Source organism: Falco rusticolus, chromosome 4, assembly GCF_015220075.1.
Source record: "Falco rusticolus isolate bFalRus1 chromosome 4, bFalRus1.pri, whole genome shotgun sequence".
NCBI classification, from domain to species: Eukaryota; Metazoa; Chordata; class Aves; order Falconiformes; family Falconidae; genus Falco; species Falco rusticolus.
Window position 1 is genome coordinate 55,841,930 of NC_051190.1, and position 229,567 is coordinate 56,071,496.

A 229,567-nucleotide genomic window follows, 5' to 3' on the forward strand; every position below is an offset into this window, starting at 1 on the left:
GAGAGAAAGAGAGAAAGAAAGGAAAAGAAAGAGAGAAAGAGAGAAAGAAAGGAGAGAAAGAGAGAGAGAAAGAAAGAAAGAAAGAAAGAAAGAAAGAGAGAGAGAGAAAGAAGGAGAGAAAGAGAAAGAAAAAGAGAGAGAGAGAGAGAAAGAGAGAAGGCAGGGTAAGCAGTAAATGCTACGCCAGGATGGTTTCTAAGGAAAACATCACCCACTTCAGCAGGAGCAGGCGGCTGTTGTTAGCAACCGGCATACACAGCCAGGGCACTCTGGCAGGCTGAAGGCAAGATGGATGGTTTCTTGGGCTGATGATGAATTACCCCATCTTCCATCCCTCACAGCCCGGCCTCCGCACTGTGTGTGGCAGCTGGGGAAGGAGCAGAGGATTTGTGTCCTCCCCTCAGCTGCCAAGCTCACGGCCTGCACCGGAGCCTGATGGTGGCGGAGAGGCAAGCCAGGCACAAATCCCCTCAAAAGTTTCAATTCAACATTTTATTTCGTTTCTTATCAATTCATACAGCTCCACTGCTTTAAAAAGAGTACAAAAAGTACCTATTTTGACAGTGGCAGGGCAGAAACAGGGTAGTTGCCCCAGTAAGACATGGGTTGCCTGCCTCAGCCCTCCAACAGCCCTAGCATAGGGGCACGGCGGCGGGAGGGCGGCAAGAGGCTGTGTAAGGGGTGACGAAGCGAGGGGCTGTGTGAGGGGTGACGAGGACCAGGGTGGGCTGCCCACCATCACCCCGCTCCGCGGTGGCCTCGGACGGCGCTGGGCGCCGGGTTCCTCCACTCCGCCCCGGGCCGCTGCCCCGCCCGGCGGCCGGGCCCTTCCCGCCCACACGGTCGCGTAGCAACGGCGGCGGCGGGCGGCGGCTGAGGGGGCGGCGGGAGGAAGCCGAGGCGTCCGGCCTGCCCGGGGCCACCCCAGCGCCGGGCTTGCCATGGCTCAGCGGAGCCTCTCCGCTGGCACGCAGGTAAGGCAGCGGGGCTGGGCCACACGGGCGCACACCCCGACACCCCCTTCACACATACACACACCACCCGCTGCGCAACCCCCCAACACCCCCTTCACACACACACTCTGCACACCCTCTACACCCCCTGCACACACCCCCACACCGCCTGTACAGCCCCCCAACACCCCCGGCACACACCCAGACACCCCCTTCAGAAACATGCCCCCTGCACAACCCCCCAACACCCCCGGCACATACACCCCACACACACCCTGCACAACCCCCCAACACCCCCAGCACCACGCCCCCCTGCAAACACAGAACATCCCTACATATATACACACACACAGCCGTACACCCATGCACAGCCCTGCACACAGACACCCCTGTATGCACCCTGGGGCACACAGAGACACCCACCCACCCATGCATGCACCCTGGGGCACAGACACACACCTGCACACAGACACCCCTTTACCCTGTGCAGTGCTCAGTGCTTGCATCTCCCTTGCACACACACACACCCCACTCACATAGCCCCATAGACACATCCCTGCATAAACCGTGGCACACATACACACTGTGTGCACATGGAGAACCGTGTCGGCCACCATCAGTCACACATACAGCCCACCAGCACAGACACCATCTCTGTGCATGCATGGCCTGTACATGCACATACTTACATACATGTCTTCACACCTCAGTGTTCACGTGCACACTTGCAGTGTGTCCCCTTTCAGGGTCCTTCCCAGGTACCTTTCCCAGCCCTTTCCCCCAGTTTTCCTTCTCTGTTTGTTAATTCCAGCTGTTGGCACACACCCAGGGAGCTCTTTTGACCCTATCCCAGGCTTTAAACACTAACAACCTCATTTTCTTTCCTCAGGACATCTCCCACTTGCTGGCTAGCACCTTTGAGGACCTGTACACTGGAGATGTTATTGGGGTGGACACGGAGACAAATCGGATCAAGTCCCAAGGAGGAGACAGTGTTTATCATGAGAGTTTTATGGAGGAGCTACAGACGGTACAAGTTGAAACCAAGTCAGAGTTTGGAGCTCTATTCAGCTTTCATTGCTACTTTGTAATTTCTAAATCTTCTGTGAAGTAAAATAAAAAGGCAGGGGGAGATCCTAGAACTGACATTTTAATGGAAATGTGTTTGAGCACAGTTCCCCACAGAACTTTTCATATATGTTAATATTTATCACGTGCTCCTTCATGATACTTTCAGCTCTGGATGGCTTTTCAGGCAGAGTAAGACCAGTAAGACCCGTAGCCCTTTAAATGCCTGTTCTACTGGCTAACAACTTTTCCCTGTAACTGCTGCTCAGCGTCCTAGACTTCCTAACTTGCAATGAAGTATTCTCATGTGCTGCATTTTGAAACCAGATGCTGCAAGTATTATTTATATATGCTTACCTTAGTGGTGCACTACAATACATAACCCATTATTACATCCAAGATTCCCAGTGTTGCAAATGCTAAACAGTGGAAATGAAAAGTACTTGTATTAATCATTGCTCTGACAGCTATTGTCAGTGTATAGAAGTGGAGGAATAATTTGAGCAACAGGTATTTTTTCCAGTCTGTGTCATCATATCCTCTCAAAGGTTATCAGAGCTGAAAAACCTGAAGTTTTATATTTCTTTTGAGTCATTTATGAATATACTGGTGAACACAGCATGTTCTGACTAATAAACATGAATATTTACTCCTGAAATGGACTGCTTGGATATTTCAACTGACAGTACCTGTCTGTAACATGTATGCTACAGCTGAACTAGTCATTCAAGGCTCTCTGTATCATTAGAAAAAAAAAAACACACACAAAAAAAGAAAAAAAACCCCCACCCAGGCACTTTTAGAGCACAATCAATCAGATCCATTTTCATTATCAACTTTGGCATGGGTTGGAATTCTATCCTGGATTCCAGTGACAGTGGAGGGATCCCAGAATGAGCAGAGGAAGAGGAAGCATCTCATTTTAGCTGAGATGCATCCTGTACTTTCTATTTTAAAAAATTAATAAATTATTTAAATCCATTAAATGAATCAAAAGGTTAAGCCTTGTTACGTAAAAGTTCTACAGAAAGCTCAGGCTACAGATGGTCTTGAGGCCAATGTCAGTTTCTCTCGCTGTTGGTCTTGTATGTCTCTGTGTCTCTGCTATATTCCCTCTTTAACTTACATTGCTACCTCTTTGAGGCAGGATTTTTCTTTTTGAGTTGTGCTTGTAAAGCACTTACCACACTGTGCAGAGACATCCAAAATATAACAGGAGGGAGGAGTGAAGTATCACTATTGGGGTATTCTGGTGGTTTAGAAACCCTCCTAGAAACTAGGAGGGAACATTTACTTCAAATTTATTCCTACATTTACAGGCAAAATACAGTGCAGTAGCTACTGTCCACAGAAGGGAAAAGACATTTTTCTTGTCCTGAGAGGGTTTCCTCATCTTTCACAGGTTTTTCTTGGGTAACGCTTCTTACCCCACACAAGTAAATGATAGGAATGACGGTGTTTTAGCAGGCTAGTTTATACTTGTAAAGTAATGATGTTTTGCCAAGCTCTCTGTATTTACCTCTCAAAGGCAAATAGAAAATATTTATCTGTAAGGAGATGTTAACAGCAAAAATTACAGTCATTTCTTTACATTCACCCATCCTGTGACAGCTTCTTGAGGAGTATAAGTGCCAACTGACAGAAGCTGACATAGTAGAAGAGAACATCATTCAGGCCCAGGATCGAGCAAAAGCTGAAGAGCAAAGGGCCCTAAACATGCTGAAGGCAGATGTCGGGAAAGATTTCCACAAATTGGGGTTGCCACCAGGTGAGGATTCTGAAAACACTCTCTCTCTCTCCAGTACATGCTTATGGTACCTGGAGACCAATGCAACAATTGTCTAAATCACTGGCAGGACTGTCTAGTACTCAGTACGCCTTTGATTTGGCATTACATCAATAGAGAAACTTTGAAGCACTTCGTGCAGAGATTCAAGTAGAGTACAATCTGTTTAACACTGTAAGAAACTAAAGAACTAAAAAAGAAACAGGTGGTTTCCAAGGTATTAAATTTGCAATTAATGGTTTGTGACATAACTTTATTACAAGTATAAATACCTTGATATATAGCAGCAACAAACAGACATTAAATGTTTCTCTGATGTCTGCATAGTTGGGTTTGAACTGAATTTAGAAGTGTGGAGGCACATGTCTAAGTCTTGTGATTAAAATACCAGATTCTTTCTCTACCCAAAAATATTACCTGACAGTGGTAGATTATAAAGACAACATTATCTTAAGGGGCTAAGCTTTTGCATATTTTTTTAAAAACTTTTGTTTTGTTTTGTTTTACTGTGGCAGTGGCATCCTCTTTTAGGTGGATTGTGGATAATGAACTTCTCAGAAAGAATAATTTGACCTGCCCTGATGATTATATCACTGATAAATTACCTGTTACTAGAGCACCAAAAGGTAACTTTTAAAGCAGAGGATAATTTAGACTTTCTAGAACACTCAGTAAGAACTGAAGCATTGGAGGAGTAGCAGATCAGAGTATATTTTTGTAGTTTTCTGCCAAAGCAGAAGGCACTCAGTATTACAAGCATAAAATTCCACTGAAGGGACGTTGTCAAAATAAAATTGATTAATTAAAAATTATTAAGCTTAAGTGTGTTTAAATCTGAAATTTAATGGCCATTGCACATTTGTTTACAGTTCTTTCCATCTGACACAAAAACTGTATTAATTGTGACTGCTCTGCCTCTGTTCTATTTCATTAGCGCAAAGCTGCAACTGTATCTTGTGTAGAGAGAAGGGAAGTGGTTACAATAAAGTAAAAACTATTTTCAGTGAAATAAAATTATATTCTTTATTCTGGGTTTAAAATTTTCCAGTTCTGGAAATGTATCAGTTTAATTTGCAAATGAAGATCAGTAAGAAAAAACTTTTGGGCAATGTCAAAACTTCTTTACTTCTTTTACTCATGTGTGAGCCAAGGTGAAAGGTTTTAGTATCATTAAAATGAAATTTCTTGGTCAAGTCAAAACAAACATTTCAGAGTAATCAACTTAACCAAAATTTCCAAGATTTGGGGGTTTTTTCCACTGTAATTCCAAATAAAGCCAAAAATCTAACATCACCTCAGAGTTTCCTCTGAGGTGGCGATTTTGTTGTCTGACTATAGGAACATGGGACTAGATGGCACACCCTGTTTATGTAAATTTTCTGACTGTCATAAGTCCATCATACAGATCTTTTTGTAAACTGAACAGGATATTCTAAGTCCCACTCACTCATAAGATTAACATGGCTTTCCGAGAGTAGTAACTTTCTTTTTATATGGCTCATTTCATTAGTATTTCTGAAAGCTTTTTATTACAGCATGAAAATTCATTTGTGCAAAGTAAATTATAAATGTATATTAAATTCTAGAGGATTTAAAGTGTTTTTACTATCAGCAAGACTGAAATAAACTCATACACCTATGCTCAGAATAAATGCTTATAATTAATGTGTTTCTTTTACAGAATTAAATATTTCTTTGAATTGCAGGAAAATCAGAACCTGGCTACATGAAAGAGACATTTAGTTTTCAACAGCATGTTTCTTCAAGCTCACGGGACCAGATGCCTGCAGAGGTTGCACACCTACAGAAGACAGCTGGTAGTATGTCAAATGTGTCTTTGTGCACATTAACTCTGCCTTCAACTCCAGACTCCAGCCCCCAGACTAGAAAGACAAATAAGGTACATTTTACAGATTTATTTATTTCAGTTTGTCAGAACTATAAAGCCTATTGCTGTTCCTGTAACAAAGGGTGAATATCAATGCATTGTTGATTTGGCTCCAGTATTTATTCGATTTGATCTGTCGACAGAAATGCAATATTTCTATATGAATTTTCAATGCTGTATAGCTTTCATTAGCCATATACAGATAGCTTTTTCATCATCCTCAAAATTGCCGTGTTTAATTTTGCACCATGATCTCTTTGTTTTTCAAAGAAAACTAATGCCTCACAGAAGTTAGCCTGGAAGGATAGTAAGTGCAAAGCAGAGGGAGAAAGTGAGTGTGCTTACCTTGCCAAACTTGAAAGAAGGCAGAATTACTTGAAGAACCCCCGCTTTTTACCACTAAATACTCTTCATGGAGGCAAATCTCTTGTAATTTCTCAAGTAAAGATGGAACAAACTGTAGCCAGAAGAAAAGCAGAAGGAAATAAAGGGTATGCAGTATATACAGTTTCTTGATTCTGGGCTGGAGCACACAGAGAGCTCCGCTATAGTATTACTGTGGATTTACATGCAGATACTTTGAGCTAAATGTCTGTATAGTCTCTTAGGAAACATGTCTGTATGACATTTTGGTTTTGCTAAAGGGTATGGTACCTTTTTCAGTTTTTATTTTATAATTATTTAAAGAACTTGGCAGTAAGATAACATCTCCTTTTTTTTATCTTTCAGTGATACCCCATTTATTCCTGTGTTTGTTGCCAATCCACCTGCAGTTTTGTTTTCTAATTATGAAGTTGGCCAGGTTTATGAGGTAAGGACTTACTGCTTTGTAGAGAGTTAATTCTGCTACTGAGAAGCATTATGTCCTGCCGTAATCTACATATTTCACACACTTTTCACTTTCTGCAAAAGTCTTGAGTTTCCTCTTTAAATTGAATTAATGACCCTTTAGCTTCCTTGAAGATACTCTTTCACACATGCCACTGACACACTAACCAGTGAAAACTAAAATGGACCCTTTTCAGTCTTGTCTTCATTTTGATAGCATCTGATTCAGCCCTTATTGAATAAACTGAGATTTTTAGGTTGGTTACGATGAAGTATTCGTTACTACTAACAGAGCACTAGGGAATAGCAAACATTATAATGAGTGATGGTAAAGACAATGGAGTATTTTATTTTCTTTTTACATAAGATGACTATAGAGCTGCAGAACATCACTTCAACATGTCATCATGTAAGACTTATCCCCCCCTCTACTTCAGCTTTTGCTGTTGGGCCAGGTAAGCGTTCTTTTTACTGCCTTTAAGATGTTAGCACATAAGAGATCTAATTTATCTGCTTGAACAAAGATTTTTTAGAGATGTTCTGTTTGGTTCTGCTATCCATAGTGCTCAGTTCTTTAGAAACTGAAGGCTGACTTATGTCATTGGAACCATTCACATGCAACTCTTAAGCAGATTCAAATGGCCTAATGAGGAATTCAAGAAGACTAATTAATATTAAGGTGTTTGAAATTAGATTGAAATGTATCCACGGAATACCTAGATTGAGTCTTATCCAAAATTCATCTAGGAACAGACTTAGTTTCCACTGAAATTATTAGGGGAACAGGGCAGGAAATAACATACTTCAGTTACAGCAAGGAAGCTTAGGTTAGCGGAAAGTTAAGAAAAACATCTTTCCTACAGTAGAATGAGTAGGCACTGGGACAGGTTGCCTAAGGAGATTGTGGTATCTCAGTCACAACATTGGAGGGATATTGAGAAGAAGTTAGATGACACCATGTAAGCCTTGTTGTCTTGTGGAAGAGAAAAACTGGGTAAAGGTCTCTAGGTTTCTCCTCACTCTGTTTTTTGTAGCTATAAGCATGTTTCAGACAAAAAATCTTTCGGTTCAGTGGAAGATATGCACATACACTGATTACACTGGCAGGCCTTTTGCGGTCATTTATTTTTATCAGCTTGACTTAGGCAATAAATGTGGAGAGTTTACAGGCACCTTTGTTGGGGGAGATGTGATCATAAATACATATGCCAACTTTGGGAGGTTTTAATTTTTTTAATTCCCTGCATTTTTTTTCCAAGGAAAATTTCCAGGAAAGGGAGGAATGATTGCTCCTGGGATGACATGCCAGTATACGGTCCAATTTATTCCTGAATATCTAGGAGATTATGAAGATTTTATATTAGTAGGAACTCAAGTGTCAGAACCCCTTCTGATCCCGATCCAAGCTAAAAGGCCACCTCCAGTGTTAACATGTCAGTAACATCCAATTCTTAAGTTTCTCTAAAGTTAAATGGGCTTTTTTTTTTTTTAATTTCATTTGACTGTCTCCAATTTTAGTGACAAAACAAACATGGACAAATGTGGCAGTCCAGTTTCTATGTTTTGATATCTATCTCATTTTCACTCATAATTAATCTATTAAATCTATTAAAATGTAATCCTGTAAAATTTTTCCCCAATTATTTGTTCTTGCCACATGAAACTAATTTTTTTCCACTGTGTTAGAGGAATGAGCAGGAGCCACTTTTCTAGGCTTGCGACTTGTTGATTCTTGAACTCTGACCTGCAATCACTAAATATTAAGGAATTATGTTTTAGTTATAAATATTTGATGCTATTAATTAATATTAATGGCATGTTATGTTAACTATATATGGCTATGACATATCTGAAGGATTCACATCTTAGATATCTAGCCTTAACTGTAACAACCAGGATTACTTTTGCAGAAACTTCCTTTGATTTTTTGTAAATTCATTTTTCCTGTTATACTGAGCTTTTTATAAAATAATCTTACTTTTTGTTATCATTCAGTAGTCTTTAACTATGAAGCACCATTAAAATGTAAGATGAATGCAGAAATATACACCTCATACTGTTTAACATTCAAATGGAAAGAATCTGAGGGGTTTTAGGATTGTAGCACCCAGCATATTCATATGCGGTAATGTTGTCTGTAAAGAGTTATTTAAGAAGTAGCTGGCTTTGCCGACTGCTGGCCTTCACTGTCTGTGCAGTCTGATTTTCTGTGTTACTCATTTCAGTGCCTCACATTATAGACTGTGGTTCCTGCCTTGTTGGAGGAATAAAAGTAACAAAGATTTTGTGCAGAAATGAGGGAATTAACCCTGAGAAGTTCTGTATAATGCCAAAGAAAGCCTGGCCACCACCTGATTTCAAGGTAAGTGATTAGAATGGAAATACTGGGCATGGATGGTATAGATGCCCTGACATGAAGGCCTTTTGATCTAGTCATGGTATATTAGCACAGAATTTGTAAGAACTTTCTGGGGACATCTGTATTGTGCCATTTCCTCAAGAATTCACATTATCCTGGGGACCAATCTCCCTGGATGTCCATACCTTCTGCTTATGCTGTGGCTTGCCTCTGGAAGAAGTCTTGCTCAGTGGTGAGGTAAACTCAGGCATAGATCAGGGAAAGGATAACTGGCTTGAACTTAACCTTACCCTTAAAGCAAATTGAAATGCAATCAGTTCTAGCATTGCTTAAGCTAATTTCCTCGCTGTCCCCACCAAGTTACCACTTACTGACCTTGCTGCACCTGTAGACCCTAGCGGTCCACTCCAGTACTGCTCTGTCTTTAGATTTCCATCAAAAACAAGGTCTAAAGGAAACGGACAAAGAAGATAAGATCTAACTGGTAGATTGGCATACTATGTGCTGGAGGAGAGGCTAACGGGATAGCTGATGTGCCAGGTTGTCCCTCCTGAAACACTTTAAAGTTCCAACTCAAAGTGAATCATAAGCATGGAGAAACAGACAGAGCTCCTATGCTCAGGCATGGCTGTTCTTCTGTGAACATGAATATTAGGGCTCCTGACACTATCGTTTTTCTTTAGAGACAGCACCTTCCCTCCTGCTTTCACCAAGGTAATAAAGCAGGAGTATTTCTGCTGATTAAGCCATATACATAAGCCACATATTTTTGAGATGTGTGAACAAAAAATATAGTAAGAGCTAAACCAGTGATGTTGTAGTATACAGCCTGTTTTAGGTAATGCTGTATTTTAAAAGCAAAAACCTGATCAATTTAATTTGTTTTTTGTTTTCTGGGTTTTTTTTTAACACCTTAGGCTGTTGACACAGTTGATTTTGTGATACAAGATCCTTTTGGAATCCATCCTCCTGTTTTTCAGCTAGCTCCAGGGCAGAGTACAACAGTAGAGGTTAGTATCAACTGCTATAGAAAGTATTTGTACTTTACCAAATACATTAACAAGCAAGAATGATTTTAGAAGATCTTGGCTGGACCTTGCAAATTTGTGTTTGTGTGAACAAAAATGCTCAGATCTTTTTGTGCAATTATGCTGGAAGAATTGCAATTGTGAGTCTTATTGGTGAGTCTTTCACTGCAACTTTGAAGGTCTTGCTTATCCACTCAGAGATGGGTCAGATTTTCTCCATGTAGAACATCCTGTTAGAGAAAACTGGAATCGGAGAACACAGGAGCACTTGTTTCACTTTAAAAAAAAAAACAACTTTTACTTTTTGAGATTCCTTGGGAAAAAAGGACATTTGGGGTAATAAATTCTTTTATTGTAGAGCAGCAGCTACAAATCCTTCACTTATGCTGTGCTCTTTCTTCAAAAAGATTCTGTAGTAAGTGTGCATCAATGGTTGCCACCACTGCTTTGTCTGATGTGGGCCATGTTTTGTTACAGCATCACTACGGAGAAAGGAAGAGAGCATGGCTAGCCTCCAGCCCCTCCTTTTACCTGTACCTTCTGGCTGTTGATAAGAGGAATGGGTCAGGCAGATGTGGATAAAGGAGAAACATTTCTCCTCCTTTCTGTCTCTCCAGGTGCATTGCTTCAGCAGAGCCAGGCACACATGGGAGAGAAAGAGGAGATGAATGTAGCATGGGTTGGGTTTGCCAGTGGTAATGGATAACAGGTAGAAGAACAGCAATGCACATTACACAGCCAGAGTTTTTGGCCCCTGAACCGTTTTTGTTGAGGTGGGACTCGGGGAGGTGGGGAGGGGCACACAACTGCTGCCCTGCTCACACTGTTGTAGCTTGAAAGGCAGCAGTGGCATTGCTCAGAGGGCAGATCCAATTCTGAGGATGCAATTCCACAACTAACCCAGTAGACTGCCCACAACTCCAGTGACTACAAAGGCAGCCTCTGGTGGCCATCCAGATACACACATCTAAGTTTAGTGACCCAGAAAACCTATTTCTTTCTGATATGTATTAAGGGAGTGTGACACTGCTTCTTGCAAATGCAAGATTTAGTTACTAATCACTAGAAATGTCCTTTAATGAACATTCATGAATTGAAATTTATTACTTCCTGAAGAAAAATCAGTTACAGACATTGCTATTTTACTTCTCTCTTTCAGGTAGTGTTTTTCCCTTCTTTTCCAGAAGTCTCACAGCAAACATACACCATTGTTTCTGACAATTGCCAAGTCAAGGATGTTACAGTCTCAGGTTTGTTTCTAAACATCTAAACATTTCTAACACCATAGATATTCAGATAATGTGAGTAGCAGCTGATGACTTGAAGTGATGGTAACATTTTATGTAATTGGATTAAGCAAATACTTTGTCCCTGATAGTGTTAAATCCTAAGCATTATTATTTTCACTACTACTACTACTACTAGTGTGCCCAGTGCATGAAATACGTTCAGAAAGCACTGAGCTCTTAACTCACTGTAGCCAAAAATCCAAACATGAAATGTCACCAAGTAGCAGAAAAGAAAACCTGTTGCTAGGTGCAGTTTGTTTCTCATTTTGTATCTATAAGATAACATGACAAACTGTAAAACATCAGCTTTAACAGGGCAGAAATACATTTGGGTGTGAAGCAGATTTGGGGCACATCTTGAATTAGGGTATTTAGGAGAGATAGGCAATCTTTGGATTAGCTAATGAAATGAGTTGAAATTCTTGTAAATGTTAGTGCTTGTCTTGTAATTGAGAGTACTATAACATTAGGCTTGATTACATCATGTTATTACAGGTATTTCCTTTGGAAATGTTAGAATAGTGGATTTGTTGCTTTTTTTAAAATTTCAATATACTGCTTAAAACATCTGGGAGCCACATTATCAACCATTGTGAACACCCTGCTCACTTCAGTGAAACAAGGCTAATGTAAGTAAGTGAGCTGAGGTTGTGGCCCTGAAATCCAAATCTGTTAAATTCATGAAGATCTCTATTGATATATGTTGATAAACAAAGAACATCAGGAAAATATTGTACAATTAACACATTGGACTTCTGAAACTTGAGGAAACACCAGATATGATCAGTAATGGCCATTGCTGGCATTTGCTATTAGTGAGTAATATGAACAATGTTAATAACCAGATGGTAAACAGTAATACCTACTCATTTCTTCAAGGAGTTGGACAGCTGATAGCTCTGGAGCTTTTGTTCGTCACAGGTGGAGAAAGCAAGCCTGAACCTCATGAAGTTACTGACGTAACATTACAGCATCTCATACGATTTGACCCCCAAAACCCACACACCACTGAGGAGAAGAAATTGGTTATAAGAAACTCTACGTATGTAGCTACTATATTAATAGAGCAATGTTCTCATACCAGTAGGGATCTCATTTGTGATACCATACTCTTTCAAGCTGGAGAAACCTTCATGCACTTGACAAACTTTGTGCAGAAGCCTTGCTTCATTTTGCTCCGTTGTTTAGTAATTAAGGTTCAAGGATGTGCTTGTAAGAGCAGGAACATTATACCTAGATCAAATACTTTGGCAACCACTAGACATACCATTTGGTTCATACGCTGCCAAGGTCAATATATTTGCTTTGGTATAGATAAATCTGCAACTCCAAAGGTTCATAAATATGGATGGTTGAGAAAATATTTTACAGGGTCACCCAGATAAGATTTATCTAACTTTACATGTCTACACTGCATACTTGTGCAACTGAGCTAGGCAGCCTATACTCTTTTCCTTTCATAGTGCAAGGAAATAGATGTTTCTAAGGATGCAATTCTGACTGTAGACATCTCCCATAGAGCAAGACATAAAGCATCCCGGACTCCACTAGATCTCCACTGATTGAAATGGGAGCTCAATGCAACTAACTCATATTAACACTTTCATGATCCCTACTATTGAGTCAATAGATTTAAATATAAACTCTATTTGAAGTCAAGGAATATGCCTCTATGTACAATTACATTGTATTGAATGTAGTGGCATCCTGATTTTGAGCAAAATCAGTCAGGCAATAATAGAAGTACACTAATGTGCAGGATTGCAGTAGTTAGAGGCTGCAAGCCATCAGAGTAGTAAGGGGGTCAGTGCTGGTTTTAGATACATTCACGTAAACTGCTACTTGCTACAATGAATTTCTGGAAGTTTGTTTTGTGGCCTGGAAACCACACATGCGTAATGCCAGAGCATAATGCTGTTTGGGTAAAGATAGTGTGATTCAGTGAACTGGGTACTGTAAACTGATAAACAATGTGACTATGCCTATTTCCACATTTTCTCTGTGCTATAACCATGACAGCCGTCCCTGCACATCTGGTGTCAGCATTTGTATGAAACAAAGCTGGCAGGCTGAGACTGAACTCCATAGAAGCAAAGAGAAAACTTTTTACTGCTGTAGAAAGGATTCAAGAAATTGTACATGTTCAGTTTTGTCATTGATACTCACTTTCAAATTCCAGTGTCCTTCCTCACCTTAGTAAGGCAAAGTTTCCGTGGTCAGCATGAGCAAGGTTTTAAAACCCATGAAGGCATTCCATGGAATACACTTCTGCTGAAGCAACCTAGTTAAGCAACCTTTTCTGGATTACAAAGAGTATTGCAGAGCCATTGCTGGGTCACTGTGTTTGTTGACATGTTAAAGACCGCACCTTGCACTTGGATTAAATTGAGAATGTTATGTGGATCATCGGCAGTGATCCAACGCAAACATACTGATACCAGGAATGGTCCTGTTGATCTCAGATTCTTGAAAGAATTGTAGAGTTTCCTAAAAGTTGCATCACATGACAAGTTAAATAAGGCAAGAAAGTGTTAACATATCTTACACGTTTATGTAACTTACTTCCATATATTAGCATGTAGTTTGTATAATTTAGATACTCTGAGTCTATGCTGCCTCATCAGCTTTGTAGCTCACAAAGACTAGTAAGTCTAAGTGCTGTAATTTTTAAAGAGAGGAATTCCCTACATGGAGAAAGAAAATGAAAATTTTCTCTCAATACTTTGCTCAAAAATACCTGATGTTTTTAATCATAGCTTTTTTGTTGTTTATTGATCTCTTTGCAGCCATGTAGAACTTCCTTTCTACTGGCAGATAATAAAGCCTAATCTGAAACCATTAATACCAGAAGTAACTGCAGACTTTATGAAGCTTAAATACAACCTAGACACAGACTCAGCCTTCTCCCTAAATCCTGAGCAGGGAGTTTTGCTTCCCCATGCGGATCATGAGTTTACTCTCACTTATACTCCACAGGAGGTATGGCTTGTGATTCCCTCCTATCTACAAACTCCAGCTGTGTATTTTTATGCAAGTCATAAAATCCTTGCTGTGCAGCTTTCTAAATTAAATTTAATTAGCTGGTACTATGCTCTGATAAACAGTGTTCAAAATGTAGAAAGTTACTAAAAGAAAACATGTTTTGACTGCAAAATGCGAGACAGTTTCTGATCTCACGTCAGTTTTGGTACTGACTGGACACAATTTTACACTGAAACTAGGAACACATCCTCAGAGCTGCAGCTGTGCTGGCTGGTAAATGTACCACCCTCACAACACTACCAGCTCCCCCCCAATCTCCTGACCCTTCCCCTTCTGCTAGTGAGCTGCTTTGGGCACGTGCCCCGTACCTACTGCAGCCTAAGTAAGTTTGGTTAGCAAACTGATTATTTGAACGGTTTCCAGCTGTAGCTGTTTGGAACTGAAGTGGGTCCTATGAACATCTGTGTGATAAATTAAGGGGATAGTAGTAGCCTTTGGCAGACAAATGATAGTATGCAGCTGTGAGTAAAGAAGGGTGCAACAATGTTTAATGCAGCTTACCAGTGACTGTTGTCTTAGTTTCTGCTCCATTGCCTGTGTAAATAAGGAGTGTGAGCTCACTGTATTTAAAGAAACTTGATCCAGAGTAAGCCCAAGAGTGGGAATATCCCATGCTGTGATGACTGACAGCCATAAGAATGCCTCAAATATGTATGGAAAAGAAAATAACTGGGTTTTTTAAATACTTTAATTAGTTAATAGAAAAATAGATTGAATTAACATATATACTTAAATTAATATCTCTGTACAATCAAATGAAACTTTTGCAAAGCCCTTCAGATTTAAGGCCTGCTTCTCTGTTTCCTTTTTTTCCACCCCATTAGAATATAAAAGGCATCCTCTTTTCCCATGATGGAAAAGTAATGTTTCTTACTCAAAATCAGATTGATGGTCAATTAAGCTAAATACTTTGGAGCAGTTAGGAGAAACTTTTAAGTTATTACAGCAGTACTGAGCTTAATTTGGGGAGTCTTTGCAGATGCTTGTGTGTAGTATGCAATATACTAGGGAAATAATAACAGGCATGTAAAAAATGAATATTTTTCTTGGAACCATGCACCATGAGATCAGAATCTGGCTTAATATTTTGCAGTCAAACATGTTTTCTTTTAGTAACACTAGAGTTTGAATATTGTTTATCAGAGCTTAGTACTCCAATGATGATTGTTCATCCTTTAAATGTAAACTACTTTTTCATCTTTTTTTAATCCTCAGTGTAACTGATTCCATGACATTAAAATCTTCTCCTTCTTCATCTATGTAGCTGAAGAGTTACCACAGTGTGATTCAGATGGTACTGAGGGACATCCCAGAACCACGCTGGTAAGCTGAGAAAAGTATTTCCTGGTAAAATATGTAGCCACATTTTAGCTATGCTATTACATTAAGTTACTGGGATTCTTCATCTTTCTGGTGGTGATGGACTGAGAATTATAAAGGATTTTATCTGCGCAACTAATTGTGCTACCAAGAGCGTCTCTGTGATCTTCCTTCATGTCTGCACACGTGCCTTAGCCCTAGCTAGGGCTGCACCTCTCTTGGAAAAAGATAATACTATCATTTTGTCTGTTCATTTTCCAGGCTTTCTGCTGAGATTTCCAGCTGGTTTTCCTGTTATTACTGTTTGTCACAGCAGTCTATGACTTACATACTTGTTCATGAACAGACTGGGACAACTAGAGTACATTAAAGAACTACTATAATTTTTCCAAGTTTTAACTGTCCCCAGCCTGAGCTAACTGCACATGGGCAGTCTGTAATTGAGAAACTTTTGATGATTTTCAGTTTTGATCTGGCAATTAAAAGACGGGATCCAGTTTAAACTGCTTAATAATTCTACCATGTTTCCTCCCAAAGTTTAGTAAAAGAGGGGATGCTTCAAAACATTCCAGAATACAAAACAAAGGATGTAATAGCACTGGAAATAGAAGTTAAAGGATCTACAGAACCAGTTAATCTTCTTCTGGAACCATATGCCATTATCATCCCTGGAGAAAACTTTATTGGTGTAAATGTCAGGAAAACATTTAAGGTTTGTTAGCTTTTGACTTCACTGTTACCATGTGGTTTTTGTGTCACTAGCTGTCATAGGTGTTATTAGAAGGTACCAGACAATCCATGTTATTTTAGTTTTTCCTAAATATCTTTAAAGGAGACCATGACTTCAAGAGGTCTATACTGAAATCCCCTAGCAAGCCTCCTTAACCCTACACCCCAGGCAGCATGCTTTGTTCTTTTTTTCTCTCTTAAGTTTGATATAAGAGTTTTAGCCTTCTAAATATTTTTGTGGGTCACTAACCTGTTGCTTATCACTTTGTCACTCCTGTAGTGTAAAAGTTTTCCAGTTGGGAGGGATAGCCAATGGATGATTAAATTACTTCATAACAGAGGCACTGTTCATGCAAAGGACTACAGCAAGCACAGAAGAGCTATAAAAGTCACATATGCTGCAGCATGCTAGACCTTACTCTTTCCTGCGGGTTCTGATAATTTCTATTTGACTGTTATGGAACAGACTGCTGCTGAAATTGTCCACTCACTCGATGTCCTCTTTACTATAGATCAGGATCACTTGGGAAAAATAGGCCTGTTAGCAAAAGCCAGGCAGGAAGACCTTTCCCAGTTAAAGGTCTTCCCATTTTTTTGTAAAGTTACTGCTCATCAGCACTTAGTTTTATGCTCTCTCTTCCTAGAAATTCTTTTTCAACTTAAGCCAGCCATTTCATACGTTCTGGTAATCTAGTATAGCTACATGTGTAGTATAGGTAATTAAGTCACTTACTGATAATATAATGGCATTCTTCACAGTTGCTTTTTTAGTCTTAAAAAGATAAGAATTTGAACTGTGCTTAGAGATAATTGTGCTTCAAAGAACAAAGTTATTTGCTGTAATTAAGAAATAATGTCTGAAAAGATCAGAAGAGCAGGCCAAAGATTTCAAGAGCTTACATCTCTCTCACAAAGAGATCCTTTGGCAAAAAAAAAAAAAGGCTGCTCTCAAAAGATGAATTTGAAGTTCAAGTTTAGAAGGTCTGTTACATTTTTGAAAAATGGAGAAGTTGTTTAAAAGGCTTCAAATATATAATGTTCTTGGAAAGAACAGTTAATAGATTTTCTTCAAGTTTCAGAAAACACCTTCACCTGCATGAAGATAGCGACTGTTAAATATAGTGCTTATATAACCTGACTAAATATAGTGTTTTCAGAATGTATCTCCATATCTGAGCTACATTTACTAAGCTTTCTTTATAGACCTCAAAGATATTGTTGGCAGCACCCAGGGAGTAATAAATCTCATCCTATGGGCTAAAATAGGTCAGAGTAATTGCTTCCAGCACTCTTTAGTTGGCTTTATTTTCAGTAAAGGCAGTGCTTGGAGATGAGGTCAGATGTAGCTCTTGCATCTGTTTTGCAGACACCTGAAATCCAGTCAGGTGAATCCCACTTCTTCCTGTCCTTGTTTCACATCACAGAGGAGAAAGGAAAGGGAGGATGCACTATTATAATGAAAATAACAGTAATTAGTGCATGGTGCTGGGTTAGTACTGTTCAAGTCAGAGGTCAGATGAAATTCTATGCCTTTCTACTCTTAACAGTGCTCAGTTTATTTCAAGATTCAGGTGAAGATACAGTATGTTGTAGCTATATTCAAGGTGTCATAATGTTTAGTAGTGAGCAGGATATGGTTAGAGTTTGCAAAGTATGTGATGTAAGACTCGCAATACCTAATTTGCAGTTCATCAGTACTCTCAGCAAATTGCCTTGTTGCTGTGAAAGCTTAAACTGCATTAACTGGCTCGTTGATTTTAATTGTTCTAGATGTGGAATAACAGCAAATCATTGATCAAGTACACCTGGGAGAAAATCGTGTCTTGTGACATCATGGAAGTTGAACCTCACACCGGCATCATAGGTAAAGTTTCTGTGACTTCAAGTATCAATTAATGATAATAATATATAAATTGGTATGAGTGGAAGAGAAGTCACAGAGCACTGTAATGCAAGCTGCAAAAGAAGACCTGATCCCCAGCCCACTGGAGCCAGCAGGAGACTTAATTTGATTCCAGGAGCTCCAGCAACAGGCTTACAGCAAGTGGTTTCTTTGCAAAAGGGTGAGACAGCACCTTGAATTTTTCTTTTCTAGGTAAGAATAAATGTTGTGAATTTGAACTGGTAATTACTGGAAGCAAACCTGGGTGTATCAGCTGTAACCTGCGGTGTAAGATTGAACATCTTCCAGAGCCGGTTGTGCTGCATGTTGAGGCTGCTTTTAAGGTAAGGAACTGTTTAGTGTTGTGGGGTGACTAGCTGTGGGGCCTGCCTATTATCCATATAAAGCTTTTTGCCTCTTAGAGGCGTGACAAATCTAAAGCAGTTGCAAACAGGAGGTATTTTTGCTGTCTAGTAACTATTGAGGCAATGTCGATAGTCCCATGAAAGTAAAAATTTTTTCTGTATTACATGCAATGCATTTGCTTTCTGCTGTTCTTTTTGAAATTGGGTGTTAATCTTAGATAATGTATGCTTCTTAATCAGGCAGTTTTGGCAGAAGTGTCCATTCTGACATCTGTTTCCTGGTGTCCTAGGGTCCACTTCTTTGTATTGATGTTCCATCACTCCAGTTAGGTTTGACTAAGCAGGGTGAGAGTGTGTTAAGAACCTTTGAGATAAAAAATCTATGTCAGCTGCCAGCACAGTGGAGAATGCAAGAAAGCCATGTTTGTCTGGCTGAAAGGAATGAGGAGGTAAGTCACTGCTACAGCTGGCTGCGCTCCCTCTTCAGCTATTTCTTCCTTATGCTTAGCAGTTGTGGTATTCATTCCAGGTATCAGAAGTTCTAATTTCTGTGACTTCTTATGAAACCGGTTCTGCATGGCTCCATAGGTGCACAAGTTATTTTAAGATTAAATGCTTCTTTGCAGTTTTTCCTCTATTTCCATTTGTTACAAATCCACTGCCAGCCTGATCCAAAGAGGTGTGGAATATTTCCTGTATGACAGTGATTTCAGCTGCTGCTGATACAAATAAAAGGGTAAGACTTTATCAGAACTAAGGCTGCTAAACAGTCCTCCCACACACTCACATCAGCACCCGAGATGGGAATCTCAGCACCTACTGAATTGGGCCTTTTGGCTTTAAGCAATAGTTTTGAAACACGCAGGTGTGTCCCAAAATAACAACTTACCATGATGAATATTGAAAGTATTGCTTAGTATTATCTAGACTGTGATGTGTCAAATGCAGTCTATTCCAGTCTTTGACTGCAGAGCTCATTCCATCATTTCATATGAAATAACTAAAGCAGCGTGGAGGCAATACTGGTGGCAAAGAATTGAGTGTGAGCTGCTATCTGCAGATCATCACATATTCCTAAAATAAAAAAAAGATATAAATTTTAAAAAGGCAAAATACTTTGTGGCACGCAGTGGGATTTGTAGCTATATTTCTCTTTGGTATTATGCATTAAAGGGAAGTGAGGAAATCCAGATTCTGGGGTAAGTGCTTTTGGTTGTAATGAAAGGCCAAATTCTGCCTGTAGGGCAGAATTACCTATGCAAGGAATTGAGTTCATTTGTTTTGTGCCAAAATTGGTCTAAATGCTGTTCAGGTCTTCTGTTTTTCTGGAAAGGCTGTCAGTTTTGCAACACAGAGAGAAGCTTGTTAAGCAGGAACTTTCTATTGACCAGCAAGAGATGAAAACCTACAAGATGTTGAACTGTATCCCCATGAGTTCTTGAGCTTTGTTTTCTATGTATCATGTAGATATCTCACCAACTTTGGGGGTGAAAGTTGATGGCAAAAAGAAAAGATTTATAAGTGGTGGTTGTGGCAGCCTTGTAAAACAGGGGGGTGTGTGTGTATCTATCCATTTACCCCCAGTAATCGGAAGTGCCTGATTAAGGATAGGTGTGCCCTGGGGGGGACCCTGTCCTCACAGTCCTCAAGCCCTTACTTCTTACTGTTATTCTTTTGTTGCCTACTATTCCCCATAATTCCCCAAACCCCAGAGAGATTTTAGACTTAGTCTCTAGAATTTTTTATCTCAGAGCCTGTTCATATCCCAGTGAAGATCATGGATCAAGTACTCCATTCCTTCTACTTAAGAGCTACCCCTTTCCTTTCCTGAATCTCTCCAGCCCACACTGGTGCTTTTTCTCTTTCCAGTCCTCCAGCCTTCCTTCCTTGACCTTCTGTCTGAGAATCTCCCCAACTTGTGGCATCTCACGTAGCGGCTGCTCAGCCCCTCCACTTGGGAGGAGATGCTGCTACTGCTGCTGACTGCTTCACATTCCCCGTCACCCTATGCACAGGCTTCCCTGTTATGCCCTTGGCTCTGACTATCCTTCTCTTAGGTCATTGCCTTTTTATTAGCTGTCCCCAGAGAAGCAAAGTCCTGCATCCTTGTCTAGCCAGGTTTTCACGAAGCTAGCACTGTGTTTACTGAAATCAACCCAGGTGGGACTCCAAGGGAAGAAAGAAAGGACATGCCTGAGGAAAAACGAAGCATTGAAATCCTAATTAGACTGTGTGACTTTAGCATTTTACACTTGCTTTGCAGATGTCAAATTTCCATTCCCTCTCTCCTCTCCCAGGTATCTCCCTTTATCATTCAACCATCTGCTGGAGAAATACCTCCTTTGGGTATATGCAGTGTGTCAGTTCAGTTCACATCGTTGCTGTGCCAGCGTCTCCAGACAGTATTAGAACTAGAGGTAGAAAATGGAAAAGGAAGGTAAGGGGGAAAAGTGGTTTTCCTGAGATTGACATGTGATTTTCACTTGAGGTGAAACCAAAAATACGTAGCAGGAGCTCAGAGCGGGGTTGTGCAACTTATCAATGAACTATCCAATCACTAATATTGCTAAATAAACATAATCATTCTTTCCAGCATGCTGTTGTATGTCTAGCACACTTCATTAATGATAACAATAGACCATCTGTGTGTTTATTTCCAGTCATCTTCCTGTTTTTGTTGAAGTTCAGACCCCCCAAGCATGCTTGATATCTAGTCATCTTGTATTCACTGAAATTTATACTGGAGTTCCTGCCAAAGCAACCAGCAAACTTTTTAACAGAACACTACTGCCAGCAAAATACTTATGGGGAAAGGTAAATGTACTTCTAGTAGATGAAGCATACAGGAGGGGTGGAAATTGCCGTTTCTATCAAAATATAAATAATAACTACTCTTAAAAGCTTTTTGGATGTATCTTTTGAGTAGTGCTAGCTGTTTACTGGCTTATGAGCAGAACTACAACTTAAGACCAGCCTTTCTGAAAAGATTAACTACTAGTTCATGTCAATATGCTCTTACTGTCTGTGGATCATCCCCAGGAAAACGGGTGGACAGAGATGTGAGGGGAAATAGAATGTAAGCTACCAGAGTACTGAACAAAGTACCACTGTAGTTTAGGGTTTGCCTTTAATTTAGTAGAGCAAAAAAACAGTGGTGCTTTTAAGTTGTGCCTACGTTTTGCTTAAATTTCACATTCTGGGTGGGATTCAGTTTACAGATTAGGACCCCTAAATTTAATGTCAGTATGTAAGCTATGGTCTGAACTCTCTTTTCAGTCAGTGGACATTCGAGCAGAAAGTTAGTCACCAGAATATATATGTCTAGTGTCGTTTCGGGTGTTGTAGAGTGTTATTGTTGATCTCCAGGTGTAAGTCAAGAAGCGTGGTCTTCTATAAGTCCTGTCACACCAGCCAGCTATGCATGTATGGCTTAACTGTATCCTCTGTGCCTGCATTCAGGAGACTGAGTCCTATCCCATCTATACAGCCAGTGGAGTTCAGAGGAGTATTCAGCTCCTCCTAAAATGGACAGCTACTTTGGTCTGCAGAATGCTCTCTAGCACATACTAGCTGGATGTTGCCTACAGTGGTGGTGGTGTTGACAGCCACAACATATACGTTTAGGTGACTTAGCCTGTAAGCTGAATCCTACTGTCAGTGCCTTGGTCAATCAGATCTACTCTGACATCTAGGGTTCAGCTCAGCTGCCTGCACAAAAGATTTCAGTGCCATCCAAGATGTCCTCAGGTGCCCAGGAGATCTTAACAGAGCATGTAGATGATATAGGACCTATAGGAAAACCTTTTGGAACAGCTGGAGCCAAGGAGGGATATCCACAGCATTTTACATGGTATCTGATGTTTGTGTGTGAGCAACCGAGCTGAACCCCTGGATTCATGCCATGTGCAGTTAGTCACTTAGGGAAGGTGTGAACACCAGGATTGTCTCTGTAGGCCACCTCTGTAGTTAGCGGAGAGAGATGAGGCACCTCTAGGATCCTGCTTCGATATCAGGTAGGTTGGCTTCACGCTGAAAAGGTTTGTGACTGAGAGGGATGACAGTGACTCTGCTCCCAGCCCTGATGCCTCAGTTGGGCACCTGAAGTCATTTGGAATGAAGAACTTACCAACCATGGGGCAAGAGCAAAGCAAGCCCCACAAACTGTATGAGTTGCTACTTGAAAGTGTCTGGAATCTGAGGATAACTTGGTCTTTATAGTCCTTTTTGATCTGAAGAGAAAAAAGGAAAGAATCAGAGTTAGCTGAATGTCTGTCCTTTCTGTTTGGCAGCTCATTGGAAGTCAGGCAGCTTTCTGCTCCACCACTGTCTCCCCGGCCGGTGGCACCTTGGGCCCAAATGAAGAAAAAGAATTCTGCATAGAGCTGTTGGCCAACATCACGGTAAGTTTAAAAGCCGATGCAATTTTATCAAAATAGCAACACTGGCGTTCTCATCTTGCCTCCATCTGACAAAAAGAAGGATTTTTATATATAAAACATAGTGTCCTTTTTTCTGTGCAGTATCTCTGAAATTGCTTTGCTTTAGAGGTACCCTGGTTAAAGGCAAGAATTATGGCAGTCCACATGATGTACAATTTTCTACCCTGTCTCTTTGTTTCTCATCTGTTCTTGTTTTCCTTGTTTCTTAAATCCCTATTCAATTACTCTTAGTGCTTATCACTTCTCTTGGAGCATACAGATCGTCACTTCAGATTACCCCAGATGAAATGGAGCGGACTGGCATATATAGTATAAATTTGGTTTTCTGAATGGAACTGGACTCATGATATTTTAATATTTGAAAATTTAAAAAGGGCTGATGGGACTGAGAGTCTGCAAAATTAGGGTGTAGACTGCAGAGTTTACAAACTTGAGAAATTCAGCCATAGACTTTGTAGGGGCATTCAAACAGCCGATTTAAGAAAACTAAATAAAGGAGCTTCCTATCAGTATGGTGTATCAGTTCCTATTACAGTCGCTGGACACCTAAGTTTCATTTATTTGCTTGAAAGTAGGTGTTCAGTACTATCAGAGATGCCCTAGCAGATCTCAGATACCTATGTATGTCTGGCATGTGTGGCACAGGATCCCAGTAAATTTGAGCCTTCTTCGTGGAAGGCTGGAAGCTCAACAGGACATGGGCATCTGAAAGGGCACTTCTGCATATGCCTGGGGAACGGAATGCCATCCCAGCCACCTACAAGAAAGGTGAGCTAGATGCCCAAGTACCATTAATGAGTCAGTGGAGATTTAGAGCTCGTATTTGGAGTTCACCTTTATAACTCAAGGGCTGACATTTAGGGAGTTACATTTAGAAGTCTGAATCTGGATCTGAATCCAGGTCTGAATCCCAGCCTATTACTTTATGCAGGACACACTGATCACCTAGGTATTGATTAGGTGAAAAAGATTAGCTGTGTTGAATTAGAATACTGGTGTGACTGGGCTATATAATTCATCCTACAAGTTCTGCTTTAAACCCAGGTAGAAATAAAACCCTGATTTTGGAATATTATTTAAGCACAACTAGAAGTGAGCTTCAACACTTGCTGTATAGGCAGTGTGTCAAAATTCACTAATGCAGCAGTTCTAGGCTTATAGACTGAGGTGGGTACAAAGCCAAGAAGCAGCCACAAATTTTTATCTTGGTATATGCCTTCTAAGCAAATCTGATACTGGCAGAAAATGCACTTAAAACAATACAGTAAAGCTTCTCACAATTCTGTTGTAGTTCTCATTTTAGTCCAGTGAAGTTTATACACACTTTTAAATAAATTTCTTAATGAGGCTGACTTTCCTCTGTGAAGTTTGTTTCATTCACAAGGAAACTTGACTTTTTGCCTTTCAGGGTGAGCTGAAAGACCTTGTCCTTTTGTGTAGCATAGAAGACATGACTGAACCTCTCTTTCTGAGCATTTCTGGAGAAGTGAAAGGACTGCATGTCACCTACTCAGTACATTGTGACAGTGGAGTTACCAGGTAAATCAAAAGTTTACCCCTGAAGTAAACAAAAATTACTTCTTCCCAGAGCAAAGAAACAATAGAGAAGGGGGGAAAAACCCCACTTACCTATGTAAACTTCATTCCTCCTCCTGCTGTAGGCAGCAAGGATAGTAAAATGTACTGTGACAATTCAGTAAAGGTGTCTTTTGTGAAGAAAAGGTAAAAGGTGCTGGATTTACACCCTGGCCAAATTCAGCAACTTCATAAGCCCAAGAGAAGACTGGAGAAGAGCACTACTCCACTCCCACCCCACCATTGTTTAGCTGAAACAAAATAAATTAACTGTTAACTTCACACAAATTTCTTATTCATGAATTAATGAATTAACTGCACGTCAGTGAAACTCGTGTTCGTGTGGTGTGGTGTGTCTGCCCTCCCTTGTGCTTCTGGTGCTTGTAACCTGCCAGTTGCCTTCACGCTTGTGTGTAGAGAGTATGAAAAATTACCTTTCTCCCCAGTAACAAAGTGTGGGACCTCTGCAGTCTGTCATGTGTTTGTGAGTAACAACTGTTTTCTGGAATGCCAAAAATGTGCAAATTCAGCTCTTAGATGTGAATTTAGAATTACAGAATTATACCCAAAATTCTATATTTTGGACCATTACGTTTTGTTGTTGCACTGTGAGACATGATATGAAAGGAAGATGAATATACTTCTCTTTGACTTGGTATATCTGACTGATTTTTATTTTATTTTTCTGATCTGTTGCATGATTACTCTCTTCTGGAATATGCTCATGTTTATATTTTTTATATAAGTAAAAATGGCTTTAATTTGATAGGTTGGCATGTTATCTATGATAAAAAATTTTACCCCAAATAAATCCTTACGTGGATTGAAGTGAAAACAATGAAAAGCAGTAAATGCTGATGATAAAAATTATAGCCTGCATGGTCCTTTTACACTGATCATTACAACCACATTGCATATTGCACATTTTAAAATCTGCTGAAATTACCTGTGGTGTAAGAAAATAAGACTGATGTCTTCATACTAATGTAACTTTTTCTGACAGTGGTGAAAGGCAGATGTTACAAAGCCCTTGTGATCTTCTCTTGGACTTTGGATCTGAAGTTGCATTCAAAGACATAGTAAAGCGTCAGCTAATTCTTACCAATCACACTGGAATCAGTGCTCCATTCAAAATAGAAGCCGAGTATTTTACTGGCTATTCACCTACTCCAGAACAAGGAATCTGTCCGTAAGTCTTGCTTTTCTGCATAATGACTCAAATACTAATTCAGGTCTGGAATAAATGCAAAATCAGGATAGAGTGCTATTGCCTTTGTCACAAGATACACTTTCTGCAGTGCTCTGGTGGGGTTTTTTAAGCTCTTACTCTGACTGCGGTAATGACACCTGCTGGTGAGGTTTCCTGCAGAAACAAGTAGCTTGCAATGCAAGCTGGTGTAAATGGCAAAACACTCTTGGTTTACACCAGCCAAGGCTCTGTTGTGTTATATTGTGCAGTCTTACAGCTCTCGAGCTAATTGACTCTTAAGGATGTTACTTTCAAAGAATGCTTTGTAGGATTTCCTCCTTTAGGTTATAATGACTACTAATTTAGGAGTCAGGTGGAGCTGTTACTTTAGCAGAGTCATTCTCATTTCACGGAATTGCTGTTGTGAATTTTTTATTTTTTCAAGCTCCTCAAGCTACCTGTTGAAAAGAAGAGGGCCCATCACAAAACATGCAGCTAGAAGAGCACAGTCAGGTATGAGAATAGCTGTTCATTCCCTCAGAGGAAAGAGGGAAAAAGCCGGTGACTACCATATTCAGCATTAAATGTGCCAGTCAGGCACATAATTTCATTCTTGGGGCGTTTGGCTAAGTCTACATAGTTAAATGACTTAGTTCCTCAATTCATTCTGGAGCTTGAAAGCCCACATTGTATAAGCATTAGGTCAGGCTCTTTCTTCCCCCCTCCTCCCTCCTTTTTTCTCTCTTCCCCTGCACCCCCTGCTTTCTCTCTCCATTTCCTCTCCTTTTCTTGAAGAGAATGGTCTGAAACAAAATGAGCGATTCCAGTGATAATTCACTCCCAGAATCACTCCCAGCACATAGTATGGATGACATGCATAATGTTTGGCTATTTCCCTCCCACAGAACCTTCCAATACCATTGCAGCAGGCTTTCCTCCCTCGAACTCAACCCCTTTTATGTACCCTCCCCCCCGTGGAAAGCTACAGCCCAGCCCATCTATCATTTCTGATGCGTTGTACTAAAAAATAATAATATTTGGAGCCACATGAGACCCAGGGAGGGGGGAAATGGGAGCGAAATGCTGTAAAGTGTGGATGTGTCTTCTGTATCCAAAATAAAACTTGGACATATTGGTACCTTGCCATAGAGTTTGGTATCTGTTACAAAGACAGAGCTTTTCAGCTGTTGAATTAGTGCTTAAGATTGGAAAAATGCTGTTCTGACAGATTCCATGCAAGCTTATTGATTTAAAAGGATAGGTGACTCAGATTGTGGAAAGGCTTTGTTTTTTCTAGTTAATTCTTTGCGTTGAAGAGCACACAGAGGTAAAGAGGCAGCTGCTAGTAGAACAATAACCAGTTAGCACAAATTCCAGCTTATTTTTCTCCAATTGAGAGTATGTTTTCATGTAACTAATTAGTGCCTTGCATATTCCAAAGAGTCCTGGATCAGGTTGCTGGAAGAGAGTCCTATAAAATAATTCCTTCAAGAACAAACTCTGAAAAAACAGATGAAGACCAACTGGAGAAGGGAACTTGGGTAAAGTGGTATAAATGTGGGTTGTGTAAATAATCCCAGGATTTTTGAAGCCAGTTAGGTTAGGCTGATTAACATCAGCTAAAAATACGGCCCTATAAATTCTTTGGTAGACTAATTTTGTTCCATTTTCTCAAAATTCATCAAATGTTTCTTTGCTGTCCTCCAGAATTTGCAGCAGCAGTGCTGTCTCATGGGAAGGGAGTAGCTTTCCATATACAACCTTCCAGAGGAACTCTGAAAGCCTTCCAGCAGCTAATCATAGAAATAGCAGCTTACAACAACATGTGGGGAGAGTACCAGGATAATCTTGTCTGTGAGGTAGGTGGGGCTTTGGTTTTAAGTGAGCTATTGCCATGGCAGATTTTACACTGATTCTACTTCCCAGATTCCTTTCTGTTAGAAATGCTTTTTCAGTTTATTAAGACATCTGTAAAAAGTCTAGATATTGCTATACCACTACCTCCAATGCCATGTAAGGATCAATTGTTACAGTACCTGGTTTAGTTTTGCGATAACATGTTTATCCCTTGGGAGGTTTTCAGGTGCCTTTAAAATGACTGGAGCTGTTTTGATTTATGTTTGGTAGCTGGCCAGCACACTACTCTGCTCTACCAATACAATATATTGTGTTGTATAGAAAAGCCACAGGAAAGCTGATGAATGTATGAGGCATTGCATTCTCCTGCTGAGAAGACTTTCGTTAGCATATGAATGAGACACTGTCAAAAGAAACCAATCAAAAATATTTGAAAATCCAATCGATTTTGTAACCCAGAGAACTAAAGTTTTATCTTTATTCTAATAGCTAAAATTAATTTTTAATAGGTGGGAGACTTAAAACCTAAATTAATTCCTATGCAAATGACTGTGAAAGGCTCTCCAATCTTCCTACAGATGACAGGACCACAAACAGATCAACCCATAATCAGGTATAGTGCAAAATACTGTCAGAGAAGTAAGAATTAAATACTGTTGGACTACAGCCAACATACACACCTGTTCACATCTCTTTGTGATATAATGAGAAGGTTAGCAAAGTGGTTGTCAACATACAGTATCTGCTTTGATAACACCAATACATTCGTCTCTGCCAACATAATTAGAGAAGAATCTGCATACAAGCCTTCTCAGTTTTACCAGCAATTACTATTCTGGGCTTACAGTCATAGAAGTTCATACAGTCCAGCCTCAGCTGATTCTGTGGAGATGGAAACAGGTACACAGTGGCGGTTCTCATCATCATCTAGAGTTCATGTCTCCCTGTCTCTTTACCTGGAACAGGAAAAATGCAGCCCCAAGGTAAACAGGGGCCTGGGAAGGTTTAAGCCCTTTCAATACAGCACCCAGATGTGCACATCTGGGTGAGGGGTAAGGGTTGGTTTATGGGGACCACGGCATTACACCCTTGACCAGCTGCCTTACAGTATGACTGCTTCTTTCTGACTTCAGAGGAATTGTCACTGTGTATCATGCTCCAGCCAAGAGCATTTGCAATGTCAGCTCTGTAACGAAGCATAGAAAATGGATTTAGCTATCTACCATAAAAAAGGTCCTTATGCACCTGGAAATCTGTCTCTGACACAGATCACTCCACTGCTGTGTAGCCATTTGCTGCCGCTGCCAGAGTGTTTCACAAAAGCTGACTCCACATGTTTATCCTGAAAGGTCTGAAACAAATAAGAAAACTGGAAAAAAGAGGCTGATTAAATAAAGCAGTATTGTGCCTCACGGTACAGACTATGCTTTACCTGATAACCGCTCTTAAGAGCTACCAGTGCAGCCAGATATGTTTCTACTTTTAAGAAATTCCTTAATGATTTCAGACATTCACTTCTATTTTCTGCATGTACTGACAGCAAGGTTCCCCCCTCAGGTTTGGCACTCATGTCTCTGGAGAGCCTCCTGTCTTTCGGAGGGTCCAGCTCAACAATCCCACTCCCTTTGGTAAGAGTGACACTTGTACAGCAAACATTGACGCTTGCATCATTCTCCTTATGATAATAAAAATAGAAGTACCCATTAACATGTTAATTAACAGGGCTACTTGTTTCCTAATCAAGATGGGTTTTGTACAAAAAATAACAGTATATAAGTGAGCATCTAAGCTGTTTTCGAACTTAGCTAGTACAGAACAATAATATACTTTGTCAGGTCTTTATATGCATAGTAGTATTTATGATTATGGTGTTATTGCTGTGAATATTAGTTTGCTTTCTGTAACAGTAAAGCAGGTAAGCTCCAGCCAGTGTGGTAGAATATATGTAGTTGACTCCATGTGTTGTTACTATGAAACTGTGCATCCTATCCTGATGTGTCTGTGTTTTCACTCACTGAAATGATGGCAATTCAGGATTTTCCATCCTGTTTTTGTAAGTCTCTCACAGCACTAACCCTGGTCAATCAGATGCACTACCTGCTTCTTAGTGGCATCATCTGGCTCTTCTGTGTTTAGTCTTTTTTTGCCTCTTGAGTGAGATTTCAAGCTCTTCAGAGCTATCACCTTTTTTCTTCTTTTTTTTTTCTCCAAATACCACCAAACACATTTGCTTAACAAACAAAATAGTCATAATTTATTTTAAAGTTATTAAAAGTATATATATAAAAACGACCTAGAGAGTGGCCAAGCTATAATAAGAGCATAGCACACGTGGTCTTCAATAATTTTAGTTTACAGCAAACATGGAAAGCTTAAGAAATGCTTTAATACAAATCCAGTTGCTAGACACAAATTGGTTACTTGATGTTCTGGTTCTCTGGTACCAAGTAAACCATGAGTCTTCTCAATGACCAGAATTAATTATCCTTTCTCCTTTTCAATTCAGATATTCGCCTGGACTGGGAAATTTACAACCAAGAGCAAGATGATAAAAAGCTGGTGGACCTGTTGATGTTCTTTGGAGACCCTTTTCCTCCTAAGGATATGGATGAAAATGAGAGTTCATCAGTTGGTAGCACCTCAGAGTCAGAGACTGTGTTAAAGTTGGATCAAACTGCCATTCCCTGCGGAAGCATTTATCCAGCTTCACAAACCACAGATGAGGTCAGCTGTTAGTCTGGTTTTTATATTGCTGCTGAGATACTTGATGGGTTTCTTGGCATGAAAGGTTGAAAACAATAACATGCAATATAACTTGTAACTAAGACTGGATTGTTAAAAGAAATGTCAGCTCCTCTCACAGTCAAAAAAGCAGTGCATGGGTAGATGGCTATTGGTATCAGCAATCAGTTTCCAGAATGAGTTACAATCAGATAGCTCTTCAGCTTCTCCTTTTCTTAAAATTAAGGAAGCTGATGAGATACTTTTTAAAATACTGTCATTGAAAAACTAATGCCATTTTTACATGAAAGTGTTACAGTAACTAAAACTCCTTAATTTGGGTCTGCTTTCCTCATGGGTGCTTTGTGGTGTCAATGTGTGCTGTAGTCAGGGAGCAGAATCTAATCTGCAAAGTAAAAATAGCATAAAAATAAAATGATATGGAGGTATTTATCCCACGGCTAAAGTTAGATTGGTTCTGTTACTCTGTTAGAATATGGTAACATCTATTACTCATGAAGTTTGATTATAATATGGCAATTTACTGTCTTGAAGGGCTGGGAGTGACAGGGAAGAAGGTATCATGCAGGTTGCGTAGCTTTACAGAAAAGGTATTAAAATCACATTTTCTCTGCTTCAGCTCAGAAAGCATAGTTTTGAATTCACCTCTACCCTTTCTTGTGCAACAAGGGAATGTTATTGCCCTAGAGTGCTCATTTGTGTAACGGGCCAGAGATGTCACAGTTGAGTACTTCTCTTGGTAGAACAGGATTCAAGCATACACATTTTCCAAGGTATCCAGCAGCGGTTTCAGGAGAGCAAACCCATGCATGAAAAAAGGAATGTACAGGACACATCCACATGTCCAGCTTTTGTGCCAGAATGAAAGAAACTGGAACTGGCCATGCTTACTGACTAGCACAGCAGTTCCCTGTACACTTCACTTGCATTCCTCCTTCACAGCGTAACAGTTTTAACCATTCCCCACCCTTGTGTCCCTGCAGTCTTCAGACTCTGACAGCAAAGAGAAGGAAATCATCACTCCAGAGCCTACAATACAGAAAATTGTCTCTGTACTTACACGACGTCATGAAGGTGTTCCTGCAGACAACCCCTACTCCATTACTCCAAGACAGATAGTAAGCTTTTACATTTTCTGTGTGCTTAGATTTAGCTTATTTTCTGTAGGACAGAGGAGGCAGAGAAGGAGGAGAAGGGAGATTTTGGGTTGAGATTGAGACTATTAAACAGTGAAACAGTAGACTGGGAGTCTTTGGGATCTTGAAGATGACCATGAGAAGAGTTTGCAAAGTCCACAGAAAAAAGGAAGTGTCCTACCTACATTTGAGCAGTTAACTGATGACTGGAATTAAGTGTTCAGGTGTACTAGGCTCCCTAGGAGTGGCATCTCTGGTCTTCTCACTTGGATTGCCTTGGTAAAATGTGTGACATTAGGTGGGAGACATCCAGCCTGGAACTTTGGAAGCATGTTACTTAACCAGGGTAGATTTGCTGAGTAGGCATGGCAGAGCTGGAAAGCAGTGCTCTGTAGACAGCTCTTTTGGATAAACTATCGTAACTCACAGTACTTCAAAAGCAACTGGTGCAAACAGGGACCAGTGTCACAATTACTTAGGAATAAGATAAAGACAGCACTGGAAAGATCTAACTATGAGTGACAGAGTTGCCAAAAACATCAGTGTGTCAATTTTGATTCTCAAATACTAGCAAGTTTTTTGCCAAAGGGTTTCAGTTACAAGTTAGAATGAGCTAAAGATTACATAAAAGAAATAATTACAGAAATGGCATCTTGAAGAAATGAAGCCTACAGTCAGCTCTGGGGTAATTGGGGCTGAGATAGTTCAGATAAACAAGTGCCTCGTTGCAGAGGCAGCCTACATTGGGCTTAGCCAGCAGTGAGCTTGGCCCATATGGAATGGAGTTGATACCTATGCAGTTATTCAGGTAGTCCTCTGCCGAAACATTCTCCCCGTTTCTACTGTTGCTCCAGAAAGGTCTGTTAGCTCAGGTGTTGTGCAGCACAGCTGGCCAGGCCTGGCTTAACTCCATGTCTGAATAGCTAAGCTCTCTGTGACCACAATGCACAGACCCTGCAGTGTTGTGGGGTGTGACAGAGCTTACTAAGCTCCGCTGTGGCCCTGCTAGACCTTAGGCATAACTGTCTTACACTCCTTGCCGCTCTGAGCAGGGGAACAGTGCAAGGAAGAGCTGAGCTAGCTCTGCTTCTGCTGAACAGAGGTCCAGCAAGACCAAACGTCTCACTCTGTAATCGCATGAAATGGGGGAGTTTGTGTCTGCAGAGCACTGGCCTGGAAGCAGTACACGCCACATGGCCCCTGTGCTTACAAACTTGGCTAGCCATGAATTGGCTCTACAGGGAGATGGCAGAGGTTTTTCTGCAGCAATAAGAGGATTTAATCAGAACCTGCGTATGTTTCTGCAGCAATAGCAGGATTTAACCATAACATGCATAATGCACCTAAAGAAAGCAGAATCTATTCAACCTGTAAATCCCAGAAAATCCACTGTAGCTGGCTAGTGCATTTGATTACATTCCCTGCTGTCATGTAAAATAAAATAATAGCCAAGAGTAAACTGAACTGTAAAAATACTGTGAATTCACACTTGTAACTCTTCAAAAAGTTTCTTGTATCTGTGAGTGCTGTCAGCTGTGGGAGAAGCATCCAAGTTAGCCAGTGAGTAAGAGCGGGCAGAACTGGATATTTTTAAAAACAAACAAACAGGGATTTACATATGTTTGTGCACTTACAGAGTTCACCCATGACTGTGCTTAAACTCTGTTGATGCTAAAGAGTGGCTACGGTGATATTTGCAGTTGAACTAATTGTCAGTTTTGTTGTCACATGTTGTCATTTTAGCGCAAGCCTGAGTGTAGCCCGTGTCCAGATTTCATGCTGCTTGTGCAACTCAGCTTTAGTAGCTGAGTACTGAGGTTGTTTGTGCAATCCTAGGCAGCTCCCTGTGCTACAAATCAGTTGTGATTCAACTACAGGTGATTCCAGGAGGTGGAAGCATCTCTGTTGGCATCTCCTTCACCCCACGCATCCTCCCAGAGACTGTGACTGAAGTACAGTGTGAAGGGTTTGTGCTGGGTTTCATGAGCCTAGATGACAAGGTAAACTCCCTATCACAGCAAGGCTAATAATGGCTAGAAAATAATTGTTTCCCTTCCTGCAATTTATGTACAGGCTACTGTGTACCTGGCCAGTCTGTATAAACAGTCCTGCTCCTGCTGCCTTGTACATCCTTCCTTAACTAGGGTTGTTCATTTGTTGCATTTGTCTTTTAGCTTGGAAGCATTTTGGGGTGGGAATGTCACCGTCTTCTTACATTGTCTGGCGCAGTAGACCCCAGACAAAAGCCCAGGATTTGAAACGCTATCACAACATCAGGTTGTATTGATAACAATGGTTAACAATGGGGCTGAGACTCTGGACTGCTGAGTTCTGTTCCTGGCTCTGCATCCACCTTCCTGTGTGAATTTGGACAGCATATCTCTCCTCTGGGAAACTTCCTCTTCAACAACTGCAAGTGTAGCTCACAGGCTGATGTGAAGCTTGAATAGCATTTTATGAATTACTCTGCAATTCTCTGACTTGAATCATTGCAAAGGCACAAGGTATAATGAATGAATGATAACAGAACATTTAATAAAAACATCCCTAATGTTCCTGATTCCTGGAGGAAGAAACACCTGCGTCTGTATTTACACAGCCATTCAGAGTTCAACTACTGCTTAGCTTTTGCTGTTCCGTGCATGTTGCCACGTCTTAAAACAGGCAATATGTTGTCAAGCAGAATCCTATTTTGACTAACAGCCTCTCAGGCTGAAAGCAGGGGGTTAGGTTTTAGTGCTATCATTTTGTACATAATTTCTGTTCTCATTTTGTTGTCAGCTTGCAAAGACAGTGCCTAACAAAGTGCATCGCAGAGATGGCTATGAAGCTCCACCATTACGAGTAGACTTGCAAGCTTTTGTAAAGCACGCTCTGTAAGTACCACCGCGCTGAAGGCTGCTACACTCGCAGAATGAACCAGCCTGGAGGGCAGGGCTCTGACCAGCTCTGATTCTTTACACTCAGGGTAAAACTAGACACGGATCATGACAGAGGAATGGTGTTTTATTCAACAGCAAGTGATCTTGTACCAGATCATCCTCTGTTAGGAGTAAGTATTTCATGCACCAATGTATTTGGCTGGTTTGTACTGCTGTGCTACAGTAAGAATTCAGAGCTGTATGCACATCATTTTTAAAATGCATCTTTATCCCCAGTAGCCTTATGTTGCAGTTTTCTATACTGCATGTAACAAGACAGGTAAAACAAAAGGACTACAAGTACTTACCAGCCAGGAATAAGCAAAGTTCAGTTCAGACAATGCCTATTTTATGTGTCTTTCCTTGTAGAGGAGTTTGTAAGTAGAAAAATAAGTACTTATTTTCAGGATATAAAGGTCTGCTAGCAGAATGAGTAACTTAGAGTGGCCTTGTTAGTTTCTGTGGCCCCTGACATTAAAAGTCTTTTAGATTTTATTACGTTATTTGTGGTTTGTTTTCTTTTTAACTCAAGAAATTTTGAAAAACACAAGTAGAAAATACTGGGTTGCTTTGGGGTAAAGTCCTTCAGATCCCCAGTAGTGCTGAATGACCAGACAGACTAGTACAAACCTCTCAAGGGAGTTAAAACTAACCAGTTTTGAATCATTTCTCCACCAGGTTTTGACAGATTCGGTAATGACTCAGAGTTTGAAACTCATCAATTGCGCTAAGGTTCCTCTGTACTTTAGGCTACTTCTGTCTACGCCCTTCAGTCTGTCTAGCACAGATCCCAAAAAGAGCACCAAAACATCCCATGGCAAGAAGGAGGAAAAAGAACAGCAACCACAACTTGTACTTTATCCACAGCAAAACATGCTGGTAGGCTCAAAAATAATAATCTTGTGCCAGAATAGATAGTTTAGTAATTGGTGTGTTAGCATGACCCAGATGAACCACAAGAAAAACACAACCAGCACAGAAATTTCCCAATTTCAGGGGAAATAGTGGTATATTAGCAAATGCTAATTACTGCAATTTTGCCTGCTGTACTGTGGGTACAAAGTACTTTTCTACAGTGGCCGTGATGTGCTTTTCTCATCAGCTCTGACCTATTGCAAACTCCTGCAGAAAACCCTGTGGTTTTTGGAGCTCACCTAAGTCAATAGCCATGCATATGATGGCCAAATTAAAAGATTTCCAAAGACTGCAGTCCTTCATTTCCTTAAATTAGATGCAAGCAGTGCAAACAGAGAAAAAATTGCTTCGTTCAATGACATTAAAGGAAACCAAGTTCTGGAGTCAAGAATTAGCTAGGGTGCAAAAAATGAGTAATAGTTGCATTTTTGAAGCATGCTTCTCATTTTTCAGTGTTCATTTTGACACAGACACACACATGTCTCAATTCCATGTCTGTGGGAAGAAAGAAGGCTTACATGTTTAAGACAGATTTGGGAATATGGTATTTGTAACCTCAGGAGTTGGAACCTTTGTCTTGCTAAAGACTGTTTCTCGCCTGTGGTTCAGAGATTAGCTGTTCACCTTTACACTCCCATCTCTGTGTACTGGATTCATAGGAAATAGCTGTGGGGTTTTTTTAATTATAATGCTTTGTTGCAGTGGGAATTTGGTTGCTGGCATGACACCTTTGGGTCCCAGTGGGAAAATGTGCACCTGGGCCTTTGAGCAATGTTTACTTTGGATTTCCTGCACACAGTGTCTTCTTATGTGATGGTCATCTGAATTCCTCTTCCCACAGGTGAAAGTGTCATTCCACATGACTCTGGAGTTACTTGCGTATCCACAATTGCCAGATACCCAGCTGCTTCCTGGATTCGAAGTGCTCCAGTTTGATAATGGAGAGAGAAAGCTGAAATTTAATCAAAATCTGGTCATTGAACATAGTAACGGCACTACCCAGGTAAGATCAGAAGATGATCTGTGGGCCCTGAGAAAGGGCTGTGCTTCGTCAGCATCTTGGACTTGGAATGAATGTGCCTTTGAGATACAGCCACCTCTAGAGTGAATTGTGCCATCCAGCAAGTGAACAGCCACAGATTTGCAGAAGGAAATAGCTCTCCATTGAGACTCCAGGTGACTCTCAAATGGACAGAGCAGTTTTGGGTCAGCACCCTGGTGCTTGTACCCGAGCTCTTTGTGCAGCATGAGGGCCTGGGTGATACAACTCAACACCCGATCACAGTACGACTCTCCACATCCTTCTGAGACGTGGGGTCAGGACTGTCTCAGCAAAAATGCCAGTGACTGAGTCACCAAGCTTTGCCTCCTGCAGTACCAGAGTGCTTCTTGAAAGTCTCCTGAATCTGTCTAACTCGTGTGGTGTGGTCACAGCCCACACACATTTACAGACCGATCTCTTCCAGATGGAAAGATATAAACTCCCTCAAAGTCTTCAGCCGTTCCAGTACACTGCAGGCATTGTATTTTTTTCATACCAGGTAGTTCTGAGGACTGATCAGTGTAAGATCTGAGCACCCTATCTAAGTTACAGTCAATTTAATAAAAATCTTGGCCAATCTGCACAAACTGAATGACTCACAGCAGGCCATATACAGTCCTAAGGGACAACGAGATGCTGTAATGTCTGCATCTCCACAGAAAACTCTAATAACAAATGAGAATGTTCACTCTGTGTTACTTCATTAAGACCAGTGTCTGTTTTGAAAACCTACCCCAAAAAACAAGCAACAACTTAATTCACTCAAAGCTGTAGAATGGGGGAATTGACTCTATTACAAAAGAACACAAACTACTCTTGATTCAGTGCTTGAGGTTAAGAATGATCCAGCTGTAGCAGATATTATTAAAGCTCTACAAAAATAAGGTGGGGTTTTTTAGTCCATTCCCTTTCCTCTGTTTTGCAGCTGGTGCCAGTGACTGCATACCTCACTGTTCCAGTTCTGGAGCTCTCTTGCAACATGGTTGATTTCAAGACCTGCTTTGTTGAACAGACCAAGACTGAACATGTCTTCTTGTGTAACAGGAGTGGCTGTAGAAGTTACTGGACTGCTTTGCTGGGTATTCTGGTTTTGCAATTCAATTTCCGTGCTATGTAGTTTCCTATTCAGTGTTTTTATTTAGTAAGACTGCATGCACTCACTCGATATATAGCAAATATATGATGTGATGATGTTGGCTGCAAGCATATTGGGTCTGCTTGTGTTTTCACTTATGTGGGCTTTTTTTTTTTTTTTTTTTGACATCAGTGTATCTCTGCTGATTTCAGCAGTTATTCCAGATTTAACTAAAAAATTGAATCGCAACTCTCACAAGTAGTGAATATGCTTTGCTCATTTGTAATGGAATCCGAAGAGGCAACAAGAAGTAGCCTGTGAGTTTGGTTTGAGCTTGTACTTGATGCTTCTGACAACAGATGGGCTTCAAAGGGAAGAAGATCAGGGCCTTATTATTTTGACTGTGAGGCCACCAATCACTCCCCTTGATTAGAGGATGAGAACAGAAACTGGCCACATGCATAGAAAGCCTCTGACAGTGCAAGATAATTTATTAGCTGGCTAGCAAGGAGGTGCGTTGTTTTGAGTGCTATATGCTGCACAAACTTATACAAAGGGTCTCGTGTTGCTTTGTTTGATATTTGCCTCTTTCCCTGCAGATGAACAGGAAAGGAATAATGACCTGCAAGTATTTTCTGTCTCCCCTACTAATGGCATTTTGGAGGCATGTGAAGGGGGCCCACCCACCAAAGAGATTCTGCAGATCAGCTTTACTGCAAGGTACAGTTAACAGGACTGAAATCTCACTGTTATTCCCTGTCAAGCCCAGACTTACGGTGTGAGTAGTCACTGAAAGCAAAGAGCAGTCCTGCTCTGTTCTTGTGTTATCAGGCTGCTCATTTTGCTTCTAACACTTCCCAGTCCTGGCCTTCCAGCTGGTACTTTTCCCGTATAACAATGTTCCCTACACTGTTCCCATAGATGGGATTTATTTTGGATTTGGCACCCAGAATTTCAGACTTTAGATTTACCCACTTGAAATCATGCTGTTCCAACAGGTGGCACAATGCACTGACTATATAGTGCTGGATAAATTCCCTATCTTTAGGGCAGTGTCTTCAACGGAGGATAAATCACAGGCCTGTAATTCAGTGCAGAAACTGATACAACAGTGACCTCTTTATGCATTCAGCACTTTGTTTAGACAGAGGGAGAAAAGTGTCTGGAGTAGTTCAGAATTCCACTAAAGCATCCGTTTGTCCTGCAGGAAAGTGCAGTGTCTTTTGCAGTCAGTCTCGGGGATCCTTCATTATATAGTTTATGTGCCTTCTCTCTAAAAGAAGCTTTTTAAAGTCCTTTAGTTCTCTACATGCATTCAGCCTACCTCCTGAGGAAGCAAAAAGAGAGAAATGTTCTAATGCAGTGGTGATACAAGTTGCTTTATCCTTGCTTAGCCTGGTGCGGTTTAGTGTTACAGTCCTGTTGATGTTTTGATGAGAAAGAAAAAAATCAATGTATTTTTGTGGCCTCCAGTCCAATGGTTTTCTTCACAACAAAGATAACAGGACCTGCAGGCAAATAACAGCAAAGAACAGATGAAAATTACTTACTTTGTCCTATAAACATAATTTTGCTCTTAATTATGTTTTTGGACACCTTACCATAACCTTTGTAAGGCTAGGGATTAGTTATGAATGGCAGAGGTAAGCAGACGGATCCAAGCTGTGGTGTGGGTGACACATGGAAGAGAAGGGATGCCGTCCAGAGGGACCTTGACAGGCTTGAGAGGTGAGCCTGAGTGAACCTGGTGAAGTTCCACAAGGCCAAGTGCAAGGTCCTGCACCCCATACCAGGGCTGGGTGGAGAAGGGATTCACAGTAGCCCTGAGGAGGACTTGAGGGTGCTGGTGCATGAAAACCAGGGTATGACCCAGCAATCGCACTTGCAGCCCAGAAAGCCAACCGCATCCTGGGCTGCATCACACGAAGCATGACCAGCAGGTCAAGGGAGGTGGTTCTCCCCCACTGCTCTGGTGAGACCCCACCTGGAGTAGCTGCGTCCAGCTCTGGAGCCCCCAGCAATAAGAAAGAAGGACATGAACCTGTTGGAGTGGGTCCAGAGGAGGCCACGAAGGTGATCAGCGGGCTGGAGCCCCTCTGCTGTGCAGACAGGCTGGGAGAGCTGGGGCTGTTCAGCCTGGAGAAGAAAAGGCTCAGGAAGATCTTATTGCAGCCTCCCAGTACCTAAAGGGTCCGACAGGAAAGCTGGAGAGGGGCTTTTTACAAGGGCCTGTAGCAACAGGACAAGGGGGGAATGGCTTTAAACTGAAAGAGGGGAGATTTAGATTAGGTATTAAGAAGAAATTCTTTACTGTGAGGGTGGTGAGACATTGGCATGGGCTGCCCAGAGCAGCTGTGGGTGCCCCAGCCCTGGCAGTGCCCAAGGCCAGGCTGGACGGGGCTGGGAGCAGCCTGGGCTGGTGGAAAGTGCCCTGCTCATGGCATGGGGGTGGGAACTAGATGGTCTTTAAGGTCCCTTCCAACCCAAGCCATTCTATGATGACCCAAAGCCCTTCTTTGCTCTAATTAGGAAGATGCAACTCCTGTAAGAAAATTCAGCTTTCATTACAAATCATTTTCTTGGAAGTTATCACATGGTGGCAGAAAGTTTAAGACTGACAAGTCTATCCTGGTGATTTCAGTGAACTCTGAATGGCGCTGATAGGGAAGTTTCAAGAAGCAAACTAGAGGTGACGTGAGTTACTGCTGTAACTTTGCTCTCCCTGGAGCACACTGTGAGATGTCCATCCCTGGAGCTACTGACACCTCAGGGGGACAAAGCCTGGAGCAGCTGCTCAAAGCTGTCCCCACTCTGGGCAGCATCAAGGACCAGAGACCTCCCCAGGCTCCTGACTGCCTACATTTTTCTGGAGCGCTTCTGAATATGCCTAAAGCACTTCTTTTTGTCTGACAACATACATGCTAATCAGCGTGCCGCAAAGTGCCTGGAAGTACCAGAAAGCAAAGATGTTGCTGCATAGCAGCCAGCTCATCTGTTCAGTTCCAGACGAACTCCCACCACAGCAGAGCTCAGGACCAGCATGGCATTAGTAAATAATTATATGCAAGGTGTGAGGTAATTTTCATTTAATAATTCACCTCCCTAAATCAGTGGTCTTCCTGCAGGGGAATATTTTACGAGAAAGGAAAAACAAAAGTTGTCTGGCAGAACAGACTCTTGCCTCAGGCCGTTACAACAGCTGTCTCTCAGATGCAGAGAAGTCCTTCAGATAACAGCCTCAGGAGCGCTGGGTAGCATTAGCCTCAGGCAAATCATGCTGTAAGACTTCCACGTAGCGCAAAACTACACTTGCTGTAAGCTTTTTGATGTTCGCTTACAACCTGGACTCCACTGACTGCCCCTTGTCCTAAGGGAGCTGACAGAAACATTCCCATTGCAAACTCTGTCACAGGGACGCGTTTTCACGTCGAGGCAGTGCAGGAATTTGCTCCCAACCACTGGCCCCCAGCAGAGTTTAATTTTATTTATTTAACTACAATATAATTTCACAAGTAGGAAGATACTCAAGCTGTTCTTTCAATCATGAAGTTAGCAATCCAGGGTCTTTACTTCAGGTACAGGCTGGACCATTCTTTTCAAGCACCCAAGGTGTAGCCATGGGAGATGACCCCATGAAGCCAGGTTGCCACCCGCAGACTCAACATTCAACGTTGAGAGACCAGTGCTTGTGACTAGGCACAGTTTATGTCTTAGGGCAACATTCTCCCCTTTCTCCTCTGCAATATCACTAATCTCATCCTTAAACACAGAGTTGCATCTAGCTGTAACTGAACTATCGTTTTTGCTCTGTGTTTTAGGAGCAACATTGAATATGAAACTATCGTGACCATTACTGGAGTGCTGGGAGAGAAGCCTTGCAGGTTACAGGTCAGGGGACGGGGAACGTATGATGGAAAGTATGAAGACCTGGATTTAATTTAAGCAAGAAAACGTGGGACAAATGTCAAGGTAATGGGTTGGATGCACATGTGCCATCAGTTAAGCCTGTATTTTTGTCTACTTCAGTGTTTTAATATGGACTGAAATTTTAGCAGAATAGAATTTTAAGTTATGAGGGGAAAAAAAGCTTATGCTACTTCAAAGAGAAGTCATAATCTCATTCTGTGCTATTACTTTTATTGCTGTGGTAAGCTTACCATTACCCACAAATCAAGGCTCTGCAAAGAACTGGTTTAAAATTGCAAAGCAGCTACAGTAACACTGTGGCCAAAACCTTCTGCAACTCGGTGTGCCTCAAATTACAGTTAAGCCTGCTGGTACCTTTAAAAAGTGGCTTTTGTTTTGCCTTGTTTATTTGTTTGACATTAAAATGGACAATGACACATAATAAAAGCAAGAATTAGTGAACAGGCCAGCACTCCCCAGGCTGTTTTCTCGATGCCTTACATGAAAAGGGGAAGAGCCAACTTTCCCTGGACTCCTTGGAAAATGACCAACCTGCATGTTTCATCGTGTTTGGGTATTGAGAACATCCCCTTTAGCTACAGAGGGAGGAACCCTTCTTCCTTTTAATTCTTTTCCCCCCACATGGTTCCCATTTACTCACACTTCTCTTTAAATGTTTTTATTATTACTTTAGCTAAAGGTCACTGAAATTCCCACTTCTGAGCCACTCCCATAATATAAAAGGTTTTTGTTAAAGGCAGTGTGTGTGGGGAGGAGGGGGCTGCAATCCATGCTGGAGGGGAACAAAAGATGCATGATAGCCACCTTCTCCCTAACTTTAGCTTAAACTTGTGCTAGCACTGAGAACTCATTTTACACACAGGAACCTCAGTGTGAAAAAAAAAAAAAAGACCCTTGAGGATGCTAATACCTCTTTAGTCCCTCTAAATAATTTAATCTCTTTTCTCTAAAACAACAGCATGTATGATCGCTGGGTGAGTGAGACAGGCTACAGCACAGCAATGTGAGAGTATCAAATAGCTCTAACTAATCATGACCAACTAACAATCATCATAAAAACAAAACAAATACACCACAAGAACCCAATTCTATTAAGTGCAAAAGCAAGAGCCAGGACAAGAATTTCTTTTACAAATTTAAACTTTTCTAACATGTCAGAGACTATGTGTACATTTATTTTACAAACCATTAGCTCTGAGTTTCAGTGATCTTTCTGCTCCTAACAGAGAGAACAGGTAAGGGAGAACTTTTCAAGATTAAATACACATTTGTGTTAGCACTGAAGTACTGAGATGTAGTAGTATGTGTAGTTCAGGTAGTACTTGCAGTAAAAGTAAGGCTGAAATCTGTTTTATGGTAGCCAAGTATTATTAAGCATAAGCTTGTCTCTAAGTTAACATCATACAAGCTGATAATTAGAAGTATGTTATAAAAGATGGAACGGCCACTTTCAAATTCCTGCCCTCTAGCAGGCACCTCCTGTGTAAATTACATTCTAGTCCTTCCACTTTCCCCCACTGGAGGCTTCAGAGCAGCTTGTTAAAAGTAGGAAGCTCCAGCGCATTCCCAGCACAGGGACAATCTAAGACACAGCCAATTTATGACTTGCAAAGGACAGACACAGTTGTAAAGGAAATGATGTGAAGTCTTGCACTGCTTTCAAAACAAGCTTCTTGCAAGATGGCGAAATCTTTTAAGAAAACCCTGGAAAAGATGTGCACTCATTCTTCTTTTGAGCAACCCTTTTAGCCAGTTTGTCATACAAAAGTACCATGAACAACTGCTCCCTAATAATAGTCACAGAATAGAGAGATGGATTAAATTAGAAATACTCATTCGCCATCACCACACAAGGGCCTGCAGTTGAATTTCAGCTGATTTCTCACGTCAGCATGCCATTTGCCAGTTTTGTATTCTCCCACCTGCTTAGTAGCTCTGTACAATTTACTCTACAATTTGTGCCTAAAATTTGTAGATGTGGTAACAAATCCCTGAATCCACTTGACTTCAAAGTGCAAATCATTTGCTATTATTAGAGAAGGCAGAGAATTAGCTGCTGCGTTGTTTTGTCAGCACGCTGGAGTTTAGTTCCCTGGGTACTCAAATACTGCTGCAGCACCCATGCCCGTTCCAATGCACATCGATACAACACCGTATGCTCTGAAAGGAAAGAACACATGGAATTAGTAAAAAGACAGATCAGTTTAGATCATCTTGGGGGATTAAAAAAAAAAACCATAAATTTGAGCTACCCACTGCTCTCCTGTGTCACCAAGAGATCCTAACCTAAGGGGTCTCAGTGCTCTAGAGTTCCTGCAGTGTGTCCACATGCTCTGCGAAGCGACACCCATTTCTCTGCCTCCTTTCTGCACAGGAGTAGTGTCCCAGAAGCAAGTTCCTTACCCACCTGCCTCACACATCCTAGCAGCAAGGTTGATCTAGGCCAACTCTTTGTTTCAGGTGGGTTGAGGAAGAAACTCTTCCTTTCCTGCCTCCTACCACTGCCCTTCACGTAGCTTTGCTATGTAAAAGTTCAAGGTAAATGTGGGTAGTCAGATGACGTGCAGTTGGATTTCTGGAAAAACAGAGTGGAAAGCTTAATTTCAGAGCAAGTTCTTCCACTTCAGTCTGAGGTGGTTTACTGTTACTGCCCAGTTTGCCTGGCAATTAACAGCTTGCCATCGCCATCACCATCACCCTCCCCTCCAGGCCTGGTGCATCCTAAGGTGCAGTCCAGTGACACTGTATGTGCCAGCCCAGAGGGAGCAGTGGCACAGCCAGCCAGCAGCAGCTACTGGGTTTCTTCCACACGTCGGGAAAAGCCCGCAGCCTAGGCAGAGGGCTGGCACCAGACTGCCATGAAGCCTGATGCAGCCCAGCCTCACAGAGCCGCCAGCCCTCCGGCTCTGACCGCTGACTTGCTGCCAAGGACCAGGAGAGACTGCCTTGGTGGGCAGCACGACAGCAGACAGCCCTGCCCCTGCAGAGAGCCGTCAGGAATTCATGGTCAAAGCTATCAAAGGCACGGAGAAGGCACACCCAAACCGCTGGCTTACTTCTGAGCCCACAGTACTTACACACTCGGGCTAATACTGTTCCTCAGCGCTCACCTTTTCCCTCTGCGCTCACCTTTTCCCTCTGCGCTTCAATTCATTGAGCAAAGTGACAACTTGACGAGCACCAGTACAGCCCAGTGGGTGCCCCAGTGCTATCGCTCCGCCCAGGGGGTTGACCTTCTCCATGGGAATGCCCAGCTTTTCAACACAGTACACGGCCTAGAAAGACAAGACAGAATGGTTTCATCAAGATGCTTACGCCTTCAGTAGTTCCCAGCGCTGCTGCAATAGAGAGCTGAGAGCACTGCAGAGAAGACTGGTGGTCTCATCCATACATAAAGACAGACCACAAACTATCCTTGGCAGCTCTAGGGTCTTCAAAATATTTGTGTTTAAAATTAATTTAGCTCAAACTATGTTTGTTATTACACAAACTCCACATCGTGTCAGCTGCTCTTAAAGCATTACAGTTAGTACTTAGAGGCCTGACTCTGGCTAGACCATCTTTCCCAGTGGAAAGGAGTAGAACGAATTACAAGTCGAAAGCACACAGAAGTGAGCTAAGCCTATCTGCTTCATCTCAAACCGAGCCCTCGTGCTTTCTGACAGGCATGTCACGGATCTGTGGAAGACACGGCAGCAAAGTTTCTACCAAGGACTTCCAAATTAGCGAGTGCCAACACATGCACACTGACACCACCCAGGAACAAATTACAGCCCTTGTGAAACAGAGCTTGCAAGTTGGTATGAGGCTCTGATAGTGAAGATTATATTCTTATCCACTGGACATACTTTTCTGTGTTTTGGGATTTTTTGTTTGTTTGTTTGGGGTTTTTAAAATATTAAGCTGTGTAAGCAATGCCCTGCTTATTTTTACTTGAAAAAAAGGGAAAATAATCTGTGCGTGCCACTAACATTGGGCTGAAGATGTAATATGTGGAACAAGTTCAAATCTTAATTGGGAGACCAAGCTGAAATATACTCAGTGACCAAGAATTGTACAGCTCAAACAGGACGCTCACTCACCTGGCTTGCAAAGGCTTCATTGATTTCATATATATCAATGTCATTCAGAGTCAGACCTATGGTTCAGAAAAGTCAGGATTTAAAAGGAGATATTTTTGCCTTATGACTCCATCAAGTAAAGTAATTTACTTGTAAATTAAAGTTAAAAAAAAACACCAAAAAACAAAGAGAGTAATGCACTCACAGCCTCCCCTTTTTGAATTCTAGTTCTACTCCACTCATGACAAAAAGAGGGGGACCTTGGCTCCACATGGGCTATCTACACTTGTACTCATGTTTATGTACAACGTCTAAAGACTGCAAAATGTCACAGTTCATAGTATTGTGTCACCAAATTTCCCAAGTCTTCCTTAGATTAAATGTGATTTCTTTGTAGAGGGATTAAAGATTGAAGGGTATTTCAGGACTTAAAAATAAAACTATAGGTGAGCAGGAGACCATAGCAACGACACAGGTGGACACAACAATAATCATCAGCTATAAAAGCTATTCAGCCTAATGAGTATGATAAGAACTCTGAGGCAAGCCTGTTCCACTCATCAGATGCCAAAATTATAAAGAAAAAAAACCCCCCACAACCAAAGACCAAACACAAACCCCACACGTTGATCACATTAAGGAAGAGAAAACAGCACTAAATGAAGGCTAAATCACTTGCCACATGTTAACTGTGGCTGAGACTGTGCAGGGATTGAATCTGGAGCTTCTCAAAGGTGAGCAGACGACAATTCATACATGAGTGCAAGTGAACAGTATTACAGGAATCTGAGGCAGGATCTCTTTGAAGGTTTTGAATTTAAGCTTGCTGTTCCTGCAGCTGATAGCTGCACATGCTTGAATAAATACAGTCTTAAATTTCAGCTCACAGAGTCTGATTTGCCTTGTACCAAACACTGTATGAATGACAAGTGGTTCTCACCCGCCTTTTCCACAGCAACAGGGATTGCATAGGCTGGTCCGATGCCCATAACATCGGGCGGGACTCCAACGACAGCAAAGGACCTGAGCACCCCCAGGACGGGCAGTCCCAGCTGTGCTGCTTTTGAGCGTTTTGCCAGGAGAACCGCAGCTGCTCCATCGCTCACCTGGCTGGCATTACCTGTTGGAAGAGATCTATTAACACCTTTTTTTTTTTTTGCCTAAGCACATTCAAGGCAAGAAAACCACAGGAAGAACACAAATTTAACAAGAAAGCTGACCTGCTGTAGTGCTCCCATCCTCTTTGAAGGCAGGCTTCAGCTTTGCCAAGCCTTCCAGCGTCGTGGAGGGCCTAATCCCTTCATCTTGGTCCACAGTGATTGTTTTTTGCTTGCCCTGATTATCAAGAACAGTGGTCTTCACTGGAACAATCTCAGTTTTAAACAGTCCCATCTGCTGAGCTTTTGCTGCTCTGTTGAAGAAGAGTATGCAAGGTTAAAATATTCTGGAGGAAAACTGCAAGAGAATTAATGTCAAGGAAACCAGTTAGTAAGAGAATGAACTAAGGTGTGACTTGGTACACAGGTACATCATTACCCAGTAGTAGACAAGATAACAGGTGAATAATTACTTCCAACCACAGGAAGGCAGACTTCTTACCTCCACATCACAGGAAAAATATTGCTAACATTATGGGCATTCTCCCCAAACCTGGACCACAGGATCACACACTTCTGAGCAAGATCCCCATTCTGTTCCCATCAACACCTTTGTGACTGGCTGACCACCACCAGCCCGCAGCACGAAGCTGTACTTATCCAGTGGTACAATCACATCACAACCGTAAGAAAATAAATGAATCCTGATGTTCAAAAATCAATTTTTATTTTTGAGAATCTAAACAGGGCAAGTGGGCTAAGCCTCCACATAATGCTAATAATTTCTAAGAAGATAAGGAATGGCTAAAGTTTCACTCATTCCTTGTTTTGTCCTACTAAAGACAAGTTCAGCTTTAGACCACAGACTTCAGGTATAATCTTCTGGCATTTAAATATAACCTTTTAATTCCAAATGACTGCAATGTATGGTGCATAGTTCAGTGTGACTATGTAGAAGGTTATCACTTAAAGATGTGGTAAAGATGGGGTCTGGTCCCTGAGACAGCAGTATTAGCAGCAGGGAACAACCGATACGACCAGACTGATATAAGTAGGCAGAATGCAATTAGCTAAATTAGAATTAGCTCAGGGCACACAGTTTTAATCTTCCATATCAATATGGTATTTTAAAAACCTCCCCTGTAGAGCTCGTTTAGATGATTTACCTGCCAGCAGCAGAGCACCCTTTCCAGGGAATAATGAATTAGAGAGTGAAAGCTTGTTTTACCCACTCATCGCTTCACACTTTTAATAATAAAATGAAAATATTTCCAGGTAATTGAGCATTTGAGTGAAGTGCTGAAGGAAGATCAGTAACTCTGCAGACATCCTGAGACTGAGGCCAGAAAATCACCCCTTTCCTCATGTGAGAGGCGAGGATCGCGTTCACATACCCTTTTGTGTTATCAGTTCAATGTCAGTGAGAAAGGCTGGCATGCCAAGTTCCCTGAGAAGCAGGGCCAGAATTTAAAGGTTAACTGGCCTGTGCAGTGGCTTCCTGTATTAGATAAATAATTGGACCGGGGCGATGCTTAAACAGAGCTCTGAAAGTTAGTTTAACTCTTTGATGGCAGCAACTTTAACGGATCACATGCCACTGGACCGCCAGTACAACTCCACAGATTCCAGGGGTCAGTTGACTTTGGCAGCGATTTAACTGCAGAGGAAGGTTATTAGAGGTAGGACTGGGCTCACTTAGAGCCAAACACCTGCAGTGAAGACAAGCCACTCTTCTCAAACTCAGCAGTTCTCTGAAAATGGCTACATTTAAATATTCCCTCTTAGGACAGGTTCCTTCTGCTGTCACTCCCATGTTCAGTTTCAAATCATAGCGAGCCAAAGCCACTACGAAAATCCTGCACCATACATTCATTTCAGAAACCTCACAGGGGTTGTATCCTTTGGATGCTGAAAAACAGGGGCATTCGCTGCTCAGGGCTCACAAGCTCGATGGTACGTGCACAAGAGTAGTCATACAGCTCTGGACTCGTGTTTCCTTATCACACAACCCGGGACATGCACTGATCTTCGCTCTGACCATCTCAAGCTTCTTTACTCACTACTAAGGTTTGGAGGCAACATGAAGGCTGCACTTAACCACTCCTGGGAAGTACCAATGTGCCTTCTATCTATTTATTCCTTAATCAAAAGGTTAGGAAAAAAAAACACACAACAAAAAAAAAAAAAAAGAGAGAAAAGAAAAAAGCATTTACTTTTGCTGGGAAGCCAAGGCAAAGGCATCCTGCTTCTTTCGGGAAACTCCAAATTTCTCTGCCACATTTTCTGAAGTTATTCTGGGGAAAACAATGTCACAGAATTAATCCAGTGACACAACTAATGGAGCTGCAGTTGGCTTTTACTAACACAACACAAGTACAAGCATTTGCTTTAGTCTGAAAGCTATTTGCTGCCTTCTCAACCTAGAACTGCCTGGCAGAAGCAAATCCTGAATCAAATCTAGGATCAAAACAAGGTTCAAATCCGTTTTCCTTGCTCATTAAGCTGCTGAGCTTAAGACAGAAGACAAGGAAATCTTTCATCAGTTGCTGATCTTCTCCCATTTCACATAATTCATCTTCTACCACAACCAAGGAGGATGCTGACATACAGATCCAAGGTCACCGCATTCAGATTGATTTGAAACAATATGGTAACTGAGAAGACAGGCCATCTAGAAAACTCTTAAACCTTGGGGAAGAGGAAACACTTACCCCATAGGAATAAGGCAATCTCGAGCTTTGCTGTTTTCCATCATGCTGGAACTGATATCACCAGGGTTATTTGCACTTCTGAGGGACATCGTTTCCACCCTAAACAGGAAAAATTTGAATTTGCAACCAGTGCTTTCATACTAACTTTGTGGTAATTGCTCCATTAAGACTATCAAAACTCAGTATCTTGACAACACGCTTTCCTATTATCCTATAGAAATGCAGCTAGTAATTAAGAACTGGCTGAGGCAGCAGCTCATCAATATAAGAATTACCACGAAATGAAAACAGATTGCTAGATTAAATTGGTCCTTGCTTCACTAGCATAGGACACCAACGTCAACAGCTAACTTCTCGCGTTTCCACAGCCAGGAAGGAATTGCTAATGATTCTGGCACATTTGTCCATTGTTACGTGCCATAAAAATGCCACTTACAGCTTAAGAACGGGTTGGCAGTTTAATAGAAGTATTAAGCAAACCATGACAGAGTTATGCCATTTGTATTTCGCAACACAAAGAATTTAAGACATGGATCCCAGAGGCTGCAGATTTTGACCTACAAATGAGTTAACAGATTTAAAACATCCAAATTTACCGCAGGAATACCCAGACATCACTGGGTACAAAGGACCAGTGAGCTTTTGTAAAGTTAGCCTAGATCATGAAGCTTACGATGGGGAGAGGGTTTGAATTCTACTCTGCACCACACAAATACATACACTCATGAAGAGTAAATAACTGAGAAACTATTCCTGGAAAATGCAAGACAAGCAGAAAATAAGTTTGTTTTCCACCAACAGTACTCTCAGGCATTTAAACTAACTTTACTATGAGACACTGCATTACTTGACTGCAGCTGCATCTACTCCCTGAAAGAAGGTATAGAATCAGGTTTTAAGTAAGAGCAAACCACAGCGACTGCGTTTTGTGTTGTCATCCAGTATCTCTTCACCTACAGAGTGCACGCGTCCACTCAGAGGAAGAGCACAACTTGGGATAAACCCAACTCACAAAAGCTATTTTATGTCTTCATGAAGGACCCTGCAGGTTAGAGGCCAGAAAACCTCCCACAATGAAACCCAGTGGCTTGCATACCCAGCGGGCAAAGGCTGGATCCCAAACCCTTTGAGCCTTTCAGTACCTTTAAGCGTATCATTTTGGTGGACATCACCAAGCAGCTTCTGGGAACAAGTGTGTTAAAGTGAACGAGTGAAAAGCCTCATGTGTTCAAACACAAGCATTCCTTGTGAACACCAAGTGTTCTGCCTACATCGGAGGAACACGTCTGACTTGCTGAGCTGTTCATTTCGCAGCAGCCTAAGAAGGCAAGGGCATTCTCCACATCAGATCTTGCTCAACCAGGTACATGCAGGTGCTAAAAAGTTGTAAATATAAACATCTTCCTAAGGACTACTGGATGACTGTGTACACTAACAATTCAAGACAGACTGAGAGTTTCCACGGTAAAGAAAAAGAGAAATCCAGTATTTCAGCCTCAGGATTACGGAATACTTTTTCTTTTCTTTTTTTTTAATTCATTCTTCTGAAATGAGTGTGAATGTGGTCACTAGCATTTCTCCAAAGCTAACCTAACAGTTATGTAATCCTCTAAAATATAAACACTTATGATGTTAGGAGTGAAGCAAAGAACAGCATGCCTGTCCACTGCAGAAGAACATCTGCTGTAAGTACGTAGGACAGTTATTAGCACGGGTAGGGCATTCATTTCTTTATCCAAGAGAGCTGCTGGATTTCCAAGGCACCAGTTAATTGGAGATTAATTAAAAAGCTAATAATGGCAGGTTTCAGGTTGTCAGACCTCTGCACACAAGTAGTATGCTACAACAGGGACAGCGGACAGGCTTTTTGCATGCTTGTAAGACATACACAGCCTCTTATTGCAACCCCAGCAGACATGTCACCAAGACCAAAACTTCCAGGAGAATTAAAGGATTTTCAAGCACCCTCCCTCAGACCCTTTAAGATAACCCAATCTGCCAAAAGTACTCAGCAGCCGCTGGAACGGCACAAATTACATCTGCAGTTCCACACTTATATTCAGGTCCTAATTTTAGAGTTTATTCACCCATTTGTCACATGAGAACACCATCTGTTTCCTTGGCCGGGGCGGGGTGGGCGCGGGTGGGACAGGTCTGGTTGGAAGGGGGTTCTAATACCTCACACAAGAGCTGCTGCAGCAGGACAGTGCTACCTTCAGGAAGCCTAGGCAAGTACCATAAAAAGACTTTCTTACCCACAGGCCAAGCCAATGTCATACGATCCATTTCGGATGCCACCTGTAACAGCAGTACATAAATGTTCTTACTATCAGCAGCTGCAAAAGCATTTCCACTCCGGCTGCGGTTTCACGAACACCTGAGGCACCCACTGCAGCCAAATGGGCCATTCCCTCCGCCCTCCTGCCTGCTAGAACGTGAACCAGGTCAAGGAGCCAATGGGGCTGAAGACTAACTGTGACCTGACACGCAACCAGAGAGGACCAGAGGGACCCTTCCAGAAGCTGCCCGATATGAAAGTGATGGTAGGACTTATCCTCAGAAAATCAAGTTACTTCTCTGTGGGTAAACTTGGCCACTGAAGGATATAAAAGTATTCAACTAGCAACACGCTGAAAATTCCCAGCAAAAGAAGACATTGCCTCTACTTTTACTGCTCAGAGAGAGTGGAGGACAGGAGAAATGAGCGATGGGGGGCGGCAGGCATCGACTCTGATCCAAGTGCCCCTAACACGTACCAGCTATGTTGATAATGGCCTGTAGCCCGGAGGAGCATTGCCGGTTCACGCTGGAGCATGGCACCGTCTCTGGAATACCACTAGAAAATAAGACAGTGTTGGCAAAGATTCAGTGATGAAATCCACGCAATAAACCAAAGCTCTAAAGACAGCATTAAGCCACTTGATTAAACTTTAACCCTCAAGTTCAAGACAGATCCCTTTATACATTTCCTGACCTCTTGGTCAACAAGAGAAAGCAAAGTTCATAGATAACTTCCACACTTGATTTGGAAGCGGCTCCGAGTGCTGCTTCCCCACAGGTCTGTCTTCAGAAGATCCTCTGTACGCAGGGCCCTCCTGTGTGCCTAGCTCCCGAGGTCTGATCGGGGCCAGGAATACTGACAAGCTCCGCAACATTTGTAATTACTGGTAGGCTGTGTGTGCACCCTCCAACGCAGTAGCTGTACACCGGTTTACAGAAGCAAATGTCACTTGACAATAGACACTGGCTGGCATATTTGGAAGCTGGGATCCAGCTCAATATGAGCCATCGACCACCAGCACTGGGAAGTGAACAGGAGGACCAGAGACAACTCCACGGGTTTCGGACCATGCAGAGCAGAGCAGCACAGCCTCGCAGCACAGAGAAGCAGCAGGTGCAGCTGGGAGCCCACAGAACAAGATCTCCTGTTCAGAGGCTCAACACAGGTTGAACAGCCTCACTTCTGCCTCCCTGTCCCTTTCCCATCAGGATTCTCCAACTGCTCCATCAGAGTCTAATTCCTAGGCAGAGGGTGATTTGCTGTAACTTCCTAGGAGCGCATAAGACTCGTCAAATCCTCTGACCCAGTGCTGCGCCGTGGCGGAAGACCAAAAAGGAGAGAAAGAACCTTGATCTGATTGAGAGTTTACCTTAGAAACTGTGCAACTCTTGCAATCAAAGCGCCAGCTCCAGGCTGCAGCACGTTTCCTGAATGCAAAGATATGATTCAGTCAATCGGTTGCACTCCCCTCGCTGTTTGCGGTGGCAGTCGGAGGGATGTTAGCATCCCCACGGCTTGGTGCATCCAGCACCTGGATGAGAGCCCCACCACTGGACAGAGGAGTCGTGAAGGACACACTGATTTCACAAACCTAACGCTACGCACTAACCCCTTCCAGCCCCACGGTACTTGCAGGACCCCATGGGACACCAGGAGCCGCCTGTCCCACAGAGCTACCCGGGCCAGGAGCTTCCAAGTCTGGACAGAGGCTGCGCGCTCACCCACACAGATGTCTCCCAGGGCCTCAGGACGAAGGCTGACATCTCGAAGGACAGCTGTCATAACGGCGGAGAGCAGTTCATCGGGTGTAGTATCCTGAAAGCACAGGCAATTAGCGCTGCCCAAGGAACACCAGCAGCTGCCCTGTCACCTGTTTGCCCTCAGTGTGCTGGCGTACCGTGCTCGGGCAGCTTTACTCCAGTCCTCGCCCCAGGATGGTGGTGGTTTCCCTACAAATGTGGAATTCCTCCGTGCGTTTTTTACCCCAGGGAGCTTTCAAGCACTAACGCCCTAACCCTGCTCCCGTCCCTCCCGGTTTCACACGAGCATGCCTTGCAGGGCCTGCGGGACCAACCTGCGGCCAGTCCGGTGCCAAGCCTCAGCAGGCTGAGCCCCCCCGTTTGTTTCGTGACAGGGCGGTGACCCCCAGCACAGGAACTGGGTTTGACCCAGCAATGCCCATCCTCCGGGGCCATCGCGGCGGTCGGACGCGGGACGCTGCCGTCGCCACCCAGGAGGACGAGGCCCCACCGGGCCGTGCCAGGCGCAGAGACCCCAGGCCTCAAGGGGAGCCGGGACACGCGCGGCTCTGGCCCGGCGTTCGGGGTGGCGGTGGCGGCACCTGGGCCGCGCAGCCCCGGCGCGGAAGCCGTGAGGCGCTGCGGCCCCTCAGGGGGTCCCGAGGCAGCGCCGGGGGCTGCGGGCAGGCGGCGCCGCGCACCCAGCCCGAGCGCAGCGGCGGCGAGCAGGGGCGCCCCCGGGGCCCGGCGGAGGTGCCGCGGGCGGGCAGGGCCCCCGGGCCGTACCTTGAAGGCGCCGCGCTTGGCGCGGCCGATGGCGGTCCTCCGCCCGTGCACCACCACCACATCGTCGGGGCTGGCGGCCCGCGGCGAGGCCCCGGCGCGGCTCCCGCACGGCGCGGCCCGCAGGCCGGTGCCGGGGCCCGGGGGGGAGGGGGCGAGGTGCCCCAGCACCAGCTGCACCCGCCGCAGCGGCGCGCCCGGCCCCGCCGCCATCTTGTCACCGCCGCCCCCCGCGAACAGCCTCGCTCGCGTGCCACGCCCCCTCATTTGCATGGCGCCGCCCTCAGGGCCGCTCCGGGCAAGGAGGCGTTAAAGGCGTGAAACCGAGAAATCCCACCAAAACAAAGCTTCTTAAAAATAAATACATACTGAAATAAATAAATTTAAACTAGATTTTAAATTTCATGTGTCAAGAAAATATAACAGAAAAAAGGGGAAAAAGAGGGAGGGAAGGGAAGGGAAGGGGGAAGGGAAGGGGGAAGGGGGAAGGGAGGGAAGGGGGAAGGGAAGGGAGGGAAGGGGGAAGGGAAGGGAAGGGAAGGGGGAAGGGAGGGAAGGGGGAAGGAAGGGAAGGGAAAAAATAAAGACCCAATAAAAATAAAGAAAAAAATTAAAATAATTTCAAAAATCAATAAATTAAAAGGAACTAAAATGAAATAAATAAAAAAAAAATAAAATGCCTTGTGCGTTTGGAGCATTTGAACCAAGGGGGATGCCAGGACAAAGGGACACGTGGAGCTGCAGGGGCTGAGACCTGCCGAGAGTCACTATTTGGAGGACGTGCCAGGAACCACCAGGTCCATCCTCACCGGCCCCCCCGGTCCCCTCCTCGCCCCCCGGCTGGGAAGGGACTATGGGGTGTGCGTGGCTGCTCCACCTCCCCCCCAGAGTCATCTCTCCCAGGGACGCCTGCGTGGACGAGCCACCCGGCCCACTACAGGCAAAAATCAAATAAAAACCCAAACAAACCCAAGCAACCAAGAACCAACTTTACATGGCATAATATTACATTCTCTTTTCCTAGTTCCATTCTGTACATCAGAACACTGCAAGGGTTTTTAAACCCAACAAGGCAAAGGCACCTGAGGAGTGAGTCGCACACGCCGACGTGCACACACACACGCACACACGTGCCCCATCCACCCGCGGCGGGCTGGGGGGTTCGGGGCCTGGGGTGGCCATGAACCCCGCTTCGCTCTCAAGGCTTTGGAAAGAAGGAAAACACCCACTCACCACTGAAGGGCTGGGAAAATCAACACCGAACAGATTCGATGGAAGAGGAGAAAACAGCTTAAAAATGCATATTTTTTTTTTTTTTTAGCTTTGGTGAAAACACCTTTTCCCAACAAAACCCTCCCCAGTCAACATTGATTTTTGTTTTTTCTTGTATTTTTATTTTTTCCATTGATCCCGTATTACTGAAGAGACTAATGGATTTGGTCCTATTCACAGAATAAAATTGTTTATTCCCCCTCGGAGAAAGGAGGTGACTCCAACCCCACCCCCCCCCACCCCCCCCCCGAGGAGGGCTGCCCACCACCACCATGTCAAGTGGCACAGACCCCTGGGCGCTGCTCCACCGCAGCCCGCGGCTTCACCGCAGCCCGGCCTGGCGAGTAACTGGCCTCTGCAGCTTTGCAGGCACATTTACAGGGAATCCTTCTAGCTATCCGAATATGCCCTGACACTACCAGTGGTTTGTTTGGTTTGGTTTATTTGTTGGCTTGTTTTAACTGAAATAACTCTCATTTTTGCTTCTCTTTTTAGAGCTGTGGACAAAGAAACACTCCCAGCAGCACACCAGCGGTGCAGTCTAGATCTCTCCCACGCAGAATTATTCAAGGATGTGCAAAGTGACAGGAACAACTGATTTCTGAATTTCCCCTTTGGTCCAAGCAACACTTTTCCTTTTCAATTAAAAAGAATATTAAAATAAACGTGTGTGTGACACACCGGCCCAAGGATGGCAACCTCCCAGCTACTGCTTATTTAACCCTTTGCTGAGCCCATAAAAAAAGTAAGGAAGGGGGAGGTGAGATGGTACAATTAATTTGTCCAAAATAACCAAGATCTGATTAATTAGCCTCCAGGGACTCTGTACGCGCTCCCTGCCCAGGAGGTAGTGCTTTCCAGCAGGGTAGTGCTGCTGTTCAAAGAGGCTGTAGCCCAACTCTGCTTTCAGCTGGCCTGCTTCCTCCTACAAACTCAAATATACCACAGAAAGAAACCTGCTTCCAGCTGCCCTCGGCTGACACAGCTCTGCTCTCCTGGTCTGAGGCTTCACGGGTCTGCAGCTGCTCCCTCAGGCACCACCACAGAGGTGACGTCCCCCTTCCCTGCACCCTGGGCTAGTCCCACGAGGCATGGAGAAGGCACCCAGCCCTCAGCAGCCCAGATCCACAGGCACTGGTCCTCTCTGCCTCATTTTAGGCACCCTCTTGGGTTTTACAGAGACCCACCGGGCTCCTCCTGCAGCTCCACTTCCAACATGCATTAGCATCCCTCCAGCCAGCCCCAGCGCAGCATCAGGGACAGGTTAGCAGGGCTATGGCTGTGAGCAGAAAGCCATCCTCGCCAAGGTCCCCTCCAGCTCCCACCCGAACCCTGATGGCTCCCAGCACGAACTGGCTGGTGCTCAGCCCTGCCCACCGCAGCCATCGACAGCATTTACACATCCCTCTGCACAGCCCATGGCAGAGGTCTCAGGCATCCGTCCGTGGGTGCACCCCACAGAGACCTCCTGCACCCCGAGAAGACCCCTTTTTCCAAGACTTGCACACACATGCGTGCACACACACACACACACACGCACGCGCACAAAGGCAAAGTCAACACGGCTGCCGCATCATCGCGCCCGACGGTGCTTTGTGCTGAGTCGAGCATCACTCCTTGATTGTAACCGCTTAAGGCACAGAACAGTATTAAATGCCGCCCTGCTGGAGACGCTGGCTGCTCCCACGACCTCCAGGAGGGTTTGGTCCCCTTATGAACGGGGACACCCGGGTCCCCCCGACTCTGCAGTCTGAGGATCATCTCCTCCGGCTTGGCTGAAGCCCCTTGTCTGTTCCACTGCGAAAGGTGGTGATCGCCACTGAGCATCTTATTCCTCTGCCAGTCCCGGGGATGCTGCCAGCATCACTGTCGTGCTGGGGGGGAAGACAGATCCCATTTCCCGCACTTTCCCCAAGAGATAAGTAACACAGCAAGGGGGGGTGACCCCGGTATCGCTGGCGGCAAGGAGGCTACTTGGTCTGAGGCCAGCACCCGCACAGTCCAGGAAATCCCTCGCTCTGAATTCCTGGCACCAACAGTCCCAAGCGCAGCTTGGAAATCCAACAACGCGGCGGGTGCCGAGCCAGCAATGAGCAAGGGACCTGCGGGGGCCACTGCCAGGACAGCCCAGGGTGGAGGTCTGAAGGCCCCGGGTCTGGCGGCCACCCCCCTCCCACCGGCGCTTCCCCATCCCCGCTGCCAGGGGCTCAGAGCCCGCAGTTGACGAAGGGATGTCTCAGTAGGTCCTCGGCCGTCGGCCTCCGCTTCTCCTCCACGAAGATCTGCTTGAGGAAGTTGCGGCAGGAGTTCGAGACGCCGTCGGGGAGCTGGGGGTTGGTCGGCTGGGTGGCGATTTTAAAAATAGCCGCCATGGCTTCGAACTCTGCCCACGGCGGCTTCTCCGTTAACATCTCCACCACGGTGCAGGCCACGCTCCTGAAACCACACCAAGCACGCAGGGGTGAGACAGCAGGTTAGGGACTGGGGTGGGGGCTGCGCTTCTAAAGTCTAATCGGCTCTAGGATCGCACCTGCCTCAACGGAGCAAACCTCGCTGTTCACACAGGTCCTTGGCACTGAGCTCTCCACTCCCACTAGCAGAAGCAAACTTGAAAGCCTTGCCCTAAAGCCAGCGGCTTTTCTGCCTATGTTAACTGGCAGGTATTAAGTTTCATAAAAGCATACGAGACACCTTAGCAGAGCATCCCCTGAAGGGAGACTCAGGCATGAGTTTAGACACAACAGTTTCAGCAATGCCACGTAGTTCCCCGGGAAGCTGAGCCAGAACGAGATATGTGTGCCTCCATCTCTGACAGGCATCTGACAAGTAAGACATCAGATGAGAGGCAAAGAGCCTGAAAGGTTTCCCTGTCCTTGCTGAGGAGTCCTTGTCTCAGCAGGGACCCTTCTCTGCCACCTCCATTCACGGTGGCTCCCCAAAAAATTGAACAATGCTTCCCTGTCAGCGGCTGGAGCAGGTGGTGCAGGGTACCTGCCTGCCTGCCTAGGACCCCCTAGGTTTCCCCCGCAAGCAGGACTCTGTTGGAGGACCCAGTTTTTGTGGACCCTACTTGCTTGGGCACCCAACAAAACACACTGCAATGACAGTGCTTCCTCCTCATTTACTGGGAGGATTAGTAGTGTTATCCCAACTCTTTCAGGCTCTAGCTGACACCCTCCACAGATCAAAATGTTCACAACCAGCCAGTGGTTTTGGTTGTTTTTGTGCCTGAGCCACGTGCAAACATCCAGCAGCAGATTTTGACAGGCTGCACAAGATCCCCCAGAGCCTCTGAGCTGGGTTTAGTTAACCTAAAAGCAGCCACCAAAACTCAACACCTCTTTTAGCAACCTTTGTTACCAACCTGCTTTCCAGAATTAAAAAGCAGCTACGGGGTCGAGCTGTGCATGACCCTCACATGTGATAAAAGCTTCCAAAAGCAAGTTGTGATTCTGAGGGCTCCTGTTTTAGGACCTTCAGCTACAACACGCTCCCTTGATATCTGCGTAATCGATCCTAACATTCAGTTTCTATTTCCATCCTTTACACTCCTCTGTCTTCCAACTACTAGCTATACCTGTTGCTCCCATGACAACTTCCCAAAGGGACTGTTTGATTTAAGCAGAAATGGTGAGGTTTCTACTACATTCCTTACCACACATCAGCTTTCCTTCCGTAGCCCTCTCCACTGATCACCTCTGGGCTCATCCAGTATGGCGTTCCCGTGACAGATTTAATCCCAGTCCCAGACATGCAGATGGTCTGGATCCGTTTGCTGGCCCCAAAATCTCCAAGTTTCACATTTCCAGCAGAATCTCTCAAAATATTGGCACCTGGGGTGAAAAGCAAAAAAAAAAAAAAAAAAAAAAGGAACAAAAACCACAAACACAAGAGATGAAGCAGCAACCTGAACTGAAGTGGCTACAGCGAGGAGAGCAGGAACAGCACAGGCAAAGAGCTGGACACAAGGGAGCCCAAAGGGCCTTGCTGGGGCCAGACTCAGCATCACGTACAATCCCTCTCTCCTAAGGCAGCTGTGCTCCGAGAGGCTTGACTCCCACCAGCATCTCCTCACTCCGCAGGTTTCCCAAAAGCAAGCGGTGAATGGGAGATGACAGATCCTCCTCCCCACCCGCAGAGAGGCGAAGAGAGCCCCAGATCTCTCTGACTGCCAGGGCCTCCCAACTCAGGTACGTTACACCAGGTTTTCAGATGTGTAAGGGCAGTTAGCAATAACCCCTCTTAAGAACACCTCATATCTGGGCTTCCCAAGCAGGAAGACAGCACAACGTTTTGGTTTCAGCTGCTTGTTTAAGATTCTCACAGTTCGAATTGGTGAATGCTGGGGGCAAAATTACTTGACCAGATCCCAGCACTGTGTTTTGCACAAGAATTTATATTGGCGCACTGCGAGGCTGGGTTGAAAAACTCCAAGCAAGAAGCCTGTCTGTATTATCTACTCACCTTTAATATCCCTGTGGACAATCATATTGCTGTGCAAGTAGAAGACTCCTTGCAGGATCTGCCTGGTGTATTTCCGTGTGACGTTCTCGGTCAGAGCACCGTAAGCTTTTAGCTGGTCCTTTATTGAGCCCTGTTGCAAAGAAACAACACACACCAACTGTAAGGGCCAGCAGAACCATCATGTCAGGAAAATTTAAAAAGTTACTGTGACCAGCTCAAAAAAACCCACACTCTGCCGCAGAAACAGCAAGACAAAAATTCACTAAGTGCTGGATGGAGCAAAGACTTGTTCTCAGCATCCCAAATCCCAGTGGAGAAAAGGGTACAGTCCCTGCCAGCACTACAGATCTTCTTCCCCCTCTAGTGGCTGGCTGTCACCAATAGCTCATGGAGGAGGACCACACTGAGGAGGAGTTACAACTCCAGCGAGGGGACCAAATCGACCAGATCTTCAGGGCCAAGCTGATGAGTCAGTCTTCTGTGAAGCCTCCCCCCCCCAGCTTCTCACAGCACGGAGCACCTGCTGCCATGAGGCAGGCGGACTCACCAGGGGCAGGACCACATGGGACTGCTTCAGCAAGACCACCCCGGGTAAACAATGTGCAAGTACTTGAATTTCTGCCCCAGGCACGCAGGCTCCTACTGGTTTGATTTCACTGACCAAAGAGGAAAGGAAGCAGGGGTGCAGACATCTAGCATTTGCAAGAGGGTGACCCCCTGCTTTTAGCTCTGTTTTCGGTCCACTTGGAAACAGATGTCCCTCACTATGCCAGAGCTGGGTTTTAACCGGGATGAACCAGGGGTGGATCAGGGGTTCAGTCAGAGAGGTGGCACCCAGCTCTACCTCCAGCATTCAGGTTACCTGGAAAGCAGCAGAAGGGGAAACTCATCCCGTTTCTGCCTGTCCTGCAGCTCTGGGGTTGATCCCAGATTGCCACAGTCCTTCTGCTCTTGGAACAGTGGGCTCCTCTGCTGCAAGTCAGTCACTCAAACCGTGTCAGCTTTTCCACCCACCCCAGTTGTTGCTCTGCCCGGCTACTGCTTTGGCCTTCTGAGGCTGGTGGTGGATCCTGTGGATGGATCTCTTCTTTCCCTTTCACAGGGCTGCTGAAGTAACCCAAGATGCTCTGAAATTGCCCCCTGGTATCAACTCGTATGTAGGGTATGTTCCTTCGCCCACCACCGAGCTAAGCTTCCTTAGCCTGGCCTCCCTCACCCTGACAGGGGCACATCAAACAAGACTGGGAAACAGGGTCTTCAGGGCCTGTGGTCAGATAGACCGTTCCGTTTTCCAAGCACAAATTTTTAAAAAATAGGGCAGGACAGAAAAGACAGTCTCAGCTACTTAATGGGGCAATCATAAGAATGCCAGGCGAACGGTGCACCCGGGCTTGGCCCTGGGAAGACTCTGCCAAGCTGGCTGTGCGAAATCAGAAGCTTTGCAGGACCCAGCCCTGCAGAGCCGCTGCCCTGCAAGGTTCGGGAACGCATTCGCTTCGCTGGCCTTGGGAACCAAAGCCCCGAGCTGCTTTTGTGAAATGGGCTGTTGTTGCAGCACGGAAGTCAATCTGTATTTGGTCAGAGCTCTGGTTTATCGTGTAAAAAAACAAACATTCGACTTCCAGCCCTGCTGGACACTGCCCCCGCACCAAATGTTGGTTTCCTGGCTGCTAACAAACATCGGCACGCTGCAGAGTAAGCGGCAAGGGGCCTGATGAAACTCACGGGGTTTATTCCTCTGGGTCCCCGCCTGGTGGTAAGGCCTGCCAGCGAGATGCCTGCCCACAGGGAGAGAGGAAGGACAGGGCTTGGAAGGGACTCAAACATGTGGAAGTCCACCTGATTGCTCACATGCAAGATGTGTTAAGACAGCTTCTAGCATGTTTACTAATAACTGAAATTATTTGTGACCGGATGACCTAACAGTCCCTCTGACCTTACAAATCTTTGTATAAACAAGGGTTTATCTTCCACACTCTGCGGAATGAATCCAGCTAGACAGGAGGGACTTTGGAGAACAGATCCTCTGACAATATAAATAGCATTTATACCAACCGAAGACTTTGTCTATAAGACTGATGTAATTCACATGCTCACAAACAGAAAGAGATATTCAACTAATCTGCATACATTCTCCAGCCCCTGCTTAGACTCTCCCAACGCTTTCTGATTCTTCTTCTTCCCTAGGGCTATTTCATCCTCTATCAGCAAAGCCACAGACTGAAGCCACTCCTGCCCAAGAGGATAATGCTATCAACAGAAAGTTTTGTCCCGAACAGGAGAAAACTTACAAGTGAGTAACACTGTTTTTAATACACACGTGCTGAAAGCCACAAATAATTGGTGACAGCTGTGGGTGGACAGTTGTACTATTAGCTTTTCCTGCAGGGATTTGCAATAAATACTTAAGGATGGGCTCAGGCCACAGTGTTTGGAGCCAAATCTGGATCATGTCCCACAATCACTGAGTTCAGATTCCAGACTGTGAACACACCCTGCTCCAGGATTCAAACCGAAAACCTGCCTTCAAGGCGTTTGGTGGCTTTTGATTTCACTCGGTGCACATTGAGGGCCTTCACCATGACATCTGACTCACAACCTAAGTCTTCTCGAGCCTTAGGGATGCATCCACTGTTTTGGTCTGGCTCATCAGATATAGAGCAGCTCAGCTGAACAGTTTAACTCCAGATCCAAATTTCACCAGACTCCAGGGCAGTCTAAACACGTTCTCTGTTGCTCAGGACAATCTTTAGCAGGAACTGCACTTACCCCTGGCATGTATTCAACAAAGATAGACAGTTTCTTCTCCTTAGGGTCCCGCAAGCACCCATAGTACTGCACTATCCTGTCATGGCGGAGAGTCTTCAACAGCTGAATCTCACATTCTAAGGCATTCACCTCCTGCAACAGAACAGACGTACTTCGTGACAAAAGGGCATGGTTACTTTGGGAATATTATCCAAATATCGCTTGATGCTGAACACTCTTTTCAGAACACCTGTGAAGCTGCCCACGAGGACATAAGTCACATAAGGCTCAGCAGTGAGAAGCACTGCCGTAAGAAAAAGGTAAGGAGAAAGACAGATGGGATGCACAGGGCCTTGGCTTTGAGACAGGTTTACTCATTATTATTCCTTGTGTTCACGAAGTTTTTCTGGAAAGGTGTGAATGAAGATACCAGCAAAGCTAATGCAGTGCACAGAGTGGGAAGAAGATGAAGGGAGGAAGAAGGCGGAATCTAAGGAAGAGCAGACAGCCCTGCAAGAAACGATACCTGAGACAAAGCAGGCCAACATGACCAAGGAACTAAGCAGTAGAGAAGTCACCAGAGCACGTTGATTGGTGCCACAAGCAATTCGAGACCACTCCAAAAAGGGCAAACACCACATACCCTCCACACACTGCTTTCCATCAAGGACACAGACTCCTCTGCCACCTGCAGCCCACAATTCCCCAAGGGGCTGCAGAACGCAGCCCTGCCCTTGTACTCACTTTACTTGTCTCTTGACTGTCAGGGTCAAAAGGCACCTGCTTCACCGACAGCTCCCGCCCAGTGTCAGCATCATAGCAGAGATAAACTTCCCCAAAAGCTCCTCTTCCCAGCAGCTTCCCCAGCCTCCAGTTCACAGGTGCCTGCAGGGCTACACGAGAGAGGAGAGGGTTAAGAGAAGGGCACGGCAGGGAGACTTCAGCATCAGGGTCCACCTGACCCTACAGAGTGCAGACCAGGCCCGCTGTGAGCTCGCCAGGGCAAGCAGTGAGCCACCCTCTCCCAGGGGCACCATGAAAAAACAGTTCTAATTGCACTAGTGCTCCTGGTCTGTGTGTGGGATGTCTCCCAGTCTGCATTGGTATAAAGCAGAAACAAGTTCCTGAAAAGCGACATTTCTTTAACAGTCCTTCCTCCAAAAACTGCTTCTTAACCCATGTGGGACTTTCTCTGCCCAGCTGTAGGGGTGGTTAGAAGGATACGGCACGGCTGAGCAGCAACCCAGGCAGGGACCAGTAAAGATTTTCATCTCACTGGTCATTCCTATATTGTCGTCCATCCCTGAACAGGCCCAGAATGCACAAATTTTTATAGCGTGGTCAGTCTTGCAATATGACAGCAGCCTGCAACACCATCTTTGGGTGCTGGGGTGACAACAATGTAAGCCAAGGAACAGAGCCTCTGGCTGCATTTGCTCCTACATCCCAAGCCTCATGGAAGCTTCTGGTGCATGAGCACACCGACAGTCCAACACACAAGCAACTTTCTGCAACTCGGCAAGTGATGAACACCAGCTGACCCCAGGCACGCTCTCAGCTCAAGGCCAAGATAAAATACAGTGTGTTCTATTAAACCTTCCTCACTGAGACATAAGCCAGCACAGCATGCCTTGTGTTGGCGCTGGAATCAAAGTGCATTCACACACGGTTAGCTTAGCTGATGCGCAGTAATTAGCAGGTCACAGTAACTCAATTTTGTGTCAAGACCCAGAGGTACTGAGACCTCAGAGACTAGTGGCTTTGATTCACTTACAGTTCCTAGCTTTTGTAGGGGAGGTGCTGAAGACCTGCAGACCTTTTTCACAATTGTTCCACCATTTGGGCCTGTACTCGTCGTACTGCAAGGTGCTGAGCTTGCTGTCCCCATTAAAGCTCTTGGTTCGGCTAGAAGGGACAAGCTGAAACAGGTTCTCCTGGGGGAAGTAACTCCTGGGAAAAGTCCTCCGTCCTGTAGGAGAAAAGGGGAGAGTTACAGCAAGAACACACACACCAGCTTGGATCTACCTACCGCCACCTTCTCATGTCGCTGCCTAGATCCAGTGGTGCACCTCTTCCAATTATGCAAAATAAGTTTAATGAAACTGAAGCAAAGCTGTACGGATATTTTAAATTCAATTCAAGAGTTGTTAGCAGCAGGCATTACATCTAATGCAGATGCTTCTAGAGGGGTTTGCAACAGTTTAATTACATTAGGGGTTTTGTTGGTTGTTAAATCATAAACAAACTCTGAACAGCCAAGGATTTGCGCTGCAAATTATCCTTGCCATCCTTTAAGTCCACAGCACAAATGACCACAGAAGCAGTGCCAGATCTCGTGGTAACTGCTTTAACAAAGGTGGTGTCAGTGAGAGATGAAGTTCATTCTGGAAGGCTCAATATGCTGTCTGCATGTCCTCAGTATTTTTCTTCTAAGGGAATTTGATTCTTACTCAGTTTTGCTTCCTACCATTTGCAGTCTCATACAGTGAAAGGAGCGGCAAGATGGTGATGGAGTGGTCCCCACAGCTCAGAGCTCGCCAGCTTAAACCAGAGATGCGCACAGATACCGCTACCCTGAAATTGCTAGGATATTTCCTACAGTGCTGTGAAAAACCTGCTGTAAAGGTCACAAACCAGCATCCTCAAAAGGAAGGAAGTTAGGGGAACAGAAAGGTTGGTATCGCTAGGGATGAGAAATGCCAATCATCCACGTGGCTAAGTTAAAAGAACAGGTGCTAGCAGAGGAGGAGCTGAGCACTGCCTTTCATATATGCTGTGGATGCTCAGCACTTCTCAAGAGCAGACCCACAAGGTCTCACAGAGGATGCTTTTCAGAATACACAAGCGAACCCCAAATTACTCGGTGGTTCTCCCTTTATTAGAAACCTCTCCTTTCCAAGTCTCTCCAGTCCTAGGCACTGTCACAAGCCATCGAGATCCTAGACTGACCACCTCCCTCCCTGACCCACCATCATTTTCTTACCGTCACTGTAGTCCTTGCGACTTTGGGAGAGGTGGTACTGCCTCGGGAAGGTCCCACCTTTCCCAAACCTCTCGCAGAATGGGATGTCAAAATCTGCAGGAGGGAAGAAGATGTGTTTCTGAGATCAGCTCAGTACCAAATGCCTCAAGTGTTTCTTACTGGAAAGCATTCTGGTCCTCAGGCTGAATAACAGACAAGAACCAGGTGACAAGCTATGCATTCACGTGGCCACACATCCCCCAAGGCTCACTCTGAAATCTGTCCACATTCACACACTCCTTAGGGAATAAGGGTTAGACACACTGGTCTTGGTCCCCCTAAAGCAAAGGGGTTTAACTGCTGACTTGATGGACACTGGCCCACACTGTTCAAATACCAAGCAGGGGATTAACACAGACCATGCCTGGTCTCCAAGACAGAGCACTAAACATCTTATTTGCATGTGGAAAAATGCAAAAATTAGCATGGAAACAGAACTGCCAGGCAGGGTCAGGTCCAGATCCATCTACTCCAAAACTTCTGCTCTGATATCAGCTATTTCCAGCTGATATTTGGGGATATCAGCAAAAATCCAGCACTTGGCTAACACCAGACAATCTCTCCCCACTTACTTCTCAGATGTGACTCCTGACCTCTGAAAGCCAGAGACTGATTTATACCTCCAGAGCTCCAAACTTTTATACTTACTTTGATTAAATGCTAGAAAAATAGAATATACAGGAGGGATTAAAGGCCATCAGAGTTTAGATTAGACACAAGATTGAGAGAGAGATGGATATGCACAATAAGAACGTATTTTTTAAAAATAAAAAAATTCCAGCACAGGAAGCCATTGCTGGTAGCACCAAATAACTTTGAGATTAAGATATCTGTCATTTCCCCCCCATCTTTCACTTGCTGTTTTTCCTCCATCCAACTCCAATGACACAGTCCGTTCTGATTGTTTGTTTGTCTTAGCCTGGGGCCAGCAGCCGCTCCTCCGAGACCATTCCTGGCCTCTGCTGCACTTCAGCATGATTTCCCCATTACAGCAGCGCACAAGAGGAGTGCATTAATGGCTGAAATATGGTCAGCAAGAAAAGCAACAAGGACAGGGCAAGACGTTCTCAGCGAGCCACGTGTAGGCAACGATGCCGAGTGGTGTCTCAAAGCAAAATGCCTCCCCAACCACTAGGGATGTATTAAAACCTTGGGCGACGTGGACTGACTGCAGCTTCATCTCTACAGTTCAATCTAGAAATCCTGCCTCAGGCCAGAAATAAGTTAACGTGCCACAGGCTGACTGCCATTTGCTCATTTTTAATAGTGAAAGTCATTACAATATTACAGAGTTTCCATGATTTAACCAGCTGGATGTTTTAAGTGATTAAGCAGTAACCTATGATCCTTGCAAGTTACCAGTACACTTTCCCTAACAGCATTTGCGGTATTACTGGTTATGAATAACGTAAGTGAAAGAGGCATAACTCCCTAGAGAGTTTGGGACTCCAGTTTTGTTATGTACGAAGTCAGAATCCTGAAAGTGCAACTCACAGGTGCTAACAGAGACAAAAGGTGATCCCACGAGGCTGTTTCCATTTGTCAGCACCTCACAGTTGTCTCCAAATACAAAAGCAAGCCTCCCCTCAGCAACTTCTTCCAACACAGAACTCATCAGTGATCTTTCAACAGCTTTAGCTGCTTGCATCCACTTACTTCGGGGCACTTGCTACCCCGTTTGGACTGTTGCTGCTGTAAATTGATTCCCAAACCAGGTCCAAAGGTTCTTCTGTGCTACCACTATCGCTGCAGAGCCAAGGAGGGTTAACGATGACAAGAGCAGCCCTGCTTATGTTTGGTGCTCTGTGTCTTTTGATTTTAAAGAATATTCATGTTTGATCATTACAGGGTCACTTTTGAAGTGTAATCTAAGCAACGGATCTGGTTTGCTTGATTGTTTTTAATTACTTTTCATGCAGTGCCATCTCTCTTAATAGCCTTTTATTCAGACTTTTTACCACATGGCTTTTTATACTTTTAAACAAATACAAACCTCCAAGAGTGCTTACCCATGCAATCGAGACTGTCTTTGGGATGGGTCTTCCTTCCAGGAACAGGGGTTTGGGTAAAGGGTGGGCTGCAGAGGAATGTAAAAAAAACAAAAAACAAAAACCCACAGATACACTTTATTATACCAGAAAAGCTATGGAATGAATTAGGAAGCGATTACATGCAGAAAGGACAGGCTATACCACAAGATGCACTGATCACTGATCAGCCCAGTCTACACAGCTGAGTTCCCATCCTCAACCTGCACAAGAATGAAGATTATTTTTTTTGCTGGATCACAGCTTGTTCCTATGGCAAACAAAAAGGATGCTGCAAAACACAGTCACCAGGTCAAAATGAAGTAGCCAAAACCACCTATGCACAAGGTGGCACATAAGGAGGACTGCAAAGTTCTCTTCCCACAACTTCAAGTGTTCAGCTGTGCAACTCTGCTTTCTATGTACATGGCTTAGTTGCTGCAGATTTACACGCTGGAGTTCTTCAGTCACGCTTGATTCATGTGGGTCTCCCCTCCTCTGCAACATCATTCTCCCATCTTCCTCACACAGGAGGGTCCGTACCACTGCTGGGCACACGCACCCTTCCCCGGAGACCAGGAAGGAGAGAGTGCAGGATCAGTGCTTCAAGGCTTAAGGTCTTTAAACTACACTGAGAGGATGGATAAACTACTGCAAGGGGATCTCAGCAATCCTTTCACTCCAGCCTCTGTAAGGGCCAACAGGGTGATCTGGACAGGTTGCTTTTCCACTCTCCCTTTTAACAAAATGTGCATAGCAGTACAAATCTGCTTTATAAAGCGCTCTGAAATCTACTCATGCCAAAGCTCATCATGGCAGGTTTGCTATGGCAAAGAGGAATTTGTCATGTTATTTCTTAGCATCAGACTGGTCACCATGCCTGGTGACTAGCTCTGCCCTCTTGAGACTAATGTCATCACAAGTAATTGGCTGCAAGGGCTCAGCTATGCCTTTGCAGGAATAGTTGTGCTTACTCCTCTTGCTGCCTTTAAAGAATACAGCCTTCCTCATGCCTTTCCCAGCTCCTAGACCCCATGATGGAAGACAGCTGCCTCCTTTTTTTGCATCTGAAATCAAGCCATACTACCCTCTCGCAAACATGCCTAATGCTCTTCTCTCAGTTCACAACAGTGTTACAACCAGGCTGTGCACCTTCTGTTGTTCTTCCTAGCAAAGTTTAGGCAAAAGCAAAGCTGGGGCATAGAGACCAGGAGCACAAGGAATCCAGCTTTGATACAGGCATAACAATGAGCAAACACATCACAGGAAATTATTAAAAGCCACAAAAAGGAAATGGACCTTGATGAGGAGACAGATCCAAAGCGCACAGAGCTGCAAACCCGAAGCACGCTATGCAATCAAATCAACACAACACAGACCTGCTGGACCATAGCCTTGATGCTGTATGGTAAAAGCAATGGGGCGAAAAAAAGAAAATCTTTGATGCAGATGGAAAAAAAAATATATACTGCTTCCCAAAAGGACACTGTGTCTTATACACAGCCTACCGTGCACAGCAGCAAACATACAGTTGCTGTGCACGTGTGAGCTTGGACCAACCAGCCACACCAACTATTGAACTGCAGCCTGTGTTAGTACAACGTGTCCTAGTTGTTTCCTGCCGAGAAGCTAAACTTAGTTGTTGCTCATCTGGTGTCCTCAGCACCTTGACTGACACGTCTGTGGCTGCTGGCAGTGCACAGGGGCTGCCAAATTTACAAGTGGGCAATGGAGAGTAAACAGCACGCCCAGGGAGGAGGAGGAGGCATGGAGAGGCTAACAAGAGCACTGACCTGGTGACTGCAGAAAGCCAGAGAAGTAGGAGAGGGATTGAACCGAAGCAGAAAACCTGGGCACACAAAGCCAGGCTGTCCACAGATCCCTAGCTACTTTGTCCCTCTCAGATTACTGCAATTCAAATCATGCCCTTACACAGACGTTTGCGCTCGGATCTGGTTTTCAGCATTCAAGATACATTTGTTTTGCTCATCCTCATCCCAACAGGAACCTCAGGGGATGCTACTGACCGCACTCCTCTCCCGCTGTGGAGCGGAGGCTGCCTTTCAGCTTGTGAACATGGTGACATGCACGACTCACCTGTCCACAGATCTGTCCAGCGACTGGCAGCTCCCAGACAGTGACTCATCAGGGCTGATGAAAGCTTCAAGCATCTGACAGTGAAAGAAAAGGGGAAACAATAAAACCATGCACTGCGGCTCTTCAAGCTCCTGTCCTAGCAGACCTCTGCAGGGTCAACAAAACTGCACCAAAGCCAGCTGATTTACACCAGCTGATGCCAGCCCCAGTAGAGATGAGATCCAATCTAACAGAAGTTTTCTTCCCAGTAAAATCCATTTATGACGCCCCCTCTGGATTACTGTTCTTTCCAACTGCTATTTGATAGTAGGGAAACTGAGGCAAATACAATTAGCACCCTGATGTTCAAAGCATGCTGAGAAGTCAACGAGATTCACAGCGCTCAAAATATTTGTGAAAAATAATAGGAATAATAAAAAAAATATATCAGGACAAAAATGATGTGCCCAAGGCCAAGTGGATATTGTGCACCATAGCCAGGATCGCAGCCCTGGCCTCCTGACTTCCCGAGCTGCCCTGGCACACGAGACCAGCCTTCCTCCCCAGTGATAAGCGAAGCATCATCAGGGCTTTTGGCTGGAGGAACTGGCTTGGCTCTCACTAGCTCAGTGAGTCAAAAGCCGCATTTGTGTCGCTTCCTGGATGAGACATTGTACTGGACGGGGTTATTTATAGCTGGTTAGTAACAATAGAGGTTTTGTATTGAGTGGTAAACCTAAGGGCTGTGTGTACTTTCATGTGGAGCAGAGCTTGCTCAGGGCCATGCTGTGCTGCAGCCGGTACGATGCTCCCTCCTGGCTGCAGACCCACAGCAGACACTTGCTAACCCTACTCCACAGCCAGCCCCAAGCCCAGCCTGTTCCCAGGAAAGCTGAGCAACAAGGGTTAAACACCACGTGGAGTCACCCTTTGCTGCTCCTGGACCCACATCGTTCCTCCTTCCCCATGTACAGCAACAGCTTCTCCTTCCACGCACTGTTCCTGCGTTAGACCTCCTCAACTGGTTGTCATAACAGCTCGTGTTGTTTTGGCAAGACAGTCCCAATTGGAAAGTGCAATTCTTCTCTGCTTCCCAGTTTTTACCCCAAAGCCTCATCCTTCAAAATGCACTAGCCAAAGAGGAGCAAGACCTCTGCTAGAACCCACTCCCCACCTCTGGCAGTCATGCCAGGCCTCTCCCGGCAGTTAAAATAGTGCTGAGACAGACTCATTTCTCAAAAGCATAAAATCGGGAATCCGAGCAGGCTCTGTTCAGCTGCCAAGTTGGTCTCAAGGCAAAGACCGCAGTTACATCACAGGCTTGCACAGGGGCATCCCTCAAAAGGCATCCAGCACCAGCTTGTAAGTGGTTTTCCACAAGGCACATATGGAAGCTGCAGCACAAGGACATTCTGAAGGCAAAGCCCATATGGGGAAAAGCATGGCTGTTCCATAAGAAGAGCAAAAAAAACCCCCAAAACAAAACATCCCCAATTCCCCTTTTTCCTGCATTTAATTCACCAGAGAAGGACAGCAGGCCACCCACAGCGCGATGCTGGAGAAAAGCGAGGAGAGAGCATCTGGGAACCTTCATCAGGAGCAGGCTCAGAGCTCAGCTAACGCTAATGAAGCTCCATTAGCAGCCAGTGGAGCTGCACTGATTTACACCCAAGGGGGGTTCATGGGTACTCTCCCCCTGCACGCACGCACACTTTATCTTAATCATACCAAACGTGTTTGGAAGGCATGTGAAAACAACAGAAAGCCAACTTTTGGCTGCAAGAAGCACAAGATACATCTGCACTCTGACGCTGCCAAGCTTCACCCGGAGTGACTTCTGATTTTATTAATGGCTGTATAATAAATGGTTGAAAACACAACTTTGCCATGGAAACGCTGGCACAGCCTGTACACGAAAGCATTACTAGTGGGTGCTGTTTGAGTGTAGGAAATACATGTCTCCCCAGGCAAGATCCTTGGGGGCCAACACAACAGCCTGCTGGAGCGAGCTTAGTGCCTTCCGGATGCCCTTCCATGCCCCTCCGGCATAGCCAGCCCTCCTGCAAATCGTGGATCATGGTCCTGCCCTTCTAAGAGCTTTGCAGGAAGGAATTGTGTGTCCAGACAGCCTAGCTGACTTCACAGGACCTATACTAAGCCCTTCAGAGCTACAGCTTGAGCAGAGATGCAAATGGAGAGGGAGGTGTAAGCTGCTCCCTGCCTTGGGTCCCTCAGCACTACAGAATTTCCCCATCATGGGTAACAAATTGACTGGAGGAAGAGGTCCTGCTCATCCCTGTGCTGAAGAACTAGCTGCTCTTTTATTACGGAGGGATCGGAATATACAAACTCCTTATTAAGAAAGGAAAAAAAAATATACATGGGGGAGGTACAGAGACAAAACCATAGAGAGAGGCTGTGGGCAGAGCCAAGAACTGTATAACTAGAACTCAGGCAGAAACAGCACATGGGAAGCAGCAAATGCTGCTGACATCCCCAGGCTGTTGCAATCACAGGCAATCGGTTGCTTGGCACACTCCCACAAGGTCCCCGGGATCCGGGAAGGCTGCAGCCACGAGGGCCCAGCAGCTGGCACGCACGCGTGTCCCAAATCTGTGCGCCTCCAGAGCTACCTGAGGTGCCTGAGCACACTGCCATCACCACTGCAGCTGTTTTTTCAGGTTCCTGGAAGTCAGACTCACTGTTTCTTGAGCATGGCAAGCCCATTGGCACTCATTCCTGGAAAAAGCTGGCCTAAGCCCCACACACAGGGCCCGCTGGGGATTTAATGATAGGAACAGCACTCACAGCACAGCCTCCCTCGTGCCTAACACTGTCCTGGTTTAACCCACACACCCAGACCCCACTTACATTCTGATCCATGGTCTCAGGGATGAACTCGCCCTCGCTATTGATGCTGGTATAGGATCCTTGGCGAGCAATCTGCTGCTGCTCTTCAGGAACGCTCCCTGGGGGCGGAGAACTCCGGCCAGTGTGCAGCGAGCCTAGGACATGGAAAGGTATTGGGTCAAGGAGAGAACCTGCCACATCCAAGTCCTTCCAGAGATGTTCCCGTGATCACTGACCTACTGGAGATGCTGCTGGGTTTGAACTTGTATAGAAGGGAAGAGAGGAGCTAGAGATGTGATACTCTTTATGGGCATCCTACAAAGCTTTTGCAACAGGTACAGTTTGTTTCTGTGGGGCCACACAACATCTAGCAGACTTGGCTTTCAACCTGCACTGGATCCTAAGAGCTGTGCACTGTATCCAGGTGCTCTGTCAATGCCAGAAAGAAAAGGGCCCCAGAGTTTTGTTGTGATGCAATCAGTCAATCTCAAAGCAAAACACGAACTCCAAACCCACCTCCCCTCTTTGACCTCCCAGCGCTTCCTCCCTGGATCATGTCACTGCCTTATTCAGCAATCTGGGAAGCAGCCCGGGTGAACTCGGTGCAACATCACTTAAACGCTTCTTATATGGAAAACAATTTGCACTCAAATACCCCTCTTCTCTCCCCTTCCCTACACAAAAGCGAAAAGCAAGGAAAAGCAGCCCTCAAATCCAAGAACACAGGGAGAGGAATGACCTACAGGATTAGCTGGTCCCATCTCCTGCCAAAGGAGTGTCGTCTCCCCTGTCTGTAGCCCCAGGGGCTCCATGCCTGCAGCTGGCAGAGCCTCCACACCGGGCAGAGCCACCTGGGAAGCCCTGGGGATTTGCAGAGCATCATGTGCAGCTCGGCACAGACAGCAAGGCTTTCACAGGCTCCCCCATAGGGCTCGTCAGCAGAAGAGGGTTTCTATTCTGCACGTGGCAGAGAACTCCACAGCTTCCTTACACAGAAGTCCCACTCCTCCCCCTTATTCCCACAAATCCACCCTAACAGATTCCTTGTGCCTTTTCAGGCTTTAGGGAGCATTGCCCTCACTTGGCCCAGATACATCGGCTTGTCTCCACTTGTCTTTCTGCAGTCCCTCCCCCCTCATCCCTGGGATGTCATCACTTCATGGCAAGGAGCTGCTGACTGAGGTCCATGCTGCTCCGTGCTGGAGCTTTAACTGGTCAGCATTGTGCAATGTGAGCCTTCACACCATGTAACGCTTGTTTTTAAGCAGACTTCTAAAAAGCACACAACCTTGAAGGGTTTAGAAGCACATGGAGATACGTTTCCTTACACTTCATATCCATTTTTGTGTCATTCTTGCCAACTCTTCGGTTCATTACTACCATTTGGTAACAACATACTCAGGCTAAGCACGATATTGCAAGAGAAAGGTACCGGCAAAGGGCCTATCCCATCGTGAAAAGCCAACACTGATCAACACAACACTTCTGCCTCTTCTGCTGCTATTCTGCATCACAGTTACTGTACCAGATTGATCTCTGGCATAAATCCATCAGCGTGATCGACACTACAAATTTGAGCCCCCACCTTTCACTTCAGCTGCTTCTACCATCAGGCACCGTCAGGTGCTTATAATGTTAACAGCATCACACCAGCATTAAAGATCACTAAATCAGGCTTGCTGGATTTATACCAAATAGATAACTGTCCCATGGTATGCCTTCCTCCAGACTCCTTGCTCAGATTGTAAAAATAAAAGTCATATGGCTTTGAGCTACTTTTTTTCATCTTCCTATTTTCTCCTTCACAGATTTCCTGCAGGATAAGAACACAGCGAAAAAAGTCCAACTGAAGTAATGCCAAGATCAAGGGGAGAAAATCTCTCGAGTGCTGTGGCACTCGTAATGAACTGGCTTTACACCAGCCCTGAAAACAAAACCAGTTGGGAAGTACAGCATCCTCTCTTTGAGGACAAATAAACAAACATTTAACCCTGTAACAGTTTGGGCATCCCAGATAAATCACTGCAGCAGTATCATCCCCTCAACTGCTTAGCAGATGTCAATCTAGAATGCAGCGTAAGGACATTTGGGTGGCTCTTGCTCCAAAAAGCTGCTAGAGGATTTGGTGTGGTGTAACCGCTGCATTGTAGCTCTGTTGAGCATTTCTGTTACTACTACAGTGAGGTGTAGGTCTGCTCGTGCACTCCTGGGATCTCTCACTGCAACAACCCACTCACTGCTCAGAAAGTCTTTGACTTTCAGATTTTACAAAGAGTTGTACATGTGCTGTTTGCTTTTGAACCCAGGGAGTTAAATGAAATTTATCACAAGCGCGAGGACTTTGCATGATCTCACATAAAACCTTTGCCTGTAACAGCTACTCCCAGCCATCAGGTCGGTTGTGTTTGACCTTCCAGAGTCACATTTCCTGCCAAAAACTGCAAAAGGGGATAAAACACTCGCCATTTCCCAGCAGGCAAAGAAGTTAAACAAAACGTTTAGGCTTTTGCACGTCTGGAAACTGTTGGATTGAACCAGATTCCTTTCAGTCAGGCTGTTTGGGTTGAAGAGCTGCTCCAATTAATATATGCAGCTTCACACCTCCAGGGGCACTGGTTGCTGCTGCTTCGCATCCACGCATGCCCATCCACCGGGGAGGAACACAGGGAGGTGGTGGGAACAGAGCCCCAGAGCCCAAGGTCGATTCCCCCGCTCCAGCCCTACCCTGCCTTGTTAACAAAACCTCAGGCAAACTCAGTACTGCTGGTGACTGGGGAATGGAAAAAGAGGGGTCAGGGAAGAGAGCAACTGTGGTAGTCAATGGCAGGCTTTACTCATAGTGGGGGCAGTGCAAGGTATATTGGATATAATAGATAACGCTGCTTTAAACACCCAGAGGCAGAGGAAGAAATGGACACACAAGCCCAGATGTGCGTGTTTGACATATCACAGATGCTCTTCACACTCAAGAAACAGCAGCAGCACCAAGCCGAGGAGGAGCCCCATGGGACTGTCCTCCTGGAGGCTACAGGATTACATATCAGCTCCAGTCCTCAGACCCAGTGGGGATGGGGCAGGCTGTAAGGCACTTCTTTGTAAGTGGAATGCTGGCCAGATCTCAGCTGTTCTATCCAGGATTCCTGAACTCGGAGAAACTCTGCAGATTGGCACCAGTGGAGCATCTGACCTCGGTTACCCTTTGGAGCAAGGTGCTTTGGAAAGGGATTCCTGTGCCTTGTTACACTAATGTAAAGCCATATATTTGGGTCTAGAGCACAGCATGTCCCGAGCAGGGTGAACCAGGCCAGCACGGAGACTTACAGTCACTGCTGGCATCTACTGGGGTCTTTCATGTTGCCTTCTGTTATTTTTATTTAAGAAGTGTCTTTTGTGCAGTATGTGCAGAGCTCGTAGTGCTGCATGTACAGCCAGCTCCCCCGTGCCAGGCTCTGCTTCCCTCCGCCTCCACATTCCCTTGCTTCACCCTTTCCCTGCCCTGGCAGGTCCTTCCCAAAACTTCACCCATCACCAATCAACATCAAGCAGGGGTCCCAACAGAGAAACCCCTTAAAAGTCAGAGCTGGGGAGGGTTTGCTGGCAGCCACCTACACTCACAGCTGCAGCCACACGGAGCCCAGCCCTGGGATGATGTCAGCGCCGAGCTGAATGAGGGACATGATGTCAAGATGTGCCGTTCCTCTGAGCCCTGGCAGAAACACAGGGCTCAGGATGCAGCAGCACAAGGAGAAGAGATAAACCTGCAGGAAATTTCTCACTCTGTGACTGTCAAGGGGAGGTGTGAGCAGATGGACCAAATCCCCCTTGCTTTCTTCTTTTTCAGTGGGGACCCCTACAAGTCTCCCTCCTCTCCATGCTGATCCTCTGAGGATGGAGTGTCCTACACGCTGATTTAAGGCAAACTTTAGGGTACTTCTATACTAATAAGCAGGAGAGAACCCATTTTCTAGCCCTAAAGCAGCTGGCATGATGCACACAGCCGAATTCTCTTCCTCTTCTCAAAATAAGAGAGGGGTTTACCCATCCCAACTCCTGCAAGAGGTCCCGAGCCCGTGCTACCTCAATTCATATGCAGGCACTGCTGGGATGGCAGCTGTTGGTACACTGGCCAGGGAATGGGCTAATGACTAAGCAACCTCATCAACAGCTAGCCAGTGCTCGTGTCATGGCCCCATTAACTTAACCATGCAGACATCACCTCCACACCTTTATTTCTGAGTCACCTGGCCAGCCTCTGTACCAGCAAAGTCTTTGTACTGTCTCTCTTCAGAGATCTGCATTCAAATCTTCCCAGCATGCTAGCAGGGGTTAGATGATGCTGCACACGTGTCCCACCACTCATGAAAACCTGGGCACCATCACTGCAGTGGCAATTCTCCAAGGTGAAAGTCCTGCTGTTCCCATGGCTGGTCCACATTCCGCAGCCCAGACCCAGCCAGCATTCACTCCTGGTCTGGAGAGGGCTGGCAGGCACATGATGCCATGGCTCAAGCAGCCTGGTTTGCCAGCACGGAAAAAATAAAATATAAATACAGCTTTTGACAAATGTTTCCACTGAAATGGTGATTCTGGAATGAGGGTTTTAAATAATTTGTGGATAATGTTCTGAAACATGTATTTCCTCAAAGTAAATAAAAACAACCCTCAGTTATCTGAAAATCCAGAACCCAAACAGATTTTAGCTGAAGTTTCCTGGCACTCAGCTGAACAGTTGCAGATGCTGGTCGCCAAGGGACTGGAACATTTTCCACTTCCCCCTCTCCCCTCCAAAAAAGGGGTGTGTGTGTGTGTGTGGCAGGATTTTCACTGAAAAAGTTGGGGGGGGGGGGGGGAGAAGAAAATACTGACTTTACATAAGGTTTTTCAGGGACATGGATGAAGACATTTTCTGTCCAGGAGAAGCAAATATAGCCAAATCTTCCCCAGAACATCTATCCCCCGCCTCCCAATGTGCTTGTGCCAATAACATGCAGTTTTATTATTTTTCACTGCTGCTAACATGGCAGAGTCAGCAGAAAAACATGAGACATCTCAGAAACACTGAGAACATGACCCTGAACCACCTTTTTTTATAAAGTCACTTTAGATCTCCTTTTAAATGTGGTTTCAAGAGAAAAGCTGAACCCAGTTAAGATCCTCTCTTGATAGAACCACTCTGACGACAGCAGAAGCAGACCCTGTGGAATACCTCGCAACTGCAAGAATAGCTTCTCCTACAGAAATCCAAGCCTCTTAGGCTGCCTTTTTGTCCATCCACCAGGTTCAGTGATCCCTGGTTTAGGGAACCACAACACAGGATCACCTCCGTCTATTACCTGACATTCAGTTTTATACTCCATTGAAACGCTGCTGCTCTCCCTCGCAGCTCGCTGGAGGTTCTACCCAGCAGTTAGATTACCCAGTTGTGACTCACAAGGTCAAAAAAAATGAATCTGCTGGATTGCAAACACCTCCTAAGCAAAGCTGCAGTAGCTTCATACAGACCCCAGATAACACCAAAGAGAGGTCTGGTGTGCCATCACCATGCAGAGGGCTTGTTGCAACCTCTTTTCAAACTAAAAGCAAGACTGCATGGAAAAAAAAAAAAAGAGGGATGACTGTAGCATGGGCTGGTTACCTTTGCTACTTCACTTTTTAACAGCACCAAGGACACTGGGTTTGGTGCCTTAGCAATCACCATGCAGATTCTCCTGAGGATCCCAGCATTAGCACACACTGTATCCTGCATCTGGTGCTGCCCAGTCCTCCTCCTCCTCCGTTACCTAGGTTAAACCAGCATGTTATACCCATTCCTCCACTCTGTTATTCAAGCATTCCCTCAAACCCCATCTGTACCTCAGGCTCTCACCCTTGCAGAGTTGACATCTCTTCCTTTGTCTGCCTTGTCTTATCTACAGGATGCTCTTCAAGGCAGCGACACCTCACAGTCGGTGGTGTGGACCTGGTCAGAGACTTTCCTAGTATTACAGCAGCTCCGAAACAGTAAGGAAAGGCCAAAGCATGGCATAAAAGTTAGTAGGCAAGTCTAACTCTGCAAGAACTAATCTTCTCACTAGCACAGCTACACATGGAATCAATTCTGCCCATCACGTTCGATTCACACATCAGTGACAGCTCCTGGTGCCACAGCTCTTCGCTGGATTACATTAACAGTTTAACAAGTGCCAAAAAAAGAGCAGCAGAGATTTTTTTGCTCAAGCACAGTTTCTGCTGAGGCTCTGTGCCTTACCATGTGGGTTTGTGTGCATTTCATTCAGGGTCATCTAGTGACTCTGCCAGACTCTGGACAAACTCTCAAGAGCCATGTGAGCTAGAAAAAAAAAAAACCACAATAGAAAAAGACAACCCTAATACATCCAAACACCAGGCCTGAAGGGAGCTCTTGTACAGGTACCACCCACCCCTGGCTTCAGTAAGAACTGGGCATGGCTACACAAGGGGCTATACTGGACCTACCCTGGAAGAACATTTCCTATACATCATTGTCTGAGATGCAGCAAACCACATGATATGTTATCAAGGCAGCACAGGCTATGAGACAGAGAATGGGCTAATCCTTAGAGAAAAGTACTCTTTTGTTGCACAGAGGAAAGTGTGGAAGTGTTTATCACCATATAAGTACAGAGGATCTTTGGAGGATGAAATGTATCTCCACATATATTGGTATAGGTCTCCACTTTATTCAAGACCTCTGATGCTGCCATTTCTACAGTTATTGGATAACTGTATGAAAACAGTAGAGATCCGTAGAAATTACTCTGTAACCAGCACCCACAGACATGCCAGAGAATGTTTGCTGTATGACAAAATCATTAACCCTGCATATGGGTTGTAATATGAATAATTATACCCCTGCTATACAGTCCTGCTTTACTGGTTCTGCACAAGGCACCCTGCTCTCAAAAATCCTACACGGTTCTTTACACAAAAGGTCCTACAAACAGCTTATCAAGAGTACTGAGTACTTGTCATTTCAAAAAGCTCAGAGTATTTTACAAAGCAAGAAAAGCATAAACTCAAGCACAGAAAACCAAAGACTACACAAAGCTACGAATAAACTCCAGTCCCTGCAGAACTACAAGAAGAGACTAGGCATTTGCCAGCCTGGCTTCACAGGCTGCAGGTATCTACTCCCAGCACATCTGAAGGATGGGGATGCTCCCTTCATCTGAAATGAGACCACTGCAAAACTCTGCACGCATCCATTCCCCTGAGAAACCACAAAAGCAGCTACCACAGCCTTCATTTCACTAACAAGAACAGACTGCTGGCATGGAGACACGTATTTGGTCCTCATGTGGTGAAGCTGGTCCCAGCTCAGGAGCTAAGGCACGCAAGCCCATTCAGCTACATTATTCTGCTAGGTGGGAAAGGGGAAGAGACCCCAAGGGAATACTAGCAGGTGGTTAAAAGGAATAAATACCTCAAGGTCTCAAAAAGCCCTGGCTTTTCATAGAGCCTCACTCTTCACTTTGATAAAGCTCAGTAGCGTCAAACCCACTGGAGATTTTTACCACAGCATTCCTCCCCTGTAAATTACACCTCAGATCTCCTGTTGTTCTTAGCTTCCATGCCCAACATGACTCCCTGCTCAGCACAACTTTGTCCGACCTGTGCAGCTTGCAGAGCCTCTTCCTCAGGATAAGTAACAACTGCCCTGATTTGCTGGTGGGAGGTCATCAGGGTGGCCATCCAGACTGTAGCAGCTACAGGGTTGTGACAGAAAAGAGATGGGGATTGTGGCCAGCTTGTAATAGCACAAAACACCCTGCAGAGCGTTGCATTTTACTGACCTGTTGAATACTTCCGTGTCCTCTCTGAGTCTTTGTACAGGGATCCCATGATATCACCCATTGATCTAGAGATCCTCATTTCATGCTGTTTACTGTTGTTTGGCTGGAGAAGCTGGTAATCAGACAAAGGGAATGATCAGACTTGGCCAGAGCCCTTGCGGACACACCATATAAAACCCTGTATTTGGCTCCCCATGACCATATTACCCAAGAACTAAAAAACCCAAACAAACAAACGAAAAACGTGCACGTAATCTAGAGTGATGCAAATATTCACACACAACTCACATCTGTTATTAAAATACTCAAATAAGATTAAGATTAAGCTCCAGTTGATAATGGTGAATACAAATGTTTGACATAAAAGACTGCTCCTGCACTACTTCCAGATGGGTTCAGGCCAGGGATCGGTCTGTATCTAAGTTTGCAATCCCAAAATCAGAGCCTCTCCTCCATACTCCCTAGACTTCAGTGGGCGCTTAGGCACTGCAGAGGTTCCTCTGTAACAGAGCAGAGGAACAGAGTGGAGGATCCTGCTCTGCTTGGCAAGTCAGATAAGGGGGAGAGCAAAGAAATGCATATCCAGCTGTTAACTTAAATGGTAGTGGCCAAGTCTTACTAAGATAACACGCTACAGTATGCTGTGATTTTGCAGTAATTTTATGTGTGACCTTGGAACTGTATGTTCTTACATGCAGGAGCATGGTTACATGCTTCAGGGAGAGATGGACCTACTCTCAAAGGTATGCATGAGTCTACCTGGCTTCTTCGCTCTTAGTAGCCAACTTGCAATACTGCAATGTTCCCACAGTTGCTAAGGCATATTGCCCCATTTCTGCCCAGGATTTAGGAAACCCCAACTGATGGCTTGGTTTCTCTCTAGAACTCTGGTCCCTGTACTTTCTGAGCTTCTAAAAAGGAGCACAGAAGTTCCAGGAGCTGTGAACACCAGCAGCAGCATGAGGACAAACATTACGAGTTTCAATACTCCTCTCTCTGGTACTTCTAGGAAATATAAGGAAGAAAGAGTTGCAACATCCGTAAATCCCTTGCTTTACAGCCTGTGCTTGGGGCAGCATGACATGTGCTTTGGCAAGACACTCTGTGCAGGCGAGGTCAAGCTAACAGGCTTAACTGCAAAACCACTAAGCTCAGGAAAAACAAGTAAATAAATATGGAAAAGACTACAGTCCTGCATGAGACAGAAGGATTCTCCAGTTTGCTGTTCCTGGCCTTTAGTACTGCAGCACCACGTGGAAGGAGCAGTCCCAGTGCTGCCACCCAGCATGGCAAGGGCCTGGGCATCACCCTGTATATGGACAAGAGGCTACAGAGCAATGGTGACAGAATCCCTAGACAGAGAGCACAAGGGGTTCTCTTGGGGTTTAACCTTGTTTGAGGATCAGTACAGTATTTAACCCTCCACAGGATGCAGGAGGAGCTAGAGGGAGCTGCCATCACAGGAGGATTTCCGAGTAGCTGAGCCAGAGCAGGGCTGACCCCCCCTCACGACCAGCTCGCCCTTTGCTCTGCACCGTTCAGAGACTCGTTTCCACTCCCCAACACAATAACAAGGCATCTCGCTCCAGACACAAAAGAGCAGAGAAGGTGAAGGGCTCACATTCGCTTTCTTTGGAGCGCTCACAAGGATCCGCAGGCTCTTCAGGGAAGGGCTCAGCTCCAACTGTTCCATCGCTTTGTCCAAATCTTCCTGGGATTTCAGCGGGATCAGGAGCTGGAAGGGATTGAACAAACACCGGAGCATGGCAGTGTCACACTTTTGGGTAAACAGAGGAAGCAAGATCCTTGCAGTGAGCAGCCTGGGAATCAGGGGACGAGGGAGGAACCTAAGAAGGTGGATGGAAAACAGAGCTCCCATGCCCTCCAGCTTGCCGACCTCTAAAGGTTTCTTCCAAGTTCTCATCTACCAAGGAACAGACACAAAAAATCACAACAAAAAACATCTGCGAGGGGAGAGCTTAAAGGTCACCAGCAATTCAGCTAGTAGGAAGACGAGATGGCTGAGATGAAAACTTAGGCTTGCTGCCTGCTATTATGGGGCTGCTCTGATCTTGGGGTTTCGTAGGCAAGACCTGCTGCTACCCAGCCTCAAAACAGCCCCACATATGATTCCTGGGAAGATGGTCATGCAGTGGTGTTCCAAGAAAGCAGTGAGCTGCACCCAAGGATTTACTTTGGTGGTTCCTCAGTGGCCGTCCCTACTGCTGCAGCCTGTGTTCCCACACACTGACACAGTCTCCCTAGTATTTGGGCATCAGGTGAGATCGGGGGACATGTCACAAATAAGTCTCTTCCCTCTTCATGTGAAAGGTGTGCATTGCTCTCCCTCCAAGAACCACTTCTTTGACTCCCAGCAGGACAAATTTAGCTTCTGCTCTTTACAAGATAAATAGAACAGAGAACTACACAGTGCTGTGTCTATCAGGCAGCTAAGGTCCCGATGTTTTCCTGGTAAGTGGCAGACTATTGCCCTCGTATCTCCAAAGGGAATTTGACCCTCCTGACACGGCTGTGTGGTGTACCACGTCCTGCAGACAGCCTACAGAGCTTCCAACACCCAACACAGCTGCACTTCAGAGAGGCTCTGTGGCCTTCTGCTGCCCTGGGCTAAGATTAAACCCACAACATTTTGCCCCTCATTCAGGGGCATTCTGCCTAATCTCATAAAAACCGAGCCTCAGCCTCCACAGGTTGCCCCAGGCACTGGCACCGAATCCAGCCATCAGCACACATTATACTCCTGCCTGTGCCAAAGTACACAGCGGTTCCACCTACCAAAGGGACCAAGCAGCCACAGCTCCCAGTAGACTCTCACTGGTCTTACTGGGAGCTGCAGATGCCCAGAACTCCTGAAAGGCAGCTCAGCCCTCCCAGTGGTCAGGGTTCATGCCACCAGCCACAGCAAACACACCTCAGGTCAACCGCCACAGAAGATGACACTCAAGAGCCGCCTGTGTCTACCTTTTTGATCCCAGGGTGTAGCCAAGGCTCTGGCTGTTGGCCCACAGGCAAATACACCTCAGACTGTGTGCACTGAGGCTAGGAATTTGAGTATGACCCGGTCAAGGGAAAACTGCGGGCCCTAGCCAACAGAGATGAGGTTTCACCTTGAGAAACTGGTACAGTCACCTCCTCCACCCATGGACCACAGACCGAGCCTGCCAAGCTCCATCTTCGATATCCCTGTGGCTGCTGTTTCTATGCTGGGAGCACCTCAAGGTTTGGATGGAGTTTCTCCTCTCCTGTGTGATAGAAAGGTTATCTTTTGTCCCCATTTTGCAGACAGAGGAGCAAGCCATATGTGGGCCACCTATTTCATATGATAAAATTAGGCTTAGCTTCATCATCATAGAATCATAGGATCATTTAGGTTGGAAAAGACTTTCAAGTCCATTGAGTCCAACTGTAAGCCTAACACTGCCAAGTCCACCACTATACCATGTCCCTAAATGCCGTATTTACATGCCCTTCAAATACCTCCAGGGATGGTGACTCAACCACTTCCCTGGGCAGCCTGTTCCAGAGCCTGACAACCCTTTTGATGAAGAAATTCTTCCTAATATCCGACCTAAACCTTCCCCAGTGCAACTTGAGGCCATTTCCTCTCATCCTATTGCTTGTTACTTGGGAGAAGGGACCCACACCCACCTCACTACAACCTCCTTTCAGGTAGTTCTAGAGAGCAATAACACACACACACAGACACAGGCCTCCTTTTCTCTATACAACCCCAGTTCCCTCAGGTGCTCCTCATAAGACTTGTGCTCTACACCTTTCACCAGTTTCATCACTCTCCTTTGGACGTGATCCAGCATCTCAATGTCCTTCCTTGATAGTGAGGGGCCCAAAACATCCCTCCAAGAAAGCCAGGCTCCCGCAGCTGTGGATAGCAGGTGGTTCTGAGCTTGTACTTGCCTTAGGCACCCAGCTTTGAGATACTAAAAGCCACGTCTGCAAAGGGGCACTGCAATAGCTAAGTATAACACAACCTGCTATTCTGTAGGTTACAGTCCCAAATTAGATACCCGGGACCCCTATAGCTTGCATGGGAGAGTTAGATACCAGAAACTGGATTAACAGGTGAGAAAATAAAGCTGCCAGATGTAATTGCTGGAAGCTGTAGTAATTGCTGAGGAAAGACAAGGCCAGTTCTCAAAAGGTATTTAAGTAACGAACTCCAGGTTGAGCTAGGTGTGCTCTTCTGGTGTAAGGTATGCAAACGTGGTTGAGAAACTTCTACAAAAAGACAGAAAAAGAGACTCTAGAGCTAAGTATTTAGTACATTCAACCAAGAAGGTGGATAATCAGGCTGTGCAAATTTTGTCTGAAAACTATTCAGTTAACTGTGTGTAAGGAAAAAGGTTCCAAGAGGAAGACTCAAGAAAGCCCTGCTCCAGGATATCCTACAGGCTGTAGGGACCCAAGTTCTCAACCAAACCAGATAGGGAAAAGTTCAGGAAAATGTCCCTTACCTCCCAAGGGACCTAAGCAGCTAGAGGGTTTACAAAGAACACCAACGCCAGTCTTGTCTGGGCTGGGTCTCAACAAGCAAGGCTGCTAACAGATTCCCAGTCTAGGACAGGGCCTGGACATGAATGAAAGCACTCAACAGGTAGATGTTGACTATTGAGGGCTTTCAGTAGGTCCACGGATGAAATGGTTAGACCATTCGTTCATGGATAAACTTTGGGATCTGAATGAATCGCTCACATTCACAGCAGATACCAGACAGAGATGGCGCTGAATACATCTCCCAAATGCTGTGCAGCTGTTCACAGTCTGCTTCCTTAAGCAGTAGAGCTGAACAGATATTCTCTTGGTGCACCAGCTTAACCCTCTAAGTTCATAAGGGCTCCACAGGTGCATCAAGCAGACAAGCCTTCTCTCCTACACTCACCCAAACAGAAATGGGAATGGTGGAGAGCTGCTCCCCCCCATTTCACCACCAAGCAGAATCTGACTCTAAACTCTAAGAGCAGTCCCACTGGCTCACCCATCCCTTTACAGAGCTCCTCACCAGCATTCAGAGCAATCCCTCAACTGCTGCTCTGAACAGAATGTTCTGCAGGTCACTCCATCTCACTCCAATATCACAACATTAATACATTTGCATGTCTGCTTCAGAGGAGCCAAAAACCTCAGGCAGAAACTGCCCTCCTGTTAAAGGGACTGGAGCCAAGTATTTAGCTTGGCTTTACCTATTACCCACATCTGGCAAGTAGATTTTACTCCATTTGGCTTCCAGACTATGGCACATACGGGTATCAGGAAAAGATATCTACTAGGCATGAAACTAAATATAGACTCATGCAGAACCATGGAAGTAATTGCCAGGGTGCATTTCTAGTAACTGGGTTTATTCTGTCTACAGTGAGCAGCTATGAGGAACAGCAAAATTTTCATACATGTAAGTTTCACTAAATAGAACTTATTAGACTTCCTTCTTGCTTTTAAATAGGATACTCCTTGGAGCCTAATATTTTATGTGGGACTTGGTAGTCAATCCACTGCAGTCTAAGAAAGTGAGTGCAAAGGGTGCGTTTTCACTGACTACAACCGTATTGCTAGACCTCACTCTGTAAGACACTGCAGAAAGCCAAAGAATAGTAGGAAACAGGGTTGGGGAAAAGTCTGAGAGGTCAATTAGTTCATCTTCCTGCCCAACACAGGACCAACTGGCATCAACAATTCTTGACAAATGTTTGTTATATATGCTTTTATCTCCTCCCCCCCGTAACGGAGCTTCTAACACTTCGCTAGGTTTAACTCTCACTAACCTTCCAAAATGATGCTGAGTGACAGCCTGAGAGGGGACAAGCAAGGGGAGGTCAGAAGGGAACTGGTGGCACACTGAGGTTCAGTGTCCTGCCCAAGGTCACATGACAAGCTGGTTGTGGAGATGGGACAAACAAGGTTGCACTTAGTCACACCTGGAGCAGCTGTGCAGCAGCGCATACAGATCAAATTCAGACAGAGCACTGGCCACAGAAGCTAGTCTTTCATTCTACAACACAGCCAACTGCCTAACAAACACCCATGCCATGCTGTCCATGGACAGGCCAGACTTTGCTTCCCTGATCATCAGCAAGAGCCCAGCCTAGTACTAACATGCAGACGTGCCCCATGCAGTACACCCACCGCCAGGCCCCACTCTTATCTGTACCAGCCCAAGCCTGCTGATTCCATGGTCCCACCAGGATGTGATTCATGCGTGCCCCTGCTCCACCCAGCTGGCATGCTCATCTCACTGATCTTGGCTTCAGGATTCCTGCTTCACTGGGACAGGGACTGCCATTTAGTAAGCTTTTGCAGGGGCCTGTTGACCTCAGTGTAACTTTGGTCTACAAGGTGCTACTGCAAGAGAAACATCTGATGGCAACAATGAATTACTGCACAGCTCCCAGTGAGCAAGAAGAAAGGGTGAAACATTTAATTGTATTGAGTTTGTGGTCAGGCTGTCCCTGAGACTGGCTGTCATGAGACTCAAAACCCTGACCGAGAACACGCTAGGAGCAAAATGTTGGGGTGTCACCATGTGGATAGGTAAGCTATCTCTCCAAAAGGTCACTTTTGTCTGTTTATAGTGTTTCCACAATAACAACCCTGAATTACTACTGCTCAGACCCTTTCCCAAAGGTGTGGGTTCTCACAAAGCAGAATTTTTATGTATAGAAGAACAAAACACGGACTGGAAGCCATCCTCAACCCTAAGAAGTTAGGAATACCCAAAGGCCTGCTCATGGTCCTGCTAACTGCTGGGCACATGCCCAGGAAGACAGTCTCTAGCATGGGATAAAATGCATTATTTAAGCTTCTGTTTGCTGTTGTTGGAAATAAATTCTCTTCCAGTGGAAAGAAACCTGGAATGAAATGAGTCATTCCTGGAGAATTCAATGGCAGGCTTTTCCCGGGAGGGCTGTCAGAGAATGCCCAAGATTAGAAACCTGACTGCATTCAACACCAAAACCCAGCGGACACTTTGGTATCGTGAGGTACCTATTACAAAAGAATAGCAACTTTTTTGTAGATCAAATCTCCATTGAAACAGAAGGGAGGGGGAAAAAAAAGAAAAATAAAAGGGAGAAAGCTCTCTTTACAGTTTCTCTCTCTCCATTCACACTTTAGAGAAAGGCTGTTAGTAATTTGCAATTAGAAATTCAACAAGCAAGCTGTCCTGACAGCTTGTTTAAAGGCCATCTATCTGTCATCTGGCCCTCTCCTCTTTCACGAAGCCAAACACAACTTGAGAGTCCAGTGGCTCCAGATGCCTACACAGCTCATGGCAAGATGCCTCACAAGAAAACACTGAGCACACCAAAACAGATGCCAAGCATTGGCCCCTTCTAGGTAAAGGCCCTCAGTAGTACCCTCTTTCCAGACACAGTGCTGGTCTCAAAGAAAAAAGATGGAAAAACACAGCAGCCCATGTTATGAAGAAGGATGGAGAAGACAGACCTTCAAGCCTTATAGTGCCAGGATCACAGAGGGAAAGCTTCTTGGCTGCTTGTATGTGGCCACAGGACCTGCTAAAGGAACCTTCCGTGATGCACATTTCACCACAAGAACATGCGCATGGTTCTGGGGTTTTGGGGTGAAACAAAGTCAACCCTAAATAAGAGTACGCTGCGTTAGCAGCACTGTCCCTCACGCTCTGCACTTCACCATGCTCCTGCCACTGCCCCCAAAATGGGAAGGCTTCACATCCAGCCCAGGCATGCAGTAGCCTACAGTCCCTTCATGTAGCTCGCAGGAAAGCCATTTGGACTCAGCTCTTCTCCTCTCTGCCCTGTGTGTGCTCTCACCAGCCAGACATACTCTGAAAGTTGGTCCTATTGCCCCAAGGGTGTTAATGGGAAAACATCTACCGCTGCTGACTGTGCAGCTGAATTGACATCTCCATCATCTCAGTTACTTAATTCTTCCTGCTGTTTGAGTTAGGGGAATTTTTTGTTCTGGGAGAAAGATGACATTCCTGTAATAGGCCTTAATTGAAATAATTTTGAGAAAAGAAAAGTCCGGTTTGGAGTCTGAGAATCCAACTGATCTGTGTCCATACAACAGCTCTTGTATGCTCACTAGCTGGGAACCACAACATAAGATTACTTTTCTTCACATCCATGTACAAGACAAAATTACAGCCTTAAGAATAAACTACTGCTCAGTTCTGAAGTGGCCACCAGACACCATAAAATGCCCCCTTAGCAATAAGGGGAAGAGTAGTACCTCATTGTTCACACAAACTAAGTCCATCGTCTGTCCAAAAGCATCCGTGACCTTCTGCACCACTTCTTTGAATTTGACTGGTCTTGGAAACTGGATAATCCTGTATACACAAACAAAAACAACAACGGTCTCCATTTAGCAGAAGCATATTGGAATTCAGGGTTAGACTGACAATTCAGAAGAAAGGACCTCTATTCTCCTATCAGAAAGCATAAAGCTTGCTCCTTGCTTTTACACTCACAGAAATGCTGCTCCATCTGCTATGCTCAAGAGGGGAATTGACCAACCCTGCAAGAGTATCTACCCAAAATCCTAGTGCAGCTCCTCTGCTCCTCCCCCTACCGTGAAGTACAGGTGGAAAAGAAGGAATTCCAGCAGCCCTCCACTGGAGAAGACCCAGGATCAGGCACTGGTCCGTGATTCATCACCTCCATTTTCAGCAAGCATGTCTGAATAGGGAGGGGGGATGGAAGAGAGAATGATGCAGTTTGGCATCCTGTGACTCTCCTGTACCACCCCATTCAGCAGATCTATAGGTACATTATCAGCAGGTACTGTCTAGCCCTACGGTAACGCTACTTAAATTTTCTTTGGCTTTAACACGCAACTTGGACCATCAGCCTGTGAGTTTCCAGCCCTGTGTCCTGCCCCACCACCGTCACTGAGCAGAGGTGATTCCATGAAAATGTCAAGCAGGGAAGGGCGGGCAAGCTTTAACTCCCAGCTCTATTTTTATGGGACCTGTGCCCAAAATCTGGTTATCTTAAGTGTCATAGGCTGTTAATCAAAGGACACATTTCTGTAGAGTTGCAGCTCAGCTGTGGTTCAGCAGGGCTCAAGAATTAAAAAAAGAAAAGGAATCCAAGCGTGCACCCTGCATCCCTGGTAAGAGGCATTTAATGACTTCCAGCTTGGAATCACTTTGCCTGCATGCAAATCCCAGGAGGTACTTGTGGCAAACAGGATGACGAGGCAAGGCTCTTGCATATAAAACTGCAGTTGATTTTAGGGGAATGAATCCTGTTGTGAGCTCATCTGCAGCTGGCTGAAGCCAGTGGGACGATGCTGGCTAGAAAAGGTAATTTGTCCCTGCACGTGTCAGGGACTGGGTTGGGTACATACCTTTTCTCTCCTTCATATTCAAACTTGATCCTGACATTTCGCTGCTGAAAGAAAATAGAGAAAATGGTTAGGTCCCAAACTGCATCCCAGACTGACTCACAGACCCAACGCTGACAGGAGCTCCCAGGGAGCCTCCCCTAACTGCACTGGGCACCTTGTCTATTTAGGGCCAAGCTGTCTGCTGGACCTGCACACTTGGGAAAACTCCACATTGCTGATAAATGTGCTTGTCAAAAAATAAGGTCTTCTGTAAACGAGAGGGCACTCGCTCATCTGTATAACTGTTAGTTTTACTGAAATGCATTAATAAAAGTGGGAAATTGGGAATGCTCTGAACTCAGTTGGGGAACAAGGCACTATCATCAGAGGCAAACATGTTAAGTGTCTGATGTCTGTCCATCTTCAGCACTTCCCATGGTTTTATCCAAGTACTTTTCTATTGGAAACCTGAAAGGCAAAGCTCAGAGGATGTTTAATAGAGCACAGGAAGATTCTGGGCAAAGAAATAAGAAGTAAAAGCAAGCATCCTATAATGGAAGTGGAGAGACAGTCTCTGGTTTTAAAAGGCAACAGTGCTGGGATGGTGGTGGCTGTTATTTCGTTAGGACCTACAAAATGCAAAGTATATCAGGCACTACACTACACACAGTAAACGCCCACCCTGATCTGACCCATTGCTCACCTCAAGAGAAACCATTAAATTTGCCCAAAGAAGAGCCAGCAGAGTCACAGGCAGACTGGGTACACAGCTGTGCAGGGACTAGTAAAAGCCACTTCTCCCATCCTCTATTTGTGCATATTTAGCAGCAATCGAGACCACAAGGAGCCTTTTCATTCATTCTGCTTCTCAGACCAAGCCTGAGCCAAGCATGCCTCTAGCACCCCTTGGCTCATTCCCAGCACTTTCCAATGGTCTCTAAGGCAGATCAAAACCCTCTTTACTTCCCAGACCACGTTTAGTCACCTCAGTTAACCAGGGCTCTGCCCCGACTAGTGCACACAAGCCTCCTCCAATAGTAGTTTTCTTCCCATGGAGAAAGAAATGCTCGCTGCCTCCCTCCGAGGTGTAACACCAGCGATGACTCGGTCCCGTGCCACCGGCATCTCACAGGCATAATCCCCGAACGGGTGGGTGACAACCCTTCCTGAGCAAGGGCCTTATCTCTAACCCTGGGCTGCCAGCGCATAAAGGCACACTTTCCATCCTCTCAGAGGGAAAGCAGAGCCACATCGAAACAGCCTTGTCTGTAATGAGGAAAATGAGCTGGATGGGCGTCCTTAGGTTTATTTTTAATCTGACAGCTCAAGTTCTGCGAACACCCACTGAAGTTCAGGAAGTCAAGGCTGGAGGCAATTTGGTTGAAAAGCTTAAAAAACCCCAGCAGATTCAGGGTGAACATGTTGGCTCATCTGAAATGCATGCTTTTTATCTCTGCTTGTGGCATTTTGTGTGTTTCCAGAAAGGCTGGGAAGAACCAGTGCTGGGACAGTCACCAAATGGGGCACTCCATCAGCATTAGAGGCCTGTGCTAAACAGGCACTTGCATCACCTCAGTGCCTACAGCCAGTTTCCAGACCCACAACATCTGGAAAAACTCCAGGTTCACTTCTAGAACCAGGCCTGACTCTTAAAAAGACCAAACTAACTCTAAAACAGTCCAAAACTCAAAAGAGATGACCATAACCAACCCAGTGTTGAAGGTCCAAGTCATTCTAGCGAGACAGGAAAATACAGGTGAAATTGCTACCTTGGATTACCTCTGTTGGAAAAGGAAAAAAAGATATGGGCCCTTTTATGCCAAATTTTACTTGCATGTGCCTCTTTGAACAGGCCCTGGCTGGTTGATCCCTCCTGAATGCTGGCAATAAATCAGCTGGTGTGTGTTCACTGCATGGAGCTCTGCAAAGCCCTTCTCTAAAGTAAAGGAAAAAAATCAGGGCAAGGAACTTTCGAGGTTTCTCCTTACAAAGAAGCAGGACGTGTAAGGGGAAAAGCACATGCAGCTCCGGCCTCACTGCAGGAAACCTTTCAAAACAGAGGTTTCACTTTCAGCACAGCTCTGAATGCTGCACCGAGCTGGGATGTAGCACACACTGCCTGTTTATGCTGAGCAACACAAATTTCACAGACAAGTTCGTTCTGAAAAACAGCTTGTGGCTGGAAAATGTCAAAACACGCATATAAAGCTCCAGAGAGAGAAGAAAAGGGGAAAAAAAAATGAGCCACGACCCTGCTGCATCCTTTTCTTCTACATCAACAACAGGGCTGATGTGCTGTGGCTCAAAGCCAACAGAAGTAAGCCAGCTGCCCCACAGTGCTTCGCTCTGCTTCTGAGCAGAGCAACACACACACCAGCTGCAACAGGGGAATGAAAACCCACTTCATTTCTTAATTAGGTTTCTTTTCTTTCTGATACAACCTCTTGTCTCCCTCAAAGAAACCAAGACCTTAAGCTCAGAAGCATTTGGAAGGACAAATATATACTTATCTATAGACAGGGAAGTTGGTTAGTTTTAATTTTCAGTCTTCCCTTGGCTTGTTCATGTTTTTGAGCCACAGCTACAGCTGAATTCATTGCTGCTATCAGCAACAAATACTCTTTTCCTCTTTTAAAAAAAGAAGTGGGTAGTGCCCAAAGCGCTAGGAAATCCCAAGGGAACGCAAAACACTTCCTAAATGCCAGAGCCGGCTGTGATTTTTTACACCCATGGAAATCTGGTTTGGAGCAACTTGTTTAAGATTACACAGGGAGTCTGGGGCATGGCCAAGTGCTGGAGCAAAATCTCACACGAGTCTGCACCCAGGACCTCAAACGCACAACCAAGGGGAAGGCAGGACCAGAGGACCAGCACCTTCTCCGCAAGGACCTCAAAACAAGGTGCAAATGCTCGAAGGCGGGTCACAGAAGAGGTTGCTGGGTCCTACTCACCTTTTCAATTTCATGAGGAATGGAGACAACAGTGACCCCTTCTTGCACAACTCACATTGTGCTATTAACCCTCTCTGCCATGAGATGTCAAATGATGTTAACAGCAGCCTTGTTCTCCCCTCAGTCAAGAGGGCATTAGCTGGTGTAGAACAAGCTGAGACATCCAAGAAGAGCTTGTGTTAAACAGAGGGGAGGAGAGGGGTAAAGCCATGCCACAAGGCACCTGCCTTAAACACTGAGCTTTGGCAGAGGATTTCAGCAGCGGTGTCGTGGAGCACTATGAAAGCTGAGGCAGGCAGCGGAGCAAGCAGGGGAAACTGAGGTATGAAGGCGCAAGGTGCTTCACCTAAGGGTGCGAAGAAAAAGCCTGGACTGGGGAAGAGAAGGGTCTGGGGAGACTTTACTGCAGCCTTTCAAGATGTGAAGGGTGTGTTACAAGATGGAGAGAGACTTTTACCAGGCCCTGTAGTGCCAGGACACAGGACACCAGTTTTAAACTGGAAGAAGCGAGATTTAGGTTGGATATTAGGAATATTGGTGGTTTTTTTTTTTTATGATGAGGGTGGTAAGACACTGGCACAGGTTGCCCAGAGCAGCTGTGGGTGCCCCATCCCTGGCAGTGCCCAAGGCCAGGCTGGACGAGGCTTGGAGCAACCTGGTCTAGTGGCAGGTGTCCCGGCCCATGGCAGGGGGGTGGGAACTAGATGATCTTTGAAGGTCCTTCCAACCTAAACTATGCTGTGATTCATTCTATGAAGCAGAAGAGTGGCAGAGTCAAGCACAAAATTTAGATGTTTGATCTCCTGGATTGTTCATACTGAGCAACCTTCCCTCTCCACGTGCATTTCCGTGTGACACGGGGCACAGCGGAGCCCACGTCTCGGCTGGCGCCTGTAGCCCCTGCTGCGACACAAACAAAACAAGCGACAACCCTGACAGGAAATACCACAGTAATTCCCTTCGTTTCTGGAATAATTTCTTCTCCAAGATACTCGTACCGGCATTTCCTCCAGCCCTGCTAACAAATGGTATTTTACTCTTTCTTGCCATCCACCTTGGAAAGGAAAAAGCAATGCCACTGCAGCCGCCACAAACCCATCACCATCTTTCCAGGCTTTCATTGAGGTATTTTTAGCTCCTTCCTCAAAACTTCAAATTTCACAAAAAGATCACAACTGCCAAGCTTCAGAGGAAGCACTGACGGGAATTGGGGGGGGGGGGGGGGGCGGGGCGGGGTTAGGGGCAACTGCTTCTGCTCACTTGGCTGGGGACCATGCACCCCAGCAAGCTTGGCCAACCTCAGCCCCCAGAGCTGGAAGCAAGAAGCCCTGCACGCTGGTTTAGATTAAGGAAAATGATGAGAAAAAAAAAATATGGAAAAAGTGTTTCCAAACGAAGTGAATCACGATCTTATACAGAGATCCCTGAAGAGCTGACTGCTGTTTGTAATAAAAGCACACACGGAGAGCCGGAAAACATGCGGTTATGCCTAAAATGGAAGTGGCTTCAGAGGAACAGAAGTTGCTGAGCACCCTCGCTGCTGAACACCCACAGGGTCAATCAGATCAGGCTATGGGTCCGGGCTGAGCAATACCATGCCTGTGGAGAATGGTGTCTGGAAGCACAGGGCAGCCTGGCTGCATCACCTCAATGCCACTGACTGCAGGCAGGGACCCAGCGGAGGAGACAGACCCACGCATCCACGTCTGCCCGTGTGATAGCATGGCACCGAGCGCTGATGCACCTAGAACTGCCACACTTCAAGATCCCGGACCAACACCAAGTTCAAAGACTCCTCCCTCCACATCCTCTCCTCCTCCAAAACTCAGCTGCCATCAGAAATAGCATTCTGGTTGGATCCCCACCTCTGTAGCTTGCTTTTTAAGCTGCTCTTGTCAAACCTGACCAGTGGGCAGCTTCGTCCAGCTGAGACACCACAGGGACAAGGCCTTTTGGATCACTTCTTCCACCCATGGTTGCCTCACAAACCACCTGGGACAAAGCCTCTGACTCCAGCATTAACTCTTCTGAGGTCAAGAAAGGCAGGAAAAATCATCACAAGGGGCCTCCTGTTCCCTTCAGCGCTGCCCTGAGAGGGGCTCGTTCCAGCTGTGCTCTCACCCACCCATGAGACCTTGGGCACGCACTTTGCCTCAGTTTCCCCCCTGGGTAAAACAGGGACAATGAAAGAGACATACTTTGGCATGCTGACGGTGAGCAGAGGAATTATTTTCACTTCTCTCATTTTCTGCTCATTGGATTAGGAAACAATGAGAAAGCCCTGCTGAGCAGTGCAGCGTTCAAGCATTAGTGCTCTAGTTACTCCTTTGTACAAAGCCACAAAGCAGTGGGATTCCTCCTCAACTCCTGGCTTCAGGCAAGAGAAATCAGCACTGCAGGGCCAGGCTGGTGGGACTTCTGCACCTCCCCGACGTGCACGTTGTTTGCATTAGTCCTGCGCTCGCCCCTGCTTTTAGCAATGGGACATTCGTTACAAGCCAGACAGCTGGACCATGTCCCTAAACCGCAATAGGAGATGACTAATCCACGTCATTAGGAATTATCTGCACAGAACCCCCACGCACTTTGGGTTATTCAGCAATCAGACAGAAAGGGGTTTGTCTGGGATTGCCCCCTTCCCCTCTCGGGGGGTGGGAGCTATGAGATATCCTGGTCCCCCTGGGAACTTACAGCTCCTTTCCTCTGAACAAGCAAGCCCAGCACGTGAGCAGCTCAGAGGCCAGTGGAAAGATGATGTCTAGAGTGTCCACCACTCCCTGTTACAGATATTTTTGGTTTGTACAGCAGCAGAAGTCACTGGCTTCAATATGTTTATCCAAAACCACCTACCTGGCAGGGAATAGCTTTTTATCCAGCTGGATTTCTCCTTGGCATTACCCTCTTAGCACCCAAGTCAGCTCCACACACAGACAAGGGGAAGCCTCTGCCCCAAATCCCTGGGACTCCGCTGCTTTTGCCATCCCCAGCCCAAGGCTTTCCCAGCCAGTGCTGCCCCTCTTGGTCCCTCGCTTCTGCCCCTCTAAAGTGGGGCGATCCCTGTAGAGCTCGCCATAAACACTCCCATCTTCAAGGTGATATTTATGGACCCCCATCACATTCCCCAATGCCAAAACAGAGGTGATAAAGCTAAACTCCTTTTAGGCTCCTTGAAGACCTAGAGACAGAGGGCCCTAAAACATGAGCTGTAGTTTATTCTAGTTATGAGCAAGCCTTCTCCTGCATCCAACTTGCCAAAGAAAAGAGAGTCCAGAGGTAATTTACTAAAAGAACAACTTTCAGGTCAGTCTGACATTGGTTGTGCATGGGAAAACGCTCCTCACAAATATCAGACTTTAATGCCACAGGAGAACTTGCAATCAAAATTAACACGGCAGAGGAATCGTTAGCTGTCAGCAGCTGGGACAAAGCCCCAACACCAACAACCAACTTCATACTGCGAATTGCCCAGTGTTGTTTCTATAAATAAATGGATAGGCACATAAATAGACAGATGCAAAATGAATATTAATATAGTTGTTCCTTTCTACTCCATGCTTTTGTTTGGGATTTCTAACTCTTTGTTGTTTCCCTTCTTATCTCACTCATCCTTTTCCTTAGCAATCACAATGCATATCTTTAGTCTGTTTTCTCCTTCTCCTCTTCAGAGCCACTGCTATAAACAAACCCCTTTGTCTGTTCAGTCCAGGAGATAGTCTGAAAGGACTCCTTCCAGCCACACCAGAGGATGGACAAGGAACAGTGGAGTGATAAAAGGCATAATAAAGGAATAACAGTGCAGATGATGCACCAGGAATAATGTCAGAATGAACCCCCTGTTCCCAAAGAACAGCTTCCTTTTAAAGATGGTGACTTACATGTGGAAGGAAAAGCGCGCCCATCTCTATCCCTCTACCCTGTTTTCTCACAAGGCAGAAAGGCAGTGTAATGTAGTGGCTGACACACCTGACCAGGACTCAGGAGATGCAAGTGCAGACATCACACCTGCTGCCAGCTGCCTGGGCAATCCAGGGGAAGAAACTCATCTGCACCTTGTGTCAAGTATTGCTGTTCTCATTTCTGGCTTGTTCTGCCATGAGGCATTAAGCATCCAGAAACTCAGCCTCAGTCCTAAACTCATTTATAAAGAAAGCAAACTAAAAAACACAAAGATTTTTACGCAATTTGCAAAAGGATGTTCATATCATAAGATGATCTGAAGCAAAACTGTCGATATTTTTGGGAAGTATGGTGTAGCATGCACCACCGCACATTACTTTCTTGTGTGGCCCAGGTCTACCAGGAATACTATCTGGCAGGCTCTACATTTCAAATGCTGTCAAGAGAGCACTAAGGAACCCCCTCCAGGAGACAAGGATGAGATAGCACTTCGGTTGTGTTTTTCTGCGGATCAAAAAATTGCTGCAAGCCTCAAAGGGACAGGCTAGTTAGTCAACACATTCTTATTTAAAGTGTTTTTCAGTGGAAATTTGGAACACTGACTAAAGGATTCCCATGCCTCAGAAGAGCTTTTTTTTCCACAGAAATATTTTTGGTTTTGTTGTTTTTTAATCTAACAACTGAATGTCCAGACCCAAGTATTTCAATGTGAGCATGTTGCTGCACAGCCTCAGAAGAGACACCTACAATGTGATTCTCAAGAGGGCAATTTAGCATCTAAATGTCCCATGCCTCACTCTTCGTCTCCAAGAAGGGAGATTGCACAGTGCATCCTTCAGCCTAGCCAGCCAACCTGATTAAAGAAAACAATAAAAAAAGGGAAAAAATACAAGGGAACACCAAGTACCAAAGGGACAACAAATCACAGGCATGAAAACAGCAGTTCCAAAGCAATCTTTCCCCCCGCCATCAATTTCTGTGCTAAAAAGACAAGGAAAAAAACCAAAACTAAAAGGGACTTGAACAAGTTGATTAAAAGTTTGAGCTGCAAACATGAACCAAGTCCCCAATAATTCCACCTACTTTGGCCACTCCCCACCTCGCAGACTAGACTCCCATCACCCCGCAAGCCAGACTTGTTCTAGCTAGTCCAATTTAGTGAAGCAACAATTCAGCATACTCCAGCACGCTTCATCTCGTGGGGCCTGTTGGTCTGAATCCTCAATCCTGGATCCACGAGGAGAGTGGGATGCTGCTATATGCATCTCCTCCATCAGAGAGCTCTGAGTAACAATAAGCATGCAGCTACAGCTGGTCCACTTATAGATAAGAATTAAAATACAAAGGAGTAAATGTTTTTCCAAGCATCGATGCTGTAATTGGGAAGGAAATTTTGATTCCTAATACAATACAATCAAATACAAGTGGCAGCCAACAATTCTAAACCTTATATCAGAGCACCACATAACTCCATTGGTGATTTATGAACGAGGCTACAGAATGGATGGGCTGTAGATATGAATTTTACTGCACTACATCAACTTTATGAAACTTTTGTAGATAAGAATTCTGCCAGTGAAAACTCTTATTTTCCTTATTCTCAACTAATTATGCAGTTAACCGTGCATCTGCAGCATTTACATTTCAAAAATGACAGCAGGGATTTTTCCCCAGTGTAAGAAAAATATGCTATTTGAGAGAAGTCTAAAAAGCTTTGCTATCCTGAAAGCAGCCCAAGATGGTTTGGTATGGTCCCCACCCATCAACTTGCAGAAAATGCTATCCTTGGAGCCATCCAAAGCTGTGCTGGATTGTCTGCTTTGCCTGCAGCTGCAGAGCCAGCTCTGAATTTCTCTGGTCAGTTTTGTAAACATCTTGGACTTACTTCAGCATAAGCTGAACACAAATCCAGTGATTCAACTTGGACAGCTGCTACCGCCAGGATACACTTTAAAACAGACATGCTACGTGCGCACGTGTTTTCGTCTGCATGTGTCTAGGAAGCCTAGAGGGATTTGGGAAAGGATTTTCCCCCTTTGCATCCAGAGTTCTTTGTTAGTAGCACAAGTGCCATTAAAATATGCATGACAACAATAAATGACAATTTGTTTTCCTCCTTGCTAGGCATTCAGCAATTGCAAAGTTGACTGAAAGCTTATTCTATGCCACAGCACTAGAAGTGGAACTCCAAGTGGGTTTGCTCAAATGCTTCTCCAGCACCTTCCTGGTCCTCTTAATTATTTTTCCTCTTCTTTGTTTCTTGCTATTTTGACAACTGAATTCCTTCTTCACAACTTCCATGTTTGCGTAATATTTGCTCCATACAGAAACAGGCTATTAAATCCACTTTAGCTATTATATCAATGTCAGCAAATAACTTCTGACATTGCCCAAGGGACAATGTTTTTGCTCACCAGATCAACTCTGAATGTGCAACAGGGCCAAAATGTTTGGTTTTAGCAGCATGAAGATAAACACTGGTAATTAATATTTAAACACTTTATATAAGAATGACATTATTCCTCCCAAAAGAGCCTGGGTGTCTACAGCTCAAAGTTAACAGTATTTCTTTCAAATATCTGAAGCAAAATATGCACATGCTAAAAACCGTATTTCATCAACACTGTCAATAGAAAACATTTGACTAATCCAAATCTTAAAGCTGCATTGCCTGTTCTACTACTTGCAGTTCTAAGCAAGAGAAAGAAGTGCCTTGGGGTGGGATTTGAGATTTAAAACCAGTTTCAGGCTCTCTTGCTATATCTGTAAATGATTTCCGGTATCACTCTTCTCCTCTGCCCCTCCATTGCTCCTCTGCGATACAGGGATGCCTGTAGATCCTTTTCAGCTCTTCAAAAAGAGGTCATGAAGCTTATACCTGGGTAAAATTACGTTATTTCTGATGTGCTGAGCTCCCACAACTTGTCTAACATCTAAACTCAGTTCTCCCAGCATGGTAAGCACTACGTCCACCTCTTTGGTCTACTGGACTTTGGGGTGGACTGAAGCAATGCCTTACCTGTTTGCTGGAGTGGACACTGTTCTTATTCCTGTTGTTGTCCAGCAGACCCCCACATTTGCCTAATGCTGCCAAATCCTTCATAATAGAGTTCAGAGCTTCTTCTTCATCTGCAAAAGAAGGAGAGACAACTGAAGTGTGGAAGGCAACCTTGCCCCTGGTAGCGCAGAGTAAAAATACAGTATTGCAAATATAGTCTTTCAGCCCAAAGTGTTCAAAAGACACGATGTCTAGCCTTCCTATCAAGACGGGCATTCAAAGACTACACCGCAGTCCCTCCCAGTCCATCGTGTCTTGGAAATACAGGTTTCTTCATCACAGATCATCAGAAAAAAAGCCAGTGGCTGGGTGTAGGTGACCACTGCTCCTTCAGCTCGTAGCCCACGTTCACTGCCCACGGGGCCTTTTAGAGAGGCACCAACAGACCACATGCGCTGCCCAGGGGGGCTGGATACAGTTTGTGAACTACAAGGTGGTGCTCTACAGGACAAACTTTTCAGGACCCAGAAAGCTCACGCAGCAGGTGATGAAGAACACCACAGTTCTTCGTTGCCTCATTGCCTCCCTCTTCATTAAAGAGGCTCTAGAGCCACAACTGATTTTCAAAACTAGAGCCAGTGAGAAACCATGGGCAAGGGCAAGAAACTCATTAGAAGAGGTAACAAACTCAGCTATGCTGGATAGACAAACACACACACTGAGAACTTATATAGTATTTCTGATTTCTGCAGTAACTAGAGAACTTTGAAGGACCCATTCGATCTGAAACCAATTTCCTCCTTTTCAAGACTTTTACATCTATGGCTGTGGTCTCTTCAAGTGAACTATTACGCTGCAAAATACCAACCAGGAGCACTAAAAACCCTATCAAGTCCTAGGGCACAGCACACTTGTTAGGAGGGTGTGAAAACCCGTTGCATGCTCCATGGTTATGATACAGTCAAGACAGGCAGGTATTAGGCACATGTAGCTATTACTGTAAAAATATAAATACAGCTACCACGTTTTGTAATGCGAGTTTTACACACTCAGTAAAACTGCGCGTCTCCAGGGACAGAGCCACCCCCTGTGCCAAGCCCGCCTACAGATTTAACTCAAAGTCTGCAAAGATGTGAAAGGTGACAAAAACGGTATGAAAGCAGATAGAAGTGGACCCAAACACTGAGGTTCTTTCCCCAGGAAGGATTAAGTCCTGGATCCTTGTGCTGAGATACAACATCATCTCCTTTTTTCCCACTCCTCCTGATGGGTTTTATCAGGACCAAAGCTATGGGGGAAAAAAAAAAAAAGATGTGAGAAAAAGACTTCTTATGCATGCTGTGCACCCAGAGCCATCTCATTAAAGAAATAAGAAGGGAAATGGGGAAAAATGTTTAAAATTCAGTGTCACTTATTTTAGAGCTCAGAAATGAGCTCTAATGCCTGCATTTTCCTGTAGGCAATGTATATGTGTATATATATATATATTTAAAATGTAACTGGAATATATATTTTGTTATCAATATTAAATATATCATTAATAAAATAGTAAAATTCATATCAAAGTACACTAAAGTCTGATTCCTCTTCCGTTTTGCATTTCCCTACCCATTAAAAATACAGTTTTGTTTTTCTGGAAGGATGGCAGGGAGCATAACCTGAAATGCTACAGGAAAACACTCAAGATAGATAACTTTCCATTCTAGTTCCAGGGGGTGGGGTGGGGAACAAAACCCCAAAACAAAAACCAACAAGAGTGTTCCCGTAGTTTTGGTTTTGGGGTGGTTTGGTGGTTTTTTTTGGAGGGGGGAGGGTTGTTAGAAGGGACCTCTGTGGGCAAGCATAGTTTTCCAGACAGATTTTTGTAGTAGGAAAAAAACAACAAAAAAACCCAACTTTTTTTGTTGAGGGGGGAGGGACAAGTTAAAAAAAAACCCACAAAAACAAAACCCCCACACACCGCCCTCCAGGAATTTTCCACCAAATCTATCAAGTCTAAAATGCCCTTCATCCCTTTCTTTTTTCCAACCCGAGTGACAACAAACTCTTCCTGACACAAAATGCAGCCTGTAATGTCACAGGGAAACTGGGCTTCAACAGGCAGCAGCAGAGCTGGGCTGTTTCTAGCAAAACCACCGGATTCATCACCACTCTTCCACCTCCAAGCCTCCCTGGACGTGCCTGGCAGCATCTTCGAGGAGATGCATCTCTGGTTATCCCACCAGTGCCCTGCAAGCATATTCCAGAACTTACAAGATTCAGCAGTGGCTGTCCCAAGGAGATGTTAACAACAGGGTTTGCTGGAGATCAATAATAATAATAATAAAAAATAATAAACCAACAAATAGGGACAGAGTAACTTCAAAGTGTTCTGGAGTGACTGGAAGCTGCTCCCTCTATTCCTCCCAAGAGAAAGACCTGGCAGCCCCCAAGAACTGGCCCAACAACCCCACAGACCACATCCCAGAGAGCTCCCACTACATCCCATGGGTACCCACCACAAGGATCAACCATGCAGCTGAGAGCAACAGTATGAACCACACTTTTGCTAGGATGTCCGACAAGCACACGGCACCTCTGAAGACATCAAAAAAGAGAGATCTTTGAGCTGAAGCAGATCCTATCAATATTGCCACTAGAGACCAGTATTCAAGGTCACTGCTTCAGTGCTATTCCTAGAGGACAGATTACTTCATCACTCACATGGACAGTAGTTACAAGAGATTGCAATGTATTTTCACTAGAAGGAAGCTGGAATTGAGCAACACTGCAAAGCAGTGAGACTGATTGGAAGTCACCTCTGCAGGGTGTACAGGAAACCTGGACGTCCTTCTGCCTATCCTACCACATGGGGCTTACACTGGCTACCAAGTCAGGGTCTTCAAACTTTTCCTGGACATTGGAAATCTCTTGGTGTTTAAAGAGAAGACAGAAGTTCATGGGAAATTGGCCTTCCTTGCTTTGTCAATCAGTAAATAACTTGTTACAGGTTAGTTTGGTTTACATTACACTGCCCTCAAAGCAATAACTAAGTCTTCCTCCTCTACCTACCCATCCATTTTGTCAAAACCTTTTCCAACACAGTCTTCTCAGTACATCAAATATAGGTTTAAAAATTCCTGGTGCTCCAGCCCCACATGCATGATTATGAAACTCACATTTCCTTAGAAAGTCTGGCTGCATATCTCTGCTAGAAGCTTCCTTTTGCATCTCTCCCAACATAGCAAAGAGCATCCACTCACTTTCAGTAACTGCTTAAGTTTAGCCCATTTTCAGAAATACCCAACCATCAATTTAATCAGCCTAGAATCAGTAGTCTACTAAAAAGGAAATGCCAGAAACCATTCTGAAAAGCATATGAGAATTTTTTGTAATAAACCCTGAGTGTTACTGGTCAAAAAGGCAATACACACATTCATGCCTTCACTGCTATGAAACAAGGTAAGAAAAATTCTTCCTATAAAAGCAGTGAAGGTTGTTTGCTGCTGCTGCTGGAGTGCGAAAGAACATGACTTAAGCACAAGCACAAATACATTATTTCCTTGAAGTAATGTATTTCTGTGTATTTAAGCAGCTTTTAAGCCACTTTTAATAGTGTGGTTTTAGTTCAAGAGAACTGCAATTTCAGAGGGACTATGACCAAAGCCTCCAACTGTTCAAAACAAAGCGAAAAACACCCCCACACCATGCTCGGAAGCAACTTCAGAGCAGGAGCACAACTTGCATCATTGGTTGCAAAACTGACACTTTCCAGTCCTCCCCACGACAGTTTTGCACAGGGACTGATGCTTTCCAGACTAAGCCTCTTGCCCATCCTAATTACTGCTCTTGGGGTCTCCAAGCTGACTCCCAAGAAGGGTGGAGAACTTTGTTCCATGGAAATAAGCAGCCAGCTCAGCCAGTTCAGTCAAAATTCAAACAAGCACTGAAGCTTACTGGATAATTAAATCCAAATGCCACTCCCAAGCATCTCCAGCAGAAGAGGCGTCACAGGCTGCTTGCTCTCTGTTTGGCTTGGTTTGAGCGAACAGAGGGTGCAGGATGGATGTCTCTCCCCAAGAGAAAACACCAGGAATCAACAGGAATCCCATGCCCAAGGGACACGCAAGAACAGGTTCTCCTGATCTAGCACTGGCAGGACCCAAGCACGCTTCAGCCTTGTGAGAAGGCAGCATTGCAACTACACAAATATACATCTTCCCAGGCTTCGCTGCAGCTCCGGAACAAAACAGCTGCAAGTTGCACAACACCAATGAAGTATCCACAGAGCTCAGATGGACTCAAGAGACTCATGGAAACCATTGACTGTGCAACGTGAGCAGGTTCTTGCTCCTGAACAACCTTCTGGCCCAGCTTCACTCTTGCACCATTTTGTACAAATTCACTTAAGGTATTGCAGGTTGACAGGATGAATTGTACAATGAAGCCTGCCCTCTCTCCCCAGCACAACAAGTAAACAGGACTATTTCTACAATGGAAGACCAGGACAAAGAAAAGCTGATTACACAGGCAGCAAAAATGAAACTTAAAAATCAATTGTGTTTAGCACTGTCCCTTCGTCCCTAATGTCTTGTCTTCCATCCTCAGCTCTGTCTTTATCTTCAGTTATTTCCCTTAGCAGCAAACTAATTTCTTTCTTCCCTACTTCCCACCAACACCCCAATTTTGTGCTTTTTAAATCTGCTTCCCGTGACAAAGCTCATTCGACCATGCTGCCAGCCCACCCAACCAAGGACCACTTCCAACCAAATATAACAGAGGTCTCAAAGATACTCATTTCCCAAAGGTTTGAGGGTGGGGGGAAATATCCATAGTCAAATAGACGAGAGGAACACACACAAGAAATCAACTAAGAGCATGCCAAAGAAGCAATGACCAGTCGAGCTACAGTGGATGTGGGAGGGTTTGGTTTATACTTTTAAAGTACACTGCTCCACTTTGGCAAGATCTTGTATCAAAACCAAAATACCTCCTTCTCTCATCAAGTTTTCAGTACTGTAAGATGTTAAGGCTCACAGGTCCCAGACACCACGAATGTGAATCTGGGGCATTCAGTACTTAGCAAAATCAATTACGAAGTAAAATAAAAAAGCCACAAGATGACACATCTCTCTGCCCTTCATATACAGATTTCCGGTACAGCTACATGGCTTTGGTTCCAGCATGTATGCAGGAGAGAGGAACCTGGAGTTTCAGTCTTAGTGCAGTAGGCTCACTGCTGAAAGAGGAAAAGAAAAAAAAAAAAAGTCAAGGGAGAAACAGCAAGCCTGAAGGTCAACGTGGACCACCCAAAACAATTCAACAGTCAGGAGAGAAAGCAAATGAAGAAGGGACAAAGGAATAATTTAGCTGTGTTCAGATGGTCTAGACAGTGCTGTTATTGTTGGCTTCACTAATAGGTCATTACTAAGAAGCAGCTTACGGCAGTTCCATGAAGCTGCTTCCATGAACGCTGCAAAAAACCAAAAAAGCACCAACCGGATGAAGCACCAAGAAAAGCCTGCAGAAGTAAAACAGAGTCTTGTAAAACACGTCAAGTTTTGATTTGGGCCTCTCACACCAGGCAGAGCTAGGGCTGGGAAAAGACAGGGAAAAATCCAGGGCGTTGCAGAAGGGTAGAATATTGTCCTCTGAGTCATTACTGAAGAAGGCTGGAGCATGTAGCTAAGGGGCTGTAAGTTGTCACATACACTTCCGCTTGGATCCAACGTAAAACCACCAGCGTGACCACCTGTGGTCACTGAACATCTTGCTGTGCTTTTTGCAACCATGATGCTGATCGCCCAGTTCAGCCATCGAGTCTGTGTAAATTCCAGTGGCACCCTCTATCGCTAGCATCCACCTCTCTGGAAGGTGATGCAGCTGCTGGGGATATCCCCAGGCAGAGGAAAGAGTTCTGTGAAGTTTGAGAGGGGATGAAGAGAGGATGGAAAGCCTCACAGAAACATTGTCACCTTCATTAAAAAGGCCTTTTTTCAAAAGGCATGGCTTCGAGCATATAGTGACAAAAATACTCAAATGTAATAAAACATAGTGAAAAGAAATACAGAACCATATGACTATGCCACCGACAATGTTAACTTTGGCCTGAGAAAGACATCACCATTTCCTTGTCTGTTTTTTGAAAAATACACAATTTTTGGATTCACTGCTATATGACATTTATCATTTACCACAGAGAACCTCAATCGAAAGCCAAGACCCACTGCCTCAGCATCAGCCAGTACATGCAAAGGGCAGTCCCTGTCCTGATGGATTTTCAGCTAAACTGTCAGATGGAGAGAGAGGTAAGAGGTTTTTTATGTCTCATCTGATGGACAGGAATCTGAGACAGACAAAAGTCTTTATCAAGACTACACAAGTCTGCAGCCAGAGCTAAATACATTAACAGAGCTTAAATTCAGAAACTTCATCTAGCCTTACTGTCTGTATACAAAGGCCACAGAAATTCATTTAGCAGCCTCTACATCACAATCTTGACTTGGAATCAAGCAAAACAGCCTCTTTCTGAACAGCTTTCTAAAAGTCTCAGTTTGAAGAACTAGCATACTTATTCCAATAACTTCTCTGCAACAAATACCTATCTCACCTCCCATTTGAATATGGCTCACTTCATATTCTACTCATTAAATCTTGATATCCCTGTACCTTACAGACCCCTCTATTAACAGAAATCCCTCCCCCATCTTCTGCAGGTATTGACAGACAGCGATCTTCTTCATTTAACTAAATGGAAACACATAGCTTCTTCCATTAGAGTAATCCTTAGTTCATTCCTACAGCTCTTTCTGGTTGTCTTTTTTTTTTTCTTCATGAAGAGCAGAGCAAACATCAGAGCAGCATACAATGTTCAATGGCCACAAGTCCTTTTCGCTTCTATCTGCAGTGTGAGCATGGGATAACAGCAAACGGTCACATGTTACAGTGGAAGTTCACATCTGTTGGACCAACAGCAACGTGGACTGCCTGCTGCCTTCATCAAAAGGTCAATGCCGTATCAGTCCTGGGTTTGCTTTCCTGGACCTGGGAACTAGAAAACACTAACCTATTTGAAAGCAGGTGTCAAAGAACTTGCTTGTGAAGACAAATGTTGTCTTTTCTCCAAAAGCCAGAGGAGAAAAAAAACAAAAACAAAAACAACAGCTTGGAGATGAAGAGAAACCCAGGACTTTGGGTTTCTCCAGTATCCGCAAACACTATCAACAGACATGTACTGCCACCAGGACTCAAGCCACGCACAAGATACCGGGGCAGAGGTACCAAGACAGCATGGACTTGATCTTAAAAAGCCTCCTCCAGCCTGAATGATTCTATGATTCTCAATAGCAGACAGGATCAATTAGTAAGTAAACACTGTCCCAGTCAATTTAAGGAAGGAGACCAGTGAGCTAGAAGCTCAAAACCCTGATTCGGACCGTAACAAAAGCCCTTAAGCAAGTAAAGAAGGGATCCAGACACTCTCACGGGCAAGTACAAATGCTCTCTTACAACTCACCCCCCCTTAGAAGGGCTGTCTGTGAATGACCTGTGGCAAAACAGATTGCTGCGTGAATCCATCTATGAGAGGTGCAGATAAACCTCCATGTAAATTAAACCCACATGCACAAATCATTTTGCCACCGTCTGGAGAGTGTCCAGTATCTGATAAGGAGAAAAATTACCCAATTACCCTCCCCCAGCCCAATTACTGTGCACCCCAGCAGACACACCAGTGGAGCACGCTCCCTTTGCAAGTCAGCAAAGGGCTCGCTGGCAGCTGGATCCTGCTGTCGTTCACCCTCCTGCAACCCCACCCAAGGGATGGCAAGGTCACCCCTGTGTACGACTCAAGGGCAGGGCACAGCTCAGCAGGTCGAGCAGAGCAATTATACATGAGGAAGTGAGGAAAGACCCTTCTGATACACAGGATTTCTTGGCAGGAGTTTGTTCGCTGACGTCTTAACTTTGGACACACAAATTCACATAGATAACTAATGCTGCAACATGCTCGGGTTTCCTGAAAGTGCATTTCTTCTTATCAAGAAATTACGATGCTAAAGGGTGCACCATTTAATAGGTAGCAAAGATTATTAACAAACTTTACCTGACAAACTTATGGTAAATGCTCGCTCTCCATAAGTGACATCGGTTTGGATTTTTAATATTGCGTTTCTAGCACAACCAGTAGCCCCTTTGTAAAAATAAACAAAACCAAACCCATCAGAGACTTTTAGCAGCTACAGACGTCCATCACACCAAGTGTCCACTAAAATATCTGTGGGTTTAGGGTACAGTTATACTGTCTCACAAGCCATTTTCTCAGGGGTAAAGCTCCTTTTGAGAATTCCTGCCTCCTATTCCTGCTCTACCCCATGCTATCCCTTAGGTGAGCCGTCCAACTATTGGTAAAATCACACAGTCAACAGATCAAAGAACCTGTTAGATCAAAACCAACCCTTCCCTTTACATGCCTTTGCAAAGGGGGACAGAAGTTAGTGCTCAGGAGTGGGCTTGAGGGGAAGGCAAGAACCTGTTTGAAAAAAGCTAAATGAGTTATTTTTTAAAATTATAATTAGTAAAGCAATGTATCACATATGTAACTAATTCTGGTCACCACGACAGGACACAACCAGTCCCCAAAATACTAATGTACACAAATAAGCAAACACCTCCAACGTAATATGAAGTGACTGGACTCTTAACATGTCTATAAGAGCATTGAGAGAACAGCAAAGGAGAATAAACTGGTGAATAAATTAATAGGTTATGTCATAACTTATTTGAGATCCAGGGTGTGAGATAACGAAGAACTTCAACTGCCCTCTGAATTTCCCCAGGGAAACCCAAAAACTAAAGTAACTACTGGGACTGCACCTCAGTTTAGGTAAGGCAAGAGCTGTGTCCTTACACCACTGAGCGATCAGTACCTTGCAAAAAGCAATACAAAACCTTCCAAGGACACTGAATGGCAAGTTTTAACACTTGTGTTAAAGTTTCAGAGGCTAAGCCACAAATCTTACAAGAAATTTCTCTTGATGAATGCAAAGAGCTGTGGCATGATACTGAGGTATACTCATCCCAGTGATTTACCAGGGACTTTCGCAGTGGAAAAGGACTCGGGATCCAAAAGGTGTTTGGTTTAGATCAGCAGGGAGGGAAAGCAGGGTTGCATCTGTGGTTCGCCGCAACCCTCCGCTCCCAAAACAGCCACCCCTCTGACGGCACCACGCACAGTAACACTCCACGGGATTAGAGCCTGCCCACATTCTGCAACTCCACGCTGCCCTCCACCACAGCTCCCGTCCCTGTGCACGCTTGTCACCATGTCCCCCATACATCCCTGCAGACACGGAGGGCAGCGAAGCCCCCTATGAAACCATTTCCCCCCAGATATACAGCCCCGACGGCTAGATTCGGTCAGGGCAAGGCCGCTCAGGGATGAGGGCAGGTGAACTCCCCAGCAGGGCAGGATGGGGAGCGCTGCTCAGAGGCTGCGCTCTGACGGGTATCTGAGCTGGACAGCTTGGAGATGGGCAAAAACCTTTGTCCTTGTGGGGGTTTTATCCTGTGGCTTTCAGATAAAGGCTCAGACATAAAACCCTCCTCCCTCCTTTTCGCAGCCCCTCTCCCCAGCACAGTGTTGCTGCTGGGCTTTGTAACAACCTGTGGGGGTTCAACAATGGCACCCCACACCCTTCAACCCTCCTTGGCTAATGGACCAAACATCTGGGTTAAAACTGGCTAGTGTTTGTTGGAGGGAGGAAGATTTTCTGAAGAGAGGGGAGCTGCAGAAACAGGTGCTGCCCCTCATATCCAGCCAGCAACTTGAATCCTGGAGCAGGAGACAGGATGGTTCAATAATAAAAAAAACAGTGGCAAAGCACAGCCCACAACGTGTTTTGCTGGCTAATGAAGGTGTAACTGGGTAAGCTACTTACCTTTAAGCACCTCTGAACTTAGCTGCAAAGCTGGAGGTGTTTGCAAACCCTACTAAGGGGCGCAGAGAATGACAGCATACCTTGATCCCCTGCTACTGAAACTCCTAATGAGATGTAAAGCACAGCAAAGATTAAGCAAGGAAGTCTGTCAGCCAAAAAGCAAGCATTCACCCTACACAGCACCACAGGGAAATCTAACCCAGCCTTGACCGTTCCAGCTGCCAAAGGTCTCCAAGCCCTAGGCAGGCTCTGGCATTGGGTGCCTCCCAGTTGCAGCCCTGGAGAAGACGGGAGGCAGAAGCAGGAATAGAGAGAGCAGTGAGAGTCAGGGCTTTCCTGTAACAGCAGAGTGCTGCAAGGCAAACCATGCTAAATCTCTGCTTCTTAGAATCAAAGTATCATTTCGGTTGGAAGAGACCCTTAAGATAGAGTCCATCTATAAAGCTAACACTGCTCTAGCACAAAACTGTTGTTCCTCATTTGCTTTTGCAGATTAAAATTAGTCTAGGAGAGCTGCAAGCAGGGGCTAGACCCTTGAAAAATTAACATTTAAGAATATTTTGCACACCCATAGCTCTGCTAAGCATTAAATATATATATTAAAAAAATACAGGGGCTGTTTGGTTTTATGGCACGATGCTTCTTCTCCCACGGCATCTGCCTGCAAAACTCCTTACCACTTCAAAGTTACCAGGTACTGGTTTCTCTCACTCATCCCACAACAAACTTTCACAGCTTTTTTGCTAAGCCTGCCCATTGCTCCACAGATACTCGCTACCTTTTCCTTTAATGGATTAACATAATTAAATTAAACTCTGGGCAATTTTTCCAGCCTGTTTTCCTCCTAAGCTTAAAATTTGCTCCTTCTGAAGAAGGGCTTAGTGCCTAAAAGGCAGACTGGTTTTTTTCCACCTCTATCAGTTTGGTCTAATAAAAGATATTACCTCTCCCCACAACCTATACCTCTCTCTTGAGCACACTTGAAAGGAGAAAAATGTTTACCCAGCAAGAAACATAGCTGGCAAGTTATTTCCCCTGACTGCCTCCAATACCTTTGAAGGTTATTTGCAGGCTCATAAAGACCTCTTTCTCCCTCCCAGCCCAGTTACTTCCAGTGCTCAAAGCCACAGCCCAGAGCCCATGAACTCATAACCTGCTGCTGCACCAACGGCTGCGACATCCCAGATACAGCGATGCAGGTCCAGTCCCACCTTCCCCAGGTGCCCGAAGTGCCTGGCGTGACCCTCAACAGAAGCCCTGGGTGCAATGGGCACAGTGCCAGGAAAGGGAGGTGACACGGACACCTCTTAACTCAGACACTTCTCGAAAATAACAAAACCTGAGCGTCCAATGTGCCTTACAAGATAAACTGCTGCAATTCAACCTGAATTACTTTTTTTTAATAGCTCTCAGCATACGAAGAGCAAGTGAAGAGCAAACCCACTACCTTAGACTGAAGAATGAGGAAAATATGTCATGGGAGAGCTGAGACATCAGTGCCTGCATGCAGGGGGATAAGGTGAGTTGGTCTGTTCTGCTCCCAGCAACCGGGGGCAATTCTCTCAGCCTCAGCAGCCCCCGCAAAAAAACACTGAATTGAGTTAAATGGCCAGACCATGGCTGTGCAAACAGGCCCCCTCCTCCTTCAGCAAGCTGCAGCACATCCTGCCAGCCCAGCTTGCACTCGTTTTCTCCAAACACACCCACTGTCAAGGCAATATTGTAAATACGCATCATTCTCCCATCTCCTGCACCTCAGATTACCTTTCTGATGAAGCAAGAGTCACACTCGCTCCAGAAAAGTACTAGAGACCTAAACTTTTGAGTTATGCATACGTATGCTGAACAGAATAGGTAAGTGTTCTGGAGCTTTTATCATCAGAAACACATGTGCATACACACAGCATTTCATAACCAGAATTAAGAATACTTCAGTAATTTTTAAACAAAAACAAAAAAGGCAATAAACAAGCTGATACTTCTTATATCAACTTCTGCAGTTTTTAAACATTACTTTTACTGTGAGGTGATGTTTAAACACAGCAATTTTTAACCACTATTGACCACAGTCCTTTCACTGTGTCGTGTTGGAGACGTGGACATTTTTAGAAGTGTCATACACACTCACTGGTCTACAGCTATGTTTGATCAAATTATAAAGAGGTCCTGGACCCTCACAGAAAGGTGGCAGATGGAAATGCACTGTGAGCTGGGGGACCTGTTCTGTGCCAGGAAAGGTGGAACATCCTGCTTTGGGACACACATGATCTCCACTCCAGTTTTTCTTTCATTATCAAAGCTGAAAAAGCCAATGTAAAAGGCATATGTCACTTGGACTCTCTGAAGCCTGAGAAGAATAGCAGCCCAACAACCACGTTAAAAATTAGTTCATTATTCTTCCAGCCTGCAGGAATTACAGTACCAAACTGACAGCAGATAACCACTTCAGGCTCCTGTACCGTTTTGGATGATCAGTGTCCAGCAAGGTGCGCTGGGGATTTGCCTTCCTGAAGATGTGTCTCAGACCATGCTCAGTCATCTCACCCCACTTCATCTCCATACCCAAGACCTGACCCACTCAGGAAACATGCGGTCATCTTCTGAAGCAGTGACTGAACACCTACAGCATGGCCACATGTCTCCCTCTAGAAATCACAAAGTCCTCCCAACGCCTTTCCAAATCTTTGTTTTCCATACAAAGAAAGTGTCAAACACTTCAGCACAAACACAACTGTTATACACCTGGAGTAAAGTGTCCCAGGACAGCACTAAACAGGAGCCCAAGTCATTTATTGAAGACCAAAGCATGAAGCAAAACCAGAGCAATTCCATCCTGAGATCCTATGCTGTATCCAGTTACTTCCCTCTCAAATTAAACCCTCTGATCTATCTTGCAGAGATACATCCAGATCCTTCACAAACAGCATTAAAAGAATAAATAAGCATTAAGTGACATGGTCATAACCATGTCCACACACCAGACCCAATGCCAAGGACCTCTGCTTAGGCTGACCCCAAGCTGGCACGTGTAGAGATACTGTCTTGGACCTGCAACAGCTGAGCAACCTCCCTGCAGCGCTGGGACGCCACGGCTGCAGAGGGCTAGTCCAAGTGCCACTGTACCGCGTGACACCTCCAAACTGCTATGTCAGAACTGCAGCCCACAGAGATCCCAGAAGTCCCCACTTCCCGTCTTGCGGTCTCCGTACACGGTCATACAGCTTCCCTAGAACCTGTCCAGGAGTGAACAGCCCTGTGCTGAACTCTGAGACACTGAGTAGACTATAAATAGGATCCTAAGAAGAATGGTAGACCTGGAATGGATCTTGAGATACACCTCCTCTGTAGTCAGTTACATGACTGCAAGTTCCCTGTGCTTCCCTTGAAAATGCTCCCTCACCTCTATGCGCAGAAGAAACAAGCACACATATAGAAGGGAGGGGTATGTGTGAAACTAAAAAAACCTCAAAATTCAGACTAATTTTCTGTGTATCAGCAAAGCTGTGGCAACAATCCTTTAACTAACACACACCACTCCGTAAGACTGATCAAGATACACATCACTTCATCTTGCTCCAACAGTCAAGCCAGAGACCAGACTCAGGACCACACCACGATCCTTTCTGAATGCAGCCCGGCAGATCTAACAGGCATTGATGCTGTGTTAGTGACAAGCCACCGCAATATGCTCCAAGCAATGACATTTGGGGAAGGGGACATGCACAGCACCTTCCACCCACACACGTGTAAGCAGAACTGCAGATCTGCATAAGACCCCTACCAGCTCAGCTTGCCTTCCCAAAAAACAGTCAAGAGCGCCTTGCAGAAGGGTGCTCTCTTCAGCATTCCTGCAATTACTGCTTCCCCAGTGTGCCCATACTGTGTTCACAGCTGACAGTTTGAAGGCACCGAGGAGTACCAACCGTGCTCTCTGAAAAAGAGGCCATCAAATTGACTATCTGCTGAGAACTGGACTGGAGCCAGCAACTCATTCCCTACTGGTGCTCAGAGCAAGTCTGAACTTTCCTTCTTAAAAATAAATTGCATTGACAAAGGAGTGGCTCTCACCTTTAAAGTGAAAATGTCTCTAAAACATTGTGGGGTTTTTCACTAGGGATTTAAAACTGAAATTTGTCATTCTTTATATTGAAGAAGCAGTCTGGACTTTCTCTTCCCCTCTTTTTTTTTTTTTTTAACCTTGGCTTCAAATTAGTCCTCTCCCCACAAAATCTCTCTTCTAGGAAGCAGAGGAAGAGCAAAAAAAAAAAAAACACAACCAGAGAGGTAGAGCCAGGATGGGGTAAACGCCACTTTTCTCCTTTCTCCATGAATGAGGACAAACAGTTAAGGTCTGGTAGCGGCTTAATATTTTTCACTTTTTAAATTCAAACCACTATCACCTGAATCACTTTTCTAGTCTGCAAGGTCAATCCCTAAATTTACAGGTATTCCACCCCCATCTCCTTTTTATTTTTTAAAGCAAGATTTCAACCAGCCCTGAAAAGTTTTGGGTGAACTTGTATAAATGCTGCAAATGTGGAAGTGAGGTGCTCAGCTTCAACCAGGATTCCTCCAACACCTCTTCTTTCTTGGGTCACCGGGTCAGGAAGCCATTTCAGGAGATGTGTTTAGGCTCCTCAAAACCTGTCTCTTCTGGTGAAGGAAACAGGACAATCCAAGCTCAAATAGCTCCACGCATTAATCAAGCACTGACACTCATGTGAGGTAGAACTTGGCCTTGTTCTTCAATCTGCTGAGCTTTCTCTTTCCAGCAAAATTAAAGAGGAGCAGCAGAAACCTTTACAGTTCCTGGAACTGCTACTGGCTGGCAAAATAGCTTGTAGACCTCTTTGGAACTGTCAGTAATGCATGCATCTTCTGCAAAGTCCTTTAGCGGGGATGGGAAGACACCAGGCAAACCCTGCAACTGTGTCCCACCTGTGTGACAGGTTACAAGCACAGCAGCAAGGCATGGACATTTTCCTGCAAGTAAGGTATGATTTTGCGAGAGTAATGTGAAAGTTTGATGGCCAATGGCATGAGAACCTGAAGGAGGGCTGGGGCTCTCACACTTATCACTGCTCACGTGAGCCAGCATCACTGAGCTGATTATTTATGTACTAAAACTGAGACAGTCCAGAACTTCCAGGCGGTCCCGATTTATGACATAATGAATTTTCTTCAGCAGTAGAGATTACATCAAGATCATTATGTACCTCCAGAACTATAAATGATTTCCACTTTTTTTATTTAAAAAAAAAAGAAAAAGTCTCCCTCAGCACCGCAGAGCATCTGATACACAACTATTCCAGTGGAAAAGGGAGAAGGTGAAGGTAATCCAGGTCACCAATTAGAAAAGCAATTTACTCAGGCTCTGTTTGAAACAGAACCTTCCTTGGGAGAAGAGATACAGGGAATGAAGATGCTCTGCCCAGAAATACAAGGCAGACTTGGGAAGAAGCTCCACCTAGAACACAAAGCACCAGATCACACTGATAGTAAGAAGAAGATTTGTCTAATTCTGGCACCACTGAAAGGCAAAACATTAGAAAGCAATGTAATATTCAGCCAGACCATCCTGGTAATGTCTCACACTCTGCTGTCATGCTTGGTAGCCCCAGCCAAAGTTAGCAGGCTGTTAATTGCTTCAGGGGAATCCAATTCTTACCCATCTTTCCATCTACATCAGGCCTCCATTCCACCGGTCCCAGACACTTGTACCTTATCCTCCACTCTCAAGCATCCACCCTGTAATAACAAACATACACAGAGGTTACAAGTTAATTTTGATGTGTCAATGGGAACAGAGACTGAACAGGACCACTCTTCACAAGGCATTTCCCCACCATCACCTGGGCTGGAGGAAAGAGAAGAACCATTTAGTTAGGAAATGAGACCAGGAGTTCCTCCACCTCTACACGCCCCAAAGGTAACACACTACAAACCTGGTACCTTTGTAGTTTTAAAGCCTTGGGAGGAAACAACTTATACTTGTGCCACACATCCCCTTTTGTCGCGAGCAGGTATCTTTAATACATTATACTTGTAATGTATTTTTACATTATTTAATGCAACTCTAAAGCAATACTCTACCTTTAACGCATTGCATTTTGTGGCACCCCTATGGGATAACACCCACTTGGGGAACAGCCTAACAGCAGGACATGGAAAGTCAGCCCCAGAGGCAGCCTGTATCAAAGCAGAATTTAGTATCAAACCTGTATTTAGGCCTTTCAAATTCCAGCCAAGGTTCCTCAAGGCTGGACCAGCTTTCCTCTGACTGCATGGGATAAAAAAACCCTGAGTTTAGGCAGCTCTCAGCAGCAACGTACGCTCCACATGTCCCTCATGGCAAGCATGTCCCTAACAGCCCTTCCCGAGTCTCTGGCTGTTGCCAAGTGCTACTCACGGCTATCCGCTAATCTGCCCAAAACTGCTGCAGAAGCGGGTTCAGTCCCTTGGTATGCTGCACGGAGCCAAAGCTCTGTGCCCCACCACAGGTTGTTCGGGGGTTTTTTTCCTCACAGAGAAACTTAAGGAGTATAAACCTGAACCTGCTGGAGTCAGTCCTGCTCACCAGTGAAAAACCTCATTTTAGACTGAATGAAGGCATAACCCACCTAAAGATGGACACCTTTCAAAGAGCAGTACGATAGAAGCGACCAGCGAAGACCAATCCACTTTAGCTGGCCGATAAGCACACATAAACCTGTGTGACAGCATGAGTAAATGAAGAGACATCTTGAACACTCCAGACTTGCATGGGAAGCCTAAGACATTCCTGTTCTGCAGTCACTGCAGGCAACACTGCCCCAAAGTCAATGAGAGCTGCATACGCCAGGACACAGACACAAACTCTGGAGTGTTAAGCACCATGGATTGGGCAGAAGCAGTAGAAAAATGAAAATCTCCCAGCTCAGTCAAATAGATTTAAACACAATAACAAATCTGAAGTGAACCATGGAATGACCACAAGCGTGGATTAAAATGATTTTCTGCAGCTCCAGCGCCTCGGTGCTGGCAAGCAGGAGGATATTTATTCAACCTATTTTGAGAGAGACGAGCAGGAAGGGAATGCGATAAGAAAGCAGCAGAGGCGGAGACATACGTGTGCCCCGAAGTGCGTTGTTCCTTTTGCTGCTGCAGCTTCCTCTCAGGACAGCATCATTTAGCCTAAGAGCCCACAGCCACCAGGGACTCTCCTCTATCCTTTTTCAAGACAGGGAAGGAGACAAGGAAATAACACACTTGGAAAGGTTAAAAATCCTGTCTTGAGGAGCAACAGTTGGTCTACGCAACGCTGAATCGAGAGCACACCACCACCAAGAAGGCAGTATAAAAATTCCAACTGAGTATAACAAGAGCAGGAAACGGCCCAAATCTTCACTGCTTTTGCTTTCAGAACCGATGGAGACACTTCCAGCAATTAAGCTGCATGCAGTTTGCATCAAGGGCCACATGCAGATAGCCTGGATTAACCCTAAATTCCTCTGATACCCCAGGTTAACTCTCCTATCAGCATAATAGACTTTTCTAATGGCTTTCTGGAGACCTTTCAGACCTTTGCCATCCGTATCTAGTTACAAAAGCATGCACCTACAGGAACCATGCAAACAAACCCTGGAAAAAACCAGGTGACCTTTCCATCAGCAGAGCCCTACCCTGTGCTCTTCTCCATCACCTCTGCCATAGCAAGCCCCTGAGATCCCACTTGCCCAGCTCTCGTGAGTGAACAAGCCCCTGCACACAGTGCAGGAAATTTCCACGGGTACACCAGAGAAAAGAGGTTTTCTATTTTAGCAAATCTTGTCAATCCTGAGCACAGCCAGCCTTCAAATTGGACTGCAAACACTGTCGATTTCCGTGGCTTCCCAAAAATACATACCAGCAGCTTCCTGTTACAGAAGGACAAATTCCTGTTTCTAATACAAATTCTGTTCTTTTATTATCTCCCTTAAAAAACGGAGGGGGGGGTGGAGAGAAGGGGAAAAAATAAGGGGTAAAAAAAAGGAAAAACCACTTTTCTACTCCAATGCACTTCAAAGCGGCATCCCCCTTCTCCTCCAGCTAAGCTCCCTGGTCAGAGCCTCCAACTGCTGGCAGTTTACAATACAAACCAGCGAGCATCCAAAACAGGGCTTCCACTTTGCCCTCCACTGCTCCCACAGCTAGCGGAACCAGTCTCCACTGTAAACCTCTAAATCTCCACTGTCAATCTACAAACTACTGCCCTGGTAACCTCGCCACGCACAAATGTCTCCTATCAAGCAACAGAAGTAAGAGCTCAGCCAAGTGTCGGCTCCCGGGGATCTTGAGGCAATACATTACTCGTATTCCAGGTTTGCATTGTGCACCTAAGACAGACTTCAGCTGCTCATGTCTGCTCAGGAAACTGTTGGAAGTTACTTAACCTGCAGAAAAGCCCAGTATAGATGCTCTCATCTAGAACAAACGCAGCTTCGATTTGACTGAGTTGAACTCAATTCTGCTGCCGAAGTGGCTCAACTCCTTTACAGCTACTTGAGCGCAGAACATGAGTACACATGAGAGCTGTATGCAAAATTATTAATCCACTTTAAAAATTAATCCCGGGTTTTCCCTTCTCTCCCCATACTCCTGGCTGGGAAGGGATTCAGCAACACTGAGTTCAAGTGAAACACCACCAATGTACTCTCCATCTAGACATGACTCCAGCTTCTGTGCATTTAAGTTGTGGAAAGCAAAGCAGGGGAGGAAAGGATGAAGAGGAGCAATTTTTCTCCGCATGTGAGGGAAGACAAAAAAGTGACTGGAAGAGACTTACTAGGAGTAAGGATGTAGGATGGATGTTAGGAAAGTGGGAAAAGCACAGTCCAGCATTGAGAGCCTATTACTCTGCAGCCTATTACTGATTTGAAATGGGATTTACAGTATCACCTACCCCAAAAAGACTATTTCCCCCCCCACAGAGGCTCAGCATCCAACATCAAACAAGGTCTCCAAGCTGGGATGTCTTGCCACTACTGCAGCACAAGCAAATGGCATCTTCCTCTGCAGTTTATCATCCCCAGGCTTCCAGGGAAAGCAGCACCTACTTACTCCTGCCTGAGCACCACTTAACACTTTGGTTTGAAGGTGTAGGGACACACCACTGTAAAAAAATAATAATAAGCCACAGTTGCCCCTGAAATATGGCTCAGCTGGAAAGCTACTCAAACTAGCACTGCTAAAATTGGGACTTTCCTTGTTTTTTTCAAGCGGCAGGGAACAACATGTTGGGCTCAGAGAGTTTAACAAGCAAGAGTCAAGCGGAAAAAATCTCTCCTTTTTAAGAGTTGACCACATTAACTTTCAGCAAATTTCCGGGAGTCCTGCCAGGGCGCTGGAGTTTTGTATACTACGGAACTGTTAAAAATATTATTGTAAATGTTATTTTCAAAAAGCTTCAGAGGCCAGGACTGGGGTAGTGTTAAAAACAACAGCAAAGCAAATGAGATTGGTTTAATGGTGAGAATACAAACGTATGCATGCTGATAGCTCAGTCAAACAGCCTGCAGGCTTGGCAAAGACCGATTCAAATGCAAAGAGAGTGGTTGAAATATTACAGGTTTCCCCAGACCATCTCAACCTCATCCTTATAGTTGACCTTGTGCACATAGAACTGCCCTGGAAATGGGATCCTTATTTCAGGGCTACACAAAAGAACGGCTGAATTTTGGTGACACTTCAGACACGTAAGGCCCTATCCACATGGCATTTTCCACTCAGGTTATTCAAAGGATGTGACACAGAGGTAGCCAAAAAGCAGCCATTTAGACTATGCATCTATAGATGTGGCACTTAGGGACATGGTTTAGTGGTGGACTTGCCAGTGTGAGGTTTATGACTGGACTTGATCTTAAAGGTCTTTTCCAACCCAAACAATTCTATGGTTTTATGTTTATGGGCATGAACTGGGATGGATTTTTTGCAAACACACATGTGACCAGGCCTGGTTTGCAGGCATATCTCCCATGTGGGCTCAAGGGACACTTCAGGAGACAAGATGAGGAGGAAAAACACCCGACAAACCTTTTCTGAGCATGCATTGATCGGGCTGCTAAGCAAGAAGTGACACACATGCATCAGCATAGCTCACATAAGGAGCAAGCCAGTGCAGGAACTACAGCACGTGAAACCTGACAAACAATTCTATATGAACAATCATCAGCTGATTTTTCTGCTCCCTATTTTTGGGTGCAGCACCCCAAAACTGCTTAAGAAAGATTTTTTCACAACACGTTGCTGGGAGATCTGTGCTTAAGCCACCATGCATGATGGACAATACCTTTAGCTGGTGACCCAGCCAATGCAGCTGTATTCAACAGCTGCTTCTAAAGAAGAAAATAATCTCTTGAGCCATCCTGTTGATTCCAGCACAACACGTACATAGAATAAGAGCTTTAAAACCTGCATGACTCCAGCTGTTAACTTCCATGACAGCCCTTTAAAACAGCCATTGATCTCTTAAACTCATCCCTCTCAACACTTTCTCTTCTCACAAATTAGTTTGTAAATTAAACGTTGCAGACAGCATGCTGCAGTAAGTTATTTTTTCAGTTAGTTTCTTTTCTTGCTTTACAGTCATAATCCTTTTACCAAATTCAGTGAAATAATCAGGAATGCATACTGGCATAGAAAATAGCTTTGTTTTTCCATAGAGATCTCCAACTTCTGGAAACCCATGAAACAACAAAGGAAATCAAAAGGATTAGAAAGGACTCTATCAGAAAAAAAAAAAAAAAAAAATCAGACAACACAGCCCTATCAGGTCAAAGCTAATTTATTTTTACACACACACACACATATATATATAAACAGAGAGGTCAAGCAAAGCAAATTTCCAGAGAACACACGTGGTCCCCACCTGTTTGATTTTTACTTGTATCAAGGTCTGCACAGCACAGAACTATGTCTCTACGGAACAACTTGGACTTGTTACAGAGGAACTGTCTCCTTCAGCAGCTAGTGGAGATGAACCAATTTGCAGATGCCCTGATTACACCCCAAAGCCCACTTCAGTCCCAACATACTCAGCACCTAAATGCAGATTTTTAAATCAGGCACTGAAGTGACAAAGTCTAAAGGATCCTCACCTCCTGCAACCCAGTACGTTCATCTCCCCAGAAGCCAGCCAAGCCAGGATTATTTAAACACACAGCCCTGCCTGCAGAGTATGAGGGTCTGCAGCTAGAAGAGAGCACTGTTCTGCACCATTTCCCCTTTTACAGGGAAAAATCCTGTCCTGACAGTTACCTGTGCATTTATAAATCAGAAAGAATGCAAGTTACACCAACAGAAACACTGATTCCAACGGACATAACCACCCTAAGTGAACACAGCAAAGGGAAGTTGTATCTCTATGTGTAAGATAAAAGCCAATACAGAAGAGTGTTGTACTTTCTTCCTCCTGCAGGTTTTCATGGCTTTATTTTTTGGTTTCTCCTCAAATGACTGAAGACTTTGCAGGAGGGAAATTAAAACAGAAGAGCATTATCTGGAAAAGTTAGGCTTCAGGCCTTTTCTGCATTCCTGGAAAAAGCAGAAAGAAGAAGGAGCAGAAACCAAAAAGAGGAATAGATACCAAAACATTCAGATGAAATATGCCCTCAGAAAAGCATTTGCCTCAGAGCAAAATCTTTCCTGAGAAAAGCAGTTGGGAGAAAAGCATCTGTGCAGCACCAGTCTGCTATCCAGCATCAGAAATGAAGTTTCCATGAACAAAGCTTTATGCCAAAGAGCTGCAAAGCCAATGTTGTGCAACAGAGAACGTGGCCTGAGAGCCAGCATCCGCACCGGAGACTGGGACACTCAGTTCTCCATGAGAATGATGGCAAGCAGGGAACCAACCCCGTCTCTGTAGGTTTGACCTCTAAGAGTATCAAGTGTATTACAGACTTTATGACTGGCCCAACATGCTATAACATGGAGGTTAACGCTAGGTGACCAAGCTGTGGACCAGAAAGGAGGGAGTTCCATCCCATCCCCTAGGTGGGCAGCAAGACCTCATAGCAGGACCAGGGCTTTGAAGCCATTGTGCCATCTTCCATGCTCATCCTACCTTCTAGCTGACCCACTTTCTGTCACTTGCAACATCTCGCTGAAAGCACACAGATTAACACCTGTATCCCCTGTGATTTGTCCTACCAGCCTTTGTATACCACCATTTACCCTCAGCCTGCTGCGATCGATAGTCCCTCTCGCAGCCATCCCACCGCACAGCTTCCTCTTTAACAAGCCACAGCCTCACCCCTGCAGCCTGTCTAGATTTGATTGATCACAAGGTGACTTTCTAATCGACTGCAAAGCCAAGGGCTGAGGACTAATTGACTACTTTCTGCTCTCTCAGCAGCTACCTGGTTATTTTGCTCCTTCCTCGTGGGCAAGAAGCGTGAGCTCCACAGCACATGGTGAGACCAGGACCTGAGGATCGGCCCCCAAGAGCCACTGCAAAATTTGCAAGATCCTTTTCTTGGTCATGCCACTTCTGCCATGCAAATCTGGATTGAGATTAGACCAGGGGGAGGAAGCAGAGCTCAGCAAGTGCTTGGTGGCAAGCAAAGATGGAAAGATGTGCTGTGGTTTTGGGCAGAAGGACCATGATTCTGCACAGCTCCAGGACACCGCTGTCTCCACAAGCTGCTGGTTTACGCACGCCATCAGTGGGGTCATTATGGAGTTATGAAATAGAAACACGTGGGTCAGCTTTCAGAGAGGTTTCCTTCTCCTTGTCCTCTTGACTTTAGTATCACATGAACTTAAGTACACTTACCTTAATGCATGACTAAACACAATAAAAAATAAGCCATCAACAGAGCAGGAACCAGACTGGGCAGCACACAGCCATACACTCACACAACCTCACAGGTCTGCAGAGCACTACGTATTGCCCAAAGTGCTCAGGGACCCCCAGGTCTGCCCTGCCTCTCCTGCCAGCCCTTCACCATCCAATTTTCATGTAGCTGTGGCTCTGCAGAGCCCAGGCACAAGCTGTTGCTTGCTCTAGCACATACAAGGCAGCTTCTTCTGGAGAATGAGAAGCAACCTTGAGTTGCCCAAACTGTGCCACCCAGAGTCATCATGTAATGGTGACCTGTGTCCCCCCCTGTGAAAGGCAGGTCTTGGCTGCTGCACCAACTCTCCTTCATTCCCCAAGCCCCGTGGAGGGAAGGAAAGGTGAGGAAACAGAGGAAAAAGCAGATCCTGACTCTAAATCCAGCTTAGGGCACTGCAGAATGTAAGGCTGAGAGAGAGCATGACAGCTCACCAAGGCCAAGAGCAGTCTGCAAGGCAGGCAGAGCGATGAGTAATTTCCTCTCCTACAGCATCCAGCCTGGTGCAGTGCAATGGAAAGTCACAGGCAGCAGAAGGCTGTGGGCTTCTTTGGCTATCTCTGAGGAATTCTGACCTGAAGACTTTCTGAAGAGAGAAGCCCATCACCCCTGAGGCCATGGACCAACCTTGAATTGTCAAGGCAGCTGCACAACACCTCTGAACTGGACGACTAGTTGCTCAGCTGCTCCAAAATCAGGTCACTTATTAGGCACAGCGGGGAAACAGTCCTAACTACTTTTAGAAGAAAGCTCTGGAGAAATACAGTTCAACTCAGTATTGATTCCCACAGCCCCATTACAGACAGACAGAATTAATTTCCAGGATGGAAAGAAACATATGCCGGCATATCAAAACAAAATACAGAAGCCTTTCCAGTTCTTCAGCTGCATTTCAATGGAAACCAGAAGGCTGTCACGATGGAAAGATTTCAGTTTTCTAATTAATCCTCCCTGCTGAGCATTTAATGCTACTAATTGATGAGGAGAGGCGGTGTCCAGACAGCGTTTGCCATTGCTTTTTACATCTTTAGACCAAGTTTTCTCTAAATTAAATAATAATAATAAGGCAGATTTTCTCCCTGCATGCACTGTGCCCTGCTCCAGCTCCCTCCTCCCTAGAAGATGTCTGGTTGAGGGAAGGGAGGCAAAGCCCATGTCGGAGCTCGTTTACAAGTGTTGGACGTCTTCCTGGAAAACGTCATCTGTGATACTGTCACTTCCACAGAACACGCCAAGAGAAAGGCCATCAGTGCCAGGGACACTGTCTGTACCATGAAACACCCAACCCCTACCCCCCATGGATGTAGGGAATAGCTTCTCCTGATTCAACAGAGCAATCTCTCAGCCAAGAGATGTCCCGTAACACCCCCAGAAAATACACAAATTGCACTGTGCTGTCAAGAAACAGATCATCAGGTCCCACAGCACAGCCCCAGGGGCCCAACACAGTGTCACCACCAGCAAGAACATCTCACTGGTGGCAGATCAGGCTTGGTTGCTCCCCTGTGGTCCTGATCTCTAATCCTAAATATTGATCTCACACCACTGTTGACCAGGAGACACCTCTGGAGCCAGCAGATTGATCCTAAATGCAAAAGCCAACACAGTCCTAACACAAGAAGGCAGTTCAGCACATACCTGGATATGAAATTTCTGATCTCATCCCCTATCTATTAAGCACATGCTCTAGTTTTTTCCTGAATTAGTTAAGGACAGAATCTGTCCCTTTATACTCGACACTCAGCTATTTCAATCTGGGAGATGCTAAGTGCTCTGAGCTGCAAATGAAATCAGGGAGTGCAAAACGGAAAAAAAAAAAAAAAAAAGGAAAAAAGAAAATACACATGCATGAGGCTGTGCTATGGTTACCGACAAGTAATAAATGAAACAGTGTTGATGGTCCCCAAGCTCTGGCCTGAAACTCCAGCACTGTTCTGTTTGTCAGAGCAATAGCATTTCCACCTGCACCTTTCTAACATCTCCTCCGGGCGTCTTTACACACCACTGTCATAGATCACAGCCAACAGAGGCCAGGCCAGCTGTGCAGATGTCTAGCTGGCTGACCTCTCCTTACCAAAGAGCTTCTAACCCCTCCCCCCCCACCACCACCCCTTATTATTAGTTTTCAAACCACCTACTCCATCATAAATATAAAGTAAAACTAGCGTATTCCTGGAATGTTAAAAAAAGACGAGCTGACGCCTGCACAATCTCAGCAAGTCAATGGGAAGGCTGCAAGCATGCAAAGAATGTTGAGTCTAGAGCTTTTGGACCTTTTACTACAAAATCCTATTGCTGCAAGAAGCTTGTGCATATGCAAGTCAAGTCATGCACGTGCAGAACCCCTCACCTGCATGGGCTGGCTGCTACTCTTCCATAGTACCCTGAGTAAACTACTCCTGTCTGCCCAGCAGTCTATTAATAAATATACACCAGGGAAAAAAATTGCACGCCAGCAGGGAGGTGGACAAGATGATCTAATAGGACCTTTTCCATCTCTTAACTTTTATGCTTAGTCACAGGATAAATATCTCCCACATTGTAAAGAAAGCAGGCAAGCAAAGACAGCATGTTATGTTGGGAGAGTGTTGCCCTCTTTAGCCATTTCATTTTCTGGCTGTTATTTCACTCACACTAACAGGGCTTACCCAAAGAGTTAAGCAAAGGAAAACTTCCATTTGCCTGGGTTTTGGCTTCAGTGAGCTCCAAGGCACCCAAGCAATTCTGCTAATTCCTGTCCCAGCAGCCACAAGCAGCACAGGGACCTCATTTCTGTATTATCAGAGTCCTTGTGCTTCTCTGAGCACTCAAGCCTGATCCTATCCAACATGGAGAGGCACTCCATGTACTTTTGCAGAAAACAGGTTGGCAAGAGAACAGACAGCAAGCATCACCTCCATCAACCAGCCAGGTCAAGCTTCCTGCGACAGACTGTCAGAAAACAGCTTAAAAAAAAAAAGCCAACAAAAAAACCCAAAAAACAACCAACCACCCCTGAAAGGGAAATGCAAGGAACCAAAGGGTTTGAGTAGAAGGGAATCCAATGCAGCTCTGATAGTACGGCTTACATTGCTATTTGCATTGACATGGATTTGTGCCACTAGCAGCACTAAGGCCCTCTCTAAGTTTTAAAATGCAAAAGAAGTGGTTACACAGAGAAAGGTCCAGCAACTGCGTTACTTCAGCATTTCCAAAGCCTGTTCAAGCAAAGCATGCACCACCATGCAAGGTTTCTACAAGAGACCACCCTCACACATAATCCAAAGAGCAACTGAAAGCCTCAGGATCACAGATCTGCAAATTTCACCATGTACATAGAAAAAGGGTTTTTTTCCTTAAATTACTTAAAAACCCAAACAAACAACAAACTACACATCCTAAAACCCCCAAAAGCCACATAATCTAGATCTCTTGCAACAAGACTGACACCAGGGATGGGGAAGCAACACTGCAAAGGGAGTTGGGAGTAGAAGGTTTTGCTTCGTTTTCCAGTTCAGCTGCTGGACCATGGGATAACCCTGAGCATTGCCAGTTCTCATAGGATTCAGTGCTTTTCTTTAGCACCCGGTTCCTGGAGTCACATGATTACATCAGAATCCACACTTCCTTTTTTTTGTTAAAAAGAAATACTTGTAGATGTCAGAAGTTGAAGAAAGAAGTCTAAGTCACTAAGATTGAAATGCTCAAATAAAAAGAAATAGAAAAAAATATTTTAAAAAAAAAATCACTGGTTTAAACTTAATTATTCATTTTTTGGAGGCAAGAATGTGATCCAGGACTCTCTTCCCCCAATACTATACACTGGAAACCTTGGACTGGGCAGGGAATGACTTAGTTGGGGGAAGTGAGTGTTCCAACATCTCCATTTGTGAGTTACAGATGAGAAAACAGGTTTCGTAGCAACACCTGCCTAGAAGCTAGGTAGCCCCTTTGATCTACCTCGATGCTTCCCTAGTCATAAAAGCGTTATGCATTGGGAGATGATATGAAGGCACAGCTGTTAAAAAAAACAAACCAACAAAAAAACCCCACCAAAACCAACTGTAACACAGCAGAAGAGCTTTCCAAATTTTGCTTGCACTTACTTTATCCAGCATTAAGCAGGGTAAAGCCCTGGAAGTCAGCCATGCCAGCTCACCTGCTGACATCCTCTGCTCACTGAAACGACTGGATTTACAGCCCCTGCTGGGTCTTGCCCACCAGAAATACCTTCTGGTAATAACTAATCTGTAAAAAAGGACTTTGCCTTCTGAAAAAGCCTTTGTTGGCTCTTACACAGCTCAAGCTGTGCTGCTGCTGAGCCCTGGGGCAGGGCTTCAGCACACTGTGCTAGCCACCATGGCACTGCAGGCATGTGGGCTACAGCTAGCTACTACTGAAGAGCAACGAATTTCAGCCCCGTATTCAAATATCTGCAAGTGCCATGAAGAGGAGAAGACTGCAGGTTACATTTATTTCCTTTTTTTTGTTTGTTTGGTTTTTTTTGCATGGAAGAAAGCTATTAAGATCTAGAAGACCTGAATCTGGGGTGTGCTATGCTATGCATTGAACACACGGTAAAAGGAGGTAAACACTAACTACACTTATGATTAAGCCAGTGGTCTTTATCCTGCTCTGCCCAAAGCTAACTAAGATGCAGAGAAATTCAGGAGGAGGAGAGCAGGAAAGACCTGAGAAATCTGGTGCACCTGTGCAGGGTGCTTGCACAGGCAGCAACAGAGCCAAGCCCAGGGGGTACTGTCCATCACCCCGACTGGAGCTCAACCGTGCCATTCCTCCAGCAAGGATTTGCTTTTAACCAGCTGTGCAGCCAGAGATGATAGCAAGTCAGCTGTTCCTGCCTCACAGGACACACACAGGGGCAGAAAAAGAGAGCCTCGATTTTCTGCTGGCCAGGGTATCTGGGTTTCTGTATTATCTCATCTTTGAGATTACAAGGAAGTGAGCACAAACCTGTTCAGTCACATTGTTCCCACTCACCCCTGGCCGACAGCCGGGCCATTACGCTTCTGTGTTCCTGCTGTTCCCAGGACAGAGCTGCTGCCCTTCTGCAGCCCTTGGGCAGCTCTAACCCATTCCTGTAGCACACCCGGACACGCTTCTGCCTGCCCCAGCCGTGGAATTTATCCACAGCCAAGCACTGGCATAGAACACACACAGCACGAGAGGTCGGTCCACATCTATTAAATTCCTGGACTCCGCTAACGTTGCTGCATACAGCGTTCCTTGCTCATTTCGCCACCCGCACAGCACGAGCACATTAAATCCACCGCACCACGTATCTCCCTATTCAATTACTTTCTGCTTACTGAGGATTTCCCCTCCTTCCTCACTGCCTGCTCTCAGGTGCCAGCCAGGGCTGGCTAGGCTTGGGAAAGATACTGCAGAGGCTGCTGAAACCTGGCAAAACGCTTGGGGACCTCCTGCTATCTGAAGTTCTCACACAGCAGTAGCTGCTCTGATTCTCCTCCAGATAATGCTAATCTTGCTGCACTTGGCTCTCAGGGATGGAAGTGCTACTCCTTTTAGACAGCTCAGACAAAACTGAAAAGTGAATGAAGGGCCGACAAATAAGTAAATACTTAAAAAAAAAAACCCAGACTGACACTAGAACACCTCTTGCTAATACCCTTTGCCTTGCTGCATCACCACAGAATCAGTCCTCTATCTGAGCAAGCATTATCAACAAAATAACTGATGCAATTACAGTTTTGTTTGCAGAATTTTCTCTGCACCTCCTTCTCCTTCCCCAGGAGGACTCATTTTAAAAGAAAAATACCACCCATAATGCTTCAGTGCTTGCTTATTTAAGAGAAAAAATACAGCATACAGCTCTGATGTTAGTACCTTTCCCCTTTTTATGGCAAGCTACAACTAAATGAAACATGCTACAAAACTATACAGGCATGGAAGTTACAGGTCTTTCCCCCCGCCCCCCTTTTTCAAATGAAATCAGTATTTTATTAGACTAGCTCAAAAAAACAGATCACACATCCAAAGAAACAAGTTTGGAAATCCCCCTCCCTCCACCCCCACTGCTATTTGCTAAGGAAACCAGCTGCCCAAACCCAGCCAAAAAATGATCTCAGCCATTCTTAAGAGAGCCTACAGTGCATTTTCATGAGTCATGGAAAGCAACAGCTCGTTGCTTTGGTAATGCTAGGTAAGCAACTGGTCATCCATCCACCACCAGACTTTCAGCCGCAATTCAAAGAGCAGACCATTTCTTGACAGGTTACGTCAGAGACTGCCCCAAAAGAGAGCCTCACAGCAAGTTTACCTTGCAGAAAGTTTCAGAGGACATGCCACAAAGTCTGTCCTATAAAAGCATTTAGCAAAGCCAGGAACTGCCATGGTCCTGATCCCTGTATGCCAGGGGTGTTCACCAGTGCCCCAGCTCCCAGCCCGTGCTCTCGGAGCAGGCAGAGATGCCTGCTGCAGGCAGCAAAGGGAGGGGGAAGCAACAAAGGGAGGCAGGGATTAGCAAGAAGGCAACAAGTGCCTTACCCATGCTCTTCCCACAAGCCAGAGCAGATAAGAAACCTGCTGCCTGCCAGACCAAAAAACAGTAAGTGAGCAAGCACACATATAGTAAGAATTGCAGGATGCTTCACCCACCAGACCCATTCCAGCCATTCCAGCACACACACACCGGACTCGATGCATATATGCACACAGGCACATGAAAGGCATACCTGAGCTTTCATCAGTCCCTGACCATATTGCTTGCTCTTCTCATTTCTCAAGGACTGCAAGCTAACAGCCAGAAGGATGCCAACCTGCAATTAAGCAGAGCATTGCTGTGTCTACCTACAGCTCAAGACTCACACAAACAACATACATGCAATTTATCCAAGCACTGCAAAGGGAAAAGCAGGCTTTTAATATACATTATATACATAATTTCCCTACATCCTCTTTGGGTGAGGGAGACTACTGAAGAGCGTCACTCAAAGCCCTCCGTGACAGTCCTGTTCCTGAACATGGCCATGAAGATGATGGTGGTCCGTGATGCAGCCTAGAGCCCTTCAACCATACCTGCCCAAGACACCCACCTGTCAAAACCCAGGAGTGAGGTTTTGAAAATCCAGCCCAAGACAAGTCAGGGAGGTGGGAGGTTCCCCTTGCAGCAAGGGGAGACTCTTTCCAACACATCCCATGTTCTTCCACAAACACCTCCCACCAACTCCCACAGGAAACACACAGCCACCGGCTGCCAGACTGCCGGAGAATCTCCTGCAGAGGTGACATCAGACTACACCTCTCCGGCAACACCTACTACAAAAGGCAAATAAGCTTCTCACGTAATGATGAACTGGGTACTGGAAGTCTTGCTCCATCTCGTCCAAGTCCCCAACAGCTTTGGGACTCTCCATGGCAGTCCAGGACGAAAGCACAGTGTGCCACACCACCTCCTTGGTACAGCCCAACAGCTTCCTGAAGGGGAAGTTCTCCAGCACATTATTTCCTGGACATAGACCAAGGCTGAAACTAGCTCTTCCCCAGCTTTCCCTCCATGAGACAGTTACAATCTTCAGCAGCTTTTACGCTGGGTCCAAAACCAATTGTTTGGCCTCACCTCCTGTAACATAAACTGCAAACAGAAAACACACACCCTCACCCCTCACAGCCCCATCCTGAAGGCAACCAGGCATGCACCAGGTGTTAGTCACACCGGTAATGCCATAGGTGAAATTGCCGAAATATTGCGATGACTAAACATTTTCTCTCTTTTTCTTGAGTCATCAGACAGGTAACACAGTGACACATCGTGCACATCTTTAGCCTCAGCAGGCATCCCCAAGCCAAACAAAAACAGGCAAGAGCAGGCACGGTCCCTCAGATCCTTCACACTCAATAGATCATTTCTGAGGTAAAGCCAAGCCAGTCTTCAGACAGAGATCATCATGAGGGTACACAGAAAACAACATAGCTGCCCTTTCATCCGAGCCACCCATGGCTTGAGTCAGGGTCGAGGAGCACTTCCTATTCCCCAGAAAGCACAGCCAAAAGTGACAGTATCACAAGAAGCGGAGCAAGCAAATCAGTCCAGGCCACCAGTGAAGCAGATCCTCCCAGCCAGCAACACCAGCATGAACCATCCTAGCAGGAAACAGAGGATGGGGAGTGGGAGGGAGCAACAGGCTGTGTGGTCCCACATTCAGACAGACTGCCCTGATGGTCCTCTCCCAGCCTCAACATCCAGAAGGTTGCAACAAGAGATGTCAGCAGGGGTTTCCCTGGCTGCTACCATTAGAGGAGCAGCTCCTGGAGGGGTTAAGAGGAGCCAAGTGCAGTTTTCCAGTGCAAACCCAAGAAACAAGCATGACAGGACTTGCCCCGCCACGATTTTTCCAAAGCACTGTAATTGGCCCCCCTGCAGTCCCTGTTCAGAAAGAATACAGAGTGACAGCACTAAAATGACACCTTTCCCTACCATTTTCCCTCTGGCAAAGCACTGCACAGCTTGGGAGTAGCTCGAATGCACCCTGCTGCTGGGTTTATCCCAGGCAGCAACAGCATTCAGAGACAGACCTTGAACCTTTCAATAAAACCCATGATGCAATAAACTAAGCACAGCTCAATACAGTCTCTGTTTATCTCTTTTACTTGCCACCAGCACCATCCAAAGAGAAATAACCGAAATATCTTGCATATTTCTCTAATGACTCTTGCTACTCCGCTAGCACCCGAACTGAGGGACTAAGACCAAGAAGCAGCAAATGCCTTCCACGGGTTTATTAACCGGGTGCTCAGGTTTCCCAACAGCCACTCACTCTCCAAGCGGAAAGCCAGCAGAAGGATTGCAGCAGAGGGATCAGTGCTGTAGGTTTGTCCTGAAAGGCAAACCGAAGGCATCAAGGCTGCAGCATGAGCACCTCACTCAGCAAGGAAAGCTTTTCGTGAACCTGTCCCAGCCTGGTATCTTTACTGAAGGAAGCCTCATCAATCCAGCAAAACAAGTGCTGCTCCACACTACATCAATGCATTGACCAATCTCAACAGAAGTAAGCCCAAATCTCTGATCTCCTATTTCCAAGTACTGGTTATTCATCACTTACACACTCCTGGACCACTCTGCCCCACCATCTCAGCCTGCACATCTTTCTCCAGCCACCCACTTCTGAAGCAACCATATTACTTCTCCTGCAGATAACAAGCTATCAATCCATCAGCATCCCCCAGTGACAGATAACGCTAGCAGCCACCCCTCTGCAATGACATTGCACTGACCCAGCATGTAAAAAAGGGACAGTCCCACGCAGGGCACTCCCCGAGCAGTGACAGAGAGGAATAGGTGAGAGGCTGATGGGAAGAGTATATTTAAAACAGGGTTTCCATGCATGCACACTTCTTTCCTTCAGTTCATCTTCACCACCAGCTATAACAGGCATCACCCTACACTATTTTCCCCCAGCCATTTTCCCCAAACAAGCCTTCCTTATCACAGCACTCAGGCTGCCCCACACAGGGGATGCCCCAACCCTTTAACCCAGATCAGAAGCAAGATTTCCCCATTATCAAGAGCTGGCAAGAGCCAGATGTGCCCATCAACCTGCATCCACCACCCTTCTGCAAGGTCCTTATGCCTTGGGATAGGGCATCACTGCTGCCACCTTGCAGAGCAAAAGGTGCAACAGCCCACTATGAAGAGATTTCCGTATCTGCTAGATTCTTTCAGGCTCTTACAGAGTGTGCTACACTATTTCCAGTTTACAACTAGATTATAACGATCTGACCTCTGCTCAACCACAAAAACCCAAAGAAGTTGTAGCACAAAACCACTAAGCAATCCAAGTAATCCACCATCCTCATCACGACAGACTTCTGTGTACATATCTATCTAATAGAATAGCTCAGCTGGAAGGAATCTACAATGGTCATCTAGTCTAACTGTCTGACCACTTCAGGACTGAAGGAAAGGGACATCACCAGCAAGGACAGATCTCAACAGATACCCAAAAGCAGCAGCATCTTCCTCTGAACCTCTCTAACCTCTGCACCAGGACAGCAGCAGCAGAACTTATAGCACAATACAGAGTTCACTTTTGCAGATGATGTTTGGGCTAACAACTGTTATGTGCAAAATTTCCAATAGACCCTTGGGGATTTGTAGGCACTTTGAAGCTACTCTTCAAGAAACACTTTCACGTGAACAAGGCAAACACAATCACTCCAGGACAGTCCTAGTAGTGTAGGAGCACTCAAAGAACCGCAGAGGCCACAAACACCCTGTTTGTGTTGGATTTAAGATATTCCTACCTCCTTCGCAAAGCCTTATCTCACAAATTATTTTCCCAAAGCAACTGTACAGAATTATTTTTTTTTCTCCCCTGAATCACCTAGCTATCAATTAGATGACTTCTGTTATTTGGCACACAAGCTCGGGGTCGTAGCAGGCTCGCAGAGCGCCTCTAATCCACCCACCCAGGGCTATTTTTTCAAGCAACATGGTCTTTAATCACCACCTGAACACTCAACCCATCCTCCCACCCTCTCCGAGGACCTGGCCCGCACACATGCTGTTTACACAGCAGCCCACGCAGTAGCTTGGCTGGCTCCTTACAGGATCTGTCCCGTGCTGCTGGGCACAGCACACAGCACGCATTGCCAACCGGACTTTGTCCCATGCAGCTTCTACGGTGCTGAGCCAAACCCTGGCTCGGCTCCACCCAGGGTTTCATTGCTGTTGTGGCTTGTCCTCCCTGGGCTGCCCCAAATCATCCTGCAGAGTGTAAAATTAGGGGGGCTTTCACAGAAGCGGCTATTAGTTCTGGACAAAATGCTGGCCAACCTGGGTTTACTCAGGAGAGCAGGACAGGCGCCAGCCTACTGCATATTCTCATCAAATTCAGAGTCCCTTGGTCTCCGCTAGCATTTATATTAGGATCTGCCAGGGTAGGAAAAAGGGTTTGGGGAATGCATTGGGGAGCTGAATCCTCCTTTTTTTAAGGGGGTACGGGCATACTTTTCACCCTTGACTTGTAAAAGCCTGGGAAAGACCAGAACAGACCCTCTGGGTAGCCTTTGCAATGTCCCAAGTACTGTGGAAAGAGAAGCTGGCACCTGAGACCAGACACAGCAATAACATGTATCAGCATGCTCCCACCCCAGGTCACCGAGACAGGGAAGTAGGGTGAAGAGCTGCACACAGCCACAGCGCTCAACCATGAGCCCACACATGCCCAGGGCGCTGAACACTTCCACCACAACCACTGCAGCACCAGGTGAGCTGGCTTTGGCCCACACCATGGGTCCCCACCATGGCCCACACTGATAATGCATCTTCCACCACCCCAGGCTCAGCTCAGTCCCAAGCCCTGTGGCTCCAGGAACAGCTCCTGGAGCAACAGCCTCAGCACTGAAATGAAGTAAGGAGCATGAACCCCATCCTGCAGCCCTGAATCTCTTCGCTAGCCCCACTAAGGCATTCTTCTCTTGTTCTCTGTTCTTGTGCAATGTCTTCTGCTGAGAATAACTCCCCAGTGGTTTTGAAAAGGAAGGCATCTATTCTAAAGGAGATCTTTGCTTTTGATTTCATGTCTTATTAAAGATGATCTGGGACAGACCGATTGAGTTGGATATGAGTGGCATTTTAGTGACTAATGGGAAGATTACTTGGCCAGACCAGATCAGAACTGCAAGGACAGACAGAAAACAAACAGAAATGCCCACATATCAATGCTCTTGCCTGCTCACCCACACCTTCACAGACAGAAAACCACTAGCCCTGTCCATCTGATGCTCACCACAGCCTTCACCACAGCAGACAAAGGCTCACGCCACACAGGGTGTAGGGCAAGCCCAGGGAGAAAGCATGTTTCAGGCCCAGCTGAGACAACATTCATCACCTCTGCAACTCACTTTGCACTCGGCAAAGGCCTAAAAGGTACCAGGAAGAAACATGGTCCTGGCCCGGCATGCACAGCCGCATGCAGCAACAGGGAACCGCTCCTCAGAGGGACTCACCAAAAAGGCCTGGTCACCCATTTCCCCTTGTGAAGCTTAAAAAAATAAGAAAAGTCTGGGGACTGAGGGTAATTGTGCCAGGGTTGGGATCAGAGGGCCATTTATAGCTTTTCTAAAACGCATCTGATGAAATAAAAAAAAATTTGAATTCCATATTCCACTTCTTATGGCTCCGTAATGCGTTTTCCATCTCCCCAGTGCACAGCTGACATTCTGCACATTTCTGTGCACATTGTGCTCAGCCCATACTACGTGCAGAGAAGGGAGTGGAAGTGACTGAGCCCAGAAGCCTCCTGCTGCTGTCAGGCATCAGTGAGCACCAGCCCCGTTGCCCACAGCTCCTTGCTGAGGGAGCTGGGCTGCAAAGAGCTCTGGCACCTCCCGAGAAAGGTTGGCACAGTGGATACGTGTGCCTGTCCTGTGCTGGATCTCAAGATCTAGAAGAGTCCAGAGATCTGTAGAGAGAGCAAACATGTTTGCTTAGACCAGATGAACTGCACAGGCTGAACTGTAGCTAAAGATCTCTTTCTTAAGCTTTTTTCCCTGTTCTTTCAGATGATCTCTTCAATTAGGAGAGCCAATGTAAGCTCAGAGCAGTCGCTCCCTCCTAATTCTCATCTCTGAGGTTTGCTGCTTCTACATGTAGACAGGCTTGTACGCTTCAAAGCCAGCCTGCATTCGCCAAGCGGTCTAATAAAAGATATCCCCTCTAACAGCACACCCTGACTCACTTCCCTCTAGCCTCGACCAGCAGGTCTCCAACAGCAGGGCCAGATCAACAAGAACAGAAGATCCTGCCAGCTTTCGCACTGGTTCCCACGTCCATCTGGGGAGAGCAGGGCTGGAAGCACATCACCTTCCGTACCGCAGCAGCACACTCCATCCCGCTGCTCTGCCAGGAAGCCAGACACACCATGCAATCCTCACCGGCTTCTTCCAGATGGGAAAATTCAGAAAACACATCAAGTCCAAGCTGCACACTAACATCACAAAGCATTATCAAGCGATAGCAACATTTTGGAAGGAAAGGAGAGAAAACTGCGCTCCTCCAGCTGCTGTAATCGTTGGCTCTTTGCAACACAGTCTCTCCATCCTGGATGAAAATCCAGACTGCATCTCTCTGCATGAGCACACTTCCCTCATGGGTTCTAACAGCCTCCAAAAAAAAGAAATGCATCACCCATCAGCACACGTTGACAGGGCAGAGCTGTGGGTTTCTCATGGAGATTTAAGACCCACGGAAAAAACTGCAGCACCAAAACCCATTTAGAGAATGAAGGTATAAAAGATCCTTTAAATCCACATCCCACCAGGCTGGCAGCCCATCCAGCCTCGCATCCTGCCTCCAACAGAGAAGCTTTTACAAGCTGCAAAACCTTCCTAGGGCAAAGGCTGTACCCAGACACAGAGGTATGCTCCGTAATCTGCAAGAGCCCTCGGAAACCTTGAACCCCTCTTTATACCTAATGTCAAATCAGGGATGCTGGAAACTGGATACTCCAATGCAGGTATCACAAAACACAGGTAGCCAGAAGCCAACCCCCACATGCAGCCGATTGCCCATGCACCTGAGGAACAGCTTCTTAGAGCTGCACTCTGGGCACAAATCCTGCACAGAACTACATCAAACTGCGTGTGTTGGACTGGAAATAAATTCACAAGGCACCATAGAAGGAAAGCCCCCCAAACCTCTCACGCTCATCGGAGGTGAAAGAGCTTGACCCTGGAAATCCCTGGGTCACTTAAACTCCACACACATCCCAAGTCTCCAAATCCCAAATAAGCCCCATGTTTTCGATCCGTGCACAGACAACGCATGCAGACCCTGCACTGAATCAGGAGTGGGTCTACTTCCAAGAACCACTGGATTACAAGACAAGAATTGAAAAGGAGGATGAAAGCAGCAGCAGAGGGGGAAACCACTCTCCAAGCTGTGTCGGGGCCTGCGAGAGACGCACTTGGCCACCATGCAGGACCTGGCGAGCCTGCCGGTGCACACCCACTCACACTGGCACACAGCTCCCACCTCCTCCCCACTCCTCTCCCTGCCCGGCCACGCAGGGCCGAGGTTTGGTGCCAGCAAAGCGAATCATCCCAGAGCATCAGCCTGACTGGTGGCACGGCTCCCCACAACAGCCGCTCACTCCATCCAGGTGGAAATCCAGCACCCCAGCTCTGCCAGCCGGCACGGTCGCTCACGCCACACTGGTATGTGGCTTCCCACGCCCACCGCAGAGCCTTCCTCCCCACCACGCATCCCATCCTCACCGCTCAGGGCTGCCTGTGCAGAAATGACTGCTCACGATGAGGCTGGAGAGGGCTAGCTGGGCATTCCCACAGCTCCCTGGCATGGCCATGACACTTTCCACCGAAGCGGGACCCAAGCAAGCACAGGCAGTGCCATACCCGCTGGCTCAGTACTTTAATGCATCCCGGTAATGGGACCGTCCGCATTAGGGTCTGATCCTGGCGCTGGCTGTCAGGCTCCCAGGGACCGGCTCCCAGGCTGACTCATGGCACCAGGCAATAACCTGAGAAAAAGTCACCCGGGCGCGCTAACACCAGGCGGGGGCTGTGCCGGGGAGCCCCGGCGCCGCGGGAGGTGAATCCCCGAAAGGGAAGCAGAACCCCCTCGCACCCCCGCACCCCTCTCGGGGAGCCGCTCCACCCCAGGCTCGCCCCCCGCGGCTCCCCAAACGCAGCCCGGCTGCACGGAGGGACAGGCTCCCACTCGCAGAGCTAGAAGGGGAGGAAGGAAAAGCCACCGAAAGCCAGACCCGGCTGCAAAACTCTCGGTCACCATTGCGAAAAAAAACCACGATAATAATAAAAAAATAAAATTACAAGAGCGAAAGAAACCCGCGCACCGCAGCCCGGAGCGGGTGCGGGGACCTATCGCCCGCCGAGCGCCCCGACCCCGCGGTGGCGGAGGGACTTACCTGTCCGGCGGCGCCGCTACCCGCGGAGGGCCATGCCCGGCCACTCGAGGCAGCGCGGTCCCAACGCCTGGCTCGGCTCAGCACGGCTCGGCTCGGCTCAGCTCAGCACGGCTCGGCTCAGCTCAGCTCAGCTCAGCACGGCTCGGCTCGGCTCGGCACCGCTCGGCTCGGCGCGGCGGCAGCAGCGGGGCGCGGGGCGGCACGGGGCGGCGCACAAAAGCGGGAGGAAGCGGTGACGCGTGGCGCCGCCGCGGCCAATGGGACGGCGCGGGGCGGGCCGGGCTGGCCCCGCCGCTACCGACCGACCGGGGGCCGAGCGGCCGCGGTGCCGTGCCGCGCCGTGCCGCGCCGTGCCGCGCCGCGCCGCGCCGCGCCGTGCCGTGCCGCGCAGCTAGGGGGCGACCGAGCGGCCGGGGCAACGGAGCCCGGCCCGGCCCGGCCCGCGGGGCAGCCCCGACCCCGGGGGCGGCTGGCAGCACGGCACGCGCTGGCACCGGCCCAGCGCCGCTCGGTCCCGGTGGGGCTGTGTGGGTCCCGACGATCGGATCAGCTCCGGTGGGGCTCCCCGGTCCCGCAGCTCCTCTCGGTCCCGGTTGGGTTCCCCCGGTCCTTCAGCTCGGATCAGCCCCGGCGGGGCTCCCCCGGTCCTGCAGCTCGGGTCAGCCCCGGTTAGACACCGTGGGATCCCCTGCTTTCAAGGATGGTATCTGACCTTTTGCGCGCCAGCCGAGGGTTTCTGGGACCTTCTGAAACAGGGCGGCTGGGACCCCACGGTCCTGCAGAGGGTTAACTTGGAAAACCAGCTGATGAGAAACGGTGCTGAGACCTCCTGACTCCGGGAAATGGGGCTTCGTGAGCCGAAGGGTTGGAGGAGCTGGTGGTGAACCCTCGCTGCAGCACAGCTTTCTGCAGGGCCCAGCTTTCTCCACACAGCCAGGACGCGAAGATGGGGTGAAAGGCTTACTCTCTTGGTTTGACTTTGCCTCTTTTGGGGGGAACTGAAGCAAAAGTGAGCCATAGTTCAGAGCAAAGGGTAGGGGGAGGCTCTGGGCTGTTCCCCTGGTCACAGCTTGCTGGCCAGAACAGCTCGGGGCTCAGTGGGTAGCTCCCCGTGGGAGGCAGAGCAGCCCGATTTACACCCGCCTGTCCCAAGCCGCCTCTGTGTGTCCAAGTCCCTTTGGGCTTGAATCCGCAGAGGGAGAGCCAACGATGGCGTAAAGGCAAAATTCACCAAAAGCCTCGTGCCTGAGAGACGGATCAAAGTGGGACCTGAGGTTTGTGTCAGATATCATTCAAACTAGTGGGAAAGCGAGAAAATTCACGCAGACAATGGGAAAAGTAAGTAAGGATATTTCCCTGATTTCCCTGTTTCCCCATTTAGTAAATATGTTGTAGAAAGGATCAGGAACAAAGTCAGCTCAAGCTTCTGAGGGGGGAGAGAAAAAAATGGGCAGAATCCTAAACCCATACCCATTCCCCTCAAGTTTTTAAGGACTTGCTGCTGCAAGCAAGTTTGAGCCATTGCCTATAAAGGCAATAGAAACCCCAACCAGGGACCCCTCCTGAGAGATTCAGATCTCACATCCTCATATACAATCGCGTGACCTATTAATAAAATCCATAGAAACCAATTCTGTATATACCAAATAACAGCAGATGGCTCCAGCCCAAACCGCTCCGGGTTCCCTCACTCCATAAATGATTTTACTAGGGCCAGTCGTGATCTTGATGTAATTGAATAGGTTTCACTCTTTTCTTTCTCCCTCCCCCTCCCCAGAATATTTGTGCAGCTTACGGAGAAACATCCAGGGGGACTTTTGCTGGAAGGAACCTCTGACTCCAGCTTGCCTCATCCGTTTGGGAAGCGGCGTAAGTCTATCCTAAGCCACCTGGCTTTGGGAAGGAGGTTGCCTTTTTCTGCACCTTCCCTCTAACTCTTAACAGCTTTTAATAAAATTCTGGTAACTTGGCACATTTGAAATGTTTTGGCTGCTGCCCACTGGGGATGTATGTAATGAATTCTTGGGCTGCAGATGCCTTTCTGAAATAAATCACATGTGTTTACCTTGGGAACCAGGCACAGAACCCCAGGACTTCAGGTTCAAGTATTATAAGGCATTAAGCGACAGGCAGCTCCTTTAAAACCTCCTAGGTTTAATGGGAATTGGTTAGGCAAGCACCATTTACTGCTGAAAACTCCTTCCAAGCAGCTTCTTTTTTCTGAATGTGTTTGATGCCCCAGGAATCCCGCTACAGGGATTTCAGTTCTAGGGTGTTCCTGAACAATATAAGGATTATCACGTGTGTAAAGCCTGTTTTCCATTGATGTCAACAGCTCTCTCCTGATGAGTGTGCTAAAGATCTGCCCCCGGATTCTGCCTCCTCAAGTTGCTCTTGAAAACATTGACAAAGCCTGGCAGAAGAACAGACAGAGGTGTGTGGCTCTGTGCGTAGTTCCATACGTTCTCCTACAAATGCTGGCTGACAGCCTTCACCATGTTTCTGGAGAGGAGTGAAAACCTGGTAGAGAGTGCGCAGTGGAGAGCACTGGTAAAATCAGTGTGTTGCAGGCAGGGGTTGTAGTGGCTCCATATGAGGAAACAAAACAGACATGGGCTATTCTTTGTCCCTGAGGACATCAGGCCTGGCATATTTTGTACATACAGCCAAATTCTCCCTTCTTTTCCAAAACAGTGTCTACTCTGCCAGTAGGAAACATTCTTCGGTGCATGCTGTCCCATGCCGTGCTGGTGTGTGTGCCAGCCAGTGAGATGAAAACCATGCCACACATAAAACATACAGATGTGTGCACTGGTTATCCTTAGTTGACTGGTATACATGGTGGGGTGGATATGAAGGATTAGATCATCCTGATAACGTCTTCAGTGAAAAGTTTGATGGCACAAGTAGGTAATAGTGAGCTATAAGAAAAGCTGTTGGTTCATCTGCAGAGCGAGAACTTTGCAAACCACAGCCCCAGGCTGTTCTATTTATGCTTCTCCTTTAATGACGTAAGCATTAGTATTTGCTGCGGGGAGAAAAAGGGGAAGATATTGGGCTTTTACCTAACTACTACTATTCTGGGCTATGTTAGGGTCCCTGCAGGAAGTGAACACAGGTCCCAGGGCACTGACCCAATTCTTCTGTGACTAAGTATGCTCCGTCTAACCTGAAAGTCTCCCATGCCTTCTGTTTGATATAATATCCTTTCTTGCTTCCTGTCCTAAATGGCAGCGTAAAGCTGTTGTGTGCTGTGAGACGTCTGTCAGGCTTTCTCTCCCATCAAGATGGTTGCGTATTGGCGGTGGGTGAAATCATTCCTATACTTAGTTTGCAAACTGTACAGGAATTATGCCATCTCGGTGTAAAGAAAAGAAACCAATTACTCAGAAAATGTGTGCTGCTTCACAGCTGAAGGCTGGAGCTGGTAATGGGCTTGGGTGGGATTTCAGCACGTAGGCATGAGCCTGTGATGCTGAAACGTCTGCATGGCAGCGCCTGGGCTTGGCAGACCTGCGTTGGCTGCAGCTCCTCCTTACCCAAGATTAATCGCAGGTCTGCTGTTTGCTGTGGAAAAGCGGATGGAAAAAGAGTGCTACAGCTGTCCTATGTCCCTCTTAATGGTATTTCCTACAGAGAAGCCACATCTATCTTGCTTAAATATTCCCCCATTTCCCATGTGTTCTAACTGCTGCAAAGCTGAATGATTTGGGGACTACCTGACAGATAAACCTGGTCAGGACCCACAGACCAAACATGTCAGCATTCCTGAAGGATTCGTGCTGTTCCCAGAACAGGCCTGAATGTGTGCAGAGGTTTGCTGGGGACAGACATTTGGGGATAGCATTTCATCTCTACCTCTGCTTCTGTGCTACAAGAACCACATTGTGGAACGGTTGAGGAGGATGAGAGGTGGGTTCAGATCTCCTTTGCTGAGGTCACCACGTCATTCCTGGCTACCTTTCTCTTCCTCTCCAGTTACATGAGATGCTCCCTGGCTGATATGACTGTATACTGTGCAGGAAAGACACCAAGATCTGCTCTATGAAAGCTCTCACAACCAAACAAGAGCAACAAGTGATCTCTCCAGCTCAATGGGGTTTGAAACCTCTCCTCTTCTGTGGCAGAAAACTTTTTCTCCTAAACAGCAGCTAATGCCTCCTGCCCACACAGCAAGTTAACCTCATGGGTTAGACCTTGGGTTTGTCACCTCTTGGGCTGAGGAGTAAATCCTGGGCTCCTTCCCAGGCTCCGTGTGGGATATTGCTAGCATCCACTCCAGCGTAAAAGGTAGGTGGCAGCAACAGCAACCGTATTTTAAAAGGAAAGGGTGAGTGCTGCATTTGAAGATAAAATGCGTAGGCCTCGTCCTAGAGGAGAGGGTTCAGAGCATGAAGACCCAAGAGCAGGGGCACACTCTCTATGCACTGTCACCCATCCACCACCCAGGAATACTGCAATTCCCCGTATTCGTGGGGTTAGAAAGTTGCTCTGTGAAGGTGTCAGAGCAAAGAGGTGCCCCCCAGCACTCTCTGAGGCAGTGTTTGTGTCCATCCACCTATCTGTACGCAGCTGACAGGAGAAGTTTTTCAGATCTTAAGAAACAAACACTGAAGGCTGTGTGACACGCAGAGGAAGGTAGCAGCATGCAGCAGACAGCAACGCTGATCAGCCAAAAGGAACAGGTTTTAACTTGTGTTTCTTCCAAGCTGAGTGTGATTACAATGAGATTGAGTTGTATGGATGGTATTTTTCCCTGGTAGTTGTCACATGCGCTTTCATAGCTGAATGTAAGTTTCCACGCTGACTTTGTTCCATGACTCACCTTCTCTGTCCAAACACAGGGAAAAATCTCCGAAAGGACAGAGTGAAAGTGAAGAGGATCTGGTTTCTGGACAGGTTGTTGAGCAAACATCATTGCAGCGCATTTCTCTGTGATGCTTTTTCATGTGTTCACGGAGCTTGGAACTTGTGTCACCCAAACAGTATTTGCAAGGTGAGTCTGTGTCTCACGCTGGTGAAAGGTGTGGAGCTGAAAGCTGAAAGAGTTATACTACCTATCTGCAAACAGACCCAGTGCAGACTTTCTCAGGTAAGGTCAGAACTATCCCAGAACATTTATGGGCTCATCTGGCACCTGAATATTGTAGAAAATAGCACAAGAAATACTGTCCTTGTGGCATTTGCAGCTGAAACTGCAAGAAAGTAAAAAATTGCAGGCAACATCCTGCATTTCCATCTCACCTTCCCAGAAAGTTCAGAGAAAATCTTGATACTTTTTCTGAAAAAAACCTCAAGATTCTCCACCCTGCAACTCGGTCCTCTTGAGTACAGTCTAAGGGATAAGAGAACGACTGAAAAAGCATGGTCCAGACACAGGGTTAGGTATGTGTATCCAGCCTGCCCTGTCTTTGTTGCCACTGACTTCAATCGGATTTGGTTCCTTGAGAATATCAGCATATTTCTCTAATCCCTCTCCTGATCTGAAAAGTAACTGATCTACAGGGGTGTAGTGAAAGTCACCCATTATAATGAGTGCATTACAGTTGCCATTTCAATTGGTATTTTGCACTCCTTTCTGTATTCCTAGAATCATAGGATCATTTAGGTTGGAAAAGAACTTTAAGATCATTGAGTCCAACCATTAACCCAGCACTGACAAGTCCACCACTAAACCCTGTCCCTAAGTGCCACATCTACACACCTTTTAAATACCTCCAGGGCTGGGGTGACTCCACCTCCTCCCTGGGCAGCCTGTTCCAGTGCTTGACAACCCCTTTAGTGGTGAAATTTTTCCTAATATCCAATCTGAACCTCCCCAGTAGCTCCTACCAGAACCGTTCAGGCATATTTGTACTTCTGCAGCTGAAAGAGAATCACGTACCAGCAGCTACCTAGCCTGAGTTTCTTTGTATTTCTTCCCATCCACCCACATGGAGCTGGATTTTAGGTGACAGAAATCAGGGGAAGTAGAGACTGATTTACCACAACTGGGATCTCTCCCATTGGCCATAAACTTATCTGCACACATCAAGTGGAAACCTACAGTTTTTCCTTTACATCTGTCACGAGGGGGAAGAAATCACCAAAACAATCAAAACCTGACTGTTTACACATGTTTTGTTTTATAAATGGACTTGTATAGAAAGTTGCAGCACTGTGGCACAGACAGCTTACATAAATCTCTTATCACAAAAGCCATATGTCCTCGTTTCCTCATCTGTGGTAAAATACAAGCAGCGGTGCTTAGATAATTAGGAAGCTGGAGGTAAAGCAGTCAGCATCCAGCAGTAGGAAAGTGTATATGGGTGAAGGTTACAAAACAAAAACAGAGCAGTTTGGTTTCAAGCGGTGTCACTTGTCCATACAACTTTCCATTGCGCAGCTGTCGTTTGCGTGTTAACAAGCCAGTTCCGCCATGGAGGGGATACTGGAGAAACTGGAAAGGTCTAAGAGGTGACTGATCTTCCCCATTTGGTTTGGTCTGAGCTGGCAGCCTGGTGGCTCACCTTTGCTGGGCATTATCCTTCCCTTCAAAAGGACTCAAAATTGGATGGCAAAATGCAGTGAACTGGCCCGGTCCCTTTTAAGTCCCTTTGGTATGATCCCTAGGCATACAGAGGGGGAGAAAAGCATCCATGGATGGTCCTGTGAAAAGCCTTCTCATTGGATGGATGGCACAGTGGGGGATCCCTTGTTCCCTGCACAGAGCTAATAATGGTTTCACCTGGAAAGAAGGAGTAGAAGGGTCCCACAGGACCACTCAGACATTTTTTGGCTTCTGCCTTACCAAAAACTTAGATGACTATCATCTGTGGCCCTTGTTCAGTGCTGGTAAGCCAAGCCAGTGTCACCCACTCATTTCTAACTTCACACATGTATTTCCACAAAGATACTCTGAGATGGATAAAAATTAACTAACAGCATACAATTAGCACAGCTGCCATGTGCCATTATGTCAAATCTGAGTCCTTCCAGTCTTTTATTTTTCCTAAAAGGGAGACATTTCCTAAATTTAAGATCAGCCAGCGATGGTGAAATGCCCTTTTGCCCAGCGTGGTGTGCTTTGTGTAAAAGGTATTTATTTAATCCATCTGAAACTACATGAGAAAGGAGAGAAATATCCCGGCAGCAAGATAAGATGATTATCTTCCTGGCAAACAATAGGAACATGGTCAAAATTAAAAATAATTTGATTGCAAATAGGAAGCCTAGTAAAGCAGCAGGACTAGAGGAAACATGACTAATTTTTTTTAGCTTGTCTGAACTCACACAGCAGAGCCATTGCAAGAGCCATAACTTTGAAATATAGATCTGTAGAAAGCCCATGGGAGGAGGATGGCAACAATCCAACTGCAATAGTACAATAGGGGCAAGTTAATGCAGCTGGTAGATCCAACTTAAATAGCTAAATAGCAACAGACAAAAGCTATTTTAGGTATGATTTGGTGGGGACTACAGTAAATGTGATTTGGGGAGGAGCGGAGAAAGTGAAGGCTTTTTTCTTGACTTGTTTTTTGTTACCATACTTGACTTTTGTTGTTGTTGTTTCCATTCGTTTGCCATTCTCCTTGGCAACACGTGGCTAAACCATGCCACCAGTGTCACCTGCAGGATCAGTACCAAGGTCTCTATACTGAGCCTCTGGGCCAGTACTTCATGTCCTTGGTCAATGTTGGTTCTTCCCGTTTCCAGCAAAGACCCTTACTTTCTTCAGCGGAAGGAGAAGGTGGGTGCAGAACTGAGATGACCTTGAGGTTTGTCTCCAAGGAAAAATTCTAATGGATGTGAAAGCTATACAGGGCCCTTATAAAGGCATTTCCTTTTGATAATGATTACCAGGTAAAAGTGTTTATATGATTCCCAGAGATATTGCACATTAAACTACTGCTTCCTTAAAACAAAACTTAACATGAAACATCCAGTGGGGATGTGAAGAAGAAAATGCTGTATAGGACAGCTGTTCTTTAGTGTCTGTGGCAGGACTGTAACATCTTCCACTGTCCCAGACAGTGCTTGTATCTTGCTGTTGAGCTGAGCGGACACCGAGCATCCCCTAGGCTGCAGTTCTTGTTGTCCTTGCATCACAGTCTGCATGTCAGAAATGGCCTAGTGACTATTGATTTCACCCAGTGCACAGTAACATTTAGTTCTTCATTTTTAAATGTCTAAAATTATTTGACTGTATCCTTCTATAAATACCATTGTCTAGAATATTCTGTGCTTTTATTAGCGTCATTAGAGCTGGGTCTCTAATATGAAGGCAGTCAACACTCAAAATGCCCTGTGCAATAGGGAAGACAAAAGCAGAATTTCTTCTGCTGTAGATAGAGGGTTGAAATGATCCGTTCCAAGAGCATAGGGAGAAGCATGGATCAGAACACAACAAAGACATGATGTTCCCAGGTCTAGCTGGGACCACAAAACCACAATGTCTTTTTTTGCTTTAAAAGCCTTTTGAACTGAGATTTTTAGTCAGCTAAGGGTTCAAGCAAATCCTTGGTTAGCTCCATTGAAGTTGTATTACATCAGCCAAGGATGCGAGCACACTTAACTGATATTAATCTATTTCAGTTGCAGTTATGCACTTCTGATCCTTTACCTGGGCAGGTGTTTTTTCTAGCATTTTGAGGGCATAATATATAAGTCAGGTGAGAGTGTGTTGCAAACCCCTATGTCAGCAGTAGCTGACACTAGATGCTAAACTGTATTTAAGCCACTTGGCAAACCTCAGACAGATCCAGTAATTGTAGGTGGATCAGAGCTTGCAGAAGGTCATTAGGTTCCTGATGGAGGAAATACCGCTGAAAGGCAGAAGAGGAAATGACAGATTTAGCGAATAGTGGTCACAAGCTGAACTACAAAGAGCAATCAGTCTGTATGTTTTCCTACAGGTATGATCATAGCAGAATCAAGGTCAGATGGTCCCTGAACAGTACCTGATGGCAAAAACTCCAAATGATGATGTACTCCAAACCAGAAGGCATGACAAATGACAGCAGGGAAAACTCTCTGACCAGTAAGAAGAGCGGTTGCATTTATGCAGATGGTGAACTGAACTCTCTGAGCAGGGCTATGTCCTTCTGCTTCCACCACAAACAAAGAGTGCCAAGTCTTTTGCAGCCAAAACATCACAACATTGTCTCTGGAATGGCAGGTTCTGGCATTAAAGGCAGGTTGCCACTGTTATTAATGGTTCAAAAAGCTGAAACATAGATCTAGGTGGAGTATCAGATATGCATGAAAAGAAAGAGGTGTTTCATGCTGCTGGACAGGATTTAGCATGCTACTCAAATCTGAGAAAATGAGATCATACTTGTCATAGTCAGGGACATTAGAGCATATGCTTGGACGCAGCAGGACTGGTAACAGAATCACTACAGTCTGCCTCTGAGCAGTGCTGCACTTTATGTTCATCACGGAGGTTTTATGCTTTTATAAAAACAGCTAATGATGACATGATTCAAGATTCTGTAAAGGGCTCAGAGGGAGACTCAGTAAAACAAATAATGATGTCAAACTTTTCATGCATGACAAGCAAAATGCAAAAGCGTCATTCTCACAGAGACTTAAAAGAAGCAACAGTTGGGATTTGCTTCCAAAATGAAAGAGGAAATTATTCAGGCCAATTTGTTACTTTAGACACATGAAACACCACCTGAATGAAGATGGTGGTATGCATCATGAATGAAGTTGGACACAGATGTGTATGAACATGAACATTGAGGGATGACATTTTGAAGACTGTAATCAGTGATGCAATGACAAAGCAGTGCTGGAGACAAACTGCCCAGCAGACAAAAACTTTCTTGTCCTAGGCAAGGTCACCAAGAGTGCGCCTTTAACATAATCTTGTTTGCAGTGCTGCTCAGTGCATGGGTGGACCTGCTGCTGCTCTGTCTCCTGTCTTAAACACTGTTCCTGTTCAGCAGGAAGCTGTCACTATAGAGGAAGACCTCTGCCGTCTCCTGCCTCAGTGCTCCATCGCAGCCTGTTGCTGTATAGCAAACAAAAGCATTGGTGTTTGTATGTTGTTGAACTTCCATCACAGCAAGCTAGCTGCAGAAAGGTAAGGAGGGGAGAGGAGAGGGAGAGGGAGAGGAGAGGAGAGAGGAGAGGAGAGGAGAGGAGAGGAGAGGAGAGGAGAGGAGAGTAGAGGAGAGGAGACGAGTGGAGAGGAGAGGACAGGAGAGGAGAGGAGAGGAGAGGAGAGGAGGGGAGAGGAGAGGAGAGGAGAGGAGAGGAGGGGAGGGGAGAGGAGAGGAGAGGAGAGGAGAGGAGAGAGGAATCTGGTCCACCTTCAGTTGCTCTGTCACAAAACTGGCTGTCTTTCTACCAGATTTGTCCTGCATAAGCCATATGAGGAGAACTTACTGCAGGAGTGATGAGGTACAATTCTCTGGCTTTCTTATCCAAGATGCGTATAAGAGACATTTCTGACTGTAACACTCAACTCCAGGAGTAAACAAGAGTTGATAAATGGATTTAATGAGTGAAAAAGGGCACCCGAAGCAGCAAGAGGAATGATTATTGACTTGGGCGTTAGTCTGACCAAGACCTTGTATCCCATGAGGTTGTCTCTGAGAAACAAATGGATCACATGCCACTGTTCACATTGCAAGAAGGAATTGCTAGATACTGCCTAGCCTGGTCCCTGGATTTCCCCTAGGTCTGCATAGTCCATGGCGATCCAGTCCTTTTATCACAGGTCCCCTGTGTAACTTCATCAAAGTTCACAGACTTTCCCCCACATCCCATGAATTACCTAACAACTTCACGGCTCCAAGGAAGGAAGCCATTCCTTGGAGGATATTTAAAAGAACAAAAATGATGGTGGAAAGCTTGTTGCCCTCCATACTGGCATAGAGATTGACGGTGTTGTTGCACCTGTTGGCAAAGCTTCTCTGTATACCAAAGGGACAACGGAAAGCTGGAACACCCTCTTGGATTAAAGAGACAGGTGTCAGTGGAAAAACCCCAAAGCTTTTGTTCTCATTAACTCTGTTCATCTGAATGGAAAATCCAGGCAAGGAGACTGAAGAGCCTGTAATTCACAATGCCAGGTCTCCTGGTTTCTAATTTTATAACAAAATATTCCTCACCACTGCTTTTCCTAAACACCCCCATTACACATATTTTCAAAGGATGATTTCATAAGGTCTCACAGAAGCAGGGACTGGGCAGATGTACTTACAGAATCTAAGAAGGAAAAACAACTGTGTAAGTAAAAAACTATAATTCTTCATTATCAGGGTAGGTTACAGAGTAGACGCAATCAGCACTGGTTTGAGTGTGCAACAGCATTTATACTTCCCTATGAGAGTGCAAAGGAAATAAAACTGACCTCCAACCATGTGACAGAAAAGGTATGGTGTTGGGTGTAAGGAGGTCCTGACTAAACTGTTTGTCCTTTATGGACATCTGCTTTTCCTGCCTGCTCTTGCTGCCTAGATTGCCACATTTAACAGCATGTCAGTGCAGAGTCTGTCACAGTGCTCTTGCTGCTACCGCAACGTTGGACACCTTGCATCATCTATGCAAATAGAAAGCTGGCAGAGACTCACTTGTGTCTAAATCCATTTTTATTTTCTCATTGGCATATCAAGCTTCAAATCTTCTCTCTTCTCTTTATTTATGTTGCAGAGGTTTGTGTTTAGTGATAACCAGACTTCCTTGCCAAAGGGAAATAAACCCTTTTCAGGCAGTAAGGCACCTCTCTTGCACACCCATTAAATAAGACCTCTTGAGGTTTCAATGCAAGTGGGTGGCTGTCTAGCAGCTAAGTGAGATACAAGAGGATGTCATTACTGCCAGACTTGGCCCAGCTTAATGTCAACCACGACATTGTGGGGGAAACCTGACTGCAAACAAAAGCAAAGCCAACTATACTGTATGTCCTTGTCCAAATGAAGGCAAACAGGGAAGATTTATAAACTGCATTTGCAAAATACCTTCATTTATAATATGATAGAGAGGTGTTGGCTTGTATGGCATGTGCATTGCAAGCTGACAACAGTGTTTTCCTTGGGCATGAGCCAAAGTTTTGGCTGTTTTTCTTTCACCAAACATGAGCCCATGGGGATGAGTCACTGGTTCTTATAGCGGACTGCTGTCTGCTGAGCCAGGAAGAGGAGCCCTTATTGCACAGAGAAGGAATCAGGAGATGATGTGTCATGTAGGTCACGCTGGGAATCAGCATCACTTCCCACAACCAGCCAATGCAGATTGCATGCAGAGGACCTGCAAGCCTGGAGGAGATGGAAATAAAGCCAGGACTCCCTGGGACCCACTGGGGTTTGGGTACCACATTTAATCTCTGGTGAGCATCTAAAAGTCTGTGTGGCTCCACCAAATGTTCCACTTCAGCAATTCAGGAACTGAAATGAGGTGCAGCAATTAATTTCTGTAAACCTGGATCCTCAGTCATCATCAGCTCCTTGCTGCAAGATGTTGACCCCTTTCCCCATCCTCCCCCACCCCAGGAGAACCAGTGGTTACACGAGGGGAGCATGTGGCTGGAGACCTCTGAGCCAAGCGGGTTTTTTTTTGCTTTTCCTCTTATGAGAGCTGTCAAATGAAAAAAATTACGGATCCTGAGGACAATCGGACAGTTCAGTGAGTAAGGGATGTATGATCACTGGTGTCCAACGCTGACTTATGGAAGCTGTAGGCTAAGGCAAGCCTTTTCACTTCAGCCGCTGCAGTCAGTGCTGGGATTCAAAGACATTAATGATTGCTAATCTACAGCTCACCTTTGGTTAGTCAGCAGCTATCCACAAAGCTGGTTCGCACACTAGTGGGCAAGGATGCAGTCATATCGCAGCCTTGGCACTTCTCGAAGTACTAATCAGAACTAATTGCCCGAGCTGGGTGAGCGGTGCTCTTGCAGGGGCCGGGTTCGCCACGGCAGTGCCCCAGCACAACGGGGACACGCTCCTGCGTCAGGCGGTTCCCAGCTGCTGTTATGTGGAAGGCAAAGAGATTATCGAGGTTAAAAAATAAAACCGCAAATTCAGCGTGAAGTGTGAGCGGCCCGGGGCAGGGCTCTGGTGAGAGGCTGCCGTGGGAAGGCGTGGGGACTCCCCGCCAGGGGAAACGGGCCGCCTGCCCGCCGCTGCCTCTGCGCCCGCACTGCCCCCGCCGGCGCCGCTGGGGGCTCGTCCCCGTCCCACTCCGCATTCCCGGAACTGGGAACAAGACCTGCCCGGCTCACGGGCCCGCAAGGAGGCGGCGGGGGCGGCCGGAGGCAGCCGGGGGCAGGACGGCTTCTCCCCGACGGGGCGGGCCGAGGGAGCGGCGGGGCCGTGAGGCGGGAACGGGGCGGGCTGAGGGGGCTGGGCTGCGGGAGAACGGAGCCGGGGCGGCCGGAAAGAGAACGGGGCCGGGCTGAGGGGGGACGGAGCCGGGCCGGGCTGGGGGGCCGGGCCGAGGAGGGACAGAGCGTGGCCGGGTGAGGCGGGACCGGTCCCGTCGGGGCACCATGTCGGGGGTGGCGAGGACGGCCATCTGCCTGCTGCGCTGCGACCTGCGCGCCCACGATAACCAGGTAGGGCCCGGCCGCGGCCCCCCGGGTATTTATTTAGAAATAACCCTGCTGTTGGGTAGGCTGGGGCGGGGTGCCTGCGTCCTGCCCCCGAGAGCTGCCACGGCCCTCTGTCTTTCCAGGTGCTCCACTGGGCTCAGAGTAACGCGGATTTCGTTATTCCCCTCTACTGCTTCGACCCACGGCACTACCTGGGCACCCATTGCTTTGGTTTCCCAAAAACAGGGCCCCATCGGCTCAGGTTTTTGCTGGAAAGCGTGAAGGATCTAAGGGAAACTCTCAAGAAAAGAGGAAGGTATTTGAGAAAGCACTGTGCAAATAACATGTCTATTTTTATTTTCCTACTCGTTTTCAACACATACCTGTGCTGTAAGCCTAATCGTGTCAGATACTCTGGGGTGTGATGATGGCTTATTTCTGAGAGCCACCGCCCTTCTGTTAGATACAATAAGGTCCCATACATAGCTCCTGTTCAGATGATCTGCTGTGCCGTCTGCAAGGGAGTGAAGAGCCACGCAGGCTGCATGCCATGTGGGGTTTTGCTTTTTTGAACTTGGATACCACAGATGGGCGTCAGCCTTAAGCGCTTTGCCCAGAGTCCTGACAATTGGAGACACGAACCGGCAGTCTTCCGAGTTGTAGGCGATGACATTAGCCGCTGGGGTGTGTGGCCTTGTCCCTAGTGAGTTTTCCCTAAGAGCTGGCTTGAGACAGACCAGCATGGATCCTGGCTTGTGAGACTGGAGAGTTAAGTTTGCTCATGCCCTGTCCCACGAAACCCAATCTCTTTGGTAGGCTACATTGTGGGAAGGGGGTCTTCAGAGATTCCTTCTTCATTATGCCTTTAGAAACCGTAACTGCTGTAGACCAGGGCCTGAAGGTTTGCATGCTGAAGAATCCATTACCAAATAACATCTGGCTTTGCTTAGCAGAGGATGTGTCAGCCAGCCTGTCTTCTCCCAAAGGGGCATAACAGTGGTAGTAGAAGCAAGTGGAACGGCTCTGGGTTTGCAGTGCAGTGTGGCCAGTGTAGATGGTGAATGTTATAGGGGACTGAGAGAAATGACTAGTGGGTATCTGCACCCATACTCTGCAGTGAACAGATTCAGAGCTGCTTGAATGCCACTGTGCTGTTGTCGGTGGCTGATAAGAGACTGGTCTTCTGTAGTGAGAGACATGTGGTTGTGAAGAGCCATGCTAAGACCTAGGCTCCATTTGCCCAGTCATGATATCTTCTCAATGCAGTGATAGACAGAAATCTCTTTCACGTCCAGTCTGTGGTGTTCCCTGTGGACAGCTCGATCTCTGCTTTTCTGTGGGAAGTAAGGGGAACAGCTCTCTTAGCAGCACTCCTTGCTGCTGCCTTCTTCGGATCCAACCCATCTTTGAAGAAACTTTTCAGTTGTGCTTTAAATTATTCTGGCAAAAACACTGTATTACCCCTTCAAGTGGCTGGGCAGCTGGTGAGGTTGCAAGGTGGGAAGGGAGTTTTTTTGACTGTTATGAACACAGAGCATTCAGAGGAAAGCATTCGTCTGAATACTCCCACATGAAAGTGGAGAGAGGTCTGCACACAGGCCACCACTGCCTGTGAAGGGGGTTGAAAGAGGAATCCGTTGAACAGATCTGACAGATTTACTTTTAGGTAACAGCCTGGCTTTCTGCCCAGTCATCCTTTCTAAAGCATCCGGGGTGATAGAAATGTGTTTGACACAAACTCAGCCCTAGAAGCTTACAAACTGCGTTCAGTGGGTCCTAAAAAACGTAGGCTAGCCAAATCCTGTCTGTCTGCCTCCATATGCTGTCTGTGCTCTGTAGAGAACTAATGGGTGTGTGGACTGGGACAAGGGCCTCTTGTACACATAAATAACAATAGCATCAAACCTAATTCAGGGCAACATTTTGTGTTTGCAGTACCCTGGTTGTGAGGAAGGGGAAGCCAGAAGATGTGGTCTGTGATTTGATTACGCAGTTAGGTTCTGTCAGTGCTGTGGCTTTCCATGAAGAGGTAAGGGAAATACTTGGGTGACATTGTTAAAAGATAAAATTAGGTTGTGGAGGTTTCTTCCACAACTAAATGGTGATGCAGATCCTGTGTGTTCAGAGCCTTTCTTGTCTGTGGCATTGTTAACCTTGGGGAAACTGGCTAACTCCTGGGATGGGATTGGTGTCTGAGTGGGAGTCCTTGTGATTGATGACTTGCAAGTGCTGTGCCTTGAGGAAAACGAGTTTCTAGCAACTGGCATTTTAGGTCAGCTGAGTCCATTTCTCCTCCTGTTTGCATCAAGCTGCTTTTTCCTGGTGCCTTCCTTGCACAGGCAGCTAACTTCCAGGGGACATACTGTATTGAGTGTAGGGGCCACGGTGAGCTGACAGCACCCACATTTAGGAGGTTGCCCGCCAGTGTGTTGAACAAAAGACAAGTCTGGTCCTGCAGTGCCGACGGGGTTTGTGCTTTACTGGCCTGTCTTCACTGAGCTAAGTAAATGGTTTGATCCAGAGCCTGCTGAATTCAATGGAAGGCTCTGAAGACTCCACTAGGTCTGGAGGCTGTGTACAGACACCTATGTATATACATACATAGATGCACTCAGTATTAGCAGTCTGGACCTCAGAGCTGTCTAATGGAGGAACTGTTCTGTGACTCGCACTGCAGGTATTCCTGCTGTCAGGCCTAAGACCGTTGTAATGTGATGTGACAGCCTGCACATCCCATAGTGCCTTGTTCCATGCAGCTCTAAGAACATCCACAGAGGATCAGACAAAACGCCTCATCTAATTCCATAACCTTTCCCGACGGTGGCCAATAACAGACGCCCAGAGAAGACCACAGGAGCAGGACATATCTGTAAAGATACTTCCCCAGAATACTTTCCCAGCCACCAAGAATCTGTGGCTTAAGGACTTCTTGAAACAGGAATGCTGCCCTGATAGCCAATAACCCTCAGTGGATTTCTTTTATATGTATTTGTCCAGTCTCCTTTTCATTCCATGCAGACTTAAAAGATCTGCAACATCCTACATCAAGGAGTTCCCTATTCTGGCATTGGCGCTACTAACAGAGTGAAAATGCTTATTGGGTTTGGCAGAGGAAAATACTCAGAAATTGTCTGTGTGCACCTCTCTCCAAAGGGGTGAAGCTAAATGTGGAGATGAGGGAGAAGGGCAAGGCCAGTGACCAGGGTCTGTGTGCCTACGAGAGCTGAAGCCACGCAACCATGGCCTCACTGCATTTTGTTCTCCCTAGGCCACGCAGGAGGAGCTGGATGTGGAGAAACTGCTGTGCGAGGTGTGTTGTCAGCATGGGGTGAAGACTCACACATTCTGGGGATCCACGCTGTATCATCGGGATGACCTTCCCTTCAGGCCTATCGCCAGGTGGGCTGCTCTGTGGTATCGCTCGCTCCACTGTCCCATTTGTTTCTAACTCCAGTGAACTGCTTAGGAGGGGTCTTAGTCATCCAGTCCCACAGGGAAGGGACCCATGAATCCATCTGCATTATGGAACAGTGCTGTCATGCTCATACACAGCAAGGGGAAGGGGCACATTCATCCCTCTGTACTAGTAGGATTTACTCTTCAATATGCATAAAGCCAAGGGGTTTGACTGACGTGCGGAATTAGACTCTATAACTCGAAAGTTATAAAGTAGGTATGTTTACTGCTCGCAGATGCACGGGGGATCACTCCTCCACAAGCGTGCATGCCTGAAGTGACGAACCATCTCACATTTATACAATAAAACAAATGAATATTCAATTAACGCCTATACATATTCGTTACCTAAACCCGCTTACTCTCGCTTCGTATGTTAATTAGCTTATCAGTCCTTTGCCTGGAATGTGGTGGTCTTGCAGGTTTGTAGGTGATTCATGTCCTTGTGACCATCTGATCTTCTCCAGCAAGGAGACTTAGCACTCCCTCCCTCTAGATAGCACTGGAATATCTCTCATCCTTTTCTCATTCTTTTTTAAATAGCCCCTTTGTTAGAGGAAGAAGGGCAGGCGTCTCCTCAAAGCTGTAGTCGTCTCCTCAAAGCTGTGTGCCTATGTGACCAGACACCGCACCCATGACTAGTCACCATACCCACATTCCTTGAGCAGACATATACAATCACAGTCGATGTCCATTGTCCCCATTTCACACTATTTCTCCGTATCATGACCATTTATTGAGGGACTGATTTCTCTTTGCCCTTCCACCAGCACAGTTTTGATGCTCTGTCTGCAGTGCTCCGTCCTTGTGACATTGGACTGGATTGCTCCGTTACCCCATCTGGCTAAATGCAGCTGCCTGTGACAGTAGCCCTTTGCGTGTGGACTCTTCATGCCTCCCTCAGTAGTCACTTGAGGTGTAATTAATGGAGTTGAGTGATTCATGGCATCCTATAGAAAATGTATAAAACAGAGCAGAAGAGTCAGGCGATAAAAATTGCTGTTTCTCTCCATTGACTGAAAAGCAGCTGGAGGTTGCAGATTTTTACATTGAGGTCAGCCTTGTGGGTAATCAGAAGTTAGATGAGATGAATCTGACCCTCAGGGATTGCTCCATCAGGACACACCTTAAATTGAAAAGGCATCAGAGGCAGAAACTGGATGAAGGACTGAACTTCTGATGGCTTCTAGCCCCAGGGGAATCTACCTCTTTCAGCAGGCGGTGTACAAACATGCATCACAAATACCCGCTCTGCCCTCAGGAGAGTGCAGCCTGGAAAGCTAACCCTCCATCTATGGAAGATACGTGGTGCTGTGTGGAGGGGCCAGGGTAGCCACCCTGTGGAGATCTGACCGCGCTGTTATCTTTGCAGGTTGCCTGATGTCTACACCCATTTCCGAAAAGCAGTGGAATCTGAGGCAAAGGTCCGGCCAACTCTGCAGATGGCAGACCAGCTAAAGCCTCTGGCTCCAGGGGTGGAAGAAGGGTGTATCCCTACAATGGAGGATTTGGGACAGAAGGGTAAGAAAACTTAATGTGGCAGTTCCTCCCATGAAGTCCTACTTAGATCTGTCTGTTACTGAGGATGAGAAGAGGGAGGCCTCCCAAGGGCAGTGGTTGCCCTTCAAACTGTAACTAAGCTGCTGTTCACTCATATGACAAATGAAGGTAAATTCCCTGTGTGGAGGAGCTGCCCTGCAGCTGGGTAGAAAACATCCCCTTAGTAATTTTTAATATGTTTGATTTGACCCTTGCTTTAGAGGAAGACAGGGCACAATCTTTTATGGCCCCAAAGCAGACACCCTTACTGCTGAACATCCCTAGATTTTAAGCTCCTTACCTTTGAGATGCTTTCCAAGAAGGTAACAAGGTGATGGTGTTTTCTGTGGCAGATCCTGTGACTGATCCACGAACAGCCTTCCCCTGCAGTGGAGGAGAGACCCAAGCTTTAATGAGACTGCAGTATTACTTCTGGGACACGGTAACTCTTACACTTCCTTGTCTACATCCTCCCCCTTGTACATATGGCTGTGCAAGTGCGTGAGGCTGCGATTTTACTTCCTAGTAATGTTTCCTTAGCTCCTGTATAACACTGTACAAAGGAGGGAATTAACGTTTTTTCAGGTTTTCAGAGGGACAAACTAAATCCAAAGAAGTCATCCAGGAACTGGGAATGTAAGCCAAATACTTAGGAATCTAGTTTAGTGGCCATCCCTCTTAAGTCTTCTTTTCATCAACTTTTGGGAATTAGGACGATGCCTTGATTTGCCCTTTCTACTCTCCTGTCCCACATCGTCAGCAATGTAGTTCCTTCACTTTGGAGGAGGGAAAAGTGGCCTGAAGAGCTGTAATTGCAAATGGGGTGAGGAACAACTGACCCAAACTGCTTCCAGTTTTTTTAACAAGCACAGTTAAAAATAGTAGGAGGTTCATAGTAGTCTGACAGTGCTGCCAGCATACAGTCACTGCTGGAAAACCTGTTCCTTCTTTTCTGTTATGCAAATATTGTCTTCCTGGTGAGCTAGAACAGCCCTTTAGCAATTGTAACCTGTGCAGCCAAAGGGAATCAGAAGAGATCAGGCTTCCCAATGTCCTCTGCATTGTCAGTGGAGTTCTCAGAAAACGGAAGATCTGCGCTCTGCTGTAAGTGTGGCTGGCCCAGAAGTAACGGTGGCCAGGATTCCCGCAGCTGTGTGTTGGGTGCTGTCAGACACGGTAGTTCTCAAACCTGAACAAGCAACCACATGGACAAGGGAACTGGCCTCCAGTTCTGCTGGTGCTTTTAAGTGGATCATTGATCCAGAGTCAGACAGGTATGGGCAGGGAGCAGCACAGCCAGGTTCATAGTGCTTGTAGAAATAAATGTGCTACAGGCTGAAGCCAGGAGCATAGCTTGTGACATGCATCCCAGAGCTATAATGAGAACTGCTGGCCTGATTCATTCCTGTGCACTGGAGGCAGTAATTTGACAGCTCTGTAGTCCTTGCAGGCAGCCATGAGAGGGAGCCCAGCCCTGCTAGATTGCCCTAGCTCCAGTATGAAAGAAAACGTATTTAGCATGTTGCACTAAAGTATTAAAACCGTTTGGTTTTTCGCTCGCACAGAACCTGGTTGCATCTTACAAGGAGACTCGCAATGGACTGGTGGGAATGGATTACTCGACCAAATTTGCACCATGGTAAAGATTTTTGTTGTGAGTCTGGAAGCTCCTTTTCTGCTCTCATCCCAAACCGATGTTGCCCAGCTGCTGAGTGCTCACTGGGCAGAGGTCTGAGTGTGATTCGTTCTGCCCTTTTTGTTGGGGTACAGCAGCCTCAAAGCTGCTTTTTGTTGTGCTTCTATGCAGTGCTTCACTGGGAATGTTCCTGCAGTTAGGAATTGCTGAAGTGTAGCAGTAGTGTGCCAAGAGCCCAGTGTGCTGGGAGCAGCAGTGTGGACAGGGCACTAGAGAGACACACCACTTGTCTTTGCCTTTGTGCTGTTTTGTGTATTATCAGGGGTGGTTGTGAGGAGCCAGGGAGGAAGAGTAGCTTCAGCATGTTGATAGGGTTGTAGCAGAACTCAGTCCAGTTCTGGTTTGCTGAATAATGTGGGCCAAGTCACTTCACCTCACTGCCATTCTGTTTTTCTGTGGTGTGAAGAGATGCTTCTGATTATTCCTATTGCAAAAGGATCTCTTATTTGGGTAGATATGATGATTTATTATGATTAGGGGTTTTAGTCTCCAGTGCTGGAAGGGGAAGAGTTAATCTCAGACTGCAACAGCAACAGCAGAACCCAGTTCAGCCTAAGGCTGAGAGCATCCAGTGTGTGTTCCCGACAGAACTGCAACGTGAAACAGTTTTCTGAGGCCCCTACAAGTCAGGATTTATTTTCAGCGGGCTTTGTGCTTTACTGGTTGCAGTGGACAGCTCCACCTGCTGGCGCTGTGGGATCCGGGACCACTGCCACTTCAGAAGTTCGTTATTTGTAGTCTCCACTCGAGTTTTTCCGATCTGGACATTTGCCCAGAGCAGACAATCCTGATCTGCCTGTCACAAAGTGTTCCCCCGTCAGATGATCAAAATCAGACTTGTTCAGATTGCAGCCAGCCATTCACATCTCATATTGGCCATTTCTAAGTGTTATTGCTGGTCAACAATCAAGGGAAAACTCTTCAGGCCCTTTCTTCCTGTTTTCCAAAATTCACTAGAACATCAATTTTTTCCACGAGCCCTAGTGGGAAACTGCAGTAAAATACATTTCTAGGAAAATAAAGGTAAAAGTTTTCCTTATCACCCTTTGTGATGGGGTTGGAGTCTACAAGCTCTTTCCTGTCTTGCACAGCGCTGATCTGGAACAAATGGGAGGAGCCCAGTAGATTGAAATGCCAAAGTTTGTGTTTGATTCCCTAGTTTTCTGACCCTTTGTGAGATTTTTAGCAAATTAATTGCCTTCTGTTGTTGCTCAAATGAGACACTAATGTACTGCAGGAAGAGGAGCCCTGGACATATGATAATTCAATTTGTAGTAAAAGGAGGGCTGTTGAACCACTAGGACAGTTGCTGTAGGGGCTGACATTTGGGACTCATTTCTGTGTTTGTCATTGGTGCACTAAATCACCAGATGATCAAGTCTTTTATGCAATACTTGTCAGACTTGTGTAAAATGGTTTATCTCAGTAGCTTGGAAACTCCTGTAACAGTCATACACTGGGACAGGGAAGATTTTGATTCTCAGATTGAAAAGTTGCAAAGAAGTCATACAACTTGACTAAAGCCATTTGGGAAGTCAGTGGCAGAACTGCAAACCAAGCAAAAGTTTTCAGACAACAACTCTAGACACAAAGCTGCCCCTCCAATCTGTCCCTGCAGACATCGAGTTGTCAGTCCTACATTGCATTCAGGACATCATTCTCCTCCTTTCAGGCTGGCGCTGGGCTGCATTTCACCTCGATACATCTATGAGCAGATACAGAAGTATGAAAAAGAGAGAACGGCAAATCAGAGCACATACTGGTATGTCCTTGCGTGATCAGCATAGCTTGTTTTCTCTGAAAAGGAAACTGACATCTCATGCACAGGAGAGAGTGATTTGTTAACTTAATGTTTGTTTGTTTTTCCTGTGCCTGCTGTCTGGTTCCTCGGGGTTGCATTGCAGTTCTGTTTCAGTATGGATTTATTAGTCTGCCTTTGACATCCAGAGGCTGTAGGCACTTTGTAAGGGAAGATTATTAAAGCTAGTTATCGTGATTGCTGGGAAATTGTGGGTCATGATTTTTAAGAATTATCTCTATAAATCAGTACAACCCCTCTCTGCATCATTGTGGGCTAGATGAGAAGGAAGAAGAATGATTTACAAATAAAAGCCAAAGAGTTTCTCATGCCAAGCGTATGAGCAGGGTTTCACCAAAAAGGCTCAGTAGTTTTGCGACTTGTACAAATCACGCGGTGTCAGAAGGACCTCTGGGCACAGTCCAGCAAATGGCCCTGTGCTTGCTCAGCTGCCTGGCCATGAGTACACCACCATAGCAAAGAAGAAGAGGGGACTGGGAAGTGGGCTTAATGCATCCTGCCTTGTCACCTCACCGCTGGCTGCTTGCCTGCCTGCAGGTTGTCCTGAAGGAGTCTGGGGGACAACTGAGGTCAGTGTAGCTGTCCCTGAGCTGGCCTTGAACTTGCTCGTGCGCTCTGCTCTGCCCAGACACTCTGAACTGGAGCCTGGTAGGGAGCTCATAAGGAGTAGCAGGTTCATGTTAGAGCCTGGCCTAATACTAGACCTGGATGGGAAAAAAGCCCAAACCACAAAGTCTGTGCAAACTGGAGAACTGTGTTTTCAGTTTGGTTTGTTACGTTTGCAGTGTGTGTGACAGCACAGTGGTCGGTGAGGAACAGGCAGAACATTGCCAATAATTCTCGCCAAAATACTCCATTTCATTAAAATTCAAACAGATAAAATATCAACCTTTTGCCTGTTGAAGTGTATGCTTTTTTTTTTTTCTTCAAAGACAATTAAGAGAGGAAAGGTTTCAAGAAATGAACATACTTGTGTTTTTCCATCTAACAGTCAGCCAGCCTGCCTGCAAGGTGGGGTGCCATGGAAATCTGAGTGTGTTAAGAAATAGTTATAAAAAAGAAGCTGTCAAGCTGTAGGCACTGCAGTCAATTGTAACAATGAAGTACAGGTCATAGTGGCTGCACATGAGGGACTGATTGAACTTCAGTGTCATGACACTAGTTTTTAGCATTTGGACAGTGTCCTGTTTTGTAACCAGATTTTCCAAAAAGATCTTGTAAGCCTAAACATCAGCTGAGCAGAATATTTCCAATATGCCAGAGTGCTGAAGCAAGTCTCAGAGGCTGAGGTGCCATCATTTTATAAGAAGCTTTATTTATATAAGAGTTTTTATATAAAACTGTCTATTTTCTGCAGGCCTAGCACCTGATTTCATGAGCTAGACCACTGTAAACAGAGTGTTGAAAGGTGCATGTAAGTCCCTTACAAAGGTTATTGCTTAAATCAATGCAAAGGTCTTAGGAATGTGCTGACATGCTTGCTTATGCGGAAGTGTGAAGCTGAATCAGGTCCTCGCCCTGCTCTTTGGAGAATTACATCCCAGTAGGGATGGATGAGAAACAGGTTTCCTGAAATTCTGTTCCTGCACTTGAGTTAAGGAAAGCTTCCCCCGTGATTCATGCGAAGTTTGCTTTCACTATAGTCATCCAGGTGCAAGCTAGATGGGTAGGCTTGGGGCAAGAACTGGTATCATGGGAAGGTGCGTGAAATTGCTCATTGTGAGTAAACCTCACGGGGTTAATGGTGGGTACTATGGAAGCAAAATCCCAATTCAGTAATTTCATCTGACCCACAGCGGAATACAGACGTAGCTTTGTGTTTTAGGGTCCTGTTTGAACTGCTGTGGCGGGATTACTTTCGATTTGTGGCCCTGAAGTATGGCAGAAGGATTTTCTCATTAAGAGGTGTGTATGGATCACCGTATTCGGAGAGGAAAGGTACAGTCTTACAACAGGGAAATTAAGAGAAGATGTTGTCAGCATTGTGTCGTACAAATGTTCTTCTCATAGCGCTTGTGTCACCACTCTGGATGTTGCTGGGGACTTAGTGGTGGCACAGAAGTGCCTCAACACCATGATTCTGTACACTGAGACTTTTTCCCCCAAATCTGATTAGATATGGGGAGTATTATTAACACATGTCAGTGGGAAACAGCAGCATGGTAACAGTAAAGATGTTATTTCTGGAGACATTCCACCTTTGGAGAGGATCCAGGCTTCAGGTTTGCTCCACGTTCACCAGAGTAGCTGAAAGAGAGCAGGAACTGACCCAGCAGCGCAAATCCCAAGAAACCAGATTTTCTTTCTGCCTTGCACTACATAGGAATCAGAAGGAGATTCAGCTCCAGACCCAGTGAGTTACGTGCAGGTGCCTACACCTCAAATGGGGGTCTGAACTCTTGAGTGCAATGCAAATACCTAGCCTACGTAGCCAGGAAACCCTACAGCTGATGCGTGTGCTGGGTGAGCTGTTCTCCATGTGATGTAGCTGCCCACACCTAAGCATACAGCACTGGTTTAGATGCCCCGGGGCAGTCTGCCTGGCATCCAGCTGTGGGTGCAGAGGAACATGTCTCCCTCAGGGCCTGCATCACATCTGCCTGGCCAGGCCTATGTGGCTGTTTCAGATGCCCAACAGCATCTCAAATGGCACTGGATGCCGGTGGTGGGCCTAACCTTAGATGTCTGGAGCTGGAGCTGAGTCATCCCTGCTGCCTCTGTTCCACTGTACAAGAGGTCTGTAATTGCCACTGGACCCTGCAAACATAAAGTCATCCCCCTCATCTGTTCCTACCCCACTGCAGGAGCAAAGTGTTACTGGGGCTTCTGCCAGGTAATTCTGGGTTTAGTGTCTGCTACAGAAATGGATTTCACATAGACGTTGTCCTGGAGTAAAACTGAACAAGAAATTACTAGCTTGGGCCAGAGCACATCTTTGACCACTTGAGAAGTCTGAGTAATTTTTAATTAACAAAAAAAAATTAAAAAATAAAAATAGAGCAAACGCTAACAAAACAAATTATCAAAATCTGTTAAGGCTGGAGCATCCTCCATGTGCACAAGACATTCCTTTGCAACCCTTGAAAGGAGGAATGGATCATCCCTAAATCTTTGCAGAAGGAACATGGCTTGTTTGTAATACCACTAAGAGGGCTCGCTTCATCCTAATGTCTTGTGTCGTCAACCAAAGTGCCTCTGGCTGTCATTGTTTTATTAATAACTGCCTGTGTCAGCATTTGTCTTCATTAACAGTTCTTTTTTTTCGCAATAGGGCTTCAAAATAAAGAGGTCCCCTGGAAAAAGGACCTTCAGCTCTTTGACTGTTGGAAAGGTCAGTAGAAACCGCAGGTTTGTCTAAGTGTGCTTTATGGTTTCCACATGTCTGTGTGCTAACATGTGCCCTCATGCTAACTCAATTTTATGTCAGGGAACTGTCAGCATGATCGAGGCCTGTCATTTAAACTGTTACCACCAAACAAGAATCCAGCCCCGTGGTCTGATGTGTGATGTGAGTGCAGGATACTTGGTTTCCCTTCCGAGACTGAGCACTGCACAGGAGCAGGCCTGCAGGGTACCGTGAATGGCCAGGCTCTGTCCGGCTGGTACGTGCTTTGTGAGATGCACTGCAGTTAGATTTTCCTGCCCAGGTAGAAGTGTTTACAATCTGTTGGCTCCTTCTGTTCAGTCACACAGGGGCTGACCAGCCCTTCTTACCCGTGCGAGATTGCCATGCCTGCTACATTTTGTTCTTCTGATTGGTTTTGGTTAGAAGGTCGGAACAGTGTTAGAATAAATCACATCTTCCATTATGCCACAGTCTTTTAATATCCTTGCTTTTCCTTTAGCTTTTATAACTCCGTTGTCACTTGAACAGCAAGCATAATATCTCAAAACTTGGAGGGGCTAACAGACTGAAGTGTCAGAATCGGTGAAATACACACCTATGTATATTTCTTCATGTTAATGCCATGTGTATCCATTTGCATGCAGGTACAATAGATCTTTTCCTTAACAATAGACAAGGACTGTCCAATAGATCCCTCTCTGCTATTAGTCACCTGTCAAGAATCTTCCTGTTCTTGGCCCACCTTGCTATTATCTGTGTATTTATTCTGCTCTGCAAAATTCCCTGCAATCCACCTCATTGTTTTTCCAGTCTGAGATTTTTCTGTACCTTGTTTTTTTCCTTGCCAAAAAGTCTCACTTTAATTTTCAGTATAATTTCCCATGGTTCTTAGTGGCTGCACACCAGCTAAACCTCACTGAAATCTCTCCCTGCTGCTGTTACACTGGCACTGTCTTACCTGCTTGGATGGCTGTGAATGCATGACCACAGTTTGGTTTAATAGTGCCCAAAAACGTCATTATGTCCCAGCACTGTCTTTTGTCTCTGCAGAGGGCAAAACAGGGGTTCCTTTTGTCGATGCCAACATGCGAGAGCTGGCTGCGACAGGCTTCATGTCTAACAGAGGGCGGCAGAATGTTGCCAGCTTTCTCACCAAGGACCTGGGTCTGGACTGGAGGATGGGGGCGGAATGGTTCCAATACCTGCTGGTAAGGCTGAGCTGTTTTGTGCCTCTGGAGTTGTTTGTGCTCCCTGCCCTGAGTGACAGACAGGAGGACAGCTCTGCCTAGTAAGGATACAGAAGAGGATGAGTAATTTTCAGGCTGTTATAAATGCGTGTTTATACTGCTTGCATGGTATCTACTTCCCAAAGCTCATGTAAGAAAAGGGAATTTTGTCACAGTGAAGCTGCCATCAACCAAGATGTAGCTAGGAAGTTTTCAATGATAGTTTTGGTCCTCCATCTAGGGTTTTAGCCAGAGATCCACCACACTGGAGAAGACTTTCAAATATAAATTATGTTAACAATGCTCTGATTTGCTCACCCCAGAGGCTGGGGAGGAGGATGGCCCAGAAATAGAACATAACAAGAAATATGTGTTCTGGCCACTGAAGCCAGTGTTGGCACAGTGTCCTTGCATTGATGGCTGTGGACAGGGAAGCTATCTAGTCAAGAACAGGCAAGTACGGACAATAGCTGCATCAGCTTCCAGAGAGCTCCACCCTGGCTGGAGGCATCCTTCTTTGTTCTGGTGAGTCACAGGCCTCCCTGCCAACTGGAGCACCAATTCATTTCTCATATGCCAATCAGCAGCCATGCAAGCTCAGTTAAATAGCTGGCTCGCTTCTCCGTCCTTAGTCCTCTGTCCCATAGCTTCTTCCCAGGAAGGTCTGCACTGGCTGGCAGTCCCCAGTTCAGCTCTGCGTGTCTTTGCTTGGCTGCCATTATCTCTGGTGATGGTGATGGAGGGACTGTCAGCAGCACCATGCTGAGCAGTGGGAACTGAGGCTGAGCAGGTGAATCTGCGTTTTGTTCTTTACCAGACTGAATGGATCATACTGAAAAAGACCAAATACTAATATCAGCCTCCCATTAAAGATCTTGTTTGTGGGATACAAGTGGCTACTGGTAGTCAGGAAACTTTCTACTCACTAGGACAGCTGGAGATCCAGAGAGAGCTCAGTCACCAACATTCTCTGCAATTAAAAGCGCCTTTTTTGTGAATGTAATATTTTTTTTTTTGAGCTTCCGTGGTGCTGGGTTCTGACATGGCTTTGGCTGCAAAGATCTCCTGGAAGGTCTGGGTGCTTTTCCCAGTGCTGTGACTCACACCGTTGCTGTGAGCAGTGGTGGGCTTGCACAGGAACACAGTGCAGAACTTCTGCAGGATCCTCCAGAAAGTAGTGATGGTAGCTGCATGCAGCAATGTTTTTCCAGATAAAAGTGAGAGCCCCCAGCACATGGCACCAGAGAACTTGTATTGGAAAAGTGGTGGCATTATCCTTCCTATCATGGCTGGAATCTGGGATGGAAAATCTTACCTCGAGTGCATTTTTTTTTTGCAGTTTCAGTGGGTTGTATAAGAAAGCTGATACCCTGTGTGTGTGACTTACCAGGCAGGGGCTGCATTTTCGTATGGATGATCTAATTCCTGTAGCCTGAGTGCATTGTGTACGTCACACAGTGGCCCTCCAGAAGAATGGTGCAGCACATGCAAATGCACAAACACATCAGTGCATGTCTGTCCTGCAGAGTCAGCCACTAGGACCAATTTGAATGTTTTGTAGTATCTGGCTTTTGACGGCATCTGTCAGCTGTGGCTTTCACAGCAGTGACAAAGGAGACTTCATTTCACAGAGAGGGCAGCTTGCTTCACGTACAGGCAAGCCTTGCACTCAAAGTCACCAGCTGATGAAGGGCTGGGAGTCAGGAACTGAGGCTTTGCTCTGACAGGCGGGCAGCTTTGCTTTCCTCCGACAGGAGCTTGGTTCACTTTGCAGGCCGACTCAGATGGCCACAGCAGATTCCAGGTCCTATTCCCCAAGTAAGGAAGACCTGGAAGGTCTAACACGAAAAAGATGCTCCCTGGGTTATTTACCTTTATTCACAGGCACATGAGTGTTACCAGACTTGCTGGAAGCAGGATTTAGCACTCTGCACTAGGCCTTTCATCTTGGGAAGCCTCAGCGGCTGACTGCCACCATAGGCTGGTGTAGCACAGGCTGATCCTTGTGTCCTTCTGTCCCTTCCTTTCCACTTGTGTCACACTGATGCATTGCTAGACAGCTGTTACTTTAACCTGGCGGCATCCCCAGGGTAACATACAGGAGACATAAGTTTGATGGGGAGATGTAGCTATAGAATGGTAGAGGCCAGTACAGAACTGAAAGTGGTTTCACTTGGCTCTAAAAAGGGAAAGTAATGTGTATTTCATCTCTGATCCTTCCAGCAAAGGCCCACCAAGTGTTTGCGTGTGCCTGTGAAGAGGGTGTCTGTTAACCACGCCAGGTGGGCATGAGACTGAGGCAAGCTCTCTGCAACCTGCCGAAGCCAGGGAGAAGGCAGGAGACCACTGGTGGCCTGAAACAGAGATGATCTCAGCTGTGATTTCATTCACAGGGTCAGGCCCCAAGGAAAGGGAGAGAAACAAACCAAAGAGAATGCCAGGAAGGGGCAAGGCTGAGGGGGAAATGAGCCTGCCTCCTCCAGTCCCCCTTGGATTTGCCCTCGCCTCCCCCACATGCTTTCCTGCGTGTTAATCACACAGTCAGGCCTCCAATGGCATCTTTCTTCCACTCCTTATCCTCACCAGCTGGAGGAAGTGCTGCTGGGAAGGGGGAGCATGCTGCACAGTGAGCATAGCTGGCTACTGATCACCCTGACCCCGGCTCTCAGCTGGCTTTGCAGAGAAAGGGGAAGGGAACTTGGCAGAGCCCGTTGCCCTGTGCCTTCTGCCATCTGGGTGCGCTGAGCTTCGGTCGTGGTTTCATCTCAGCCAGCAACTAAGTACCATGCAGCTGCTCGCTCACTCCCCATCCCACCAGGGATGGAGGGGGAGGAGAATCAGAAAAGTAAAACCTGTGGGTTGAGATAAGAATGGTTTAATAATTGAGATAAGGAAAAAATTAATAACAATAATTGCAATGAAGAGGAGGGGAAGAGATAGGAATAAAACCCAAGGGGAAAAAAAGAAATTATGCACATTTGCTCACCACCTGCTACCAATGCCCAGCCAGTCCCCAAGCAGTGATCACCCCCCCAGCCAGCTCCCCCCAGTTTATGTACTGAACGCGACGTTCTGTGGTATGGAATATCCCTTTGGCCAGTTTGGGTCAGCTGTCCTGGAAGACCTGTCCCAGGTTCTCATGTACCTCCTCACTGGCAGAGCACAGGAAACTGAAAAGCCCTTGATTTAGAATAAGCACAACTTAGCAACAACTGAAACACCAGTGTCTTTATCACCATTATTCTCACACTAAATCCAACACACAGCACTGTACCACCTACTGAGAAAGAAAATCAATTCTATCCCAGTGGAGACCAGATCAGCTCCTCACTTTAAGGATTTTGGAATTGTCACTGAGATTTTGGAAGTGTCACTGTGTGGACTGGTTGTTGCTGCAGCTGCAGTAAAAGCAGAAGAGAACAGCACTGAATGTGCTTCGTGACTCGCCTTTGCAAACTGCTGCAGCTGCCAGCACTACGCTTTTGCAATGGGGACGCCCCTCCTAGGAACGCTCAGAGATCCCACGCCCTACCTGCTATCGCTGCCACTCCCCTCCTGAGCTAGGTCTGAATTGTCCTACAGCTGAAAAGCTTCTGATGCTGGATTTAAGCGACCCTGCCCAGCTGAAGAGCACTCAGACTGGATCATGTCCTGCTCCCGCTTATGCCTGTTTCAGAAGCCTCACTCCATTTTACATAAGCATCCTTGAAAGCTCTTTATTGGTTTAGATGTAGAACAACTTGGCAATGTGCAGCCTACTGAGTACATCATGAGAGCTCTAGTGTTCCCCATAGTAGTAAAGCATCTCTTTCTGCCAAGTCCCTGTGAGTTGAGGCTTATTGCCTGATGAAGGTCGAGTATAGCAGGGAAAAAACTGTAGTGTTTGTATCCATTGCATCTTCACACACTCTGTGTGGTCACTCTGTACAGCCTGAGTTAGGCTTTTCTCCAGTCTGCCTAACAGGATCTGCACAGATGATTTTGTTAGTCTGTGGGCTCTGGGTAACTGGTCAGGAAGACTTTTCTTTCATATTTGAAATGGACTGGGCTGCTGTTTCTTGGAATATGAGCACTCAAAAGCTAGGGCTAGTGGCCATTAAGTCTGCCAGATGTCAGCAGAAAGAGAAGTTTTTTTTTTAAAAAAAGGAAACAGAAAGTGACTTTGGTTGGACTTTATCTCATTAACCTAAGGACCATGAAGTGAAGTAGCCTGGGAAGCTGATCCCAGCTGTAAAATACAGCCATGCAGCACAGTTCTCTTCTGAGCCAGAGGGCTGTACCTACATGGGAGCTGTGACTGCCCCAGTATTGCCAGGCTGATGCCCACACAGGGAGTTTTCCCCTTGAGATGAGGGGTGGACGGGGAGAGAAGATTCACCAAGCGCCAGCCCATCTCTTCATGCTGTTTTCTTCCTCTGTTCTCAAGGTGGATTACGATGTTTGTAGCAATTATGGCAACTGGTTATACAGTGCTGGTATTGGCAACGACCCACGGGACAACAGGAAGTTTAACATGATTAAACAAGGCCTGGATTACGACAGCAATGTAAGTGTGTTTGGCTGTTTTGCAATGAATAGTGCAGCAAAGCGTATGTGAGAGTTTCAGGGAACAGAGATCGACCTGCTGTGTGGATACTGCTGCAAAAGGTTCTGTGATCTCCTGGCCAACAGTCAGGCAGGTTCCTCACTGCTGCACAGGAAGATCTGACGTTTACAATCTGCTGCTGTCCCCAAAGAGGCTGGTGCTCTGTACAGCCTCCCTGTCCTGCCACTGGCCTATGTTTCGTCACCGTTTCTTCCGGGTAACAGCCACAACCCATCAGTATCTCACACAGCCATTTCCTTGAGCACAGAGCAGCTTCTTAGCGAACTCAGAAGTGACAGGAGAGACAGAGCTGCTCCTTGGGAGGTCCTAGAGAGTAGATTAAACCTGTGACTAAACCTGACTATCCTCCGTAAGCGGTGGGCACAGATAAATCACCCTTTCCACGTGCTTAGTTCACATACCAGATTACCTGGTCCCACCCTATTCCTGAGCTTCATGGCAAGCTGTGCTGTTGCCTTTGGCACTGTAGCTGGCAGGACTTCGCAAGGAACCAGGAAATAGTCCTAGTAGGGGACACAGCAGTGGAGTTAATGGGAGAGATTCAGGGGCAAGGCGGGGTTCATCTTGCCAAGCACAAGAGTGTGCAGCTGAGCTAGTGCCCCTAGTTTCCTTCGCTCACTTGGAAAGGAAACAGGGACTTCTTGGGAACGACTTCATCTCACTGTGTCCTAAATAGGGCAGGTGAACTGTAGCAGAAAAGCACCTCTGCCTCCCTCCCCTGCCTGCAGTAAGCCTGGGAGAAGAGCTCCAGCATCCAGTCCTCTGTGTTTAGGCACTAATTCTGTGTAGAGAGTTTAGCAGGAGGGGCTAAGACTTGACAGAGGTAACTGATGCTGTAGTACACCAGCCTCTTTACCTGGAAATCAGGGTTCTTTCTTTCACATTAAGAAAGACCCTTGCTGGGAAGCATTTACAGGTTGTCACTGAATGGATCCTGTTCTGTTGGTTCTCTTTGCAGGGGGATTACGTGCGGCTGTGGGTCCTGGAACTACAGGGCATAAAGGGAGCAGATATCCACACCCCTTGGGCACTGAACAGTGCTGCTCTCTCCCAGGTGGGAGTAACTCTAGGTAAGACCTACCCACAGCCAGTTGTGACAGCCCCAGAGTGGAGCCGACACATCAACCAGAGGCCTGTGAGTACTGGGAGGGTTTGGATGGGGTGGGAGGGCTCCAGGCAGCTGCTCTGTGTCTGTAGGAGTGTCTGTGAATTCTTTCTCTGGTAAAAAGGGAAAAAATTGCTTTAGTTCAGAGTCACACGACCTCACAGCAGAGGGTGGTCCTGCTCTACACAGGGACTGTGCAGCCAGCGTTATTTAGCTGTGTCTGCCCTACTAAATTAAACAGGTCTGAGGCACAAGCCCACGTATCGACCTCCTGCCACCCGGGCAGTCATATTGTTAGTGTATTCCCCAGCACTGTTTTTGTCAGGGCCAACAAGCACCTTCCAGAACCTTGTCCAAGCACAATCTGAGGGTACCACGTGCTAAGGACTGTCACAAGATACAGTGACAAAGCCACCCTACATCATACGGTCATAAACCATGCCAGGCCAGCTGGCTTTAGGGCTGAAGAATGAACCCACACATGTTCTGTTTACTACTTTCCAGGTAGCTTTTCTAATTTTTTTTTTCTCCTTCTGGATATACAATCGTGCCAGATACACCCGCTGTGGTGCATGGTGTAAATTTTTTAGCTGCTTCTTTCTCCCATCAGCCTTGGACAGGCAGCAGGGCTTAGACAGAGAGAGCGTGTCCTTCACAGCGTCCTGCCCTGCCCTCCAGGCCCTGCCTGCCCTGGCAGCCCCAACGGCGGGCAGGGAGGGATGGGGCATCTCCAGAGGCCTAACCGCCCCCCGATGCAGATGGGCAGAAAGGAGCCAAGACCGACACTCAGTTTCCACTCGGTTCATGAGGTGGAAGTAAACCCAACCAGCTTCCTACCGTGCTTGAGTGCATCCAAACTGGAGTCGGCGAGACCAGTATATATGGGGACTGGCCCTTACACTTTGTTTTTTGGGTGTATCTCCCCTTTAGAATGGGGACAGATTAAGATGTGGACACTGTAACATGCGGAGGCTCACATTGCTGACCTGGCTGCTGTTCTTGGAGGAGAGGGGTATGGAAGGAAAGTGCTCCATAGGTCTGGGTGGTGTCAGTGGTGGTGGAGCTGGAAAGGAAGAAAAATGGATGTAACTAATGGTGGTGTATTTCAAGGTGTTTTCAGCATTTTGTCTTCCCCCATGCATCCTCCCTGTCTCCTCCTGAGTAAGAATACTTTGTGGACCCTCAAATTTAGTTGTCATACTATGTTCAGTAAAGAATAAGGTGTGTATCCATTTGAGGCTTTAATCCCAAGGTGCAGTACCAAGTTTCTCAGGCCAAATTCCTTTGCCATGAGCGGAAAGTTTTGCAGAAGCAAAGCCTTCCGCTTCTGGCCATGCCATTGAAGGGCCTGGATTATCACCTTTCCATGTAAGAGTGCATCTGAGATCAGAGAAAGGTACAGAGATCTGTGAAGGAGCCCCTCGGTCACACGCTGGTTTGAGGCAGTGATGAAACTTGAACCCATAAAGCTCCTCCATCCATTTTGATCAACTGTCCAGCTCACCCTGGGCTCTGTGGGCCAGCACTGCCACACTGTGCTTGTGAAATTAACTGGGAGGGGCTGTTGGCCCAGTGTTACTGAGCCCCTCTCCAAGCCCCCTCCAACCAAGCATCAAAGTACCTTTGCAGACACAAGCACCTACCTTACCAGAAACCCTGGCGTCCCAGGCCCAAGCCTAGAGCTGTGCCTGTCAGGCCTCCCCGCTTTCTGAGTGAACTTGGGAGCAGCAGCGCCATGTGCACACTTTTCCACATGTCGGGGCTGCTCTGTGATCAGATTCACTGTGCACCATCAGTGAGTATCTCGCTGTTCGTCTCTCATTTGCAGCAGGAGAGAAGTCCCCATCCCAGGGGCAGGAGAGGCCCTGCACACACGCCAAGGCAGCACAAGGACAGAGGGATAGATTTTTACTTTTCTCGCAAGAAAGATGCATGATGAAGCCTGCACAGGTGCATGCTGGAGGAGCGCTCTGTGGGAGGTTTTGCTGCCGAAGACGCCGGGATAACGGTTCATCGCCTTGAACTAGGTTAATCTCAAGCCAATGATACAAATCTGGCCCCAGTAAAGGAACCGGGAATCTGGCCGTTCAGTGTTCCCAGGGACACCAGCTGGTGGCAATTTGGGGGTTGGGCACTGGCACTGGTTGTGGTGAATGGATCTTGTGTGCGCACCCTGTGCTGTGAGCCCCGAGGTAGTTCCCCAGGCGCTCTCCAGGAGCGGCCGCCCTTCCGTGCCCTGACTCCCACGGACAGCACATCACTCCCAACTCTGCAAACTCCTTCGGGTGACAGGGCCGCCTAACCAATGCTAATTAACCAAAACGGTATGGCCTTTCTCTTTGGAGGAGGCGCAGCTTGCTTTGCACTGGTGCTTACAGCTGGATTTCCACCCCTCTACAAACTCGAGCAGGTGGTTTCTGTGGCAGGTGTTCAGTCAGAACTCTTTCTAATGAACTTTCTTGTGCTAATATTTCATGTTTTAAAGCTTTAAAATTACCAATCATTGGGCAATTAAAAGTTTTGCTGCTGGAATATTTGATCTTACTTGTTTCCAGAGATGCATAGATAGAGAGAGACTTCAGAGGACATTCTGTTACTGTGTCTCCTACAGTACTTTGGAGAGACAGAAAGTTCCTCGTGAAAACTGCCCTGGTGTCCTTGCACCACTTTCGGTACCAGCCTGGAAGCTGGAAACTGTAGCTGAGAACTGTTTCGTACTCGGCATCAAAACCCAGTTGAAAACGGTTCGCTGGCCAATTTAAGCATCTTACTTTTATGCAGAATGTTGTACTTGGTGGAAGGGTTTGGGAACTCGCAGACAGCCGTATCTGTGCTGTCGCGGAGCGCTGTCACCGGCCGGGCAGCCCGGTGTGAACGCCTCCAGCCCCAGGCAGCCCTCCCTCTGGCTCCGGGTGTTACCGCCGGGATGCAGCTGGGCCTCTAGTGCGGAGCGCTGCCGCAGGGCTCGCAAGCCTCCGCGGGCGCTTAGCGGGGCGGACGGTTCCGGACGGGCCTGCGCCGACAGGGACGCGGCGAGTTCTGCTGCAAGCGGGGACGGGCCCCGCGGATCTGAACGCGGGCGCTGCCGGGGCCGCGCTGATAACGCCAGCGCTCGTAGTACGGGGCGGCGGGGATGTAGCCGCCGGGGCGGGGGGTCGGGGGAAGCCTCCAGGGCCCGAGCGCCCCCCCCGCCCCCGCGCTGCGCGCCCCCGGGGAGCCCGCGGCAGCCCCGGCCCCAGCCGTGCCCCCGCGCCGGGCGGAGGGCGGGCGGCGGCGCGAGGCGGGGCGAGGCGGGAAGCGAAAGGGCCGCGGAGCCGGCGGGGGAAGTTGCGAGAGCGGCGCGGCCATGGCCACGGCGCCGGCGGGACCCGATCCCGGCCCCGGCCCCGGCCCCGGCGCGCCGCCGCCCGACCTGCACGCCGTGCCCATGGTGGCGCTCAACTACGGCGTGCGGCGCCGCCTCGGCCTCTACCTCAACCCGGCGGCGGCGGCGGCCGCCGACTGGACGGCGCTGGCGGAGCGGCTGGGCTGGGAGTACCTGGAGATCCGGCGGCTGCAGGCGCTGCCCGACCCCACGGGCGCGCTGCTGGAGGAGTGGCCGTGCCGCTGCCCCGGCGGAGCCACCGTCGGCCGCCTCCTCGACACCCTGCGCAGCCTGGGCCGCCACGACGTCCTGCTCGACCTGGCCGACAGCGTGGGTGAGGCGCGGCGGCACCCCCGGCCCCGGGAGGGGGGAGCCCGGCCGGGCCGGGCCGGGGCTGGGGCCGGGGGCAGCTCGGGGCGGCGTCCCGCGGCCCTCCGGCTGGCCGGGGTGTCCGCAGGCCGCGCAGCGGCGGGGCCCGGCCGGGCTCGGCGCTCCCTCGGAGCCTGGGAGGGAGGGGAGGGGAGGGGAGGGGGTGCTGGCTGCCCGGGAGGGAGGGAGGGGGTGCTTGCTGTGTTTGGCGTTGCTGTACCATCCCGGGAGCTGATGCTAAGAAAAAAGCCCACGCACGCAGAAAAGCCGTTCCCAGGCTGTGGAGTGGCCTCCTCGGAGCCTCACAGAGCTTCCAGGAGGGAAGTGAGACGCGTACTCCTACCTCTGCTAACCATAAGCCCTGCGAACCCCGTCTTACCGCAAACCTGCACTAACAAAGCTTCAGTGTGTCCAAGGATGCCGTGGGCCAGGTCAGCCAGGAGGCAGCTTGTGCTGACACAGGACAGGGTGAAAATTACAGTCCAGTGTGACAGGAAGATATTTACAGGGAGAGATGAGGGTTGTGTGGAACTGGGTAACGGAAGGGGAAAATAATTGATAATGGAAGGAAAAATAATTCCTTGCGTACCGAAAAAACAGTTGAGATAGGTTGGTGCGAAGTATGGAGGTCCTTGTGCTGCTTTGCTAACTTGTTCTTTATAGACTCTTCATATTCTTCACCCTCACAGAAATTCAGAGGGAAGCCAGTTGTCAGCAGAAGGGGAGGTTCATTGCCGGAGGATTTCCAAAGCCAGAGGCTCCATTGATGTCCTGTGTTGTATAATATAGGTTACTGGGCTAGTGATGAAGAAATAATAAATCTCATTTCCTGTTACTCTGGGAGATAAGTGAAGAGGTAGAGAGCCTGACCAAGAAGCAGTGGAGGACTTCCCTCTACTCTGGTTGTTCTTCCTACTTAAGGACACACTCTGAACACCCAGTTTTGGGAAAGACAAAAAGCCTGGTGTGCTTTGTGACCCACTGATCAGAGGTTCTTAACAAACGGCAGAAGCTTCCAGCTGTGCAGGGGAGCTGGGACCTCACAAAGACGTTGGGCACCACCTAGGCTGCTTCTGGCCCTGAGTTCAGGAGCTGGCCCGGTGGACAGAGTGTGGTGGGTGGTCTTTGTCAGAACCTGAACAGACAGTTCTCAATAGCAGAATAAGTGGGAGGAATCTGAGCTTCAGGAAAGTCACAAGTTTAGCCCAGTGGTAGGTCACGCTGATAAGGGGAGACGAATGAATTCTTGGAAGAAAGACCCACTGAGGGCTGTTCAACACAAAAGTACTGCCTCTGCCTCAGGAAATTCCTTAACTGCAAATTGTCCAGCAAATAGATTATAAAAATAGGTTGTAGATTATACCCAAAAGATAGATTATTTTAGGAAAATATCACTGTATGCTTATTTTATTCTTATGTTCTCCCTTAGGCATCTGGTTTTGACCACTGCTGGAGACAGGATGCTGGGGTAGATGGACCCTCAGCCTGACCCAGCATGGCCATTCCTCTCTTTTGTTACTTTTGGCTGAAGGTTGCAGGTAGGGCCTGTGACCGGCTGCTGGCAGTTTGAGCTCTTGCAGGACTTGGAGATACTTCCACTCGTAAGAGGAAAGGAAACGAACAGCTGCGTGTACAGTATTTCCTGATGCCAAGGGCATCCATGTGCACGCTGTTGGGACACCTGCAGTAGGATTCAGCTCAGAATCAGAAAACGTCAGTACGGAGGTTTCTGCGATCTGTGCTCATCATAGGAAGTGCAGATCTGGGGCACGGTTCGGCTGCTCACAAGAAGGCATCTCAAGTCATTTGAGAGGCATCGGGGTATCTCACGTGGCCTCTACCTTCTGATGGACACAGACCATTCATAGGTCTGCTGTCATACCTGCTGGCCCGTAACAGACGTCTCGGACACTCTGGAGTCTCTCGAATGACACCTGATGCCTTTGTGTGGGCAGGTGAGCCAAGCTGCTTTGGGATGCAGCATCCCTGTCAAACACAACTCGTCCCTGTCAAACACAACTCGTTGGTGCTGTGCAGCTCCAGAGGATGTGGTTTGTGGTTTCTGCTGCAGGACCAGTTCTGTGTCTTCTCCGTCATCTGCTCCATTCCTGGGTATGCTTAGGGTGCTAAAGAGCGGTGTCTCCTGCAGCCCTGAGCAGTTCCACTTTGGCCGCTCTGTACAGCAGGGCCGTATTTAGGAGCTCCCCTGTTGCAGCATGTGGCGTACAGACTCTTGCAGGATGCAGCTTTTCCATCCCAGCAGATCTGCCCTAACAGGGATCTTTCTCAGCAGTTTATTTTGTTCCGCAATCACCTTCAGGGCTGTGAAGCTCTTTGCTTTGGTATATTTACATTAACTCTTTCCTGCTGAAACTTCATGATTTTTGTTTCTTCCTGACACGTTATAAAAGTGCTGCTTTCCTGCTTGACAGTTACTGGGTCTGTTCCTTCTCTCTTCTCATCATGCTAATCATTTTGCACTTTAGGTTTTCTGGTTTTAGTCTTTCTTTCCGATACCTCAGGTTTCTGTTTGACTGTGAGAAGAATGTACAGCCTGCACTGGGTTAATGAGATGCTGGGTGGAGTGGGACAATTTAGCTTGGAGGAGCTTCTTGCTACTTTGTTGTCCTGGTTTGCATCCTTTTGCTTTAGGGGCCTGCAAAGTCACCTCTGACCCTCCTTCGCTCTGGTTAACCTGTACAGCCAGGCACTGTTTTCAGCTGGGGACTAATTCAGGCCCAATCAGTGAAAGTCTTTCATCCCTTCAGGTTCACTGGGCCTATGGGCAGTTTTGGTGCGACAGGGCCCCCAGTTTGCACTTGTAATAAACCCACAAAGCTCCGGTGTTTTGTTTTGAAAGCTTTGCCCAGCCCTCAGGGTTATCCTCTGGGGCTAAACAGGGTCTGGGATTACAGCATGATGCCATCAAAACTCTGTGGGTCGGCTTGCCTAGAAGAATCAGGAGAACACTTGCGCTCATGAGAATGTGTTTCAGCCATGAGTGGTGCAGTGATGAGCTCTGGGTGCCAATCTGGAAAAACGCGGGTCAGGGCAGCGTAGATGCCACTTTTGCAGCTGGGAGAAGCAAAGGGAGAATGCAGGGAGCAAATACACTTAAAATGAACATTTCTGTATTGAGCAATAGTATTAGTGTGCCTTGAAATAATTGCCTGTTCTTGCCTATTGAGCAGTATTTCGGCTCGAGAGCCTGGCTACCTAGGGGACCGTGGCACATGTAAGGTGGTGCCCATGTGCCAGTCCTTCCTGTGGAACTTGCGAAGCTGTTGGCCAGTTCAAAGCGGCTTCAATCACGATTTCAAAGACACAGACTTACCTGACACAGAATGTGCAGGCCTCATGGCAGCGGGCTTGTGCTTTAGTGAGGAAAGACCTGAAATCTGAACCTTCTGGTTGCTAAAGAATTCTTTGCTGCAGGACTGGGGAGGAAGGGGGAGGAGAGGGACAGATGGGAATGCCTCAGCCTCAGGAGAAGCCTTGATCAGATCTGACACCTTATTAGATCGGAGACAATCCAGTCACGAGATGCAAAACTGTGAGATGGAAGCAGAGGATGGGGCTTCAGGACCAGAAGTTCCTGCAGACCTGCTGGTTTCACATCAGGGCAGTCACAGCTGTGCTCACCGGGCTCCCACCGCGTCCTGCACTTCCAGGAGATTCTTCACTCTGCTGCTGCTGTACCAGTGATCTCTGTAGCTGTGCCAGCCTGGCCCTCTGAGTGATCAGTACTTTTCTGCTTTGTAATTGTTGGGGCTTTTTTTAACCTTGAACGAGAAGGCTTTAGGGTGTTTCATCTTTTTCTTAATTCCTGGTTTCAAATCTCCTTTTACTTTCAAGTTCTTCTGTAATTGTATATTTCAGAGTGGTAGAGACTGCAGTTTCTTGTCACTTCTCCGAAGACTTAACATTTAGGTTTATCATTTGTTTTTAAACAATATCTGTTTGTGATGAATCTGTATTCCTGTTCGGAAAATTCACAGCAGTGACTATGACAGGCCTGGTTGCCCTTCCGTTATCCCAGAGGGGAGGTACACACCCACTCTGCCAGAGATAAAGAGGATCCCTACTAGCTGTTGCACAATATAAAAACAGTTTCAAGGGTTCCTTAGTATTTTACACAGTCCTCCTGTGTGTGGTGAGTGTCTATACTCATTGTCACCTGCAGTTCTGGCTGACAAAGGCTGGTGGTGTGAATCAGCTAGCGTGTGTCTGCATTAATAAAATATAATAAGAAGACTTCTAACTGAGAGTCCCCTCCAATTATTTTGTTAATTTAAATATTCCAAAAAGCATAACAATGGGAGCAGACGGTAGAGTTGAGAGCTGTTCTGTATGTGATGCATGCTGTTAAGTGTACAGGGGTATACTAGAACTAAGGATAATAGGAGGAGATTGGTTAAAAAAGAATAAAAGAAAGTTCTTTAAACAGCAAGGGTGTGCTTCAGGAATTAATTGCTAGAGGAGGTTGTGGAGGCAGCATCAGGAGGTTCAAAAAGGGGTGAGAGAAATTCTAGGTGCCAAAAAAACCCAGACAGGGAATTTCCCTCTAATATCCTTGATCCATGAAATAGCTATTCCTGTTTTAAAGAACTCCAGCAGTGTAAAGCCACCGTCACAGCAGCCTCTTGCACCTTGTGTGGTTTTGCAGAGGAGGACTGTAAGAAGTACTTAAAAAGGAAGCAGGAGCAGGCTGACCAGCCACTTCAAGTGCCAGCAGTAGACAGCAGCGTGCCAAAGACATCAGAACTGATGGGCATCACCACCAGGGATGATCCGTACGGTAAGCACCCGTGATGACATTGCTGCGTGATACCTCATGTCAGAATCGCCTTCAGCTGCAGCAGACTCCCATGAGAAGTGCAGAAAACCTGTTTGCTTTCATTACTCCCCATGACATTTCATAACCTAGGTCAGAATGCTTTAGCTGGTAGTCATCAGGCATTTTCATTTTTCCTGTTCCCTAGAGCAGAGAGGAAAAGCAACCCCAGGAAACACCATACCCAGAAATGGGCTGGCACAGAGCCCACTGGACACGCATGGGAGGAGACTTCCCAGAAATGTGTCCCTTAGCACAGCCTGGCACACAAAGCACAGCGGGTTGGAGTCAAGGGGGAAGGATGTCAGAGCCGATTGCCTTGGCTACGCTGCCCTGCCTTCGGCAGATTTAACCACCTTTAAAAAGGAAGCAGGGTTTGAAGTACGGCTGGGTGTGAAGTCAGGGGAAAGAGGAAGCACAGTTCTCTGGGTGTGCGCTTGCTGGGCTATGTGCAGCTCTGCACGTGCAGCCGTGTGCATGTGCAGCTGTGTGCTAGGCTGCGTGCACAGCCTTTGGTGTTTCTAACTGCGCGCCGGGCTGCGCAGGCAGCTGTGTGCGTGCTGGCTGGGCTGCGTGCGCAGCTGTGGGCTGAGGAAGTGGACCTCATGTAAAGTTCTGTGACAGCTGGAGCAGCAGCTGAGGCTGAATGGAGATAGAATCACAGAATCAAAGAACAGTTTGGGTCAGAAGGAATCTTAAAGACCATCTAGTTCCAACCCCCCACAAGGGGCAGGGCCCCCTTCCCCCAGCCCCGGTGGCTCCCAGCCCCGTCCAGCCTGGCCTTGGGCACTGCCAGGGCTGGGGCACCCACAGCTGCTCTGGGCAGCGTGTGCTGGTGCCTCGCTGCCCTCACAGGGAAGGATTTCTTCCTAATATCTCATCTAAATCTCCCCTCTTTCAGTTTAAAGCCATTCGCCTTGTCTTATTGCTCCAGGCCCTTGTAAAGGGTCTCTCTCCAGCTTTCCTGTCGGCCCCTTTAGGTACTGGGAGGCTGCAATAAGGTCTCCCCAGAGCCTTCCCTTCTCCGGGCTGAACAGCCCCAGCTCTCCCAGCCTGTGCTCACAGGGGAGGTGCTCCAGCCCTCTGAGCATCTCAGCTCACCTCTTTAGATGCTCCCTGGCTAGTCCGACTTTGAGTGGCCACCTTTGCTGTACATGGGGACATGATAAACCCTCCCCAAATGTCCCTAGACCAATATGCTGGTGTTTGTACATGGCAGCTTTACCTGGTGTGACCCCCAGGTTAGCGCTGTGCTCTCAGCACCCTCAGTTTGATGGACCCAGCAGACAGTTACCCTTCTGCTTGACTGGATGCTTCTTGGGTGGATCTGCCTGCCGGGTTCATATTTTTCTCAGCAGCTTTTTGAGCCTGACCTATTTTTTCACTGTCATAGGCTTTAACTGGCATAAAAACTTGAAAACATGTGTAGTGGCATTGATATGGAAAAATATAATACAGTGGGAAACTATTCAGCAGTATTAAGGCACTTAATTACAAGAGACATTGCCCTTAAAATGTAAAACACTAGTATTTAGATAATGGGTAACTAAACAAGAGCTGCCAGCCATTAACACCTTGGGAAAACGGGGCCATTCACTTCAGGTATGATTTCAAGTACCCAAGTTTGACATCTTAGCCATAAAAATTTCAGGTTCCAAATTTCAAGGCCTGCCTTGTAGCTCAGTGGATGGCAGATGTCAGGACATTGCTGGGTGAAGGGCCTGCAGGAAGGTTTTGGTTGGGAAGTTTGAATCTCTGTCACCTGAACTAGAGAACCAGGACACAAAGCCACAAAGATATTTCAGATGTGTAACTGCCAGTGAAATCCCAGAGCATCGGGGCTCTGAGTTGCATCCTCTGGGGTGCAACCCTACTCCCTCCGGCTCTTCCCAGGCCTCAGTCTCCCTTCAACTCCCTGGGGCTGGTTGTTACTGCCCCTGCAGATTTTGCACGTCTCAGCTGCCCCTCCCCAGCCACTGCCAGCAAACGGGGGTGTATGTATGTGAATAGCCTGGACTGTGAACCGAAGCGGTCAAGGCACAGACATGTTACCTCCTGCCAGCCCTGTTACGGACAGGAGTCTGGGCTGAAGGGTAGCTCATCTGGTAAAATGTTAAATTGCTTCCACAAGTTTGGCCAGAGCTTGTCTGTGAAAGCTCCTGATTCTGAGTCCAAGTCTGTGAGAGCCAGTGAAAGTTCACTACAGGAGTTAACTTCATTTATAGAAGATGACAGCTAAATTTTTAATGGTTTCAGGGAGCGGAATAGAGATGTTTGATGCCTTCATCTGCTACTGTCAGAAAGACCTTCAGTTTGTCCAGGAGATGATCAGGGAGCTGGAACAAACAGAGTTCAAACTGAAGCTCTGTGTATTTGATCGGGATGTCTTGCCAGGAACGTGTGTGTGGTCCATCAGTGGAGAACTTATAGAAAAGAGGTAAGTGAACCGTGGCTGTTTGGGACAGCTGAGTGTAATGGAACATTATGCTCATTTTACCATGATGTCTGCAGTGTGGTGCCAGTGAAGCAGTAAAAATCTACAAAGATGTCTTTATGGGGTTTGTTATGCTCTTGGCTCAAGAAGGAATACTCAAGCATTCCCAAACACATCACTTCATTGTGTTCACAAGAGAGACGGCACTATAGTGAAGCTGCTTATATCTGATCACTTTTCTTTGTCTGGAATATCCTGCAGTCACATCCTTGGAGGTGATCTGGACATGAACGCAGCTCCAGGCGGAGTTAGCTCCACCCCACAGTGTGGGGTTTGAGGGGACAGCACTGGTGTTGGCTCTGGCACTGACTTCAGGGATCCCTCAGACCTATGTGGGACTCAGGGGCCGTGGAGCTGTGAGGCATAAAAGAAGCTCCCCAGATAGGGAGTGAAAAATCCCAAGGCAGGTGTTTGGGTTTTACCCGTCAGCCTTTCAGAGCATTGTTCAGAGCATTCAGTGCAGCGTTGTTGCCTTCCATAAAGAGCCTAACATGTAGTGCAGAACCAGGCACCTCGAATGTAATCAACAAATTGGAGAATAAAGCTCAAATGTATGAAACCAGGTGAATTCACAGTAATATGAGTACATGAAAGCTCAGTCCAGTTCATTCTAGTATTAAAAAGTACTGGTTATGTTCAGTCAATAAAGGCAGTGTGTAAGCAGGTAATTAAGATGGCATTGTTTGTAATATATAGATAGAGGATCAACCAAAGACTGCACAGACGATCTGGACTTTGCTGTTTCCTCTTTTTTTAGTATATAAGTGTGTATCTGTGATCAGGTTTTTGTGTGTAATGTAGCGCTCTGTCTGGCAGTAGCCCTTGCTCTGTAGTTAATTCCTGCTGGAACACAGCTGGTGGCTTCCTTTCTCCACTGGAGCAATTCAAAGGAATACATACTTTTACCAGTGTGAATGAGAAGCATCCCTCTTGACATTTTATTTTTTTCTCCCCTGACTGCTTCATCTTCAGGTGTCGGAGGATGGTGGTTGTTGTTTCAGATGATTACCTGGAAAGCGATGAATGTGATTTTCAGACCAAATTTGCTCTTAGTCTTTCCCCAGGTAAGATTTCACAAATACCCCATTTAAAATTGCTTATCAACATTATAATTTTAATTACAGTAGCATCTGAAGCTCCAGCTGAGATCAGTGGGCACTGTACTGTTGGGCTCTGCACAAATGCAAAATGAGGGGTAGTCTCAGATGTGTTTAAATAAATTAGATAAATACAGGTGAGAAAGGAGAAAATAAATAACTGAGAAGTTACAGAACAGGTAACTCAGTCTCAGACCTGGGTTCTCACCACTGACCTACCTTTCACGTGCGCAAAAGTCCACCCAGGCCTGGGGCTTGCCCTGGGTATGATGTCCTTCACTAAGCAAACAGTCATTTGTCACTATTAGAAGCAGCCATTAAAACTCATGGTGGCTTTATAGTTTTGTTGTGCAGGCAGGGACCTGGACTTGGTTCCTTGCCCTGCTGTTGACCTTCTGCATGACCGCGAGCGAGAAGCTTTTCTGTCTGTGCTTCAGTGCTTCAGCTGTCAAGTGGGCTAATGCTGCCTGCTTCAGAGACATTGTAGCTGCATGTCAGGCTTGTGAAGTGCTTCAGGATTCATATGAGAAATATGCTACTAAAAAGTATTATAATAAAATTAGGGTGTGAGTAAATGCTGGGAATAGGGTAGCAACTAGCAAACACACAGCTTTTTGCAGAGATGCTTGAGTATTGTGGATAGGTAAACAAAATATGGAATGAATGTTCAGCTTGGATTGGAAAAATCTGTTACATATTTTGTTCTGAATTGAAAAGCCATCAGATTACTTCTGTCAAGTCTGTTCAGATTGCTTTTCTCTAGCCACTAGCTATTCTACACTTGAGTATGTTGCTGGGGAGAAAGTGCAGCATAGCCTAACAGTATGGAGCATACACAATATCAGTAGGAGTGTCTGCACATAAAATCTCTTTTCTAGATGAGGTATCTGACATGGTATTATAAGTGACATGCCAGAGGTTATGCTGGAAGCCAGTGGCAGAGCTAGGAATTGGCTTCATCTTCCTTGACACAATAGTTTCATATGATGGCCATTAATCCATTGAAAGCCCCTAGCATGTTGCATCAGCCCTCAGTCATCAAGACTTGTAGCAAAGTCCTTTTAGTTCTTCACCAGTTTTTTTGTTGGCGTCATACCTTTCATTAGAACATCAGGAAAAGAAATGTCTGTTCATATGTAATGACCTGAGCTCTTCCGGTAAAAACACGCCTGTAATTACAGGCTTACAGAAATCAGAGTTCCCTGTTTGCGTAAGCTAACTGGTGCACAGAGAGGCTTGGTGGCAAGTTCTGGGAGCTCCACAGATTACTTAAGCATCTGCTGCAGTTACAAAACCTTGGTTATTTGCCTCATCCAGGTCTCAGCACCATCACTTGCGCTGGGCAGCATGGTTCAGCTAGTAGTAGGTATCCCTGTGGAGAATTACAAGGGGAGAGGCTCCTTTTTAGAAGAGCTGCACCTTCCAGCAGTAGCATTCACAGGGAAAGTTGTCTCATCTTGTGCATGCCTCAAAAAAAGCAGTTCGTGTTAGCAGAGTGCTTCCTTGCCGCCCCTTGTTGGGTAACATCTGCAGCCTGAGTAAATCAGGGTAGAGAAACGGAGGTAACCCAGTGAAGCTGGCCAGCTAGAAGCAGGTTAATCTCAGAATTTTCTCTTCATACACACCTGGAAGTAGTTAGAACTGTATACTCCCTTTTGTGTTCCGCAAGGAACTGCACTCTGTTGGTTTTTATCTGCAGTACGTGAGGCCTTTATCACTCCCAGCTGGGATCAGCGCAAGCTGCCCTACGCATGCTGGACAGGGCCCTGCTGCGTGTTGGAGAGAGATGTTCTTAGCAGAGGGCTTGGGATCCAGGAACTTGCTCTCCAGGGTGAGAGCTGGTTGCATTATAATGAGATGACACACCATCAGGAGCAAACCTGGATCTTGTGATGTGTGTGCTGTGGTGGGGAGAGAATGGAGACAGGATCTGACTGTGGCTCTGAGTAACCCTCTGCCTGTGTGACCTGTCTTTCAGGTGCTCGTCTCAAACGGCTCATTCCAGTCAAGTGCAAAACCATGAAGAACGAGTTTCCAAGTATCTTACGGTTCATTACGATTTGTGATTACACCAATCCTTGCACCAAAAAATGGTTCTGGACGAGACTAGCAAAATCCCTCTTGCTGCCCTGATGCAAAGTCATGAGAGCTAGGTGCTTCCTGGTAATCCACCCTGGCTGTGCCTTCGGACCGTGGTGGTGTTCACGCAGGGTCTTTTACCGCTTCAGAACCTGGATCCTTGCAGTTGGTGTTTGGAGCCTGCAATGGGGAGCAAAGAATTTTCTCTAGCACTTTTTCATAAGTCGGAAGGGGAAGTAAAGCAACTGCGTGGGTGTTCCTGTTTAAGTCAATGAGCGACAGCATCCAGCATTTTGTGTAGTAAACACTTTAACTGAAAATACAGAAAATATATTTAAAGACTGAGTGTCTAATACAAGAAGGCTCTATTGTAAGCAGTTAATAAGACTTAGAGCCTCAAACCACAGGTTTTCTTAAATGTTTTCTATTATTTTAAGAGCTGTTTAATGGCTATAGTAACACCTAGGGTTGGTGGTTATTTTTTTTTAGTTTCCAGTGAAATCCCCTGGCTGCCCAGTGGTATGCAGATCTGAGGTTTCAGACTTCTGTTTCTTGCTTTGTGAATGGCCAGTGCTATGAGAATGACTGATTTTGGTGCCCAGCCTGCCCTGCCAGGGCCGATGTCCCCTGCCCAGCGCTGGAGCCCCACTGCTGGGCAGCACAGGGGAATGCGGGTGGGCTCTCCCCAGCCCGCGCTGGTTCTGAGGGCAGACAGTCTCCTTCGGTCCTTGTTTTGAGAAAAGCAGAAGCCTATTTTAATTGTTAAAGCACTGCAAAGGAATGAATGGGTTTCCCATTGTCTTTAGCAATATCTGCAGAATTAGAGCAATTATCCATGTAGTTATAACTAATGCAGAATTACTGAGCTTGATTTATTTTCTGTGGACATTTTCCTCCTCAAGGTATACTGCAATATTCCTGTCTTGTGTTCATTTACAGGGTAAATCCCTTGTCACTAGTGTTTTCTCAGGCAGTCCCTCAGATTTACTCTAAGCGGGGTTTTTTTGTTCATTGACAGCAAGAAATGTAAGGAAAGGCATGCTCTTGTACCGTGTTGGTCATGTCTGTCTCTGTTCAGGCCACATTTGATTAAATGACCTTATACTAGTGTTTTATATTCCCAGATCTTATTAAATATAGAGTCTTTCGTAGAAATTCAGTCTTAAAATAATGTATTTTCAGTGAAAGTCCTTGCTATGCAAAGTGCAGGCTGCTATTGCTCATTGACTTGACCAGGAACCGAGCTGTGCACCTAAGTGGGTCCAGATCTTAAATTGTTTCACCTTCAAAAGCCTTCCAAAACACATCAGCTTTTGGGATGCCTCAAAGGTACAGGGATAAATACTGAATTAAGAGCGTATTAAATTGTCAATTGGTCTGTTTAAAATATAAAGGTTAATGTTACATTAATAGGAAAGAGCATATTTTAATTAACGGCCACAATAATCACTGTATTTCTGTGACTAAGACTAGTGGCAACATTGATACTGCTCTGCTTGTTAGATTTAGCCCTGAATACTGCAGTGACTAGTGGATCTCATCAGTTCTCAATACTTGGGGGTGAGGGGCAAGGGTTCTGCCCAAAGTAGCATTCTGAAGTGACCTGTTGGTGTATTAAACAGATTTACAGTAAATATTTACTTTCTAAATTGGGAAGAGAGGAATCTTGCTTATGTATCTGCTTGAACTCTGCCACTTTGTTCATTACTTCAGCCACTGACTCATGTTGATTTTTCAGCTTAATGTTTTACTAGTTTACATTTTGAAGGTTGCATTTGGATGTGATTTTATTTTATTTTTTTAAAGGATTTGTTTTAAAGCATTACCAGGGCTGAGGTGCAGACGGAAATGCAGGCTCATGCCTTTCCCTCCCTATCAATGAATGGTCCCTTACCAGTACGTGCTGCACAGTCCCGTCCACACGTGGCTGTGGGTTCCTCCTGGCTGACAGCCCGTGGCCCGAACACGGTGAAGCCTGTTCACGCACATCACGTTGGCATCAGGGGCCGTTGCTGGATAGGCTGAGCTGGGTGTTTTTCAGTCCCTCCTACAAATATAACTGCTGCCATCGTGCCAAGGTGACGTTTGCACCTTTCTGTCTTGCTAGAACAAGTGAGAAGTCTGTAGGCATGGGAGGAGAAAAGTTAAGCTGATGAGGGGTTTCTGAATAGCTTGTCTTCATGTCCTGTTGCCCTCAGGCCTCTCCTGCAGAAGCCGAGACAGCTGCTTGCCTCGGGGTTTCTACATAATTGTTAAATGTTAATTACTGAAGAGTTTCTGGAGGCTGCTTGATCCCCAGGCGCTCCCGGGGCTCAGTGAATTCTCATACTCTGGAGTGTCTATAAACATTAATTATGGGTCATTATTCGCAGGACCAAACCAGATTCCTCTAGTTTGGAGAGCTGAAAGGGCTGTGGTAACTAATTAGCGGGGAGCCCAGGCAGAGGCAGCGGCTCTGCAGACGCTAGAGGGAAGCAATGGCCCATGCTGGCACCCCGGGAGGGCTCCTGCCTGCGGGGTGGGATGGAGGAGGCGGCAGGCATGGACCCGGGTCTGGGGTGGAGGAAAGGGGAGTGGGGTTTTTTCCTCTGCCCGTTGCACCCTTTTCTAGGAGGCTATACCAAAACTAGCGAGATTTTTTGGCAGAATGAACCTTGTGCAGTGTCTTCTGCGTGAGTCCTGATGGGTGGTTTGGGACATGGGGTGTTGCAAATGATGAAATAAAAAATAGCAGCAAAAATAATGTTTGTAATAGATGATCTGGTGGTTGCCAAATAGGGAAGGTGCTGCTTCTGGAAGGGAAAGCAAAAAGAAGAGCTGAATTTGTAAATTTGATGTCCAGTAGATAAGTGGAATATTCCAATTAATCATGAAAGATGTCTGTGCTTCGGTGGGATCTTGTTACCACCCTGCCCCCTGTGCCCTGGCCCTTCTGTGTGCCTGGTTGGAGTGCTGGGCAAGCATCACTCTTGTTGGACTGTTGCTTTATTACAAGCAGTTACAATTTGTCTTACAGGTTAAAATAATTATTTTGGGGTAAAGCGAGGTAACAGCCCTAACACATAAAATATGTGCTTTACATATGTATCCTCTAGAGTTTATGCACTTCTGATATTTTCATATCTGTCTTGTCATGGTAAATTGATGAAGTGTGACATCTATGACTAATATAAAATCTAGGTATTGCGAGCACATTTCAGTGGCAGTGGTAGTTCTCCTCCCCTATTTCATGCTCAGTGGAAGGTCAAAATCTTAAACACCTTTAAGAAAGGGAATTACAAAACTGTGATGTTACTGGGGGTTTTTTATTTTTGTTTCTTTCCCTCTCTGAAATTGTCCTAGATTAATCTGTTGGTACCAAATTGCTTATTTTTATACATATACATTTATATTTATATTACTTTCTATCCTAATACAAATCTGTAGAAAAACATGTGCTGTATAGCCATTCTGAAGATAGGCAATGATTTTGTAGTTTTTCCTCCTCAAAACCCCAAACTTTCGCTACTTTTGAAAGCATTTTAAAATAAAGAATTACAATGCAGCAGGCTGAAAGTACTTCTTGGGCATAAGAAAATAAATATTGGATCTCAAAGTGAAGTGTTAGTAAGAAATTATATGAGCTAGTTCTTTTTTATTTCTTCATGTTTTGCCTAAACAGCTTCCTCAGAGGGGGTTTTTGGCCATGCCTGGGAGAGGGAGAGTTTTGTCATGCCAGGAGGAAAATTGTCAAGGAATTGTACTTCAGATGTGTGGTTCCTCTCCAGGTCTCATTTTTGGCTTTGCCATTTGTGTCTGTCACCGTCCTGGACTTGCTCCAGCCCTAGTACCCAACAGGCTGGAGGGGATGGAGCCGGGGCTTGCTCTGCCCGTGCCTGGCGAGCAGGGATGCCGGGCCGTTAGCTCCTGCTCTGCGTCCTTTCTAGAGGCCCCGGCAGGGGATATATTGCAGTGCGGCGATCTGGAGGAATTTGCCAGCTTTATTTCCTTTGGCTCCGAGTCAGTCCAAGCCAGGGAAATAACTTACAAACCCAGCAGCTGTCAGGCCAAGGCCCTGCCACAGGAAGAGATGAAGGATCACTGAATCATAGAAGTGTTGGTTGGAAGGAATTTGTGGAGGTCAAGGACGAGCTGCACTTCACAACAGGAGGCTATACGCTAAGCCACTTGTGGGACAATATCCCCTACAAAGTATATGAAGTAATGTCTTTGCTATGGCTACTATGAGTGAACATATGGACAGTGATATGGAAACCATCCCTGAACATACTCCGCTAGATAGAAATCGCTGGCGAGAGCAGCCTGCCAGGAGAGTCACAGAATCACAGAATGGTTTGGGCTAGAAGGGACCTTAAAGATCATCTAGTTCCAGCCTCTCTGCCATTCCACTACACCAGGTTGCTCAAAGCCCTGTCCAGCTGGGCCTTGAACACCTCCAGGGATGGGGTATCCACAGCTTCTCTGGAGTCCCACTCCTAGAAGTGCTGGCATCCCATCAGTTTCAGTGCCGCTTTACTCCACTCACCTGTTTGCCTGTTTTTGAGCAGTTAATGGGTTTTGCCCTTATCTGAGCGTGAGTGTACCTCCGAGTCAGGTGGGATCAGGGGGTCCAGCACAGGAGCTCTTTCCTAGCTGTCATTCCTCTTGTGCTAAAGAAATATTCCCGGTCCTCCATTTCACTTTGATGCAGGAACATCGGTGCCATTTCCTCGTTTACTGGAGGACAGCATTTACCTGGTGAAATTCAGTAACCACTGCCGAATGTTCTAAGCTTCAAGGGTGGAGGGTGAGAGATGAAATATTGACCCTCGATGGATCAAATTCTGTTCTTCATTACACTGACACGAGAAGAGTTGCTTTATCACCATTGAGGCACTGATTGGTGCAGAGGGCACATTTACAGGAAGAAAATTAGGACACGGAAGAAAATGCAATTATGTATAAAAAATGGCTGGGAAAAATGTTGTTTGAGCATTCTGGAAACATATTGTAATAAGGCAATAAAAAGAAACAAACCCCACAAGTTTCACATTACTGGAAAGCATGTTAATAGAGCTTATTAAAAAGCACCTCTGTCAGACCTGTTGAGGTTTTACCAGACATGTGCTGTGTACAAATAGTTCGCTAAAAGGTAATTTTCTCTTAAGTGCTACGTTATAATAATTTTTGGTTCAGCTGATCCCCAGTAGGATTCTGAGATTACTTTAAACCCAATCAAACTCCTAGACAAGCAGTATGGAGCCTGGCCTGGAAAACTTGTTTATTTTGTAGCAAAATATGCAGGCAGGAGAATGAATATTGTATCCACTCCGGAGCTGAGCTGCTCTGCAAAGTTTAATTAATTGAAGGTGTATTTAAGTTTTAAGCTGTTGTGAGGTCTGATTTACAAACAACACATTTTCTGTTCCTGTAGCAGAACCTGGCTTCAGCTGACAAAGCTGATCGCACAGTGGCAGAGGTTGGGGCAGTCTGTGCCCACCAGCCAGTGGTTTCTTCTCTCTCAGCTGGGTAAGATGGTTTCTACCAGGGCATGTTATGATGCACCAGCAGCTGTGAACTGCTGTCCTGTGCTGTGTGGGATGCATCCCTTCAGTTCAGAGCATGAACATTTCATGAGCTGCACCTGGAGTTTCTCCTGGCTGGCAGCCAGCAGAGGGGCCTTAATTCCAATGTTGCCGATTCCTAAGTTGGGGTCTGGTGGGGCAGGCCTGGAAGGAGGGAACGATGTCACTGTCCGTGAAACACGTCTTTTTATAAAAGGTTGCTTGGAACTTTTTTCCTCCTCTTGTTTCACACCCGCCTTCCTGCTGCCCTGCAGTGCAGTGTCTGGAGCTGAGCCCGAGGACAGCATGGTTGCTCTGTGCTGCACTTTCAAGCCTTCCCTTTCTAGCAAACGTGGCCCCCCCCGGGTGAGAAGGCAGGTGGCAGATGGCTGGTAGCACAGCCACACTGGGAGGAACGTGCCAGGGTTTCCTCAACAGCCAAGCATCCAGATTCTTCCTGGACCAGGCAGATTTCGTACAGCTCTCAGCCCTACCACGTGGGGAAAGGGCAAAGGAGTGCTCCAGGCTGGGTGCCAGCCTGTGGGGGAAAGGTTCAGTGGGTCCTGCTGGCTCGTAAGGTGGGTGGCTGCTTGTTTCACCTGTGCTGAGGGTGCAGGAGGGCTCTGTGGAGGAAGCAGCCGGCAAGACGGTGCAGGACCAGGAGGAGAATCCTTGCTCCAAGTGCAGTGAGAACAACACTACGAATCTTGCCTGGTTTATTAACGAAATCAAAGTCAGGAGGCTAAGAAAGAGACCTTTATCCACTGTTGAGGAGGCTGCAGTTAGAAAAAGGATGGACTCACGGGAAATATGGTCAGCCAAATGTGGGGGTTACGATGAAGTGAACTTTCACAAAGTTTTTGCAGCATTTTTCTGGCTCTAATATTCAGTTATGTTCGCCTTCTGTTTGTGTCAGCAGAACGAAATGTAAAAGCCACAATTCCTTAGGTGCTTAACTGCTTCTGTGCCAGTTTACAATCTGCTGCCTCAGAAACAAAAAATACCATTCAGGAGGGGAAAACTGGGTAAGTGAACCCGAAGGTCCATGTGTCATTCCCTGCCCTGCTGGAGCCATGGCAGACCCTGCGGACTGCTTTACAACAACATTTCTGGAAGTATTAAGAAATCAGGTGACTGACTTAAAACTACTGAATCATCAAAGATTAGTGTTTGATTTTTGGCAGCACTTGGCAGACACCCCCAACGGAAATATACATGGAAATGAGATTTAAACTGCTTTGAGCTGAAGACTAAAATGGACATTGGCCTTAAAATGTCAGTGCCTCAGCATCTCTAAAACCTCACATGAGTATACAAAGAACATTATTTTTCAGTATCAGTAAAGGGCTTTTGAGCTCTTTAGAAAGAAAGGCAAAGAAGAGAAGCATCACATTTTTTACTGTAAAGCTATTTAGTCTAAAAATGAATATTCCCTGTTTTTCCTAACAGTTATTATTTAGCCTCCTTGGTGACTTAAGCTCTCCTAGCACTGCATCTGGCATCTGCTTAGCTGCATTGTTTTATTGAGCATCGGGAATGGAAGCTTTTAAGATTTTCTATTTGGGCTCTCAGAAATCTCGCCTCATCAGCATGCTGCTCTCGGCAGATGGGTTTTTCTTCAGCTCCAAGACATGCATATTGATCAGTCATTTTCTTTTGTTACCTAGCATCCTGTCATCGATTTTAATTGTTTGGTATTGAAGAGGAAGCATTCAGTACACGTAGAATTACCAACTATGAAATTTTGCTTTCCACACCTTTTGCCAGACAGTGCCCACAGCTAAGCCCTTAGGAGCTATGGATCTCTCTCTCTCAGCTAGCAATCTGCACAAATTATGCAGCAGTCAATTTTTCTCTATTACATCAATTTCTGATTCTGTGTGACAGCTTTCCCTGCCGTATGATTTCACACTTCAGTGGTTTGTTTCAGAGGTGCCATGTGGGTTTTTTAATTTTTCACAGGGGTGGTGGTGGTAATCCATTTAATTTGCAGATACCTTACTTGTGTCTTCCTGGTTCTCCTTTCCTACTGCTGTCCTTCAGAGATTTGTACAACTTCAAGCAACTCCTAGTTTCCTCTTGTGGCTCCTCTCTGGCTCCTCATCAGCCCACAGGGCTGCTCCTGGCCTGTTCCCTGAAGCTTGCTCTCCTGCTGCTGAACTGGAACAGCTTCTCTAAGATGAAACTGTAGCTTGGTAGTATACCTAATAGAGAGAGGAATCTTCTCATCCCCATGGTGCAAAATACCAAAGCTGGGAGCTGGTGTGATTCATTAACTCTTCTCCACTTTCCCCGGCAGAATATCTTCTTACACTTAGATTGTTCCCATCTTTTAAAAACATTCCTGCACTCTTGGAGGGCTTTCATTACAAATATTTCCTGAAGGCTCTGTATGTAAAGACCTTGGTTGTCTCCTACTGTCTCTCATTCTAGGTTTTCCTTTACTTTAGATACACAAAAAGGATCCTATTTTTAGCAGCCAGCAGTCAATGACACAGGAATTCATGAGTAAGGAAGGAAAGGATGTGAACTATCCAAATAGATTTTTTTTCAGATGAGATCTCTATACATGCCTATTGCCATCGTAATAAGCTATGAGTCACTGTTACACTGAACTATTACACTATTATTGTAAACTCATGTCATTAGAATCTGCTAATGTGAACCACTAACCTCGCCTGGCCTCAGCTTACCTGGGTTCAAGAAGATATTGGCCGTTTATAAGGATAAGAACAATATTCCCTCACAAATCTTATTCCCAGATAGCAAGAAGTGAACAAAACCTTATTCAATCCTATCTTTCTATTCCTAGGGTTTCTCTTCTCATTGCCTTTTAAGAGAATTCATGTTGCTTCACTGTAATGTCACACAAGATGTTTTATTTCTTCAAAGTTTGCCAGCTGTAAACTGGGCCCATGCACTCCCAGATGACAGAGTACCCATGCTGTACCACCTTGAGAGAAGCAATGTTTCCTCCAAAAGCTGCTTTCTGTGTTCAGTCCTGCCATGGCCATCCCTCAGGAGATTTAAGTACCCAGGGACACTTGGGCCTTCCCTGCTGCAACAGGATCTTCTCTGGCATTGCTAAACTGATTTCTGTCAGGAGTTATGTGCTGACTGAATATTTTTCTAGGAGAGTTTTGTGTAACAATAAAGAGTCCAAAATGGTCTTGAATACACACACAAAGCTTTGCGTAATGGAACCAACAGTCCTTGGCCACCCTGCACCAACTGCAAAAGAGGAGTCAGGCCAGGTGTACCTGCTTGTCTGTCAGGGTCTGGATGCTTGCATCAGGCTTATTTTGCGCTTTCAGCAATGAGTGAAAAGGCTCTGAAACACATTCTCAACCCCTCTGTCCTGCTCAGCTGCTTAGAAATGCTTCATAATGGAGATTTACCCTCCACAGAAAAGGCCAGTGGGAAAACTTTTCTGTCCTTAGAAGCTTTGACATTCCCAGGGCGAAAGGAGGTGTGGGCATGTGAAGTGTCTTTCATCAGCTTCTGTAAAGACAAAGCAGTATGAAGAAAGCATTATTGTAAACCAGAGCAGATCAAGAGCTGATTACTAAACTCTGGTTCAGGTATGTGGTAATCAAGATCTTGTTATAATTATTTTCTAAACCTAGCACTGATTTTATATTAGATTTGAAGGAGGCAGCAGCTATAGTTTGTTACAGAGAGGGTTAACTGGCTTTCAGTTTGTACACTAAAAAATCATAAACTTAGAAGAAAAGAGTAAAAAGAAAAAACATGTCTTGATCCTAAGCTCTTCACTTGTTCCCTGGAGCTTAAAATCAGGGGATATTTTCAGTGGAGGAAGTAAGAGAACAGCACAACATTTCTGTTGAGGGGCAGTGGTGATGGGATAAGAAGTGTGTTTGCAGAGCGAAAGCTGGTTTCAGTAAACATGCTGTGAGAACCAGAATTCACCTGTTAAAACCGGGCCTTCAGCTACTTGACTTCAAAGTGACCTCAAAGGTGAATTTAAATGACTTAGCACGCCTGCACTCAATGACGGGGCGGAGATACATGGTAGTACACAGGATCACTTACAAAAACCTGCTGGTGTGGTTTAGACTGGCATTTGGCTTATGTTTTGAAAACAACTGTTATTAAAAACTTACCCCAGTTGGAGGGTTTTAAATCACTCCTCCTTCCTCCATGGCATGGTCCTTGCCTTATTTCTCAAAACCCAAAGTAAAGCTGCCAGGAGAAATCCCCAGAGATAAAGTCAGCTGGAGAGGAAATTGCCTTGTACTTTGTTAAATAATCAGCTGCTGTTTGATAGAGTAAGGTCCCTTCAATAAATCTGGAAGTGTTTCCATAAAGCAAGAATAGCGGGCAAATTTTGCAGTGAAACAAGGGCAGGCATTCCACTTGCCGACATGCGCTTGGCCCTATTCTAAATGCAATAAGACAGGCATTGTTGGGCTCCCCCTCGCTTTAGCAAACCATGGCCGTACCAAGCAGTTCAATAAGCACATTAACTGCTATTGCTGGCAAGAATCATGGTAGCTAATGCATAGTCACTTACAAACAGCAGTTTATGATGCCTTAAAAAGCCTTTAACTAGAAACGCAGCAACAAATGCCATGGCCTCAAACACTACTGAACTGTGTCAGCAAATGCTTCTGTGTGGCTGTTCCAAAAAAGCAACTTTGCCTTGAACTATAACAAGAAGAAAATTATTCTATGTGAATAGAAAGATGAAATCTGCAGTGCCTCAATATGCAAACTAGAGTTTAGACTAGTTTTGTACAACCCAAGTGTAAGTGAAGTTTATGTTCACACTAGCGATGATGATAAAATATATCAACCGTCAAGGATCCTTTACAGGCACTAAAGCTAGTATCATCTGTGTACTGAGGATTAGAATCACCAATCTATGTATTAAACATCAGTTCTATGATAGCCAATATTACATGAATGGGGAAAAAAAAGGGTAAAGAGCTGGACAGCACCCAGTAATCAGCAGTTGGCCCACAAAGGCAGGAAACCATGTACCTTATAAGAATGAAAGCATTTTGTGCATGGATCGTGTGCCTGTTGTGCTTGCAGGTGCCAGAAGAAAGCCTTTACTTTGCAGCAAAATCAATGGGAGGAGGGCACCGCCTGCTCTAATCACTGTGGTGTTTTCCTGGAAGTCAAAAATCAGGGGAAACCCAGCTCTGAGACTTTCTCAGATTGCAGCCTTCCTACTTGAAAGACATTTGGATTTTTTCCACTTCTCAGTCTCCTGTAAAGCCTGGTCCACAGCGGAAGTGGATGCATGAGGAAACTGCTTTTCCACTTCAGATTTCTACTAAAACTTCTTATTATTACAACAAACCACTGGATTCAGCAGCACTACTTCATAGGCTGTTTTATAAATACAGGCATCACCTCTGCCCTGATGAGCTTACAACCTACACAAACTAGACAAAATAAAGCAAATTGGGAAGAGTAGCATAAGCAGAATATTAACAATGAAAAAGGAGAAGATGCTGCTTGGAGATCTGAAGTGGACTAAGGATTAAGACCTTTGTGGAAACTCCATTTTTTCATCCCTCAACAGATGCAGGTTAAACCAACATGCTGAATGAATGAATGCAACAGCAATGCCTGTCTTTTGAGGGCCCCAAAATGCTGATTTCATTTAAAAAATAATACAAAATTTGTGGGACCTGGATTCTATGTGAATGAGAGATTTTGGCTTAAAAATGTGGAAGTGCATTTTTCATGGCAGAGCTGGAAAACTAAAATACAGCATTCATCTGTGTATGTTCATGTGGCTGCTGGTGGTCTTGTCAGTGCACTTGTTAAATTTTAATTTAGATCAAAGTCTGTGCTAATTCTTAAAGAACAAGGCTCATTGTGGACCTAATCCTGCCCTACTGATCTAAATCAATAGAGTTTTAGCATTGTCCTCAGGGGGAGGATTTTTGGTCCAAAATAAGAGAATTAAAAATATGGTTCTGATTTAAAAAACACTGTGGTAAAATTAAGCATATATAAGTCTTTCTTTGTTGTTGATGCCTGGCTCAGATCCATTTTTAAAATGCTGTTAGCTATCAGAAATATGACGCTGGCTACCCAAGTGCATGCTCTGGGGTAAAACCTGTTTTTAATTGCTGTATAAACTCCTTTTATAACATGGTTATAAGATCACAGAGACAGTTCTGAGCAGTAATTAAAGCATATTTAGCAAATATTAAAAATCGCTCAGCAGAGGAATGTTTAACACAGACAAGCAGGAAAAACAAACAGCTTTTCAGTTGAAAGCTCTGCCTTATGACAGAGACCATCGTTGTTCAGTGCCTGCAGCGCAGCAAGCGAGATGGGACTGTGGGCCTCTTGCTTCTGTAGGACAAAAAAAAAAAAAAAAAAAAAAAAAAAAAGAGTAGGAGGAGGGAGTTAGTGTCCTGTGTTAGGTAGCACAAGTGAAATACTGGACTCAGAACTCAGAGGATGCATTTGGCAGGGTACACTGGCCCTCTACAAAGCCTAGTTCATCAGAGGCATCTCAGGAATTTGTCCTAATAAGCTAAAAATATGTATAACTGATGTTCTTTGAGTCACAGTAGTGCCTGACATTGAGCTACAAGAAGAATAGTGACTGACAAAGAGGAATGAAACCTGATGAAGAGCTTCCCAGTCAGCTTTCCTGATGGTTACTATCGTGCTGGGTGACAGTGAGAGATGCACCATTTCATCTCTTTTTATGTTGGAAAAAACGATCAGATCCCCAAACTGCAAACACTTTAACAGCATCCCTCATGGGTTCATGGTACCAGTTAGCCTCACATTCCTTACTCTTTTAATCGGATTTCCTCCCCTCCCCTGACCACCCGATGTACTTCTGAATGCATCCAAATCAACAAAGCTCCAGCTACAAACTTGTGGGCTGTGACCCATAGGATAAGGGTGTTGGACATACCCCAGGAGTGTTGAATTTACAGTGTGGAGCAAGCAGAAGCATTCAGCAGCTGGGAAACCGGAGAATTGCTCATCTTCAGAGGCAGTGAGGAGAAAACCCGACCTCCCGATCCCTCCATACCCATCATAACCCCGGGAACTATTTTTAAACACGGAATGTGGATCCCTGAAGCGCCTGGGCTGGGCTCCACACCTGCTCACCACAGGGCCGTGGTCAGTAGGGAAACGGAGACGGGTGGCAGTGGTTTGGCCCTCTTCGCCTCGGGATTAAAACGTCCCTCCTGGACCAAATCCACACGAGGCTGCGCCATCGCTTTCCACCCTTCTGTCCGGTGGGTTCCAATGTGTCCAGCGCACATTCCATGGCTGCCACAGCGGCCAGCCGTCACCACGTTTGGGAGAAGGGCTGCTGGCACACCGCGCCCGGGGCCACTTGCCTCCCGCCGGGCTGGGACACCCCTCACGGCAGGCGCAGCCCCGGCCGCCTCTTCCCGCCGCTCCCCGGCCTTCGCTCCCGGCCCCAACCGCAGGCCTCTCAGGCGAAGGGACCCTGGAGAAGGACACGATGCGACTGACAAGTTACCCCGCCAATGGGTGCTGCGGGTTCAGCCGTTGGCAGCCAATTGCAGCCCGCAAAAGGTCTTAGGCCAGCAGCACCTCCCGCCTCCTGGCTGAGGGAGGGGAAGATGTGGGCAGCCGCCATCTTGTGTGTGGCATCCCCGCCCTTCCCTTTCCCTTCCTTAAGGGCTCTCCCTTTAGCCGTCCTGCTTTCGGCAGCGCTCCGTACCGACCCATCCCCCAAGACCGGTGACGGCAGTCAAATAAACTGTGGTGGTGTGGCGGCGGCGGCGGCGGCGGCGCGCCACGCTCAAGATGGCGGCGGGCGGCGCCCTGCGGTGGCGGGCGGGGCGTGCGCGCGGCGGCGTGCGCGGGTGACGTCAGGGCGCTCTGGGCATGGGCAGGTGGAGGGAGCAGGCAAAGTTTGGCCGGTGGTAGCGGCAGGCGGCGGCGGAGGCGGCGGGGCTGCGGGTGCCGCTGCCGGCGGGGTCTTGGCTGGGGGTCGGGGCAGCCGGGCCGCACGGGGCAGCGCAGCGCCTCTCCGCTCCCTCGCTCCTGCGTGGCACTCCCCCTCGCGGTGCGGAGGGCGGGCGGGCGGCGGGCGCGGCGCGGCCATGGCCGAGGACCCCAGCGCGCTGCCCTGGTCCATCAACAAGGATGACTACGAGCTGCAGGAGGTTATCGGTGAGCGGCCGGCGCGGCGGGATGGGACGGGGGCGCCCGGCCCCCACCCGCTGTCTGTGCGCACGGCGGGGCGGGTGGGGGGTGCGGGGCGCCCCCTCGCTGAGGGGCGTGTGTGTGTCCCTCCGCCGAGGGCACCGTGGGCAGCCTGGCCCCCCTCAGCTGGGGGGTACTGTCACCCCACCCCCACCCCTCCCCGCTGAGTGGGTTGATACGTGTGTGTGTGGGGAGGCTGTGCGGGGCTCTGCCCCCTGTCCCAGGGGTGTGAGGGTCCAAGAGGCCGCTTGACAGAGGGGGGGTCTGCCCCTTTTCGCGAGGGAGGTATGTGCTCGGGGTGTCTGCCCCCCTCCCCGGTCCAGGGGGGGTGCGTGCGGGTCGTGTCCCCCCGCCGTGGGGGGTGCGTGGTCAGGGAGGGGCTGGGGGCCCCCGCGGCTGCAGCCTGGCCGGAGGTGCGGGGGTTGCGGGGTCTCCCCTCCTCACGCGTGTGCGGGACCCGCAGCGGCGGGTGCGGGTCTGCCCCGTCCCCAGCAGAGGCTTGGGGTAGCTGGGGGGCACCCCCTGGCAGGGGGCTCATCTCCAGCCTCTGCCGGCCCTGTCTGGGGGGGGGGGGGGCGGCGCGGGTACCCTCACGCCGGGCACGGAGCGGGATGGGGGTCCGCGCTGTGGGGGCTCCTCTGTGCCCGTCACCGGGCGGGTTCGATGCGGTGGGCGTGAGGTGGTCTGCAGGAGCCAACTCCGCTGCTGACGTGGGCTCTCCCTTTCTGGGGCACCCCCATTCATTTCGGGGGACGACTCCTCTCAGCACTTCGGGAGCCCCGTGTTGCTTTGGTCCGCGCAGGGGACGGAGGGTTTTGTAGTGGCACCGAACAAGCCTTTTATCCTGGGTTTTTGCTGCTGCTGTGCATTTTCATTCATTGTCCTCACAGGTCGAGGCCCCAGCCCTTGCTCTCTCCATTAAATGATTTATTTTTTTTTTCCCCCTTCTCACTCTCTCTTGACTTCAAACTGCACAGTTACCAAAGGCCTCCCGCTGTACTGATTTATTGGCTGTCTCAACCATTTTGTTGGGGTGTGTGTTAGAGGGATATACTGCTCTAGGGCGAGTATGTGACACATCTGAGGTGGTGCCACAGGTGACTCTAAGGTCAGTGCCTCCCGTCTCGCTCTCCGGAGGCACGAAATAAAGCAGGAGGCGGCAGGGCAGGCTCCTGGCCAAAGGCTTTTAGGAAGGAGGTTAATTTTTAGAGTAATCTTTGTGGAGTGCTCTTATTTGAAGTTTATAAATGATGTAGCGCTATCGTGCCCAGGCCTCCCATCCCTGCCTCGTGGGGAGACTTGTTTTCTGTTAAGGAGGGTGGGAGAGTTTGTGAAAATGCTCTTTTAAGAGATTAAATTCTTGGCATTGTTTAAAAGTAGGAAGGAACTAAAGCTGGGGGGTGGTGGTGGAAATCCTTGTTGGAAATTCCTATTGCTCTGTGGGATCAGGCTTTGTCCTCTCCCTTTGCTCGGTGGGAGCTGCAGTGCTTTAGGAAGGTAACAAACTCCCTGTAAAGACAGGAAGGTGTAATCTTACAGATCAACCTTTTAAACCGCCTTTGGAAAATGTGCCCTGGGGAGGATGATGTTCAGCCTCTTTGAGAAGCAGGAGATAAAGGTGCAGGGAGGAAGGGGCAGAACGTGCCACCCCTTTCCCGGGGAAAGGGAACTGGATCTCTGTGTGTAAGAAATTAATTTTTTTTTCTTTCTTTACATTTGAAAGTCTGCAAAGGGGTTCTTTGGTAGCACAAAGCAAGGATTTGAGCTTGAGTACCCAAAGATGGGAGCGAATGGACAATCTGCCTCTTTGTAGCAGGGTGGGATGGGAACAAAAGGGAATGTAAATGCACTTCTGCTCTTAGGAGAACTTGCTGCTGGAGATGCACATCCTATAGCCTCAAAGTATTAGAAGGAGCACAGAGATGTGTCATTGTCTCATGTTAACTGACAACTTGGGGAGAAATCAGAAGTATTTTAATTTCTTTCTCTTCCCTGTCCTTCTGTAAACCGAGGTTCTGGATGTCGCCTGCTCACTGAGAGATTGTGTTGGCATTGTGGTGTGTCATGGAGTGTAGACTGAAACGTGTATATTGGAAACATATGGTTTCTCTTTTTAACTTTCCCATCCCCCGCCGCCGCCGCCCCCCTCCCAAACATCGGTGTGTCTGCTAGTGTCCTGGATGAATATTTGATGTAGGTTTCTTAGCACATGTATGATTTGTGGGACAAAATGTCACTCATTTAACTGGACTGCCTTACCTCCTGCTTCATGTCTCCTGCAAACCTCAAGGGTTTTTTTGGTTGTATTTTTTTTTTCTTGAGCTCTCTTTACTTCTGTAAAGCTGTAAAAGTCTATCAGCGGCGAACAAAGAGACGTCCTGGTGTGGAAGGAGATGAACCTTGCACCCGTGCTTTTAAAGGATTTAACTTGTTTCCTGATGAAAACTGTTGCTCTTTAAATTCAGAGTCCACTATTCAGTAGATTGCCAGCTCAGCTATTTTTTCCACACCAGAATAAAGGAAATCCATGTGTAGTTTCATTCCTTAATTTGTATTGGTTTTGCCTGAAAATAGCCATATGTGGCTTCTATTTGACATGGGTGGCTCCATACCGTTTCAGTGCAGGAACTGAAAGAGCAAGTTTTCTACCTGCAAGGAGAACTTCTCCTGTAAAACTGCCTTCCTGGTTCTGGCTAATACTAAAACAAAAAAGGATTACTCAGCACTGGGGGTGACTCATACCATTATAAAGGTATGGATTAATGCTGGTGTTTATTGTGCTTGGTTAGTGTTAATAACTGCTGAGTAAGCCTCCTTAGGCTTAAATAATTTCCAGTACACTGAATCAAGGAACCTTGCTCAGGATCAGAACCTGACTTTCATGTCAAAAAGGAGGTGGGATAGAGGAAGCAATTTTATAAAGTATTTCTATGAAATGTACCTCCAGAGTAGCGATAGTCTTTGCAGGTGAGCACCGCCTATGGGGACATCTAAATTTTCACCTAAAAAGAAAAATGTAGTGTGTGCTGGTAGTTGTGGAGGTGGTCTTCTAAGCGTGGATTGCATATAAATCATTGCAGTTGTCTTTTTGAAGCCTGAAAAAAAAAATTGACCTTATGCTGCTTGTGCTGATCAGATACTTGCACATGTAGGTTCCCTTGAATCTCATAATTCCTGTTGGAAATGCTGGTAGCAGTAAAGTTGGTTGGAACTGGGTCATCCTCATTTTGCTACTTTTTTGGAAAGATGGGAACCCTGCTGGCTGTGGCTGTTTGATTTAGGAGCATCCTCTTTGCTGTGAACGGTCTGTGCCAGAAACAGAAGATAAATTAGAGGTGGGAGTACTCCCTTGCTCTTTTCCTGTGCCCTTTTTCCCCTGACAGATTCCTTCGTAGCGATGAGGACAGTGCAGGCTGCATGAACAGATGTGGTGGGAGTTTCTTATCCCATCAGAAATCAAGCTTAAATTGAAAATTGAAGTTACCGTTTACTGAGTGATTAGTTTTTTTAATGACTGCAGTTCATGTAGCTTTTTGAGTTGGGCTTTGCCTGTGAATGCCATCTTTTGGAGTTGAATATTCAGATTTCCAGCCATCTTCTTTCCAAGCTCTATGTGTGAGCATATGTACACCTGTGTGGGAGAAATTTGTCTTTTGCAGGTATAGAGGAACTTGTTAAAGCTAAGATTTCTGCTTCCCCAAATTGTATCAAAATGTCTGTGGTCACCCATCCACCCATCTTGTGCTTGAGCAGTTATCTCATGTACTGAAAAAGCACTGCCATTGAAAAAGAACAGCCTTTAAGTACTCACCAGGTACCATCAAAGTTTTTGGGTGTAAAAACCAGGCTGAAATGGGATGCTCTTGTCCAATGATAACATTGCAGTCTTTTTTTGGTTTATTTATTTATTTTTTTAAAGCGTGGTGTTGATCTTTACCTGTGAGTCTTATGTGCTAGCTGCAGCCTGTTTCATTTGCCTAACTATTTAAAACCCATTCAAGAAAAATGTTACACTCTATAAAACATAACTGCTTGGGAACTAAATTGAGTGTTTAGACTTCAGTCTTGGTGCCATATGTTTTGTTTTAGCATTTCCTCACGAATTCCCACTCCTCCCCCCAGCCTAGCTAAACAAACTTGATTCCTGCATGGTATTCCCAATATTCAGGCTGGTTAATTCATTTGAAGACTTCCTTTGTGTGCTCACTTGTAAGCTTTTTCCACTTAAAGTTGATAGAAAAGCCTTTTTGTTATTTTGTACTGTGTTAAAACTTACATAAAATTAACATTGAGCAAATGTAGATCTGTTTAAAAAGTTTTTTTTGTAGTCATTTGTATTACTTGGTCTGCTTGGGCACTGGAGTGGGTGATGCTCAGTACCACAATTTCTCAGCTGCTTGGACATAGACAAAGATACCTTCTCGTGTATTCTTGAATGCAACTGAATAGCCAGGTTACTTCTGCATCCAGCATACCTTTCCTTTGAGTACTTGGCACATCTCATTTCTGTAAGACCTTTGATACTATCGCCCTACTAGAATAGGGCTAAATTGAGGTGATCTTCACCTCTTGGGAAGTGAAAGCAAAAAGTGTTTAGTTGTGTGTGTGTCTTTGTTTAGTGTTTCTGTTGTTCTCTGATAGGAAGGAAGATAAAATGCGCAGGGAAGCAGACTGAGGACATTCAAAGCAAAGCAGTGGTGAGAGGCTGGCTGGGAAGAATACATCCTTGTTATCAAAGTGGCATGGCTGCTTGCCTGCTGATTTCAGGGGAGGGCAGAGATGGTTCCCGCTGCTTTCAGCTACTCTGGGGTATTAACAGGAAAAAAAAATCCCAAAACATATGGGATGTTTCATGTGGAAGTAGTTCATGCTTTCCTGTGGTTGGTTTCTATGTGGCAGTTGCTTCCAGTACTTCTAGGTTCGTGCACTGATTAATGCTTTAACACTTTCATTTCTCAAGGATACCATTTAAATAGTTTCAATTCAATGCAATTATTTTGGCTGGTGCTGGGAAATTTGAATGTGCTCTGCTTCTGATGCACACCTGAGGGGTGTATGTGCTGGCTGACAAATGCATGCCTGGGAGGCTTCTTCCTTCTGCAGATGAAGAAATCTTGGAGAGAATCAGCTCTTCCCCAGAACGTTAGTCTGTTTAAACTTGGCAGGATCTATTTTATTTCTGAGTGTTAGCAGCTTGCCCACCAAGTCAGCGTGTAGAGATGTAATCTTTTAATAAAAGTTGGAGCTATTTAAAATGATGGGCAATAACACTGGTTCTTATTGCTGATTGTGTTAGTGAATTGTGAAAAACAGCATTTTGGTCAAATTTTCTTGGAAGATGTCCCCTAAAATGCATGACATCCATCGTAAATCTCTGTAGCAGTAAATTTAGCTGTGGACATGCTAATGGAGCACTTGTAAACTTGGTGTTACTAAAATTTCTTAATAGGGAGAGACAGACTTGAGAGCTTTGTGGGTGTAGAAGAATAGCTGTTGGAGCAGTGGAATTTGGCATTGCAAAGTCTTTGAAATATCAGGATCCTGGGACTTTCCAGATGAATTTAGCCTATTACCCTGCGTTCCCTTTAGAATCAAACAACTGAGATGCAGATGTGAAGAACTTGGCTCTCAAAGTTGCTGCAGTTTCCTGTGACTTCACCTAAGGGAGTTCAGCCTTGACATTTCTAAAAAAACATGAAACGCCATCTATCTTTCTGGCAGTCATGTGGGAAATTCTTGAAGGCAGGGTTAGGTCCCTGTGGCTGACAGGCAGTCCAGACTCTTTACCAGAAGGTCATTGCTCCTGGTCTATGAGAGGAGATGTGGTGCCTCTGTGCAAAATAATGCATATGCTAATAAAGGGAGCCATACTAAGAACAAAATCATACTTGTTTGACTTGAGTAAGACAAGATCACTGTAAGAAATGGTGTAGTACAGCTAAATGACAACAGGGGTACAAGTACCTGACTAGGTCCATGATATCGCTTCAGTACTTCTCATGTTCCTCTTGTGTATAAATACAAGCGAAGCAACTGACCTTGGTGTGGGATTTTGTCAACTCTAAGTTTGAGCCCTTAGGTTGTCTGGGTGTGTTGTTTGCCTTGAAACACTGCTTGTGCCTGAGGTTCTCATATTAATCATCACAGCCTGCATATTCCTTGTTTTTTAACCAGATTATGTGGTCTCATCATGTAGTACAAGCAGGCAGGGATTTGTGGTGATCCAAAAGCAAAAAAGAAAAATCCAGTATTGCTTTTCACACCTACTCATTAGCTACAACATCCAGCAACTTACCCCCCCCCCCCCCCCCCCCAAGTCCTTTCTTTTACCACTTCTCAAGGTTCTTAACACAGTGACACATATCAGGTAACAACGATCTTTAAGTAGAAATTACTCTTTTCAAATTAACACAATAGCACGATTTTGCTTGCAATTGAGAGAAATTCCACCCTGAAAAAAAATACTTGGTTGTGTATCAACCTCTACCAATAACACACCTTGCAAAGATTTCTTAGACCTCTTTGTTTCTGCACACTGGGAATTCTGAAGGGGACAGCTATCTTCAAGTCTTAAAGGCTTCACAAGTTGCATTGTGAATGGAGTACAGAGTAAATTCAGAGCAGTGATTCACTTTCTCACCAAATCACCAAATTAGCTGCATCTTCCTTCCACTTCGCATCCATGAAAGTTTTATACAGCTTGTACTGCATGCTTGTGAAACAACACTTTGAAACTCTTACAAGTCAGTTGAATTAAAATGCACTTTTGAGGGAATATAGAAAAGCTCTTCTGAAGGAGGTTTTAATCTCTTGCCAAATTTCAATTTTTTTTTCTCTATCCATTTTGTCTTGAGAGCTACTGTCTTGGGGGTGGGGGAGAGAGAAAAATTTCTTGGTTTATTTCATTTCACTATTTCATGCTAAACTGACTTTATAGCATTCTCCCAAATGGATATTTCCTTCAGGCAGGAAATAAGCCTATGTAAATTCATCCTGGAGAGAAAAGGTACGAGCAGCTGTTAAGGGATAGTGTTGAGTTGAAGTACTTCAGTGATTGTCCCTTACTGTAGTAAATTCTCCTTGGGTTTTGCCAAATTTTTACCGCTTTATAGTCATGAATGGTAATTTAAGCACAGACTTCACTGTTTTTACTGCTAGCACCTTGCTATTAATAAAGCTGTGTGGGAGGATGCTCTGTTTCCTTTTCATCCATCCATGGAATTGTTAATTAAGTTAAAACTGCAGAGTGAAATTTTGACCTTGGAGTACTCCACCTTGCTTCTGGTGAGATCTGACTGAGCTTGTGGCTTGGTCCTGTGGTATCCTCTGCTAGCTTACTGTGTGGAAGAAGTTAAGTTGCCTTTTGTCTTAGAGCAGAGGTAATTGACAAATTTTGCAGCTCATTAGAGGGGAGAGTGTTGTCAAGTAGGAAAATGATTGAAAATACTAGTTGTGAAATTGTATTGATGTGCAGGACGAGCGATTATTGCATCTTGTGGCAATTCAACATGTTTTGTAAAACTGAAATTTTCCTAAATGTTGGATGAAAGCTCTGTAGTTGCTGCTGTACAGTTTGTGAATTTTCATTTTTGATTCATTCTAAGTCAGGTTCTTGCTAATTTCTGATCTTCAGGGGATTTTGAGTCCATTTTATTGGGTTTCAGGGTGCATTCCAGCCCTTCTGAAAAGGAAGCTTTGAAAATGGTGCAGAGCGTAGTGGAAAACGCCATTTGAAAAAGTGAGAAAGCAAGTTAATAGCTGTGGGATGAGAGCACTTACAGACTTTTTCTTAAGAAAATTAGCTGGCCGTGCTTAGAACTGAAAACTGTTGAGGTAAGTGGGGGAGCTGGAACAGCAGTGAGGCATTTCAGGCCATCTCCAGCTTCAGGCAGGCAACACAATGTTAGGTTATCTTGGTGGCTTAAAAACTCATAAATTGAAGACAATGCTTCTTGTCACGAGGTAAACACCTTTCCTGCAAAATCCCCAGGGATGGATTTCATTATGTCAATTTTCAGAACAGAAATGGAAAGCTACTGTTACTTGTTTTGATGAGATGCAGAGCCAGAAAGGACTGTTAGAGTCATGGAGTCCAGTTCCCTGCTATAGCTGATGCCAAATTGTATAATCCCTATACCAAATTAATGAATGCTTGCGTTTGAAATGGTGCATGGGGGAATTACAGGCACACGTTCTATTAAATGCTCAGACTTCCTTGTGACCCTGTCATCGCTGTATGAAACAGCTGCTTAATGAATTCCCTATGACAGTGGGAAGTAACAATGCCTTCTCTTATGTAGCATGTGTCTATAGCTCAGTGGGTTTTTTTGGTGGTTTTTTTTTTTTTTTTTTTTTACACTGCTTGCTTTACATTCAGGCTGTAATCTGCAAGGATACTTCCCAGTGAAGGCATGGAAGAGCTGCAGCTTGGTGTTCGTGCTGTCTCCAAACCTTAAAATATGTTGACTACAAACATCTCTGACTTGTGATTCCTTAAGATCTGCCAGTGGAAAAGAGTCCTTTGGAAACTTGATGGGTTATATGGCCTCACCTGTAAGAACTTTATGTCCTGGGCCACTTCTTTATGAACTTCTTTCCGTTTCTCACCTTGTGAGGTAGAGCACCAAGCAAGTTGAAAGCTGAGGCTGTAAATTCCATCCCTTCACTAAAGTAAAAATTGTCATTGAGGATGCCATGTGGTGTCTAATAAATAACTTGTTATTAACAGCTAAGAAATACCTTGGTATTGACTTCCAGCAAACTGTACTTCACTGAAAAAAGCATCTTGAGCATGAGCTGTTTTCCTGTTGAACAACTCACCAATGCAAATCTTTATTTGAACAGCTGAGAGGCTGGTGGACTAGGAGCCTGAATGTAGTTACTTGTTCGGATCCTAAGGCTCAGGGTGGTTCTCATTACTCTTGGTTAAAGAATGTAATTTTTAACCAGTGGGCTAATCTTGTGTGCTGAACACACTAATAGATGCAGAAAAGACTTACTAGATCAAGCTATTCCCTGAAAAGAAGGGATGATACCCTTTAAGAGAGGACTTATGAGATATTTTAGGTAAATAAGCTTTTAAGTAACCACTGTACTATCAGATATCTGCACTGTATGCAGACAGATTGTTCTGTTTAGTGGAATCCTGGCCAAATAAAATATCTTCTACAGTTGACAATTACATTTGAGACAGAGTTCAGAGATAAAGGTTGGGAGGGAGGAAAGGAGAGCGCTGGCTTGGCTACCGTACCAGGGCTGTGTGTTGAGCCTTGGTAATACCTGATGACAGCCAGTATGATATTTACATTGCTGCATATACCATAAAGACAACTGACAGAGGGAAGGTTAAATCTTTTCCAGTAATATTGCGGTGTTTGGAAATGAGATGTTTGAGCCTGCTTTCCATTGTGTAGAATTAACACTGCATAGCACCAGTGCCCTTTAAATTAGCCAGAGATGTTGGCATGAAATCAAATAAATATAATTGGTTTCAAACTGAAAATCTAATTTAGGCATGCTAATAGCATCTTAAGTAAATGTGGCAGGTCATGCAGGACTTGTGTAACTGGCCCTTGGAGCTTATTGTAGTTACTGCCATGGGGCAAACTGTCTCAAAGGTGTTCCCCAAATCACCTGGGCACCTTGTGCAACTTGAGGGTGTTTGTGTTTTCTGGTGAGGTCCTGGTCTCTTCCCTGCAGACCGTCAGTAGTGTTTCTATCCTTTTCTGGAGGTGGGCTTCAGGTTAAATCATACCAGCTTAAGGGTATGATGGGGATGGATGCGAGTTTGCACTAATTGGGGATATCCGAGGGGCTGCAGGAGATTAGGCATACAGTCAACAGCAGCACCCTCTCTTCCATGCTTTGGTGTTTGCAGTGGAAAGGTTGGGGAGACTATCAGATGAGCTGATACTCGTCCCTGTTAATCCTTCTTTCTGCTGATACCATCTGTGACCAGTGGATTTTTTTTTTGCCGTTGTTTTTTTTCTCCTTGTTCTTGTTCTAGTGTAGGGTCTGATGGTTGGGCAGCTGTAGCTGTTTGCTGTGTCCAGCACTGCTTGCTGGTCGGGAGGCAGCTGAAAAGCCTGGCTCAGCTGCATGCACTGTAAACTGGTGACTGTAGGTGAAGCAGTTAATTGGTGAAATCAAATGGCAAAGTGACCTGGTGACAATTTTGTTTTGCTGACATGCTTTGCATGACCACCCTTATTCCTTACCCTCTGTTACAGTCCTGGCTTGTGTTACATTGACAGGCTGACAGTTTTCTCTCCGAAGCTGTCTCTTCTGTGCTTAGTGTGTACGGATCCTAACCTGAATGTTTGCTGAAGGTGGGAAAACAGATGATGTTTTTCTGTGTTCAGGGCCTAAGAGATATTGAAAGAGTTTTGAGAGAACAATGCAATGTGGGGTGGGGTGAAAATTTCCATAAGACTCCCCTTCCTTTCTGCAGAAACTTTGGCATTGAGTTGTGCAGTTTATAGTAGTTAGATCTCTCCACAGCATAGAAATCAGCCATTTATTTATAATGTAGAGTTTGAGGGGGCCATGGGGAGATGTACCCAGCCATGGCTATTGCCCGTCAGTTGCTGGTGGCTCTGAAAATTGTACTAGATTTCTTACAAGTGACTGGAGATGGGTTTGTAGTCGTCCTTTTGAATTTAAGAACTGAATTAAAGACCTGGGCAATAAGTGTGCAGTACTGAGTGTTTCTGTATTGATGGACCACTGGAGGGGAAGCATGTTTGAACAAGTGCTGGCAGCGTTGTATGAGCTTTGCTGGTTTATCGCTCTCCACTGTACATGGAGCATTTAGGAGTCTTGAGAAAGACATTGTCTTACATGGGCAGAAACCTCTGAGCTCTGAACAATGTGTGGTTTTCAGTGGTATTGTCAACAGTGAGAGCTCTCATCAAGATGGTGAATAATTCACTGTCGGCAAGTTTATGTGCAGTTCAAATATTTTGGCTATATTTGTCAGGGTTTAACCCCAGCTGGCAACTAAGCCTCACTCAGCCACTTGTTCACTCCGGTGGGATGGTGGAGAGAATTGGAAGTGAGAAAACTTATAGGTTGAGATAAAAAGTTTAATAGAGTAAAGCAGAATCCATGCAAGCGAAGCAAAACAAAGAATTCATTCACCACGTCCAATTAGCAGGCAGGTGTTCAGCCATCCTCAGGTGCAGGGCTCCATCATGCATAACAGTTATGTGGGAAGACAAATGCCATCACTCTGAATGCCCCCCTGTCCCCTTCCTGCTTTCCCCCCCAGCTTTATGTGCTGAGCGTGATGTTGTATGTCATGGAATATCCCTTTGGTCAGTGGGGGCCAGCTGTCCCGGCCATGTCCCCGGCCAGCACTGGTGGGGTGGGGTGAGGAGCAGAAAAGCCTTCTGCTTTGTGTGAGGCTGCTGGGCAATAACAAAAAGATCTTTGCATTGTCAACACTGTTTTCAGCATAAATCAAAAACAGTCTCATACTAACTACTATGAAGAAAAGTAACTATCCCACCCAAAACTAGCACAGTATTTCTAACTGGATAGCTGAGTTTCAGAAATCTGCTTCGCCTTATGTTCTGAAATTCTTTGAACATGCTCTATTAATGCTGGAATATTAGTTGTCTGCTGGACACTGCTCAATCGTTTCACGTTAGTACCTGCAAAGTTTCTCAGGCTTTGGGGAGGACATGTAATTGAATCAATGTAAAATTCCTTGTGTGTGAGTACTGTTTGAAATAAGTGGCCTCACAACTTGCACAGAATTGCAAAGTACTTGAGCTCCAGCTATACTGGAATAAATGATTAGAGGTCATTATGAAGACATACACCTGCAATTTAAATGAAACAAACAGGATTTCACAACTATTAACTGTGCTTTTTCCCATTCTTCCTTCCAATTCTTTCATTACAAGGTCTAGACTGTAGTCATCAGATGTGCTGGTGAGACATAGAAGTCATTTGTGTTTCAGTCTTAATTCTGTGCCTGGACATATTACCTCCCAATTATTACCCATTCTTAATGTGTTGTCCAGCAGATGCTCTATGTCTTAATGTATGTACAGTCACCTTTGGCTTGAACCCAGCTAAATGTCTGCAGCACTTGGCTGTGCTCAAGGTGAGCCTGGAAGGGGAATAAATGTGCTGCATTCGATGATGTGAGTTATGCCTTATTGAAGGCAGGGTGATATTTTGACATTGACCACGTGGAAATGTAAAGCTTTAGAATAATTTATTTAAAACAGGCTTGAGCTATTCTTTTTAAAGCCTTTTCCTCAGAAATATGAGGGTAGCTACTCTCTTGTGAATGTGAGAGTTAAACTATTATGCCTGCCTGTAGAACTGCTGCACACATATAATGCAGGTGTCTTCATGTATAGTGTGTACTTACATTGTAATATATAGTCAGTGGGCGTTGCTGGTTTTCCTCCGCTCTCCCTTACAGGGTTTAAAATTGGCTTCCTCAACTGTTCAATTAAAAGTGCTGTCGCTTTCTGGCTTTGCTTACACTTCTTTTATAGTAGATGATTTATTTCCTCCCTGCACTGTATTATCCTCTTCTCTACTCAGTATCTTTTCTGTCTCTGCTGTAGATCAAATACTGCATGACGAGTTGAGAGAAGGTGCACCAAGTTACACCGGGCCACTTACTACCTCTACCAGGGTTTTAAATGTGGTATTGCTGTCTTGCGCTGTGGATGTGTCATCCTTCAGCTTGCAGAGAAATAAATGTAAAGCCCTGGTTCTTCTCTCTGTGGGAAATACTATTCATAGTAAATGTGTATCAGGACTGGGTGGTGGAAAGGTGTCTGGGAGTGAGTGTGACTGTGTTGGTGCAACTCCGGGAGCTTCCTGGGTGTGTGTCATCACTCAGTGCCTTGCTGTGGGAGGGAAACTCAGCTTGCTGTTGTGATTTTGTAGCTTTTTTTTGTCATCTTGGTCATTAATTGTTCTGCTACTGCTTTAGTTTCCAACAGGTTTTCCAATGAGACACAGAACAAAACCGAATGAGTTCTCCCTTACTGGTTTTGCTGTTCCTCACAGTGTTTTAACAACAGTATTCAGAGTTGGCATGCTGTTTGGGTTTGCTCTGAGCAGTGCTAAAGCACCCGAGTGATCTTTCTGCTGATGCAGGGCTGTAACTTCATTTCTAGCATTAACATTTACAACACTCTTTCTGCAGTACTGTGCTGAGTAGGTGATGCTTTCCTGTGAAAGCGTTTCTCCTCACCGTGGGTGCACAGATATTTTTGTCCCCTCTGTGGCAGTACTAGGAATGTGTCTGAGTCCCGTTATGAATTCCCATTGGGTTTATTGATGCTATTTGTTACTGTCAGTGTGGATTGCATCTTCTGTTTTGTAGCAGGAATTTGACGTGTAGTAGGTGGTAGCTTGAAGAACTATGACTGCATTCAAGAACTATTAACGTTGTGTTACTTCCCTCTTCCTGAATCATGGGGCTTGTGCCAGGAAGACTTTTGACATCCAGTGGACTCTTCTTACCAGGTCCTGCCTGGGGAAAGGATTATTCTCACCCCATATGCGGCTGGCTACAAATTTAAGAGGAGGCTTTTTTGCTAGCTTCTTTTTAGAAGAGGCTCGTTCTTTGTGAGGGGACTCTTCTCTCACCAGAAGGCTCAAATGATGTGGAGAAAATAGAGGCATAACTTTGCCTTCACAGCAAATGGACCAAACAATGCAAGACCAGTCTGAGTTTGCAATCTGGTACTTAATTTCTGGTTTAATTAGATCTGTATCTGCCCTATACTCTGTAAGAATGCCTAAGAAATTCTATTCCCAGTCTTGTAGCTTCTTGTTTTATTACTGTATTGTCCTTGGAACGAGTAACGGCAGAGCAGGGCTCCCACAGCTCTTTGGCATGAAGCTGTCAAAGAGTTGAAGCATCCGGAGATGGAGGTTCCTGTCCCTGTGCCTGCAGTGGCAGGGGTGAATACTGAGTCTGTGTTATAAAGCATTAAAGGTCTCCTGGGCTTTGGGTGTCCTGTCTGTGTGACCTGGAGTAAGGACCATTAACGTCACATCCTTGGCCGGGAGACCTTAGTGTGTGTGTGATTCCATGGCAGGATCTTCTGCTCATTGTTGTAGATGTGTAATTCCGTAAAACAGATATGGAGTGAAGCAAACTGTCTACTTCTCCTGATGTTTCTGCAGCTAATCACAGCAGGGTGGTTTCTTTGGTTGGTGTAACCAGCAGGGTGTAAGACAAACCCTTTGAGAGGCCGTGCCAGAGCCCACAGGACAGGGTTCTGAGTTTTTATCTGTTTTTACTTGTAACTGGATACCTGGAGCCCGAAAGGCATTGCTTGGTCCAGAGCAGCCTTGCAGGGAAGTGTTTTGTGTGCATTGTTCGTAAGAGGAAAACCCGGGGGCACAATTATAAACAGAGCCTGCGTCACAAGTGGCTTTCTGGCACTGTGCTCCAGATAGTGGAGGATGGATTCCAGATCTCGCTTAAAAATAGAGAGCTTGTGTGTGTACTGGGGAATGGTGAAAGGAGAGGGCAGGGTTGTGCAGAGGTGTTCAGCTGAGCATGGTCTAATGCTGGAGGAGACTTGGGAACATGACTTGTGGAGGCAGGCTGGGAGAGCTGGATTTCTTCACTGTTAGAGGAATAAGCTAAAGGGGGGATGTTGTCCTCAGCCATGTAGTGGGAGGTCACAGAAGAGATGAAGGTGGACTCTACAGAGGTGCACAGTGAAAGGCCATAGCTGAGAGCAATGCTGGGAAATCTGATAAGGTACTGAGCTGAAAAAACTTTCATTTTACTCTGGGAGGATGAGTGTATTTCCTCACTGGAGGGGATTTGATACCATGTTCAGACTGATGCTCCAAGACTATTATGGAGGATATTCCTGGTTGAAACAGCTTTGTGAGCAACTGAATTACCTTGAAGTGAAATTTTCACATCTCCCAGGTTACCTAAAACTCTGTTTGCAGTAGTGGGATGGATTTGAAGCTTGGACAACACTGTTTTGTGAGCACCCTTTCTATGTAGCTGCTTTTAATTGTCATTGCATCTAGTGAGGGAATGTTCTAGAGCCAGGATTTGATGTTTGTCTTGTGACCATTTGGCATGACTGTTCCCATTGCTTAAGCACATCTCTCTGCCAAAAGGACCTCTGGCTTCAATTGCATTTGCCTGGGAGGAGGCACCAGTACAATTCATCCCAGTGTTACTGGGAGAGCTGCAATGCCCTTGTGGTGGCAAATACTCAGTTGTCTTTGGAGACTGTGTATATGGACATGCTGTGTCCTCATGTCAGTCCCTTGTATTTCCGTACCTCCAAATAGCCTTGAAATCATTGGCTTCCATTAACTTTAACAGAGATCTTGGAGGGTTTTTCTTTTTCTTTCCTTTTTTTTTTTTTTTTTTTAAAACCAAGCTTCACATAAGTTATGTGGCAGTAAGTGACTTTAGAAGAGATGGTGTCCAGGCTCCCTCTGTGGGGAGTTTGTCTCAGCTTAGGGAGAGGTTCAAGCTGGAGCTCTGGATGCTGAAGATACAGGGAGCATAGATCTGGGGTGCCAGAGGAGATAACTTGGAAAAATGAAGCTTCAGTAACCGAGTGCTTGGGGAGTTTTTAGTTTGGGTTGTTTTCATCCTTTCAGAGGTTGGTTTTATTTCAGAAAGAACGGTTTAATCATAGAAACATGAAAGAAGCAAAGGTTAGAAAGGGTAAGTTTTCCTCCTTAGGCAGTGTTTCCTAAAGTAGGTCATGACCCTCTTATGCAGGAATTTGCAACTGCTATCCTAAGGGTTGGAACTGTATCAGAGAGGCTAGAGAGGTGAAAGCAGGGGGTGTTAAGCAGATCCTAATACCCACTTGGGGTCTCTTTCCTCCCCCCTCCCAGCCCTAAACAAAATGATCTCCTGCTTTTCAGGAATTAAACAGCAAGCATTTGGCTGTGCCCAGTTTTCATTGTTTTGCTAAGCTGTTATGCTGGAAGAGATTAACTAGGGAGTGAATTTTCTCCGAAAGCTGATCTTGAGGGAGGTAGTGTGAAGAGCCTCAGTGCTGACCTTGATCAGAGTGTCTTGAGGTGGGGAGCAAGCATGAACTGAGCACAGAAACATTAACCCAGTGCTGCCCATATTGCAGCTGAGCAGTGTGTGTGGGTGCAGTTGGCTCTGATCGCAGCAGATACGTCTGCTGGGAGAGCTGGTTTGTCCAAGTTGTGCTACCCTAGTACAAACTGCCCTTATGTTTTTTTTTTTCTCATTGAAGTTGGCTCATGACAGCCAGAGAAATCTCTCCTCTCTCTACCTTTCCCTGTGTATTTGTTACCTGCTCCTAAACTTTAAAAAACTTCCTTGCCAGGCTTTTTATTTTTCTCTCTGTTGGTGTTGTCATGTCTTGCCTATGCTGTTTTCACTTAGCAATGTGTTTAGCATCCTTGCTACTGCTTCTTTCCTTTTCTTCTCTTGCCATCCTGGAATTTCATAAGCAAGTTGTATGGCTGAAGTGGCCGTGTTGCTATGTTTTCTCTACTCTTCAAAGCAGCATGGAAACCTGTCTTTGTTTGGTCCCAGAAGCATGGCACGCCACTGCTGCTACCAAAGAGCAGCTTGCTTGTGGCACATCGTGCTGCAGCTTGGCTTAATCCTTGCTTGATACGCTTTTGAGATTTCATTGTTTCTCTATAATTAAGTGCTACAGAGGAGCTGAAAGAAATGACGAATTAGTTGGAGAGGGGGGGAGTGGGGAGAGCAGGTGGTGATCGAATTGAAGAGAGCTGCCAGAAAAGTAGGAGCAGCAGGGAATTAAATGGGAGGAGTCTTGAGTTCAGATGATTCCCTGCCATGTGCCCAGAAGGATTTAGTTTGGGATTTCATTACTGTTCAAAAAAATGCCATACACTCGTAACAGATCGGGTCCCTGTAGGCTGGGGCATTGTCCAAACACTTAGTGAAAAGCCATTTTTGCCCTGAAGTCCTAGTAAGCACTGATCAGACAGTCTCAAGGAGTGGGAAGGAGCCGTGGTATGCATGGTCCTGCTTTTAATTAGTCTGCATCTATTGTTTCTGGTAGTAACATCTAAAATTAAAACAGAGCCATTCTTTGTGTAGTCACTTCTATAAAAACCTGGACTTCAGTATCGTCTTGTGAAAGATGTGGTCTGCAGTAGTGGTATCATGTCTGGCTTGTAAGAAGCATCTCTGCAGTCATGCTTACACGAGCTAGGCTTAACTGGCACAGAAATCCTGCCCGGTGCATTGTGTTGTGGGGGGAAGCGGGTGTATGCTGAAGCTACTGAGTGTCTGAGTTAGTGGGAAGAGTCTTTGAGCACAGATATCTTATGTTGATGGGGACTATGCAGGTAGCTTTAGAGATGAAAATACACACAGCAAAACCAACTGAAAAGCCCTGTGTGACAACATAGTCCTCTGAGGTCTGGCTTGTTGTTTTCAACCTCTGTTTATTACTATGCACCAAGACATCCAAAGCAAGAAATCATAATACTGGTGCTTTGAATGTGTCAGCAGCAACATTTCTTGTGGGATCTAACGCTTTCCAAAGGAGCGATCCAGGCACAAATGTTTTTTTGTTCTGAGTTCCAAAACACTATTGCTGTAGGGAGACCAGCAGTGCTAGGAAGTGCAGACTTGCTTCTCCTGCTTTTGTAACCACCTCTGTATACTCTGCTATCTTTATCTTGAGTCATTTTGTGCCTTCTCACTTTTTTGCCCCTCCCTTAGAGAAGCAGGTACTGGGTGGAGTGGAGCAGGTCAGTGCAACCCAGGATTCCCAGTCAGTGGGAATGTTTGTGTCAGGGCTGATGCTTTTGTGGTGGAGTCTTGTACATGCTACCTGCTGGGCAAAGCGACCACAGGGAGTGTATATGGAGGTTGTTTTTGGGGTGTTTGTCCCCTGCTTAATGTGGCTAGACTGCCTGCAGCAGGGCTGAAATACAAACTCAGCTGTCAAAATCTCCTCCCCTTGCTTTTTCCAAGTGCTTATTTTTGTTTTGTTAAAGGTCTGCCTAGACTCTTCCATCCATTGCTCAAGACCGTGCTTATGGCAGTCAAACTTTGTTTTCAGAGTCCTGTGTAAATAATCTTGCCCCTATTGCTATCCTTTTCTTCCACCTAAACTTCTCCTGGTAGCTTTGTTTTGTCCCGTGCTATGGATAGTGTCTGAAAAATAGTATGTGTGCAAGTAATAAATGGCCTCATTCTTGAACTTCTCAAAACCACATTTGCTTCATGAAACAGTACAGCTTTAGCAACCTTGCTGTTTTGTGTTCTGCGCATTGCTGCATTCTGCCATTAAAATGTAAACTCTTAAGCGCAGGGAGTCAACTGGAACTGGCAAGCTGATGCTGTTGTCCAGGGTACACTTGTAATGCCATATAAAGTGAAGTGAAACTCCTGTAGCTCCACTGTAGCAGGTACTGGTTGAAGATGAGGGGAGCAGTGTCCCACAGTTCAGGGCTTTGTAATGTATTTCAGTGTGACTCTGGATGGAGCAGTTTTCCCTGTATCATTCAGGGCTGGATTTCAAGCTCTTTCCCCCACCTGGCACTTTATGTATTAGAGTTTGACTGTGACTTGGTGCAACTTAATGTGAGAAGACTATTGATGGTGACTGTAGGGAGCTTCAGTAGCCTTCATTTGAAGATGAGATTGAAAGCTTTTGCCCCCAGTTTATCTGAATATACTAGAAAAAAAGTTTGAAAAAATATGCTTGTCTTCTATTGCAGAATCTGGAAGTAGTTTTTACAGCATTAAGAATAGGAGAATCTGGTAAAACAGGTGTGTTACTCTGAAGTGGAGTATAGCTGTTCTAATCTCCCTTATCAGCCCAAATTGGCTTGAGAGCTGTGCCTGGGATGATGAACAAAATAGCTGTGGGTTTATTTTTAATGGCATTTTTTTTTAGGTATTGGCAGTAGGAAGCTATTGAACTATTTTCTGCCTATGCTACCCCCTTTTTTATTTGAATTTATTCCTTCCAGTGAAGTGTGTAAATGTGGGGAGGCAGGGTGAAGGCAGAAGGGAAAGCAACAAGGCCTCCTATTGATGAGGTGACTGTTTCTGGAGGCCAACAAATACAGGCTTAACATCAACTATATTTTAAATCTTACTGTTGCAAATTCCTTTTCATATCAAAGGATATGATATTGCTGGGCACTCTTATCCCTACTTCTAGCAGTTTGAACAACTGTGCATAAAAATGTGGTATTTTTTCCCTATTGGAATTTAAATGTTCTCCGGCTGTGGTTTTCAACCCAAACACCGAGGCGGTGTGCTACTATGTGAGAACTGGAGCTGAACAGGCTTGAATGAAGCCTACTTCGTGTCTTCGCATAAAATGAGGAGGGATGGGAACAGCAATTGGTACATTAAAAATACTTGAAAAATCTCATTAGTGTTTGTAGCAAAGAGCTGGGCTTGTTTTGACACTTTGGGTGAGCATATCAGGTTAAAAGCCTGTGTGACCTCAGTGGCCTTTCTTTTAAAAGTACATGAGAAGAATCACTCCTGTAAGTAAGCTGGAGTCTGGAGGTTTATTTTTTTGGTCTGCAGAGCTGTAATGATCCCTGTGAGGGATCATAAAGATCTGCTTGTTTTCATTTGGTTAGCCCAACACTTTGATGTTGCAGCTGAGCTGAGCCAGAGTTGCACAGATCTAGGGCATGGCATGCCTGTGAGGTTGCCTTCACTGGGTTTCACCTGCCTCTGCTGTCTTTACTAACTGGCATTATGTAATTTTGTTATCTCACCTCCCTTCCTTTCTGCTGAAGTCCTGTAAGATATTGCTAACTGTCTGTCTTTTTCACCCACAGGGAGTGGAGCGACTGCAGTGGTGCAGGCAGCCTTCTGTGCTCCAAAGAAGGAGAAGGTGGCAATTAAACGGATCAATCTTGAGAAGTGTCAGACAAGCATGGATGAACTCCTGGTATGCAGTCAAAATTGTCTGGGGAGTTGTATTTCAGTTAGCATAATCTCTGTGTTTGCTAGGTGCCTTAAACAACCTTTCTTGACATGGTGTGAGGGTGAGGGGACTTGACTGACTTCACTAGAGGCAGTTCAGTTGTCCTGGTTGTGGGACACAGTACTTAAAATGTTAAAAAGATCCGACTGTTTTAGGACTTCAGACTATTTGTTTAGAGTTAAGCACTTTGTATAATCACTTTGTTTTGAACAGTTAATGTGCAAGTGTGAAGCTCTGCTGTACCTACAAGAGGTCTGCAGCTTGAGGTGGATCCAGAGCTACGTGCTTCCAGAATCTTAAATTTTAAAGGGAATGGTTTTGCTTTCTTTTCCTGCAGTTCTTTAAATTCCCCCCAGCCCCTCCTTCACCCGTGATGGGAAAACCTGAATGAATTAGCTCTTGTTCCTAATCTCTTTCTGGTACTGATGCCAGCTAAGGGATCACTCTGACATATTGCAGGCTGCCATATGGAAACCCGCACTAATCCCGAGTTCAGGACAGGAGGTAGAGTCCTTTAGAGCTGTAGTTCAGTAATTTTCTTCTGCTGTGTGCCTATTTTGTCAAGATTTTTCTGAATGGAAAATAGTTTCTGGCAGGTAGTTGTGGTAACTAAAATTTCCTTTTTCTCATTTGGCTTGTATGTTGATGGGCTGCTTTGTGTTCTCCTTTCTGTGTGTGTCAGCTTGGTGCTTCTGTAGTGCAGTAGCTGTCACATTCACCTCACATGTGGAAGGTCCCTAGATTTAAGCCAGGCAGTAATAGGCATTCCTGTGAATGTCGAGGTGTCTCCACTAAAGATGAGAAAGCTCTCTTGGGTGAAGCTTCCCATAGTAAATATTGGCTGGCACAGGTTGAGGGTAGGTGGAGAGATAAGGCCTCGTACCTCCTTTGGTTTTAAAGCAACTACCCAAGTCTTTTTTTAATCTTGTCTCTCTGTCTTTCCGCTTGCATCTTGACATTTTCTGTAGTGTTATGTCAGGCACTTGTTTTCGTAATTGCAATTAGAAAGTAGAACAGAGACAGTTCAGGAGTCCTGGCTAGCTCTACACATGTACGATCTTCAGCAAGTTGCTTGAGCCATGGTTCCAGTTTCCATCTAGTGACTAATGCTATTTTTATCATTATAGGTATCTGCAAATCTGCTCTTGTAAAGAGGAAAGGCTCCATCCAAGCTGTCACATTTTAGCGTGCCTGTGAAGAGTTGCATGTAGGACTCCTGGATGACCTGTGTTCAAATCCTCTTATGGCTCATACTAGTTTAGGAGTTCAAGATCTCTTCCCTTTTCGCAGTTGGTCTTTTTGTACTGATACTGACCCCTGATAATATTTTCAGGTCTTTTATGTGGCTTGTCCGTACTGCTCTGCCTCAGTTATATTCCTAACTATTGTCATGATGTAGTAATTGAGATTTAGTCTTCAAGTAATTGCCAGTTCCAGCTAAAAGGGTTAGGTTCAGAAAGATACGCTACAGAGACTTGGCATGTAATTTTAGATAAGTACTTCTAATTGCACATTTTAAATCTCTGGCTGACCTGTTCCTCACAATGATTTTTCTTGTTTTGAGTAGGACTGCAATGAATTGCTGTTGTCAGCTCTCCTAAGCTTCCAATTTTGTGACCAGATCTAGTGTGGGTCCTTCTGTAGGCTTGTGTATGCAACTGTAGATGTTCTTGAACTTAAAATCATGCAGAGGTGGAGGGTTGAAGGGGATGGTTCTGAGATGTAGCAGCTTCCTGGGCCAGTGGTCACAAAGATAGATGTAGTGTGTGAGAAAGTGTTTTCCCTGGGTTTGTTCTGAATTTGTCAGTTTGAGTGTTGTTTCCCAGTGCAAGAGCCAAAAGGATGGAAGTTCCTGATTTCCCTGCTCTGCTCTTACCTTTCCAACTTCTTATCTTGTCTTCATATTTGCTTGTTCCTCAAAGTAAATATTCTCAAGCCTTTCAGTATTGTAATCTCCCTTCCTGGCAGTTTCCCCGGTCGGTTTAAATACTTTTTTTGAGTAACTACTTGTTACTGCAGGATTGGGATTTTTGAATTTTTTTTCCCCTTCCAAAAAATGTATATTTAAGTCTTTGCAGGTTACAGTGGTTTTAAGAAGCAAGTGGAAAGAGAAATATGATGAGTTCATACTGTATGCCCCCTCCTTGCTTTCTCTTCTTCCCCAATGCAGTTAAAACATGAACTCAGGCTTTTATTAGATCCATTATCCTTCAGCACCGCAGAAGGATATCAGCACTATAGTCAGCTTATGGTAAACTCTGATGTACCGCCTGGGGTCAGGACAGTGCTTTTGTATTAGAGCACTGCCCAGTTGTTAGGCAGTGGGGCAGAAAAGGGAAAATTGTGCTTAAATTCTTCTAAGATTTTTTTTTTCTGCAGTGCTTCAGACCCGTAAGCCTTCTCTACTGAAGCAAGCTTGTTTATTCCCAGAATCTGCCTAGCAAAGAGGGTTAAACAGTGTTACGTTTCTTGGGAGAGGGTAGGGAGAGCAGCAAACAGTTCTGCCATTGATAAGGATGACTTGTCTCTTCTATGGACTCTTTCATTGCCTGTACTGCTAGTGGCTGGTGGTTCTATTTCTTATGATGGAGGAGAAGAGGAAGGTTATGTTGGAGTGGGGTTAGGAAATCCACAGTGAGTGGCTCAATTGCAGGCTGAGCGGATGAATGAGCTTCCTTTAAGCTTCTATGGCAGTTGGTGCCCAGAGGCTGAGGAATCTGGGACTGTCTCCTAGCTTGTGGAGACGCTATGTTTAGGGTGATTGAGTGGTATGGCTTGGCTTGTGGAAGGTACTGATCTTGATCCTTGTATCTCAGCATGCACTTGAGCAGTGTGGGTGGTCAGGAATAACCTGCACACTTTGCGAATGCTGAATGACATTCTAGATTAATGCAGTGGCTTAATTTATTGCTGCTACAGGGTACGGAAATGTAGAAAGGACCAATTTTGTTGCACCATGAGCAAACCAACTCAAGGGCATTCAGCTCTTCAGCAGAAGTGTTAATTGCTGTAAAGAATATAAGCAGGAGTAAATGCCGCATAGAGAAGTGGCTCTTTCTAGCCCAGCTACTGAATTAGGTGATGTTAGTCAGGAATTTTTCAGTGCTTGTTTTTTATCTTTTTTCTCCCTGCATGTTTTTGAATTGTCTCGGTCTTTCTGAGACTGCATGTGTGTTTACAATATGGCTTACAATTATTCTGCTGCCCACTGTAACTGGGAGTGGAGTGTAAGGATAGGTGGTCAGATAGTATTTTTTACAATTGATCTTGGACTTTCTGATTTGTTAGTGAAGTTCCACTTCTTACTTGTCTTACAAGCCCACAGTAGTTAACAAATCTATGCAGCATTTGGTGTGTGTTTGAAAACAGTCTGCTCATGTGGTGTACTTCACCACTGGACACTGTTCACTGCTGTGTTTTGCTCTTATCTCTCCTTCCCTTTGTGGGATGCTGGTTGCATTGCTGCTGTTGCTGATCCTTGAAACACGGTGGTATAACATCTCCCACAAATAACCATGCTTCAGGCTTTTTTTTTTGTTATATGTGTGTTATTGTTTTAAAGAATTATTGTCTAAAAGGCCTTAAATCTCCCCTCTGTCCAGCAAACTCTGCTTCATTTTCATGCAGTTAAAGCTGAGTTAGCTTTCTTTCATCGAGGTGGGTTTTTTCCTCTGTGCTTTGAGTAGCAGATGATGTGGGTTGTCAGCTTAGCAGTCAGTAGGAATCCCGACAGCAGAGAATAAACATAAGCTATGGGGTATTGCACATTGGGCTTTTCCATCTGGGGGAAACTCCTGCCTGTTCAGTTCCTAGGGTTATTCAACAGGAGATGGGTTCAGGAAGGAGCATGGGAGATGTGGTATTGGTGCTCCTAGGAAGGAGCTCCAAACTCTTCTTCATCCGGAAGCTGATGGTACTGGGCCTGATGGGTCTACACACAATGGTGAAGTGAAGGTACTGCTGTGGTCAGAGGGCAGTTAAGGAAGCAGAGGGAACAAGTTTAACTGCAAACAAAAAGAAATGTCCTTTTGAATTTCATGGAATTAACCCTGGGGGACTGCTGCCAATAATACAGAGATCAACACATTGCGTGAGATTAAATAAATCAACCTATAGTTGAGAAGGTTAATAGATAGGATTTAAAAAAAGGATTAGGTACTCCCCTGGTTTAAAGTATAAGCCAACTGTTAACTGCCCAGGCTTAGTCAGAAGTCTCCCTCTGGGCAGCTAATTGTGTAACTCCCTTGTTACCGATTTTACACCTTTCTTTTGAAGTCTGGACAGGATATTGAAGTGGCTTTGATCTGACAGAGCAGTTCCTACAAGTGGATTAACCAGACTGTCTTACAGTGGTTGGGAGCAAAGCAGCAGACTGCTGTAGAAGTAGTACAGATGTTTCATCCATGCCTGTCATCTTATGGGAATTGCCATTATAATTCCCTTTTGCAGTCCTGAGGACCTTTACTCTGCTCCAGGGGAGAAAGTCGCCCAGTGTCAGTGCCAGAGTCTCTGACATATAATGCGTGGCTCCTGCATGGTTGTTTGATAGGCTGTGTTATGGTTTTCTTGCATGCTGGATTGCGCTTTAGGAAGGCTTAAACAAAGCTGGGTAGAGCTGGTTGTATTGTTCTCAAAGCTACAACAACAGAAAATCTTAATTACTGTGCTGTTTGAAGTAGTCTTTTTTTTTTTTTTTGTTAAAAGTTCATGTTGAACATCAGGATTAATGGTGGGTAAAATCCTGAACATAACATAATGTCTTCCTTCACATTGACTGGATGAGCATGAGATGGTGTATGTAAATAACTTCAGAGAGTTTGCAATTGACTGTGTGGACAAATGGCAGATTTAAGGCATTGTTGAGATGTGAAGACTTAGTGATCTGAACAACTGTAAAGGTCAATGAAATGTTAGTTGGTGAAGTGAGTAAAGCTGGGTTTGCTTGTGTCTGTGAGATGTCACTTGCCCATTTGCTTTGTGGCTGAAACAAAAAAAAAAAAGGCATGTATGAGTTGCTACACCATGGCAGTTTTAAACATCTGCTTCCTTCATGGCTTTGTCACTCAATACTGCAGACCTTGAAAGAGGGAATGACCTTTGAATGATGCTGAAAGATAGCCACTGAAATGGGCAATTGCTGAATGACTGCCATAGGGGTGGTTTGTTCCCATCACCTAAAGATTAATTTATGGTTGAAGCCTTCTTAATCCCTTTCAGTATTTCTTTTCCACTGTTGCTCTGGGTGGGCTAATCTAATCCCTTTTTAATCATGCCAGCCTATCTCCTGTAGCCACATATTGAGGTAAGGAGTTGAACTGGATAATCCAGAGGTGGAAGTTGGATCAGAATCTCTGATTTTGAGGTTTATGCTTTTTCCATACTCCTTCAAAAAATGTCTCGGGTTGATTGTGGATTTTTTGGGTGTGTGATGTTTAAAAATGGAAATGAATTAATATTCTCAATTTTAAACCACTAGACTAAACCATCAGAATTTCACTTGGAGCAAAATTTGAACAGTTATGGCTGCCTGTAGGACAGGAGCTCTAAATCCTGCTTTAAAAGGACGAACAACAGCTTTAATGCCTTATACCTTGAGATTTCAGATGAGAGATTGAGTTCTTTGCCAGCCATAGTTGAAGCATTGGTGTATTCAAGGTGGAGATCACATCTGACCCGCTTTGATTTCCTGCCCCAGGCATGCTTTCCCTCTCCATTTCTTTTGTGGTCATGATTGCCTTCAAATAGGGTAGCCAAGCTGTCAGTTTTTTGGATTCCTCTGAAGTTGCAGGTATCCACATAAAAAAAGCATACTGCTGCTGCGTGGTCTGTCTTGAGTTCATGTCAACATGTAGGAAGTAAAACTAAAAAGCACTATTTTCATCCTTGTACTTGAGAGCAAGTGTCTTTTGAAACGTGTCTCAGGGGCAGATAAACACAGAGTAGAAGGTGATGGTGTGAACAGAAAATACTGTTATGGAAGTTCAGCTAATAGCTTATACAAAGCAGGTAAGGTTGTATTTCTTTTCTGCTATTAACTCAAACTTCAACTGTATGTCAGTGGGCAAATAAACTCACTTCCAAAATAGTAGATCTCCAGAAGTATGTCTGAGTTACAGGAGACTTGTAGGTTTCTTATGATTCTAAATTATACTTCACAGCAGTTTTATTAGTGTTTCACAAGCCTTGAAATGCTTCTTTTATTGCCCGCAGAAGTACAGAAAACATTTGTCAGAACCCTTAATGGAAGACATGAAGGCCTTTATAGCTAATCCCCATCTATTTGCTTGGGTATTTGACAGTACAGATATTTTTAATATCTAGCCCAGGGTGAGCATGTAACCATCTCTAAACCATTGCCTGTGTCTAGACACGTTTTTATCAGTAATTCCTCTACAGAGTGGAGCAGAAGGCAGTGTAATTTATGGATCCTGCAATGGGGAATTGTCAGTAAGGCTGTATGTCATAACTGAAGCCATCTAGTGTGAGGGGTGGCAGTGCATAAGCAACTCGGTGAAGAGCTGTGTGCCATCCACTGGATCTGTAGGTGGTTTCAGGGGTCAGTATCAAGTGACCCATGAGTGTTGGCGGAGTGGGAGTAAATAGTCTTCTACAGCTTAAAACTTGTATATAGCAGCCCAGATAAATTCTCATGTTTAGCATTGATGTTATTACAGAGATGTAGAAATTGCTGAGATTTATATTGGAGGACTCCTAATGCGGTTTTGTCGCTAGTGACAGTGAGGGGAGCATAGCTGTAATTCACTTATTTTTTTTTTAATTTGTGTAATTTGGGGATAGCAGCCTTGTTAGAGAGGGTAGGGAGAGGAAATCATTGCCAGCTATGACTTTGTTGTGTTTGAAGAGCAGCAAACTCTCAAAAAAAACGTTGGGAGTAGTATTAAAGCTGTGCTTAGTACACACAGAAGGGCTATTGCTGCATTTTATCCCTCTTTCTGTAAGTGTGCTTTTGAGCAGAGCTCCCCAGTGTTCCTTGACTGGGATTCCTGCCTTAACTACAGCTCTTTATCCACTACATTTGTACTGCTGTAGCACAGACTGTTGTATGTACAACAAAATTGGCTTGGTTTCAATTACATGAGGAAGCATTTTAACCGCAAAGCCCACTGTGATTTGTCATGATCAGTTAAAACAAATGTATGTGTTTGAGCCTCCAGGATGTTGGTACCCTCTGTGGGAGTGAAAAAGAATGTAGCTTTGATGTAGCCGATGTGAGATTAGCCTGGAAAACTACTGTAAATGGGGTGGGGGGTCTGTGGGTGAAAGGGAAGGTCTGCCTGTCTGCTGCTATTATTGGTAATAATGTAAAAACACTGGAAATCATGGGCTGTGATGCAATTAATTATTCAGAGCTATGCTACACTGTGTGAGAAATGGTTTAATCTGCCTGTGTTACATATCTGCTAGCTGATGGAGGTGTGTAATTGTGTAGATCAAGTTTGTGATTATTTATCTTCCCTCTTTGTGCACCAAAGTACATGACAGACTTGAGCTATTTTTTTCTTTCTTTCTTTTTTTTTTTTTTTTTAAACTGTGCTTCCCAGCCCAGGGAACAGCCTGTGGTAATGAACAAGAGAGGAAGTTCTTGGAAAATAATAAATAGTAACTAAGCGTCACGGAATGCCTGCAAAATGCTGTAGTAAATAGCTGCTCAAATGGCAAAGATCTGATCCAGGTCTAGGCTCTTTAGTAAACTTGGGCCAGACTTTGTCTGTCTCCTGAATTTCAGTAGAGTACAGTAATATATGCAAAATATGCAGTGTTTGTGTGTGTTCTTGTGCTACTATCTTAATCTCCCAGGAGCTGGTTCAAAATATTTGGGTGGTCTAGCTAGGAAAGGATAAAACCAGCTCCTGTAGGTCGCTTCCGAGAATGGTGGCTTTGGGGCAGGTCTGGATGGGATGATCAGCATCCTGCTTGCTGCTTTTGACCTGTGTTTCCTCTGGTGCCACTTGTGCATGTGTGCTTTTTTCAGTTGTCAGAGATGGAAGCTAGGCACTTGTATTTGCTTGCATGTTTAAAAGAAAAAAAATTCTCTTTAAAACTAACTTGAAGTTTTAGGCTGAATGCAAATTTCAGACTCACGGAACAAGATTGTGTCAGGTTTATGGATCCATTAACAAGGGGCTTAGTCAGTGCTCTGAGCAAGTCCAGAATGATCCTAGGGTAAGCAAATGAGTTCAAAACTCAGAGCTCAATGAGTTTTGGAAAGGTTGAGTGAATAAAAACTGTTGCGCTTATGTTTACAGACAGCAGCCCAGAGTTTTATGTGTTTTTTTGAAAACATTTTTATGAAACTTATGTATACAAACAGCAGACCCAACCATCTGGGTCTTGTGCAAGGAGTATGACAGCACAAACCAGTCACTGAGGCTGACCTGTGTTATCCATGGTCCCACTTGCCATCCATTCCCTGATAGAAATTTGAAGCAGGGAAGTAAAAAGAACATTTTTGTTGCCAGCTTTGTCTCTCAAGGGGTTTTCCTGCATTGTGATGAAACCTAACTAGAAGGTATTGGAAAACTCCAAAGGTGCTGATTTATTTCCTTTTTGAAAAATAGCTCGATATAAGTGAGTGTTTGCAGGAAGGAGGGAGCTGTAGCTATCAGAGTAAGCAGAGGATATTGTTTCAGGTTGTATTTATTTTTACACAGTGGTTTTTAATGAATGGGTATGCTACACTGAGATGAATAGCCTACTCCCCATTCTTTAAATATCGTTTCCTGTTTAGAAGGATTCTTCTTTAATTTGCTTATTGGAGTTTCCTGGAAAGTTGGTGTGTCTTTGATTCCTCAAATGCAGCTACTCTCTGAAGAGCATTAAAGTGGATAAATCAACATTAGCATGCTTTTTTGTAGCTTTGCTTGCCAGCTAAACCCTTGCCAAGGGGAAGCAGTGTGCCTTTACGCTGTACTCTGTTACAAGCAGAGCTTTGTACATGAGCAGGGGAAGAATATGCTGCATCTGTGGTGTGTCCTAGACATGTGTGAATCCTTCTTGGAGCTTTCTCTTGTACTTTGGTACCAGAGAAGTTTTGTGCTTAGAGGGAGGAAAGGACCAGGGCATGAAGGGCCCTTGCTTTCTTCCTTGTGTGTTGGGGGTTATGGCACTTGGCTCTGTGTGTGTCCGGCTGACAGTGGGCAGCGATTAAACCTTTGAAAAGTAAGTGGCATCTGTGTGTTCAGTGGAGGAATGTCTTAGTTGAGAGCAGGAGTTCAGGATATCAAGGATGAGTGTCTGTGTGGGTACTGGAAAGTACAACTTGACAGGTTGGGGGGCTTGGCTAAAGCACAAAGGCCCAGCTGGGTGTAGTGCAGGGTGCCAGGCTTAGCTTAATGGGTGGCTTTTGTCTATGGACAATCAAGAAACTGCTAGGCTTTCTGCCCAAACTGGTGATTTGTGCTTGCATAATGAAAAATCAGTCAATGCTTTCTGTGGTGGTGTTCCCCTCGTAACCTAGAAAACCTCAGCCCTTGACCCATAACCAAATCTAAGGATAAGCACGGTTAAAACTCAAACAGTTTAATATCTGAGCGTATTTCATGTTGTACTCCATCTGTAGTAGCTAATGACTTTCTTATCTAGAACTGATTTCCCTCTTCTTCCAAAAGACAGTATGACAAAAGATACAGCTGTCCTTTGTGCCTTCAACCTGATTGAGATAAGCCATCTGCTTTCCTGCTGGGAAGAAACATAAGGGGTAAGAGGCCTTTTTTTTCCCAGAGGCAAATATTTCCCTTTCTCATCCAAATGATGGTCTTCAACAGATTAAGCATCTGTTGTGTAATGTCTCACTGAAAGGCGGAGTCAGCATGAACTTCTAGGGTAACAAACTGGTGTGAATCTTTGGGAATATCTGTTTTAATTGCATTCAGGTGTTTCTGTTATGACCACTTATGTTGCCCTTGCCAAGGCGTTTTTGGTCAACTTTTTCTTCTTCTAGACAGACAGGAAGAACACCCTAAAATACTTTGGGCCCCAGTATGATGCAGGCTGAGCGTTATGAGTATTTTTGGATTTTCTACTTTTAGCTTTGAGGTAACCTTTCTCTTTGCACTCTCTTCGAACATTGTGTCTTGAGGAAGATAACTTCTGTGCCCAAGGAATAATAATTGATGGATCCAACTGCCTAATGCTTTATTTTCTCTACAGAAAGAAATTCAAGCCATGAGTCAGTGCCATCACCCCAACATTGTATCTTACTACACATCATTCGTGGTGAAAGATGAGCTTTGGCTGGTGATGAAGTTACTTAGTGGAGGTGAGTGGTCCAATTTCTTTACCTTAAAAGGCAACATGAAAAGCTGTCTTCCTGTTGTACTCTTTCCCTTGTTTACCTCCTAAACTTCCCACTTGTGAATTAAGACATTTTATAGAAGCATAGAGTTGTTTATTATCTTGAAGGTCTTTTCCAGCCTGAAGGCCAACTGTTAACAGAGCACTGCAAGTCTACCACTAAACCACGTCCCTAAACACCACATCTACGTGTATTTTAGATACTTCCAGTGATGGTGACTCAACCACTTCCCTGGGCAACCTGTTCAAGTGCTTGACAACCCTTTCAGAATTTTTCCTAATATCCAATCTAAGCCTCCCTGGTGCAACTTGAGGCCATTTCCTATCATCCTATCAGTTGTTATCTGGGGGAAGAGACCCACAGCTACCCTGTTAGAACCTTCTTTCAGGTAGTTGTAGAGAGCGATCAGGTCTCCCTTGAGCCTCCTTTTCTCCAGGCTAAAGAACCCCAGTTCCCTCAGCTGCTCCTCATAAGACTTGTGTTCCAGACTCTTCACTACATTGTTCATCATTGAGGTGCTGAAAGTCTTCCCTGTGGGGGACCCAAAACTGAACATAGTATTCAAGGTGCAGCCTCACCAGTGCGGAGTACTGGGGGACAGTCAAGTCCCTAGTCCTGCTAGCCACATTATTTTGGATGCAAGCCAGGATGCTGTTGGCCTTCTTGGCTACCTGGGCACACCTCTGTCTCATACTCAACCAGCTGTCAACAAACACCCCCAGGTCCTTTTCTGCTAGGCAGCTTCCCAGCCACCCTTCCCCCAGCCTGTAGCATTGCATGGGGTTGTTGTGACCCAAATGCAGGACCTGGCACACTGAGCCTTGTTGAACCTCATACAGTTGGCCTTGGCCCATTGGTCCAGCCTATCCAGATCCCTCTGCAGAGCCTTCCTGCCTGACCAACACTCCCCCTGCAACTTGGTGTCATCTGCAAACTTAGGGTGCGCTTGATCCCCCTTGTCCAAATCATTGATAAAGATATTAAACAGCACTGGCCCTGATACTGAGCCCTGGGGAAGAGCACTTACTTGTGACTGGTGCCAACTGGATGTAACTCCAGTCACCACCACTGTTTGGGGCTGGCCATCCAGTCAGTTTTACCCAGTGTAAAGCTTAAGCTTGTCCAAGCCATGAACTGCTGCTTTCTGTAGGAGAATGCTGTGGGAAACAGTGTCAAAGGCTTTACTAAAGTCTAGGTATGCACTATCTACAGCCTTTCCCTCATTCAGTAAAGGGGTCACCTTCTCATAGGAGATCAGGTTTCTCAAGCAGGACCTGCCTTTCATAAACTCATATGGACTGGGCCTGGTTGTACTGTACGTGCCATGCGAGGCACTCAAGATGATCTGCTCTGTAACCTTCCCTGGCACCGAGGTCAGGCTGAAGTTCTCTGGATCCTCCTTCTGGCCCTTCTCATAGATGGGCATCACATTTGCTAACTTCCAGTCAACTGGGACCTCCCGGTTAGCCAGGTCTGCTGATAAACGATTGAAAAGTGGCTTGGTGACCACTTCCAGCAGCTCCCTCGGTATTCTTGGGTGGATCCCATCTGTCCCCATAGACTTGTGTGTGTCTAAGTGGGTAGCAGGCTGCTAACCATTTCCCTTTGGATTATGGGAGTTTCATTCTGTTCCCCATCCCTGTCTTCCAGCTCAGGAGGTTGGGTAAATACTAATATGATACATCAACATTTCAAATAAATAGTTGAATAACATATTAACTTCCTGTTCAACTCAGAAATAGCTTCTCATGTTATGTATACCAGTAGTAAACCTGTGTATGACTGCTAGCCTTTCTCCCCCTCCTATTTTGTCTGTTGACAGTATTTCCTAGTTATTTTGTGTGTATTTG

General features: G+C 45.8%; 6 protein-coding genes and 1 long non-coding RNA gene across 16 annotated transcripts in view; 4 read left to right on the forward strand and 3 right to left on the reverse strand.

The window, feature by feature from the left end:
- Positions 1-941: 941 nt before the first annotated feature.
- On the forward strand, positions 942-42,230 carry DLEC1 (DLEC1 cilia and flagella associated protein). The gene is made up of 38 exons (XM_037384649.1): positions 942-974; positions 1,843-1,983; positions 3,633-3,789; positions 4,323-4,433; positions 5,514-5,707; positions 5,966-6,186; positions 6,425-6,506; positions 6,891-6,978; positions 7,783-7,956; positions 8,749-8,885; positions 9,800-9,892; positions 11,070-11,160; positions 12,079-12,241; positions 13,986-14,178; positions 15,506-15,564; positions 16,099-16,273; positions 18,061-18,154; positions 18,386-18,516; positions 18,828-18,986; positions 20,835-20,974; positions 21,198-21,351; positions 22,827-22,937; positions 24,385-24,515; positions 25,555-25,740; positions 26,186-26,253; positions 27,448-27,599; positions 28,107-28,210; positions 29,155-29,225; positions 30,104-30,321; positions 31,323-31,457; positions 33,353-33,475; positions 34,257-34,351; positions 34,443-34,527; positions 35,075-35,275; positions 36,153-36,314; positions 37,279-37,432; positions 38,028-38,148; positions 41,247-42,230. The coding sequence occupies exons 1-38, from the start codon at positions 942-944 to the stop codon at positions 41,368-41,370; spliced, it is 5,031 nt and encodes a 1,676-aa protein (XP_037240546.1). The 3' UTR covers positions 41,371-42,230.
- Positions 42,231-42,357: 127 nt separating this feature from the next.
- On the reverse strand, positions 42,358-54,255 carry ACAA1 (acetyl-CoA acyltransferase 1). Of its 2 annotated transcripts, none has more exons than XM_037384650.1 (12): positions 54,031-54,255; positions 53,227-53,320; positions 52,875-52,932; positions 51,981-52,060; positions 51,480-51,522; positions 49,225-49,323; positions 48,727-48,807; positions 46,637-46,827; positions 46,357-46,536; positions 45,438-45,493; positions 44,485-44,630; positions 42,358-43,515 (listed from the first exon to the last, which is right to left on the reverse strand). In XM_037384650.1, the coding sequence occupies exons 1-12, from the start codon at positions 54,238-54,240 to the stop codon at positions 43,440-43,442; spliced, it is 1,314 nt and encodes a 437-aa protein (XP_037240547.1). In that variant the 5' UTR covers positions 54,241-54,255; the 3' UTR covers positions 42,358-43,439. The 2 variants fall into 2 exon arrangements, with proteins under 2 accessions (XP_037240547.1, XP_037240548.1); XM_037384651.1 differs by lacking the exon at positions 54,031-54,255 and adding an exon at positions 53,403-53,522.
- Positions 54,256-55,000: 745 nt separating this feature from the next.
- LOC119146997 (mitogen-activated protein kinase kinase kinase 3-like) lies at positions 55,001-137,307 on the reverse strand. 2 transcript variants are annotated; one of them, XM_037385429.1, is made up of 17 exons: positions 137,166-137,307; positions 115,074-115,153; positions 99,510-99,619; positions 89,664-89,704; positions 88,542-88,641; positions 81,919-82,032; positions 80,298-80,409; positions 72,508-72,641; positions 69,658-69,731; positions 67,543-67,610; positions 65,495-65,587; positions 64,286-64,480; positions 63,256-63,404; positions 62,533-62,664; positions 59,764-59,893; positions 58,955-59,132; positions 55,001-57,735 (listed from the first exon to the last, which is right to left on the reverse strand). In XM_037385429.1, exons 2-17 carry the CDS (start codon positions 115,075-115,077, stop codon positions 57,507-57,509), a joined length of 1,863 nt encoding a protein of 620 aa, XP_037241326.1. In that variant the 5' UTR covers positions 115,078-115,153; positions 137,166-137,307; the 3' UTR covers positions 55,001-57,506. The 2 variants fall into 2 exon arrangements, with proteins under 2 accessions (XP_037241326.1, XP_037241325.1); XM_037385428.1 differs by having other exon boundaries at positions 89,664-89,707.
- A 13,270-nt stretch (positions 137,308-150,577) lies between these two features.
- LOC119145787 (cryptochrome DASH-like) lies at positions 150,578-172,012 on the forward strand. 3 transcript variants are annotated; one of them, XM_037382463.1, is made up of 14 exons: positions 150,578-150,711; positions 150,831-151,003; positions 152,623-152,716; positions 153,956-154,086; positions 155,516-155,664; positions 156,036-156,124; positions 157,248-157,321; positions 159,051-159,140; positions 161,023-161,102; positions 162,469-162,528; positions 163,594-163,751; positions 168,196-168,315; positions 169,334-169,510; positions 171,309-172,012. In XM_037382463.1, the coding sequence occupies exons 1-14, from the start codon at positions 150,646-150,648 to the stop codon at positions 171,414-171,416; spliced, it is 1,569 nt and encodes a 522-aa protein (XP_037238360.1). In that variant the 5' UTR covers positions 150,578-150,645; the 3' UTR covers positions 171,417-172,012. The 3 variants fall into 3 exon arrangements, with proteins under 3 accessions (XP_037238360.1, XP_037238361.1, XP_037238362.1); XM_037382464.1 differs by lacking the exon at positions 168,196-168,315; XM_037382465.1 differs by lacking the exons at positions 150,831-151,003; positions 152,623-152,716 and having other exon boundaries at positions 150,579-150,711.
- A 759-nt stretch (positions 172,013-172,771) lies between these two features.
- Positions 172,772-183,799, forward strand: MYD88 (MYD88 innate immune signal transduction adaptor). Of its 3 annotated transcripts, none has more exons than XM_037382466.1 (5): positions 172,772-173,178; positions 177,880-178,011; positions 180,304-180,484; positions 181,514-181,605; positions 183,617-183,799. In XM_037382466.1, exons 1-5 carry the CDS (start codon positions 172,827-172,829, stop codon positions 183,769-183,771), a joined length of 912 nt encoding a protein of 303 aa, XP_037238363.1. In that variant the 5' UTR covers positions 172,772-172,826; the 3' UTR covers positions 183,772-183,799. The 3 variants fall into 3 exon arrangements, with proteins under 3 accessions (XP_037238363.1, XP_037238364.1, XP_037238365.1); XM_037382467.1 differs by lacking the exon at positions 172,772-173,178 and adding an exon at positions 173,417-174,751; XM_037382468.1 differs by lacking the exon at positions 172,772-173,178 and adding an exon at positions 174,770-175,168.
- An 8,318-nt stretch (positions 183,800-192,117) lies between these two features.
- Positions 192,118-196,766, reverse strand: LOC119145790. 4 transcript variants are annotated; one of them, XR_005103528.1, is made up of 4 exons: positions 196,377-196,766; positions 194,265-195,599; positions 193,385-193,463; positions 192,118-192,761 (listed from the first exon to the last, which is right to left on the reverse strand). It is a non-coding gene; the product is annotated as an uncharacterized LOC119145790 (long non-coding RNA). The 4 variants fall into 4 exon arrangements; XR_005103530.1 differs by having other exon boundaries at positions 196,369-196,766; XR_005103527.1 differs by having other exon boundaries at positions 196,177-196,766.
- A 379-nt stretch (positions 196,767-197,145) lies between these two features.
- The window catches only part of LOC119145928 (serine/threonine-protein kinase OSR1-like), a 33,709-nt gene continuing 1,287 nt past the window's right edge, over positions 197,146-229,567 (forward strand). Inside the window, exons 1-3 of the mRNA XM_037382753.1 lie at positions 197,146-197,417; positions 217,254-217,366; positions 227,573-227,681. Coding sequence (XP_037238650.1) covers positions 197,348-197,417; positions 217,254-217,366; positions 227,573-227,681 — 292 coding nt within the window. The 5' untranslated portion in view covers positions 197,146-197,347. The remainder of the gene's footprint in view (positions 197,418-217,253; positions 217,367-227,572; positions 227,682-229,567) is intronic.

Coding starts and splice junctions, on each gene's coding strand:
- DLEC1 (XM_037384649.1), top strand. CDS start 942: ATGGCTCAGCGGAGCCTCTCCGCTGGCACGCAG. Junction 3,790..4,322: donor CAAATTGGGGTTGCCACCAG/GTGAGGATTCTG, acceptor TTACTGTGGCAG/TGGCATCCTCTTTTAGGTGG. Junction 15,565..16,098: donor GACATCCCAGAACCACGCTG/GTAAGCTGAGAA, acceptor TTCCTCCCAAAG/TTTAGTAAAAGAGGGGATGC.
- ACAA1 (XM_037384650.1), bottom strand. CDS start 54,240: ATGGCGGCGGGGCCGGGCGCGCCGCTGCGGCGGGTGCAGCTGGTGCTG. Junction 52,933..53,226: donor CCTGGGAGACATCTGTGTGG/GTGAGCGCGCAG, acceptor CTTTGCATTCAG/GAAACGTGCTGCAGCCTGGA. Junction 52,061..52,874: donor AGAGTTGCACAGTTTCTAAG/GTAAACTCTCAA, acceptor CTTATTTTCTAG/TGGTATTCCAGAGACGGTGC.
- LOC119146997 (XM_037385428.1), bottom strand. Junction 82,033..88,541: donor TAGTTTGTGTGAACAATGAG/GTACTACTCTTC, acceptor AATCCCTTCCAG/CTCCTGATCCCGCTGAAATC. Junction 64,481..65,494: donor TCGCAAGGACTACAGTGACG/GTAAGAAAATGA, acceptor TTTCTCCTACAG/GACGGAGGACTTTTCCCAGG.
- LOC119145787 (XM_037382463.1), top strand. CDS start 150,646: ATGTCGGGGGTGGCGAGGACGGCCATCTGCCTGCTGCGCTGCGACCTG. Junction 152,717..153,955: donor CTGTGGCTTTCCATGAAGAG/GTAAGGGAAATA, acceptor TGTTCTCCCTAG/GCCACGCAGGAGGAGCTGGA. Junction 168,316..169,333: donor GCCTGGATTACGACAGCAAT/GTAAGTGTGTTT, acceptor TTCTCTTTGCAG/GGGGATTACGTGCGGCTGTG.
- MYD88 (XM_037382466.1), top strand. CDS start 172,827: ATGGCCACGGCGCCGGCGGGACCCGATCCCGGCCCCGGCCCCGGCCCC. Junction 173,179..177,879: donor CGACCTGGCCGACAGCGTGG/GTGAGGCGCGGC, acceptor GTGGTTTTGCAG/AGGAGGACTGTAAGAAGTAC. Junction 181,606..183,616: donor TGCTCTTAGTCTTTCCCCAG/GTAAGATTTCAC, acceptor CCTGTCTTTCAG/GTGCTCGTCTCAAACGGCTC.